At 37.7% G+C, this 288,358-nt stretch overlaps 13 protein-coding genes and 1 non-coding gene across 22 annotated transcripts; 8 read left to right on the forward strand and 6 right to left on the reverse strand.

Moving 5' to 3' along the window:
* Window positions 1–23,567: 23,567 nt before the first annotated feature.
* On the forward strand, window positions 23,568–31,900 carry LOC105222646 (sodium channel protein Nach). Its single transcript, XM_011200040.4, has 12 exons — window positions 23,568–23,963; window positions 24,048–24,145; window positions 26,831–26,942; window positions 27,010–27,163; window positions 27,224–27,369; window positions 27,677–27,758; window positions 30,266–30,405; window positions 30,476–30,618; window positions 30,681–30,819; window positions 30,892–31,102; window positions 31,218–31,463; window positions 31,534–31,900. Exons 1-12 carry the CDS (start codon window positions 23,806–23,808, stop codon window positions 31,633–31,635), a joined length of 1,731 nt encoding a protein of 576 aa, XP_011198342.2. The 5' UTR covers window positions 23,568–23,805; the 3' UTR covers window positions 31,636–31,900.
* Window positions 31,901–32,106: 206 nt separating this feature from the next.
* On the forward strand, window positions 32,107–39,868 carry LOC105222645 (ankyrin repeat and LEM domain-containing protein 2 homolog). Of its 4 annotated transcripts, none has more exons than XR_007422659.1 (12): window positions 32,131–32,624; window positions 34,538–34,699; window positions 34,784–35,259; window positions 35,315–35,467; window positions 35,729–35,806; window positions 35,866–37,338; window positions 37,404–37,500; window positions 37,578–37,963; window positions 38,131–38,255; window positions 38,321–38,452; window positions 38,526–38,656; window positions 38,749–38,888. XR_007422659.1 is itself a non-coding variant. In XM_011200038.4 (11 exons), the coding sequence occupies exons 1-11, from the start codon at window positions 32,588–32,590 to the stop codon at window positions 39,053–39,055; spliced, it is 3,426 nt and encodes a 1,141-aa protein (XP_011198340.2). In that variant the 5' UTR covers window positions 32,107–32,587; the 3' UTR covers window positions 39,056–39,868. The 4 variants fall into 4 exon arrangements, 2 of the variants coding, with proteins under 2 accessions (XP_011198340.2, XP_049311541.1); XR_007422658.1 differs by lacking the exon at window positions 38,526–38,656 and adding an exon at window positions 39,353–39,868 and having other exon boundaries at window positions 32,134–32,624; window positions 38,749–39,254; XM_011200038.4 differs by lacking the exon at window positions 38,526–38,656 and having other exon boundaries at window positions 32,107–32,624; window positions 38,749–39,868.
* Window positions 39,869–51,420: 11,552 nt separating this feature from the next.
* LOC105222644 (uncharacterized) lies at window positions 51,421–54,608 on the reverse strand. The gene is made up of 2 exons (XM_011200037.4): window positions 54,272–54,608; window positions 51,421–52,668 (listed from the first exon to the last, which is right to left on the reverse strand). The coding sequence occupies exons 1-2, from the start codon at window positions 54,387–54,389 to the stop codon at window positions 51,599–51,601; spliced, it is 1,188 nt and encodes a 395-aa protein (XP_011198339.2). The 5' UTR covers window positions 54,390–54,608; the 3' UTR covers window positions 51,421–51,598.
* Window positions 54,609–67,305: 12,697 nt separating this feature from the next.
* Window positions 67,306–70,418, reverse strand: LOC105222643 (uncharacterized). The gene is made up of 2 exons (XM_011200036.3): window positions 70,135–70,418; window positions 67,306–67,903 (listed from the first exon to the last, which is right to left on the reverse strand). The coding sequence occupies exons 1-2, from the start codon at window positions 70,217–70,219 to the stop codon at window positions 67,497–67,499; spliced, it is 492 nt and encodes a 163-aa protein (XP_011198338.2). The 5' UTR covers window positions 70,220–70,418; the 3' UTR covers window positions 67,306–67,496.
* Window positions 70,419–78,446: 8,028 nt separating this feature from the next.
* Window positions 78,447–82,091, reverse strand: LOC105222641 (DNA ligase 4). Of its 2 annotated transcripts, none has more exons than XM_049454880.1 (8): window positions 81,841–82,091; window positions 81,638–81,770; window positions 81,400–81,573; window positions 80,411–81,330; window positions 79,897–80,343; window positions 79,694–79,837; window positions 79,231–79,638; window positions 78,447–79,165 (listed from the first exon to the last, which is right to left on the reverse strand). In XM_049454880.1, exons 1-8 carry the CDS (start codon window positions 82,012–82,014, stop codon window positions 78,794–78,796), a joined length of 2,772 nt encoding a protein of 923 aa, XP_049310837.1. In that variant the 5' UTR covers window positions 82,015–82,091; the 3' UTR covers window positions 78,447–78,793. The 2 variants fall into 2 exon arrangements, with proteins under 2 accessions (XP_049310837.1, XP_049310838.1); XM_049454881.1 differs by having other exon boundaries at window positions 78,662–79,165; window positions 81,831–81,967.
* Window positions 82,092–82,162: 71 nt separating this feature from the next.
* Window positions 82,163–83,291, forward strand: LOC105222640 (mpv17-like protein 2). Its single transcript, XM_011200034.4, has 2 exons — window positions 82,163–82,301; window positions 82,455–83,291. The coding sequence occupies exon 2, from the start codon at window positions 82,492–82,494 to the stop codon at window positions 83,074–83,076; it is 585 nt and encodes a 194-aa protein (XP_011198336.1). The 5' UTR covers window positions 82,163–82,301; window positions 82,455–82,491; the 3' UTR covers window positions 83,077–83,291.
* Window positions 83,292–83,427: 136 nt separating this feature from the next.
* LOC109579309 (mpv17-like protein 2) lies at window positions 83,428–84,001 on the forward strand. Its single transcript, XM_019989100.3, has one exon. The coding sequence runs from the start codon at window positions 83,461–83,463 to the stop codon at window positions 83,998–84,000; it is 540 nt and encodes a 179-aa protein (XP_019844659.2). The 5' UTR covers window positions 83,428–83,460; the 3' UTR covers window position 84,001.
* A 128-nt stretch (window positions 84,002–84,129) lies between these two features.
* Window positions 84,130–86,289, reverse strand: LOC105222639 (inhibitor of growth protein 3). The gene is made up of 4 exons (XM_011200033.4): window positions 86,129–86,289; window positions 85,859–85,930; window positions 84,870–85,797; window positions 84,130–84,808 (listed from the first exon to the last, which is right to left on the reverse strand). The coding sequence occupies exons 1-4, from the start codon at window positions 86,154–86,156 to the stop codon at window positions 84,271–84,273; spliced, it is 1,566 nt and encodes a 521-aa protein (XP_011198335.2). The 5' UTR covers window positions 86,157–86,289; the 3' UTR covers window positions 84,130–84,270.
* A 387-nt stretch (window positions 86,290–86,676) lies between these two features.
* On the forward strand, window positions 86,677–173,508 carry LOC105222649 (serine-rich adhesin for platelets). The gene is made up of 7 exons (XM_049454879.1): window positions 86,677–88,142; window positions 165,353–166,571; window positions 166,641–166,854; window positions 166,924–167,618; window positions 171,194–171,396; window positions 171,528–171,680; window positions 172,854–173,508. The coding sequence occupies exons 1-7, from the start codon at window positions 87,231–87,233 to the stop codon at window positions 172,986–172,988; spliced, it is 3,531 nt and encodes a 1,176-aa protein (XP_049310836.1). The 5' UTR covers window positions 86,677–87,230; the 3' UTR covers window positions 172,989–173,508.
* Window positions 89,883–102,119, reverse strand: LOC105222634 (carboxypeptidase B). Of its 2 annotated transcripts, none has more exons than XM_011200022.4 (5): window positions 101,586–102,119; window positions 94,871–95,283; window positions 94,388–94,582; window positions 94,167–94,320; window positions 89,883–90,784 (listed from the first exon to the last, which is right to left on the reverse strand). In XM_011200022.4, exons 2-5 carry the CDS (start codon window positions 95,178–95,180, stop codon window positions 90,019–90,021), a joined length of 1,425 nt encoding a protein of 474 aa, XP_011198324.2. In that variant the 5' UTR covers window positions 95,181–95,283; window positions 101,586–102,119; the 3' UTR covers window positions 89,883–90,018. The 2 variants fall into 2 exon arrangements, with proteins under 2 accessions (XP_011198324.2, XP_011198323.2); XM_011200021.4 differs by having other exon boundaries at window positions 101,570–101,881.
* On the reverse strand, window positions 118,727–126,419 carry LOC105222635 (carboxypeptidase A2). The gene is made up of 6 exons (XM_011200024.3): window positions 125,526–126,419; window positions 122,762–123,131; window positions 120,088–120,285; window positions 119,861–120,002; window positions 119,224–119,749; window positions 118,727–119,067 (listed from the first exon to the last, which is right to left on the reverse strand). Exons 1-6 carry the CDS (start codon window positions 125,892–125,894, stop codon window positions 118,831–118,833), a joined length of 1,842 nt encoding a protein of 613 aa, XP_011198326.2. The 5' UTR covers window positions 125,895–126,419; the 3' UTR covers window positions 118,727–118,830.
* A 14,037-nt stretch (window positions 173,509–187,545) lies between the features above and the next one.
* LOC105222637 (trichohyalin) lies at window positions 187,546–194,945 on the forward strand. The gene is made up of 3 exons (XR_007422583.1): window positions 187,546–189,271; window positions 191,459–193,890; window positions 193,952–194,945. It is a non-coding gene; the product is annotated as a trichohyalin (transcript).
* LOC105222638 (ADP-ribosylation factor-like protein 5B) lies at window positions 194,434–232,434 on the forward strand. 4 transcript variants are annotated; one of them, XM_029548823.2, is made up of 6 exons: window positions 194,434–194,515; window positions 195,444–195,587; window positions 227,317–227,525; window positions 227,601–227,726; window positions 227,821–227,930; window positions 230,623–232,434. In XM_029548823.2, the coding sequence occupies exons 2-6, from the start codon at window positions 195,542–195,544 to the stop codon at window positions 230,669–230,671; spliced, it is 540 nt and encodes a 179-aa protein (XP_029404683.1). In that variant the 5' UTR covers window positions 194,434–194,515; window positions 195,444–195,541; the 3' UTR covers window positions 230,672–232,434. The 4 variants fall into 4 exon arrangements, with proteins under 4 accessions (XP_029404683.1, XP_011198332.1, XP_011198330.1 ...); XM_011200030.4 differs by having other exon boundaries at window positions 194,485–194,686; XM_011200028.4 differs by having other exon boundaries at window positions 194,486–195,373.
* Window positions 232,435–239,726: 7,292 nt separating this feature from the next.
* Window positions 239,727–248,853, forward strand: LOC105222633 (methylenetetrahydrofolate reductase). The gene is made up of 3 exons (XM_049454891.1): window positions 239,727–240,531; window positions 240,919–241,007; window positions 248,371–248,853. The coding sequence occupies exons 1-3, from the start codon at window positions 239,742–239,744 to the stop codon at window positions 248,758–248,760; spliced, it is 1,269 nt and encodes a 422-aa protein (XP_049310848.1). The 5' UTR covers window positions 239,727–239,741; the 3' UTR covers window positions 248,761–248,853.
* Window positions 248,854–288,358: the final 39,505 nt, after the last annotated feature.

Genomic DNA, 288,358 nt, shown 5'->3' on the forward strand with positions numbered 1-288,358 from the left:
TTCCCCAGTTCTTCCTTACTAGTTATAAAAAATATTTTTTTTTTATGGCAAGATATCTTCGCGCATGTGTTTCGCACACTTCGTTCAACTTGTGGTCAACATAATCGACCTACTGAATGTACTATTCGAAACACCCTCCCCCATATTGAGACCCAGATTCATTATTGGATAATATTCGGCCGAATAGACCACGTCCAGCACGCAGTGAAGAAAACATATGTACATAGCAGCCGTAGCTGAGAGTGCACACGACGACTGTGGAGAGCCGATTCGGAGCCGTTCGCAGCAACCCGTACTGACGTATGCAGCCACTTGTCGAGATCTTAAATTGAAAGTGTACAAAATACAGCTTGTGCAAGAACTGAAGCCGCTTGACCTTCCCGAACTAGATCGCTTCGCTCTATGGGCTCTAGAAAAGTTCCAAGAATATCCGACGTTTTCGAGCCAAATTTTATTCAGCGATGAGGTGGGATAATGTGGATTGTGTGTCGATGGATGATGCCGGTGAGACCTAACCGCCGAGTTCTTGTACAGAAACTTCTTCAATTGTGTAACTTCTTGGTTTTCCATACGAAAGCTGGTTGAGATAGTACAATATACGATATTTGGGTTACGGATTTGAAATAATCTTTAAAGTTCTCTTATATCCTGTATCCACTCTCCAGAAATGCTATTGCTTAGTGTGATATTTGCTATTTTTGTTACACAGTGTTATTGTTAATAATAATTTGTAATTAACGACAGTGCGCCGATGCAACCAATGAACCGTTTAATTGAGTAATAACCCATATACATAAATACATATATATTGAGTAAAGGTTTGTATTGTACAACAACACATGGCAACTACAAATTCAATTCCTTGTCTATCGCTGAGTTGAGTTGAGTTCGGGCAAATGGCTCGCTATAATAGAATGCTTAAGCCTTCATTGCAGTGTTAATTCATGCATTCCGTAGATGCCAATCGACAGAGTAGTTATGTGCAAACAACAACAAAATATACTTACTTACATTTACAACAACAAAGCAAACAACAAATCAATGAAATCGCAAAGAAGTTGTTGGAAAGCTAAACAATTAAGAAATTACGAGACTGCTCGGCTCGCTGCGTTATGCCCGTAGACTACACTAACGTACAATGGAATTATTTACATAGTTACATACGAGTATATAAAGTTACTTAGATATATTTACTTATAGCAAAATATTTATGTATCTACAGTTGCGCGGGTAAATGTAACTGACAATTGTGCACCACTCAATTCAAATATACTTAGTAGATACAATAGCTTTTCAAGTAGCCAACGCATTCAATAAATTTAAACGAAAATCTGTACAGTGTTGACTAAAACGTAAGTAGCCTTTGGGGATATTTTTCGGTAATCACCAAATGATGGAAAAGCCTGAGCGATATCTCAAGCGATCCAGGAGAATATCAAAAAGAAGAAATAACGTTAACTTCGGTTGCACCGAAGAGCACTCTTCACAAATAAAGAAGTTTTCATACAAGAACTTGACTTACCCGCTTATGAAGAAGTAAGAACAATCGTTCAAATAAAGAACAACAAAGCTTCGGGTGTCGACGGATTTATATATGTGAATTTTTTTTTTTCAAATCGAAAAAGGTCGGGAGAAACTGCAACGATTCGCCTGCATATGTATGTCTAGTGCCATGCACACCTGTCCGAAGGCGGCACTTGAAGTCAAACGGCGATCAAGTCGCCAAACACACACTGCTCCTAATGACAGCGAAAGGTTTGGCAGAGGTAAGCTAATCTCTTCCAATAGAAGGACGTAAGTGGCGAAATATCACTGGCTCTACTCCCAAGGGGGGGCATCATTACCAAAAGTGTAAATTTCATTAAAAAGTTCAAGGTTACCGCTCTCCAGCTACTGCTTAAGCATAGTACAATAAAATGGTACACCGGCAGTTCGATAACGTCGGAGTGAATTGGCGGAGGAGGCGAAGAATCATGCACCAAACTCTTTTTACTTGTGGGTAGTTTTCCGAGCATATTTCAAGCAAAGGTATTTGCTATAAATCGGTGCATAGAGACTAACCTCCAACGCAACTATTGCAACGAACATATAGTTATACTCAGTATACCCTCCCAAGGGACAAACTCAAGCTACTTGTCGCCTCCTACACTGGCCATTGTAAGCTCAAGACGCACTTATACATATAACAAGGGCCTAGCTTCTTATGCGAATTTCCGGTTCTGCGACATTAGAGCCTGAAGCTTCAGAACACCTGCTAATTGAGCTGTCAATTCGTCAGTTCAACTGAAGCTTACATATTGCGATGATTTTTTTGGTAAAAAAGCTAAAATCTCCCCAGATTCACAGTGGGAAGACTAACCAAACGTTTAACTTTAAAATTTCATTTTTAACAGTTTCTTCGCTGTCTCTCAATAACACGAACTTCGTTCTCTTAGCCACAAACCAAAGCCTTGTAGAAGACTGAAAATAACCACCCGTTAGACCTCCCCTTTCGATTGAATTGACCTCAATCTCTCACCTTTATTTATGCAAAATGGAATATTAGAAAAACAATATCGATTGCAGACCTCGAGTGCAGAACTGGAGGTACTTTCATGTCGCCAAGTATACGTATTTCATTACATCAAATTACCATATTGGAAAATGGAGCCATGTGTATAAGTTCATGCAAGTGAGGAAAGTTCTCTGGGCAACATTTACATGGAAGGGGTCAGAAACGATTATTTTACATATGGCTCAAGCAGCTCACGGCATCCGGTCTTAGACCAGGTATCCTCTGGGTAGCCAAAAAAACATCCGTTTTTAGGCGAAACGTCTCTATTCAGGGTTATCCGCTGGCTTTGGACAAGAAAAAAACAGCCTCGGATGAGGGAATGTCCGATTCCGGTCGTAAGAATAAAGGCTGACATCACCCCCGTTTAAGAAGTGCGATGTATGAGACAAGGACTGGGACGAGTAGATCCCATTCAATATGCGCAAATTCGATGTGGGATTCGTGGTGGGAGAAAGACTCCGTCGCCGAATCCAGACATTCATCCCAGAGGAAGGCAATTGTTCTATCTAAAGCGGCTTCCTGATATTTTATAGCTATAAAAGGAATGGGACGAGTAGATCGTTGTGGCATTTACTACAGTGGCCGTATAAAGTAGCGCAAATTCTATGTGGAATTCGTGGTAGGAGAGAGACTGCCGAGTCCTGGCATTCACACCGATGGAAGAGAAGTGTCCCATCCAAAGCAACATTTTGATATTTTACAGCTGTGGAAGAGCTGGTACCCCAGTGTTTCGAAAAAAGAAAGCACTGACAACATAAAACTTTCTTTAGACGAGCTACGCCCCCAATGGGATTGAAGTGCAGAATTCTCGCGCTTAGCCTCAGAAGAAGTACGCCAAAGCTGCCTAAGTTTTCACCAATACTGTGTGTGTATTGGCGTAAGTTCGCAAGTAGCGAACAATAAGAATATTCGTAGGTACGTAAGCATAGCGGCAGTTGTCCAGCGTAGCGCGCAATGCAACGCGATACAATAACTTTCCATCTCCATTCTTTTGCGCCGCGCACATTCACCGCTTCTTCACTCCTTTCTTGCGGATATGATTTTACTTCTGGATGATCACAATCAACAGAACACAGTCGAGTCGGGGGACAGTTGGCGGGCAGGGAGCTGACAACAACTGCGTTTATTTATGAGCAAAGTTTCTGTAAACAACAAATTGCTGGTGCACATTTTATTTTCTTCGGCTGAACCGTCTTTTTTGTTGTCTTTCTTGTTGCTGCCACTGCCACTGCCATTGCCTTTACAGTTGTTTCTGTCGTCTCAATTGTTATTGTTATTATTGTTGTTGCTGTTGTTGTTGCTATTGCTTTAGTTGCTTCGGCGTTTCTGCTGCTGATTAACGATCATCGATAAAGTACAAAATTGTCATGTTACGAGGGTGAATTTTTACAAATTGCCATTAAAGCAGCGCAAATTATGTTGGCGATAGTGTAAGAAGGTTTTTAAAAAAGCTGGCAGTGAACACAACAAGCGAAATGCAAAGTAACGTGAAGTAAAGGAGCAGAGCCGAGCTGAACTCAACTGAACCGAAATTGGCTGGTTGTGGTTGAAATATATGAAGTGGACAAAAGACAGCGAACGCTGTCGAATGTGGTGAGCTTGTGGATGGTCGCCGAGCGGAAGCAAAGGCAGTAAGGTTGGAAGAAATTTATTTCGGTTATCGTATCTGGATGAAGTTCGAAAGGGTGGCAAGTGGAGTGAGACAGTTGGGTGCGCTGCTGTAATTCTTCTTGCTTTGTTTGCTTTGTGCAAATAACTGTTGATCTTAATCTGCTTTAATTTGGGATCGCTGCAGATCAATCTTTTTGTGGGTACTCAATTGTTGCTGGCAGTCTGTTGTATTGCTGCATGTGTTTTTTTGTGCATTGTTGTGACAAATTGTTGTGGGGAAAATTGGGTCAATTAATAGCAAATTAAATTCAAATCAAAAATATCATCAATCAACGTATTAAGTGAGCCAATTGGAAGGAGACGCTACTCATATAGTTACGCTAGCAGAACCATACATATTTATACATACATACATATGTACATATATCTTTAGTTGAGAATATGTGACGGAGGCACTAAGGAAATTTGCTCGCAATTAAAATTTGCCCCAGAGGATCGGTAGCACGTGGTACACAATATAGTGATATGTATATAGTACATATATACATCCGATATTACAAGTATACCATATGTCAAATGTATTCAAATCTGGTCAATACATCAATTTCCCTTCGCATAATTTTCTGTTTTCTAAGGAGATTTCTGCGAATGATTTCGTGAACAGTTTTTATGGCTCAATTAGTTCGCACCAGGTGAGAATGACTACATCTCTTTCTGTTATCAATTGTAGAAAGAACAAAACTCTCTCTCAAGTACCTTGAGGTAGTCTTGGACAGTAAACTGCTGTGGAAGCACAACGTGTAAGAAAGAGTGTGGAAAGCTGGCAATGCTTTATATGCGTGTAGTCAGATGCGCGGCATAACCTGGGGACTCTTTCCCTCTCTTAAACACTGGTGCTACACAGCTATTTCAAGACCAATTCTGCTCTTCTTGCAGTAGTATAGGTATGGTGTGCAGCCTTACGGGAATCCACATACCGGAAGCCAATAGAAAAGGTTCAGAGACTCGCTGCACTGTATATAACAGAGGCTTTGAGAACAACTTCAACAGCGGCTCCTGAACTAGTACTAAACCTGCCACCTATAGATCTCCTCACTGCGCAGCCAAATCAGCGGGACGACTACTTAAAGCAGTAACCTGGTAACGCATATCGCACAGAAGTGCTTTAGGAAGCAGGGCGGCAGTGGAAAGTGTTGTCAGACGCAAGCAACTTCCCTTCTACTGGGTGCCAGGCCACAAAGGCACCGAGGGCAATGAAATAGACTTATTGGCCAACCAGATTAACCTCACCTAACCTAACTGTAGAATGTTGAGAAAACGGACTAATAATGCGGTAAACAAACATTATCGAAATATTAAATTTTTCTAAAACCACGATTAAGATCTTTATCCTTAATCTTCTTTCGACCTTCTATATTGTTTATAAAAAAAATTGGCTTAAAAGAACTAGCTTAACGTTTTACGTTGGATGCAAACCCATGGCCAGTTACGTTTTCAAATTTAGATATTTATACTTGTATAGCGGGTGTGTTTTAGACGTATGGTTTTAAGGAGGCGATACTTTTTCACATTTGATTTTTTTGACAGCTATTACTTAATTTATACTCAGTTTGCGCGCTACCTCCAATACTCGGTCGACATAATCGCCCAGCAGAGTCGGTAATTCGAGCAACCATAGATCCATTTCGCACTACGTTTGCTCTAGTGAATAATGCGCATCCTCAGAGAAGCCTTATTGAGCGCACCGAAGACGCTACCGATGCTGTGGATCGAAAAAGACCAGAACGAGTCCATCCACTATCGCAACAATTTTAGCTGTGCCGATTCACTTAATGGAGGATTTTGTAGAAGGATCTAGGTTTGTGGGCTTCCAAAATTAAAATCTAAGGGAACCTGTTCAGCGATGAAACTCACTTCTGGTTGACTGGGTACCTTAATAGACAAAATTGTCTAATTTGGAGCGATGCTAATCCACAAGCCATTGTTGAGACACCGTCATGTAATCAAAAAGTCACATTTTGGTGTGCTCCATATTTTTTTCAAAAACAAAGCAAGATTGTTTCAGTCAATGGGGAATGCTTTAGAGGTGGGATTTTTCGTATCTGAATTGGAGAATGTTGATGGGGACGACCTTTGATTCTAAAAAGACGATGTAATATACAACCAACGAAACCAATTTATAGAAGAAAGTTTTTGGTGAACGCATTATCTCGCGTCGTGGGCTTGTGGCGTGACCTTTAAGATCGTGTGATTTAACACCGCTGGACTATTTTTTGAGGAATCATGCGAAGTCGCTTGCCTACGCAGATAAGCACGAAACGATTGATGACTTGGAAGAGAATGTTCGTCGCGGTATTGCTGTACGTTCCCCAATTGCTGAAAAAGGTTGTTGGAAATTGCGACTCTCGGCTGGAATTTATTCGAACCATCCACACAGGTCACTTGCCCGATAATTTTTAAAATATATGCCGAATCCTTCCTTCTTGTTTTGTTTAGAATTATAAAAGTTACATATGAAAACATAAGCTTTATAGGATAAAAAAGATACATATAACTGAAACTTATGGAACTCTGCCTGTGCTACTAATGTTGTCCATATTTTTAAGGAATGAACTTTACTGTGTAAACGCAATTGTTTAAAGTTTAGGTTAGGCCACTCAACGCTGCAAATGATTTTTTGAGCTTATAACGTATCATGGCAATCGATACAAAGGCCTTTGCGATCCACACAAAATCTTGATCTTGCGAGAGGACAGGGTGAATATTCTATACTTTTATTATAGCTTAGTCTTTAAGGTATTTTTATAGATCACAAATATGTGTTAGATTCGGTCATCCAGAAAATGTTGTTTAGGCTTTATCGATGGTTTGGGTTGTCGCATACTTTTCAGCGACCTAGTTTGGGGTTAGTACAGTGGAAATACATAAGTATTTCTATGGTACATTTGCGTGGAAAAGAACTGTCAAGTGCTTTCATTGTGGGTTTAAGAAACTCTGCGTTTAATTTGGCATGTTCTTGCCTTACATTTTTGTTGTCAAAGTTGTCAACAGTGACTTTTTTCTATAGCTTTTTTTGACAGATCACGCATGGGTCGTCTCAAGCTGTCAAGTATTATTTGGCATTTCATCATGGAACGACTTACGGCTGAACAGCGTTCACAAATCGTTCAACTTTATTACCTTAACGCCATCACCCATCTTCAGACCCAGCATTCATTATTGGATAACACCATATTTGAAGGTATAGACCACTTCCAGCACGCAGTGAAGAAAATATAATAGCCGTAGCTGAGAGTGTACACGAAAAGAGTCAATTCGGCGCCATTCGCAGACACTCAGACTGATGTATGTAACGACTTGGCGCATTTTACGTCGAGATCTTAAAATGAAATCATACAAAACACAGATTGTGTAAGTACTGAAGCTACTCGAACTTCTCAAGCGACATTGCTTGAAGAAAATCTCACGTTTTCGAGCCAAATTTTGTTCATCGATGAGCCCCATTTCAGGCTGAAGGGGTATGTAAACAAGCAAAATTGCCGCATCTGGGACGAAAAGCAACCTGAAGAGATTCAAGAGCTGTCATTTCATCCAGAAAAAACAAAAGTTTGGTGTGGTTTTTGGGCCGGTGGAATCATCGGTCCATATTTCCACAACACTACTACATTTTGTCGGTGAGAACGTAACCGTCAATGACGACCATTATCGCGCCATGATAGCCGAGTATTTAATGCCTGAAATTGAAGCTCCTTATTGAGAGAACACTTGGTAAACAGAAAATTTCACGTTTTGGACCGGTCGATTGGTCACCAAGATCGTGTGATAGACTTTCTCCTGTGGGGATATGTAAGGTCTAAAGTCTGTCCGCATAGATCCAGCTTCAATTCAGAACTTGGAGCAAAACATCACGTGTATCATTCGCCAGTCGAAATGCTCAAATGAGTCATCGAAAATTGGACTGAACGGATGGACTATCAGAGACGTAGCCACGGCCAACATTTGAAAGAGATAATATTCAAAAAATAAATGCCAAAGAATGTCTACGCGAATGAAGTCTCTGTATTTTTTTTTTTGTTATTATGTAACCTCGAAATGTATCACCCTTAATATCAAAAATAAACACCAAAATAAAAAGTGTTAAAAAATAATATTTTCTGTGGCGCCATTGGTATTAAAGTTCACAGCTTTCGGGAAACAAACCATTATATTCCATTGTTTTTATTTTTAACTAAAAATGAAGGCACTTGCCGGTGACCAATACTATTGAAAAGAGCTTTTTTATGCAAGACTTACTGGCATCACTTTTTCAATTTGTGTATCTTGGCATATTTCGTTGCTTATGTGGCTTATTACACGCAGCAACTTTTGTCTCGGCAACTCTTGGTTTATAGGCGAGGGGGCGACGAGGAGAGGAGAATCGCGCCGAGTTTCCAGTGTTCAGCAACTCGCTTTGTGTTCTCATTCGTAGCAGTTCGCTGCGACGTTTTTCGGCATTCGTGTTCTTTCTTTCGTAGTACATAGTTGCATTTGAGTATATGTTTTGAAATTAATATTTGGAATATATTTAAAAAATTTAATTTCATCTTTTGGCAAGTAATTTGCAAATATGTATACAGATATACATAATATAATATAAATATTTTAGAAAATGGAGTATGACGAGTATCGAATTAATTAAAGATATTTTGAAATGTACGGAGAAAGCCATACAAATTGATTCAGACGATAGTGAAAAGGGTGATATATGTGAAAGTCTGTCATATAATCTTTGTTTTAATTTTGAATTATAAATAAAATGTATTTCTTAATTGACAGAACTGATTAATATATGTGATAGAGTGGAACAAATATCTATAAGAAAAAAGAAACGACAATGGGTTAAAGTAAAGAGTAGACAATGGGTTAAAGTAAGGTGAAAGAGAATGAAAAAAAACATTAACAGAGTTGCGCAACACAAGTTGCTCGTGTGAAGGTAATGGGCGACAGCAAAAGAGAATCGCCCGAGAATTAGCAACTTTTGTCGCCTCGTGTAATAATACACTATCAAGTCGAAACTATACACTTTACATATCAAAAGCTTGCAAAGTATTTCAAAAAAAAAGTTTCTTATGAGTCACAAGAGCTAATTTTTCCTTTGGGAAAATTTGAAATCAAGATAACACTGATTTTTTATTATACATATTTGTTTGTACAATGGAGGGAGCACTTGAACTTCCGTTTTGATGTCTCCAGCAGCCAATCAGTTGGGCAGACATTAAGCAGGCAGCGAAAAGTGAACGAATAAAAAGTGACCAATTGTCGATGTCGAATATTAGTTGTTTGAAGTTGAAGCTGAAGTCGATGTTGAATCTGCAATGGACCGGAGCCACAGTGGACCGCTGGCCACTTACAATCAAATTCCTTCACAGCTTTTGTGTGAATCAGTGACACGTTGTCAGGCGAACGACTTGGTGTTGTTGTTGTTGCGGCTGCTGTTGAGACCCTTATGTTTGCGGTGCATGGCCCAGTATCCGACAACCATTAGCTAGCGTCAATTCATTTATTTGGAGTGTATGCTCTTCACTCTTTGTCTTCGCTTTTATTTATTCAAGCCATTTAATTTTTTATTTCCATGTTTCTTCATTGTGGACCGAAATACACTTATTGCGCTGTCATTTTTTATTTGTTTGTATTGGTGTTTTTGTTTTTGTTTTTGTTTTTGTTACGCTGGCCGCACAACATTTCTACGAGTGCAATTGATTGTCATTCTACTTTTGGCATAAGAAAACAAGCACAGCAACAACAACAGCAGCAACAGTAAGGGAACAAGAAACGAACAACAATGAAGACAGCTAATAGCAGTAGCAGGCAGCAGTGACAGCCGTGGCAGGCGTACACAAACGTCCTTCTGCAACAAGAGCGCATAGAAATTGCATAAGCAAACATGCCACATGCGCCAGCAGTACCGCGTTCCGCGCGCACCCAGCAACTGGACAGCTTGCACTGGCAGTATGCTCGATCAGCATATGAATTGAACTGGTTTCGGATTACAGCGCCACCAGCTGAAGTTCTGAATGCCTGCCTGCCCGCCTTCAGCCTCCAGCCACCAAACTCTTGGACTTGGCGGTCTGGCGGGCGGGTTAGGTGGCTGTCGGCGGTCGGCTGTTGTGCTCCTCCAGCTCAAGTGGGTCCTCCTGAAGTGTGTGCTCTCAAGTGTAGCTAGCTATCCGTGGGCAATAAAAATTCGTCGAGTGCAGCAACTATAACAACAACAACAGCAGCCGAAGCAGCAGCAGCAGCAGCAAATAACACCGGTGGTACGGAGTGTCGCTGTTGCTTACATAAAAAATAATGTGGAAGCATTGCGAAGCAATGGCAAAAGTTAAAGAAGCAGCAACGAAAGAAATATCTGGAGCTGAGCGTGGCAGACAAAAGCTTTTTCTTTTCACTTGAATTTATTTAAGTTGTGATTTCATTTGGCGCCATCCGCTCTGCGCGGACGCCAGACGAGTAACGTGCTCCGGCAGCGGTACCGATTGGACGATTGGACGTGAGCTCAAAGCGCGGGCAAAGCGGGCAATCGCCATTAGGAGCAGTCGAGCGCAATTGCTTTGAACAAGCTGTTATTTTTGGCGCATTTTCTTTTTTCTATTGTTCGGTTTTATTTGCCGCTTTTTACTCGAGCAAAAATTTTTTTTTAAGACAGACACACCGATTTAACTGTTTGTATTCGCTTTCTTTTGTACACGATAACATTCAAATGTGAGTGACAGACCGGCAGCGCAGTGGATGCTGCGCATTCCATCGTGAACTAGGAAGTTTCTGGTAAACTTTTACAAGCGTTCTTCGGTTTCACTCGAGACAAGTAAAAACTGGCTCTTGATTTTTACCTTTACGCATTTTTCTTACAAATTCTGCCAAAGTGCTGTAAAATCTTGCTGAACTTGTTTGTCCGTTGCTGTTTGGGACACACTGACTTTCACTTCTCGCCCGTTGTTTTTATAATATGGCAAGAACAAAGGTTAAAATTTAATTTAATTTATCCCTACAACTTATAGATATTATGAAAGCATAAATATTTAAATATTCTTGTGAACTTTGATTGTCAAGACCACTGCTTGCCAGGAAAGGAGCAAAGTTTCAAAGTTTTACCAATAGTCATTACTTCTTCTGCGTTTTTTACCACAAACTCCAGGGTTTAATACGTAAGTCGGCATCAGAAGTACATATATATTCCCAAACACAGAAGTAGAATGTTCCCTGGTGTCAAAATTCCAGTTTTGGTGATTGACTAAGGAATTTGGAAGCCAATCTGTCTACCTGCTTATGATTAACTCCAAGATATTCCCAATTCAAGGAAATTTAGTAAGACTTGTATTTTTGTTTTGTTGAAGCGAACGTCTGTACGGCTTTTAGGAAAACGGAAAAGTAGCCATATCGGTCGGAAATTCGACTTTTTGTCGGTCGTGGACACCGCTTATGCGATTATAATAGAATTAACATTAGCGTCCCAGTCGTTTCTTTTCGCATTTATATAGCGAGCCACTTGTTTGAAGACCGACACCCGCTCGCAGGCGCATCTCTGGTGAACAGTAGCTGATATTTAGCGAACGCTTAAATCGAATATTTCGGCTTGGCTCCGCTGAAGCTTCTTCTCTTTTAGCCGTCAGTCCAGGCTCCACATGCTTTTGGGTACCACATCTTACATAATGGTTACTCACGTTTCCAAGGTGCACGGCGAGGACGTAAGAGTATAAATTGGGTATACATTGTGACAAAAAAGCTCCTGGAAATTGTTATTAAATTCCCCAGCTAAATGATATTTCAAAAAAAAATTGTCTGCTAAGTTGGTAGGACTGTCCTTAATTACTATGTCAAATATGCGATCCCATTTTGTTTACAGCAGTCGGTAACCTCAGTAGGGCGTTAAGATTTTGAAAAGGATAAGAATATCGAACAAAAAATTTGTCTCAAATTTTATATTTCTAACCAAATTTCGTGTGCAGAATCATTGCGAATGTGGGAAAAGGCTTACAATGATACAGTTTTATAAAAAAAAAAAATCCACGAGTGATACAAAGCCTTTAAAGACGGTTGAGAGATCGTTGAAGACATGCCTCGTTCTAGGCAACCTTTGATCTCTTATATATTTATATATGACACGAGCAGTACCACGTTTTTTCATTTCGACAAGACAAAATTTCAGCTAAACGAATGAGTTTCTGCGCAACCATTGATGAAAATAAGAACCGCTGGTTATAACAGAGACTATGGAATAGTCGAAACAATGAACATTTCTCGAAGAACCTGTACCGCAATAGGCGAAGAGTGTGGTATCGATTGAAACGTTAGTGGGCACCGTTTTCTGGAGTTCACAAGCTGTGATATACAAGTATATCGGCTTCCTAAAGAGGAGATCTCTGCTGTACCGAATTATTGTATTTATTCAAAGTCGGATTGCAGAAAAATCTACCATATTTCACGAAGAATGAAGTCCTTTTCCAACGTCCAATTCCTCAAGGTTGAATTGTTCGAATAAGGCTCTAAACTGATGCCCTAGTCACCGTATTATATGTATATGTCTGGCCCCGAGTGACATCTTTTTATTTCCAAACTTCACAAAGTTGCTCGCCAGACAGAATTTTTAGTCGTACAAAGTGAGCAAATGAAGAGCTTATCGGAGCTATTGAGACCTTTTGCAGAATTCAAGACTTTGATCAAAAAACCTTGGTAATTAAGAAAGTCACACGGCGCCATGTCTAGTGAATATGGAAACTGAAGCATAGTTACAGTATCGTTTTTGGATTCAAAAAAAAAATTATTTGATCCAAATCTTGTAAGGAACGAAAATCGCAAGCTCTATCCATAGCGGCTGCAGACAAAGTAAGCATGAATACAGCTGGAAATTGTATCGTTCTTAATAGGAATAAAAATTGTTTGACAACTGGCCAAAGCGGGAAATTTTAAGAGGACGTTGACGACGAACTTTTGGTTTTTGCCACACGTTAATGCGCCGTCGCAAGCTGAATTGATTCTTTATGAGTCTTTCGTTAAATTTTCAACCAATATCGTGCCGCAATCACTATATTCGTTTGATTTAACTCCGTGAGACTCCCGACTATTCAGCGAACTCAAACGAACGCTTCAGAGAATGAATTTTGAATCAATTGAGGACATTAAACGTGAGCGCGTATTGAAGACTATTCCAGAAATTGACTATGACAACTGTTTCGAGGTTTCGAAAAATGTTGGCACAAATGTATTGACGTCAAAGGAGATAACTTTGAGGTAGACGACATACATTTTTAAGAATGAATTAAGAATTTTAAAATTGTGGACAAAGTCTTACTCTTTTTGCTCATAGTAGTATGTTCGGATGTATCTCCAGAACTATGTTCTGAACCTATAGAACCATGCGTTTATTGAACTCATGGAGATAGAAATAAAACTTCAAAGTTTTATTCCTTAAAGTTAAATACCATATAATTCACTAACAGCTAGCTGTTTCTGCAATTCGATTAGACTGCATAAAAGCATTCGTTACACAAATTTTACAACCTAATTCTCGCCTTTGTTCGTGATATTTCGCCTACTTTAATCCGCTGCAAATTCCACTCAAATATTATTTCGCGCACATATCAGCTGCTTTCGCACACAAGTGCCGCATTTTACTATTATTATCTGCGAATTTCAAGTCGCGCACAAATTCACGCACACTCAGACACACACACACACTCATATATAGTTGACGCAATATTTCTGGATTTCCCATTCAGTTTTGTGACATTTATGCAGTGGCAACCAAGCCATCAGCTACCATTTCCTCATCAACAGTCATCATCTTACGGCTATGCATGCCCGCTGATGCCGGCAAACTATCGTCTTCAGAACGCGCGCCGTTTTAATGGCAACTCCTTGGTCCTTGCGCTCCTGGCCAACACGCTACGCGTTGCTTGCATGCGCAATTCCCACTTGTGAAATCCAATTTTATGCTCAAATCCGATTAACGCCGTCAACGATCAGCAACAACAACAAACACGCGTACACAATCACAATGGCAACAACAACAAGTATAACAATGCGAGAAATTGTAAAAGTACTCGTATAACAGTAACAACAAAGGCAAGCGTGGCGTGGCATGGCAGGCAAATGCCAAGTGACAAAATTTATGACCGGATGTGAGCGTTCAACGCCATGGCGTGAATGCATTTACCCGCACCAATACACCTCAACACCTCGACACCTCGCTCGCTCGGCACCTTCGCCCCCAACGCAGGGGCCCGCGGCGCGTGGGTGCGATGGCCGTCACAAAGTGGACAACGGAATGCAACACCCGCGCGCCGCAAGTGCAAGCGAGCGCGTGTGTCGGTGTGTGCGTGCGTGTGCACTTGCGTATTTGCTGCTCTGATTCATGTGGCACTTATAATGCAAATGTTGCATTATAACATTGAATGGACACACTTGTGTGTGAAATAATTGGATTTTAGCTAATTTAGATTTTTATTTTACGCTCAGCCAACTGATGACGCAGCACCGGCAACACCAGAAGCACCGGCAACAGCATCAAAATGCAATTTCAAATGGTTAGTAGATTGTTAAGTGCCAAACGCTGAACGTATTGCCACATAGCAACAACAGCAGCAACAAACAGTACAACAACAATAACAACAAACACTCCGACAACAACAACAACGCTATATAATCCAAATAAAATTGCCTTAAATTGAGCAACGAGCGTGTCATCTCCATCGGCCAGTCACCATAACCGCTACGGCTACCACTGTCGCTGCCGCTGCCGTCACAAACGTCGCCGCTGCAGAGTAATTAAACGTCGCACTTACACAATGTGGCCGGTTGGTTGGCTGGCTGGCTGCTTTGTGATGCAACGTGCTGATGAGCCAGTGCTGGGCACATGCGAAATTTGTAATTGTTGTTCGTGCTATCCGAGCAGGTGACCCAACGCCGGCGTGTCCGCTTCGAAGGTGTAAGGTATCTAACTAACTGAGTTCGAGTTTGGTAACATAATTGAGTATGTGTGCGTATGGAATTGAAAGAGTGGATAGAAGGAAAATGTTTATGATTTGGGCCGCATATTTCCTGAAAGGAATGGTGCTTGAAAATCGTCAGGCAAGTGTTCGAGAGATGGGAAGAGAGCTCGACATCTTTCGCGAGTCTGTTCGAATGATTTTGGTGGCAAAGTTGATGAGTTTGCTGGGACAGACACTTCAATCTCAATAACTTTAGAATGAGAACGGGTAGGAACTCCATTGGCCTCTTGTGGTTACTTACTGCACTGTTTGACCTCAGACCAGCAGCTGTGTAGTGGCGAGGTCTTTTGCCCCAAGGTAAATCGTAAGAAATCTAGTGAACCCTTCGTTCTCAGCAAAATACGCCCTTAAATGGTTGTAGGATTTCTAATGGAACACTGTCCGATCGGGTTTTACATACCTATGGACATTCAGGTGAAATACTAAAGATAGAAATAAAATATATAAGCAGATTTTTGATAGGTTCAGGGCGTATTGCCGATAGCTAATCCAACTGCGGGAGTTTTTCAAACAGTCAAAGTGTAATCCCCCGCCAAGCTGAGGGAACAGCCACCTAACCTAACAACCTAACCCGACCAACACAAAAGTATTTCTCTAGCTGCCCGTTTTAGTATACCACTTGATCATGAATTTCTTAAAGAATACAAACTTCAGAAAATACGAAATGGACTAAATCTCTATCCAACTGCTTTTGTATTTGGGCCAAAAGTCATTGCTGTGAGAAAATTAAAATTTTTATGAATCGATCCACTGCGACAACAACAGTGGCCATTAGACTACTTCTCAACAGTGTTTGGCGCTATTTAAGCGTAATCCGTAGGAGTTGTTACGTCGTTTCGTGACCTTCATTATAATATGGATTCACTGCTGAAAATCTTCTATCAATGGACTTCATCCGTCGACCCTACTCTGCAGAAAATAGGAGATTATCCTGTCGAACCAAAATGTTATAGCCACAGTTTTCTGAGATTCACGAGTTTTAATATATATTGACTGCTTGGAGAAGTGCAAAACGACTGCAGGGCTCAGCCATGTCGAATTATTTGGACGATTTGATGGCGATCTTTCACCCATGTATTCGCCAGAGAGAAATTTGAGTTGAATGGGAAGATTATCGCCGCACCGAAATCTATGTACTTTTCGGAATTTAAAAAAATGGGTCAGTTGTATCGTTTCACTTGGAGAGTCTCATGTTGACAGATTAACTTTAGTGGGAAATAAAACGCATTTTTTTCAAAAAAATGTGTCTTTTGTAGACTAAGTTCATATATGGTCATATCTTACTGTGAGCAAGGTAAAAGCAAAGTGAATTTTTCGATTTTTACAATGGTTGATTTTGTTGAGCAAGGAACTTGCATCATTCTTTCTTTAAGGAACGAATGTTCTTGTGCGAACCCGTTAAAAATGTTGCGAAAGACCTTTTTGGTGATCAAACCATGACACAAAAAGGCTTATAAACGAGTTCGCGCTCAGAACGACCATCAACCTCTATCAACAAAGGCCACATCCAAAAAAAAAAAAACAAGGATTTGTTACTTGTTACCATAAGGAACGTTGCTGATAGCACTGGAAAATCATTTTGCTTAACTCAAACCATTTTGAAGAGTGTTTTGTGCCTCAAACACGTCAAGTTTGAATTGTTGCCAAAAGAGCTCAATTTTTTGGACAAAATGTCGCTTAGATGTGTGTGAAACTTTGTTGTCCGACTATCAGGACCACTTCAAAAGTATCAATACTGCATACGAGACTTCGATTTAAGCATATAACCCTGAAACCACCCACAAGTCCAGCGAATATTGTGCAAAAGGCGAAAGCACAACGACTAAGTCGATCAAAAATTAAGATCATGTGGACAGTTTTCTTTCATTATCATGGTATGATTGATCATGTATTCAAAAACCTCGACTCATATCGTTCCGCAAGCACTGTATTCGCCTGATTTGGCAGGACGCCATTTTGACACAATTCATCGGAAAAAGACTATACAGCTTCAGGAGATAACGAGGGTATATAGTCTGATAGGCACTATGGGTTCAAAAAAGGACGCAATATAAAGGATGCATGGTTTTAAATATGTTCAGATGGTTGTTAGGAAGAATGTTAACGAATATGTCCTTAGCACATTTGTTGACTTCAAGAGGGTAGTCAAACCTAAGAGTGTGGAGATCGGAATGGTTCATATCAGCATGCAGGGATCCATCTAAAGTCTATATATTTGGAATCTCTACGCGGGCATTCTCGAGGCATCTGTAAATATTGTGCATATGCGGACGACCTTCTACTTTTGGTTGAAGGTCGATCGCGGTCTAAGAGCGGGCGGGTGTGTTATTGCTCCGGAATGATTGGATTTGCGATGATGATGTGAAGATATCTAGAGAGCAGGAGGCTTCTAGATGATAGGGTCTTATGTAGATGGCAAGACCGTTGGGACAAAAGCCGTAAAGGTCGGGTGCGTTGCGAGTACATGCGGGACGTTAGGTTTGTTGAGTGTAACCCAGACTTCAGATTCTGTCTGAGTCAGGGTTTTCTGCTTACGGGAAAAGGTCCTCTGACTGCGTTTTGTGCGGGTCAAGGTTTGGGTGCATGTTATTGCAAAACGTCTGATGTACTCGGACATTAGGTATCTGAATGGTATTGGGAAGAGCTGAACTGATGGACGTTTAGAAGTTGGAGGGGTGATCTCTGCTTATAGGAATACCGCAAAGTTAGAGTCATGATGGTTTGGTTAAAACTCGAATGCGGGAAGAACTGACACTTTGGCAGTTGAATGTGGAGTTGTATTGCAACCGGGTGCCGGACCCAGAGGACAGCAGATGTTTTAGTTTAACTTACTTTCGAATCACAATAGTATAACGAACCAATTCCTAAACTTTATCTTATTTTGAATGTTTTAACGCTGAGACAGCGCCTGTCTTTTCATAACGACAAAAATTTCGGTTCATTACAATCTTGATAAGAAAAAAAAAATAAATAATAATTAAAAGTATATTAAGAATATCTAGGACAGTGAGCTATTTTCGCACAACCCATTAGCACACAGCCGAGTACTTTTTAAGTATGTTCGTGCATGTGACAAAACATGTGGCCTATTTGGTAGAGTGCCAATGCCAGCTACACTTGGCCGCCGGCGCCAAACGGATGTGCTGCACTGACTCGTGCCGCAGCAGCTGAGATGGCACACTCAAAAGCCGGACATTGGCCATACAAATGCCAGAAACAACAACAATAACAACAGCAACAAGGTGCAAAAGCCAACAGAGCTGGACGCGCCGACACTAGTCAATGTCACGTGGGCAATAATATTTGACATCCGCAAGTGAGTGCAACGCAGCGCCACAACCAAATGCAATGAGCATAAATTTAACACAAACTGACATTTTGCTGCATTTGCGCATGTTGCAAGCGTCTATTTATACACACACACACACTTACTTCTTTTTTATTAATTTTTATTTATTCATTTTGCTTTTTGTGTGCGTTTTGTGAGCCTTTTAATTACTGACAAACAAATAAAAGTAAGAATTAAAAATTGAAATGAAAAAACCGAAGCAAAAACATTTCAAGGCTCACTTCCTCTTGGCGCTTTATGCAAATGCCGGGCAGCAACAACAACAACAACAACATTAAACGTATATGTATTGACGCATATAAAAGCACAGATTTTTTCACACAAAAAATGTGCATTTGTGTTGGTGTAATTTTGTATGGAAATGTTTGAATGTGTGTGTTTGCTTGTTTGTTGCACGCAGCATGCCTGCATTGGCAGTGTAACCGCCCATTTTAAGACACTCCTCTTTGCGCTAACAAAAAATGCTCCTTAAGCGCTTATGCTGGCAGGACGAAGAGCACAGGAGATCGGTCGGTGGGCGAACGGTGCCTGTCATCGTCATCTGCATTTGCATCTTTAAGGACTGCTCACCCTCTCTGCAGCTGCTTTGTGCATGCCACACAGACACATATATTGCATAGGCACACACATACATACATACAATCATATTAAAGCAACTGAAAGCGTGAGATTCTAAGCTTGTATGCGTGTGTGTACGTTGATTTTTGTGTTTTCAAATTTAAAATACCAAAGTTCGCCACCATTTTCTTGCCGCTATTGCCACCGCCACAGCACCATTGCTGTCAATACACTGTTGTTATTATTATTGTTATTGTTGTTGTTGCTGCCACCGCTGCCATTACTCCAATTATGAACATTTTTATGAGCTCATCGCCCGCGCGTCCGCGCTTTTGCCGGCGGCGTTGCCACGTTTTTTCCCGCCAACATCGCTTCATTCGCAATTTCGCGTGTCACACACAATTACTTCAGCCCTGCAAGTGTGTGTGTGATTTCTGATTGTTGATTGTTGTTGTTATTAGAGCAATGAAGTGCCTTTCGCGTAACACACGCTCGCGTTCGGCAGTTTCACTCAGCGTGGGTGTAAACATATGCAAGTATGAGGGTGTGTGTGTGCGTGTGGGGGGCATGCAACGCGTTATGGCACATAGGATTTGTAGATTTAGCTGCAGTGTCGCTGTTCGCTGTTTCACCACGTACACACGCTCGCTGCTCGCCAACGACTTGAACGGCTTCACAACTCCTTCAACGTCTATTGCCATCTTGGGAACAATGGCGCTGCAGTGACAACGCCAATAATGGCCAGGCAGGCAGTCGCGTTGCCCGGCATTCATGCAGTCAACAGTCAGTCAACATAAAATTCGCCATGTTGCGTTGCATTGCGGCATTTGTGTGGCGGATATTGTTGGAATTTCATGTCCGTCATCGCTTACATAGCTGCGGTTGTATGTATGTATGTAGACTCGCATGTGTATGTGTGTGTGTAGGAGGGTACTCCAATAAATATAAATGTGCATTAGTCTGTGTTATTTGTGTTATCCTGTCGGGGAATGAGGTAATTTCTAAGCGAACATCAAGTAGGTATGTTGTTGTTATCGTTAAGAGTATCCATTAGAATTCAACGGCAAGTAAAGTAAATAGCAGCTAAGAAAATTAAGGATTGAAGCGAGTTACTTTAAGAAGTAGTCTTTAAAATGTACTTAAATAAGCGAAAGATGATATGATCAAAGCTGCCTCTGCTGCTAACTGAATCTCAACAGCCGAGGTGGGTTTGTTTGCTGCCGAAACCCATATAAAGGGTTTTTTGAGGCAGTTAGTTGCCAAGAAAAAATAAAACGCATATATGTTATGGCCAAGACCAAACCCACAAGAATCGTCCAGTGGCATAGGGTGGACCATATAAAATTTTTAATTTCGAAGATAGGGCGTAAAAGATTGAGTGTAGCGTTTGCTGTATGGCACGTAGCGCCGTCCTGATGGAACCAAATGTTGTCCAAGTCTTCCTCTTCAATTTGCTTGAAGAAAAATTCGGATAACATTGCGCGATATCGATCACCACGGTAAACGGCGGTTCGACGAAAAATGGGCCGATGATTCCACCAGATCAAAATCCGCACCATACAGTGATTCGTGCTGGGTGCATTGGCTTCTTGACGATTACGTGCGGATTTTCTGTGCCCCAAAAGCGACAATTCTGCTTGTTAACGTTATCATCGAGGTGGAAATGAGCCTCGTCCGAAAAGATGATTTTTCGGCAAAATTGACCATCCTCGGTCAAACGATCTTCTGCCCAATCCGCGAACTGTAGAATAGTGAATAGCGGCCCATTTCGTAAATTTTAGACTTTTTATTGAATACTTTTCGAATAGTGTTTGACGTTTCCAATGTCGAAATATAGATAATTCAAATTTGAAACGTTAGATGGCTCACCCGTTATTAAATCGGATCATGAAGGCCACGTCACGTGCTCACGAACGAGATGATGTGTTCACCAAAAGTTACCTTTCTTAAAATTTGAAATTTCTTGTGAAAATTGAGACCGGTGGTCATCTCCTCCAAGAGCGTTTCGCCGAACATACAACCCTCTTGATGATCGTTCGGCTGTAATTTTTGCACGAGTTGGATTTTGTAAGCCCGCAAATCAAGATCTGTCAGCTATTTAAATCTTAAACTAAGGGGATGGACACGGCTACAATTGTTGCGAGCAATGGCGGATGAACTAATTTGGGTCTTCTTCAATACTCTGTCGGCTTGGACAAGCTGCAATCACAGCAGACATCCGAACGATTTTCAACTCGACTTGCACTCCCTCCTGCTCTCTGAGATCACTTAACCAGCAACTCGATATAAGGGAACTGTGGGACGATATTTCAAACTCCTTACCTACAGCTGCAACTGAAACCATCGGTATTCGGAAAAGGCAAAAGAACAGCTGGTACGATGATGATTATCGTATCGAGGTGGAGAGAAAACAGACTATCTACCCCGCAACATTACAATCGACCACAACACGTGCGGGATGGGATAGATACCGAGAGCTGAAGAGGGAAATGAGACGCCCTGCAGACAAAGTGCGTGAGTACGAAGAGCTTGACAAGCTGGCCGACAGGAGTAATGCTCGAAAATTCTACGAAAAGCTGCGGCGACTAACAGAAGGTTTCAAAATCGAAGCATACTCTTGTAGAACCCGCAGAGGTGATCTAGTGACTGATACCCAAAGTATACTGAAATTATGGAGCGAACACTTCTCCAGCTTGCTGAATGGTAGTGAAAGCATAACACCAGGAGATAGTGAACTCGATTCCGAAATCGATGACGATAGAGCGGACATTCCATTTCCCGACCATGAAGAAGTTCGAATAGCAATTACCTATCTGAAGAACAAGAAAGCGGCAGGGGCCGATGTATTGCCGGCCGAGCTATTTAAACACAGCAGCGAAGAACTGATATGGAGCATGCATCACCTTTTTTGTAGAATATAGTCGGACGAAAGTATGCCCGACTATTGGAATTTAAGTGCTCAATCCACAAAAAGGGAAAGCCCACAATCTGCGCCAACTACCGTCGGATAACCCTCCTCAACATCGCATATAAGGTTCTGTCGAGCGTACTGTGTGAAAGATTAAAGCAGGCTTCAGACCTGCAAAATCCGCAACTAACCAGATATTCACAATGCGCCAAATCTTGGGAAAAAACCGTGAAAAGGGGATCGACACATACCACCTCTTCGTCGATTTCAATGCTGCTTTGGACAGCACGGAAATGTGCTGCGCTTATGCCGCTGTATGTATTTGGTATCCCCGCAAAACTAATACGGCTGGGGAACTGACCTTGAGCAATACCAAAAGCTTCCACAGGATCGGGAAAGACTTCTCAGAGAGAGAGAGAGATCAGGTGGAGAAGGACCTGGCTACACTTGAAATCTCCAATCGTCAAACAGTGAAAAGGAAGAACGCTGGCGCGTTGTGGTAAACTCGGCTATAAGCGTGTATATCGCCAATATAGAAGAAGCAATAGTTCCAAAATTATAGATAAAGTCTCTCTTATTTAAAAAAAAAAACGCCGCCAATTTGTCAATTTTTGGGTTTATGTCATTGAACAGAAAGGCTAAAATCATTATAAAAATAATACATATATTTTAGGCTTTACCGATGATTTATTTCGCTAGCGATTAATGGGCGAGCTGTAATGAGCTTAATGATGGCACGGGCTAAGTTCTTGGGTTAGAAATTCGGCAGCTAGTTTGAAGCAGATATATGGAGGATTAACAGAAAGTGTTAAAAAAGTTAGGATTAAGTCTTGAAGAACTTGGATATGGATAATATTCTGAATATGGATCAAATTTTGGTGTAACTAAATAAATTATTGAACCCTTATGCAATAATAAAATCGTGGAGACACTATGCGCCACCTAGGCACTACGAAAAAATACTTGTATAGTATATAAAAATCGCAGCAAAATGTGAACATTTAAAATTAATTGTCTGTGTTAATCGTAACAAAAAACAATTTCGTTTTTAAAAACAGAATCACAACTCGATGAGATATGAGCAAGCAGTTGCCAGATTCAACGATATTACCACTTTACTTTTTTGTTTATAAACAGACTTTAAAGTCATAAAACAGCACAGATACACAAATATATATATACACATATACGATATGTATATTGATGTGCATGTTGGTCATAAAAATATGACATAGTCGAAAAGTTGAACGATAAATGTCCACTACCCTCAAATAATCAAGATAAAGTCCCAATGGTCATTGTCAAATGACATTTCGTGCGTGTAGCCTAGGCATACAACATTGATTTGCTTTTATCTGCATTGTCCTTTAATGACTTCACTCAACTCATTCACCAGCCAAATGCAGTGTAAACTCCATTTGGTCACTACACCACCGCACCCCACTCCTGCCTGCCACGCCGGCTGGGCAAATCTGAATGAGACGCAACGTTTGTCTCTGCATACGCAATTAGTCACGACGACCTGTGATACGGTCAGTTGTGATTTGTAGGTGCAACAGGACACTACCGCTCGCATTCACTCCGAGTGTTACGCTTGACGCGCTCAGCTTGTAACGAGGTTAACAAAACGTCGTACATACGTACGGACAGACGTCGCTGTAGTGACCGATTTCGATTGAGTTTAAGCGGAAATTTTGGCAATTATTCTTGACTACTATGTGCTTTCTTTGAAACCGACGTACCCGCTTACGCTTACGTCCATGTGAATTATGCGAGTGTGGGGATTTCTAAAACGAAAATGCCGAAAAAGAATGTAAAAGACTGGGCAATAAAGGTGGTCGAAACGTTGACCATCTTTCGGCGTAGTTTAATTTTTCAAACGAAAGAGTTTTTTCAAAATTCCACCTTACATGGTGTACGATACATAGCCGAGTCCGGACGTCCGGTGGGTGAAAAGTAGGTGAAAGTCAATCAAATTTGTGATAAGATTAATAGCGTGTAGGTGAACTAAAAGGAAGACATAAATCGTTTCTCTTGTAGATTTATGTGGTTTTGCTTTACAACAATCGGCGCTGTGACGGCATTGGTGATAATTATGAGTTTGTGGGAGAAATTTCAAACCAATCCAACCATCACAGGTGAGTATTTTTATTTTATCGGAAAATTTTACTATCGAGTTTACTATCAAAGTTTTGTTCACCGAACGTTTGCTTGGAATAAAAGAGAGAAAGTTTAACGGTTGATACGAGGGCTGCTATATATATTTCTGGCCTAATAAAGAAAATAGGCATATTTATCAACGAAAATGTTTTTTTTTTTCGTTGGATTTGGCTCGTCTTGGAAGACCCACACGGTCGATTGCTGTTTTGTTTCGGGCTCATACGCATAGATCCATGATTCGTCACCTGTGACGATCTTATAAACGTCTTTTGAAGCACCGCGATCGTATTTTTTCAGCATTTCTTTACACCAATCCACACGAGTCTTTTTTTGAGCGATTGTCAAATTGTGCGGGATCCAACGAGAACAAACCTTTTTCACGGCCAGGTGTTCATGCAATATCGAATGTATGCTGGTGGGAGAAATGCATAGGCATGCCTCTATCTGAAGGTATGTTACATGATGGTCTTGCATTATCAGTTCACGTACGGCATCGATGTTTTCTGGCACAACGGCTGTTTTTGGACGACCTTCACGGAATTCGTCTTTGAGCGAGCGTCGGCCACGATTGAATTCGTTGTACCAGTTTTTCACAGTGCTATAGGATGGTGCTTCATAGCCATACAAAGATTTTAGTTCATCGATGCACTCTTGTCGTGATAATCCACGTCGAAAGTTGTGAAAAATGATCGCACGAAAATGTTCACGAGTTAATTCCGAGATGAATTTTTTAATTCCAAGATGAATTTTTTAATTCCCTGTAAATAAAACAATTCACGATTAAATGACAAAACGTTCTGAGTGATGTTATGCTAAAAAATGTCAAACTTTCCAATGGAAATGTCAGATTGCACCTGGCAACACTTAGTGTTGCCTAGTCCAGAAATATATATAGCAGCCATCATAACTTGAGTAAAAATTGAAATATCGCGATGAAACTTGGTGCTTGTGCACTATAAAAATGTTTGTATTGCAGTTGAGCCAAAACGGACCATCACCGGATGGCAGAAAACCTATAAAATGCTATTAGGAACTTCGGTTTAAGATAAAAACCTGATTGAATGCCAGGGATCGCAGTAGTAAAGGTCAAATGTGAGCTTAAAATTTTGAAAAATTAGTCATGTTCTATCACCATAGGATATCACACGGTCTTGGTGACCAATCGACCGATCCAAAATTATTTGTTTACCGAAGTGTTCTCTCAATAAATTCATTGCTTCATGCGATGTGTCGGAATTGGCTCCGACGATTGGAACTTAAGTGTGCTCTGTCCAAAACACAAAAAGTTAAACTCTACAATCTGCTTCAATTACTGTGGAACAAGCCTCTTTAATATCGCTTATAAGGTGTTATTGAGCGTAGTGTATGAAACTGAACTGAAGCCCACCGTTAACAAACTGTTTGGACCTTATCAGTGTGGCCTAAGGCCTGGAAAATCTACTATCAACCAAATTTGTACCATGCGCAAAATATTGAAAAAGACCCGTGAAAGGAAGATCGACATACACGACCTCCTCGTAGATTTTAAAGCCGTCTTCGACAACACGAAAAGGAACTATTTCTGCTATGTCTGAACTTGGTATCCCTCGAAGCTAATATGACTGTGTAAGCTGAAGTTGGGCAACACCAAAAGCTCTGTTAGAATCGGGAAGGACCTCTCCGACCCTTTCGATACAAAGCGAGGTTTCAGACAAGGAAACTACCTATCTTGTGAATTCTTAAAGCTATTACTGGAGAGAATACGCCAATGCAATTGATATAATTTGCCTTAACAACTGCACCTTTAGTTCTGCATTTTTCAGACTGGACTGGACTGGTTGTGAACGAGGACAAAATGAAATATCTCCTGTCATCAAACAAACAGTCATCGTAGTCTCGACTTGGCTCACACGTCAATATAGACAGACTAACTTTGAAGTCGTAGATAATTTCGTCTATCTTGGAACCAGTATCAACGCCAACAACAATATTAGCCTTGAAATTAAACGCAACGGTGCTACTTTGAACTGAGTAGGCAATTGAAAAGTAAAATCCTCTCTCGATGAACAAAGACCAAACTCTATTAGTGCCTCATAACTCCCGTCTGGAGAGATCAAGTAGACCTGACTACACTTTATATCTCGAATCGGTGCAAAATAGCAAAAAGAAGAAACGACTGGCGCGTTGTGGTTAACTCGGCTATAACGGCGTAAGCGATGTCAGTAAAGAAGAAGAAAACCTGGAAATGGATGCCTAGATTTGTTGATCATCCTAATTTTGTAATTCTAGAGCCGTCTCTTACAAAACTGTTGAGCGAGCAATCTCTTAGTAAATCGTTTTCAACTTTATCCAAATCTTTTGGAAGTCAGTATTTTCAATATTTATGTTGCGTAAACCTGAACCCTATTGGAAAAACCCCCTACCCAAGAAGGGATGAAGGTTCCACAAGATCGAGCCTTGGATTTCATTGAAGCTATTGTGTCATACTGCGAAATTGGATGATTAATATTTTCTAGCTCTTAAATAGAATAAATCAAGCCGTTTTGACTAATTATCGATGACAATTCTCAACTGTCATAATATTGATATCTACCCAACATTTATGCCTTTTTTTAACATCCAATATTTATACCATTATCGGGTATTATAATTATTTATTGTGGCAAACTTTTATATCTTCACAGGTTTGGACACTGATTTCCACAATCAAAATGTTGTCTTTCCCAGCACAATTGTCTGTCCGGAAATACCGTTCGACCATGACAAGGCATACGATTGGGCATACAGAACACTATCGTAAGTAAAAACCGACTTTGGAACTCGCGCAAAAAGTTAGCGTGATCAAAATGAATCTCATTAACAGAAATTATGACCATCCCACGGCAACTATGATCGCACCATTTCTTGAGCTTTTAACATCGTTGAACTTCGACAATGTCAACGAAGCTTATGCGCTCTCGACATCCGTCTCGGCAAATATTTTGAAGGAAATTAACTTACGAGAAGCTGCATTTAAAGTAAGATTTAAGAAATACAAGGCTTCTGGATATACAGATTTTGATTTCGTTCTTGTTCAGGTACACATCAGTTGCGAAGACACCTTAACGGAATGCAAGTACCGCGATGAGCCCATAACGTGTTGTACACACTTCGATCGAGTTTACACAGAGCATGGTATTTGCTTCGCTTTCAACAGTCGCTTCAAATCAGATGCAAAAGAAGAGTAAGTTTTAGCCAAGTGTGACAGACATATGTATAATATACGTTATTTACAATCATACTGAGTAGTTCGATCAAATTACTTTCAAAATTAATACAGTTATGATAGTTACATATGTGTGACCTAGATTCCGTTTCAGGGCGAAAACTAAAGTGATCAGTCTTAGATTCTATCAATCTTGTGTTTCAATTCGATGGAGAATATATATTTTTTATTAAAATTATAAAAATACCGTTCTTTGCTATTATTAAGACACACTTTTGGATTTGTTTTATTAAATATTTGTTTTCATTGATCTTCAAAATCTTAGTGTGAATGGAGCGGCGCCACATGATCTTTATGAGACGGATAAGAAATGGGCTTTGTATTTCGTACCGAATGGTACAGCAAAGGTAAGTAAAGGGTGATTTTTTAAGAGCTTGATAACTTTTTTTAAAAAAAAAACGCATAAAATTTGCAAAATCTCATCGGTTCTTTATTTGAAACGTTAGATTGGTTCATGACATTTACTTTTTGAAGATAATTTGATTTAAATGTTGACCGCGGCTGCGTCTTAGATGGTCCATTCAGAAAGTCCAATTTTGGGCAACTTTTTCGAGCATTTCGGCCGGAATAGTCCGAATTTCTTCGGAAATGTTGTCTTCCAAAGCTGGAATAGTTGCTGGCTTATTTCTGTAGACTTTAGACTTGACGTAGCCCCACAAAAAATAGTCTAAAGGCGTTAAATCGCATGATCTTGGTGGCCAACTTACGGGTCCATTTCTTGAGATGAATTGTTGTCCGAAGTTTTCCCTCAAAATGGCCATAGAATCGCGAGCTGTGTGGCATGTAGCGCCATCTTGTTGAAACCACATGTCAACCAAGTTCAGTTCTTCCATTTTTGGCAACAAAAAGTTTGTTAGCATCGAACGATAGCAATCGCCATTCACCGTAACGTTGCGTCCAACAGCATCTTTGAAAAAATACGGTCCAATGATTCCACCAGCGTACAAACCACACCAAACAGTGCATTTTTCGGGATGCATGGGCAGTTCTTGAACGGCTTCTGGTTGCTCTTCACCCCAAATGCGGCAATTTTGCTTATTTACGTAGCCATTCAACCAGAAATGAGCCTCATCGCTGAACAAAATTTGTCCGAAAAAAAAAAAAAAACCGAACACTGATTTTGGTAATAAAATTCAATGATTTGCAAGCGTTGCTCGTTAGTAAGTCTATTCATGATGAAATGTCAAAGCATACTGAGCATCTTTCTCTTTGACACCATGTCTGAAATCCCACGTGATCTGTCAAATACTAATGCATGAAAATCCTAACCTCAAAAAAATCACCCGTTAGAAATACGAGTTTTTAGGGATTTAAATGAAAGTATAGGAACGAACCGACCAGACTTCGGACACAACTAACTTGAGACATGCACTGACCGCTATGGAGTTAAACCACCACCCTCTACAGACGACAAGCTCGAGTTGCCGAATCGGGAGTGATCCTTGCGCAGCTTCGTTCTGGATACTGTAGCAGGTTAAACTTCTACTTATCCAGAATAGACCCCGACATATCAAATACATGTCCAGCATGCAACGAGTCCCTGCATGGCTCTAACCACCTCTGTACATATCCAACTCAGATATCTGACACCCCTCTACATATGGTCCGACCCCGTCGAAACAGCACGTTTCCTGGTAATAGCAGTTATTTGTATTGGTCATCGCTAACCCTCTAAAAACTCGACCAATATAAAAAACATACTTCAGATTCGTAACAGATATCAACATCCTTATCTTTAAGAACGAAAAGAAGATACATTTGTCCAACCAGATTTCTAACACCACTGCTAGGATATTTTTTCTGAAACCGTTTTTGCAGTTACCGGCTTGTAACTGAACCGTCTCTCAAGAACCCCAATAGCTAGTTCTTACAGTATATCGACGACATTCAACATTTAACCGCTCAAACCCCGGACGTGATGAACTCACTCCATACAGACACGCCATTTACAGTCACCTTCTTTGCCTTCCTCGCGGTAAATGGTGGGCTGGGAGTCAAACCAACCCACAGCGGATGCTGAATTGGACTAAACTCATTCTTATTCAGAATTGGTATGCCGACGGCTCGAAAACGTCGGAGAAAATTGATGCAGGAGTCACAGAGAAGTTTTCCGAGCATATTCCAAGCAGAGGTCTTTGCTTTAAGTCGGTGCATATAGATAAACCTCCAATGCAACGAACATACTCAGCGACAGTCAATTGAACCTTAAAGTGATCTCTGTGTACGAGATCAAATCGCTATTGTTGCAGGAGTGTATAGAGTGGCTGAACAGTCTATCAGCTCGTAACCAAGTGCGCCTTGTTTGGGTCTCGGTCACAAAGCTATAGCCGGGAATGCACCGGCTGATGAGTTCGCCCGCTCCGCAGTATCTACCGATATGGTTGGACCCAAACCTTTCATTGCGGTGGGTCCCCATACCATAAAAGAGCCGCAAGGATGAAGGAGTGGGCAGGGAGGGGTATTGGCAACAACTCCAAAGCGTGAGCCATGCCAGGTTGCTACTGGGTGGTTACAACATTAAAATGTTTAAATATGTAATCAACCTCCTAGGGATAAACTTCGGCTATTTGTCGCTTTCTGCACTTGTCATTGTAAGCTCAAGGAGCCTAGCGTCTTCTGCAAATTGCCGGTTTTGCGACTGCACAGCAGTCTGTAGGCGCAAGATAAAATCCCTTGGATGCAAGTTTTCAAATAGGCATCACATCGCCTCAATAGCAAGTGGCAATATATTGGAATTTGTCAATATTCTGGGCCTAAATGAGTCGTTGTGACTTAGCAGAGGACACAATATACTTTAGATCGCAGTGCAATCCTCATTTCTTTATCTAATCTACTTCACTTATGGTCTATCAAGGTTTTCATTTTTTCAAACGAGGAATATTTTGGCAGCGATTTCAATGCACAAATAGAGTGGGAGGATAATCAGAAGGTCGAAGCACGGATCTCCAAAAAGAACACCTATACCACAGATGACGCACGACAACTAACAATTGGGTAAGCATACCCCCTGCTTTCTAAATATTTCAAATTTATTGCTATGAGAAAATAAAAATTTTAAACACAGTCAACGGAAATGCATCTTCTACGACGAGGTCAAATTGCAATACTTTCCCGAGGGTTACACATTCTCCTCCTGCATGAAGGAGTGTCGCATGAAGCGCGCCATCAAATTCTGCAAATGCAATCCACCATTTTATAAACCGATACGTAAGTGTTCCAGCAGACTTAATGAGGCTGCAATTGAATTTCAATTGGGAATTATTTTGCAGCGAGTGTGCCCACATGTGGCGTGTCTGATCTGTTGTGCTTGGAGAAGAATAAGGCGAACATTACGAACATACGGAATTGCATGCAATGTGAATTGAGTTGCTCGAAGACGGTCTTTAATATTGAGAAACTGATTAAAAAGTACATAGACAAGCAAAAAAAAATTTAAGATAATAATTTTAATTATAAGACCTTATCTATTTCGTTTTTCAGCACCGAAAAGACCGATGATACTGGCGTTTTAGTGGAATTTCTTACGTGGCCTATTATACGTTATAAACGAGAGGTACTTTTCGGTTGGGTGGATCTATTGGTATCCTTCGGCGGTATTGCAAGTTTATTTCTGGGTTTCTCGCTGCTATCTGGTGTGGAGATTATTTATTATTTCACATTAAGAGCCTGTTGCATGGTGTACAAAAATAGGGTAAGTCGCAAGCGAGCCTCGAGAAGTACTGCAATAATCAAGTTTACAACTTTAAATAACACAATATGCCATAATTATATTGAATTTCGTTTAATTTTTTTTTTTTTAATTGCAGCAAGAATTATATGAAATCGAAGAGGAAATCAAAAGAAGACCGCCACCAGCAATCAATCTTTCACTGCGCATAATGTCCTATGTTTCAAAGCCTACACCACCCGGAGTAGATCATAACTTGCTCCGGAACAATTTGAATAGCAAACAACATAACGAAAAATCCATTACACTGAGTAAACGAAACAATTTTAATATGAATGTGCCAGAAAAAATCAAGGAGCTCAACCGACGTCGCAAAGCCGATAAGGTAGTATACATACATACATATGTACATATGTTTAAATTACTTAACGAAATATATTTTAAATATCCAATAGGACTATACCGGATATTCAAAAGGACTATACAAATCTACGAAGATAATACCGCAATACAACTATTCGAACGGCGACTGGAAATATGGACAATATCTACCCTAAACACGCAAACATAAATGATTTAAAAGAAAAGCATGCAGTTGATATCACGATATCAGAAAACGTATAAAAAAATAATATTTAAATAATAATGTTTTAAATACTCACACAAATTCAAATTGCACAAAATATTAGCAAAGTTTTAAAGTTTCTTCATTGCAAAGGTCAACAAGTATATTTGGACAGTATAATTTATATAAACAGTCTGCCTTCAACATTAGCTTAACGTTTTTCCAAAAATTACACTAATAAAGTTTTATCACAGCACAGAAGAGTTTATTTCAATAATTTTCACAACTTGCTGAAATTCATACGAGAATCTAAATTCATTTGCCGCTATTTGCGTCTTCTCTTATAAACTGTAGCGTGCGACATCTGCTGGTAGCTCCAATTCAGCTGTCTTCGATTCCAATGCATAGATGTCGCAAGAAGCGCTCCCCAAAGAAGAGACGCAAAAAGTAAAAACAACACAAATTAAAAAGTCGGTTGATGGAATGTGAACGAAACGGTAAAGCAAAAATTAGAGAAGCTGAAAAGTTCAAGAACTTGCTCTACTTGGATAAAAGTGAACGTTTAAATATATTTTTAGTGCGTTTAAAAGTGAAATATGCAGAAATTACAATACAATTAATAAAGCTGAACAAAAAACAATTGAACAATATTGTTCGGTTAGCAAAGGGAGGTGGCCACTAGAGTATGTTGCGCTTCGGCCTGCTGGCACTTATTTTTTTACCTGGCAAATTGTGAAACTTGGCAGTTCGCAAAGGCGTTGCGATTATTGTTAATTAAAAAGTACATAAACCGAAAGCAGGTTAATTTCAATAAGATTCAGTGAAGTATTGTAACTTGTATTGTGCAATTCCGCATAAAACAAAACGTGCGGTGTTCAGACAAGTGAAACAAAGTAAATATAAATATTAAGTAAAGAGGAATAAGAGGTGCAAGCGGAGCGGAGATGCCCTTTTATGGACTCTATATACCCGGAAAGGAAGGTAAAAAAATTTTTGGCATTTTTAATCGAAAATATGTATATGTACAATTGTGTTGGTGATTCGAATATAAAAAAATTAAAGTATTTGGGAACGTCAATTCAAGCAACCAACTTTTACAATATTGTGTTGGTTTCCATGCTAACGTCGAAGTATCCATATTTTTTAAAAGTATTGGCTAGCTCATTGAACTTTGATAATATCTATTCGCAAATAATTTGTACAATATTTTCTTTGTTTGTTGCAAAAGGTACCTGCACAGCTAACCGGCTTTCACATATGTATAGTTGCAGGTTTTTGAGAAGGCATACGTCTTTGTACATGTCTATAGCTATATTTATGTATGTCAAAGTATCGCCGAGCATGTATGCACCGAATTTTGTTTATATTTTCTCATGCATAATATAATTATTATTATGTTAATAATTTATTTCACCTAATTAGCCTTATTTATATGCTCAATTGTGAGTAGATTAATCAAATAAATATAATATTTATTAAGTCTCAATTAATGATTTTATATGTATACCAATAGTTAATAATAAAGTAAAAAGAGATAAATCAAACATAACATTCTTCAAAATGTATCTATATTTTGTATGATCGAAAACAGCTGCAATAAATGTCGTGTTTTTATCTAGTAAATAACATGTGTATAAATATATGTATGTATGTAAGTAAATATTTTAATATATATGCACATATGTATATAGATACACTCTTCCTACGACTGTAAATAAAATTGCATTATCTGTTTTTATTTATAACAAGTATTCACCTACGCATATTAACACCCTGGTGTTAATATTTTTGCTATCAGTAATGCTTTTCAATTATCTATACATTGGTATATAAAATAAGATGAGTTAATTTGCAATTTACATTTGTAATTTTGCCTGTGTTACACATAGTAATCATTATTCTAAAGCTATTTTCTAATTGCTATTCATTTGAGTAAGCTTTGTGTTGTATTTGTTGTCTAAAACGGGTGTGCTCAATAACATCGACATCACGATGACGTGATGATTCGCGTTTTGATGACGAAGAGGCGTGTCATTTCAATTAAAATTAAGTACAAATAAGTCATAAAAGTTTATAGAAACTGGTTTACAGTTGTAAGCACATCTATTTACATATAATGTTAAGGCTATTGTTTGCATTTGTAGAAATATTTTGTTTATTTCTCATTTGTACAAATGTAAAAATCTAATTTGATTGCCGTTTTTCTCATAGAACAGGCAATAACAATAAAGTAATATATATGTATATATGTACAGCTCATTTTAGTTAATACTAAAAAAAATCCGAAGGTCTAATAAACCTACATAAATAAGTTTAAAAATACTCATAGTGCTTGTAGCGCGTTTGTACGTCATCTTCTACAATATTGTAGCATAATTATTAACAAATTGTCGAAAAATACTCTTTGTGTTTAGTACGCATGTTCCTAAAATCAAAAACAACAATTACACCTTTCCAAAAGCCTCCTCTCACACATTGAAGTATTGAGTATTAATTGACGCGGCTTTAGCCTCTGCCAGCAACCATATGTTTGTTTCCAATGTTTTTGTTTTGATTTGGATTTTTATTTATCATATCGCATTATTGTTTTGCACCTGTTTTCTTTGTTTGATTTCGTTACCACTATTCACTCGCACTTTTTAATTATTGCATTTACGACACACTCTGCTTGCTATATTAAGCGTGCTCGCGTCCGCAGCGAATTTTTGAAAATTTGCCAACAATTTGTGATGTGGTAAGAAAACACGCGATTTCGGCGTTGTATACCATTAAAAAGAAAAAGGAAACGATTAACGGTTGTCTGACATGATCCCAACACAATTTACAGTTTTAATTGTTGTCATGCAAATATAATGACCCAATAACCATGTGCATCAATCTTTATCTCTTTATAGCTGATATTCCACATGTGTATTGTAACAAGAGCGAAGCGCTGGATGTGCTGAAACTGCACAAGGAGGCACGTTTACGTGAATTCAATAATGAAAATGATGCCAACAAATTCGCCAACACTGGACATGAAGTGGTGGCGCCACCGCGTCACGCCGATGGTAAATGTATGTATATACATATTGCGGAAACAAAACATATAATGAATTATTTTTATATTTATTATCTCAATAATTTTCTTATCATAACAGCATCCATTGCAATGGAAAAGGCGGCATTTCGTGGACCAACCAAACAGGAACTCATAGAATTTCGTAAAATAATCGAGTCCGGCGATTATGAACGTGTCAAAACCATGATTTGGGATAATCCGCGTTATTTGGTGAGCGCTGGTGATACACCCACCACACTAAAGGAGGGCTATCGTTATAATGCGATGCACATTTGTGCAATATCCGGCAAACCACGCATTGCTGAGTTGATTTTGAAAACCGTAAGCGATACGAAATTTGTGGACTTGCTTACGGGAAAGAAAAATGACGAAAAAATGTGCAAGGAATTGTGTGTGAATTTATTGGATTACTATTTGAATATACCCGAAAAGGGCCGCAGTGAGACACCACTACATTTCGCAGCGAAGACCGGTGCATTTGAAATGGTGGAGCTGTTGACTACTTTCCCGGAGTGCAAAATGACACCCAATTCGGAGGGCTTATACCCCAAAGATGTATGTACTACAAATATTGCGTATGATATAGAAAAATAATGTATTTTTGCTGCAGATCATATGTTCACGGGTGCCAAATGCGACGCCAGAATTAAGAAAGAAGATTGAAGTATTGCTCGAGGAACGTTTTTACGTGCCCGTTTTACGCTCCGTGGACAATGCAGTACCGCCGAAAATTGGACAACCGTTTTCAGCCAGCAATCCACCGGTAAAAGCAGACATTGTTTTTTTAATATTATTTTATTTTTAATTTTTTTTTAATTTTTTATTTTTATTTTTTTTTTTTATATTTAATTTTTGTTTTTATTTTTTTTTTATTTATTATTTTTTTTTATTTATTATTTTTAATTTTTTTTTTTTTAATTTTTTTTTTAATTTGTTTTTAAATTTTTTTTTTGCAAAATTGTTTAAATTATTAATATTTTACGCGTTTTTAAATTCTTGCTTTTGTTTTTCAATTTCTAACCAGAATCTCAACTGTGATCCACTGAGCCCTGAGGTTAAAATAGAAGCTTTAGCCGGTCCAATGAATAAGGACCAGGCCAACGTAAGTTTTGTAGTATTTTATTGTCGTCATAACAAAGATTTATGCTTCTTGTTCTTTAGCAATTCTGCCGTCGTTGGAAAACGCCACCACGCCTGGGTAGCAATGCTGGTTTGTCGCCGGTTACTTATAATTTGTTTATTTCGCCCGTTAAAACGCGCTGCGTTAATGGTACCCCTTCGAAGACATCACTCGCTAACATCAGTAACGGCAGTCCTACGCTCAGCACACCACTCGCAAAAGCCAATCGCCGCGCCTTGTTCAATTCCACACCACGTCGTGCCAGTTGTGATGTTGTAAACGAAAATGGCGTCGCCAATGACACATCTTCGATAGCTGATAAACAGAATGGCAATCATAAGAATCATGAGGAAAGTGTCGACGCAAAAAATACTACCTCGAATTCGACAGCAACAACAACAATAGAACAAGAAAAGAACAATAACAGCCGTGAACAATTAACCTCGCAAAGCACGGACATAAATATTTTAAAGAATTTAACATCGCAAAATACACCAGTGTTACAAATGAAACGCGAACTATTCTTCACCTATCGCGATCCTAATCCTAGTACACCAGTCGAGCGCAAAGCGCCCGAAATTAACCAACCCGCTAATACCTCTATGCTCGACGAGCTGGATATTAGCGCCATTGGCGAAAATAATGAAAACCAGCCGTTGGACCAGCCGCAGCAGCAGCAGCAAGCAATCAAACTAAAAGGCAGCATGCTGAAGACGGCGCTGTGCCGCAAGATGCCGCTTATGAAGGATAATTTCAACACTTATCGTGATAATAGCACGGCTTCCACACCAGACTCGGACTGTTGTAATGATTCGATGCGCAGCTTGTTGTTGAACGAGCCCGAACATTATGACAGTCCGGGTTTCAAAGAGCGCCACATCAAAATCACCGATACCGAAAAGGGTTTGGAATTAATTGGACGCGAATTGGCCAAGGAACAGAATGTCGAATGGCGTGAGTATTGGGACTTCTTGAATTCATTCATCAACATCGCTTCCGAGGATGGCTTGAACAAACTCGAAAACTACTTCGGCCAAAGACTCAAAGACGAGGAGATGACAAAGAAAACAGCGCAAGCAATGGCGAAATCGGCTGTAATTTTAGACAGCGTTTGCAATGCTCTCGATAAGTTGCATTTTCCGGAAAATGGCAGTTTACATGATTTGCGTAATGGTTTCAATAATGATCGAACGCGCTACGCCAACATGACTGGCAGCGGTGAGGTCGCCACAACGGCACCACAGTCCACAACGCCCTACACCTGTGTTGAGAAATCCGTGCAAGTATTCGCCAAACGCATGACAAAGACCATTATACACAATATGGATAACATGGTGTCCATCAATGACACACTTCTGTCTGAATTGAAAAGACTGAAATCGTTAATATGTAGTTTTAAGGAGGATACACGATTCCTAAATGTCAATTTCTCCAAAGTACATTCGAGAATTGGCAATTTAATTTCCATCTACTTGGCGAACTCGCAAGAGGTCACGCCTGCAATGAAAGTAAAAGTGAGTAGAAAGTCTTGGAATAATAAATTACAGCAATAATCAATAATAAATATCTCTTTCGACAGCTTCAGGGTATTATCAAACACATGCTTGCGCCCGGCGAGCGGCGTGAACACATCGAATGTGTTTGTTTGCGAATACTTAACATGTTGGAGTCTCCAAGTAAGTGTCTTTTCCCAAGTGTAAAACAAATATTTGCACTAAAACAAATTATGAAATTAATAAATGCTTACTTTCAGCTGCTCAAATACTGCCCGAACAACTTAAAACCGAAGAGATGTGTTCGCACGAATGGGAGAAGGAGCGTGAATGCGAGTGCCAATGGGAGACGAATCTCAGTCGCAAAACAAGTCGACGTAATCGTATGGAGGCGCGTTATCGCAGTCACCAACAAGCTAGACAACATCATCAACAACAACAAGATACACAGAAATCGCAACAAACTAATGCAGATAATGGCATTGAATGGCGTGATCCTTTGCCATGCACTGACGCAGAGACCGTCTCACTTAACGCCAATAATGCCAAAGAACAGTGGCGTGATCCCGTCGATTACAATGAAGGCGGCGAGCGGTGGCGCGATGTTAATATACGCGATGAATCGCCAGACAACGATGTTTTTTGGGTAATTATAAGGATATATATGTATTGCGGTATATTAACTTAGCATTTTGGTTTTAAGTGTAAGAAACCTAACCTAAAATTTTTGTAAATTTATTTTTCTATAAATTCTTGTATTGATAACCTAACCCTGTTATTAGTTTATTAATGCGCATTTGTATTATTTTTCAGTCCGACTTTGGTGACACTGATTCCGACAATGAAGAGGAAGTGTGGGCCACGCCACCCGAAAGTCCATCTCACTGGAGTCTATTGGATGAGCCTGTGGTGGAGGCATTCAATATGTTTATTTATGGGTAAGTAATAAATTAGACAATAAAAAATTTTACTAACGTTTTACAATTTTTTTTTTTTGTTATAGAAATGAGCCAACGAAACGAGATGTTGATGTACTGAATGCCATCATGCATATCGATATTGATACCACAAAATATGCCAATATTCACTCGTGGAAAACGGCTATGTTACGCTTCCCAAAAGAGGAAATGGATGCGTAAGTGATATTTGCATAAAAAAATATATATTTTAACGTTTTAAAATAATATATATTGACGTTAATAAAGCAGGAAATGAGCGCAGTTGTATGTATGTGTGAAAGAAGTTTGTTAGTCCCAGTTATGTAAAAAAAAACATGCAAGATGAGAATTGGTTAAATGTTTGAAATTTTGGTTTCTTGTGTTGTCGTCTTTGTGCTGTGGTATGTATTTGTGTGTGTTCTATGTACTATATAACTATACAAACTATTTACATACATATATAACAATAACTAGTTCTCTATGCACTTTACAGTTTTCCATCGCTATCCATTGTAAAGAAGTCGCACTCGTTTACGTCAACGCGTACACCGACCCGCAAGGAATTTCCACTAACGCCGTTCGCACAACGGCAGTCCATATCGAAAAGTGTTACCAGCACACCACTCACAGCCAAGTTGACGGGAAGATCGGCATTTCCAACACAGCCACAACAGCATACAACAACAGCAACAACAATCATCAATCAACAGCGTGCACTGCCAACAACAGCGAAGCGGTTCTTTGCGCGTCAAACGCTCGCCAACCTCCTGGCACCATTCCACGCCAACAACACACACTAACAACTGCTGTTAAAGACGACCTCTGGAGTTTGTTTTCCAATGACACATTCAAAACTCATATTAATTTCGTTTAACACTCGTTCAGTGCGTTCGTTTCGGCTAATCACTCCAATATTTGTACATTTATATCAAAATTTTGGCTGTTTTCAAATTGATTTCATTGCGAATTTACTAGCTGCGGCATCTTCATGCGCATTTTGTAAGCATAGAAATGCATTTCGCGTTGGCTTATTTTATTATTATTAATTTTGTATACGTTTTATTATTTTTATTTTTTATTGGAATGTTCTTTTGCAGTTACTTCAATTAGTTACAAAAACAAAAAAATGTTATGTGTATGAATTCAAAAAAACAAATTTCTAAAAACGAAATGTTCTCCTTAATTACATAATTATCATATAATTACACTTACTATGCTGTATTTGATTCGAACCGTGTTGCCACATGATTTTATAGTATTACACTGTTTAAATATTTAGCTGCCCATTTATACTTGTCTTTGAGAAACTTAATGAACGTTACGCAGTTAAAGGCTGATTTTTTAACTTATATACTATACATACATACATATATATGAATACATTATTATTATACAATTGAATTTAATGCAGTGTCAACTAATGGCTAATCAAATATTGTTGCGTAAACTACTTTGTCCTTTAATTGCAATTCCGTCAATATGTATATGTGTGTGTGCAAGCATCGCATGTTGCGCTTGATAATTATTATTTGAAGCATTAAAATACTTAATAAAATTGTGTTTCTGTATACAAAACTATTTAAATGCATTGAAATTCCGTTTATGCATACAAAGTTATGTCTTTTGTAATAATCGAAAAATATTCTGATAATTCATATAAAATATTTTTTAATAATAAATATGTGCTCAAGCGATGCTGAATAATTAAAATAATGAGTTATTATTTATGTAACGGGAATAAAAAGGAAAAGTAGCTTCGTCATAAGCCTTAAATTTATATTGGTTCCCACGAAAGTCGGGTTTAGGTAACGGACTCGGATTTTTAACCGACCAAGGACTGTCAACTCGGCATAATTCTGTCGCTACAACAATAATATTGGTAACGTATGTTGCAACATGGAGCCTGGGAAACCGTTAAGGTGGTATGCTAGTCTAAAAAATCGATTTTTTTTCTAATTCAAAATTTTACTATTCAAGAATATGTCTGCAGGGGATTTTTCTAAATTCAAAGTATTTTCGAAGATATGTATAGGTATTTTGCAAACCCAGCAACCAAAATAATTCGGCCGGAACTGAAACTTTAAGGGGCACACCTAGTGTAATGGCCTAAAAAAGGTGATTTTTGGGAATTTTTATTTAAAAAAAATACTTTATCAATTATTTTTGAAGAAAAAAATTGAATATTTTTTAAGTTATAGTCGATCTCGAACGGCGCGAAAAAGGTCCTTCACTGCTGCAGTGATTTCGGCCTTCACCGTGGATGAAATCTAAAAAAAATTCTCGTTAAACTAGATAATATTGTCTGTACAATGACCTACGATAAAAAAAATCAAAAATTGACAATATGGCGGCGTTAAAAAAAAAATAGTCGAATTTTACCCAAAATTTTGGTAGTTTTTGGCCTGCCAAAATTCGATTTTTTGATCAGATCAAAAATCGATAGGTCATTGTGCATAAAACTATATATATAACATGTAAAAAAATTCGATAGTGATCGGATCATTTGTTTTTGAGTAATCACTTCAACAAAAACGGAAAATGCTGTTTCGAGAAAAACGCGCTTGAAGATAAAATGATCGTTATCTAACTGCCGAGCGGCTACTCTTTTAAATCGCTGTAACTCAAAAACTGTTTCAGATATCGATTTGAAATTTTAATATGTTATTTTTAAAGGTATAACCTATCGAAATATGAAAAAAAAAATAAAAATCGATTTTTTGAAAATTCCACACTAGGTGTGCCCCTTAAACGTATTTTCTCAAAACTGTCTTTCGAAATAATACCCACGACTTTTCAGATTCTACTGAACCGATTTACCTGAAATTTTTATAATCTCAAAAACAAACTTGTCTATGTCTGGAACTATCCATATCTCCAAATTATAATTAAAAAAATTTAAACAGTCAAAATGGTGTCTTCATAGTCGGTGAGAAAAATTTCTCATAATGGACTGAACCGATCAACTTGAAATTTTAAACGAACTTCTTAGATACATGTAAAGAATCGAAAACATAAGATAATTTCCTTTTCTCAGACTTAAGAGAAACTAAAAACTGTTTCTTCGAACGTACTCGCGTCTTCTCTACCGCTCAACCAACACTTTCCGACTAAATCGACTCTCATCCTGTTCACAAACTGCGCGGAGGAGTACAGACTGGATTACTCGTACCTTCGTTGATGACGCGAAAATTCCGGTAGTCAACAACCATGAAATACTGGGTGTTACATTTGAAAGTCTGTTTTTCACCGCTGTAGCTGTTGTGAGACACTTACATACGACGGGATTTACGACCAAAATAAAAAAACGAAACAAATTCACAAATCACAAATTTTCGGCGAAATTACCCGTACAAAGGTTTGCTGGAAGCGGAACCGCCTCTAAAGAAGCGAAATCTGCCGTGAGACCATATTATATAAATGGAAGATTTACAATATACAATTAGTACTGTAAATAAAGTCATAAAAGCCCCAAAGCTATCTGACTACTTCTATTATACGTCATACACAGTCTAGACAGTTAATACCTATTTTTGGAGAAGAATTTCGTACAAGTTGATGCGTGAAACCCTACGCTTATTCATAAAACTTCACTGCCACTTCACCTAACACCTCAAACCCGTTCATCTAACATCTAATGAACTGTGGTTTAGTTCGCACCATGTCCCTTCTGTTTGATAATGCCGATAAATTGTACGGCACGAGGTATTCATTGAATCGCAGCTTCGAAATTGTTAAAAATGTTGTAGAAGAGTCTACATTATGACGAACACAAGTGGCCCAAATCATTCAATAAAGTTCCTGAAGCCATCAAAATCTGGCCTCTTTCAAGTCTTCCATGCTCCTCTGTTAATGTTTGTGTTTACAGTAACTTAAAATATTCTTCTCGGCCAACTTTCGCCGTAGATGAAGCCACAATGTACGAGTATTGCTGAACTTAGTTCGATCTTTGGCGATGAAGCTTCATCAATAATCAATGTTTATTGATAATATGGTGAATTCAATCGAAGTCGTTGATCACTCCAAGACGAATTTAGTGGAAGTCGCCCAAAATTAGCTTTTGTGCCGGAAACTATTGTTGCTGTGCGCAAAATAATATTGCAAAATCGTCATGTGACAAACTATGAGATAGAGACCACTATAGTCTTTAGTGGGTTCAGCATAAATTCAATATTGCATGAACATTTGTTTGTAGAACGTTTTTATAACAGAATTTGTCGATCACTTATAAAACCTGGTGTCGATTGGTATAGAGAAATGTTATGTAAATACCATAGTTGCGAAACACGTCGTGAACGGTGATGAATCGTGGATTTGCTGCGTATAGACCGAAAGTGGTCAGCATTCGACTGTATGGGTGGTTTCCTGATGAACCGAATTCAACAAAAGTTGTTTGCAGGCGAAGCAAATGGTTGTTTTGGAATAAACTGGACATTTCGTAATCATGTCACTAGAACAACTCAGAACAGTGAACACAGTGAGTTTAGGGCGGTACACAACCGTTTTTGGCAATTGTGTCTCAAGAAATCAGGAAAACCAACCACCGTAGACGGAACACTTAACCACGACAATGCAAGCTCTCACACATCGACTGAAATATTTGCATTTTTGCACACTCGAAACATCAGTTTGGTGTACATATAGTCCTGACTTGTCATAATAGATCAAGACCTAAAGAGGCGGTTATGCGTTCAGAAGGCATATTTTGTAGATACCTTAATCAGAGTGAGAAAGTGCCTTGACAATTGGTTCAAACTTATGCAAAATGAAACGATTTTCGATGATTAAGATTTGGTTTTTTCTTTAATTTCGAAATATAATATTTTATGTGTAGGTATGAAGTATGACCGCAGCTATTTGCTTACGACAAAAAAATTTTGTCTGGCGATTTTTACCATGGAAAAAATTTAACAACCAGTTTCCTTGAAATTTTGTGATTCCAATGGAATTACTTCTGCAGAATCATTGAAACTGTTGCAGTAAAGTTTGAGAGTGTCTACCTTATAACGTACACAAGCATTTGAGTCATTGAAATCTCACCTCATGCAACTCGTCGATCGACTTCTTTAATGGGTAAGGCACATATAAATTAAATTTAGCATAGCGTTGGTTTTAAAAAGGTCGAAATAATCATTAACGAAAAGTTTAATATAATGCTAACTTATTGATTGATGTTTCACAAATAATAACTGGCATAATACAATTAAGAGAAGGCAGAAAAAAGATATTCCACCTTAGTGGAAAATTTATTAAACTCCACTGGATGCTTTCTTATGTTAGCTACATTGGAAAGCATATAACTCTCAGGCCCATTCCTTCCCAAGTGTCATTTTTTCAAAATTCTCTCTATAAATATAAAAAAGAAAATTTAAAGAATCTCCATTAATTTGTGAGTTTTGATTCTCGTACTTCAACCGCAAATCGAAATAGCTGCTAATTGTTGTTTAATAAAAACAAAATAACAGTTACGTAATACACACCAATGCTTCTGTGGTTTTCGGTATGCTTAAACTGTTAGCCGGAAGTGTTGGTGCTAATTTGCTTAAAAAACTTAAGTAATTAAGACAAGACTGGAGGGATGCTATGCTTTATATAAACAAACATGTAGATATGTATACCTTTATTTTTTTTATGTATGTATATAGGTATGTATTTATGTAGACTTGTATATATATACAAAGTATGATATGAATGCATTTGACCTTAATCTTGGAAAACAACTTGCGTTAAATTAGTTGCACATACTTATATGATTAGTTTTGTGCTGGGAAACATTTAAATTACTGAATTTAATGGTTCATCAGCTTAAATGGTTGCAGAGTAAAACCCAAGAATGAAATATATGGCAGAGATATGTTTATGGCTATGAGATGTGTTCAGAAAATAGTAAGACAATTAAATTTTAAGACTTCTTGGGTTTGAAGAGCTCAATTCTCAACATTTTTTTTTGTTGTGTTGACATGCATGCTCCTGAAGTGTAATAAAATTTTGAATTTTGTCTGTGAACCGGTTTTATGAGCTCGGGAATTTTCGTTTAATAGAAGAAATTAATTAATTTGTTCGTTATTTCTTAAAAAAGGACTGCCAGAAATGATACTTTGAATTTTTGCTATTTCCAAAAATAGAGAGAAGCCTATAGGGACAATGACAAACAAAAATTCCCGTTATTATTTGAACACATGAAATATTTCATAAAATTGAAAAGTCTACATATTTTAATTCGTAGCATTTAATTTCGATAACAAAATCGGTTTTATTTTCTCATTACTTGCTGATTGATCGCAGAAAACTTTGAAAAATTATATTTTTAATGATTATTTAATATCTATATATTTGTACGTATGTATGTCAATATCATATTTTTAAATATCTGCAAAAATCAATTTTGCTTTTAATAAAAAAAAAAAACTTTACGAACCCAAAACACATAGAGTAGGCAACTTAAAAGGACCCTTTATTTAAAAAAAAAATCGAAATTTTTTCATATATCTTAGGTGTATATATATACAAATATAACTCCTAAACGGATTTTTAAAACTTCAAATTATTTTTAAAGTTATGACCTTTAGTTATGGCAACTCGACCAGCTTAGGCTTAGCTCCAAACTGTAAGCGGTTAAGTGTGTTTGAATTTTTAATTTTTTTCTTATTAAATAGTAAAAAGTGCTTAAAATATTCTTATAAAATTCAAATCGATCCGCGTAAATTTCTAAGAGATAGAGTCTTCGGAAGTGCCGTCAATCAGGCAATGGTTTCTCAAAAAGTTATTCAGCGATTTTGTTCAAAATTTGTTTCCATTTTTGAAATAAAAAAATTAGTTATTGAACGATGTTTTTTTTTATTATAACGAAGTTTTTCGATCCAATATAAGTTAAAAAAATTACCAAAAATATATTTTTTGTTCAAACTTTATCAAAAATTCTTCCTTTATTAAATAACGAAATGTTTCCGTGTGCTAATGAAATATTTTTAATTTTTAATTTAATTTTGAGTAATGTGGTCCACGACAATGTTGAACGCCATGGAAGATGAGTTTACAATCTCTGAGTTTTCGGCACTTTTAAAACCAATTTCACAAAATATTGTTTAAATATGTAACTTTGATATGCTGAATTGTTTAAATAATATATATGATTGTATATATTGAAAAAAATACGAAAAAATACTATTTTTGAATCGCTGAAACCCACCTAACCTCTTAAACGGATTTTTCTCAAACTCTCTCTAGTTCTAATCTGCTGATATACTTGAACAATGAAATGAATATTCTTTAAATATCTCTCTATCATATGAATGAACATAATCTTATTACTAATTAATAATATTTTTAAAAATTTCGTGAAACAACTTACCATTCCTTTTTGAGTAGCCGCCTTTTTACGATTTTTTCTTCTGTGCTCTTGAAATAAAAATAAAAAATATTATACGTAAATTGATAGTAAACAAATCATTTTCCTTTGCATCAATTACCAAAGACCCACAGGCTCGAAATTCAGGCTTCTAGACTGGAATACACCCTTAAAAAACAATTGGTATCATATTTTATTTGGATACTAAGGAAGAACAGCACTAATAAATACTATTTACTATTTTGGCTTCCAAACTGTCAAAATATATCATTCTCAACACACAATTGAAAAGGATTATTAAACAATTTTGAAGCATACTGGATATGGATTATAAAATATGCAAAGTAAAAAAAACATTAAAAGGTTCCACTCCACAAAAGCTCTTTGCAATTTGCTAACAGCGAAAAAGCTCACCAAAGGAAAGCAATAAGGAGCGGAAGCGTTGCGTACGCAGCTTACAAATTTATGGGTAGACACCTGAAAGGAGTCTCATATAAAAATTCATGATGAAACACTTACCTAATATTAGAAATCTCTACATATTCAATGTTGTCGTCGGCTTTTTCTTTATTCTCCACAAAGAACTTTCAAGTATTTTCTTTTTGCCAAGACACAGCGACCACTGACTACACTTACACACTTTCCTAACCTTAATTTTCCTAAAATCCATAATTGCACACTTTTCTAACAAACCTATAAGAAAACACTACACTCACATTTATTTCACTTAACTACACACTCCCGATTACTTAACTTTCGATTTTGAAACAAAAACTTTTATATTTTTCACTATTTTCCGGCAATAACGAAATTTCATCTGACGCGCACGGAATTTTCTACGGAACTGACTTAATGGCGGCGGATCATAGCAAAGCACAGTATTGCACTTCCCATGGGAAACTGGAAATTTACCGTTCACTGACAGGAGTGCATTATTTTACAGCCTTCAGTGAGAGTTTAAACATTAAAAATAGGTGGCGCTGGAGTTTAATTATAATCAAAATAACTTTAAAAAACGATTTATCAAGTTTCGGTTATATTTGTTTAGATTTTGAAATAAATAGACTTACGATTTTGAAAAATTACCTCACCGAGCAACAACAGAATCAAAATAGCACTTTTCGTAATATTGTATGTGTTGGCCCATGTAGTGAAAGCGAACTAGTCTTAAAACAATATCCGCTAGGTGGCACCAAAGCATAATAATTATCACAAATAGTCGCCGTATGTGGAAAAATGGACTAGGCTGAACCTAGTAGGTTCTTATTAGCCAGGTTTAGTTGAGAAACCCGTCAGTTCACAAGAACTTAATATAGGATGTACGTATACATGAGTTTCGGTTAGAATTCGAAATTTCTGGTAGCGGTGTTGGTTAATTAAACGGTTACTTAACCGATATCTTTTCTAAAAGAATGGTGAATTTGCGTTTAAGAAACTTATAAAAACTTTAACCAAAATTTCTGGTTGCGTTGTTGGTTAATTAAACGGTTATTTAACCGATAGCTTTTCGGTCATTTGCCATTAGGTCCTTAAGAAACCCATAGACCCTAACATAAATCTCTGACAGAATCGCTGTTGGGTAACTAGCTGGTAATTTAATCAATTACAGTCTTGTTAGGTAAGACGAGCAATATGTTGGGCAGCTTATACATAAATTGTAGACTATCAAGGGAAAGTTGCGGTAATAATTGAAAAAATACTCTTCTAAAGTGTGCCATAATCAAATTAACACGAAAAATTTATTTTTGGTTTCATTTGGCTCCTTATCGAATGTATTTATTTATTTTATGTATTTTGTCATGAGTAAGGGATTACTGCTTGAACAATCTTATTTCACTAGATGGCGCTAAAGTAAAATTGCTACCTAATTTTTTATTCCTTATTTATTAAGGGGCCAAAAAAAGTAAACTTATCACCACGTCATAGCATTAATTTTCTGGCTCGAGCGTGTTTTTCTGGACTCTTAAACACTTTAAAGGCATAACCATTATAAACTTGTTTCTAGAAACATGTCTCAAGACCTCTTATTAAGTAACACCACAAAATTGCTGGCAACACTGGTAACTACAGCAATAAATTACCACCTAAATATGTAGCTATTTTCGAAAATATCCGTGTTAAACCCCAATTTGCCTATTTGCTATTAATATTCTTCATTTAATTATGTCGTGTTTGTTTAAATGTATCAAATATTGGTAAATTTAAATTTTATTTAAAAAAATAATTATTTTAGCACTTTACTGTGAATAGCATACGTCAAACAATTTGACAATAAATACAGCTCTGCGCATTGGAAACTTTCCGCCGCCATTCTTCAATTCCAAGCAGTTCCGAAACTATTTCCGCGCGTCGTGTATTAAAATCCATGAATATTGTGAAAATCTTAAAGCATATTAGTAAAAGTTTTAATTTTGTTGCAAATTTAAGTGTTAGCGCTAGTGTTAGTGTTGTAATAAAGTGAAATTAAAGTAGTTGTGTGATTTTTCACTCGGGTATCAAATAAAGTGCGTTCGTGTTGTCGCGATAAAAAATATGCGCGAGCGGTCAATTCGCGAAAATTTCTTAAATGAGTGTGTTAAGGCGTTGTCAACCTTTCCATGGAGCAATTTATTCATAACGCACATTAAGGTAAGTTTTTTAAGAATTATTGTATTACATATTACTAACAAATGACAGCAAAAGCAAGTAAAAGGAGCGTCTGTTGGAATCTATTGCGGCAGCCTCCGGTACTTTGTTGTTGCCTATTGCACAAAAGTCTGTTGTTGTTGGTTTATGTTGATTTAATGAGAAGCTTTCAAAAGCTTTTGTTAGCAATTTAATTACCATCCACATCCTACAGGAATAACGTGTGCAGAAATAAATATCTCCATACTTTTAGGCCGTTGTTGTGTATGCCATTCTTGCCTGCTAGCCTTGCACTTTCTTCACCATTCTCAGTTAAGTATGTGTGTATGTAGAGTGGTATTTCAAAAGCGACAGTTTGAGAGCCAACGTGATTTAATTGAGTTTAAATTGATATAGGCGGTTAGATGTACTGTAATATAATATGTATTTAGAGACTTAAGAGGTCGTCTCAGTGTGACTCTCAGAAAAATCACTGATTTTCGCATTTTTTTTTTTAATAATGAAATTAACTAATCGGTCCGGTTGTTTTTATAAATAAATACATTCATAACGAATACAAAATGTTTTTTTATGTTTATTTATGGGGTTACATGGGTTTCCTCGGGCAAAAAACAGCCTTTTTTCAATGACTATTTTTACATATAAAAATGAAATATTTTAATGAAATTTTTTTTTATTAAAAAAAAAAATATCAAAATGGCAGTTATTACGACGCCATTTTCGGCAGTCCCTCGGAAAAAAGGTGCATTCGCGTTGTCAGCAGAACTTCTTTCAGGATCATCTGAAATAAAAATAAAAAAATGCGTGTTGTAATAAAGACTATAAACTAGGTATTGGACGAAGGGAAAAAAATGGAAATTGGATTTTTGGCAGACGTTTTTATAAAAAAATGCAAATTTCGATAAGAATTTCTCGACAATTTTTTTTTTTAAATAGTTGTAATTAAAAAAAAAAACATCCTTCGTTCAAGACCTTGCAAATGATATGTCGAAGACCTGTGTAAAATTTCATCAAAATCGGTTGAGTAGTTCGCGAGAAATCTTGACAACCGACTTTGAAAACATAGTTTTGAGAAAAACGCGTTTAAAGTTTTAAGAGACAATAAAAGTGGAAATTTTTTTTTTTTAACTTACATTGAATCCTCCATTACTGGGCCATAAAGTAGAACCTGCTGCAGCTGCAATGTCCAGGGCATCCTTTTGCTCTAATCTATGACGAATCCTGGCTTCACGAGTCTCGCTGGTAGATTTCTTTTCGGCTGCCGTCACCCGGTTTTCATCCATGTTTCGGGCATATTCATGGGAATTTGGACCAAGTTTTAGGTCCATACCGTGCATAATTAATAATAATGCTGATATCCCTTCATTGAAAATACAAGCAGCGATTAATGCAGCAATTTGAACGATTATCGGCCCAGCTGGAAGTATTTTGGGAGTAATTTTCCAAATCAACTGATTGAAACTTTCATTGTTATTTTGTGTAAATCCTCCAACACACCGCTCCAAAAGCTCATCCTTACTCAGGTCTTCATAAATTGGTTTCATTGCAGTCAAAACCTCATCTGGTAATGGAGTATCTTGGTGTTTGAACGATGAGAGAGTACCTGATGCTGATGCTAGCTGCCAGGTGCACCACGTGTCTGGATCTTCAGTGCAATTTTGATGCTGCGGGTTTTTGTCTGTAGAAATGTAGTGATAGTAAGTTGCCCATATCGCATCCCTCATTTTATCAGCTGAATCACAGTTTCTTCTTATCGCTAAGCCATAATATACAGTTAATTTGTCAACCAATTTACTAGTCAATTTACCTTTACCAGAAAGATTTATTTTTTTTTTTTGAGTTTTTTTGCCATTGACTATTTTTCCTCAACAGTTTTCTTCACTAAATCACGCAACCGGGTTCCCATACTCTTCTGTACGTGGCCAACGCATTCTTTCTTATTGACAAAAAAATTTTCACCATAAGTCGGATCACTATTAGTCGGATCAACTTGAAAATTTAGGACAATATTCTAGAGATGTTAAAGAATTTAATAAAACAAAAAAAATCGATTTTTTGAAACTGTGGAACTCATGTAACCCCTTATACGGTGTCTAATTGTTAGATAAATTGTTGAAATTACACGTAAAAGAAAGGTCCTGTACGATGTCCACGTTTGCGACCATAATTTTAATCTAAAACAAAAATTTCAAAAAGATTATTAATTTGTAGGAAAGTTGCTATCGCGCTATGGGTGCTTTTTTATTTATTTTTTTTTTTATGAAATTTGACAAAATGGCAGCGATTTGAACAAAACGTATCGAATTTCGCCCTTTTTTTCGACAGTTTTTCGTAGAGAAAATAGGAAGATTTCAAAAAAAAAAAATAAAGGCTTCCATAGCACGATAGCAAATGACGTAAAAATGTTCTCTCAAAATTGGAACTAGATATCTTTTAAACTCTTCCTTTGAGAGTGTAAACCGTTATAAAAAAACCTTTTTGAGAAAAACTCGTTTAAAGATTGGAGTCGCTATGTTGCCCACTCTGTTCCCTTTCTACACTCAACGCTGTAACGATCGTAATAATTTGAATTTCGATTTCAAATGTTTTGAAAATGTTTATTAGCGTATACTATACTCCAATAATGCAAGAAAAAAATCGATTTCTCGAAAATTTCATACTGAGACGATTCCTTAAATTCATATAAGGTGTTAGATGTATAGTATGATTAGGAATTCAATATTTGTAATAACAAATCGTGATGCCAAGGATAAATAACATCGGTTCAATAATACTCCTAGTTAAATCACTACATCATTGCATCGTAATATTCTTTTATCTACCCGACAAAGTGACTCTTTACTTGCTAAGCTGTGCACGCTCCACAAAGACAATAGAATATAAGAAAGAACATTAAATAAAACAACAAAAATAACACAAAAAGCAAAAACCACCTGAAACCTGAAAACAGTCAATAACAATTTAAAATAGTGCACATAAAACAAAATTAGTTAAAAAATAGGAAAACTCAAGCTTTACCAGAAACTAGATAAATTACTATCAGATGCGTTTAAGCTGAATAATAATTTATGAGTTGCCTATACTTAACAATGTATAAAATGCTGAGGAATCTTTCAAGTGTGCAAGGTCACAGTGACGTGTTATAAAATATAAAACAAACGAATTCTTTTAGTTTCATTCTTATTTTTTATTTGTATTTATTGGCAAAACTTGAATAAGAGCTTTAGAATTATATACATTAATACATATGTACATACATTTTCGAAGTCGTAAAATACTTAATACTACGATAAACAGGATGATCCTGAGTCGTGACTGCATTATATTATATATATACAGTCGGTACTTATCACCACTTCCTGTATCAACTAACTTATAGAACGGGTAAATACATGTTACTTGGCTTACTAGGGATAATTTCATTATCATAGTCTGGACGTGGTTTCTGATAGGCATAACCTTTCCCACTCACGCCATTACTCACTTCATGCTTTTCATAGTTATAACCACCGGTTTCTTTGCCTTTATCCCCACTATATACGGATGCCGTTGTTACTTCCGCTTCCGGCTTATCTGTTCGGTCAACATCACCGTCAATGCTTCCGTTATCTTCAATGCGCTCAGTGGTAAAAGTGAGAGGTTCGGCAACTTTTTCGGTAGTCGTGACAATCGCTGGGGTTTGTGCAACTACTGTTGGCTTATCTTCGTTGACAGTGCCGATTGTAGAGCTCAAAACCGTCTCTGAGGTGGAGTCAACTTCGGTGGAATATTTTTCTGTTGTTGGTGTTATTGTCGATTTAGCAGTGCTGCTCACAAGAGACTCTGTGCTGGTGGCGAAATTACTTGTAACTTTTTCTGTTGTTTCAGTGACCACGGGTTGTTCTGCAACTATTGTAGGCCCAACGCTGGTAACACCCGCCGTAATATCTACAATCGATTTCGAAGTGGAGCTGCTGTAGGCCGGACTACTTTCTGTCGTTGAAATGCTTGAAACTTCTACATTTGGTTTTGTTGAACTAACGAAAGAATTGTCTGTAGTTGTTGTGCTTGTTGAGTCGCGGCTATTATCAATGCTGTTGCCAGTTGTTGATTTGGGAGTATTTGTGGTAGACTGTGGCGCAAAACTTATATTTGCTTCTTCGGTAGTTGTTCTAGGTCTGGCCGTTGTCGTGCCTGCGTTGAATTTAAAACCAAGTCCAAAACTGCCGCCAAACTTCCCACTGGCAGCTAGTTTGCCACCGCCACCAATATTGCCACCCGCACCAATGCTACCACCAGCACCAGCGCCACCGCTAAAACTCGATAGCAAACTATTTATAAAATTTAATTTGTGGCTTATAAGGTTCATCGGCAATTGGAAAAGACCACCGAATGCCGACGATGTTGATGAGGAGGAGGAGTATGCTGTTGAGCTTGAAGATGAAGTACTGTCAGTGGATGGTGCTGGAAGAAAACGATAGATCTGTTAAGAGTTACCGAGTTTTAAAAATTAAGAACTAAGGTGGTAATGGATTCGAAATGAAAACCGAAGCTATTAAAGGTTTTCTGGACAAGTCCCGTAACAAAATACTAAATTTTTTTACTGAAATTTATTGAGTAGATGATATAATTTTAGTTCTTCAAATTTTTTATCTACGTCCTACATATGACACCTCTATATGAAAAGTCAGTCAGACTGCAAATTATTTGAAATTAATCCTTTGAGTGCCAAAAATATAAAGTAATACCTCAGTTAATGTGAGGGTTTTATAAAAGTTTATTTAGGTATCAGATTAACCTTAAGAAATAAAGCTGTTCGTTTTCATGTATTTCATTTAATTATCTGAGATATTGATTATTTATAGGACTCCTCAGAATTTTCTAAAGAGATCATGGTATTCATATACAAATATTCAATAAAAAGGCAGCCGTTTGCTTGTCTAACAGGTACCGCCCTTGATAGGCAATGGAAAAGTTCCGAGTGTATTTTGGTTATTCTCATAAAATCGATGGTTAGGTGCCTTGAACCCATCAAAAATCTATTTATGTGCCTTTTTCCTACCTTTTTGTCGTATGAAGAAGGAAGTTTCGGGATAATTCTACCTCGCCTTCCTCCAAATAGATTTTTCCTGTAAGTTTTTTAAGCTTAGGGACATCGATTGTTAGAGAGAAAGGTCAACCTCGAAGACACCGTTTATTTGTCTAACAAGTATTGCCCTTGCCAGGCAATGGCAAAGATCCGATTGTATTTTTGTCAAATATCAAAAAATATCAAAATATCCATGCTTAGGTGCCTTGAACCCTTCAAAAATCTGCTTAAGTTTTTTTTGCTATTTCTGGCATATCAAGAAGAAAGTTTCAAATTGATTCTACCTCGCTTCCTTCAAATAGCTTCTAAAAGTGGGATCCCGTAAGTTTTTTAAGTTCACTATAGAGACACCGATAGAGTAATAACCAGAAAAATCACTTCAACTAGAGAAAGGTGAAAAGTGAACCTTGGTGAAGGCGAAAAACTCATCCGATCGACGTACTTCGTGGCACACAGAACTTACGACTGCCCAAATATATACCAGTGCTAGCTGAGACCTGTTCCCATTCTGTTTTCCCTTTTCTTGCAATCAGCTTCACAAAGTTGAAAGCGTCAATAAAAAAACGTAACATAGAGAATTCTGCGTGGATGTGGTAATCTTGTGAGATTTCTATAGACACCTCATTCGATTGATTCGAAAACTTATGATAAATAAGGCTATGTCCACATAATTCGACTGAACGATGCCTGAAAAAAGAAATTAAATCAAAAAGCGACAGCTGAAAGGCTTCGTATCTAATCAACAAAGCCGTGCAAAGGTTTATCATTGAATCCTCAACAGTAAAGTATAAAATTTGAACGACTCTGGATTGCAAAACTGACTCTGATACTATGAGCGGGTTCTCGAACAATTTCTGGAACTATTGTGCACCACTTTTCGCTTTCAAAATTTTATCACTGATTTTTGAATACCACTTTCATTCATTTCTGTTAAAACTTTCGCCTTCATATTCTTCATATATTTTCAGCCATACATACCTCTCGTCGTCAAAACGAAGAAATTCGGGGGCAAGAAAAGAAATGGCTTCGCTTCAGCCTGTTGCCACAGGACCGCTGTGGTGCCGAATAATAGAAGCAATATTGCAAATTTTGACATATTTATTTTTCAAATTTAAGAACGTAAATTATTCAATCGAAGAATTCTACTTCCGCCACTATTTCACTACTTCACTTGCGACTGCCTTCACAATTTGCCAAACAATTTCGTACTAATATCGAGGTTTTGGTAAATTAGCAACTTAAACCGCGGCCAAACCGCGAAGTTAAAGTAAAGTTGTATAACAAAAGTGAGAAATATCTTAGCAGGTGTTTATGGCTGTATGTGTGTCTGTGTTTTGAGGTGTTTTAGTGCGAATGAATGACGGTAAGCCGCAGAGTTGAGCGAAATCAATGGATATTTGCATAGCTAGCACTATTCTTACCACATCTCTTTCATCTCCTTTGCTTAGAGATTTAAGATTTTTATGTTTGCCATACCTTTTGTCACCTCTGCATGTATGTGTGTTGGTGCACAGATTTGTGTGTAGCTGCGTGTGATTTGTGAATTCTCAAACAACGCGATGAGCCATGTTAAGCGTTTTTCATTTTTGCATAGACCTTCTAGACTAATTATGGTTATTAATAAAGCACCTCGCCAAAGTTGTAGTATTTTTAATTTATTCATAAATGATAAAATAAACAAACCTCAACTCGTAATAAGTTTATTCCTCTCACAATGTCTTACAGTGTTAGTTGCGAGTGCGTGCCTGATGAGGCGACAATTTCAGACTTCAATTGCGCACCTTTAACCCGCGCTTAGGTAAATTTCATAAGAAATACTTTCTTAGCGCTAATGGTGGTCCATTGACCTTCTTTTTTTGAAAGAAATATTTTTGTATGAGGTTGCCAAATCGGTCTTGTGTTTATATCTGCTTATGTACATATATAGTTGGAAGTTCACACTAAATTCTGCAGTTAGTTTGTTCAAATTTCTTCCGTTTGTGGCATGTGCTTTGATTTTATGCGACAAATGGCGGCGCTGCAAAGATTTAGGAACCTCGGAATGGAGCATGGATGTTTACGAAAAACTTTTTCTAAGCCAAAATATGCTATGAGGTTGACCATCGTCTGGTTGGTCGAAGTCACGTAACAAATCCAAGTTTTACGTAAGAGAGGGGGCTATCTCTTTATTTGTTTGTTCTATTTTGAGTTTTATCAACAATTCTATTACCTTCTTGATATTCTGCTTAATGAAAAATCAATCTATCAATCGATATAGAACAGAGACTTTAAGTTGATTCTGTACATATATAAATTGCTTAAAATACAAATTTCTGAGGTAAACTCATTTCAAAACGACTTCGTTTATACGAGGGCTGTCCGATAAATAACCGACCTCAACGTGAAGCTAGCGGCACATCTGAAAAAAAAGTTTCTACTTCAAATTGTGCATATTATAATAGCTACTCGCCAAAATTTCAGAAATTTATCTTGCGCAATTATCTGTTGACAGTCGTTTTTGTGAGTCTATTTCGGTGATTTCCCCAAAATGGAAAAAATTTAATATCGAGCTGTAATTAAATTTTTATTTTTGAAAGGCAATACGCCTTCACAAATCAAAGATGAGTTGGACTCTGTGTATGGTGACTCTGCACCATCGTTTACCACCGTAAAATTTTGGGCAGCTGAATTTAAACGTGGTCGCAGGAGCTTGGAAGATGATGAACGTCCTGGGCGTCCAAAAACTGTAACCACTAACGATAACATCGCTAAAGTTCAACAATTGGTACTAGAAGACCGCCGGATTAAAGTTAGAGAAATAGCTGAGATTATGAAGATGTCAAAAGAAACAGTTTGTCACATATTAAACCAAGATTTGGGCATGAAAAAGCTGTCCGCGCGTTGGGTGCCGCGTTTGCTTACGCTAGACCACAAACATGCGCGCATGAACATTTCCAGCGCTCTGTTGGCTCAGTTTAGAGGCAATAAAACCCGTTTTTGGCGCCGATTGATAACTGTAGACGAAACTTGGATTCATCATTATACGCCCGAAACAAAAAACCAATCTAAACAGTGGATTGAAAAGGGGGAACCAGCCCCAAAAAAACCTAAAGCGGTGTATTCGGCTGGGAAAGTGATGGCGAGTGTTTTTTGGGACAGCCATGGAATTATTTTTATCGACTATCTTAAAAAAGGAAAACCATAACAGGACAAGCTAAAGGAAGAAATTTCGAAAAATCGGCCACATTTGCAGAAAAAGAAAGTCTTGTTCCACCAAGACAACGCACCATCTCACACCTCAACAGTCGCCATGGCGAAAATCCACGAATTGCGGTCCGAACTGCTTGACCATCCACCTTATTCAACGGATCTAGCACCAAGCGACTTTTTTTTGTTTCCTCAACTTAAAACTGCGCTCGGCGGCAGATGAGGAGGCAATCGCCAAGTACTATTTGGAAGGGTTGCAGAGATGGGAGCATCACTGGGAGAAGTGTGTGGAGTTACAAGGAGACTATGTAGAAAAATAAAAAAAAAAAAAAAATTGAAAAAGTCGCGGGCATCATGGTTAGGTCGGTTATTTATCGGACAGCCCTCGTATCAAACCTTTTTATGAAGTTGGTGTCCTTCTTTATTGGCCGAGTTTACAACAGCGCGCCAGTCGATCTTTCTTTTCCAAGCGAACCCAGGTCCTTCTTCACCTGGTCTTTCCTTTGCTTCCCATCGTTTGGTATCGAACGGCTCGCAGAGGTCCTTCCCGATCCTGACGGAGCTTTTGGTATTTCTCAGTTTACACAGCCGTATTAGTTTTGCGGGGCTACTAAATTCAGACATAGCGGCACATTCCTTTTCGTGTTGCCAAAAGCTGTTTTGAAATTGACGAAAGGCGGTGTGTGTCGATCTTCCTTTCACGGATCTTTTCGAAGATTTGGTGTATGTTGAATATCTGGCCAGTTGTTAATTTTCCAGGCCTAAAGCTACACTGATAAGGACCAATCAGTTTGTTGACGGTGGGCTTTGATATTTCACACAATACATTATCCGTCAAGTAATGTCATAACTTACAGTTGGTCTGCGTTTGTCTGCCTTGGGATGACTTAAAATTCTATCCAAAAGCTGTAGGCTTATTCCTGCTGCGTGTGGAATAAAAGTCGTCAACTTAACTCAACCTTAGTTTGGTGTAAAAAATGCAATATATTAAATGTTCATCTTTCAATCCATCGCTAACTCCTATCCTCAATTAAGAATCGGACGAAAAGTCTTGAAAACGTAAGATAATGCGTCGGAATGTGCTACTTTCGCATTAACTTTGGTCTCCATGTTTCATGTGAGTTAAATAATACGGACTTTAAGATCACGTGCAGAAATCGCACACATTGTACATAATTGTCATTAGCGAACTTCCAAAAATCCTTCAAAAGTGTCGAGTAGACGTCGGTGTCGTATTGAGTATATATATAGTATAAAAATAGTATAGATATATAACTTACAACAATTTATCATACCTATATTCCACAACCTTCTCCCTAAGGATAACTTTTTTTCAAACCTTCATCGAATACAGTAAAATCAATGTGAAAATTGATTTCATAACTTAACAGCAGCAACACAATATTTAAACAGTTCTTACAGTACAGAGCTCAGCCTCCAGAAAACTCTTGTATCAGTCCATACGTCTATTTCGTTGACAAAACCACTGAATTCCTATTCGTGAACTACGCTTGAAACTGCACTGTACCTTAACTTCAAAAAGATCCAATTCTATTAGGCATAATGAAATTTTCTGGAAAAAATTGAAAAACGAGAATCTTAACTTAGTGATTTTCATATAAGAGATGTATGGGGCGTAGCTCAATCAAGTCACAGGTAAACTAACCTTGCGGTCTCTTTATACTCCGGCACAAAATATCTTTCGGTGGTCACGTTATTTCGGACCTGTTAACGAAGCTCTGCCTTATTAAGAATTTTAATTAAAGGGTGAGCCTGCTTTAGAAGCTTCAAAAAAATCGATTTTTTTTTTCTAAAATCTCTTTAAAAATAATCTGAGAATATGTCTCCAAAGTTCTAGATAGAAACTCGAAATATTTTCGAAGCTAAAAGGAGAAATAGTGACCGCGCGTCTAGCAGATATATGAGCGCTTGGACAGAAAGCGAAACTTTGACGCGCGATTTCTCGGTTTTTCATTTTTACGATTTTTCTTAATTGGCGGGCAGGATAGAAAAAAACTAAACGTCGTATGGAATTGGGGCAAAGTTTATTATCTTTGGCATTAAATTATCTTCTATTTAAACTAAAAAAAAATAAGAAACGTCAAGTTTGAACATATTTTTAAACAACATAAAGTGAAATTTTTTTGATCAAAAACCACTTTTTTTCAATTTATGGAATTTCTTAGTTTAACTCGAAGATAAATTATTAAAAAATATGAATCTTTTTGATTTTTTTGTTTCCGACATAAATTGCGACCTGCATCCTGGCCGCCGTCCGACCAATGCACATGCGAGATGCATCGGGCAATTGTTTCCCAAAAGCAGAATATCAAAGATTTCGTATCCAAAAAATTTATGAATGATGCTTAAACATATAACTATAAACCATAGAAATTTCACTTTAATCAATTATTTCTTTCCTTCCCAAAAAACTCCTAAAAAAATTGAATTTTTTAAGCCTTTAAAGCAGGCTCCCCACTTAAAACTAAATTTTCATTGGCTTTCTAACATCATTTGAGACCAGCAGCTTGGTTTTTATAAAATACAGGACATCACCATGATTTGTTGGGTCTGATAGATTATTACAAATTAAAAAAAAAAATCTCTAAATTAATGTCTCATATCGACATCATAATATTTACATCATTTGACTAATCATTTGATGGCAAATTCATACACAGCAACCTTAAGTATATTATTAGCTGCTTATAAAGTTTTTCTTAAGCCTTTGCCACAAGGCATATTTTTTACTTCTTGAAGACGCAATTAGCGCTAATTACCCATTTACAGCCAAAAACGAGCAAAGTTGCTAATTAAATAAAACAAACAAATTCAAATCTCCAATCCAAGCTAGGTTTTGTTGCTTCACCTTTACATACTCTCTCAAAAAACAAACTAAAATCAAATAGATAAACATATAAACACTCGTTAACTTAACATATATGTACATATGTATATTACATAACTGTAGTCATCTTAACAATGTTAGCTGCGACATTGAACTTGGCATTACTTGGCCACCAACAATTTACCGTCTTTAGCTGGCAAAGCCATGGTAGCGAAAGCGTACGAACTTGAAGTCTTTTGTTTTTCGACAAACAGTGAGTGGAATTTGCATATTTAAGCTTTAACATTGAAATTATGTTATTTAACAGTAGCGAAAGAGCTTTATGTGTGCATATTGTTAATTCGAGCTTTTCCTTGATTGTTTACTATTTGCTTTATTTGGATCACTGTGAGGTAGCAGTTCAAACTGTTGGAAAAGATATTGGCCAATTTCATACATTTAACGTCAAATTTTGAAGAACACGTACAAGGTGCGTTCCAAAGTAAACTGGACTTAAAAAAAAAAGAAAAAAATTTTTTTTTGGCAAAATCTATTTATTTTATTTAAAATAGTCTCCTTTTTCCACGGTCCAAAAGCATGTCGAACGAGTGTTTTAGCTCGTTAGCTCGTTGCATTTTTCCGAAAAGGAAGAAGTCTCACGGTGCCATATCAGGTGAATACGGAGAATGGTTAATATTTAAAATGTGATTTTTGGTCAAATAATCGTCGATAGATGATGTTGGATTCTGAGCATTTTTGGTCGTCAGTCAATTTGTGCGGAACAAACCGTGCACACACCTTTCGTTGTTCGGTCAAAATGCGATAAATCGATGTTTTAGAGATGTTCAATTCCATTTCCATGAATTTCAATGATGATTTCGGCTGAGTTTTGATGAATTCACGCACAGTTTCGATGGAATTTCCGGTGATCATTTTTAATTGGCCCACAGTTGATCGTCATTTATATCCTCATGACCACTTTGGAAACTTTGAAACCAAAATGTTGCCAAAACAGTTAATATCGGACTATCATATAGATGTCATATAAATTGAGCGATAAAAATCAAGACAATGATATTCATAAGACATATATTTCCATATTCAGTAGCATTAATTCGACTTGAATGTTTTTTGTATCAAGCCATGATATACTCGTATCAAAGAACTACCAAAACGTTTACGTTTTCATTTTTCTCCAAAATACTATTTTATAAGCTATCGAAGTGGCTTAAAATTTTCCCAATTCCACATATCAGGAGAAAATGAAAACGCGTATTATTTCAGTGTTAGCTATCAATCTTCGAACTGCATTATCATTATCCTTGACAACAGCTAACAACGATAAAACATTCTCTGCTCATTGAAATAGATTTCTAGACTTCTTAAGCATTTGTTTGCATTTTTGCATCGGCATATTATGACATATTTATAATTTAATATAAATATGTAATCTCCCATATGGATATGTGATCACAAGTTATACTTGAGTGTCTTAGCATTGATCGGGGCATTGCTTTGGCTCCGTGCTATTGTGGTTAATTCACAACTAAGTTGTTGGCCAATGGTCAATGCAATTGTCATAATCCATGTTAGGCACAAAAACCGAATACACACAACTATATATAACTGCATATTGAAATTAAATATTTTTATTGTCTCGTTATAAGTCTTTAACAGCAGTAGGTCAATTTGTAGTGAATAATTGTGATATTTACATACTTGCACAAGTGCAAAATAATACCAGCAGACACAATAAAAACAGATTTTAAAGAAAACATCGCAGACTTTGGCCATAAACCGTCATTTGAGATGTTTCATTTTGAAGTCTATTGATTTTTCTATACTATTTATAATTATGTTGTTATAAGTATTTTGTTCTAAGTATGTGTGTGTGCACTTTGTCGGCACAATTATATACTTTATAACAAAATCGAGCTTTTTCCTTTGTTAATTAGTCTTTATCTAAACATTCCCTCATTTTCCAGATACTTCATAAATTTTTATTGTCATAAATAATGGAATGATACGAGGGCTGCGATATATATTTCTGGCCTAATAATGAAAATAGGCATATTTATCAACGAAAATGTTTTTTTTTTCTCGTTGGATTTGGCTCGTCTTGGAAGACCCACACGGTCGATTGCTGTTTTGTTTCGGGCTCATAAGCATAGATCCATGATTCGTCACCTGTGACGATCCTATAAACGTGTTTTGAAGCACCGCGATCGTATTATTTTAGCATTTCTTTACACCAATCCAAACGAGCCTTTTTTTGAGCGATTGTCAAATTGTGCGGGATCCAACGAGAACAAACCTTTTTTTACGGTGTTCATGCAATATCGAATGTATGCTGGTGGGAAAAATGCATAGGCATGCCTCTATCTGAAGGTATGTTACATGACGGTCTTGCATTATCAGTTCACGTACGGCATCGATGCTTTCTGGCACAACGGCTGGGTGACCTTCACGGAATTCGTCTTTGAGCGAGAGTCGGCCACGATTGAATTCGTTGTAACAGTTTTTCACAGTGCTATAGTGTGGTGCTTCATAGCCATACAAAGATTTTAGTTCATCGATGCACTCTTGTCGTGATAATACACGTCGAAAGTTGAGAAAAATGATCGCACGAAAATGGTCACGAGTTAATTTGATGAATTTTTTAATTCCCTGTAAAAAAAACAATTCACGATTAAATGACAAAACGTTCTGAGTGATGTTATGCTAAAAAATGTCAAACTTTCCAATGGAAATGTCAGATTGCACCTGGCAACACTTAGTCTTGCCTAGTCCAGAAATATATATAGCAACCTAGGTATAAACGGGAAGTTTGCCTTCAAACATATTCTTCAAAGAGTGAAGCCTTACTTTTTTATGGAATTCGCTTATTACAAAATTAAGATCTTCCATTTTGTGTAGTCTTAATTTCGCCCAAACATCAAAAGCAATTTCAACTGTGAAATCCAGCGGAGGAACACTTTTATCAATGAGTAGGCTTAGTAAGCAGTTTAGAAGCATCTCGCTAGTTGAACATTTAACGGGTGGTACAAGTAGAGGTGCGTTTGTCAATAGACCACGTTCAGCGCGCAGTGAAGAAAATATATGGGCTTTTGAAAAGTTCCAAGAAGATCCGATGTTTTCGAGTCAATTTTTGTTCAGCGAAGAGGCCCATTTATGGCGCAATGGGAACATAAACAAGAAAAATTACCGCATTTGGGATGAAAGGCAACCTAAAGAGATTCCAGAGCTGCCCCTTTATCCAGAAAAACAACGGTTTGGTGAGGTTTGTGAGCCGGTGAAATCATCGGTATATATTATATTTCATCAAAAATGATGTGGGTAACCGTCAATGGAGACCGTCATCGCGCCATGATAACCGACTATTTTATGCCTGAAATTGAAGCTCGTGATCTCGGCGACATTTGGTTTCAACAAAACCGCGCCACTTCTCATACATCGCATTAATCAATGGATTTATTGAAAGAATACTTCGGTGAGCAGATAAATTCACGTTTAGGCCGGTCGTTTGGCCACCAAGATCAAGTGATACCACACCATTAGACTCTTTGCTATGGGAATATCTAAAGTGCAAAGTCTATGCGGACAATCCCGCTTCAACTCAGGTCTTGGAGCAAAACATCAAACTTCTGGTGCCGAAACGTTCAGAATGTTGGAAAAGACCTTCGATGAAAATTGTTTATCGCGAGCAAGTGTTTTTATGAATAAATATTGTTTAAAGAGGATCAAGAATGCGTTTACGATAAAGATCAACTGATGATCAACACGTCAATAAAATAAAGGAACTGCGGCTTGAGAATCGACGATTAACAGTCAAAGATCTTACTGGCATCGTTGGAATATCGGAAAGATCAGTGAAAACCATTTTTAAATATCATTTGGGCATAAGAAAAGTGAAAGTACAATGGGCTACAAAATCACTAAATTTTTTTCGAAAAACAGCATCGCGTTAACATCTGTGAAATAATGTTTTCCAACTAACAGAATGTCATGAAACGTATTACTACTGGCGCTGAGTCTTAGATCTATGCTAGCGACTCGTAAACAGACGATTAAATCGATCGAATATCGTGACAAAGCTGAAGCCTAATTATAACCTATACTGCCCACTGGAGACTACAAGAAGATATGGTAGACTAAAAAATGTCCTTTATATGCCTCTGCGACGGAGACACCAGCTCATTTTATTCTTGAGAGTGACGTGATTGCAATAAGAAAGTATTCCGACCTCTGCATCGACTAATAGAGAACACAAACTCTGTTGTAGAATTTCGAAACTATGAGAAGAACTATATTTGTATCTAGCCCAGTTTGTTTTTTGGGCGCAGAAAAAAGAACTCGTATTTTATTATACATACATACATATATTCACGAAATGTGTAAGAATTTTTTTCAATAATTTTCTTATTCCATGCCGTAGTCAATAATCATAATGCTACGCTATCGACGGGTATTAATCAGTCCATGCACGTTGGCGAACAATAGAAATTTTGGAAGCTTATTAATGAATTTCTTTATTAATCTATGCCAACTTTACGCCGATGTGCGCATATTTTTGCATGCCACGAGCGCCGTTTGATTTGTTTGACTTGGCCAATCGACGTGCTTAACATACGCGGTTTCTAAATAAATATTCATAAATACAATCAAACAAGTAAGGAGTGTTTAAACACGAACGGAACTGATTATTGCATAACATTCAAAGGCGATACTGTTGTTGTAGCGTCAGAAATCTGTCGAGTTGACAGATAAAAATCCGGGTCCGTTCCGATTACGTAGACTCAACTGTCGTGGAAACGGCATTCAAAGGGATGCAGTCGCTTGGTTTGTAATTAAGTTGAGGAATCCGTCAATCTGGGCTTCAGGAATAAACGAGTTTCTTGAATTTTTGAAAAAATACCGTTACATGGAAGGATAACGTGGTTTCATAAAACTTTGAGCCTATACTATATAAATTTGAGGAACCGAAGAATGGGTTATAAGAAGCTATCTTGTTTACCAACGACCAAACTGGTTTGCCAAAAGTTCAAAAAACCTTTACGCAACATGGCTTGGGGGTATAAAAATTCTATCTATGTATGTATATTATAAGTACGAGTATATTATATAACTCATGCGGAAAAGTGTGCGTTCTACGGTTATTGTGCTGAATAAGGTGCCAGAGTTGCGTTGTGACACTTTTATATGGATATGCGGAAGCCAATAGGGAGTTTTTCAAATATTGATATAAGTCTGTACATACATATATGTGAGTATTTAGACATAACGCGCCAGGAAAATGGCACAGCGTTGATTTCCCTTACCTTTCCGTTTTGTAAAATCTATACGTAATGCTTAAGGAATACAATTTTATGTGGGATGTGATGCTGCATTGCTAAATACTTATTTCTATGTTCATAAAGGGCATGTCTGGGCTAGTGAAGCTCGCCCGGAAATACAAAAATGGATATGATTTAAGAATATACAGATACTATGTTAAGGAATAGCAAGAACGTTCAAAACATACTTCTACAGATTGATTTAAAAAAAAGTTTTGGAATAAATATCCTGTCGGAATGTACCTTTTTCAATAGGTTTTTTTGGACAGATTATGCGTGAGTTGTCTCAAGCTGGCGTGTTTTTGTTCTGTATTGTTTGGTTCTTTATTAGATAATATTCGAGCAAATAGACCATCAATACAGCACGCACTGAGGAAGATATAGCAACCGTAGCTGAGGGTGTACACGAAGAGATTCAAGAGCTGCCATTTAATCCAGTAAAAACAACGGTTTGGTGTGATTTGTTGATGGGTGGAATCATTGGTCTATATTTCTTCAAAAAATATGCCGATGAGAACGTAACGGTGAATGGAGACCGGTATCATGCCATGATGATAATAGACAATTTGATGCCTGAAATTGAAGCTCGTGATCTCGGCGACATTTGATTTCAACAAAACGAAGCCACTTCCCACACATCGCGCCAATCAATGGATTCATTGAAAGAATACAATACTTCGGTGAGTAGATAATTACATGTTTTGAGCAAGTCGTTTTGCCACCAAGATCATCTGATATCACACCGTTAGACTTTTTGCTATGGGAATATGTAAAGTGTAAAGTTTATGCGGACAATCCCGCTTGGAGCGAAACATCACGAGTGTCATTCGCCAGTTACCAGTCGAAATGCTCGAACGAACGAGTCATCGAAAATTGGACTGAACGGAAAAACCATCTGAGACGGAGCCGCGGTCAAGATTTGAAAGAGATAATCTTCAAAAAGTAAATCCCAAAGAATGTTCTTTGGAATGTCAATAAATATTCCCCATTAAATTTTAAATTTCTGTATTTTTTCATTAAAAAATTGGGAAACTTGAAATGGATCCCCTTTCTATTTACCGATGCTTCATTAATGAATTAAGAAACAAATAAGTTGATAAATTTGAGAGGGGGATCATATACTTTTTTGATATTTTTACTATTTCCGAACTTAATGGTTCGTACGACATAAAATTTCAATGGTTCCGGTACTTTAACTTTATTTTTAAACAATACCCTAAATTAGCAAAGTTATGGGAGATTATATCCGATTTTTTTTATATTACATAGTCATATATAATAATTTGGTAGTAAAAAGCTTCGACTTATTATTCAAAAACCAAAAAACCAGATAAATTTCAAAAAGAAACAAATATAAATATTATCAAATATAATTTTTTGTTGCAAAAAAGGATCCAACGTAAACAAGGTTTTCAAACCGTGCCTTAATCATTTTAGTCTCCTAATATGGATTTCAATTCAACTGTTGGTTGAAGTTTTGAAATTCGGTATTACTGATATCAACTCAACTAGTCCAAAAAAAACTAGGATGATGAATTGTCAAACTTCAAACTTTTTGTTGTATTACGGCTTAAAAATCTGTGGCAATGGGGTTGACTAGAGTATCAAAAAGTTTCAACTGCTATCAATTAGTTGTAATTAAACATTATTTAGGAAAAATATTAATAGAAAATAGAAATCCGAATAAGGCAAGCTTGAAATTGAAGAATTTATCTGCATAAGAAATAACGTTAACTTCGGCTGCACCGAATCTATAAGACCCTTTACAGGTCTATAAGACATTCTTAATCGTGATCTTGATCGGTCAGTTTGACTTTATACTCGGGGATCGTAATGCTGCCTTTGACAATAGAGCGTCAGAACGCAACTTCAGAAATCCTTAGGCACCTTGTGCTACCGGGGGGTAATCAAATTTAGCCTTATCAATATAAAAAAATATTTTTTTTACCACCCAAGCTTCCCAAAGCCTCTTAAGTTGGCGCATGCCCCATGATGACCCCTATATTATTACTAAGTTCTCTTTTGCCCAGAAGTAGGAGTTATTTGCTCTCTACACCATCAACAGTACGCCAAAGTAAAGCAAATCAAGCTCATATGCTTTTGCATTTACTTCTATTCTCATATGACCGGATACCCGGATGATATTAACCGAGTTACTTATCTGCTGATAATATAGTTATTGCTTGCTTGCAAAACTTAACGCAGTGAAACTTAGAGGTTATTCACTAGAATGTTTATAAACTTTCCCACAATTTTGACCTAAGGATTGAATTATTGTCATTTAGTTTAAAGCTACCTTCTTTGTATGGATTCCTACAGAAGAAGCCGGCTCCTATTGTTTTTAGTGTTTCACCGCTTGATCCATCGGTGGATCAAGTGTACATTTTGACGTTGAAACTGTCGATCACAGTAGCATTGCTCCGCGTAGAAGACGACCTTAAAGCTCTCCTTGTCGAGGAGTAGTAATAATCCATTGATCAAGGTAACCCAAAGCAAGGGGGTAGGGTGTCTACTTGCTGTGTTATACAAAACGTATATGGCTTATCTATTGCTTAGTGCATGACTTAACCTCAGATTTTAATTAATGTCAAAAGAAGCGATAGCCGATATCACTGTAGAAGTGCTAGCTTTGTTGAATGGAATTTTCTATATTAATAAACAAAAAATTCATTAAAAAAAATTAAGTTTTATTTCAAATAATCGTTATATTCATATTTATACAAATACAATCGTAAAGTAATTCGTATATTTGTAATTGTAGTTTTCTAGAGATTAAATCTTTGTATAGCACATAAATTCTCAGCTCAACTTAGATACCAACTTAAGTACTAAATATTTGTATGCGTATGTGTATAGCTTAGTGACGGTGTCTGTAGCCGTATGAACCGTATGAGTAACCAGCCGATTGGGCAGCCGTCGTAGTTGCCTCGGGCTCCGATGGGGCTGCAGCTGTGGTGGCAGCAGGCGTGGCGGGCGCAGCTGGAGCGGCTGGTGCGGCGCCACCTTTCACAAAAATGGGTATGCGAATGGTTTTCGTAATATAAGTTGGCTTCGGAAGTGCGGCGCTGGCGCTGCTAACCGTATTCAATACGTTCCTTAACAAACTCTGCTTCAGATTTGTCTTGGCCTGCACCAAACCACCAACCACTTGTGTAACGGTTTGGATCTTAGCAGTCACGGCATTGGTTAGACCCTGAATGAGCGCGTTGGGATCCAAGGCGGGTGCTGCAGGGGCTGCAGAGCTGGCCGGGGCGGCACCAACACCTAAATGCGATGGAGAGAAGAAAGTGAAAGGCGTTAGATTTACATGTAGAAATGTGTACATGAGTAGGCTTCGCTTTTGCTAAACTGCGAATTCGAAAACGGAAATTAATAATTTTATTATTTTGGGAATTTTAAAATTTTTGGCTTTTTACAATATTTGCAAACATAATATTTTTATTAAGAATCAGAAATTTTTTTTACAAAATAAAAACCTGCAAGATATTGCTGTTTGTTCCTAAATAATGATTAATAAGTTCGAAAGATTCATAATTTTAATTTTTTTATATTTTCGATTTCCCAAAAGAGTTCAAAATTTTTAATTTAAAATTTTTAATTTGAAAAATAATTACTAATTTTATTACTTATATTTTTTTATTATATTATTTATAATTATTTTATTTTTTTTTTTAATAAAAATATTTTTTATTTTCCAATTTATTTTTTTTTATATTTTTAGATAAAAAAATTAAAATTTTAGAAAATAAAAAAAATATAATAAATATTCCAAAATTTTTCAACTTTTTAATTTTTATTATAATTTGAAAAATAATTATTAGATCTAATACATATGTTCTTTTAATAATGTTTTTTGCAATGTTTGTTATATTTTTTATTATTTTTAGATAACGAAATAATTCGTTGGAATATAATAAAAATATTTTTATTAGATACAAAAATTAAAAAAGTAGGAAAATAATTAAAAATAAATAAATATTGCAAAAAAATAATTTTCCAACATTTTATTTTTTATTATTATTTAAAAATTTTTTTAATATAATTAGAAAAAAAAATTGAAACGCTAGAAAATAATAAAAATATTTTTTTATTATTAAAATTTTTATTTTTTTTATTATTTCTTTATTTTTTTATTATTAATAAATAATATTTTTATTATTTTGTGATAAAAAAAATTTAAATTTTTGAAAATAATAAAAAATTGCACAATGATATGTTTTTCAACTATTTAATTTTTATTATAATTTGAAAAATAGTTAGTAATTTTAATACATATATTTTTATTTTAAATACTTTTTTTCCAATATTTACATACATACATATATGTTTTTTATTATATTTAGAAAGAAAATTAAAATGTTAGAAAATAATAAAAATATTTTTTTTATTATTAAAAATATTTTTTAAAACTATTTTTAGATTAAAAAATTTAAAATTTTGGAAAATAGCAAAGAATTGCAAAAATATATGTTTTTCTACTTTTTAATTTGTATAACAATTTGAAAAATAATTACTAATTCTAATACATACATTTTTAAATATATGTTTTTCAATATTTATTTTTTTTTAATATAATAAATATATATATTTTTTTTATTATTTTTAGATAAAAATTAAAATGTTGGAAAATAATAAAAAAATGTATTTTTTATCTTTTTAATTTCTATTATAATGTAAAAAAAAATAATTAATTCTAATACATATATATGTACATATATTTTTTTAATAATTTTAGAAAATAATAAAAAAATGTACTTTTTATCTTTTTATTTTCTATTATAATTAAAAAAATATATTACTAATTCTAATACATAGTACATATATTTTTTAATATTTTCTCAAAATATTTATTATTTGTTTTTATTATTTTTAGGTAATAAAATTAAAATTGTGGAAAATAATAAAAATATTTTATATTTGTGTTTATATTTATATTTTTTTTATTATTTTTAAATAAAAAATTAAATATTGCAAAAAAAATTGTTAAAATTTGAAAAATAATCACTAATTCTAATACATATATTTTTTTAATAATTTTTTTTTGCAATATTTATAATTTTTTTTTCATAATTTTCTAATATTTTAATTTTTTTATTAACTGGCAAATAGTTCATTATTCATTACTCTCACTTTCTATTAATAAAATTATTTTTTTTTTTTTCAAAAAAATTCCATAATCAAAATCAGGTAATTCAAAGAACCTGATTTATTAGCATCAATTTTCAATACTTATTTTCAACAATTGAGGTTATATCGAATTTTAATTATTTTTTATTATTTTTCTTAACCAAAAACCACTTAAAACTTGTTTTTAATAATACACTTCAGAAAAGCTTGAGTATTATGGAAAAATTAGCGCAGATCACGTAACGACGGAAGAAGTATTTCCTGGCATTGTATTTCAAAACACTATGCATTTTCAAAACTATCGCACATAACATATTTAAAAAGACATTTTTTATTTGTTTTTTTTCAATCCAAAACATATTCCATACTTTTCGAAACAATGATGAATGCATCATTCTGCTGGAACTGCAAGGTGGCCAAAGCCACGATGGCGACAAAAACAAATTTATACATTTTCTATAATATTCAAAGTAAACACGACGCGGAAAATCGATATTTTATTCGATTGAAATTTGTTTTTATTTTTTAAATATTTTTGCTTTGTAATTATTTTTGAAATATTAACAAATCTGTTGTTGGCTCAACGGCTCTTTGGCGCACTTAAAAGCAACTACACGATTGCTCCCGTCGATTGAAACGAAACTAGTTGTTAACTTTAACAGTAGCTTTTATATGCCCTCGGAGTCCACTCTGATCTCCTACATCGACTTCTATCTAGTATGTAAGCCGCCATACCCAAATCGACGAAACGCGCTCGTCTTCGCTCGTGACGATAGCCACACGCCATTTCGCATAATTCTAGCCATTCGTCGTACTCGGTATTTTATCACAAACACGTACTTATGTTTGGATGTCAGTATATTTGTCTGCGTTGCGTATCAGCCAGTAAGTCACTATCATATTTGTTTTAAACGCTGTTTTTTTCCTTAAAGCCACTTATGGTCACTGTAGTCATCAGCCAACATCCCATCTAGATTAATAATGGCCAACAATGATGGTTGTGAAGCACCTTTGCACGCGACTCAAGCGAGCTGCGAGCGGATGGCGACAGCCACAGACACAGTCACAGTCACAGCATTGGCGGCCAGCGCTTTGTCTATTCTGTAATCGTTTTTGCGCCAAGTGCCGCAGAGCAAATTTGTATGTAAAACTTGTTGCGACGGGCGCTCGACGTTTTTGAAACTGTCAGGCTAGTATTTGACCGTTTATGTATGTATGTTGACGGTTGATTAGCATAGACGTTAAATTTTTTCCTTGTTTCGGTTTTTATTTGAATTGAGAACCGGCTGCAGCTCTGCGAAGCTGAAGTGTGTGTCTTTTGTTTTATTGATTTTTATCTGAGCCTAATTTTATAAATTTAAATTTAACATCATCTCAATGTTGACCTACACCAAATAATGACATTTTTAGCTCACTGAAAAACATAGAAATATCACACCTTGTAAAGCTCGCTGCATTTCAAAAATGGCAAGACAGGTGAAGAGTTAAAATGATTATTTTGAATATTATTCACAAAAGTCTAATAGGAGGTCATCCCTCACCTCATCTCTTCAACACACTCGCAAAGGTTCAGCACTTTTGAGGTGATGTGACCGCAGTACAGGGTTCTAGTTCCACCATTCCAAAATGTCAGTTCATTGCCACTTTATGCCCCGGCACTCAGATGAGGTGTATACGGTTGCAAACTGATAGGCTGTTCATGTTCTATGAACCCCAGCATCAGTAGAGATTTTAACTCAAAGGTTAAGATCCCTTTTGACCTCCTGACTACCGCTAAGTATTTACGATAGTTGCGTTGGAAACTTATAGAAAAGAACTCGAAATATGCTCGGAAAGTTTTAGTTTAGTAATACAATGACATCTAATGTTTTCAAGCCATCAGTGTACCGTCGAATTGTGCTGGCACCTCAAGTATATCAAGTATGGAACTCAGCAGTAAGGCTGACTGGAATGCCTTACTGTTGAGTTTAACTTAAAACTTCTTTGTAAAGTTTATCCTTTTGGTAATGCCGTCTTTTGAAAGGAGCGTCAGTAGCTTTCACCTAAGGCCCATATTTGTTGTTTTTTCCATACTCGTGTGTGGCCATGAGTAGCATGCTATGCTTTGCTGTCTGGTTGACTACTACCAGGAGCGGTGTAAGCTTCAGTAATACTTCGAGTGTTGCGGTTTGGTATTTGCACATTGTCCCAATTGCTTTCGATGCCCAAGTAATCGCTTTATAAGTAACACGATCATAGTATACAACCACCTGATGATGCTTGGTTTACAACCCCAAGGATTTACTGTCTATTCCACCGTAAGGTGAAGTGCAATCTGAGGCCTATGTATTTGAACTTAGTTATCATGTCTACCTCTTAGGTTCTGCGCCAAGGGTTAGGGTCTTTAAACCCACCAAGTACCTTCCTTTGGTAAAATAGACAATGGTTGCTTTCGACAGATTAGTATTTAACCCGCATTTGTCTTTTTCCATTATAACAATGTCGCCGGCGTACCTTTGACACCGAATTCCATCGTTTATGAGCATATCGATCATCTCATCTACTACAAAGCACCTAAATAAGGAAGACAGTACTCCGCCGTGAGGTCTCCCTCTTATAGTAGCAATACAAATCTTGCTCTGTCTTACAGTAGTCTCAGCTATCTTAGTGCACAGTGCAGCTTTTAACTATCTGTATACAGGAGCTGGCCCATTCTTCTTCCCCAGTGCACTAATTACACTTTCGTGAGACTTTCGATATCTAGGAAGGCATTTGTTGGCACCTCTCCATTTTCTAGCGAACTTTGGATTTCAGCCGTAAGTTGGTATAGAACAGAGTTCGTAGACCTATATACTGGATGCGATTTTCAGCTCCTTCGATCTTATATCGTTATTTATAAATAATTCCACATCTTCTAATATAAAAGAAGTAAAACTGAAGGATTTAGCAAGTGAATAGTCTTTCCTTCCCACCTTAGGTATGAAGGTTACCCTTGCTATTTTTCACGGTTCTGGGATACACGCCATCGCAAGGTAATCTCTCATCAGTCCAAAAAGGCGAGGCAGTAGAATTTGTCCTCCCTGTTGGAGAAGTGCTGAAAACATGCCATCCGCTAATTATGATTTATATTAAGGGAAGAAAGCTAGCGTCTACTTGATTGTGTTTTCATTTAAAGAAGAATCAACGCTTTTTGTGAACATTAAAATCTCAACAACCATTATTTCCGCTTTCTCTGATCTGGTTCTGGAACGAGGACAAGTCGACTTGGCCCACACGTCATTCTTGAGAGTGATAACTTTGTAGTCGTAGATAATTTCTTCTATCTTGGAACCAGTATTGATACCAGCAACTGCAGAATCAGGTGCTACTTTGGACTGAGTAGACAATTGAAAAGGAAAGGCTTCTCTCGATGAAGAAAGACCAAACTCTAAAAGTCCTTATTACTACGGTCCTGCTCTAAAGTGCGGAGCCATGGACAATGACATCAAGATGAGTCGGCCTTAGGTGGAGTGGTACAAAAGTTTTGAAGAAAATTTATGGTCTTTCGGTCATTGACAACGCCGAGTAACGCAGTCGATGGAACGATGAGCTGCGCGAGATATACGGCGACATTGACATAGTTCAACGACTGCTAGGTCATGTTGTCCGGATCTTGGCGCACTGTTGCTAACTTGGTTATAACCACGAAAGCAGTGTTTACACCAGTAAAGAAGAAGAAGACCCATTTGATATATAATTTTAATACCTCATCTTCAACTGCAAGGTTCGCAGATATCTAAGACGAATTGTAGATAATGCTAGACGGTAGCATAGAAGGTGATCCAGCGTCTCTCTCTTCTCTAGTTACTTCTCTACATTTTCTGCATGTATCGTCATTACTTATGTCCATCCGACTCGGATATGATACCCATAGATTGTGCCATGGCATTAGGCCAACAATCGTCTTGTAGTTCTTTCGAGACTGTGTGAGTAAAAAGTATGCGTGTTTTTCTCCGGGGCTTTTGTACAAGATCTCGGCGATCCGGCATGTCCTTAAGGAGTTTTTATACATTTATGGGAGTATCAAAGTAGTGGTTCTACAGTGTACTTCACTATACCAAACAGAACATTTACTAATAGTTTCTATTACGTTTTATGTTATTTTCGGAGTGAAGCCGTTCTATGGAAAAATCATAAGGATATTACTAGCACCCTCTATCATTATAGCCTTGAAATGTTCCAACATTTTAAAAGTGGCGTCATATGAACGCAAATGTTTCCACATTTCCAACGATTTGAACGGTTTCCTTAAACTAAAATGTCCAATAATACTATATTCTAACAAATTCAATCAAAGCAATGACAGTTGTCGCTATTTCCGACACTAACCTAACCTAACTAAACGTGATGTTAACAGTTCCGGGAACACTTACATTTGCTTGCTATGTATCTAGCTGATAGGCTGACATATCTAGCCGATGGGCTGACATATCTAGCTGGTAGACTGACAAGTTAGTGTCTATTTCAACGACACTGCAACAGAATCTTTATACGAGCTATGGCCATTTGAATGACACAAGGTTTATCCATCATCACTTCAAATTATTTACCATATACATATGATGCATTGTTTAATCAAAGTCAGCAAAGCTCTACAAGCCAACACTTTCCATTATTAAGATTAAAATAATTTAGAAGTGCGCAGAAATAACATTCGAATTCGTCTTCTTATTCAATTATAAAGCAGATTTTAGCAAAAAATCGCTCTTTGTTATATTTCCGTGTTTTATTCAGTTCGATTCACCATCACTTCATTTCGCAACATCGATGAGATGCTTAACAGCTAAGTGGAAGCTGTTAGAGAAGCAAACATTTCAGCTGCAAGTGTTTACTAAACAAAAATATGTTTAAAATAAATCGAAATTTTAAATGTTTTCTAGTTTATTAAGCCAAACAAGTGGGAAGATATTGAAGAACATTGAACTTTTTGCGCTTCGAAAGCATTTAGGTCTAGACGATATTTCGAAAGTAACCGGTTTTTAGTTTCTGCCACTATTTTTTTCAACTTTTTATAAACATACATACATATATTTGTATGCATATATATACTAAATATATATACATATATAGTTCTAGTTTCAAAAAGATCCCCCAATTGTGCATATATTTTTTTGTGCAAAGTCATTTTTGTTGTGTTTGTTTTTGGTTCAGTATCTAGTAAGAAAGAACTTTGTATGTAAACCATGAAGTCGATAACAGTCTTAAGTATATATTTATTTGTATACATGTATGTATACGTTAGCATGTGATATTCGTAAACTTGTCGATCTATAAAAAGTCGAAAAAAACTTGCCGAAGGTCAAGCACGAAATTTAAATAAGATTTTTATTTCTGTTAATCTTTATGTCTGAGAGCATCACTTTCATGATATTTGAATTTTGTTGGCCTAACGGTTTTTGTAATATGCCATGGTATTATTAGAGGCACAATTCATGCCTGTTACAACAAATAAACCGGATCGAACTATATTAATAAATTAACAAGTAAGGAAGGGCTAAGTTCGGGTGTCACCGAACATTTTATACTCTCGCATGATAAAGTGATAATCGAGATTTCATTATCCGTCATTTACATATTTTTTTATTTTGCTGTAAAATTAATTAGAATTAAATTCTGAGAGATTTGCCGATATTTTCGGTGAAAAATTAGGTTAGGTTAGGTTAGGCACTGAGTTCTTCGTGTTCGATATCAGAGACCTTGAAAAGTTATAGTCCGATCACGACAATTTTTCCACAAGGGATACCTCAGCTCAAATACCGTATTTGTGTAAAGTTTTATTCCTCTATCATCATTTGTTCCTAATGTATATATTATACAGAGAAGGCATCAGGTGGAATTCAAAATAGCGTTTTATTGGAAGAAGGCGTGGTTGTGAACTGATTTCACCCGTATTTCGTACATGTCATCAGGGTGTTAAGAAAATATTATATACCGAATTTCATTGAAATCGGTCGAGTAGTTCCTGAGATATAGTTTTTGGTCCATAAGTGGGATGCAGCTTCCTTCTGTCATTTCTTCCGTAAAATTTAGTGTTTCTAACGTTTTTTGTTAGTCGGTTAACGCACTTTTAGTGGTTTTCAACATAACCTTTATATAGGAGCTGGGCGTGGTTATTATTCGATTTCTTCCATTTTTGAACTGTATATGGAAATACCTGAAGGAAACGACTCTATAGAGTTTGGTTGACATAGCTATAGTAGTTGCCAAGAGATATGTACAAAAAAATTTGTAGGGGCGGGGCCACGCCCACTTTTCCAAAAAAATTAGGTCCAAATATGCCCCTCCCTAATGCGGTCCTTTGTGCCAAATTTCACTTTAATATCTTTATTTATGGTTTAGTTATGTACACTTTATAGGTTTTCGGTTTCCGCCATTTTGTGGGCGTGGCAATGGGCCGATTTTGCCCATCTTCGCACTTAACCTTCTTATGGATATCTCAATTTTTACTCATGTTCCAGCTTGCACGGACGGACGGACAGACAGACAGACATCCGGATTTCAACTCTACTCGTCACCCTGATCACTTTGGTATAGTTATATAACCCTATATCTGACTTTTTTAGTTTTAGGACTTACAAACAACCGTTATGTGAACAAAAGTATAATATTCTCCTTAGCAACTTTGTTGTGAGAGTATAAAAATATTGCAAAATATTTTTTTGATTACTAATGGGTGATCCATTTCAAGATTCACTACTTAAAAAAACACATATAGTCTTTAGACTTTACATATCCCCACAGGAAAAAGTCTAATGATGTGATATCACATGATCTTCTTGGCTAATCAACCAGCCAAAACGTGAAATTATCTGCTCACCGAAGTGTTTTCTCAATAAATCCACTGATTAATGCGATGTGTGGGAAGTGGCGTCGTCTTGCTAAAACCAAATATCGCCGAGATTACGAGCTTCAATTTCAGTTAACAAATAGTCGCATATCATGGCGCGATAACGGTCGCCATTGACAGTTACGTTTTCACCGGCATTATATAGACCGATGATTCCACCGGCCCACAAACCACACCAAGTCTCTTCAGATTACTCTTCGCCCCAAATGCGACAGTTTTGCTTGCTTACATGCCTATTGAGCCAGAAATGGGTCTCATCGCTGAACAAAATTTGGCTCGAAATTCTTTTGAAACTAGCATTTAGGGTTATGCCAAGACTTTAGGCTAATTATAATGTTGAGGGTTTTTAAAAATGATTTCCGGTGACAAATTCTAGTCGAGTTGTCCTTTTACGACCACTTTTTCCAACAATTGGTTCCGTATGACACCAGTAATGTGTGGAATATTCTCTTTCAAAGCGTCAATTGTCTCGGACTTATCTGAGAGGACTTCGCAAAACCCGACAAACAATATTGTAGCAACAATAAATCGGAGGTCTGTAGAGAAACTGCGCAAGGTGGAGTGCTATCTCCTATTCTATGGAAATTAGTGGTGAATAAACTGCTAAGGAACTTGGACGGCAAAGCCCCTAAGATAGTGGCATATGCGGACGACATTTCTATCTTAATAACGGGTAGGTGCCTACAAACCATTAGCAGTATTATGACCACCGCTCTTAATATAGTCCATAATTGAGAATCGCAAGCGCGTCTGGGTTGATCCCAGAGAAAATGGATTCTGGATACTGTAGCACTTAAACTCCTACTTTTCCAGAATAGGCATTGACATATCAAATACGAGGTATGACAATTAAGTAATGAGACTGATTCCATAAAAACCGTATATTTGAAAATTATTCTATGTATAACTCTGCCATCCCCTTCAAAGTAATCTCCTTCGGTAGCTATACAGCGATTTCAGCGCGTTTTCCATGCTTCGTAACATTTCTGAAACGCTTCGACTGAGATGTCCGAGAGTACCCTCGTCACGGCCGCCTGGATGTCCGTAATCGACTCAGAATGGGTTGCTTTGACCACCGATTTTATTTTAGGAAACCAAAAAGTCACAGGGTGACATGTCGGGCGAATAAGGCGGCCGTTGCAACACGGCGATTCCTTTAGAGGCCAAATACTGGGACACGCTAAGGGCGGTGTGGCACGGCGCGCTGTCGTGTTGAAGGATCCAGTTACGAGCGATGTCTGGCAATAGACTTGATTCACAGTTCTTTCCCGGAACGAATTCTTTGTGGACGATTAAGAGCACTATCACCATACACTCTTACAATTTTAGCGTACGTTTCCGAAGCTGTTTCGCCCAATCTGGCGCAAAATTTTATCGCGACGCGTTGCTCTTGATTTCGTTTTTCCATTTTCGTGACGAGCACTACAAACACACGTCTACTCAACTTGACGCAGCAGGCGAACTAAACAAGCTAGAGCGATGGTACATATGTCAATGGAGAGGGGAGGGATGCCGGAAAAAGAGAAAGGGAATTTCAAGGTGACAGGTTTACCACAAGGGCGGCAATAAAATCAGTCTCATTACTTAATTGTCAAACCTCGTACATATGTATGTATGTCCTGGGTGCAACGCTCACTCTTCTAACACCCTTCTCTCCATGGTCCGACTTTTAGATAGTCTCAATAATAACCAACTTGAATCTTACCTCCCAGTCTTTGACAGTATAAAAATCCTGGATCGTTCCGGTTACTTAGACTCGACTGTGAATACTGTCACTTGGTAATTAGAAATAACAGTGAAATTTAACTATAAATTTTTATTAAAAATTAGTGACATATAAAACAATAATTTACAAACCGGATATTCGAATAATCGGTTCACAGGCTACAAAACGGATATTCGAAAACTTGTTTTTAAGATTATAAATCGGATATTTAAAGGGCGCTAATATATACATACATATTTTCAAAAACATTTTTTACAATATTACACATCAATCAAGCGGGCACAAATATTGAAGAAAGGTGTAAAATTAAAAACTATGTTTGCAGCGTGTGAAATGCGCCTAAAAAAATTTACAATAATACATCACAAAAATTTAACAACAGCTTTAGCAACTTACACAAACACATACATACACATAAAGCACTGATTGATCACAATTAAATTTCGCTCCACATATACTCAAGTATATCGAGTTTCCTGTTGGCGCGTTGTGAATGAAATATCCAAGCAATGTTAACGACATAAAGATTGCCTAAATAATTCTTGAAACGCTCGGCAATCCACGCTTTCAATTTAACTTTATCAATCAAATTTATATTGACCAGCACATATTTGATGCTTTGAAAGTTGGATGCATTTACGTCCAAGCACTTGCCGCCGAAATACGTGAAAATCAATCTCGCCAATTTCGTTTGCTGATCTATGCTATAAAATGCAGCATTGCAATTTTTAAAATAATCGACGGATTCATCAAACAACAACGTTTCAAGTTCGGCTAAATCGGTGGCGGATGACTGCGCGACAGCGATCTTGAAAGAAGCAAATTTCCAAATGAAGTTCAAACAAACAAAAGCGTTGATCGTTTAATACTTACGTCTTCGTCCTTTATGCCCTCCAGCACACGCATTAAATTGTCCACATCCGTGCACTGACTGTATGAGTCACCATATTTATCGAATATTTTGGAGAATTCAGCCTCCAGCTCTTCCGTCGTGCAAATCATGTCGATTGGCGTTAATTCCAACTCTTGCTTTTCACAGGTGTTCACCAGCCAGCTTAGTTTGGCAATGCTATAACGGCGCGATTTGCATAAAGTCTCCACACGAAATGTGATATCGCCCGCCACTGATATGCATCTGGGGTCCTGTAAGGGATTCTCGACTATCTCACCGCCATTGGTGACCACCAACGCTTTGAGTGCCTCTGGCGTGTAACCGGTTTTCAAGCTAGCGCTCAGTATGCAAAATGAGAAGCCCTCAAACAAATTGGAGCGCTGTTTTACCTGTGATGGAGTTGTTGTTAGCAATTATCTAGTGGTATCTTACACTTTTTTGTACCTCAGCTGGATCGAAACGGCGTTCATAGGATAAAGCGCCCAATTTGCGCCGCTCGGCCGCTGTTAATTTACGCTTCTTTTGCGGCAATAACAAATCACTCAATTCCACTTGGCGCTTGTGGATTTTCGTGAGACCACTTTCCCCCTAAATATATATGGAAATTATACTATATGTGTGTAGTTGTAATAGCAAAGCACACGCACCTGTATCATTGTCATGTAATTATGCCACGAGAGGCACTCGTGCCACAGTTTGTCGTTGCGCCACATTTCTACGCGCGGAAAATGCAATGATTTAGACAAGGCGAAAGCCGAAGAAGGCGCTAGATCGGTTGCCCTGATTTGCAGTATGACGGACTTATTTGGTTCGATCCACACATCGGGCCGGCCGTCAGCACTGCTTTGCTTGTAATGATACCAGCTCGGTGGTGGCTCCCGCTTACAATCGTGCCAATGTTGTTTGAGTGTGTCATTCAATATTGCCCGCTGGCGTGTTCTATTGTCCACTTTGCCAACGCTATAAACTTCGTACTGTGTTTCGGAGTTGTATTTGAGTACGCCAAGCAAGAAGGATTGTATGAAAGTGCGCGTTTTATTGTAGAAACCACCAATGACCAGTAAATCGAATTCAGTGGTCAAGCCAGTGATGTACTGTTTATAAATAATAAATATAAATATGGAACTCATTATATATATATATATATTTGTAGCAACTTACATCGGCCTTTATCTTGTACCAACCGCCACCATTGCGTATGCCTGGTTGGTAGATGGAGTTTTGTTTTTTCAGCACTACCCCCTCCGCCTGCGCATCTAGCGCTTGCTGAAAAAGCTCTTGGAACTGCGCTGCCGATGTTAATTTGATTGGACGCATTATTTGCAATATACCAAGCTCTTCCCTGCTTACTAGTTCAACAACTCTTTGGCATCTCTGCACGTAGGGCATTTCCAGTAAGCTGCTACCGTTATAATATAGCACATCATAGACCACGAAACAAGGTCTCCAATTTTGTCTCTTATTCAAATGCTTGACATCTGTATTTTCGCCTTTGTCGCGGTAGCATTTTCGCTGCATATCGTACACCATCATTTCGCCATCGAGAATTATTGATTGTAGATTATTCGGTAATAGTGTTTGGAGCGATGGTGTCAATGATCCGGTCATAAAGTCTGCACCGAAACTATCAGTGTAGTCAATGCCATTACGTGATATATATTTGAAACGTTCATTTTCGTAATGCAATTGAAAACGTTCACCATCCATTTTGGTCTCCAAATAAAGCACATCCTCAGCCATTAATTGCTCCAAGCTGCCATGAAACATTTCGCATAACATAGCTTTTATATGTTGAAACGGTTGTACGATGTTATTTAGATTGAAAGTGTTGATAGGATTTTTAGTTTCGTTTGGTTGGTCGGTTAAAGGTTCATGACTTATTTCGTTGTTTGCCAGCAAACAGCAGACGCGTTTCAAATCTGAGCAACGTCTAAGGAGATCTCTTGCTTGCGGATGTATGATGGCGAAAATACGTTGTTCGCCAATACCCAGACGCAGGTTCTTTAGCAGTAAACGTACGAACCACATTTGCTCTGCGGACGTTGCTACCTCTGCTAGGCTGGTTAATACCTTTTTCGTGTCTACAAGCGGAAAGTAAGTAAAACTGTCAAATTTTATAAAGTAAATTAGTAGATTAAACAAATATTCACCCTGGCGATCACCCTCTGCTATAGTATCTAACATCTGATGCACATCATAAAGCGACAGGTCACTCATGCCTTTGCCATTACCGGCTCGCAGCAACAGCACTTCGCGCAAAATCTCTGCAAAATCATTGCTAGAACCATTATAGGTACGCGCTTGTAAAAGCTTTGCATCGCGGGCTAATTGAATATATTGCTATCTTATTAGATGTTAAAATATTGGAAATGCAATTGTCAATCATACAATCTTTATTTAGTTGTAGCACTTCTGTGTAGACACTACCAAGCGTACTGACTTGGAGTCCATATGCTTTACGAGACATATCCTCACGGGGTACTAGACATCTAAGGATGCAATAGAAACTGGTACCGCCATCCTACAAAATAGAAAACATACTTAAACAAATTCTTCAACAAATGCTTGCTTAATGGCATACAAGTAGGTACCTCTCGATCTGCTGCAGTCAGTCCCACTCTTTCACGGAATAAAAGACGAAACTTTTGAAATGATTCGTAATAGTGGCGTACTAGTTTTTCTTTTGCAGCTGGACTTGTAGCCTTTTGTATTCTCTGTAGGATATTACACGCTTCAGAAAATTTGATATTTTTCGATATATCCATATTGTGAAATTACACTACGTTTACTCATTTAACCGTTTGCATGCACCACCCGTTTTGAAGCGACAACAAAACAGCTGTTTATTGTTTATAAAATAGAGTTGGCAGTGTTCATTGCTCAATAGCTGTGAACCACTGTCTAGAGAAAAATATCTGATTGGCACGTGTTGTATTGTAGTTGTTGTTTTTTTTCTTTCTTATACATTTGTGATCGGTAGTGTCTGTCTGGATTTTAATTTACTAGACCTGGTGCTGAGGATTTTAGGGCGCAAGTGCGCAGCGCCCTAAAGGTATTTGTGTTTCTTTAACTAAATTTCATACACAACAGCAACAGAGAAAGATTAACATAAATATTGAAACAAGAACTTTACACACAACCAAATAAAATTACCATAATCGCCGAAATTATTTACGTTTACATAATATTTACAATAAAATTGAAGGTCACACAAAAAAAGAACAACATCAAAACCACTTCCGATGGCACCTGCAGCAGTCCTTGCTATACGCAGCGCAGCGCTTAAGTCTATGGATTTCTTCCGTGAAATACACAAGCGAGCGTTTAGTAATAAATTTTTACTTGTTACCAATGTCGGCATTTCGTTGAGCCTGAGTACGGCAGGCGATCTGATAGAACAACATTACGAAATGTATAGCGGCGATTTAAAGGAATGGGACAGAACACGTACTACCAATATGGGAATTTCTGGTATGGGTGTTGGCGTGATCTGTCACTATTGGTATAAGTTCCTCGATCGACGCATGCCAGGACGCACAATACGCGTGGTTATGCAGAAAATTGTTTTGGATCAATTTATTTGCTCACCACTTTACATATCAGCTTTTTTCATGACAATGGGCGCACTGGAAGACAAATCCATTGAAGACACTTGGCTAGAGATGAAACAAAAGGCATGGAAATTGTATGCGGCTGAATGGATGGTGTGGCCACCGGCACAATTTGTTAACTTCTATTGGCTGCCCACACGGTATCGTGTATTCTACGATAACATCATAAGTTTGGGATATGACGTTTATACATCGCAAGTGAAAAACAATGATTAAACAAACTATCTATAAATAATGGACTATCAGTTGGCTATTGTTACTGGAATCATATGTGACAATATAAATGTTAATACTAAGCAAATGAGGCGCTAAGCAATCGTGAGCTGTGACAATTCTCAGTGGATTTTTATATGTATGTTGCAGCTTTTCTTTACATGTTATTAAATGTACACTTTTGTGTTTTATAAAAAACCAAAATAAATACTTTTTTTACAGAAAAGCATCAGAGCTCGCACTTTTTATTTGAAAAGAAAAGAAATCTCTGCAACACCCTATGGGCGTACGGGAAAATGATAGGAATTAAATGCCTTCAAAATAATTTTCATTTTATTTATTGAGAGCATTTTTACGTGTGAACAAAACAAATTGTAAAATCCGTTTATGTCTTTTATCTATCGGCTTTCTAAAATCGCTTTTGGCAAGAAATATTTGTTTTACACTAACTCTGGAATATCGTTTATATTAAGTGGAGTTGCGGACATCATAGATCAAAGCTACGAAAAGTATTCGGGCAAACGTAAAGAATGGAGTCCTAGGCGTACTTTCAGCATGTGTATTGCTGGTCTCTGTAGCGGTGTTGTATGTCATCACTGGTACATATATCTTGATAAACGTCTGCAAGGCACAAATATCAAAACTGTGATGCTAAAAATTGTATTAGATGAAGCGATTTGTTCACCAGTCTACTTGACGGTCTTCTTCACAACGTTAGGTTTCATGGAGGGCCATACTATTCAACATTCTTTACAAGAATTGCGAAATAAAATGTGGAAAATATATCGCTTTGAGTGGGTGCTGTGGCCACCTGCCCAATTTATAAATTTTTATTTTCTTCCCACTCAAGTACGTGTTCTGTACGTTTATATGATCAGTCTAATACATATAACATACACGGCACATGTTACACATGACGGAGATTAATAAGATTATGATAAAATACCAAAAAATAAGGGTAAAGAATAAACATTCCCATAACAAGAGCAGTTCTTAACAAATAGTACAATAATTTTTTTTTAAATAAAGCAAATTTGTATACGATGGTTTAATGAAAGTTTATTAATTTGATTCCAAGTGCGCTAATAACATGGAATAATTCATTTCAATATAACACGCATATATACCATAATTTTATCCAATCGGCAAACTTCGAATTGAACCGTGCTTTTGAAATAAATTTCAATTTTAATACAACTAGTTTTTCCTATTCCCACGCCGGCGCATAGATGCTGTACATTTGGGACAATACCACTTGCCTTTTGGTGGTTGTGTAATACCCACACATGGGTAATGGAACCATTCGTATGGGCAAGCATCGTTGTCACAAGCGACCATGTCACCATATGAAACTTGATTACAGGTACAGTAACGTGGTTCATTTGGATCGTAAGACCATTCGCCCTCTGGTGTTTGTTCTACCACTAGACCGCTTTCATTAATATTAATGTTAGTGGCAGGCGTAAGGGTGTTGGATGAGATCGAAGATGTAGCCGAGTTGGCACGATTCGTGGCTGCTGCGGCAGATGTAGAAGCCGCACCCACTCCTATTGTTGACAAGCCAATAGCGGGCACGCCAAGACTGCCAACTGTTGCTAAATTAGACGAAGATGGCAACATGTCTACAGAGTCTACACTCACAGAGGACGACGACGATGCCAGCGATATGGCAGATGAGGGAGTACTGCTGCTACCAGCGCTGTTAGTGTGCGTAATACTGTTGGCATTGATTTTTCTGAAATGAACGTGAGCTTAAGTTACAATTTTGTGATTTTAAATATATATATACTACACACTTTTTCTGTTTTTTCTCAACTCCTGTAGTTTGGAGTGTTGTCTGTGCAGCTGCGCTCGCAGCATTTGCAATATCACGACTGATCCAAAATTCCGGTGGTCCACCACCAGCGCCATGTATTGCCTCATAACTGGCCTTAAGGCTCGCCGTACGTCGACCTTGAGGCATTTGTTGTGTTGCCACTATGGCTTGACTGGCAGCTGCAGCGATTGCGTTCGATGCCGAGCCACCTAATTGTTGTAAATTATAAGCGACAGCAGTGGGATTACCTGCAGCTGCCACAGATGCGCCCGGCGTATTCAGCACCGCATGCGTGCTTATACCTGGTGTTATAGGACGAACTACTGCAACCGGTGGTGTATTGGTTGTTAAATTGTTTCCTAAATTTGGACGTTTCTCCGGTAGAAGCGCCAAGTTTGTTGTACTGTCTCTGCGCTTTTCCGGTTTGGGCGTACGATACCGATCCTTTGTGGTTGTCGCTGGTGTAGTCGAAAGCGATAAGCCACTGATGTTACTACTGGGTACTCCCAGTATACCATGACTATTTGTTGTTGCCGCTGTCCCTATCGATCCATAATATCTATTCTCTTTTTGGGTAACACCAATCACATTCATCAATGCCGTGGCTGCACTTGAACCACCATCTAACTCTAAGGAACGCTTCTCTAATATTTCTGTTATACCATTATTATCGGCTTCCAGTTCACACTTAAACTTGAATAGTTCACTGTCCAAGCGGCGTAGGTAACGCTCCACCAAGTCATGTATTTGTGTGGCGATGTTAACTTTTTCATCAGCGTCTTCCAAAACTTTGTAGTATTCCTTACGAAGATTTTGAAACTCTGAATCCGCAGGTTCGTTTTGTAATTCTCCACGTTTGCATTGTTGGAAAAATGTACGATTTTTTTTCTCCAAAGAATCCATGCTATCTGTGAAAAAATATTACTTTGATTTCTCTAAAAAATGTATATGTAATTAATTAATTATTACTCTGCACTGTTAAATCCAGTTCACGCATCTCTGTAAACCTATCCCGCAGCTCCTGTGGCAAGTGCTCGATCACTAGATTCGTAAAAAGTAATTAAGGATTTTACTGTTTATTGTTTACCAATGTTGCGGGTGCAGCACAACCAAAAGTCAAAATATAAACAAAACATCAAAATAAACAAAGTTTGGCAAATCCATAACCTCTAAATTTGTTTTACTGAATCATTAGAGCACCCCATGAACTTATAATTGGGATTGCGATAATAAACTTACTTTCCAGGTAATCCTCAAGATACAGCATGTTTGCAGATTATTTATATATTATTTTGGGAAAATTATTACAACTTTTATTAACAAATTGTATTCAGATATCAATAGAAGTTTATAAATCACAACTACACCTTTCTCAACAAAGTTGTCAAAATGAAAACATGACATTTTACAGGGTTGCGTTTATGGTAAACACCAACACTAGTGTTGTAAATGGTCTTAAATTTATTACATTAAAATCACGCGAACATGTACTGATATTTTTGTTTTTTTTTTCATAAATGTCAAGAATAGCGGCTTTTTTAAAAAATTTTCAAATTTTGTAAGAAAATATCTTAAAATCAGTTTTTTAAAGGTTAGATCATGAAATCTTTTTTAAAAAATTAATTTTAACAAATTTATAAAAAAAAATCTAATTTTTTGAAAAAGCAAACCATTTTTCTCTGATAACTCGAATTAATAATAGCGCATTTGTTATATTGTTTGTAATATTTCATTGCAACCCTGTAAACCGATTCAACTTCTCTTAATGGTAATTCAGCATTTTATAAACAAGTGGCAAGCGTCAGCGCGGTTTGTATCCCAACAACACTAATAACAAAACAAATAAATATAACAAAGTCAGAAAATTGAATCGTCGAAAGGATAATTCACAAAACACAAACAAGATTTCGTAGGACTCTAGGACAAGTGTTTTTATGCTACTCGGGTATTCCTTCGTACGGGTGTTTATACGAAATCGTTATCGTTGTTGTCACTGAGCATTCGGTTGTGAATGTTCATTGCGCGAAGACGGTGTTGAAAAATAGTTGGTATTTTTGTCAAATAAATTGGAAACACTTAATATTATGTTTGCTTATTGTGAAAGTGTTGTATACAAACGTTAAAAAGTGTTTTGTTCGAAATATATACATATGTGAAAAAAAGTTGAGTGAAAAGTTTTGTGTAGATAACTTGAAGTTCGGTTTTCTGTAGACATAAATTTATTGAATTTCAAATTAGCATTTCCATCTTTCTGGGCAATTTGAATTTTGTTGTGCTTGAGTGCTTCAATTTAACAACAATATCGTACAAAATTTTACTTACGGAAGCTTTTAAATAAATTATGTCCAAAGTGTTGACCCAACAAAATGTCCTGCCTACACAGCAGCCCAAAAAAAATGAAAATCATAAAAAAACCACACCCACTGTACAAATGCTCAATAGCAATTGCAGTAGTTTAAATGGTTGCACCAGTATGAGAGGCACATCCGCCAATTCCGTGGTTTGTTCCTCGGAGTCTCCATCAACCTCTTCATCGCCCATTACAGTCGATTGCGACGATTTTACCAGCAGTTCTATATTGGAGTTTCTAGCAAGGGAACAAGAATGTTGCACTGAGGCAGACACAGAGAGTATTTTTCAAGAAGTAAGTCGATTGGCAGATAATTCAGACACCCGTAGTGTGGACGAAATTCTGCGTGAAGCTGAACGTCTAATGCAACAGCAGTCGATCTTCGGATGCACAGATAGAGCAGCGCAATGTAAACAACTAAAAGTAAGTGGAGGAAACAAATCAAAAAGCCATCAACTGCATCAACCACAGCCAAATTTAGCAGTACATCAACAAATTCAACAACCCGCAGTTGCAACACAAAATATCAAGTTAAATAGCAAGTATACAAAACGTATCGAGAATGTTAGTCCAATGCCGAAGCAAATGCAAACTGTGCCGCATACAAGACTGACGAACGGTAATTGTACATATAAGGAAAAAATGAAATCACAAAAAAACGGATTGGAATACAGTGTACTTGCAACGGCGGATGCTACACTTACAGCTACAAACACGCCACAGACACCAACTGCCGCCACGCCAAATGGAAACCAACGCTTTGATGCTTTTGTCGACAATTTACCATCGGTGTCTGTCATCTCTGAAGAGTCTACACCGAAGGATATGCAAACCATGATGTCCACAGATGCCGATGTTACTACAATGGCGTTGCTAAACGGTGACGACGATGATACCGACACGGTGAGTGGGGGGCGCCTTTACGCAAGCACATCCTCAACCGCCTAATGAAGCGGCAAATCGTTGAGTGTATGTGTGTGTACATTTAAACGCCTTTTAACTGAAACTCAATTAGGGCTATAAATAAGAGTGCATGTGTAAAGATTTTTTATTGCTGACATACACATCTAAATTTGTGTTTGATACATTTTTTTTTAAATGAAATTATATCCGCAGACAATATTGTGTTGGATATAAATAAAAATTTATTCGTAACTAAAGAAGTGCATATTATTACAATTAACACATATCGCTTATGCTTGCTGAACTTTTTTTTTTTATTGTCATTAATTTCAAAAGCGCTCAAAAAGCCACTTATGTATGTAGACTGTCTAAAGTATATTGCTTACACTCAGAAATTTTGCCGATTATTCGCCAAGAGATTATAAACGCGATCCGGCCCATCTATATATCTAATCTTACCGATTTGCTCAGGGCCAGAAAATCAGCTCTGCATAACAAGATGTCTTTGAGGTTATGTTCGTGCTCTAAAAGAACAGATGACTTGACTTTCATATTCTGAATATGACAATTAATGCCAAAATTTCGCTTCAAATCAAGGCCAGTGCATGTGAAACCATTTCCAGCTGAGCGATTTTTGAGCCATAAATGATCCGCTGAATGGCTGTAGCCTTCGGTGTATGAAATGGTATGATGTACTGCAAGAAGATTATTTAAGACCCCTATTTTACCTGGTTGTCTGAAATTATGACTGCCAAGCACAGCCTTGCAAAAGTTAGACATCAGAGAAAAAGTGCCTGGATGTTTCTACCTCAACATGTCTTGTGGTCTCATCGACTCTGCAGTTTTAAGCGATTCTGCTATGACCAAACACCTAAACGAGTCTGGCAACGAAGATTGTTAGCTTGATACAATAGGTAGTGGTCTGCTTTTACCAGCAGAACTGACCGTTTTCGGCGATCTAAAACAAAAAAAGAGACTTACCGATCTAAACAGGGTTCGAAATGCACATGAAGAGCTCGAGTTGTCACGAGAAACTAGAGTAACGCAGCTTCATTATGGATACTGTAGCAGGTTACACTCTTACTTATCCAGAATGGACCCTGACATATCAAATATATGTCCAGCGTGCAAAGGTTCCTCGCATGACACTAGCCTCTTTCTATGCCTTGCTAAACCCTACACATCTAACATCCTTCTCCCTCCGACACCATCGAAACAGCACGTTTGCTGGGCCTACCGTTGGATGACGTCGTTGATAACTGATAAAATTCTTACCATCCTTGAAAGGATGAGATATCCTTTACAACAAAAACAACAACCGTTCCCACGACAGGCGGGTCTAAGTAACAGGAGCGGATCCAGAGTTTTAACCGGCCAAGGGTTGTCAACCCCGCACCTTTCCTTCCAATAATTCAAAGAACACTTTTTGATACAAAAACAACAACAGCAAATATTTTATATTTTTCGGTTTACAAAATCTGCTCTTAGGGGTTTCGGGTCAAAGCAGAGCCATTGAGGGGGATTGAGTCCGTTCCCACGACAGTCGGGTCTACGTAACCGGAACGGACCCGGATTTTTATCCGGCCAAGGACTGTCAACTTGGCAGAATTCTGCCGCTAAAACAACAACAACAACAGGTGGATTGAGTTTCTTATAAAATTATTTGTATAGAATGAAGGCTGGTTTATCAATTATATATATATAGATTTTTTTATTTCTTTTAAACGCACACATAATGTAGTAGTACATATGCACATAGCTTATTGGTAAAATTGTCAGTATATATTTAGTTTTTTTTCTTTTCAAAACATGCACACATTCATCAGACACACACATACCTTTATATAAATAAATACATTTATATAAATAAATAAGATTAAAGTGTAATAGCCTGAGCTACAGCTTCCACAACGATCAGGCCCTCCTTGCCAGTGCCGAGTATCTGCGAAGGCGGTAGTTGAAAACCATATTTGCCGGTATCACGCAACTCCACGGTGTAAACATATTTGACATCACAAGCTGCGCGCGTCCAATCATCCGAACCGCCACCGGCAACACTAAGGAGCTGATACGTCACACCACTCTTATACACAGACTTGGTCTCACTAAGAATACGCTGTACGGCCGTTTGGCCAACGCGTTGCAATGCGGCAGAATCCTTCACCTTTGCCGCTTTATATGCCCACGGATGGACAATGGCTTGACCGTAACTGTGGAATGTCAAATAAGCTTCTAGGTTATGTTTGCGTCGCAACAGAAAATTCACCACTGCCTTCGTTTCCAATTCAGAGCCGGCACTTGCGCCACGATATATGTCACTACACGGATCTGTCGACGAGCCACGTCCTTTCCAACCAATATTGAAATTACGATTCAAATCGACACCAATACACTTCGAACCTGGAATACGTGCCCGATTCTTACGCCACATTCTATTCACTTTGCGACTGTAGACGTAGCCATCTGGATTCATAACGGGCATAATGTACCAAGTGCGTTGCTTTATATAATCCGGTTGCTCTTCCCATTTGATCATTAACTGATAAAGTATGAAAGTAACTGTTGCCGGACTGATCCACTCGCGTGCATGAATGCCGCCATCGATCCAGATCTTTTTGTACTCACGTGGGTTCTCCGAGATTCTGCGTAGAAAGAAAAAGTTATGTTATATTTATTAGTAAGATAAAAAGTAGTATGTGAGAAGTTTGATTTATGGAATTTTTATATCCTGCACAGGGTGTAATTAGTTTGCCACATAGTTTGTAACACCTCGAAAGTCAAATTTTCTGAATATACATATTTATTTCGCCAATTAAAAAAGCTTTTTGGACTTATTTAAACTCTTTGTAATATCAGCATCCTGATGTCTGTCCGTCTGTCTTTTGATATGCGAAACTCGTCGAAGATATCAATCTGAAGTTTTGAACTCCTTCTTTTTCGCTGTTTTATTTGATGAAATAAATATTTTCAGCAAATTTGCCATAGATTATTGTCCAATTCAACTCTAAAATATCCGTAGATAACTTTTTTTTCTATCTTTATATATATAAATCTTCCGACCGTGTGTTTGCATTAGAACTGCTCCTAAACGGATGGACCGATTTTGATGAAATTTTGTGTGTATGTTCAAGGAGATTCGAGAATGGTTTAGATTTACAATTTGGTGCACTGGAAAATGTTTTTTTAAATTAATTTTTCATTTCTAATTAATTGCTAATTTTAAATGTTTGACCGATGGATGGCGCTACCATCGCAGTATTCAATATTCAAACTTTAAATTGGCGTAATATTATGTTCAGACCGAAAATTTCAAAGATTAGATTACATTTAATCATTTCATAACCCAGCAGTGTTCTCACTGCCGTTAGAAAGATCAAAAAAACAGCTGTTATTGTCATTCAAGAATTCACATCGCTTAATATTTATCAAAAGAACAGATTGTCATATAGTATTTTGAAATAAAAGCCATCTTTTTTCAAATATTTTCCATATAATAGAAATAGTGGATGCATTTTTTCATTTGTTAAGTCGATTTTCAGGTGAAATTAGATTCATTGCTTTAAAAAAATTTATTTGTTTACATTTTTCCCCCTTTGTAGTGTCTAAATCAGCTGTGATAATGTAACAGATTTCCAATGTTGACAAATAGATGGCGCAAAATTAGAGTCGCACAGAGAGATTTTGCGTGGATCAGTTTCAAATCATTTCAATGAAGTGATTTGGAACTGTCATTTTTGTATGGCGAAATCTTGATAAATTTTTAAGATTAGTGGGATAATCTATTCAACAGCCGAAATCGTGTGATTAAGTGTCGGTCTGAACATAGTATTAAACAAAACGATGCCAAAGTAAAAGGCGACATCTGTAGATCAAGTTTTCATATTGTGGACAGAGTTGTTCGTTCTTAAGTAATAAATTGGGTCATTCAATACATCTATGGGTAGCTATAATATTTTTTTCATACCTGCTAACTATTGGAGGGGGTATCTTGACAGGCAATTTACAATTGCAAAAGGTCTGGCATAAAAAATAGTGGCATAACTGAAGTGTTGATAAAAAGGTCTATTAAAATTTGAGATATACAGAAATCTTTTCGAAGCATTGCACAGAGCAATGCAATATTTAAACGGGAACGATGAATACATATATGCGTACAATTTCAAACTGATCCTTCCTGAAAAATATTAAAATTGCTAAATATTAGGAATGGTAGAATAGAACTGCAATCAAACACACAATGCAATGAATTAAAACTGGCTCATTTATCATTCGATGAATAATATACCACGGGCATCCCAAAAGACTGATGCCATAACCTTGCCAGCCGATTTTTTTGTCTTTTCACGCTTGAGAACCGTTTCTTAATATGCAGTCCACTAGGCTGACAATCGATTTTACCCCAAAATCTAATTCTTTCTTAACGCACGAAATTCTCTATGATTCATTTTTTTGTAAACTAACACAAGTTGCTTCACCAAAAATGCGATTATTCCTTAAATAATATTTATAATCTAACTAATAGAAATGATATAGATGGTATTAGTAGTACTACCTATGTAACAGCCACAGTAAAACTTGGACGGGTCCTCTAGTTTCTTATAATATTAATCAAAGAGACTAAAATCCTAAATATTTAAGATTTTTTTCTTAATTTTGTATTTTATGAATTTTGCTCTCGACTGTAAACAAAGAACAGCTGATATGACAGCAGTCACTTGTTGATTTTGTTGAAGCAAACAAAATTGAGGATCAAAATGTGAAACTTTCTGGATGACTGCCTAAGTCATAATAAAAAAATTATACTAATAACTTTCGCTATTTTCTTATTAAAAAAATAATACGAAAAAAATTTCCAAAAATTAATTTTGCTGATTTGTGAAAGAATCGTCACTTTTACAGTTGTTTCTTCAAACACATTTTCCAAGTTCCCTGCACTTAATGTGTCCTGTATGCGTTTGCATACATATTTACAGATGTCCATATAGACACACTAGCATCCTTGTTATTACGTATGAATGTAATTTTCTCATTATGATAATGGCTCAAATTCGTTCAAAAGTGTTTAACCCATTTAGCATGGCATAAAATTTAATTATCTCACCATTTGCAGCGTTTCTGTGGTTGCAATAACAATTATGTGCTGCAAAGCACTGTTTGTCAACAACTTACGCCGACATGTCACGTCATGTTTGTTATCAGAAAAGTTCAACTGTGTTATAAAAAATGGTAGCAAAATCAAAGCAAAAAGCTGTCAGAAGCCACAAACATACATACATATTGTTTTTTTACTTTTCACATAAGTAGATACAAAGTCATATTTTCATAAAATTTTAACAAATTAAAGGCTATTATTATTACATTGAGCATCCCTGACTGTGCGCTCAAAACTAGTCAAGAAGAGTATAACCTCATTAGCAATAGCTTCTTCCATATTAGACTCTACTGAATCGCTGGAAACTGAAAATCCGGCTATTAAGGGCCCGCTTAACCAATTTCGTCCGTTTGAAGTCTAATCGGTATGCTGATGTCTATTTCTTTGCTGGACCTGCGAACCTCCTGGCCCAGAGTTAAACTTAAGAGCTCATTCGAACTTATGGCTTTTAGCACAGTCAATATCGCCACAAATATAAGTACATAGGCATTCTGACAGGAGACTGTGCAAAAGGTTTACACGCGGTGCGGCAATATATTCTGTCGTAAGCTCTTTGCCAGAGCTGTATGAAGAAACATGCGATGTAAATACCTTGCCACTTCTTTATCTATTGCCCAGTTCTTGCCAGACTGATATTGAAACATCTCAGTAGACACACTCTCAGCGATTCCAGCGACCTTTTAGAAGTTTATGGCTAACACTCTATTTGTCTAAGTAAGATTCATCGATTTTGGTTCAACCCTACGACCTAACCTAACCCTGACCTGTCTGCTAACGTGGTCCGATTTGACTCGGATCAGCGTAATGAGCTGAGTCGGTTTAGCCATGCCCGAATTGTATTAATCTTCTTATAGAAAGTTTCTTTCACTTACCTCAACACCTTCAGGTCACGTCCCTCCGCCGACTTTCCAATCGAGTACAAACGACAGATTTTCGGAAATTTCTGGCGAATTTCACGCATGAACGCATAAATCGTTTCCAAATCATGGTAGTCCTTCCAATCAATGCCGCTGCTTGTTTGTTTCTCTGCGAAGAGTGCGCCGTAAAGAATGTTTAATATAAAAAACTTGAATCTGCTTTTAATTACACTCACTTGTACGACTGCCCGCCTCCGCTTGGCTCGCCTTGATGCCCTCTAATTCAGCAGCGTCGATCATCTCCTGTATATTGGTATTTATCACCTCTTTGTCGATGTTATGCTCAGTGAGATAGCTGCGCGCTGCTTTCAAGTTCTCCTTATTGATGGAGATATCCAGAAATTTCGAATTTTCTTTCCAAATAACGCCACCTGAAAAAAGTAGCATGATTATAAGCGTCCGAAACTCTGAGTAATACGTATAAGATATTGGATCTGTTATGTGTTTCTGTGGTATTCAATTAAAGTAGCTTAAGTCAACTAAAATTATCCCGAGCTTAGTCGACACTCTCCACTATCATTTAATACCTCAAAATCAATTTCAAGTTACTATAAATTTAAGTTAAAATGTATGAAAATCTCAAGTCGACTTAAGCACTTTTAACATAATGCTAAATATGTATTTTCTCCCTCAAGCATTTCAACATTCTCTGCACTTACCAAATTTACTCTCCAGCATCTCTGCCAGCGGCATGTTGTTCTGCATATGCTCTGATATATTATAGATACGCCACAGTTGTGCATCATCGAAACGTACTGGGATCTCATTTACATCGAGTACACCATCTGCTGCGTCCTCTTCTGCTGCCGTCGCATGCGAAATGTTCGCGTTGATTTCCCTTTCGTAGAGCATACGATTTCCGGTGTGTATGTTTTTATCGGCAATGGGCTCCATGCGTGTGATATCGAATGCATTGGTGAGCGCAAAAAGCACAAACACGCTAAATAAGCTGTACTGACAGCGTAGCATTTTGCTGAAGTGGGACGTAGGGGAGAGAGATAGTCGAGTTTTTGTGGCGATGTGCACGTACAAGTGCGGCTAGCTGAAGGACGCGCTGTCTGCGGCAATGCAACTGTAAAAAAAAGCAGGAAAATAGCGGTTTTAATTATTTTATATATGTATATTTTTTTTTTTTTTTTTTTTACTACTGATTTCACTTTCTTATTGAATATTATTATTTTCACTGCTGGTATCATATGCCTGTTGAATTTTTCAAAGTTATAGTTTTTAAAGAAATTTCGAATTGATGTTGGCTTATATAATTAAGGAAAATCATGCTCACGGCGTTAACTGTGGTTAGGTGTTTTCCAAAACTGGAAGGCAGTGTCCACTTGTGGGAGATTTGACTGGATATACCTTCGTATTAAACTCAATATATAATACAAAAAACAGAAGACTAAACAAACTCGTTAAGCGAAGATAACTTAGTTTTAATGTGAACCCACTATCTTGTTTTTTTTTTATTTTTTTTATTATATGCGGTCATATTTTTTAAATGGAATATGAGTAATTTTTGCAAAATATAATAATGCGATATTCTGCATTTTCTGAGAAAATCTTTTTTTGTACTCCGGATTTTTTGCATACAATTCTGAGAACGTATTACAAATTCGTTCGATAAGTAGTATATAAATATAAAAGAAAAATACGCCTCAAATGCCTCAACGGAGTGTTTTCAATTGTTGTTGTGTCTGGTGTACCTGAAAATGTTTTGTAAACTCTCCTTCGTCAATTGTTGACCTCCATATCTATCCATACTAAAAGGAAAGATGACAACAAAAGCGAAAGAGCGAAACACTGAGCATTCGTTGAATTTTTTGTTGGCTTGACTATTTGAAACTGTTTAAATTAGACATCTTGGTCAATCACGGTTAATTTTATTTAAAATTAATTTTAAATAATTAACAAAAAAATTATATTTAATTGAGTAGATTTTATAAGATTATAGCAGACAAATAATTAATTAAATTTAATTAATTAATTAATTAAATTAAATTAATTTTAAATAATTAATAAAAAAAATATATTTAATTGAGTAGATTTTATAAGATTATAGCAGACAAATAATTAATTAAATATAATTAATGAATTAATAAAATTAAATAATTAATTATTTGTTTTAATTAAATTAATTAATTAATAAAATTAATTAATTAATTAAATTAAATAATTAATTATAATTAATTACATTTTTTAATTAACTTAATTAATTAATAAAATTAAATAGTTAATTAATTATTTGCCTGCTATAATCTTAAATTAATTATTTATTATAAAATAATAATAAAAGCAGACAATTAATTAATTAATTAATAAAATTAAATAATTAATTATTAAATTAAATTAAATTAATTATTTGGCTGCTATAATCTTATAAAAGTTACTCAATTAAATATAATTTTTTTTTATTAATTAGTTAATAAAAATAATAATGAAATTAAATTATTTGTTTGCCATAAATTTATATAATCCATTCCATGAAATACTATATACATACATATATACATATTGTTTAATATAATATAAAAAACCCATAATTATCAATAGTTCGCACATGAATAGAATATACAAATAGTTCATAGCTTTCATTAGCACAACAATTAAATTTCAATAGATTATAACAAATTGTTATTGCCGCGAGTAAAGCGAACTTTAAATAGTTTCAGTGACGTAAACAAGGACGTTATCACTCATTACCTCTAATGATATTTAATGAGTTCTCCGTTACAGCACAAAAAACTTACAGCTGAAAGCAAGTAAAGAACACGTACTGAACTTTTAATGAGCGAAGAAGCTCTGTTTTGAATTGTAACACCATACTTCCATTTAACATGTTTTTGGTTTGTGGTAGGATACAACTGTTATTGACGCCAGTCATTATATTGCAAGGTCAGTGGTGAGAAAAATATGTTCAATCAAAATTGCATGGGCTATATACCGCATCTCGGTAGATCTACTGTAATATATTCTAGTACTTGCACATGCAGACTTATTCATATGTACGAGTACATGTATGTATATAGCAAATCTACTAGACGACTTTATCGTAGCTCGGGTTTTTTGAAACTTTCTGAGATGCTTTATCTTAATATATTCTAGCACTCACACGCACAGACATATTCATATGTACATGTACATATATATAGCAAATCTACTAGACGACTTTATCGTAGCTCGGGTTTTTTGAAATTTTCCAATCATTCATTTGAGAACTGTTCTAAGCGCTGATTTGGTAAAGACTTTTAGGCTGGTGAAACGCACGGGTAAGTGGCGTTCCAATAGTAAGCTTTCGGTTATACTGCTTTAATGAGGTAACCAAAAACTACTTGTTATAGAATCAGAGAATATCTCGTTTATTTTTCACACATGTAACATTTCTTAGGAATGTGGTCCACAGCTTGCGAGGAGCAGTATTGTTGACAATTTTCTCGTCATGTGTGTATTTATTCTATCATAAATATGTATATTTTATGTACAATATATACTTAAAGAATTTTTAAGGCATTATGTCTCGGAATTCCCGATTATCTTTACCATAAAGAAACCCTGTGTGTTGAGTTAATTTAGACATTGAAATGTCAGCAGTTTCGGGTTTTCCCATCAGCTGTTGTGTTCATAAGAGCTTTACTTGAAGTTTAGTTGCGGTAAATACTCATACTTCTGGTATTAAAATCTGGCCACACAAATGCAGTTCGTATCTACAACTTTTTCTTTAATATTTCGTAGTATTTTTAAAAACCACCTTGTTATTTATTAAATATTAATGATTAATAAACAGATTTAACGAAACTTAATGGAATTCTGAAATCCCAAAATCAGCAGATCTCTACTTTAAAGTTCCGAAATTCGTGGAAAATCTTGAAGTAGTTTATCTGTTTCTTAACTTACCTAAGTGAAAGTTAATTATGACAGGTAGGAAGGCTCTAAACTAGAAAGAAAGCGACGTCTGTTCGTTTTCGGGGTGAATTGCAGAAATAGTGTTCCGGGAAAACCTGAAAGTTATTTATGACAGGTAGAAAGGCACTTAACTACAAAGGATGTAGGTGTAATGACGTCTGTCGGTTTTTAAGCAGAATTTCAGAAATAGCGTCGCGGGAAAACCTATTTCAGTTTATGTTCGAAAAATTATTATAAATTAAGGTTAATTGTCGTGTTTATATACCCCTCTTTCTGTCAAAATTTTTCGCAACTAAACATTAAAATAATCTTTTAAAAAAGCGTTTCGGTTTTCACGTTGGATCAAGTTATTTTAGTAAGTTGGGTTTCGATTAATGGCTTGGTGGGAAAATATACTTATATTTGTCAATTAATTTCGTTTTGACAATTTTCAGCTGATCAGCGGATTTGTATCAAATTTAGGTTTGTTCTGAACTGCTAACTATCAATTAGCAACTGTCCAAGTTTCTGCTGGAGAATCGTTTTTTAACATAAAAAAGCAGCTGAAGAGAGCAGAATTTGAGAGTGTAAGAAGCAGAGAGATGCTGGTGCAATTTCTGGGAGAAAAAATTATGAATAAGCCTAAAAAAATAGCTCATAAGAGCAGAATTTGAGAGCCTAAAAAGCAGAGAGCTGCATGTGCAATTCCTGCTCGGTAAAGAAATATGAAGAAACAGCTACTAAAACACATTTGACCTTGACCTATTTGATTTGATTTTTTTTATTTTATTACTTTTGAATTGTGAAAATAAAAATTTAATTAATTAATTTTCAAGTGCTAATAAAACGTGATTATTTTTTTTTTTATTTTCTTGCTAATTTCCGCTAGTTTTCTGTTTATTTATTATACACTAAGTATGGTATATTTAAGTTTGCCGCGAAGTTTGTAACAGCCAGCGGGAAGCATCGGGGACACTATAAAGTGTATGTATATTAAATATATACTAAATGATCAGCATGACGCACTGAGTAGATTTAGCCATGTCCTAGACAGATATATGCAAATTTGCCGCTTATTTTCGAGATATTGAACTGAAATTTTGTACATGTTCCTTTTACCTCAAGCAGCTGCTCATTTGACGGAATCGTCGATATCGGACTATTATAGCATATAGCTGTCATACAAACTGAACGATCGGAAACGAGTGCTTATATGGAAAACTTTTTCATTTGACGAGTTATCTGCACGAAATTCGATATGGGTTACCGCCTAAGGCAATAGTGCAACATCCTAAGATTTCTTTTAGATCGGACCACTTTAGCATGTAGCTGTCATACAAACTGAACCAACTTAAGCGAGTTGTTGTATGCCAAACTTTTTCATTTGACGAGTTACCTTCACGAAATTCGGCATGGTTTATTGTCTAAAGCAACGTTACAATTTCCGAAGAAATTGTTCGGATCGAGTCATTATAGCATATAGCTGTCATACAAACTTAACGATCAAAATGATGTACTTGTAAGAAATTTTTTGCATCTGTTGTTCTGAAGTTAGCATTTTTCTTGGTTTTTCAATAATTCGTTCTTTGTGAGAGTAACTTGTCAATTTTCGCATGCTTCTTCTTCCTGTTAGCTAGTGCTACCTACACCTTAGAAACAAACCTTTTATTTGTAAACAATGCTCTTATGAGTCATTAACTTGCAACATTTTATGTAAAATACCGTTCACGGTCGCGTTGTATTTTTTATATTTTCAATCCTATGACGGATCAAGCACCCTTAAGTGTTATATGAAATTAATATAATTGCTTTTGTTTACTCGTGTCAACATTGTATTTGTGAAAAAAATTTCATTTCCCTAAAGCTTTGTTTTTATTGTGATCATAGAATGGATAAAAACCCTTTCGAAAGTTATATGCATAATTAAATGTATTCTCGCAATTAGTTTTATATATGTGTATATACACACGCGATATTTAATTATATCGCCTCGCACAAATTATTCAAATAGCTATTGTAAAGCTGCGCGCTTGAGTTGAAGCTATGTGAATCAGAAGAGTGATAATAAAATATGCATAAAACAAACTATAAGCATATATAGTATGTATGTATGTAAGTATATGTATATAAAAGAAAAAAATTTCAAGCCAATAAGCGGCACTCCAGTTGCTGTTTGAGCGTTCGATCAATTACACACCAACTCGTGAGCGTGAACGCACACAGGCGAAGCACGTAAAAGCCAGACTCCACTAGCCAAGCAAATGCATTGCATTATCATTGGCATTAACCTTTGTTTTTGCCGTAAATAAAAATACAAATTAATAGCAGTCGTTGCAATGCAGCTGCGCGGCGTCCAATAGAATATACGAGTATGTACATATGTATGTATGTAACTATAAGTGCTTCTAACTTACAACACAAACGCGTACAAAAGTCAAAAAATAAATCAACTGAATCAGAAATTTAAAATAACCGAAACTGCATGTAAACCACAATGCAGTTTGATTTGGAAACGCGACGCGCAACTCCAGCATACGAACTGCTGTACACGGACGCCAACGCTGCCGCTGCGCAGGAGGCTGGTAAGCGCTTTGTTGCGTTGCCACTGCGCCGCTGGCTCGTTGCACGATTTGCCTTTGACTTTGCGGCGCAGCGCGCAGGCATTTAAGTTCACTTTTCAAGTGGCGCCGTCAATGAACGCAGAAATTAAAACAAACAAATTAAAAAGCGAAGGAGCACTGAGATCGCGCGCCGTGGTGGGCAAGTCAGGCTTTACAAAGAAATGTGTGGCAGCAAACTTGTTTATGCCGTTATGACGGCTTTTGGGCAACGTTGCCTGCATTTGTGTTGACGGCGGCTGTAAGCGTCTTTCACCAAAAAATTTCAACAATTTCGAAAACTCGTTCTTCCTTTGTCTTTTCTCTTTTCTATGTATGCGTGTGTGTATATGTATATCGTCAGCTAAAATACAAAATAACGTATCACTTTTCATAACTTTATTGGCGAAGGAAAAACGTTGTAATGAAAACCACTCATATTGTGTATTGGTTATATTTTGGTTATTATATACTCATATTTAGGTATTATATACTCATATTTAGGTATAAAATGGTTATATATCGGTTATTTTATCTGAAAGCGATTTTCAATTGTTTTGATGATACGTTTTTTGCATTTTAGGTGACGATATGTACATATGTATGTGTGTTTATTGCATATTTTTTACATTAAATGCAACTCGTTGTTTTAAGTATCTATAATTTTTGCTTTGGCTTAACAATTCAAAGTGTTTGTGGTCGGCGCAACAACTTTCGTTAAACTTCTGCTTTGAGTATAGCCGCGCATGCGCGCACTAGTACAATGCGACGTTGCTGGTTATTTGAATTTCTAATGTAAATTCTTAATAAAATTATGACTGTAGTTTTCTTTTAAGCTTCACTACGCTTTGACAACACGAAAAAAAAATATTTTTTCTTATTCACCTTTTTATTTGTATACCTTTTCCGTTTTCAATTCACTACAATTGCGTTACACTTTACGTTACGTTTTTGTTTCACACTTTTTATTACGTTACGTGAGCAAGCGCGCACACCTTACGTCAATTTATTTTTTTAATAAACTTTTCACTTTTTTCCGAACGCGATCCGCGCCGCGTTGCGTTTTGTCTGAAAGAGCAGTCAGTCGACACTAAACGTCGGAAATGCTGAGCCCTCAATTTATATGCTCTGCGTTCGCTTATCAATCGTACAAGCACGCGCGCGCGCATCGAACGCTTTGTTGCGCTATGCAATGGCGCGTTCGTTGTTGTTTGGTGTTGGGGCAGCGATCGCGCCACCGCATAGGGGCTTCGTACGTTGCCTCGGTGCTGACGCGCGGCAGTCGCTTTGTGCGTTTGCGGCGCTAATATCTGCTTATTATTTATGCATATAAATGCACTGATTGTTGTTCGTGTTCGTGTTGTTGTTGTTGCTATGAAAGGGGCTGCTGCTGTTGCGATTGCAATGGCAAATATTGCTCTGATTGCAGTTGCACTGCTGCGCGTTTGACTGCTTCTGATGGCGTTTGTAATAGCACAAATTTATTGTTTATGCGTAGGCCGCAATGATAGCAACAACAACAAAATTTAATATTCATATGTTTGTGCAATTTATGCGGTGTTTCATTACAACTATCTACCGTTTAATGTTTTTCGTATTTTTTTTTACTTAAATATTTTATGCTTCTTCACTTTTCGTTCGTGGTTTATGTAGGTCTGTTATTGTGGTAGCGTTCAGCGCGCTGCGCTCGTCTGGAAAGTCTTCGAAAAAGTATTTGTCACACCGTGTGCGCGGTTTTGCCTGCGACTTTTATATTTTATTTTTTATTATTGGCAATCAGCTCTTTATTTTGGTTGCGTTCTCTTATTTTTTCACACTTCGAGTTGTTAATATTTATTGTTTACAGACACGCTTAAGATTTTTGTTCATATTAGAAAAGAAAACAAAATTTTTTATGACTTCCAAATTACAAACAAATAATGATTGATTCTTCAACTGTGTTGCTGTGTTACACAAATTCTCGGAATAAATAATGGCAGTAAGAAAGGTCTTTGATGAACTTGAAAGAAAGATCAAAAAGCTTTAGAAAGCAAAAAAAATTAAAATTCGGTAAAATTCTAAAGCCGATTTAGCACTTATCGCAACAAAGTACTGAAGATTTTTCGTATTATTTTTCCTATAGAAACCGTATGATTTGAAAATTGAACAGCTCTGAGTGGTTGCTTAAGGGGTTACATTGGCTGCAAAGCTTCAAAAAACAAAAAAAAAAAATATATATAACGATAAATCGATTTTTTTTATTGTCTTATTAAATTCTACAACGCCTCTGGAATATTGTCCTAAATTTTCAAGTTGATCCGAGTAATAGTTTTAGAGATACAGCCTTGCGGACTTGTGCGCTCGAGGATAGTTAGGCTAAGTGCTGGAAGTTTTGCTTTAATCACTTATTTCTTTCCTTCGCAAAAAAATTGTAAAAAAATCGATTTTTTGAAGTCTCTAAACCAGGCTCCCCACTTAAACGGGTTCTTCTCGAAACTGTGTTTTTGAAGTCGGTTGGCAAGGTTTCTCGAGAACTATTCAACTGAACTTCATACAATTTTATACAGGTCTTTGAGATACAATTCTTAAAGGCTTGGACAAAGGTATTTTTTTAATTACAACTACATATTTGAAAAAAAAAAAGATTGTTACGAAATTTTCACTGAAATTTTTTATATTTTTGTAAAAATGTCTGCCAAATTTCCGACTCAATTCAACCGATCTTAATGAAATTTTACACAGGTCTTCGAGTTATAATTTACAAGGTGGATCGATAGATTTATTTTGTGCTCAATTTCAAACTTCCAGAATTTACTTTTTTTTGTAAAAACGTCTACCAAAAAAACCAATTTTAATTTTTTTGTTTTTCTTCGTCCAATACTTAATTTGTAGTGACATTTCAGTGCTGTTAACGCGGAGGCACTTTTTCCGAAGGACTGCCGAAAATGACGTCGGAATGGCCGAGTTTTGAATATTTTCCTATGAAATTTTCACAAGCTCTTTGTAAAATATTTATCTTTATAAAAATAAAAAGATTGAATAAAATTTTTTTTTTTATATGAAACAAAAGTTATTGAAATCGACCTGTGCTCCTCTAGGAAACCCAATTTGCGATTCATTTTTAAAAAATTTGGGTAAAAGGTGGCTGGCACTAAGGAAGATTTTATCTGCATACAATTTTCTCAAATCTAAAAAACAAAAAAATACATTATAACTAAAGGTAAACTACAGACACAGCCTAAGTAAAGCCTAGTAAAAGTTTGATGGCTATCAAAAAAAGTTGTATTTTTCCAAAAAAATTACACTACAGATTACCTTAAAAAATCCAAAATGCTACCAAAAATGCTCCTTGATCATGACCTAGTAAATATATGTCAGAAAAAAGTATATTTTTTTTTTATTTTTCAAATAATAAAACATCTTTTTGTTTCGATTTCATTTAGTTATTTCGATCAGCTATTTTTCAGTTCGCAAGTTATCCAGCAGAAACAAAAAAAATCATAAAAATTTAATTATTTATAATATAATTATTATTTCCTAATGTGAATAAGTGAACGAACTCGATTTTAGGGTGAGCAATTTGTTTAATTAGTGTGATTGCTTTCAATGCATCACAGAACCATTTTGTTGTCGCAACGCATTGTTCACCTTATTTCGCTAATAAGAGAAAATTACAACACTTAACATTAACGCTGTCATCAGTCAAAAATAAAGTGAAAAAATCGTGATTTAGTTAAAACTTTAGCGTAGAACTTGGGCGAAGAGAAAAAAACTGAAAATTGAATAAAAAATGTCGAGTTTTTGAAACCCGTAAAACCCATGTAACCCCTTAAGGGGTTAGGGGTAGTTAGAATTTTCAAAAAATTAATTTTTTTTTTTGAATTTCGTTAAGTGTAATATCTTAAAAATATTCCCTGAAAATTTCACGTTGATCCGATAATTAGATTTTGAGTTATTCGACAAATAACAAAGAGAGCTAGGGCACTTCAAAGCGCTGGTGTGAAATTTTAAACGCGGTTTTTTCCAAAACTATGTTTTTTGAATCGGTGACAACTGTAACTTGAAAACCGTTCAGTAGATTTTAATGAAATTTATACAGCTTTTAGAATACATAATAAACTCGGGCCTGATCAAAGGATTTTTATTTTTTCGAAAATTTCGATTTTTTAAGACCAATTAATTGTCGATTTTTTCGCGAAAATATATAAAAAAAATTCCCTGAGGCCGCCATTTTGTTAATTAAAAAAAAAAAAAAATCCTTCGATCAGGCCCGGGATTATCTATTTATAAAACAATTTTTTTTTGTCCGATTATTTTTAGATGCATTTCCAAGGACTTATGCTTCTCCACGCAAGTACCTTGTTTTGGAACAGGGTCAACACAAAAAACTATAACTTTGGCAATTAATTTTTTTTTTGAAATTTTCGTGACTTCAAGTCAACACATTTTTATAATAATGCCATATTACTACTTTTGTAAAATAACACGATTTAATTGCAAAAAAAAAATACGGAAAACTCTCATTTTTTCGTGCCTCTGACTACCCCTAATCCCTTAAATTTACTATATAATATTTTCAGTTGGGTATATTTTTTGCTTCAGTTAATATTATTTGCTTAAAACACTCTTATATTGGTGATAAAATAAAATATTTATGAGTGTGTCTTTCAAAAAAAAAAGAGCAAGAAAAAACTGAAATATCAGCAATTTGCCGAAGAGAGTTGAATTTGATGATTAACTCGAACAAAAAACGAAATTGCAAATAATATGGAACAAAAATTTCTCTGTGTGATAATGAACCAACTGTCACAGTTTTGCGGCCAATATGATCAATGGCGATGATACATACACATTGACTTTATTTAAATTAAACAAACATGAAACATAGGGCCTTTATTAACCCTAAGTGTAATGACCTACCAATATATTTATTATTATTATATTATATAATATATATTGCTCAATTATTTGCCTGACTTGTGCAATATTTTGCTTAAAGCCCATTCGTATCACTGTTTAAATTTAGTTCATTTTTTTCCATTGTTTTCAAAAATGGCCTAAACTTGAAATTCTTTTGTCTCGCACTTGCTGCTTTTACCGATTTTAGTATTCTAATCGCCGCCTATGTAAATATTGCACATCATTTTTATGTACACTGTTCATACATATGTTCAAATGTATTTACTATATGTACATAATGTGTACGCGTGTAGTTTTTTGAGACGATTTTGAATTCCTTGTAGGAAAATCAGATTATTTCGAAAGCTAACGGGTCTGATAACCGAATACCTGAGAAAAAATAATAATAATTCAATTCTTTAAACACTTGTTATATGCCTCGGCTGTGATTGCCTTCAGCACCTTCCCAGAAAATCAGAAGCCCAGTCTTTCCACGATGAAATGCCAAACAATACTGAACAAAAGTAACGACTTACGCGTGATCTGTCAAAAAAGGCTATTGAATTTTTTCATCTCTACTTGAATCACCCGATATTGAGTCAATTTAGCAACAAAACGTGTCTTGCGGCCACTTTTTTCCTTACATTTTTAAAGAGGACGTTTGCATTTGTTTCGAGTAACTTTTAAGTAATATTTTTCCTACTGGGTACTTCTGTTTATAAATAAGTATATACGCCTATATATTCTCTATTAGTATATTATGTGTACGTATGTATTTTATTTTAGTGCCTGACATATTTAAATAAAATTTTGAAAGTTGTGACTTGAATTAAACATAGACCTAACCGTGATATAGTTCCACATAAACGCTAGAATTTAACAAATTGATTCGCTTCCCCTACATATTCGCTAATATAAGTAATTTTCGTACAAAAAACTGAAATGACATACAACTTATCATACTTCTTGCCGCTAAGCGTGTTATTATATATTTTTGCTCAAGCTCAAGCTGTTTTTTTTAATTACTCGATTCTCACTTTCTGTTATGACTTTCACCTTTTGTACTTCTTCACATTCTCGAATCTCATTTTATTACTTTATGCAGTACTTGATAACGCCGGTGGACAAGCTGTAAAACTGCGTGAAATACATTCATGCGATCACAGGGCAAAGTGAGTCAAAAGTGCGACTTTCCTTCACGGAAAGTGACTAAAAAAGAAACATAAAAGTAACCGCTGTTTTACTTTTGTCTGCTTCTTAGCAATTATAGTTTTCAATGATTTGTAAAAATGTTAAATAAGAAATCTTTGTGTTCGTGCAATGCATGAAAATGTTTTTGGAAACTCTATTCTTTTGTTGCCTGAATAATGTGTTGTGGCTTTACAAATTGTTTGCACTTATTGTAAATACTTATGTGTTATAAGAATAATATAGCTAATTTAACACTTGTTGCATTCGAAAGCAGACGCTTCTACGAAATTGGAAAAAAATATGAATTTAAGAGTTCTAAAGTACGAAAAATGTAAACATAGTTAACAAATATATTTAACTTAGATGCAAAAAAAAAAGTTGAATTAATGCACTAATATTGACAAAAGTTATTTAATTGGAACCAATTGATTTAGCCTTCCATATGAACACATTACATCATCAAATTTGGTCGGTTATTTTTAGACGTCTTCGTTTTACCACCTGGAATCAGCGCTTGAGCCTCTCCTACGATTAAATCTGCATACAACAACAAAAGAATGCAGTTGCATTATATAAAAGCGAGTATATGGTATAACTGCTGAATTTTTATTTTATACCAGTCTACTCGCTTTATACCAGTCGTATGTTCGATTAGGTATTCTTTAATGCTTCTTGAATCGGTAGTTTCTATCACCTAAAACTAATCAAATATAAGGTTGTGAATATATGTACAGTATAAATGATGAGGATGTCGAGACGAGTTAAAATCCGGATGACTGTCTGTAAATCCGTCCATAATGAAGATATTTTGATGAAACTTGGTAGACGTTAATAAGGCGGAGTTCATAGATAGGCGTAATCGAAACAATGCCAAGCCCTTGAAACGCCATTCATTGAAAATGTATAAAAGGCCCTTACTAAGCGCTTATTTAAGGAGGAAAACAGACGAGTTGAAAATTTTTTTCTTATATAAAAAATGAAATAGTAGGTCTACAACTTTGCTTTCGCCGTTTTCCAATAGATGTCTCTAGAAGCACTGGTCGATTAAATCGTTTTATACAGATCTTGGATATTTGTGTCAACATTAACCCAACAATCTAATTATAGAGATCTGTTTGCATGCCAAACTTATTCTCAACTGAAAATTTCACTTCTTGAGCCAAATTCTCGATATTTGCGGGAAATTTTACTTTTCTTTTTTAATTCCAAGAAAAGTGCGGCTGAGGACCCGTCCACGCTTTACTGTTACTCTACTACTAATATCTATATGATTTCTATTAGGTATTAAAAAAATATGGAATTTTTGTAAAGCAACTTGTGTTAGTTTACAAAAAACTGGGTCATAAAGCATTTCGTGTGGTAATTTAGCATTTCTTTTTGGGGGAATAAGGGAAAAAACTTTTGGACCGTTTTTATACCATAAAACCTTAAATTTACAAACATGGACTATTCACAAAGAAATTCTGAAATTTTTGTAAAACAATATTTTAAACTCGGCTTTTGCGACGCAATTTTCGGTGATCCCTCGGAAAAAAGATACGCCCGCGTTGGGAGGATAACTCCTTACAGGATCATCTAATGTAAAAAAATGTATTTTAGTTAAAAACTTTACTTAGAACTTGGACAAAGAAAAAAACTGAAAATAAGGTTTTTTGCAGACATTTTTACAAAAAAATCCGTCGTCCAAGTCTTTAAGAATTGTATCTCAAAGACCTGTGTAAAATTTCATGAAGATCGGTGGAATAATTCTCGAGAAATCTTGCCAACCAACTTCAAAAACGCAGTTTCGAGAAAAAAAAGCGTTTAAAGACGACGCACTTAGCCTAGCGCACTCGTTATCAAGGCTGTATCTCCGAAACTATTACTCGAATCGACTTGAAAATTTAGGACAATGTTGTATAGGTTCGTAAACCCACGTAACCCCTTAAGATATAGAACTGTTTCTTGGCTCAAGGGATTGCAGTAGCAAGTGGCATCTGTGGGTTAAAGACTTCGAAGAAATGGGACTGGGTCCGACCTCTAATTGGTTAACCATATATATCTTAATCTATATATCTTAAATCACTTAAAGAACAATAGCCAAATTCGCTCAGGACAAATCGCTTAACATTCCTATCGACACTGTAAAAATCGATAAAATCGGAAGATAACGGTACTGTTAAATGCTATTAAAAGTACGATAAATCAATAACTAAATATGCTAGAGGCATACAATTTTTCACTCCACATGATGGAAAAAGGCTTTATAGGAGACGGAGTCAAAATTGGACAGAGGGCGTGGTACTGCCCCTTTTTAGATAAAATCTTATATCTCTGGACCCAACTAACTGATTTCGACTAATTTGGTAATTTTGGGGGTCCTTTAACCCCCACATACCAAACCAAATTGGACAGAGGGCGCGGTACCCCGGACCCGACTAACTGATTTCGACTAATTTGGTATGTGACATTCTGCTGTACAGTACACAAACCAAGAATCAGTTAATATAATGGGATAAAACTTTGCACTAATAATTCCTATAACGCATGCCACCTTACAACCAAAAAGTGTCCAAAACCAACCAAAATTGTTCAAGCGCCTGGGTACCTATTATGTGGACCCCAATATCTATAGTTGACTTTTCACAGAAAATATGAGTCTATGTATGGTATATTCAATTGAAATTTAGAGATAATCCTTTCCGGATAAGAGTGTATCTATATATCAAAAATGGGATGAATCGGACCAATACTTCCTTTAACCCCCACATACCTAAAATAAAGATTTTCGAACTTCAGAGTGATTTTATACCACATATGTATATCGGCCAATATTTGAGCAATATAAAATTTTCGGTTGCACCCGAATTAGCCTCTCCTTACTACTTTTATTTTATTTTTATTTATTCTTTATATATTTTTTAATATTTTGTTTATTTTTCGGTTTTGTTTCCTTTTTTGTATAATACTTCTTGTTTTTTTTTATCGTCCCTTAATACTTTCTCATTTCACTTGGCATCCACTTTAATTAATTTTTTGATCTGTCTTGTGCCTACAAATATAATTTTGTTGTTGTTTTTAATATTCATTTACATGTGTTCATTATTAATATCGGTTAAATGCATTTATAATTTGATTTATTGATTACATTTTGTGCCAAAGCATTACTTGCAGATTTCGTTGTGGTTTCACGCATTTCAAATTCCCACTTTTTTTATGACTTAACGAGCTCTCGATGATCACTTCATGAGCTCTTGATGATCACTTCATCTGACGTCGCACACAATTCAAACAAAGCTTCTATACACACACTTGGGTAGACTTCTGTGAGTGTGTGGCATTGTTTGAATAAATCAAATGCGCCACCACTTCAAAAGTGAAAGTGTTGACTTTAGATACATCTCTCAAATCGGTCAAAATCGAAAATCGACTTATGAAGGCACACAAAGGTCTCTAAATGCTTGCTTGCTACCAGCGAAGACGACGACAAATGCTCACAATTTCGGATTGGTTTCGTTTTCAACTTTTTTTATTTTATGTCAATATTCTAATTAAATATTAACGCTTTAAGGCTTGTTGTTGTTTATTTTGCGTTTGACGCTTGTAAACAACAGACATATGTTAATTATTTTCACTATTACCTAACGGTTGTTGGGATTGTGTAACATTTCCTTTTAATCGATTGCTTCTTTCGCTGTTTTTATCAGCCAACAAAGTCGCATTTTAGCTAAAAGCTGCGTAAAAAGTTTGGTTCGACAATTTTGTGGTTAGTGCTTTCTTTAAAGAAATGGGGAAACGCGAATTTATTAAATCAATATAATCTTGGTTTGCTGGCTAAAAAGAAATGCCGGTATTTTGCTTATTTACGTTTGCTTTTTTGTTTGAAAAAAAAAGAAAAATTCTTTGGTTTTGTGTTGAACGTGATGAGAGTCACCAATTGCAGCGCTGTAAAAGCCCATGCGTTTCCCGCCCAGCTACCTGTATATTCCTTAAAAAACACGTCGAGTGACTCAGTACTTGTAATATTTGAATATTAATGATGATACTAATGTCTATATGGGTGTGAATGTGTATAAATACCGTGAGCAATAACAAAAAACCGTTACAGGTTGGTTCATATGACAGTTTAGAATGCACTTGCTCGCTGAAAACTTTGTTAGTAAGTCAGTATCATATATACTCCGAGCAAATGTTTTGTGATCAAATGATAATTGAATGGATTGAGAAACCGTAAGTGTCGACGAAGACAATTTTGCTCTCACCAGTCACGTTAAGAAGTGAAGTTTGTCATTTCTGGAGCTTAAAAACCTGCACATTACGGCAGGAGATCATCAAAATGCTTGAGTGTCGATAGCAAATGACAGTTAGCCCTTTTTTAGAAAAGATGTTAACATTGGCTAACTTTTTGAACATTTCAGTCCAGACAGTGGACGGCAAAATTAAAACTGTTGTCCACTAATGATAGCGATGGCCGTCATTTATGGTCATTCCCGTTAACAAAATAGGTAGAGTCAACTGACAGAGCCTCCAATTTCAATTCGGTGATTAGTTGAAGCTTAATACCATTTTGCTAAGTGTCAAATATTCATTAATAGTTAAAGTTACATATTAAAATTCATAAGCTTAATATCGTATAGGTTAGGTTAGGTTAGGTTAATCTGGTAGAAAAGTACCCTTTGAGTTGCCTGCGCTTGACGCGAATTTTAACAGACTCTGCGGCCTCACTATCGATACCTCCTCTAGTGTATCATGCCCTAGGGACCCTGGACGCTTACAGCTTAGTCTTACCAATGCACAAGAGATGATCATTGTTTCCCTGGTGTCTTTCTCTAGACATTTCCTGAAGTCTTCTCGATCTGTCAGCCCCATCTTTTGGGCGTGTGTCGCCACCAGACAGTGACCAGTTAGTATTCCCATCATGTTCCTACAGTCTCTTCTATCGAATGCCAATAGAAATTTTGTATACTTCCGATTTATCGTTTTGCCTCCGATTTTTGCAGTTTTGCACCCAGGTAGCTCGTTCCATCGGATTTGGATTTTCTTTACCAAGCTTCTGTCCAGATCGTCAATGCCTTGGTTTCCCAATGTTTATCACATTTTCGGGCGTTAGCCGTACACCATTCTGGACAATCCCGTCCACTATTTCATTGCCCTCGCTGCCTTTCTGACCCGGCATCCAGTAGAAATGAAGATGTTTTCTTCTGTCAACTTTTTCCACTGCTGCCCAGCTTCCCAAGACACTTCTGGCCGATATGCGATGCGAGGTTACTGCCTTCATTGCTGCTTGGCTGTCTCTGTTGACTTTGGAATTGCCCGCAGGTGCATTAGAGGCCAGCTCCGCGGCTTTCGCAACAGCAGAGACATCAGCAATGCAATGAAAAGTACTGCAGTGGTCGGGCAACTTCAAAGACTGCCTTATGACAAACTCTGGACAGTATATCCCCACACCAACATCCTCCTCCATTTCCAAGCCATCCGTATAGATGTATAGAGTGGTACGCATAGCTAACATACCTTTACGCCAACCATCTTTTTCCATGTTTACTTTGAACCTTCTTTCCCAGTTGAAAAGTGGGGTAAAGTAGTCGGTGTTTGCTCCACTGCCATTACCCACCGACCTATGCGCGAACTTTCCCTATGAAAATTTTCCTACAGCCAGTAGTCGTACCGCCGACTTTGCTGCGTAGTTTTCAGCGAAGAGGTCCATAGGTGGCAGGTTTAGTACCAATTCTAGAGCCGCCGTTGGAGTTTTTCTTAAAGCTCCTATTATACACAGCGCAGCGTGCTTCTCAACCCAATAGCTATCTAGCATCAGTGCATGAGAGAGGGAGAGAACACCCAATAACATATAAAATTCTCATGAGATAGAACTAAGCGCTGTATTAAGCCACTGGCTTCGTGGTATTTTCATAAGATGCTAGATTGTGCCATAAAAAACAAAATTTTCATTTCTTTCAAACCAACCGGTACTAAGTACCGGGAATTATTATTGTACCCGAATTTATCAAAATAAAAAACAAAAAAATGAAAAGCAACAAATGTATGAACCACCCTGTGAATATACTCATAGCTATAAAGTCGTGGCTTTTCTCATTAAGTAATATTGTTTTGGGTAAATCCAGTAATATTCATTTAGTAATGCTTGTAAATAAAAATATATATATTTATATTGGGAAAAATACGTCTCTTATCTGTAAGCATCTTTTTTGCGTAAGCAAATGTTAACTGCATTAGCTTGTTAAAAGCGTTAAGTTCTCTTCAATATGGATTTTCGACTTACGTTGCGTTTATTAGAAAAATGTTATCGCGCATGTTCTTTCAATACTTGTTCCAATCTTCCGCGTTGTCTATTATAGCCTGACATCTTTGATTGCAGCTTACAAATAAATTTTACACATATTCTATAGAAAGCGACCTCCATGTTTGCTTGAGTATCCGTATAAAAACTTTTGTTGACGTTAAGGGGTTCTTCTTCTTCTTTACTGGCGTAGATACCGCTTACGCGATTATAGCCGAGTCAACAACAGCGCGCCAGTCGTTTCTTCTCTTCGCTACGTGGCGCCAATTGGATATTCCAAGCGAGGCCAGGTCCTTTTCCACTTGGTCCTTCCAACGGAGTGGAGGTCTTCCTCTGCTTCCCGCTGCGGGTACTGCGTCGAGTACGTTCAGAGCTGGAGTGTGTCCATTCGGACAACATGACCTAGCCAGCGTAGCCGCTGTCTTTTAATTCCTTGAACTATATCAATGTCGTCGTATATCTCGTACAGCTCATCTTTCCATTGAATGCGATATTCGCCGTGGCCAAGGCGCAAAGGACCATAAATCTTTCGCAGAACTTTTCTCTCGAAAACTCGCAACGTCGACTCATCGGTTGTTGTCATCGTCTAAGCCTCTGCACCATATAGCAGGACGGGAATTATGAGTGACTTATAGAGTTTGGTTTTTGTTTGTCGAGAGAGGACTTTGCTTCTCAATTGCCTTCTCAGTCTGAAGCAGCACCTGTTGGCAAGAGTAATCCTGCGTTGGATTTCTAGGCTGACATTGTAAATGGACGAAATTATCTACAACTTCAAAGTTATGACTGTCAGTGACGTGAGAGCCAAGTAGCGAGTGCGACGACTGTTTGTTTGATGACAGGAGATATTTCGTCTTGCGCTCGTTCACTGCCAGACCCATTTGCGTTGCTTCCTTGTTCAGTCTGGAGAAAGCAGAACTAACGGCGCGGGTGTTGAGGCCGATGACATCAATATCGGCAATGGCCGAGTATTGCGACGCCATTCTCGGTGACCCCTCGGAAAAAAATGCGCCCTTGTTGGCAGGATAACTCTTTACAGGATAACCTAAAGTGACAAAATACGTCTTTTAGTTAAAACCTTAACTTAGAACTTGGACTAAGGAAAAAAACTGAAAATTTCGCGAATTTTTGTTTTTTCCAAATAGTTGTAATCCGAAAAAAATTCTTCGTCCAAGTCTTTAGGAATTGTATTTTAAAGACCTGTGTAAAATTTCATGTAGATCGGTTGAATAGTTCTCGAGAAATCTTGCCCACCAATTTCAAAAACACAGTTTCGAGAAAAAACGCATTTAAAGCCGGCGCACTTAGCCTAGCTAGCCATGATCGCACAAGTTCTCAAGGTTGGATTTCCAAAACTATTACTCGGATCAAGTTGAAAATTAGAACAGTGTTCTAGAAGTGTTGTAGAATTTAAAAAGACAATAACAATCGATTTTTTGAAACCCGTAAACCTCTGTAGATAGGTTCATTCGTCAAAGGTATGTCTATCGAGATATTTCAATCTGAGTCTGGGGGAAGTGACAAGATGATTCCACTTCTCCTTCCGGCATACAGCTTTGGCAAAGAGTGATAAACGCTGATTTACAACAGCCGTCAAACATGGTCCCGCAAAAATCATAATATGTGTACTATACAAGGAGCGTTCCAAAGTAAACAGGACTTTTTGAATCTAGCGTCCCCTGGTGGCGTCATCTATATGTCGACTGGTGCGTTAGAATCTGCTATCTTTATCGATTGTCCAGTGAGAATTTCATGACATTTCATCGATTGAAAGTGAAGTTATTGCGTTTTAAGTGTCAGTATGTCTGTGTTATATGTGTTATCGGTGCGAAAATGAGCTTCGAACAACATTAAGTTTTGTTTTAAAATTGGTAAAACTTTTACCGAAACGTTTCAATTGATGAAACAAGTTTATGGCAATGATTGCCTATCCCGTAGCAAAGTGTACAAGTGGTTTCAACGTTTTCAAAGTGATCGTGAGGACATAAATGACGATCAACATGTGGGCCAATCAAAATCCGTGATCACCGGAAATTCCATCGAAACTGTGCGTGAGTTCATAAAAAATCAGCCGAAATCATCATTGAAATTCATGGAAATGGAATTCAACATCCCCAAAACGTCGATTTATCGTATTTTTACCGAAGATTTGGGCTTACGAAAGGTGTGTACACGGTTTGTTCCGCACACAAATTGACTGACGACCAAAAATTGCTCAGAATCCAACATACGAAAGACGATTATTTGACCAAAAATCACATTTTAACCGTTAACCACTCCCCGTACTCACCTGATATGGCACCGTGCGACTTCTTCCTTTTTGGGAAAATGCATTTACCCATGAAAGGAAAGCGTAATGCAGGCGTAGAGGCCATTCAAAAGGCTTATAAAGGCATACTGGCGGCCATACAGGAGAAGAAGAACGTGTGCTCTCCTAAATTTCCTATAAAATTTTATATACTTATACCCAGCGGGATATGGTAGACATTTGTAAGCGAGCAAGGTAAACGATGCAGCATGATTGTATCGCTTACCCCGACCTATGAAAATTAACACGGCGATGTCCTACGAAAAGTAACAGATCACCCCTTTCGCTTACCATAGGGACGAAGAATTCTTCGATGCCATAGTTCACGAAGAATTCTTTGATGCCAAGGTCAATGGGAAAAATTGCATATTTGTATGAAAATAATTATTATGTGTAGATATACTCTCCTTATAGGCCACTCACACTTTTTGTTAAATAGAAAAATGCACTAGATTCAATACAATTGTTATAAAAGTTTTATTTTATGCGAAATGCACTTAAAAATTGTTATAACAAAATGTGTTTAACTGAACTGAATTGTTACAAATTGAACAATCTTGTTCTTGGTCTTGTATTATAGGCATCTGCAATAAAAAAAATTTGATTTTTGAATTAAAATGTGACACTAAAGTGTAGTTTTTTTTAAATAAACTCACATATTTTTCCTTGTTTCCTTCCAATTCTGTGTCAAGTTCTCACACCTGATCACGACCAACTTTTTGCTTGATGATTTGACGAAATAATGAAAAATTTACTTATAAATTTTATTCCATCAATTTGTATTTGTCGTTTTAAATGTACTTACTTGACTTGTAAATATGAACACAGTAGAATTTAGCCGCATAGCTTACTTTTATGCATTACCTGGTATCGTAGAATTCTACATAGAATTTTCTTCGAAGCATTCTTCAAAGAAAAATGTAAGCGGGGAACCATTATTCCGCATAGCTTACTTTTATGCATTACCTGGTATCGAAGAATTCTAGATAGAATTTTCTTCGAAGTATTCTTCAAAGAAAAATGTAAGCAGTGAACCATTATCCCGCTGGGTAATTTTTCAAGTAGTTATGAATTTTTCTATCTGTTGATGAGTATAAAATGGAAAACTGTAAGACGGAGAACTCTTTCGTTTCAATAAAGTGTTTAAACTTGGAGTGATTTTTTAGAGGACTTATTTGATGAGTATCAAGTATAAAAAAATATTCGTTTTTTGACCCAACCTAATACGTAGGCTGCTATATATATTTCTGGCCTAGACAACACTAAGTGTTGCCAGGTGCAATCTGACATTTCCATTGGAAAGTTTGACATTTTTTATCATAACATCACTCAGAACGTTTTGTCATTTAATCGTGAATTGTTTTATTTACAGGGAATTAAAAAATTCATCTCGGCCAAAAAATGGAATTAACTCGTGAACATTTTCGTGCGATCATTTTTCACAACTTTCGACGTGGATTATCACGACAAGAGTGCACAGGTGACGAATCATGGATCTATGCGTATGAGCCCGAAACAAAACAGCAATCGGCCGTGTGGGTCTTCCAAGACGAGCCAAATCCAACGAAAGTTGTTCGTGGAAGAAGCACTTCGAAGCAAATGGTCGCCTGTTTCTTCGGCAAAACTGGTCATGTGGCGACTGTTCCGCTTGAGCAACGTAGGACGGTCAATTCTGAGTAGTACACCACCATTTGTTTGCCTGAAGTCTTCGGAGAAATTCGAAAAACGAACAAGAGAAGACGAATCATTGTGCACCATGACAATGCGAGCACTCACACCTCGTCACAAACCAGCGCCTTTATGCCCGGCCAACACGTCGAATGGATTGGTCCTCCGCCGTACAGCCCTGACTTGGCACCCAATGACTTCTTTTTATTCCCATACATCAAGAAAATAATGCGTGGTCAACGATTTTCGTCGCCAGAAGATGCTGTTGAAGCATTCAAAAACCATGTTTTGGAGGTGTCTCAATCGGAGTGGAAAAAGTGCTTCGAAAATTGGTTTGAGCGCGTACAAAAGTGTATAAATCTTGATGGAGAATATTTTGAAAAACAATAAAACCATTTTCGTTGATAAATATTCCTATTTTCATTATTAGGCCAGAAATATATATAGCAGCACTCGTATTTACACATCAAGCCGCTGAAACAACAGCATTTTCCTTCTACTTTTACATTCTATTAGTTTTACATATTTAATGCTATTTGATAACCCTGTAGCAATAAATTCCTAAATAAGTTTTAGCTTGGAGTATATAGTATAAACCGATAATTTCACAAACCACAAAAACCCTTTATTTTTCTGGTTGGAATGACAGCTCTTAAATCTCTTCAGCCGCATTTGGGACGAAGATCAAGTCCGGCAATTTTGCTTGTTTACATACCCATTGAGCCGGACGGCGGAAAAAGTACCTCTACTTGAAATACTTAAATTTATTCTGTAATTTCAACTTGTTTTATACTTATACTATTTTGTTAGACCTATATACTATATGTAAAAATATCTGCCATAAAATTTTTAATTAACGCAATTTTTTTTAATTTTTTGCAGGTAAGCTGGGACTTATATATACATTAATTGGATAATACATTAAAAAAAAAAGAAAAGCCTTTTTCGATTGCCCAATATTACAGTATGTAGGGATACTATATATTTTGTGGCATATTGAGCCCAGCCGTCACGTAAGTGTTTGAGTACGGCTTTGAGTGTACGAATCTACCGCAGATATTCGTTTTTTCGTGACGCCTAAAAATATGCAACGAATACCATTTGTAAGTGCGTTACATATGGATAAATAAATAAGTTTCGTTAAAATTGAAAGCAAATCGACAAAAATTTGTTTAAAAGAGTTAAAAAAAAACAGTTAAATATGTCTTCAATGCTTTCTTCGTGCATTTGTAGGGCAGCTTGTGCAAATTGCATAATATTTGTTTACATTTTTATTCAACCTTAACTTACTGTGCTGCACTTGTATAAATAAGATATTTTTCGAAGATAAGTGTTAAATATTTACCGTTATTTTTGCAACATGTTTATTTAGACAACTGGCTCCTCGGCATTTTTAACCTCGAGATGAGGAAGTAGTACAAAGAAACTTAAATATTTACCGTTATTTTTGCAACATGCTTGACCCGCTTCGTGTTGCATTTTGTTTAGACAACTGGCCCTCGGAATTTTTAACCTCGAGACGAGAAATTAGTGCACAGAAACCTTAAACTAAATGCAATTTATTATTTTCGTCCATATTTACACTACAATTTAAAAATAAATAAGCTTAAATATTAAATATTTAGTAAATACGTTTGCTTAAACCTAACATCGCCGGAAAAAAAGTTGAAAACGTCTGCTAAACTTTGTTTAAATACTTTTTTTTGTTATTTTTTTTGAGAGTTTGAAATTTCCCAATCGCGCCATGCATTTTGTGCTTTTTCTTCCACCTTTTTTACATTCCTCCTCAACCACATGGATTTGTGGCATGCACTTTTTGGCTCGGCTTCAATTCAGCGCCGCCGCTATTGTCTTCATAAATTCGTAAACCTCCTCGCCCGATTCGACAATGTAATGCGGCGGCATCAAGTACCCATAGCGCCCTTGGTCCTTCAGAAATACATTGTAAACGTATTGGGGATTAACGCGTTGCTGCACCCAGTCGGCCGAGTTGCCGGCGCGTGCCAATTTCAGTCGATAGCTGGTGCCCACACGGTACTCGGCTTGATTCAATTTGCGAAAGTTCTAAAAAATCAAATAAAACAAAAACATCAACACGTGTAATAGCCACCACACAATGGCAACAATAAAAGCCAGAAAAAAGACAAAAAGAAAGCCAAACAATGGCAAACCATTTTATAGTGGCTTGTAAATTGATTTTTAGTTTGTTGCAACACTCACCAACATGGCACGTCGCGCTACATTGTGCAGCTTGCGCTGATTGTCCGTCACGTAGTCCGCATCGCCCCACGGATATGCGATTGCCTGGCCATAGGCGCCGAACGAAACGTATGCGCCCAGAAACTCACGCATATTATGCATGAAGGTGCGTATCGCCTTCGTTTCCGGTTCGGAGAATTTTTTCGGACCTCTGTACAGGTTCTTGCAGGGATTTTCGGAGGAACCCGCACCACCCCACTGATAGTCGTAGTTGCGATTCAAATTGACGCCATAACAACCGGTTTGACTATCGAAATAGCGGTTCTTCGTCCACAGACGATCGGTGATGCGCGCATACTGATAACCATCCGGGTTCGCCACGGGCAAGAAGTACCAATCTATGTTATGCATAACCGACGGCTCCTTGTCCCACAGCCAAGTTAGCTTCGAAATGGCGAGTGTCAGCGCGGCGGGACTCAACCAATCGCGTGCCTGCATGCCGGCGTCAATGAAGACAGCCCAGTTTTTGGGATTGCCATTGGAGATGCTGTAAAAATGGCGGCGAATGCTTAGTTTTGTTATTTCATAAGTTCATTTAAATTGCAATGTTATGAGTTTGCATAAATTTGCTTTACATCTAAAGCCCGTTTTCACTCACCGCAGCACTTCCAACGGTCGTTTGTGATGCGTCACACCGATTTGCACTATCTCCGCCAAATCCGGATATGTTTCTAAAATGTGCTGCAGAAACTGCTGTATATCACCAATATCGTGGTAGCGATTCCAATTCAGTATTGTATCTATAAAAACATTTTATTACATTTCTTATCTTTCGCCAATCATAATAAAAGCCAAATTAATCCATTTGACCCAAATTCCACTTACTGTCTCTATCTAACCACGGCATATTTGCATTGCTGTTGTTCACTTCCGTATAAGTCTCATCGATCGCCGTTTCAATATCGTCGATCATTATATTGTAGGTGAAATCGGTTTTCGCTATGAACTCTTTGGCTTTAGCCGTATTCTTGTAGTCAATTAAGACATCGATGCCATCTTGATTTATATTCCATACCTCAGTGCCTAAAATACAGGAAAAGTGAAATGTAAAGTGATATTTATACGTATAAGATGAGTGAAATTTAAATTGAATAGCCTAATTAAGCAAATAAAGTGTGACAGCTGATGAGTAACTATATTAAAAGATCGGAGATATGGCTTCGTACATACAAGTATGTAAAGGATGATACGTTTCGAGGTTCCCTATTTTTTTTTAAAGAAAAACCACAGAAACTTCAAATTTCACGGCGAATCTTTATTATCATTCGAAAGAAAATTCTTTGGCATTTATTTTTGGAAGGTTATCTCTTTCAATTGTTGGTCACGGCTACGTCTCAGATCGTTCATTCGTTGAGTTCAATTTTCGGTGACCCGTTCGAACATTTCGACTGGTAACTGGCGAATGACACGCGTGATATTTTGCTCCAAAGCCTGAATCGAAATCCGCATAGATCTTAGACTATACATATCTCCAAAGGAAAAAGTCTAACGGTGTGATAAAACACGATCTTGGTGGCCAATCAACCGGCCCAAAACGTGCTCATTTTATCTGTTCACGGAACTGTTCTCTCAATAAATCCATTGATTGGGCCTCTTTTCGCCGGCATCACCGGCGTTGTTTTTTCTACATGAAATGGCAGCTCTTGAATCTCTTCAGTCTGTTCTTCGTCCCAAAGGCGGCAATTTTGTTTGTTTACATACGAGGTGTGTTCAAACAAGTATCGCGAATTTTGTGTTTTTTCAAAAATTATTTATTTATTCATGAATATCTATTTTGTCCCCTTCAAAGTAATCCCCATGCCAACGGTTTTTCCAATCTTCGAAGCACTTCAAAAAATCATTTTTTTTTATCTTCTTCAGCTCCTCCTTCGATGCCGTCTTTATCTCGTCAAGAGAAGCGTAACGTCGTCCTTTCATGGGCCTCTTCAGTTTAGGGAACAAGAAAAAGTCACAGGGGGCCAGATCTGGGGAATACGGTGGCTGCGGCATCATTAGTGTGTTGTTTTTGGCCAAAAAGTCGCGCACAAGCAACGATGTGTGAGCAGGGGCGTTATCGTGGTGCCATTTTTTTGAATAGGTAAAAATCGAAGACGATCCAAAACGGCGGATTGTTTCGCGCAAATTGCGCATAACTTTCAGGTAATATTCCTTATTGACCGTTCTTCCCTGTGGCAAGAACTCATGATGCACTACGCCCCTGCAATCGAAGAAAACTGTCAGTTACGATTCGCGATACTTTTTGAACACACCTCGTACCCATTGAGCCAGAAATGGGCCTCATGAACAAAATTTTTCTCGAAAACATCGGGTCCTTGTGGAACTGTTCAAAAACTCATAGATGCCGCGACGTCAATTGGAAAAGTTCATTTAACATCTCGACGTAAAATGCCCAAGTCCTTTCATACCTCATTCCGAGTTGCTGCGAGACTCGACGAAGCGACTTAGCTGCTATATTTTCTTCACGACGTGGTCCATTCCGTCGAATATTATCCAATAATGACTCACCCGTGATATATCAAAAAACTACCTTTACTTATATCACCCGTTAATACTTACTCTATTCGTCGATCGTCTTAAAAAATGCAACTTAACTAAATTTAGTTGAAATTGTGCGACAGAACATTATTCCAATAATTTAGAGGATTGTTGCCGAATGAACAGTTCTTAAGTTCATTCTGACGTGAAAACGACAACCAAGTTTAGTTCATGTATTTCCCTGTTTACAGACAGGTACCTGCCGACGACGGCCTTACCCAACGGTTCTTTAAAGCACATAGATCAAAACAACGCGTTGATCAGAGCTCCAAATAATACAAGCTTTTTACAATTATTATTTGGTTTCAATTGGTCAGATGGACGACATACATTTTCTACCTTGGTCGGGTTTGAAGCCGTCCTAAATCCTCTGCCGTGCTGTAGGACCTGCGGCAGTACGACTTCACACTGAACTGAATTTTCAATTCTACCCGCTTTTAGTCATAAATCACAGCCACCACAAATCTCCCCAAAGGGCCAACTGCTCCCCGTGGTACCAGATTTATATCTGCCGCCAGACCTTGTAGCTTTTGCTACTATCAGTTAAGCAGTTAAACAGCTATCAAACTCAAAGACTGGTGACATTTGTCACTTGATCTTCAAATGTCTTTTCATTAGAAGGAAACTCGTTCAAAGTCTATAATATCAGTTCCAGCTGAGTATTATAGCACTATTTCTGACAAGACTATGCTGTTATTTTGAGGCAAGCCAAATAACAGATTTGGTGCATACCGGATTTTAGTCGCCTCTTACGACAGGTATACCTTTTCGCGGGCAAATTCTACCCCCTATCCGCTGGGGGAATATAATGGGGGGCAGTAGATCACTGGCGATTTTCATAGCACAACTTTGTTTTAAAAAATTTACTAAAAAGCAAATTTTTTTCTAATATCAAAAGAAAATTCGATATTTCACTTCAATCACCTTGCAAAACCAACAATTACAGAATCACACAATTACTAACCGAAAAGTCGCCAAAACGTTCTGAGCACTTTATTTTCGATATTGTTTTCATGTATCTTCCACAACTGAAAACCGGGATAGCGCTTCACTGAGCTACTATTGCGATATCGCAAGTTAATCTGATACGAAGATTGCGGTGAGAAAATGTTCAGTTGTCGTATGTCCATCGGCACCAGCCACTGTAAACTCTCCACTGTATTCTCATACAATTCATCACTCGAAATGAGCGCGGACGGAAAACCGGGTATACTGCGTAGTAAAAAGAATTGTGTATGCTGCTTCCGACAAGGATGCCTCGGCAGATTCACCAATAATAACAGTGAAATCACAAGCGAATTGTAACACAAGTATTTTATTAACATTATGCGTATTCCAGCGTTTCAATTTACAATTTAAAAAAATTTATTTCGCGATATTGCGTATCGTCAGATTTCATTTACAGTTCCAACGTGCACGCGGCGTTTTCGACTACTGACCAAATAACCTCGGTTCGAAGACCGATTAAGCGCAAATCTGGAATTTCGTTATTTAAATAACTTGCTTCTGTTTAGTTCTTTTTCGTTTGACCAGCAAACTTAGATAATGATTTATGAAAATTTTATGCAAGAACACTGAATAACGGGTTTGCGTGTCATGTCATTGGCATGAGACCAATGCGGCAGAGGCGGTCATGCTATATTTGCCTCCGAGCGCACAATTTTAGCGAATAAATATTGGGAGAGTTGGGAGCTCCGCAGTGCCGTTAGAATAGTTTTGGCCAGCTATGGATTAATTTGCATTTTCTACTTTCAACTTCATTTCAATATTTGTTTCTTTATTGCCAATTTTTTTTGCAATCTTGATTGACTAATTCGCCAATTCGGTTTTGCTCATTAGAGTAACATGAATGAACATTGCGAATTAATTTTTTTCAATTAAACCGGATGGATGTAATTAAGTGAAATTTTCTTGAGAAAGTGAGTTTGCAAATACTTATTGAACAATTATTCATGAACATTCATATAACGGGTGATCCAAGTAGAGTTACTTTTTACGTTAGCCTTTTTTGACAGAATACGCGTGAGTCGTATTTTGTTCGGTTTGTTCAGTATTGTTCGGCATTTCATCGTGGAAAGTGTTACGCCTGAACAACGTTTACAAAACGTTCAACTTTGTTACGAAAATTCACGTTCTGTAAAGAGTGTTTTTCGCGCGTTTCGCTCAACTTATAGTCAACATTATCAGCCTACTGAATGTACTATTCGCAACACCATCATCCATCTTGAGACTCTCCATTCAACATTGGATAATGTTAGACCGAATAGACCACATCCAGCACGCAGTGAAGGAATTATAGCAGCCGTAACTGAGAGTGTCCACGAAGACCGTGGAGAGTTGATTCGACGCTGTTCGCATCAACTCGACCTGACATATGGAACGACTTGTCGTATTTTACGTCGAGATCTTAAACTGAAAGCGTACAAAATGCAGCTTGTGCAAGAAAAGTCGCTCGCTTCCCAAGCGGCAGTACTTCACTGTGCCCTTGAAAAGTTCCAAGAAGGTTCGACGTTTTCGAGCTAAATTTTGTTCAACGATGAGGCCCATTTCTGGCTCAATGGGTATGTAAAAAAGCAAAATTGTCGAGTTTTGGGACGAAGAGCGACCTGAAGATATTTAAGAGCTGCCATTTCATCCAGAAAAACCAACGGTTTAGTGTGGTTTGTGGGCCGGTAGAATCATCGGTCCATATTTCTTCTAATCGGATGACGGTGAGAATGTAATCCTCAATGGAAAAAGTTTTATTTGTATTCGAGACATCGTCAAGAAGCTCTCGACCGATAGTTTCGTTAATCTTCATAGAAATAACATTGTGTTCGCATAGATGTTCTATAAGCTCTTCTTCATCTATCTCTTTAAAGCTTTTACAATAGTCATTGTATGGTATTGTCAGACAGCTGGCATATCTGTCAACTAGACTCTGACCTGTTAACACACCTCCTAGAGTTCCTATGGCATTCCTATTGAATTTTAGTAGTCGGCATAGGCGTCCCATATACTATTTATTTCACATTGCCTGCTTGTTGAGCAAGTTAGTGATCTAATTTTAACATCGATCAAATATACAAGTAACCGGAGGCCTATAAGCTCCCTCTTCTTCAGAGTCTAATTTTATTGTGGTGCCTGCTCTGGTTAGTCATCTGCTTCTCAGTTGCTAGGAATACTACGGTGTCCTGGAACCCATTGTATTTTTTAACGAAAAATAAGATGTTAGACTCATTAAGAGATCAACTCATTATTTCCCTATCTAAGACGGAACCCTAAGTGACTAGTGTTTTCAAAGCCGTTTGGCTGTCTTTATACAGAAATATATTTCTTGTTGTAATCACACTCTTTACCAGAACAAGTTGGCTTTCTTTAGTTGCCAAGATCTCCGCTAGGAAGACACTATAGTTATCTGGTAGTCGGAAGACAATTTTAGTAGCTAATTTTGCTGAAAAGACACCGCCTTCCAATCGATTATCTAGTTTGGACGCATCTGTATAGATGCTTTTATGTGATTCCCTGTCCAACTCACCCCTTTCACACCCTTCTCTCAAAGAAAAGATATAGGAATTGTAAAATAATGGTTTTCTGCTTGACTTTACGTTATTTTTAGAGCTCTCCTGATGTATACATTACCTGCTCTATGACATTTTTTCTACCTCTCGGAATTTATAACCTACATATTTTTAAACTCATTCGTACATTGTACTCTAAAGCCGCAGATAAGCGTCTATATGATTCACTGACTTACCGAATTTCTCCACAAAAGTTTGCATCATTTCTGTGCGTTTGTTGCCGCTGCTGCGTTTGCGCGTTGCATTAAAGATGACTTTCCACAACTGAGCGCCATGATAGTTGATATAGTTCTCATCGAATTCACTGCGATAATCCGATTTTCGGCCGACGTGCGCATTCGGACGCACTGCGCGCAGAAAACTGCGAAAGAATGGAATACGCGCCAGGATGCTCGTGCGCGGTATTTCCACCAAATTAACGGGCACTTCATTCACATCGACTGGCAGCTCTAGCATGGCTTGTGCGTTGGCTGCCGGCAGCAACAGCAAGCATAATTGCAGCAGTGTCAAGAGCATTAAGTGAAAGTTTATATGCATCCTTAAAATTTCCTCAAACTATTTAGCATTAAATTTCTATTAATAATTTGATACGATCGAACTCGTCGAAAATATGTATACCGAACCGTCAACGCGATCTGCTCGTCGTAAGTGCTTAATTAGTAATGTGCGTGACAGTTTGTTGGTGAAAAAGTTGGAGCATTTTGACGCGTCAAGCTCCAAGCTAAATTTCTTTTGTGACGATTATGCTTGTAAGCCAAGAAAGTGATAGTCATCTCCACAGACTTGTCTGTCTGTTATAATCATAATTCACAATGCAGCTGCGCGCACCCAACGGAGGAGTTGTCTATTCTTCTTTTTTCTTTGTCCAAATAGCGGTTATAATAATTTTTAACAACAACCCATGAGCAAAATTAATTAATTTGCATAATAACAAAAAAGTTCACAACAATAAAATTTTGGGGGGAAATCGAAAATAACTGTTTTAACTCTTGCGCCGCTTGTAATGATCATTAGCAGCATAATCACCTCAATCGGCGAGCAGCCGGCTGTAGGAAAGGTAACGATGAGACGAGAGGTGTCTCGTTTTAGCGTTGTTGTGTTTCTTTCTTTTGTTTTATGATCTTTTGTTTATTGCGATTATAAACGCGCATATATATAGTAAGTTTTTGATTTGGTAGTATATTCATAGCTTCGAAGACAAAGCTACATGTAGTTCTTTGTGAAGCCACAGAAAAGAAAAACTGCTGTGTTCAAAATTATAAATTAGCAAAGCGCTTAGAAACCAATACAAATTTGCACAGGCGATTAATTCCCATTCCCGCCACTTCGGCGGAATGTCTAACGATATGCGCTCCCAAGAGTTTAAGTCATGACCTCCCAGCCTCTGCAGATGGCGAAGATTCCCAAAAAAAGCCCCACAACTAGGGAGAGGCTAGCCTTACTGAGGGCAAAGAAATAATTAGATACCTTTCGATGGATCTTGGGCCAAAAGGCTTTTGCGACAGCGTATGCACGATGGTGGGCCAGCGCTGGTCAAGTTCCCGCGAAGCCCAACTATCTAGTAGTAGAAAACAAGGATACGGGAGTACCGACCCGCTCCCATTCTACTGAAAGCAGTTCTACAGTGTCTTTCTCTGTTAGCTCCGTTGCTCCGCTGTGGCCGGGCACCCATATCGGTTTTTTCACAAAGACACTCGATGCTATTGATAGTGAAGTTAGCTACTACTTGACCAACTTTAAACGCACTGTTAATGAGTTCAAGGCTAATATCGCCTGCTATCTGAGTTAATGGTCACTTCTCTGAAGGAGGCTGCACTCCGGTGCAGTAAATCTACTGTTATCTTATTAGCTGCAAACTCGGCTTGGAAAACATTGCAATAGTCATGAAGTCTGAAGTTGGAGCTCCCCCAAACTTTGACCCATCCATAAAGAAACCCACCTCTTTTCGTCAACAGCTTCTTTCCACCCACAATTCCCTCGGCGGTATATGGACATAGAAAGAGCCCCAGCCAAGTGATTCGGCTTGAAGTCAAAGTGTGAGGGTTTCCAAGTGTTCAGATACGTGTTCTTTCAAGAACCCAGATTCTCTGAGCAACTTTCGCAAGTCATAAACCTTCCGACGCTGTCTACAGGCAATATTTGCTAGATGGTGTTAAGTGCCATGGTTGGAGTAGATCTTAGTGACCACATATGCTGATGAGCACCGCTGGTTGCACACTCTCGAGTTCCTTTACAAGTGTGGTCTTTTCTGGAGTCCTCCACCATATAAAGACTCTATAGAGCATAATGAGCTCGATTATGGTGTCGTAGAGCCAGAGCCATCTTTTAGTGAGAAACTCCACTTTTTGCCAATGTCTCCTCTACAGCAGTACAAGGTTTTGATCTCTCTTCTATATTCGGCTTCTATGAAAACTTCCTATACACGATGAGCCCTAGATATTTCACTGTATCCATCGGTTGTAGATGAATGTCTCTCATTTGCGGCAGCGGTGCCACCGGAACCAGCCAAAGAAGGAATCAATGTATTGAAGGAAAATTTTGGCGAGCACATTACCTCGCGTTGCAGGTTTATGGCTTGTCCTCCAAGAGCATGCAATTCAACATCGGAGGAATATTTTTTGTGCTTGTTTACTCAGATAAGCTTAAGATGATTGGCGCCTTGGACGACAATACTCGCGTTATTGCTAACATACGGCTCCAACTGCTGCAAAAAGTTGTGAAGAATTGGTCCTCTCGGGCAGGGCTGAAATTTATTCGAGCCAGCCTCGAATTCCTTTTTAAAACATAATGTCAAACCCTTATCTATATAATAAAGCTAAATTGTTGTTTATAACATTATGCGTTTTCTTATTAAAAACAAGAAAAAATTTAACTTCCGCTGCACCGACGCTAATATACTCTTCACAGGTGAATTTCTTTAAGTACCTAAGTGGTCCATTTATATGGAAGCTATATGCTATAGTAATCCGCTCTGAGCCACTTTTTCAGAGATTATGTTATTATCTTAAGCAGTAATCCATGACAAATATCACGTCAAATACAAAAGTTTTCCATACAAGAACTTGATTCCGATCGTTCAGTTTATATGGCAGCTATATGTTATAGTGGTCCGATATCGCCAGTTCCAACAAATGAGCAGCTTCTTAAAAACTGTGGGGCTAGTTCGTATATATACAGACAGACGGACGGATAGACAGACAGACGGACATGGCTAAATCGCCTAAGCTTAACACACTGATCATTTATATATATACCTACTTTATAGGGTCTCAGACGCTTCTTTCTGGGTGTTACAAACTTCGGGACAAACTTAATATACCCGGTTCAGGGTATAATTACATGGCTAAAAAAATCCCCTTCATTATCTTGAGGCCCTAAACAAAACGCTAAATTACTACTGTGCAATTAGCATATAATTATATTCTCGCCAAAGGGTTTAAGCCAGTTACAAAAAAATAACTTTAGAACCTCTACCTAGCCCTACAGTGAAAAGATATACAACATAGTATAAATCACTAGCAACAAATATTTGAAAGAAGGAAAGCAAAAGACACCTGTTTCAATGATCGAAATAACCAAAAAAAAAATACAATTGCCAAATGACAACAATACGAGTATAATGAATTTGTTTTCTCTATCTTTCTCTATCTTTACAATCAACCAATGAATAAGGTTATTAATTTACTTTCCAATGTTTCATAAAATTACTTTAATTTTTTGCGAATAAAAATTTATATTTTTTTAATATTCAACAGTTTGTTCAACTGTTTCGTAATAGAGAAACAAGAAATTGAGAGGCACCACATTTACATATCTACATGTGTAGATAGATATGTATATCGCTAAGCTGAAGATTTCGTAATAGTAGAAAACGCTTAAATTATTGAACGCAGTTGTGGAGCTCACTCAGTTCATTCAACTGTGACTAATATTTGCGCCCAAGCTAAGCTAAAGTCGAAGTCACACGTTAAGGTTAGGTTTTTTAAAGAAATTAGAAAAGGAAAAGGAAAAAAAATGTACAAAATTAACAAAACAAAACTGCAAAATATAATGTAATGAAATTTAAAAACCAAAAAGTGATTATTTTTGGAGAAGAAATAGTTTTAAAGAAAACGGGAAGTTAAATGAAACTACGAGGTATGACAATTGAGTAATGAGACTGATTCCATAAAAACCGTATATTTGAAAATTATTCTACAACTCTGCCATCCCCTTCAAAGTAGCCCACTTCGGTAGCTATACAGCGATTACAGCGTGTTTTCCATGTTTCGTAACATTGAGCAGCGCTTCGACTGGGATGTCCGCGAGTACCCTCGTCACGGCCGCCTGGATGTCCGTAATCGACTCAAAATGGGTTCCTTTGACCACCGATTTTGTTTTCGGAAACAAAAAAAGTCACAGGGTGACATGTCGGGCGAATAAGGCGGCTGTTGCAACACGGCGATCCCTTAGTGGCGAAATACTGGGACATGCTGAGAGCGGTGTGGCACGGCGCGTTGTCGTAATGAAGGATCCAGTTACCAGCGAGGTCTGGGCGCACCCTGTTCACTCGTTTTCGCTATCTTTCGAGTAGTTGGCAATAGTAGACTTGATTACAGTTTTTCCCGGTGGAACGAATTCTTTGTGCACGATTCCACGCCTAAAAAAAAGGCAATACTCATCGTTTTCACCTTCGACTTGCTCATGCGAACTTTTTTCGGGCGGGAGGCGCGCGGAGACAACCATTGTGAGCTTTGAAACAATTGGGCACGACTAAAAGCACTATCACCATACACTCTTACAATTTTAGCGTACGTTTCCGAAGCTGTTTCGCCCAATCTGGCGCAAAATTTCATCGCGACGCGTTGCTCTTGATTTCGTTTTTCCATTTTCGCGACGAGCACTACAAACACACGTCTACTCAACTTGATGCAGCAGGCGAACTAAACAAGCTAGAGCGATGGTACATATATCAATGGAGAGGGGAGGGATGCCGGAAAAAGAGAAAGGGAATTTCAAGGTCACAGGTTTACCACAAGCGCGGCAATAAAATCAGTCTCATTACTTAATTGTCAAACTTCGTATATGAAAACAAGTGTAGTGTGTTGGCAGAGGAGTGATGAGCGTAAAATAGTGTATGCTGTACCCATAGGTAGTTATCTTCCCTAAATTTAACAAGAACAAATTATGGTTTTATTTTTCCTTTAGTTAACTGAATGGTATAGGGCCCAATACCACTTTATACGTAATGTTCGCTGGCTACGATTTTCCACCAAACTGGTAGAACACGCATTGCTTCAATCAAGCCGCTTAAACGGGCAAGTAAAGCTGAAACGAATTTTAAAGCATTCACCATACATATTTTATGGGCGGTTTCGGTCTACAAGATCAATTATTGGTCCATATTTTTATGAATCTTCTTCTTCTTCTTTATGGGCGTAGGCACCGCTTATGTGCTGAATACATAGAGAGCGACAGACTTCAAGCAACATCTGTCAAATCACACACAGTTATGTAGTCGCGCAACTACAAGCTTACAAGAGCGTGCCAGTTGTTCCTCCTTTTCGCTGTTTATCGCCAATTGAAGATTCCAAGTGTAGCCAAGTTCTTCCAATGGAGTTGAGATCTTCTACTTCCTCTGCTTCCTCCGGCGCGTACTGCTTCGAATATTCTTAGAGCTGGAGTGTGTTCATCCATTCGGACGACATTAACTAGCCTGCTGTCTCCTAACTCACTGAACTATGTCAATATAGAGTTTGGTGTTTGTTCGTCGAGAGAGGTCTTTACTTCTCAGTTGTCTACTCAGTCCGTAGTAGAACCTGTCGGCAAGAGTTGGATTTCGAGGCTGTCGTTGTTGTTGGTGTTAATGCTGGTTCCAATATAGACTAAATTATCTATGTCCTCGAAGTTATGACTGTCAACTGTGGCGTAAGAGCTAAGCCGCGAGTGCGACGACAGAAGATATTTCGTCTTGCCCTCGTTCACTACAAGACCCATTTGCTTCGCTTCCTTATCCAGCATATCTTTAGACATCCCATCGAACTGGCGGGAATGGAAATTAAACGCCTGTGCAAATTTTTATTTGCTACTACACGCTTTGCTAATTTATAAGTTCAAACATAGTTCTTTTTTCTATGGCTTCATGAAGGTCTACTTACAGCAGTCCACGAGCTATCTTTAATCAGCCATCGACCTACATGGCACGTAGCTCCGTCTTGTTGAAACCAAATATCCTCTACATCAACATCCTCCAATTTTTTTTTTTACAAATACTTGATTATAATTGTTTGTGTGCTATAAACTATAATTTTTTGAAATCAGATATCCAGAGAATTTTTTTTGACGGAAAGTGAATGTTTGGTTATCGTCTAATTGAAATTGGTAACTACCAAAACTTTTCTCCATGTTCATAATTTTTTCCGTTTTGTTTAAATGAACGATGCAATGCATTGGTGTTTCATAATTCTCGATAGAATTTTCAGTTCCCTAGTAATTTAGAATTTTTTTTAGAAGAAATGTTTTGTTTTGCAAAAAACTTTTCATTTCTTAAACTTTTCAAAAATCAAACAACTTTCGGTCAATATGTCCCATCTTCTACAAATCCGCCAATTCTGCATTTAAATGTTTAAGTATTTATGTGAGTATGTATATGTATGAACATATGCTTCAATATACATATGTCTTCCAATCTCATATATTCGACAAACACAAAATATGTCCCTTATAGTGGCCATACACAGGCACACATGTGCGTTCGATCGGTATGTGTAAACATGCGGTTTACTCGTGTATGGGCTTGTTCGCGTACCGATCCATGTTCGCGAAAATGTTTGATTCTTTACGATCGGTGCGCGAACATGTTTATCGTGTATGGCGTTGTGAGCGCACAAAATCTCATTTCTCTCGTGTCGCCGAGCAGTGAAGATCGCGGACAATTGCAAGTGTTAAGGGGAGAGACTGCTTTAGAAGCTTCAAAAAATCGATTTTTTTTGAGGATTTTTTTGGGAGGAAAAGAAATAATTGATTCAAGCGAAATTTCTAGGCTTTATAGTCATATATTTGAACATCTTTCACAAATTTTTTTAATACGAAATCTTTGATATTCTGCCTTTAGGAAGCAATTACCTGATGCATCTCGCATATGCATTTATCAGGAACAAAAAATTCAAAGAGATTCATGTTTTTTAATAACTTATCTTCTAGTTAAACTAAGAAAATTCCAAAAAAAATTTACTTTATTTTGTTTAAAAATATGTTTATATATATGTCGTAGTTTTTTTAGTTTAAATAGAAGATAATTTTATGCCAAAGATAATAAACTTTTTAAACCGAGAAATCGCGCTTTTCGCTTTTTGCCCAAGCGCTCATATACTTGTATGTACATATCTGTCTGACGCTCGGACACTATTTCCCTTCTAGCTTGGACAATATTTCGAGTTCCAATCTATAACTTTGTTTGTTGTTAGATAATTTTTAAAGAGATTTAAGCGATTGTTTGAATAATAATAAATAATAAAGATTTCGTATCTGAATTTATTGATCTTATAAAAAAATTAATTGGCAATTTGGCAAACGAAAAGTTTTAAATATAAAAATAAAATTGAGAAAAATAAAAGTTGGAATAACTTAATAATGAAATACAAAGAAATAGATAAAAGTGCTGCATTAGAAATAAATTCGAAGAAATGTTCCGCTTGCCTGTCGCACATGTTAACTGTGTGAAGAACGAACGCAAAATGGATTTGTGTGTCGTGTATGGGCAAACGAATTCACACAGATCGAACGCACAAGTATGCCCGTCTATGTCCTCTTTTAAGCCGGCAATAAAATTGACAATTGCCAATAATTTTGAGGTTGCCGCAAGCAAAGGAAATCCACTTCTCAGAATATCGATTGCGACGCTGCATAAAACATTTACATATGTATGAGTGTACATATACTATAACATAAATATGCATTCATTTTACGTTCTCCTTTCGGTCTGTAAGAAGATGTGTGCCACAAAGGGCTACAACAACAACAGTAAATTTGATGAAGAACGTCATTTACTGCGCCGTCAAAGACAGGAACCCTACTAACTGCATGCATTCTACTTAACTTGCCTAAATACTTTGTAGCCGAAAACGAAAAAAGAAAACTTAAAATAATAAAGAACAATGGCGAACGAAGGTCAAGGCTGTGCCTGGCAACTTGCAAGATAAACACAGCGGTAAGGGGGGAGCGCAAACTGCGCCGGCAATTGTTGATTCTGTCATATGAATGAGTGTGTGCAGTTGTCAAAACCATATCAATTGTATATTATAGTAGTTGTCTAGGTATAAATTTATGAGGGCGGTCCGATATGTACTTAGTCTACGAAAGAAAAATGAGAATCTTTGAATATGTGACAGTAGACATATTCACGCTCATCTTCAATAAGCGTTCTCTGCTAATATGAAATCTGAGCTTTTGTTATCCTTCGTAGTAGCAGTCTATTGGATTTCTGGGCATGGTTCGACCAAAAACGACTGCTGACAACTCGTTAAACCAAATATTGACGGTTGTCATTGAAGGAGAAGGTTGAGCCCGAAGGTTAACTATTGTGGACTCTATGGGTGTTGCTAAGTGAGCCAAATCTAACGAAAACTGTTTGACTACGAAGCATTTCCAAGCAAATGGTTGCCTCTTTCTTGGAAAAATTTAACAGTTGATGCGTTCAGAAAGCATGTTTTGAAGGAACTTCACGCAGAGTAAAAAAAATGCCTCGACAATTGGTTCAAACTCATGCAAAAGTATATAGACCTTAAAGGAGAATATTTTGAAAAAGCTTCTTAGCTTAGCCAAATGAAACAAACGATAGTTATGAGGCTCCTTAGCTTAGCTAACTTGTCTGCGAAACTGTTCCTGACCGAGAACCCAAATTATAGATAAGTGAAGTTGACTTACCTGTGACCTTAAAGCATTCCTGCTATTGCTGACTACTCTGGAAATCATCTGCAGCGCCGACAAGACCATTGCTTTCAGTATCTTTGAGTATCTGTAGTTTTTCAATAGTACTCCGCAGTCCTACTCCATATCTAGTATTTTAGTTTGGAAAATGGCTTGGCTATGTTTGGTAGGCGAATAGAGAAAAAGATGTCAGTATCATTGAAGTGTACTTCTGCCCCTACTCCGCATTCTTGTTTGGATCCGTCGGTATATATAGAGTTAGTATCATCGGCCCTTGCTAAGCCTCTTCTCCATTCACGTCCAGAGGGTAATCTCATCCGAAAGTGACTATTGAAACTTAACTTGGGATCCTCTCAAGTTTACTTAATTAAGTTAAGTAATTCTTCCGGTTCCAACCTCCTTCCTACAAATACGCTGTATTCTCCGAATCTTTTCGCTGGATCAGCTTCAAATTTTCGGAAAATATTTTCAAACATACATACATATGTATCTAATATATATCGCTTACGCGATTGTAGTCGAGTTTATAATAGCGCGCCAGTCGTTCTCTTTTTCGCTGTTTGGTGCCAATTGGAGATTCCAAGTGTGGCCAGGTCTTTCTCCACCTGGCCTTTCCAACGGAGTGGAGGTCTTCCTCTTCTTTTGCTTCCCCCGGCATGCACTGCGTCGAATACTTTCAGAGCTGGAGTGTTTGGTCCATTCGGACGACATGACCTAGTCTTCATAGTAGCTGTCCTTAATTTGCTGAACTATATCAATGTCGCCGAATATCTCGTACAGCTCATGGTTCCATCGAACGCTATACTCGCCTTTGCCAATCGACAAATCTTCCACAGAACCTTTCTCATGAAAACACGCAACACCTACTCATCAGATGTTGTCACCGTTTATACCTCTACACCACATATCAAGACAGGGATGACGAGTGACTTGTGGAATTTGGTCTTTGTTCGTCTTTATTTCTCAATAGCCTACTCAGTCTGAAGTAGCACCTGCTAGCAAGAGTTGGTCTGTGTTGGATTTCGAGGCTGACAATTTTGCTGGTGTTAATACTGGTTCCAAGATGGACGAAATTATCTCCAACTTCAAAGTTATAACTGTCAACAAGTGACGTATGAGCCAAGTCACGAGCGCGACGACTGTTTGTTGGATGACAGGAGATATGTATTTCGTCTTGTCCTCGTTCACTACCAGACGCATTAGCTTCGCTTCCTCATCTAGTCTGGAGAAAGCAGAACTAACGACGCGGATGTTGAAGTCAATATTGAAATAAATATCATCGGCGTATACCAGAAGCTGTACATTCTTATAAAAGATGGTACCTGAATTTAGTTCTGCAGCTCAACTTATTTTCTTCAAGAGTAGATTGAAGAAGTTGGACGATAGGGAGTTGCCTTGTCTGCAACCTAGTTTGGTATCGAGTAGCTCGGAGAAATCCTTCCCTGGTATCGATCGGCTCGGACAGGCCCTTTCCAATCCTGACGGAGTTTTTGCTATTGCTCAACGGCAGTTTACACAGCCAATTAGTTTTGTGGAGATTTCGATATACATATTTGCAAAACAAGGTTCAGTTTTTTCTTATATTCTCAAGTGTATGAAACCTCTTAAATTTTGATAGTAGACATCTACAAGAATGTAACAAACTATAGTATTATTTATCCAACCGTCCTCTTACATACTTATGTATGTCTTTGCGTGATTACGTAGGCTAGGATGCACTTAAATAAGTGGACCGAAGTTAACGTTGAATTTTTTTTAAACCTTCTTATTTTTCTTTGATGTACGCAAGTGGATAACCAAAATCTCATTTACTCGCACACACACACACAAACGCGGTCTGAAAACTTTGCCAGCACAATTACTCAGCTGATATGTAGTGAATCTTAAATCTTGCACGCATTCCAATCGAAAACCATTACATTTGCATTTTACATAAAAACACATTTGACTATTTTCAATTTCATTTCATTTTATTATTCACTTGGATTTTCTGTACGCTTTCATTTGTTTAAACAAACTTTCAGTCCATTTAAATGCAACTAATCGGCCAAAATTACACTTACTTTAAGCCAGTACAACATAAATACGCAAATAAATTACTTTTACAAATACAATAAATAAATAAATAAATATCTCGCATAATAAATAAATAAATAGGCATTACTTTAATTGGCATTTTCGTTACTAAGCTAAATTGGCTTTTGCTGGACTACCCATCTCTTGCAGTTAATTAGGTAGCTTGCCGGCCAGACTTAACTTTAAGTCCGCATTGCAATAAATAAATATTAAATTAATAAATAAATAATTTAAAATAAATTATGTTAAATTAATTTAGAAAATTAAACTAATCCACAATTACAAGGCACGTTTTCGACTGTATTTGTTGCCCTGTGTGATGGCGCGCGCCACCGTCTCAGCGAAAGTGTAACCGTCCCTGCCGTTAGGTTCGATATGGCTGGCGGGTAGCACGAAACCATAGCGGCCGGTGTCACCCATTTCAATTGTGTAGGCGTATTTGATGCCAGCAAAGCCCTTGGCCCAATCGTCCGAACCGCCGGCTGCTGGATAAAGAGTGGTGGCTGATGGGCCGACTGTGTACTTGCCGCCGGACTTCTTGGTGATGGTCTAGTTGTAGAAAAATAAATAAAATAAAGAGTTCAGTAATAGTCTTAGTAAGCTAAATATAGTATTTTTTATTTTAAATTTTTGGTTAGAACAGGCTTTAATAATATTAATTTTAATAGGTTAGGTTTATTAGGTCACTTACAGCTCCAAAGCTATTTTGAAGTATTTTTGATCAATAGAAAATCTTCCACATTCTCACCAACAAACCATATCAGAACTACAAACTGTTCAGCCCTATGTATTTTGACCGAAAAAAACAATTCTATTGGTCTAAACTTTCATCCACAGACTATAGACTTGAAAAGTCTTACTTTAAAAAAATTTAAAAATTATTTTGAAAAATTCTCTCGAAGTTTTGTACAATAAAGATGTAAATTAATTATTCGAGTTTGGGACTTAGATGCTTTGCACTGCGGCCTATGGTATATTGCGCCCTCCCCTATATCAGATATGGTCACAAAGGTCCAGCATTCTGAACAATTCCAGGAGCCTGCTGGGCGCGACTAAGGTTATGTGATCCCTGTTCACGTAGATAGAACTTAGAGCCTTGAGCCCTCCAGAAGCAGGTGTTCTGGAGTTTCCTGTTCCATGTCGCAGAACCGACAGTTTGCGCAAGAGACTATGCCCATGTTGGACAAGTTCTTCCTGAGCCCAAAGCAGTGCTCTATATAGCCTTTGACAAGGAGTCGGATTTGATCTAGGAGGAGGTTGATCATTTACTTAAACCTTGCAAGGTTGTACCCTTCCAAAGGTAGCTTGGCATAGCGCTTTCCTGCTGACTGCTGCCAATGCTGTTCTTTCCCCACTCTCTCCTCCGTGCGGAGCAGCTCATTTATAGTGTGGACCTCAGTGCCATGTATAGTTCTGACCTCATCATCCTAAAGAGCGGCTAGTTCTTCGGCCAGTTGAGTTTGGGACTTAATTAAGTAGAAAAACTATACTTTTCCCATCTATATAATGGAGTTTCGATTGCATTACCGACTATTTTCAGGGAAAATATCAAAGATTACTTGGTACTGAATGCTTTCTTTCTTCAGTTTCTCACTACAATTGCTTTAACAACTAAAATCGAGTGTTTCTGAAAATCTCACCTCCATTGGGATAGTGGTCTAATCAATTTTTTTACAGTTAATTTAAGTAAAAATAACTAACTGGTCACTGTGTGCTGGCGACTCACGCCTGCTATGGGATTGACAGATCAAAAAGACTGCAGGAAATGTCTAGAGCAAGGCACCAGGGAAACAATGGAGGATCTCTTGTGCACTTGTCCCGCATTGGTCAGACTACGTTGTAAGCATCTTTAGTGCCCACGGTATGACACATTGGAGGAGTTATCGGCAATGACGCCGCAGAGTCTTTTAAAGTTCGCGTAAAGTGCGGTATTTTCTTGAACCTAGCAACTGAACTCCATCTGGTATCGCAAAGACCAAAACCGCTCTATGTGTGGCTTATTGACCTACCAGATTAACCTAAAGTAATCTAACCTAATGTAAAAATAATTATTTAACTCACCGTTCCTGCTTGTCGCGCCACACGATCCAAATCCGCTTTATCGGCAGTTGGCTGATAATCATAACCCCATGGATACAAGATGTACTGACCATAACTGTGGAACGAAAGGAACGCCTTGAAGGTGTCACGTGGATAATTGCTAATGAATTTCGAAATATAGAATGTCTCAGGTTCCGAGAAAGCTTTGCTGCCGCGATAAGTTTGCGAGCATGGATTTGCGGACGTGCCCTTGCCGCCCCATTTGTAACCGAAATTACGATTCAAATCGACACCGGGACATTGACGGCCATGCGAACGCATATTCTTGCGCCAGAGACGATCGGTGGTGTGTGTGTACTCATAACCATCGGGATTAGCCACAGCGTGTATGTACCTGTTGACAAGTGGAATGGAAATTGAATTCACTGTGCAAGTGTCAATAAGTGCGGCTTATGGTGGCTTACCAATTGACATTGCGCATATATTCGGGCAAGTTCTCCCAATCTTCAATCAATTGATTTGCAATGTATGTGACCGTTGCGGGGCTAATCCACTCGCGTGCATGCATGCCACCATCGATCCAGATGCCGGGATTGCCAGGATTACCATTGGAGATTCTAAAAAAGTGGAAAGTGTATATGAAAATTATTGTGTGTGTGTGGAAAGTGGGGCTCACAGATGTGAAAGCAAGTGAAATTTTATTTGTAGGTTATGTTAAGTTTTTATTATGCTTTTTTTTAATATTATTTTTGAATATTATATTTCAACTCACTTTAAGATTTTCAATGGACGCTTCTGTATAGAATAGCCAATTGTTTCCACAGAGCAAATGTCGGGATATGTTTTTGCCATTGTATCAAAGAAACCGTGTATGTCTGCGAGACGATGATAGGCCTTCCAAGTCAAGCGGTGTCCTAAAAAGATTTAAAAAAAATTACATTAAATAAATAAATCAACAAATCACATATGCTTTCTTTGATTGAAAAAGTTTTCCTTTTTGTGGTGCGCAAATTAAATTCACTCAAGCATGAAATCCATAAAATGTTTGACAAACGCCGCCCACCCATCAAAGGAATCGTAAAAAACGCCGGATATGCCAGAAAGTAAGCAAGAAGTATCAAATTGCCTACAAATGCAACTTGACTCCGTTGTCTTTAAGTAAGTGCTACAAAGTGTAAGGGACTCGCCCCTCCTCCGCCTCCTGTGATTTGAACTTGCTTTAAAGGAAAAATGCACTAAATGCGCATATAACATATATGTATGTATGTATGTATGGTTGGGCTTAGCACTTATTGCTTTTGTCATTTGGCGCATTCGTCCAGGGTTTGTGCGTTTACTAAAGAGGGTTCGCGATAATTGCAGCGCCATTTATGTTGCACTTTTACGCTTAATATTTGGGGGCTCGCATTCTGCTTTAGTCGCCACTATTTTAATAGCTCGACATTCGAATTGAAATTGCCTTCCTATTGATTAAACAATTCCTTAGTGCATTTGATTGATTGCCGTCCGTAAAACTGAAGACAGTCTTAATTGACGCAATGCTCACAAATGCGGAATTTTTAAGGAAATTGAAGCAGTACTAGTTGATAGAGTTAGCTAACACTTTAAGGATAGAAATGGGGCATGAATGACATACCGTTCTTGTACAGTTGATTATGAGAAAACGCTGCCCTAAGTGAAAGGCGTGCGAGCTCATCAAAAGAACCGATTTATCGTTTTACAAAAACTTCGTGAAAGTCAAACAGTTTAAGTTTTATTGCCTGCTTAAGGGAGTTTGGCAAGTTCTAGTACTTTTCGGTTAGCATTAGTAAGGCAATAAGCCACGCAAAGACCATTTTTGGTCCTTTGCGATACCAGATGGAGTTTAGTTGCTAGGTCCAAGAGGAGTAGTCATCCTTTGTGTTGCCTACGCTTGGCTCAAATTGTAACAGACCCTGCGGCCTCATTACCGATACCTCCTCCAGTGTATTATACCGTGGCGACCCCAAATGATTACAGCGTAGTATTGCCAATGCGGGACATGTGCACAAGAGATGCTCCATTGTTTCTCTGATTCCCTGCTCAAGAAATTTCCTGCAGTCTTTACCATCCATCAGCCCCATCGGACGTGTATCGTTACCAGTCTCGTTCTCGGTTATTCGGGAAACTTTTTAACTCTGCAATTGGAATAACTGCTGGTCTTGTTAGAACGCTGATTTTTATGAAAATTGTCTTCTTCTTCTTTGTCACCCCAAAATTTGGTCAGTCTGAACTGAGAATATAAAACTTCGCCAGCTGCCTGTAGCCTATGCGCGGTAACGCCAGTTGTACATCCCAAGTACAGAGAGTTCACTATGCACTTGGCCCTTGCATTAGCTGTGCGGGCGTCGTCGCAGACCTCATCTTCTTCTTTATTGGCATAGACACCGTTTACGCGGTTATAGTCGAGTTTACAACAGCCAGTCGTTCCTTCTTTTCGCTGTTTAGCGTCGATTGGAGATTCCTTCTCTATCTGGTCTTTCCACAAGATTGGAGGTCTTCTTCTTCCTCTGCTTTCACTGGCGGAAACTGCTGGAGTGTTTTCATCTATTCGGACGACAGAACCTAGCCAGCGTAGCCGCTGTTTTTTGATTACCTGAACTATGTCTATGTCAATGTCGTCGTATATCTCATTCCATCGACTGCGGTATTCGCCGTTGTCAATGTCCAAAAGATCATAAATCTTCCGCAGAATCTTTCTCTCGAAAAAACTCATCTAGTCATGCGAATTTTAGAGATTCTACAACTAAATTATCTAGTAAACCACATAATTGATATCATTAACTCTCAACCGAAGTTACGAAAGTGTCGCTGTTGGTCTCTTTACTTTTAATCAATCTCTTTTAACTACATTCGTATCGCAATGGCGTCTGTCAACTGCAGCAATAATTCTGCCGCACTTAAAATTGACTTTATCATTTAATCAAGGCGTAACAAAACACGAAAGCGCTAAATTTACACATCATTATGTAACCGAAAAACAAACTTAAGCGCGGCGTACCAAAGTATAACAAAGCGTAGCCAAAAATCACCGAAATATCACTTAAAAGGGTGTAAGTGCTTACACAGAGAACTTAGGCATGGCTTGGCAAAAGTGTCAAGAGGCCAACTCCCCCTTGTAAAAGTTGGAAAATGTTCGTAATTTTCGTGGCAACTAGAGCTCATGTGCTCGTGTTGATTTTCGATAAATTAGTTAGTACGCCCAAAAATTTGTGGTGTCACATATACAAACAATCGAAAATGTATTAGAAGACAAATAACTAACACTTCTCAAACCCAAACAATAAAAAAGTCATTTAGCGCAGTCAGGCATGTAAGAATTGCATGGTCTTGCCACACACTACTTGGTTACTGCAAGCCATGCATTTTGTCCTCACAAGCGTGCGCCATTGTCAGCTAAACGTCATTTTTCATACCGCCTTATGACAGTGGCTGGCGGCAAACATATCGACAAAGTTAGTTTGGCGTAACTAACGGCCCCACAGCGCAACACCCCCCACAAACAGCGCATAAAAGTGGCACCACCATCATTGCCATTGCCATTAACTCCGTTATAGCCGCCACCATCGAATTGTCTGCATTGCCAAAGTTTTGTGCGAAGGCGTTGGCATACAGACGACACAGACGAGCAAATGCAACAACCCCCGAAATTTTCAAATCGCGTTGATTTTCTTACTTATTTAACACAACTTTTTGCAGCTCAACGGAAAAGTTTTCTCCGTTTTTTCCTCTCGCTATACCTCCCTCGTCATACGGTGGCAGTTTTGTCACGATAATGGCGCACTTTTTATTAATAGAGGGTATTCAAACTACTTAACCCCGTATCTCGCGAATTTTGTCTGTCAGTCGACGAGTGTATTTGAAATTTTGTGTTTTTAATGGAATCACGTAATGCCCGGTCTCTTAATTGGGAAAGTGCCGCTGCGCCACTGGTTGATGTCCTTGTAAAAGTCTATTTCGGACTGAGTGGGCAATTGAAAAGTAAAATCCTCTCTCGACGAACAAAGACCAAACTCTATAAGTCTGTTATATAGTCCAGAAGCATGGAGATGACAACATCTGATGAGTCGACGTTGCGAGTTTTCGAAAGAAGGGTTCTGCAGAAGATTTATGTTCCTTTGCTCATTGGCAACGGCGCGTATCGCACTCGATGGAACGATGAGCTGTACAAGATATATGTACGACGACATTGGCATAGTTGAGCGAGTTAATATCTCTTTTGGATTGACTCAACACATTTTGTTTAATGCTTTGGGTATGAAGTTTGTCATTGCTGGACTCGTAAAAAAAAGAACTAAATATTTTGCAAAAGCGACCTCGAGCAGTGGTCCCAAAAAGTAGCTTGACACCTAGGTTGTCGACTCTACATTGATTAAACTCTACTGGTGACGAGACGTGGGTTGAAAATGAAGTGGCAACTGAACAAAAGCAAAACTCCCGCGAGATTAATCAAAAAGTCCCAGTCAGTGAGTTGTGTCAGTTTCGGCTATGTCTCCTGGTTCGCCGAAAGTATGACTGTCGAGATGTTTCATTCTCAGTCTTGTAAAGGCGGGACATTGAACGTTTTGTTACTGGTGACGAGACCTGGGTTTAGGAAAATGAGCCGGAGACTGAAGAAAAGTGGAAAAAACCTAAAACTCCCATAAGAGTAATCATAAAGTACCACATAAATCAACAAAGGCTTTGAGCTGTTTATTTGAGGTGACCAACGTATATTGTCATCTTTCCTTCCTCCATATACTTAAATTTTATAATTTGTATCCGACTGGATTTATAGTCATTGGACAATATCCAGTAAGAACTACCGCGTTTGCAGCAAGAAGAGCAATCAGTAATCCTACGTTCTACTCTAACCCAGAAGAATTTCGATATCTTACAGGCGCTGTTCGCCGACTAACGCCTACTAAGCGTATGCGCGCTCCGTAGGTCCAGTTTTAGAACGCAAGATGACAACTGATATCCAACTAGTTCCCACAACGATGTGAGCGAGGTATCAGGACAAAGTAAAGTAAAAACTGGCAGCAAGCAACTAACATTTAACAGAGTTGTCGTGCAACAAATTACAGGCATCGTGAATACCCTTTAGTTAGTTGCGAGGATATTTATATATGAATGATGAAGTATGTGCGCTTTAAATAAAGTGTGAATTGTTGCCCGTGACGGCGTCAACATGTTACACATTTACACCTGATACAACACCACTGCGCTTACACCCACCCACTTGCTCGCCTCGCTGCAGCCAAGTGTTTGCCTAGCAGCGCTCATCTAATGTAAACGTCTGCCACTTGTTTTTCTTGTTTTGCTATCGAGTGAATTTCTTTTGCTTGTTTTTGGCTAAAAAGTTAGTAAAACTTACCCTTTCGGTTTTGGTATTGTGCGATTTCCGCTGCGCTGGGATTTTCCGTTTCGATGACATTTTGTAAATTATCGATGAGAACGATGCGCGACAGATTTGCGGCGCGTACATGCTGTGCGGCTTCGGCCAAAACTTGTGGCTTCAACAAGTAATCGACCTCCTGTTTCACCTCCTTCCACAGTTGACCACCTGCAGTTTGTTGATGATTTTTTTTTTTTGGTTTTTGTGTTTTTATGGATGGTTGGTTAATTATTAGTTGAAAGCACAAATGGGAATCGCGCCGCGTTCGTGTGAAAATGGAAGAAAGCAAAAAAACAAAAGTGAAAAATAAAGAAATTAGAAAATATTTCAATAGATCGTTTGTACATTAATAATAAAATTTTTCATAATTTCTGCTATGTAGTTTGCTATTTAGTATATGTACACATGTATAACTGTATGTGTGTTTCAATAGGCGGCAATTGTTTGAAGAGCTATGAAATTGCGGAACGAATCGATTATGGAAATTTCTTAATTATTGGAACTTCACTCACAGCCTTATGAGTTTCTTAACCTATGGTAGTGCATAAAATAACGGTAGCTTATTAGTTATTTGGTTATATTTTCTTATTACGAAAACTGAGTTCAGTGGCATGGCCCACCAACTGATGTGGCCGCTAAAATAATTAATGGTCATCATATGAAAACATAATTTTTTTAAAATTTTTGAAATACAAATTACTCAAAAAATTACAAACCAGTGAAATTAATGAAAAATAAAGTAAGAAGGTTGCCAACTCTTCCAAAAATTGAATCAAATCTTTAAAATTTTAGAAATAAATTTTTAATTTTAAAATTTAGAAATACAAATTACTAAAACAAGGATAACCGAATAAAAATAACGAAAAATGAAGTACGAAGGTTGCCACCCTTTTGAAACTATTAATATATAATATATTTTTTAATTTTGGAAATACAAATAACTCAAAAGAATTAAAGCGACTAAAATTAATGAAAACAAAATAAAAAGGTTGCCACCTTTTTGAAAATTTTTAAATATTTTTTTTGTTAATTTTAAAAATGCAACTTACTAAAAAAAATTGCAACCGAATAAATTTAATGGAAAAGGAAGTACGGAAGTTGCCACCTTCCTAAAATATTTTTTTTTTAATCTTAGGAACAACTAATTAAAAAAGAATTAAAGCGACTAAAATTAATAAAACCAAAGTGGCAACCTTCTACTTCTTTGAAATTTAATTTTTTTTAACTTAAAAAATGCAACTTAAAACATTACAACCGAAAAAATGAGCGAAAAGGGAAATACGAAGGTTGCCATCTTTATGAAACAAAGATTATTTTAGAAGCGCAAACTATTAAAAAGAATTAAAGCGCCTAAAATTAATGAAAAAGAAAGTAAGAACGTTGCCATCGTTTTTTTCTCTTTTTCTTTTTTTTAATATTTTGTTTTAATTTTAAATCAGTTTTTTAAATTTAAAAAATTCAGCTTAATAAAAAAATTTCGAATAAAAAAAAAATTAATGAAAAACAAGTTGAAAAAGTTGCCACCATTTAAAAAAAAATTATTAAAATTTTAAAAATATAAATTATTAAAAAAAAATACAAACGCATAAAATTATCGAAAAATAAAGTAGCAAGGTTGCCACCTTTTTTGGTAGTTTTAAAATAAAAAATTAGGCTGACAAAAATTTTAAATAGTTTTAATTAAGCTTCGAAAATTTTTTTCTTGGCAGAGTTGCCACCTATTCGAAATTTTTAATTTAAAAAAAAATTTGATAAGATAATGTCAATATTTCACTCTGAACACGTTTAGTTCAGTTTACCAATGGGAATATATTTTAAAGATAGTTGCCACTATTTGAAAAATATTAAAAAATTTCTAAACGATGTTTTGTATCGTAATATTTATATTAAATTAGAGGTTTTTCAATTTTTATTTTTTTCGAATTATTTAAATATTGCTAGAAGCATTAAATACAATGCATCAAAAAAATCGAAATTGAGTTTTGCTTATTGCTTATTGTTTTTTATATCTTACTATATACTTGTATATGTAGCAAAAAATTTTCAACTTCCGCTGTCAGATATAACCGATATCTAACCATTATAAAAACCATATTATAACCAAAACTCAAATTTGGTTTCAATATGAGTGTAAGGTGACTTTATACTGTATAGTAGCCTACATTATAGGTTATATTATTTTCAGTTATAAATTTTCTTTTTTATATAAAATAACGTTGTGACGCTGTGAGAAGCCTTTAAATTTTATGTATTACTTAAGATATGCTCTGAAAAAGCTCCATAACTTATACATATGAATATTCATATTCTTCTTCTTTATTGTCGAAGACAATGCTTACGCGGATATAGCCGAGTTCGAATATACTTATATGCGTGTAATATATTTTTTAATAATTCCTGCTGAGAAAACTCATTATAAACATTTCTGCTATCATCACAAACTCATTAACCATGAGAAAATTGTTATTTGCAGACTTTTTTATGATTGCGCGAGTAAAAAAGTTGAGTATATTTCGTTATATCATCAGAATCTGCTCTGCACGACGACGCAGGCGAATAGCCAGAGCAAGCATGTGGACTTATGAATATTTGTTGTAGCCATATGTGTTCATGCATAAGTATTATCATAAGTATGGAAGTATATGAGTATCAGCAGCTGCTGCTATATATGTATGCATAAAAACAGTCATTTGCACGCGTTTCAGATTGAATTTAGGTTATCATTTGCCATAGACATAGGTCTGTTATGGAGGAAAGCGTTGCCACATTGACCTTGAATTCTGACCAAATGACAAATATGCAGAAATTTCGCTTTGAATTACCTTAGCTGTGACTTCTAACGGCATATTCATCAATTCATAAAAAAAAAGTATTTCAATAGTATAAAGTGTTTTTTGCTAAATTTTAAAGTAATTTGAAAAATATTTATATTTTGCACACTTTCTCTGTGCATTTCAAAATAATACACTTTTTGCCAACAAAAATAAATTTTTTCATTTTTTTTTGTCGCACTACTCTTCTTCTGCATGTATGTATGTATATCTCGCTTCATTAGCTGAATATAGATTACTTATTTGCATTACTTTTCAATTACTTTACTTTTACTTTCGCTCTGGCGGCTGTGCAAAGAAAGCTAACTACTCTCATTGTTCAGCGCTCATGGCCAGCTGCAGCTGAGGCTCCTTTCCTTTGCCCATTTTGAATGCCAAACGCGAACAAAGTTTTATATGCACTCAGCAGCTCAGTGGCGGAAAAGTATGCTGCAGCATACAAAATCAGTTAGGCAAATTCAAAATGTTAACGTTTAAAGTGAAATTACAAAAAAATAAGAAAAAAGAAAAAATCCAATAACAATAAAAATAAACTATGCAAATGATTAAAAGTAAATAAATCAGTTAAGTAAGTGTAGAGAGTAGCAAAGAAGCCTAATTGACTACTGTTTTGTATGTATGTGTTTTTCGTGAGCAGCAGCAACTTTTTCTCCGTGTAATGCAGCAGGTAAAGCGCATGCTCAGATTAGTAAACTGTTTGCAAGAGACGCCTGTGCGAGGCTAATGAAGTTTTTTCGAAGCTTTTGTATTTGCTGACGGTATTAAGGCTCAAAAAGCTGCTCATATGTCGGAACCACTGACATCGGACCGTTTTACCATATAGCTGCCATACAAACAGACCGATAAAACTCAAGTCTTTGTATGGAAACCTGTTCTATTTGATAAGATATCTTCACAAAATTTGACAAAGATCATTTTCCAATACACAGCTACAATTTTCCAAAAATTTGTACAGATCGGACCACTATAGCATATAGCTGTCATACAAACTGAACAATTAAAATAAAGTTCTTGTATGGAAAACTTTCTTATTGTACAAGATGTCTTCACAAAATTTGACATACAGTATTGCTCCAGGCAACGCTACATTCTCCCAACAAATCGTTTAGATCGGACCACTATAGCATATAGCTGCCATACAAACTGCCGTTCAAATTCAAGTGGTTGTATGAAAAACTGCTCTATTTGATAAGATATCTTCACAAAATTTGGCATAGAGTATTGCCCAAGGCAACGCTACATTCTCTCAGGAAATCGTTCAGATCGGACCATTACAGCACATAGCTGCCATACAAACTGCCGATCAAAATCAAGTTCCTGTAGGGAAAACTGTTTCCATTTGGTGTAAGATATCTTAATCTTTACTAAATTTAGCATGCAAGTGTTCTAGTCAATGCCAGAACCTCTTAATAAAGTTTAATAAAGTTTTCGGATCGGACTTATATAGTATATAGCTGTCATACAAGCTGTCATGCAAGTTGTCATACAAGCTGACCGTTCAAAACCAAGATAAAAATCGTTTTATACCCATTTAAGTTATAAGAACTACAACTGTAGAGGTTATAATAGCGTCGTTGGAACCGAAGTTAATAATTTTTTTTTAACAAAAACTAATCTCTAAGTAATATTTTAGTGGCGCAGTAACGACGCTACTTTCGCTGCCAAGTCACTATCTAGCCAATTTACCCTTCACAATGCTATTTGAAATGTTTGAACGCAATAAATTTGCCAACATCAAAAATGGCACTCTACACGCCCAAGGCTTGCTGTGTGCCTGCCTGCCTGCATCCCTTTCACATTGGCTTTTGCCTGCGACGGCACGCGAAGCGTAAGCGAATTTTTGAACGTTTTGCAAACTTTCTAACTGCACATTTTGTCTTGCATAAAAAGTGAAAAATATCTATGTATGTATATATGTATAATATTGAAAATAGTTCAAAAGCCGTCACGTTGCAGCAATGCCATTAGCCTAATTACCATGATTTTTTGTTTGTCTGTCAGTTAGTTGGCTTGTTTGTTTGTAAGTACGGCTACTTATTGACGGTAACCTCTACAGCCAGTGATTAACATATCTGCCGACATTTTTCTATTTTTCTCTTGGTCACATAGCAAAATGAGCGCCATTACACACACACAAACATGCATGCATGCAGCAATACAGAGGCAGGCTTCCTGTCAGGCTCCTCATGCAGCGCAATTGCCTGCGCTTTTCACTGCCAATGCCAGCGTTGCCGCTAAACAAGCGCACCAAGCATTCACTTTCACTGTGCCAACATACTATCACACTACCCCCTAACCCCCCTTAACCCCCACCATACACGGTTCGTATCGACCTGTTGTCTACTATTTAATTATTATTGTGATAGCTGTAGTTGTTTTTGTTGTTGCCACTGGCCACACTTACCGTATTTGGTTTGCAGCTCATCCGCCATTTTCCTATCGTGATCACTTTGCACAACAATTCTCCAGACCTGAGCACCATCGTAGCGTCTTAACTGTGCATTCAAATCAGCGTCATCGTCATCCTTTAGATTTTCTGTGGTTAACTGTTGTTTGTTGCCATTGAGTTGCATAAATGAGGCATTCACATAATTGAGCACGCTATCCATGACGTTTAATGGTGCTACTGTGGGCGCTGCTGCAGCGGCGGCGGGTGGACTGTTGACACCGACAAGTGTTGCCATTAATGGTGCTTCGTCATTTTCGACTTTTACTGGCGTTGATTGTTGTGGAATTTGTTGTAGTTGTTGTGGCACTTGTATGATCGTTGTGAGCAACGAATTGGTGGGTTCGATTGGCGCGACGTTCAGCGGTTCAGTAGCAATCTCAAGCGGTACTTCGGCAGGTGCATCGGCGAGTATTTGTTGGACCACAGGCGTTTGTGCCTCAGTTTGTGGTTGTTCTTCTGCGATCTGCTCTTCTGGCTGTTGATGTACAGCGGATTCCTCTTGCTTCAATTGCTCGACTTGTTCGTGGACCGCTTCGACTTCCTCTTCCAAGTGTTCTTCTGCTTGTTGTTTAAGATTTTCACTTTCTTCGGCTTCTTTCAATGGCTGTTGCTCTACTACTTGCTCGGACTCTTGTGCTTTTTGTTCTTCAGCATGCTGTTGCGCAATTACAAGTTGAGCTTCCTGAGCTTCTTGCTCGTCCGCTTGCTGTTGCGGTTCCTGTGCTTCTTCCGCTACAGTCAGTTGTAGCAGCTCTTCGGACGTGGTCTTCTGAGCTTCTTGTTGTTGCTCTTGTTCTTCTTGATTTTCTACAAGTTGTAGTGGTGTTTGAGGCTGTTGTTCCTTGTCTTGCACCAACTCCGCAGCTGCTATGGCTAGTTCTTGTGCCTGTTGTTCTTCCAAGTTTTGTGCTTCGGGTTGTGTTTCGGATTCTGTTAGTTGTTGCACTTCTTCCAATTTTTCCTCCACTATTTCCTGGGTTTCGGGTGCTGCTTCTTCTTCTGTTGGCATCGATTCTTCTTCCAATTTCTCTTCTGTAATTTGCTGACTATCATTTTGTGTTGCCTCTTCGTTTACTTCGGCTTGATTGACCGCAGTTTCTTGCACTTCTTCATTAGTTAATTCTTGCTGTTGTTCCGATTCTGACAGCTCACTGTTGGCTTCGGACACTAGTTGCTCCACTTGTTCTTCTTTAATTTCTTCTGGTTGCGAATCTTCTACAATTGGCGCATCTTCTTTAATGTCTTCACTAGCAGTTTCCTCAAGTTTAATGGTTTCTTTAATATCTTCAGCCGTTGATTCTTGCTCAGGAATGATAACAGCAGGAGTTTCTTCTGGTGTAGCGAATTCCGCCACTTCTCCCACTGGTAACGCTTCTTCCGCAATATTTTCCATATTTTCGGCGTGTAGACTTTCGTCAATTACCGTAGCATCCTGCGTAATTTCATCTAATTGTTGGCTAGCGGCTTCTGGTTTTAACTCTTCGGCTTCCACGTCGGCGTTATCCACTGTTTCTTGTTGTTGGTTGTTCTCAGTTATTTGCGCTGCTTCGGCTAATTGGTTTTCTTCGAGAGTTTGAGAGTCTCCAATCAACTGATGTTCTTCAGGGGTTTGGATTTCTTCAGGTGTTTGAATTTCTTCAATTGTTTGCAATTCTTCCGCAGTTTGACTTTCCTCTGCCATCTGATCGTTTTCTGTTTGTTGCGCTTCCTCAACGATCTGAGTTTCGTCGATGTGTTTATCCCCGGTAATTTCCTCGTCTTGTTTGTTATCCTCTACGTGGTCTCCGTTTGGTGTCAGCTCCTCAGCATTGGTTTCTTCAGCCTTGTTATCCGCGGCAATAATTTCAGCCATTTCGGCTTCGATTTCTTTTTCAATGGCTTCGGCCATGGGATTGATTTCGTGTTCTTCAGCAGCTACGCCATCTTCATTGGCTTCCAATTTGATTTCGTCCTTAAGCGCTGAATCACTTTCTTCTTCTACTTTAGTCAACTCTTCTGTTTTTGTGTTTTCAATCTCTTGATTAGTATTTGCAATCTCGTTTTCTTCACTTTGTGTTTGCTTAATAGTATCGGTTAACACATTTGATTCTTCCACATTTAGAGTATCTTCATTATTAGTGCTCTCTGGTTGGATATCCACAATTTCTACTGGCACCGGCTCTGCATTTGCAATAATTTCGTCAGGTTTGCTTGCCGCGTCTTCAGCAATTTCATTCTCTACAGATTGCTCCTTTTCTTCTTCTTTAATTTCATTTTCCTCTACATTCACTTCGTTCACTGTGCTGTCACTGATATGCAAGGGCTCGGTATTTTCTTCACTCTTCTCTTGCTCAAGGTGCACTGCTTCTACGGGCACTGAAACGATTTCGGGTACTAAATCCTCTTCCATTGCTGACAAACTTTCGATAGCATCCTGCTCCGCAGCTTCCTGGTTATTATCAGTTTCTTCGTTTTTCTCCACATTCGTTTCACTTTCGTCCAATATTTCACCTTCAACTGGCACTACATTACTCGGCTGCTCATCAGCCAACTGCGCATTCTCCAAATCCTTCTCGACTTCCACAACGGCATCGGCAATCATGTCGGCAATGGTTTCATGTTCGGCACTAACGGTATCCTCATTGTGTGTACCATGTTCCACCTCCTCAATTGCGGGCGCGTTATCCACTTTTTCAATGGATTCTACTGGTACTTCTACAGCGACTACTGGTACGACTTGCTGAAGCTCCGGTTCGATGGGAATCTCCAAAATCTTATCATCTAAGTTGGGTAGTTGTTCGTCCATAACACTGTCATCGTCGTTAATGATTTCTTCCGCTTGCGCCACTTGTTCCGCATCGGCCGATTCAGCTTGTTCAGCGGGTACGGCGAGCAAGGACACATGCATGGGCGCATCATTGGACTCAACCATCAACATATCGGTTGCTTCGTTGGGTTGTGGCTCTTCGGCAGCACCATTTGAATCACCCGCACTTTCAATTGTATTCTTTTCAACACTTTCACGCTCGGCGGCACCACCGGCTGGCACTAACAGATAGGCATCTGTATTGCCGCTAGCGGGCACTGCTTCCAGTTCCATATCATCCACCAAAACGGCACCATGATCCGTTTCCGTTTTCTCTTCGTAATTGTTTGCAATGGCCGCCGAATTCAAGTCATTCTGATCGACACCCAAACGTTCGAGTGACATTGACGACGCGCGTTGTGTGGCGCAGGAAAGTAACAGTAGAGCGATTGCGTAGAACGCGAGCCGCGCTGAAGGCGACAACGTTGTCGATTTTTGAAACATTTTTGATCTCCCGGCGCACATCTTTGCGAGATCTGACACTAAACACTAATAAGACAAGCCCCATAGCCGTAGTGCTATTTTATACCACGATTGGGAAAGTAATTCCATTTCGTTTTCGTTGTGCACAGCGCGCAGCTGCTCGCCGCTACTTGCCGTTGCCGTTGCCGCTACTACATGTAACATGTTGTTCCACCTCGGCGTTGCCGTCGCCGCTGTTGCTGCCGCTGCTGGTGTCTCTTTTGTCTAGCTACACTAGCTTCGCGTCGTCTCTTGTGCAGTGGCTGCGCCGCCGTCGGCTGGCCAGCGTTATGTTTTGTCGCCAACGTTTTTACCATTTGTTATTGGTCTTTCTTCTTCGTTCATTATTGTTGGCGTTACTTAAAATTTGTTTTGAGCCACACAAATACCACTTGGTCATTCAGACTTTAGAGTTTGAGGCAAATACCAGAGCGTGATGTGTATGTAAATGGGATGCCAATGGTGACGTGAGTTTGAGGCGCCTTTGATGCGCACACGCTCTGAAAACCGCTTATAATTCGTGGCGCGCTCAGCGCTTAGCTCAACAAAGCTCCCCGTACACTCTTTACAGAAACATATATGTTTGTATGTGTGTCGCTTGTAATTTCTTTGTTGAGAGTCAAGTGTCACTCGCTGCTGCTCGGCGCGCTGTTGATTGATGAGCGCTTATCGTTAAGCTCGTTAAATTTTTATTTCTGTATTTAACATCGTGCTGCTAGCGCCACAGCGCGCGCTTCCATGCTGATCTACAGCGATATTTCATATTTTTTTCTTGCGCTCAGCATCAGCTATTGTGTCTAATTCTGATGGCGCGCGGTGAGCATTACTTTCTTAATGACTTTTGCGACGCGCATGCGCGCACTCGCCCATCTATCCATATATGTGTGTGTGTACTTGTTGTTGAACGTTTCTCTCGTCAATAAATTTGTGTGAGTGTGTGTGCGCTTAATACCATTTAATGTTGTCGTTTTATTTGGCTTGAATTCATAATAGTCGCGCCGCTATACATGCATGTGTTTGTGCGCTTGTGTGCGCATATTTCCGCTTTAAATATCACCAGCTCTTAAGACGATTAATTTTCGCTCATTTGCAGTTTCATTATATTTATATAGACACATCTTGTTAGTTTTGTATTCCTTTTTATAGAAAAAAATTACTTTTCCAGGAAAAACAAAAATTTTTTGTATGGAGGGTTATATATAATGCACAGAAATCCAACGTAACCAGAGATTTGTTAAGTAAGAGCCACCGGCAACGAAAATATTTTTCGAAAACTAAAGGATCTTCCAATTAAAGTTTAAAAAAAGAAGAGCTACTCCTCTCTATTTTATTAGGTTAGGTTAGTCTGGTAGGCCAATGAGTCCCGCATGGACTAGGGTTGGTTCTTGGCGATACCAGATGAAATTCAGTTACTTGGTCCTTGAGGAGTAGTCGTCTTTTACGATGCCTGCGCTTTGACGCCAATTTTAATTGACTCTGCGGCCTCGATATCTCCTCCAGTGAATCATACCGTGGGGACCCCAGATGTTTACAGTGTGCAAAAGAGATGCCTTATTGTTACCCTGGTGCCTTGTTCTAAACATTTCCTGCAGTCTTCTCGTCCCGTTAACCCCGTCCTGCGGGCCTGTGTCGCCACCAGACAGTGGACTAGTTAGTATTCCGATCATATTCCTACAGTCTCTTCTATCGAGTACCAATTGAAATTTTGTGTACTTCCAATGTACCATTTTGCACATAACTTTTGCAGTATTGCACCCAAGTAGCTCATTCCATTAAGTTTTTGTTTTCATTACCATGCTTCTGTTCAGATCATCGTAGAGACTATGCATTTTATGAAAAATAAATCCGAATTGATAAGACGGGTATAGTTAGTTAGATATTGTGGCTATCTGGCGACGTACCTAGGTCTTTAGACGACCCATTATGAAACCAGCTGGATTGAAGTTTCCTAACTCTATTTTTTCCTATCTGTAGCAAATTTTGTTCGTCTCTGAAGGTTTTATCTGTGCAACGTCCGAGAGTCAAAGCAGCCTCGACCGATGGTTGTAATTCTGCCAAAGCCTTGCCAAAGCCATAGAATATACTCGTATGTATCTTCTTTTTTATTGACATAAACACTGTTAAAAGCAACTTTGAAATCGACAAAGAGATGGGGGTGTTCACGAGTATTTTCCAAGACTTGGCGCATGGTGAATCAGTTATTTGTTTTCTAAGCCTAAAGCCACACTGACAAGGTCCATAATGTGCTCGATAGAACCTTATATGCGATGCTGAGGAGACTTATCCCACGGTGGTTGGCGTCGGGCGTGCTTTTGTCCTACCTTATCAGTTCTTCGCCGCCGTATTTATAACACGCTGGACTATCCATCGGCCCCTCAGGCGAGTAATTGCTATCTGAACTTATTTATGGCCGGATGGTTGGAGAATCAACTTCACCTTCTGCTGGTGTTAAGCTTTCACTGCCATTCAGCAGGCTGGATAAGTGTTCCCTTCATAATTTTAGTATGCTCTGAGCTCCGGTCTTGAAACCTTCCGTTAGTCGCCGCATTTTTTCGTATATTCTGCGAGCATCACCCCTGGCGGCCAGCTTGTTAAGCTCTTCATACTCAAGCATTTAGGCTTCCTCTCTTTTTTTGTCTGCAAATGCGTCTCGCTTAACTCTTCAGCCCTCGGTATTTAAAGTAGCTCGCACGTGTTGTGCTCGATTATAACGTTGCTAGGTAGGCTGTCTGTTTTCTCTTCAATGCAACACGACACAGTCCTCATCGTACCATCTGTTTATTTATCTTTTCCGAAAACCAATTATTTCGTTTGCAGCTGTACGTAAGAAGCTTGAAATGACGTCCCTCGGTTTCCTTTTACCGAGTTGCATGAGTGCTCTCAAAGAGGAGGAATAGAAAATCGTCCGGCTGTCTGTTGTGATTGCAGATTCTCAACGTCGAACCCTCCTTGTGTTTGTTGAAGTGCGTTTTTTGCTGCACAGAGGCGGGTGCGAACTTTGGTTGCAACAAGATAGTGGTCCGAGTCGATATTAGGAACTCGAACGTATGCGCGTATAAATCACTGGAGACATGTCTTCCGTCTATCATAACATGATCGATCTAGTTGTTGGCTTTTCGATCCGGAGACAGACAGGTAGCTTCCTTATGCTGAAATCTAGTACTACAGGTAACCATATTTCGGGCTCCGGCGGAATCGATCAGCCTCAACCCAATTGTTTCATCATGGAGACTTAATTTACCGACCGTTGTGCTAAAGACACTCTCTTTTCTCACTCCAGCTTTAAAGTAGCCAAGCACGATTTTGACATCGGGGCAAACTCTCAGCAAAGGGGTAGCGTGGGCATAGAAGAGCATATAATATATAATAACTATATAAGTAGCTAAAGGCATATAAATTCCCTCTTTATCGGATAATTGCTGGGTGGACCGGATAAAAATACTATTTTGATAGGTAGCAATTATAATGGATAATAGAACCAAATCGATTACCTCTTCTCCTTTGGCACTAGAACCGTGGGTCGCTATTGGCCGAAAACACAAAACTTCGCCAGTTGCCCTATCCCTACAGTTCTAGATCCCAAGTGTATACAGGTCGCTTTGCACTTGGTTCTTCCATTTAATGCGTGGGCACTCGTGTTTCCATTGACCGCTCATGGATACGGCTTCTAAGGCCTTTCGGAGAACAGTCTCGATTGCGCCAACTACTTTATCAGCTCGGTTCGTTACCGTCCGTATAATAGAACGAAAGCGATCTGCTGCTCTTCTTTTAAAATGAAATACATATGTAAAAAAAATTACTACATAGAAATCAGTTCAAATTCTAAATTAAAAAAATTGAGAAAGAGAATCGAATCCATTAGCTAGTGATTGCTCTGCCAAAGCCCATTCTCATAACCTATTAGACGATCTAACTATAAATCTGGCTAAAGTCATTTACCTGTAAATTGCCTGCAAATAAAGCCCATTTATGGACTTAGAAGCTGTGTAAGGCATAAGCTAACAAATAATATAAATATACTTGTAAATACTAAGCGTCAATAGATTCTTATTTGCTTTTCGTTATTTACTTAACATATTTGTGCAATAACCTTTTGATTTTCTTCTTCTTTCCTTGTTCAAATTGTAAATATTTTCATTTCTACTTATATACTTACTATATACAAATATATGGCTCCAATCTGCTATTTACTTTTTCTATTGAGTTATGTGTGCTTATTGTTTAATTTTTGTTTTTGTAGACCTAGTTTCTCCAGTAACATTTTTAAGTCTAGCTTTTGTTTGGCTATCAATCGAATCGATAAACATGAATGCATGTGTGGTATATGTATATGTGGATCTTTCATTCACTGTATGAATCTTTGGCTTCCCCAGTATATATAATACCTTAAGTTAAACATAATCTTTTTGAATTCCACACAATTGTTTTGCAAAGAAAAAATCGTATTTTAGTATTATTATTTCGTATTGTTCTGTAAAAAGTGGCATGTATTGACTATCTATCGCCAATTATCATATAAATTGCTTACTCTATATCTATTTTTACAGTAGGAATCTCATGTCACTAACCCGATTATTGGTTATTTGAAAAGCTGTTTCGAAGCCAAAAGTTTAAAAAGACAAAAGTCGAAACTTAATATTTGTTTACCAAATCGGCAACAAGGCGATCCATAAGACATAAACCTTTTAAACACGGAGAGATCTGCTTACTTTCTTATTATATTTTTCATTCTAAATAGGATTTCCCAAAATAACTTTATATTCGGATTGTTAGTAAAGATTTTCAAAATTCTTTCAGCCTAAATCATGCTCGTTTTTAACATTGCTCTTGCAAAAATGCCACTCTAGCCGAGTTGAGTGACCTTGTTGTGAAGCAAAGTTAGCGACGCGACTTCGTTGAAAATTCTTGGCCTTAGACTGTGGAAGTTGTTGCTTTTTATAAACTCCCTCTTTTACTAAAAAAGTTTAAATCAATGCTGGTCTAAAGGTTAGCAACAATAAACAAAAATTATCCTCAAACTGTATTAGAAGAGGTTTGATGAGTTTTCGGGACTGATGCTTTATTCCCAAAATGTAAAACCGTAATTATCCGTCAAAAAGTTAGAGGCTCGCTTGAAGATGACCCATTGGAACCACAGCTTAACATTTGTACCGAACTTATGATATTTAATTTATTGTCTTAAATGTCACCTTGAAATCAACTCGGTAAATGTCAACTAATATGAAAGGTGGTTCCTAGAGGTTCCCCACTTTTTTTTATAGAAAAAACATAGAAACTTCAAATTTAATGGGGAATGGGGTTTATTGTCATTCGAAGGAGAATTCTTTGGCACTTATTTTTTGAAGATTATCTCTTTCAAACGTTGGTCGTGGCTACGTCTAAGGATCCGTTGAGTCCAGTTTTCGATGACTCGTTCGAGCATTTCGACTCGTAATTGGCGAATGACTTGCGTGAGGTTCGAAGGCCTGAATCGAAGCGGGATTGTCCGCATAGTCCTAAGACTTTATATATCCACACAACAAAAAGTCTAACGGTGTGATATCACATGATCTTTCTGGCCAATCGACCAGCCCAAAACCAAAGTGTTCTCTAAATAAATCTATTGATAGATGCTATGTGTGAAAAGTGGCGCCGTATTGCTGAAACCAAGAAGGGCTCAGCCTAGACAGAAAGCACTCATGAAAACCCAACATTGAGGAAAACGCAAGGAAGGCATCGATTTGCCTGTATTGCTGCAGGGGAGCCATTGGCAAAAGGTGGGGACTCTGAATAAACGTATTTACTTGGCACTCTGATACCATAGTTAAGCCAGTACTGATATATGGAATTTTTGTATGGTAGCATGGCGCTTGAAAGGACTACATTCGCGAAAAAATTGGCGAATATTCAAGGGGCTCTTCTCATCAGCCTTTTTGGTGTACTAGGAACCACACCAACTATGGCGCTGAATGTTTTACTGTACAGCCGCAAATTGTGTGGCCGCTATCTTTAGCCTCAGAGAATATGGGTAGTTAAATGACTGCGAGCCCGAGAACTCAAGAATCTTCACACATTTGGCCACGAGAACTGTCCTCAGCCTTAGAAAATATTGGTAGTTAAATGACTGCGAGCCTGGACACTCTGGAATTCTCGCACACTTTCATTGAGTTCCAAAATACTTGGATTACAAGGTCGCCAATCTTAGCCCTGGGTGTCGCTTCTCTGCGCACATGCTTTTGACGGTGGTACAAGAAGAAAGGACTCGCTGGAGGAGATGCGTATGTGAATTTTTTCAAATGGATCATGCGAAGATTGTTTTATGGTCACTACAGCGTCTTTCAAACGAAGGTGGCTGCAATAAAGGTAGCATGAGATGCTCCGGAGCGTAGGCTAATTCAGAGTGTTGGATATAGTAGAACAGTAATATTAGTCTTGAGTGGTGAAAGAACGTCTAGACTCCTTATCGAGAATAAAGTTATTTTATGATAAAACTGGTAAGATACCTGCCACAGCGGTATTTCAGGAAACTATAAGGCTGAAGAGCTTGTTAAACCTGGTACTTCAGACTCAACAACTGCGGAATGTGAACGGCTTCTTGTGGTTCACTATTGAACTATTGGGTCTCAGACCAGGTCAACAAGCGTTCGTCAAGGTCCAACTGGCCCAGCGTAAATCGAAAGAAGTATAGAAAACTCTACGCTCTTAGCAAGATCCATCTTTCAATGGTTCTAGGAGTTCTAAGCGGACACTGTCCGATCAGGATGCATGCAGTCAGCTTGAACATCTTACCGGATGCTAGCTGTATGAGCCGTTTCGAAGAATATGAGATAGAACCATCTGAGAATTTTCTAAATTTCGACCTCTCAGTAAAAGGATAAGAGCTTTTTAGCCGCCTGTTGACTCGATTCGAAGAATATTGACGGGCTTTACTTATTTCAATTACATATTCATTTGCCGATCAATAAGTGTCGGTCTCACTTTCGCTTGTCTCAAATGCTGTCGTTCAGTTTTATTCTGAAATTTGTTTTTATTTTGCAAATGTGAACACTTCAAAAATAATTACTGTCCTCACTTGTGGCAATGCATATGCTTAGACAATAGAAATCATGTGATCTTTAACACCTTTCACTTCTCTAATGAAACACTCTTGGTTTCCTATCGGCGCGAAGTCGCTTACTAGTGTCACAATCTCTGCTCTGCTTACATTACTAAATCTAATTTCAAGTAGTGAAATTGTCCTCAACGGTATTTTTTATCTTCGTTAAGATTTTATAATTTCGCTTTTATGCCGCTGGCGTTTTACGAGCAAGTCGGCCGCTTGAATTGGCCTAGCGAAAACGCTTAACGCTCAGCAATCCAATATGCCGGCAAGTACATACAAGCAATTTTCGATAAGGTTCCAAAGAAATTCGCGCAAATTTAATTAAATAGCAAATCATGCTGAATTTCTATTGAACACTTGACAGGCACAAAAAAATTATAGAAAAAACCAGCAACAAATGCCCGCAAGTAAAGCTTTACGAACACTTATCGGGCGAGACACAAGCTAGCTGAAGGGCTTAGCGCCGAAAAATGTGGAAAGCATAGATCGAAATTGAAACTGTGTTGTTATTGTCATAAGCACAAAGAAGGGTATTGCGGTTGGAAGATCACACTGCTACGCTTCATTGCTCGTGCTCGTGCTGTTACTTCAAGCTCGGACCGTTGCTAAGGCTATCGAAATTCAATAGTTTCTAATCCGTGGCGTTTCAAGCGTTGCGCCTTCGACGTTTGCTTTAGTGTTGTTGTAGTGCTTGTAGCCACAGTTAGTACTTTACTTGTAGATAACGGGTGATACATTTCGAGGTTCCCCACTTTTTTAAAGAAAAAACACAGAAACTTCAAATTTAATGGGGAATGTTTATTATCACTCGAAAGAACATTTTTTGGTATTTATTTTTTGAAGATTATCTCTTTCAAATGTTGGCCGCAGCTACGTCTCAGATAGTCCATTGAGTCCAATTTTCGATGATTCGATCGAGCATTTCGACTAATAACTGACGAACGGCACGCGTGATGTTTTGCGCCAATGCCTGATTCGTAGCGGAATTCTCCGCATAGACTTTAGACTTTACATCTTCTCCAAAACAAATCCATTGATTGATGCAATGTGTGGGAAGTGAAGCCAACCAAATGTCGCCGAGATCACGAGCTTCAATTTCAGGCATAAAATAGTCGGTTATCATGGCGCGATAGTGTTCACAATTGATGGTTACGTTCTCTCCGTCATCATTTTTGAAGAAATATGGACCAATGATTCCGCCGGCCCACAAACCACACCAAATCCATTTTTTGGATGAAATAACGGGTGATTTTTTGAGGTTAGGATTTTCATGCATTAGTATTTGACAGATCACGTGGGATTTCAGACATGGTGTCAAAGAGAAAGATGCTCAGTATGCTTTGACATTTCATCATGAATAGACTTACTAACGAGCAACGCTTGCAAATCTTTGAATTTTATTACCAAAATCAGTGTTCGGTTCGAAATGTGTTTCGCGCTTTACGTCCGACAAATTTTGTTCAGCGATGAGGCTCATTTCTGGTTGAATGGCTACGTAAATAAGCAAAATTGCCGCATTTGGGGTGAAGAGCAACCAGAAGCCGTTCAAGAACTGCCCATGCATCCCGAAAAATGCACTGTTTGGTGTGGTTTGTACGCTGGTGGAATCATTGGACCGTATTTTTTCAAAGATGCTGTTGGACGCAACGTTACGGTGAATGGCGATCGCTATCGTTCGATGCTAACAAACTTTTTGTTGCCAAAAATGGAAGAACTGAACTTGGTTGACATGTGGTTTCAACAAGATGGCGCTACATGCCACACAGCTCGCGATGCTATGGCCATTTTGAGGGAAAACTTCGGACAACAATTCATCTCAAGAAATGGACCCGTAAGTTGGCCACCAAGATCATGCGATTTAACGCCTTTAGACTATTTTTTGTGGGGCTACGTCAAGTCTAAAGTCTACAGAAATAAGCCAGCAACTATTCCAGCTTTGGAAGACAACATTTCCGAAGAAATTCGGGCTATTCCGGCCGAAATGCTCGAAAAAGTTGCCCAAAATTGGACTTTCCGAATGGACCACCTAAGACGCAGCCGCGGTCAACATTTAAATGAAATTATCTTCAAAAAGTAAATGTCATGAACCAATCTAACGTTTCAAATAAAGAACCGATGAGATTTTGCAAATTTTATGCGTTTTTTTTTAAAAAAAAGTTATCAAGCTCTTAAAAAATCACCCTTTAGCAACTCTTGAATACGTTCTGGTTGCTCTTCGTCCCAAATACGGCAAATTTTAATTGTTTACATAACCATTGAGCCGAAAATGGATCTCATCGCTGAACAAAATTTGGCTCGAAAACGTCGGATCTTCTTGAAACTTTGCAAGAGCCCAAGAGCCCAAAATACGCCAAGTCGTTCCATATGTCAGTCTAATCGACTGTCCACAGTCTTCATGTACACTCTCAGCTACGGCTGCTATAATTCCTTCACAGCGTGCTGAGCGTTGTCTATTCGGTCGAATATTATCTAAAAAATAATGCTGAGTCGCAAGATGTGTGATGGTGTTGCGTATAGTAGGGTCAGTAGCCGATTATGTTGACTATAAGTTGAACGAAAAGCTATTGAAAGAGGTACCTTTGCTTGAATCACCCGCTACTTATGTCTGGCTCTAGGTACACCAGCCGTGGCAGCTTCATTGTGCCCCGTGGCACGTTACAAATCAACGCTGAAGCTTGGCCTAAACACCTGCCCAAGCTGCATGCGCCACATTATTATTATTGTTATTGTTATTATTTTGCTTTTGCGCCATTGTGACCGGGTTGAGATTAAATGTTCCGATCGACGAAAAATGGGTTAATGCTTTGGTGCAGCGAAAAACTCAGCTCAGCGCGGTCGATCTGTAAGCTCACTCGCTCGGCCACTCGCCATTATACTACATATGTACATATGTGTGTTTGTATGGATGTCTGAAAGTGGTAAAGAGTTGGCCGTTTTGTTTACTTGTCGCACTGGTTCAACGGTGGTGCACATTATGGTCGGTCGGTTGCTGCTGGTGGTGGCATCGCATGCGGCATCGTTGAAAGTGACAGCGTTTATTGTTGTAACTGCTTGTGCTGTGTGTTCGTCTTAGTGGATTTTCTGGATTTTGTACAATAGACAATGCACTTACATGTACGTATGTATGTAGCTAAATGCTTATAATAGAAATGTGAACTACTGTACGGCATTAACTTAAAGCACTTTTCTTCTCGTTTAAGAAAAAATGGAAAGTGGTTTCGCATTGTTTTAAAATAACACACGGCCATTTGTGGTATGTAGAAGAAAAATTGATCGTCGGAAAAAATTTCCAAAGCTGTTACATATAACTAAATACATATGTATCTACATATTTGCAACAGTTAGCCATATACTAAGACCAAAGTGTAGTTTTGTATTTTCAATGGTGCCGTATCCTAAAGTCAAAGTTGCTGCTCTTTGTTTTTGCACTGACATCCAGTTGGGAATGGTCATTATTTTTGTTGCAGTGGAAATGTCAAAAAACCGTTTCCAAATAATAAAGGAAATACTGTCGCATTGACAGTTCATAGATGGATAATAATTTTGGTCCATTTCGAATATGAAGATCAGGAAACTTCTTGTATTGCAAGTGCCCCCTGTCTGTTTTAACAGCTTGATATAGTTTCGTGGACTGCTAGTGTTTGATTTCAAAATATTTCAAACCACTGACATAAGTCACGTCTATTTGAAAATCACAAAAAGATTTTAGTGAGATGTCTTACCTTTCTAATGATAAATTCATATTCTCCATTGTTATTTATTTAACTGGTTTGGGTTAGGCTCAAACGGTGCAAATAATCTTCAATAAAAACTAAATGCTACAAGAAATATTCCCTGAACCTCTAAAGCTAACTCATAGTTTCCCAGACAACCGCTGAGTAGTTGACAATTAGCGCTCTACACAAAAAATGGGCTTAGGTTAAGGTTAGGTTAGATGCCTGATCAAAGTGGTCAAGTGTGGTCTGATATAGATAGTAGGTATAGAAAAGAAGAACTCCTCTGATCGAACTTATAAATTAGCTAAACGCTTAGTAGGCCGCTATACTAATTTGCACAGGCATTTTATTTCTATTCCCTCCTGTTCGGTGGGGTGTCTGAAGGTATGCAATCCCAAGTGTTGAGTTGTTTTCACATCATATTCTTCCATGCAGCTTCCGCAAACGGCGTCTGGTAAGATTCCTAGCCTTACTGCGTGGACACAATAAGGCAACGGCCCGTTAAAAGCCTCACAACTACGAAGAGGCTAGCCTAACTGAGGGCAAAGATATTCCTAGATCTCTGGCGATCGATGTTGGGTCAAAAGGCTTTTGCGGCAGCCAAGCTTCCCCGTAGCCTAGCTATCTAGTCGTAGAACACAAGAAGGTACGGAAGCACCCACCCGCTCTCATTCTACCGATAGCGGTTCTAGTGTGCCTTTCTTGCTAGCTCATAAGCTTTACAGTTTCCTACGATTCCGTTATTATCTGATACCCATACCAGTTTTATCACAAAAACAATCGATGCTATTGATAGCTACATTAGGCACTCTTTGACCAGACCTAAACGGACTGTTAATGAGTTCAAGGCTAGTATCGTCACTCTGCTATCCGAGTGACTGGTCACTTTTCAGAAGGAGGCTGCACTCCAGAACAGTACATCTACTGCTACCTCGGCCTGAAACCTTGGCTTGGAAAACACTGCAATAGACAGGAAGTCTGATACTGGAGTTAATAGAGATCTCCTGACAGTAAACCCCTCCACCAACCTTACGCCCAAGCTTTGATCCATCCGTTAAGAAGTTCATCTCCTCCAACGGCTTCTTCGCACCCACATCTCCCTCGCAGGTATATGGGTAGCCAGAGTACGGTCAGAGTACGGTTTGGCGACTCCATGATCCAAGTGATCGAGTATGAAGTCAAAGTGAGTGAGAATTTCTGAGTGTAGATTGTATAGAACATAATGGGATCGACTAGGATGTCGTAGAGCCAGAGAACCATTTTCGTTGAAAGACTTCACCTTTAACCAATGGTTTCTCTACAGCAGTACAAGACAATCGATGCCCTTTTTGCTCTTTCTACGATACTCGGCTTCCATGAACGCTTCCTATTCAGAATGAACCCCTAGATATTACGCTGTATTCGCCGGTTCATGACGGATATCTCCCATTTACGGTAGCGGTGCCATCGGGATCGCGCGTAGAAAATTTCAGATCGATTTCTCAAACTGAGGGACTAGTTTGGACAGACGTCTCAGCTCGTCACGTTAATTATTTATACCTCAGAAGGCAAGTGCTCGAGACGATTACTTTTAAAATCGCCAGCACATCAACTTTAATGCCACGAATGCACCTCCACCGCTCTGATGTTGCTATTAGTACTTTAATTCTGCCTCGACAGGTTCAATTATAATCGATTTGCCATTACGCAATGCACTTGTGGCGCGCAACATGAGAAATTTTCACAAAGTCTCTTAACAGTCAGAGAGACGTGGGCGTAGTTACCACATTCTTCAACGAAACGCCCCTTCTATGGGTGAGAAATGGCTGCTGACGGTGATTTGCAATTACGAAATTTGACTGGATTTCGCTTTCACATGTTGTACGCCCATCGCACTGGCTGTACGTGCAACATAATTATTATCGAAGCTGCCAGCAGTCTTCAGCTTCAGTTGATATTTCCAAACGAGCTCTTACATAGACATACCTACACACAAACTGTCTGAATTGGAATCTTTAAAAAAAATTAAGGAAAATGTAGAATGAGTAAACTGAAAAATGGGTACTCGTCTCGACGTCTAACGGTTATTTTTCAAATAACTTTAACTTTAGGGCAGCCATTACTTTTTCCAATCATTTTTTATTGACGTTGAAGTGGGCAACAACTAAAATATTTTGATTTTTCTTCTCTTCCCAACACGCTTACCGCCAACAGATGGAGGAAATTACGGAAGGTATTGAGAACATTGATCTAATATTAAATGATGAAGGGCAGCCGGTAGAGGTCAACAATGCGCGCTCAAGTGAGTCGAACGCGTTGGATGAAGTGTCGGCAAACAACTACTCCAACGAACTCGAAGACGATCCGAGTGGCGACGCCGACACTTTGAGTGCCGATGGCAGTTCACTGGATGCTAATACCGCTGAGAATGCCGCCAATACCGCAACAACAACCACAACAACCTTCTACACGGGGCATTTGTCCGTGTCATCATCATCATCCGTTATGTCGACGTCATTACATATCGCCGCGCAAACGAAATTAAAACAAAGCGAAGACGGCGGCGTAAACGTGATCGCACGTCGACCTAGTTTCGATGCAATGCTGCAGCAGACACAACAACAACTACAACAGCCATTATCCAGCACACAGCAAGCGCACAGCGTCAACTACGCATCACAAACACATATGCAGTTGGTCGGCGGCAGTCCGGCACGTCGCAACCCACTCAACTTCGGCGGCATGCAACACAGCAGTCCCAGCATGCTGGAACGACGTAGCTCGGGCGGCTATTGCGCCGGCGCACAACGCTCTTCGATGACCACGCCAGACAGCGGCATCAGTCAAACACAATCCTCACAATCATGCACGCCCGGTCCGTACAGTCCGCATAGAGTGCTCTCCACACCGTTACCGGCCAAAACGTACTGTGACAAGTCGGTGAACTCGTCACCCAAGCGCATGGTATCCGCGCTCACCTCGCCCATTGAACCCTTTGCGGCGAATGTGGGACGAGAGCATGCGCTGAAGCACGAAATCGAACAATTGCAGGAGAAACTAAAAGACACCGAAGAGCGTCTCAAATCGCTGCGCATACAACACGACTCACTATCGCAGCTGCATCGCGATCTGCGTGAAAGTAACACGAAGCTGCAAGAAGAGTCGGAAATGCTTAAGTTGGATGTGCAACATCTGAACGAATGTGCCAATATATTGCGTACCGAGCTGCAAACTGCGCGCGCCGATCGCGATGAGGCGTTGAATTTGCAGAAAACGCTGCAGGGTGAATTGGAGGAGAGTCGGCAGGATAGAAAGCGTACGCAGGAGCAAAAAGACAAAGATGCCAAAACCATACAAGATCTGCAGCGACAGTGCCGTGAAATGGAGCGTATACTGATGCGCAAGCATCCGGACTCAGTGTCGGCGTTAATAGGTGAGTACCACATATTAGTTAGGTTCGGGCTTAAAAGCACGGAAACTAAATTTTGTACATATTTTGCAGTTGCTTCCAAAAATTCCGGCAAATGCGCGAGCAATGACCAGGAGAATGTCAACAGCCGCAAACTCTTGGAGCAGCGTATAGCGCAGTTGGAGTCGGATGCCAAGGAGCAAGACTTAAAAGCACAACAAATACTCGCAAATGTGCAGGCGCGCTTCAACTCAGTACAGTCCAAATATGAGACGCACATAGCCGATCTGGAAACACAAGTGCTCAGGTAAGTTAGGTTAAAGTATTCACACCTCAAATTAATATTTTTAAATTTGAAATCAACCTCCTCCAACAGCCTCCAGGAGATCAATACGAAACTTAACGAGAAGATCGAATCGCAAGTGCGCACACTGGACTACTTTGTCTCCAAGAAGGCTGAGAATTTCTACAACAATTGCACGCAAACCGATGCCAATGTCGTGGCCGTTGAGCAGGAGGCAGGCTGCAGCGGCGATATAACCAAACGCGCCAGTGTAAACACAACTGGCGAAAGAGGCAGCGCCAGCAACACTGCCACCACCACCACCACCACCTACGCCAATGCCAATGCCAATGCCAGTGCCAACAACAGCAGCACCAGCACCACCGGCACACAAACGGTACAAACGAAGCATACACGCGATCACAGCACCAACACCATTGGCACCTCGAGCGCCGTACACTCGGCAAGTTCAAGCACCAGCAGCACCGCCAACTCCACGCCCAACACCTCACGGCCAAACTCAAAACAAAGCGGCATACGCAAACCGTTCGCCACCGCCATGGGCACACTTAGCTCGGCGCTGGCATCGAAACTGCCTGTCTCACATTCGGATATGACAATTTCCGCACATCACGCACACGCAGCGGCCAAAGAGGATGCACACTTGCTGGCCACCATACGCGGCATGCGCGTCGATTTGGCGATCAAGGACAAGGCCATGCAACGGCTGACGCGCGAATTGGAGGAGTGCAAGAAGACAATAAAGAAATTGCAACGCGAGAAAGAGGGTGAGCATGTGCATGTGCGCTTTGCATGTATATATATTGTATATAAGTAATATAACGGTAAACGCGCTGCACGTGCAGGCGTTCAGTAAGCGCTTGCTTCCCAAAACCGCTGCCAAATTTTCCACTAATGGACATTTTCGATTATTTAATGTTAGGTTGCGCGCCGCGTGGCGTTCGCGTGAATTCCCACTATTTGCTGGTGAAGAGTACATTTATGCCGTTGATTAATTGACTTTCTCTGCTCGATCGCATACTTGTACATAGAAATGGGAAATTGATTGCTTGAGTGTGTTCAAATGGCGTTACAGCCGTCGCGCTTGTGCAATACACTTGGGTGAGTTATTTTTTGTGCGCGTTGTGCGCAGCGAAGGGCGGCGTTACATGTATAAAAGTATGTGTGTGCGTAGTAGCTTCTTTCAATCGCGCATGTAAAATTTACTTGGCATAGATAACGTATCGTTTCGTTTTTGTTTTATTATCCATTAGCACACCTTCGCCGCGTGCGTCGCATTTAAATGCCACTGTGATCGCCGTTATCATTGCCAGCGGCGGCAATGCGACGCAAACTGCACGCGTTACACGCTCACTCTATTATGTCAGCGAACGCAACATTTTGTAGCAGTCAACGCAGCGTGGCGTATTGATCATCTCCATTTGGCTTTTGTCTATTGTTAATAACCTCTATAAAGTGTGCATTGTATTGTTTTGTTTTCTTTTATTTTTAGGTTTTTTCCGTCTTTGTTTTATTTTTTTTTTGCTGTGTGTTGCTGTCTGTCTGCCTTTGCGTCGAAAGAAAAAGTTTTGTTTTGAAAGCGAAAGTAGCAGGCTCTTCGGCGTGTCTTCTTGACAATACCCGTAGCTTATTGCTTTTGTTTTTACACATTTATTACCGGCTTATATTCGATTTTTTAATTAATTCCTTATTTCGCGGCTACTTTGACGATGTTTCCAAAATTAATCGCGTTGCTTATTATATAACGTTTTGTTTTTTGTGTTTTTTTTTATGTGTACAATTTATTTATTTGCTTGGTAGCGGCAAGAAATTAAAAATTTAAATTGCTGCATAATTTTTTAGTGACCAAAAGAAGAAACTTTAACCACACTTAAATAAGACATTGACAGATGTGAGTGTTTGTGGTGAACGGGTGGGTGGGGTTAGTGCCATAATAGTGCATTGATCTGCATAAGAAGATGTCACTGAGATACGCGTGTTTTGTTCAGGTGAAATTTACGCGCATAAATTTGTGTTTGTATGTGTTGTGTTGATTGTTTGTGGACGAAGAAAGTGGCTGGGTGCTTTAGCACTGTAAACTAATGTGTTGCAGCGCTTGTTAGTAGGGAAAGAAACAAGCTTGAGTGGATTAGTTAAACCAAATAAAGTTAACAAAAACATCAAAAATAGTTTATATTGCATATTTTTCGTAGATAATGTAAAACAAAAGCGCGTCGAACGGCGACCTTAGTCAATATCAAATTTTGGAATTTCTTTTTTTCTCATGAAAATATTTTAGGAGGGTATGTATACATATATATTTTAAATTCAGGAATACAAAGGATCTCTAAGAATTTTCAGAACAAAAATGGTATATACACAAAAATATATATTATTACGAGAGAGGTTCCTTGTTCGAAGTTAGTATTATGTATGTTTGTATGACCCTTGTTCTTGTTGTTGTTGTTTTAGCGGGTACCTAGTCCCCGTTATTAGCCATGTTGTCATCGACGTCAACTATAGAAAGGCCCAAGGAGCATGCTGTTTCGACGGGGTCGGACCAAAGGGAGTGGGGTGTCAGATGAGTGGGGTTGTTGGGGCATGCATAGAGGTAGCCAGTATCATGTGGAGTTTTATTGGACATGTCGGGCTCTATTCTGGAGTTTAACCTACTGCAGTATCCAGAACAAAGGTGTTTAAGGGTCACTCTCGCTCGCAACTCGAGCTCTTCGTCTGCAATGGGTGGTGGTTTGACTTCAAGTACGCCACTCACTGGATGGAAGGGAGTCGGTGAAGGTGTTGATCACACACAGTGGGGTCACAGTCACAGTGGAGCCGCGAATGGTAGTCAGTGCTTGTCGGTAGTTTGTTGTGTCCGAAGTCTGGTCGACGTATTGTTTAATGTCGTCGACGTAATTGAGGAATGACCTCTTGATGTTCCTAGGAGGCGTTTCCGCTCCGTTCTGGGAGCATTTGGGCCTCACTATGTAGATGTTCAATAGGAAACATCAAGAAGCATTCTGTCTTAGTCCGGAGTGCAGTATTCTGACAGGTCTGAAGCTTTCTCGTCTGCATTCCACTGCATCCAGGCGACCCTATTGGTGCGGCATAGTTGAAGACCGGCCGGCCGATTGCCTTCTTTGTTTTTTTCCCATGTGCTGCCGGCTAGCGACTTGAGGATTTTGTTGCGGCTCTGTACTTTGACGATATTTGTGGTCGTATGAGGAATGAAGGAGCACAGACTGTAAAAAGTGACACCTAAAATTTTGGGATTATTAACAGTCGGAATGTTGACGTCATCGACTGTAATACGTTATATTGTACTCGTATGCAAGGAAGCGAGAAGGGTCGGAGAGATAGCCGTTTATTTTCGAGCACCTGCCATTTATTCCTTTGCCCGACGTCATTGTCGTGTTATAATAGGCGAACGAGGTGATAGAAATTTCCTCCATTGATTGAGGGAATTCCGAGATGTAAAAGTTAAACAGCAACGAACGGAAGAGGACACCACCTTGCGGAATGTCCTGTTTAATTATTCTCAATTCAGAGTTCTTACCTCGAAACAATACGGATGATTGTCGACTGTGTCAAAAGCTTCTCACAAGTCCAACGCTATAAGGATCGTCCTCTCGCGGGGTGGGTTTGGTTGAGGCCATAATCGGCGAAAGTAAGTGGTGCGCAGTCTTGGCATTTTAAAAAGTAAAGTGCCGCGCTCATTAGCTAAAACAGCTGCTTCGGCTGGGAAATTGTGGCGGAGATCCGCGATTCTTCCAGCCGGAATAAAGCGAGTGGTAGCAGATAGACAAAGTTATCTGACTTCGAAGTTATGGATGTCAACAGTGACGTGGGAGACAAGGCGCGAGTGCGATGACTATATATTTGATTACAGGAGATATATCATCTTGCCCTCGTGTACTACCAGATCCATTTGCTTCGCGGCGATGGAGCTATGTGTAGAAGTTCACGAAAGTGGGAAAAGTTCTCTGATTGCCATTCGCTTGGGAGTGGCCAGAAACTATTACTTTACATGTGGCTCAAGCAGCTAACGATTTCTGGTATTAGAACTCTATTCTCTTTAATTATTAAGAACTAAGGCAATATTCTTTAAACTATCTTTCTTAATTGTATATTTTGAAAAAAATCTTAATATTTACGAGAATTATTGCCATTCTATTTCAACTTCCGCGACTTCCAAAACCTAGACCAAAAACTTTGTTGGATCTCAGAAATTCATACCGAAAGCAGATTACTAAAAATTGCTTATATGATTGGTTTTTCAAATAATTCCGTTAACATTTTTATGAACAGAAGGTTCGCAAATTTTTACAAAATTTTTTCTTTTCTCTATTCCCCACCAAAACAGCACAAAAATCCGACAAGTCACAGTGGAACAGCTACACGTGCTTGAATATCGCACGGCGTAGTCACGAGGCACTGCATCACAACCAAGCGCACAGCGACCAAATGCCCGCTACCACAGAAAGTCAAACGCTGCGTGAAGCGCAAAACAAACTCAAACTGCTGGAATCGGATTATAAAATACTACATGACAAGCGTTTGAACGATGTAAGTGCAACATAAGAATTACTTGCTTGCTTGCTAATGCACTTTCAAGCAATTTTTCACTAAAATACTTTAAAATATGCATATTTTACATATTCACTAACAAATGTGCCACGCTTTGTCATTTTAAACAGCTGAAGACGCTGCAGAGTGCCCATGAACGTGAGTTGGCCTCGTGTCATGAAACGGTGCGCGTACTACAACAACGGCTCAACGAGCGCGACGAAGCTTTTGCCACACAAAAACGCCGCAAATTGCCAGTTGACTACTATGCGCTGAAAGCCAAGGTGAGTGGCACGAGCATTGCTAGTGAGCTGGATAACAGCAGCATTAGCGAACGCAGCGCAGCGTTGCAAACGGAATGTAAAGCGGCGTTGGAAAGCTGCCATAGCGGCAATGGTAGCCCGGTAACAGTGAAAAAGAAAAAGAAGTCGAGCAAAAAAAAACTCAAGTCTGAATGTCCGAGCACAAGAAAAGCGCACAGATGAAAATATCAAAAAAAAAAAATTTTTAAAAATTTCAAAAATTAAAAAAAAAAATATTAAAAAAATCTTTATATATAATTTAAAAATATTAAATAAAAAAATTATAAAAAAAAATTATAAAAAAAATTATTAAAAAAATATTAAAAAAAAATATAAAAAAATTAAAAAAAAAATTTTAATAATAAATAAAATCATTGAAGCGCAAAACTTTTACAAGCGTCATAATGCAACAGCAAAACTCAAGCGTATAATATGCGACAACGTACTTATAAATGAATTTATTAGCTTTTGTTGGCGCTTATGTGATTTTTGTTGCTTTTTAATTGCCGTATAATGTTTGGCACAATGCTTATAGTCTATTTTCTTTGGAAATCTTGTTATTTATGAGTGTTATGATTTTTGTCGCACATTCATACAGACATGTGTTTTCGTTTTGTCATACATATGTATGTATGTATGTCTGTGAGTATGTATTGTATTTTAGTAATTGTAATTTTGCGCATTTTTATGCTTTTTAAAGCGGTATTTTTCATGTACGCTTTGCTTTTTGCTGTCGCTTCCTTCCGCTTTGCTTGAATTGTTAACAGTTCATTCGCCGCCACGCATTTCTTCGCGCTTTTTCGGTCATTTATCATTTAATATACGAGCGCAACTAATTAACTTTTACATAATAATATTTTGTTTGATATTTTGTTGTTGCGCTGCGCTTCTTACCACTTCAGCGTTCGATCTCGAAAGCGTTAATGTGTGTGTGTGTGTTGCTCCACCATACTTAACTATAATAAGTATTACGACATAATATTTCGCTAGTTAAATACAACTTTGTAACGTTGTAGCTGAAAAACTATTCACGTTCGAAATTAAAGTTATTCATTTACGCGTATAACAGTAAATTTGTAGGTTAATTACAGTGTAATAATAATTTTTAACAATAATTTTTAATGTTTTGTTTTCGTTTTTCTTACGTAAACGCAGGTTTCGTCTTTGGAGCGTCGCCACTCGGAGCGTGAGGAACGCCTGCGCATGCTCGTAGATGCGTTGAGCAAAGGACGTCTCACTGGTGCTATTGAGGACTTGCTCGGTGACAACAACAATCAGCGCAGCACCTAAAAGCGCGTTTAATAAGCGTCAACAGCAATAATGTTGTTGTTGTTGAATTACCAGTATTTTGCTGATTAAAAAAATCCGGGTCCGTTTCGTTTACGTAGACTCGACTGTCAGCAATCATCGTAACCATCGGCCAAGCTTCTAGCTGCTATTTAGCACCCTGTCTGCACATGTTGCGCACATTGCCAGCGCAAGAAATATAAAAAAATAGAAATTAAAACAAAAATGCTCAGTATTAAGTACCAGTGCCCGCCCATAGCTGCGCGCTCCCACACAACGCCCACTTTTAAAGTCACTTTTACAACAAGTACAACAACGTTTAGTTTTAGTTGCAAAATTTTAAATTCAATTTCAATGCTCATCAAGCCAGCAAGCAAGTCATATGCGCGTTGATGAGCGGTTTTAAAGTCAATATACTTTCTATATATATATATGTGTGTTTGCATGTATTAAGGAGCGCAGCAAATGTTTGCCATCCATTTCAATTGTGGTTATGCAGTAATTATTCAACGATCCATATAAGGTATGACTTTTAAAACACATACACTATTTTGTAAGCGAATAATATTAAGTATTGTTATCAGCGAAAAATTGCATTGCATTGCACATTGTCCATTAAATTGTTTTGTAAATTGACTATGCAATTAAAAGTTGTCCAAAATGCGCTTAAAAGCAAAAACAAAGTTGACTGAATATTTACACAAAGCATGCGCTGAGCGGCGCTTGTGCTATGAGCATATGTGACACCCACTTCCTGGGGGTAAATGACAGATTTTAATTAGATATATATACATGTATGTATGTAGTTTAGATATAATATGTGTGTGTAGTTGTAATGGCACGTCAATATTTTGTTATATTGTGAGTAATTAGGGGAGTGGCTGCCATTTAGAAATTTGCTGTAATCACGTAGAATTCAAATTAGTGCGTATAATTACTGATAATAATGTTTCAACTAAAATTTATAATAATTAGTTTGTTGAAAAATAGCTTTTCATTAACCATTTTCAAGTTCAAAATAATTCTCAGCAGTTTCCGTTTGAGTTTAAGAAAGATACGAATTGTCAAAAATATGCAAACAATGCGTTCGTCGTTAATATTACTTCCATCCCAATTTTTAGTTTTTTATTAAATTATTTGTATTTATTAATTTTTTACATTAATTTTGTTTCTATTTAATTTTTTATGTCCTGAATGAGATATATTAAGTTTACCACCTTGACTCAGAATAAAACAGCGGAGACCTATAAGATACATACTTACATATATGTATACATACATAAATGATTAACATGACAGGCTGAGTCAATTTAGCTATGTCCGTATGTCTGTCTGTTCGTTTGACTGTATATAACAACGGTGCAACCTCTAAAGAAATTGCAACTGCTCGACCAAAGTCAAACTAACGACATTTTTGTATACTTTTATGCTATATACAATGCCCCTGTAAAGGGTACTAAAGCTTTGGTGCAGCCGAAGTTAATTTTTTTCTTGTTATAAATATTAAAATAAAATATTCGTTTTAGAGTTGCAAGACTGAAGGGGTTATATACAGTGAGAAGGCCGAAAAAAGGGAATATTACAGTATTTTTTCTAACAACCACAGCTGATGTTTAAAAAAGACCATTATACTATATATCTCTGAACTGGATCCGCTGAATTTAAAAAACCTAACAGACTTCGTTAATGTAATGTTAAATCTGGTAATTATCAAAGGAATAAGCAAAATAAATCTTTTTACCATATGGTGGTTTTAAAAATATATTTATCGGTGAGAAAAAAATTCGTTACTTACCAAAAAATATATTTAAGAAACTCGTGTTCAAATTTGAGGCTAATCGGTGTAGTCGTTTTGAGTAATATTGGTCACCGACTTTGATAACACCATTTTGAGAAAAACGCGTTTAAATTTTGGCCTTGTACTTCCATGCTCTCCGTAACGCCTTTTCAAATTTGCGTGTAACTTAGAAAATATTCACCGTAACGATACGAAATTTCTGTGTGTATTCTTAAATATATGTACGTACATTATGAGAATAAAATAAAAAATCGATTTTTTGAAAATTCGAGCTGTATATAACCCCTGAAGAGAACAACAGCTATAATAAAATACCATAATTCAATGGTATAGATGTTGTCTTACTTTCTCTTACCAAAATTGTTTTAATCCATAATGTCAAACAAACTTTTTTGTTTTATATTATGAATATCTTATTTCCATTTTGATGAAATCTTTCAAAAATATATTTTTAAATTATCAAAAGAAAACAGCTGATTTTAACATTATGAGTTAAAATACTTTTAACAAATTGATATTTTTGGGTTATCGACATAACCTTATATATGTAATTGAATCATTCAGAAATTCCATTACCAGAATTTCGCAGTTTTCGAATTTCAAATACTTTATATTCTGAGTGTAAGAAATAACCGCTAAATGAGCACAAAGTTGCAGCACTTACACATATAGTATGTTGCGAATAGTACGCTCAGTAGGCCCATATGTTGACCATAAGTCAGCGAAGTGCGTGAAACACATTCGTTACAGAACGTGAAGTTGAACGATTTGTAAACGTTGTTCAGGCGTAAGTCTTTCCATGATGAAATGCCAAACAATACTGAACAAAAATAACATGACAACTTGACACGACTCACGCGTGATCTGTCAAAAAAGGCTATTGAAAAAAGTACCTTTACTTGGATCACGTTAAAAACTGACAAAATATCAGCGTTTAAAAAATGGATTATATCCAAATGTCGGTCTTTTTTGGCTAGTTAAAATATGATTTTTAATGTAGAACTAACTATCTATGAAAAAACTTGATAGTGATTGAATCATTTCTCTCCGAAAAAAAATCATAAAACGTTGTTTCGAAAAAAAATGTTTAAAGACATATTGAATATATGACTATTGGATGCTACACTTTAAAAGACTTTGACTCAAAACATCTGTTAAATATTCTTTAAAAATCATAATCTGTTATTTTTGGAAATATAAATGTTTCACCTAGGCCTTCTAAGGGGTTACATGAGTTTCACGTCTTCAAAAAAATATAATTTTTTGCTGTCTTATTTAAATCTATAACATCTCTAGAATATTGTCGTAAATTCTCAATTTGAATAATAGTATTGGGGGTAAGGTCTTGAATGAATGAAGGAAAAATATCTGGAGAGTTCCACTAAAATTTGCATATTTTTGTAAAAACGACTTCCAATTACAATTCAATTTTCTTCGTCCAATACCTAGTTTATGTTCTTAATTAGGACTCGTGTTTTCTTTATTTTTACCTTTGATTATCCTTTAAGACGTCGCAATGACTGAGTTTCTTCACGATTGCAGAAATCAGATGTTTAATATCTCACTAGTTCATATTTTTACGTAATAAAATGTTATCCATTTCTCAGTAAGTACTTTTAGAAATCTGTCTGTTTTTTTTTACAAAAAATGTCTCAACATAACTTGAATTAAAAAATGCCAAATTCGGAAACTATAATATTATTATAAATTGAAATAAAAATATGTTTGTGAATTTATACTTATGTATAAATATATGAACATACATACATAAAAGCCAGTAAACGGAAAGCCAATGCCAAACTGTGCGCTTTCGAGACCGAGACCGTCAGTTGCCGTCAATTTCTTTACGGAAACAGTTCATATGATTATTACAAGTACATAATTATATAAGCCATAGGTAATAGAAATAGTTGTGTGTTATTTTTACAGTAGTTATTAAACGTTATAATTACTATTGAAATCAAATTGAGCAAGTTGAGACGATTCAATAAAAGTTAAAAAAGAAATCGATAAACTTAAGAATAACCAAATATGAATTAGGCCGAAATAAGGTATAAATAATTTTAAATAATACCATAACAAAAAATTGAAAATTGTCAATTTATGCAAAATACTCCACTGTTCTGATGTATTTTAGCCTGAACTCACTGATCTCAAGCTAAAAACTAAACTCAAAACCGTGAATATTACAACTGATTACAAAGTAAAGTTGGATTCTTGTTTATGAAGGAACTTATTTGATCAATATTAGCGCACATGGATTGAAATGTGAATATAAATATTGTGAGCATGTATCTAAGTATTGACACCTAAATCTTAAACCCATAAATCTTACAATAATCTTAAGATCTAATCTTAATCTAAATCTGACTCTTAAACCCATAAATCTTATACCCATTCGGTTTCAATTAACTCACCTCCTAAGATTATAAAATGCTTTACTATAAATACTGATATCCTTCACTTAAGCTCCACTTAAGTATAAGTTCTAGGTTCTATATATGTATATTACTAAGTTTTAGCTCGAAAGATATTTAGTTTCGAAAATATTTACTTACTTATATTGGAAAATAGGTCGTTATTCTATATAGTTTCATGGAAAAAATTTATTAAATCGGGTACTAAACACTTTTATGTAGTTAACCTCTTTTTATCATATTTTAATTGTGTTCCATAGACATAGCGCATTGAAATATTTCTAAGTAACTTGCAATATGTACTGTATAAAAACACAACTTAATAATTACATCGCAAATTATAATAATAAATAAAAGATTTCGAAAAGTTGAATAGATTTTGACTTTGACTTTAGTTCTCCTTTTTAAACAGTTTTTAATCCGAAATATAACTATTTACCCATTCTCTGTGTGCTGAGCTCGGTCCTCAAACAGTTCTTCAGGTATTTCCAGTCCAGAGTAAAATGCAATAGGTCCGTTGAACTACTTGCTTCTCAGCATTGCTCACTCTATTGGATGACATACAGCGTCTACTAGCAGGGAAACAACAGCCTCGGACGAGATAATGATGATGACCATGGCAAACGTATTAAGGATTACAATTTAAGGACATGAACCTGGAAGTCCGGTCTCTTAATTGAGTCCTCATTGAAGTAATGACTGACATCAACGCCAAAGAAGTGCGATGAACGGGACAAGGACTGAGACGAGTAGGTGGCATTTACTACAGTGACGATATAGAGGATAGCAAATTCGGTGTGGGATTCGTAGTGGCAGAGACACTCCGTCGTCGAGTCCTAGCATTTACCCCGAAGTTCTTCAACATATTGCTGTTTTGCGTCCATGCCCCGACGTAAGAGAAGGTCGATGTGACCAAAGATGTTCTCTATGAGCGGTTGGAGTGTACTTATGAGAGCTGCCACCGCCACGATGTCACAATCGTGCTTGGCGACTTTAACGCCAGGGTGGGCAAAAAAAGGTATCTTTGGTACTACGGTCAGTAAATTCAGGCTCCACGACGAAACATTTCCAAATGGGTTGAGGCTGATCGACTTCGCCGGTGTCCGAAATATGGTTATCTGTAGTACTCGATTCCATCGCAAGAAAATACATAAAGCTGGCTGTCTCCGGATCGAAAAGCCACAAACCAGATCAGCCATGTGTGATAGACGGAAGACACGTCTCCAGTGCTCTAGACGTGCGTACACTCCGAGGTTCTAACATCGACTCGGACCACTATTTTGTTGCAGCCAAGATTCGCACGTCAAAAAACACAAGGTTCGACGTCGAGAAGCTGCAATCACAACAGACAGCCGAACGATTTTCTACTCGGCTTGCACTCCTGTTCTCTGAGAGCACTCGTCAACAACTCGGTAAGGGAACTGTGGGACGGCATTTCAAACTTCTTACGTACAGCTGCAACCGAAACCATTGGTTTTCGGAAAATGTAAAAGAACAGCTGGTACGACGAGGAGTGCCGTGTCGTAACGGAGAGAAAACAGACAGCCTACCTCGCAACGTTACAATCGACCACAACACGTGTGGGTAGAGTTAGATACCGAGAGTTGAAGAGGGAAGTGTGACGCATTTATGGACAAAAAAAGAGAGAGGCCGAAATGCTTGAGTACGAAGAGCTTGACAAGCTGGCGGACAGAGGTAATGCTCGAAAATTCTACGAAAAGATGCGGCGACTTACGGAAGGTTTCAAGAGGTGATCAAGTGACATTCCAGAGTATACCAAAATTATGGAGGGAACACTTCTCCAAACTGCTGAATGCAGTGAAAGCATAACACCAGAAGATGGTGAACCCAATTCCTAAATCGATGACGATGAAGCGAACGTGCCATTGCCCGACCATGAAGAAGTTCGAATAGCAATTACCCATCTGAAGAACAAACAATAAAGCAGCGGGGTCCGAGAGATTGCCAACCGAGCTATTCAAATACGGCGGCGAAGAACTGATAAGGAGCATGCATCACATTCTTTGCAGGATACGGTCGGACGCCCGATGATTGGTATTTAAGTGTGCTTTGCCCGATCCACAAAAAGGAAGACTCCATAGCCTTTACCAACTACCGCGGAATAAGCCTCCTCAACGTCGCATAAAAGATTCTAACGAGTAACTGTGTAAAAGATTAAAGCCCACCGTTAACAAACTGATTGGATCTTATCAGTGTTGCTTTTGGCCTGAAAATCTCCAACTGACTATATCATTTTCATATCTTGGCCACAACATTCGCACCGTTAGTTGTGCTTTCTCCAGACTGGATAAGGAAGCGAATTGGGTCTGGTAGTGAACGAGGGCTAGACGAAATATCTCCTGTCATCAAACGAACAATCGTTGCACTCTCGAGTTGGCTCCGACGTCACTGTTGACAGCCATAATTTCGAAGTCGTAGATAATTTCGTTTATCTTAGAACCAGTATTAACACCAACAACAATGTTAGCCTTGAAGTCCAATGCAGAATAACTTTTGCCAGCCAATGCAATTCAGAAGTAAAGTCTCCTCTCAACGAACAAAGATCAAACTCTATGCAAAGACATGGACTATGACAACATCTGATGAGACGACGTTACGAGTTTCGAGAGAAAGGTTCTGCGGAAGATTTCTAGTCCTTTGCGCATTGGCAATAGAGAGTATCCCACTCGATGGAACGATGAGCTACGACGAGATATACGACGACATTGACATAGTTCAGCGAATTAAGAAACAGCGGCTACGCTGGCTAGGTCGTGTCGTCCGAATAAGTGAAAACACTTCAGCTATGAAAGTATTCGATGCAGTACCCGCCGGGGAAAGCAGTGGAAGAGGAAGACATTCACTCCGTTGGAAAGATCAGGTGGAGAAAGACCTGGCTTCGCTTGGAAACAACGGTTTGGTGTAATTTATATGCCGGTGGAATCATCGATCCATATTATGGCGGCGAAAACGTAACCGTCAATGGCGGTTGGTTTCAACAAGACGGCACTACTTCCCATGCATCGCTTCAGTCAATGGATTTATTGAGAAAACACTTCGATGAACAGATAATTTCAAGTTTTGGGGCGGTCTATGGGCCACCAAGATTTTTTGACATATTTTCCCTGTGGGGTAAGTAAAGTCTAAAGTCTATGTCGACAATACCACTTCGATTCAGGCCTTAGAGCGAAACATCACGCGTCATTCGTCAGTTACCAGTTGAAATGCTCGATTGAGTCATCGAAAATTGGACTCAACGGATGGACCATCTGAGACGTGGCTTTGAAGGAGATAATCTCCAAAAACTAATTGCCAAAGAATGTTATTTCGAATGATAATAAATATTCCCCATTAAATTTGAAGTTTCTGTCTGTTTTCTTTAAAAAAGTAGGGAATCTTGAGCTCCTCTCCTTTACCCTCTATAACAGATAAATTAATCATTCATATAGCAATGAATAAAAAATTGATGCTCTTAAGTAAGGTATACTGGTGAATATATTTTTGAGAACGGTTGCATGTAAATTTAGATCTGAAAGTAATGAAATAATGTCTAATTAAGTCTTCTTCTTCTTTACTATTCAAGTTTACCTAACCTAATAATACCTTTTCTCTTCAAGTCAGTCTAACCAAAATGAACCCAAATTTATATATTATTTATCCAGGGACCATTTTTCAAATTCGCTTGTTGCTTGTAACAACAAGAGCACTGATAAAGAAACAAACAACTTCAGTTTTCCTTTCACCCAACACTAAAGTTTTATTTTTTTATTAAAAGCTTGCAATTACAGTTTGAACATTTGAATAATAATTAATATTTGTGAAACTCTCTAAGTTAAATTTGCACATTTACATATTTTTATTTATATTTATAATGCTTGGTATAATGTGTTACATAAGTGCTCATTTCTCCTGAAATCGCTTAGTAAACATATATATTATATATGTATGTATTTCTTGTATCGCCGTATTCGTGCATTTACATATGATTATATAGTCAATTAATATCGTATAATTTTGTATTTTTAATTTTGAGTTTAAATGCCAAATTTATTGTATTTCGCAACCAAAATTCCAAATTTATGCTCTTCTTTAAGTTATTTTTGGTTTTTTTTTTTTTGTAATCCCAAACAACAGCAACATGTTTTGAGGTCTTCGAATATTCATACTAGATGATGACTTAAGGACTGAGTAGAGGATAATAAACTTTCATTAATACACACACAACAATTTATTTTGATAATGACAATTAATTTATAGCATAGTTCATATATTATACATCTATGTATGTAGGTATGATTATAATTCTCACATTCTTCAATACTAGACTAGGCTTCAGGAAAGCATGAAAATTTCTTCAACACTTTTCTAGCATATTTTTCATTAACAATTTGATAATTTTGCAACAAGTAGTAAGCTTCGGTTAATTATTGGTTATATTTTGGTTATATATACATGAAATGGCGTATCATTTCACTCGCTTTACATATGTACTACTAAGTTTAGTTATTGTGATTCACATTTCCATCTAGTAGGGTAGTCCAATTTACACACGCTCGAAAGTTGTCCAATATTGTTTTTGTTTTTAGTTTGTTAAATTATATTAATCTGAAATGAAAATTCTTTCAGCAATGCGCACAAAGTTTTGTTGGAGCGTCGGCAACGTTTATGTAACCACAAAAAATAACCGTTAAAATGTTTTTAACTAATTTTTGTTTTGTGCATGGATGGTCTCGACTGATTAGGCTTTATGAAGATGTTGTACGCTTCAAATTTACTAAAAAAAATAAACCAAAACTAAAAGGCAATAAACAAAAGTGTTGAGTTTGGGCGCCTCGCACCCTGTAGTAAGCCTTTGTCATTCTGAAAATATAAAAAACAGATTTTGATATCAAATTTGAGATATATGTATTACAATGAGATATACGAGGTGTGTTCAGAAAATAATGGAAATATAACAGTTTTAAATTTCTCGGGTTTGGAAAATTCAATTGTAATTCTTTTTATTAGGCCGAAGTACGATAAAATCGCTGAAATAGCTATAGGCTCACCCAAAAATCAAGTTTCAGAAGTGTTTCGACGATTGAAAGAAGTGGATAATATCGAATGGAGACTATTTTGAAGGCGACAATATTAATGTAGACGATTGAATAAAAACCTTTTCAAAAGCGAAGATTTCCGTTATTTTTGAACATACCTCATATACCCCTTAAAAGGCTACTCAAGGAAAATCTGCTAATTTAGTAGACTAATATCGGTATTCTCATGTCTCTAATTGTCACAATCGTAATTTAGTGACTCTGTTAGTCAGGAGTCTCATTTTGGTATTCTGGCAACAGTACAGTATACTACTATAAAAGACAGGGATAGATACCGAGAGTTTAAAAGGGAAGTGATACGCAATTGCAGACAAAAAAAGAGAGACCGAAATGTGGTTCTACGAAGAGCTAGACTAGCTGACCGACAGGGGCAATGCCCGAAAATTCTAAGAAATGATACGGCGACTAACAGAATGTTTCAAGACCGGAGCATACTCTTGTAGAACCCCCAGAGCGGTTATAGTGACTGATGTCCAGAGCATACTAAAATTATGGAGGAAAAACTTGTCCAGTCTGCTGAATGGCAGTGAAAGCATAACACCAGGAGATGGTGAACCCGATTCCCCAATCGATGACGATGAAGCGGACGTTCCATTGCCCTACCATGAATAAGTTCGAATAGCAATTATCGTCTGAAGAACAACAAAGCGGCGGGGGTCGACGGCAGAACTATTCAAATACGGCGGCGAAGAACTGATAAGGAGCATTCATTAGCTTCTTTGTAGAATATGGTCGGGCGAAAACATGCCCGACGATTGAAATCTATGTGTGCTCTGTCCAATCCACAAAACGGAGACCCACAATCTGCACCAACTACCGTGGGATAAGTCTCGTCAACATCGCATATAAGGTTCTATTGAACGTACTATGCGCCAACAAACTGATTGGATCTTATTAGTGCGACTTCAGGCCTAGAAAATCAACAATTGACCAGATATCCACCACGCGCTAGATATCGGAAAACACCCGTGAAAAGACGATACAGAAAACCTCTTCGTCGATTTCCCATTGAAAGTAATAACATCGAAGTTGTAGATAATTTCGTCTATCTTGGAACCAGCATTAATACCAGCAACAACGTCAGCCTCGAAATCTATCACAGAAGAACTCTTACCAGGAGGTGCTGGTCCGACTACTTCGGACTGAGTCGACGAACAAAAACCAAACTTTAGAAGTCAATCATCATCCCCGTCCTGCTATATGGAGGCATGGACGATGAAAACATCTAAGGAGTCGGCGTTACGAGTTTTTGACAGAAATGTTCTGTGCGAGATTTATAGTCATTTGCGCATTGGCAACGGCGAATACCGCAGTCGCTAGAACGATAACATGTGCGAGATATACGACGACATTGACATAGTTCAGCGAATTAAGAGACAGCGGCTACGCTGGCTAGGTTATGTCGTCCGAAAGGATGTATGTAAACATTCCAGCTCTGAAAGTAATTGACGTAGTACCCGCAGGGGGAAGCAGAGGAAGAGGAAGACCTCCACTCCGTTGGAAATACCAGGTGGAGAAGGACCTGGACACTTGGAATCTCTAATTGGCTCCAAACAGTGAAGAGGAGGAACAACTGCCGCGCGTTTGTAAACTCGGCTATAACCTCGTAAGCGATGTTTACGCCGAAAAAAAAGAGTAGAATTCCAACGAATACGAAACCGACAAAACTTTTAGTTTGTTTGGTTAGTGAGTGCTAAAAAGTTTACAACGTTTGGTAAGAAAAACTATAGTTCATACGTCCAATATTTACCAAAACTAAACTCACCCATTTTCAATCGCAAAACTCCCTCTCTCCGCGAAAATTCGTTACACTTAGACAATCAGCGTCGGCACAATTTTTGAAATGGACTTCACAAAAACTTTAGCTCACACTAGTGGGCGCGGAATCTATGCACTAAGCTCTAAGCTAGAATGGATTCGCTCTTTTATACTTTTCTCTAAGCACACAAGCCACACATATAGATACTCATACAAGTGCAGTGTATCCTTTAATACAATTTAAATTTTCCGCCTAACTGAGTGTCAAGTAATATGCTATCAGGCTGCGCTCAAGCGGCGATAAATAAAATTAATCATTTCAAGTATTGCGTGTTCGATTTAATTTCCTTTGATTGGTTTCTTCTTATCACAAATGTGCACTTGCGCCAACACACATACAATATTGCACAATATTATGTTAGAATCGCAAAGGCATTTCTAAATGGAAAGGGCTTTCTAAAGAGTTTATGAATTTTATGTTTCGTAATAAAAAGTGAAACGATCGTAGGGGCGATTTATTTTTATCAATTTTTAAAATATAGAATGTCAAATTTGTTGTACAGTAATTTTTGCCACTTCATTGCCTCCTCAAAGCACAGAAATGTGAATGAAACCCTTTTTATGAATGAATAAAGTGCAGTACACATACATACCTACTCACAAATAGATTTCAAATAATGTAAGTTGACTTTTTTTTACTTTATACTAAATAAGGGTAATAAATTATTCATTATTGGAGGGTTAAATAGTTTCAGTTTTAAAAATAAAAACTCAAAATGCCTGACGTCACAAGTTGATGTAATATATGAACAAATTCATAAATTAAGATAAGCCTTATATTTTGTCAATTACATAGCTAATTTGATTTTCAAATAAGTACATATTGAAAAATATATGTACCTAGGTGAGATTATGGTGGGTAATCACACTTAGACTTATGTACAGTCAGATGAAAAACCTCTGGTTATCAGATAGCAGCAAAAATGTCCTGAATAATCCGAAATCTGCTTGGGTGTTTATTTCTATTTTCACTGCTTGGATGTCTAAAAGTATGATATCCATGATTTCCTTACCTTGATCCTGCAAAAGCGAGATCTTCGAGGAGGAAGTGTTAAAATGATTATATCTCGTCTTCTTCCAAACAGCTGATGCAGCTTGTAAGATATTCAATCTTACCGCATGAAAATCGGATTGTGTCCAGTTAGAACTCCGACAACCTTTGAATGGCTCGCTAGACTTCTTACCGTTCACTCTATGCGAGAAAGACCCTGGAATAATTGACCAACACTTGCTGAACTGGTCCGAGACCCAGCGGCTTAGTAGCAAAGCATAGGAAGCTAATGGAGCTCCTACCCGTTCCCATTCCGCAATTATTGAGACTCAACCACCTCCCTGAGCCAGCTGATCAGCCCTACAATTTCCTGCATATCGCTTTAGATGGGGATACCTTTAGTACCGTCAAAAAAGGTAATTTTTTCCCCCTCATATCGTATCTGAAACGAAAAAAGTTATTTTTTTTAATCAGGAATTCAAGTGTATAGAGGGGTTTTGGGAATTTCGAATAATTGAGGATATAGGCCTGAAATTTGGTAAAAAGTGCCATTTTGACCCTTGTTTTTGTAAAATATGCTTTAGTTCAAGTAATTCGGTTAAATAAATCGCTCGCAATTTTTACGGCCGGATAAAAAAAATAATTTCGAGCAAACGAGCCTCAAAGTTTTGGTACTATACAGCCGCTGCAAGAATGCATGAAGTGCAGTGGTTCTGGGCCCTATTTCTTCGAAAATATTCAGAGTAAACCAATGAAACTTCCGGACTATATTTTTGAATGTTTTTCAATTGATTAGAGCGAAAATTTTCTTTTTTTATTTTTTGAAAATTCCGGAGGTATCTCCCCCATTAAGCTAGAGATAAGGAGTCTAGACAATCCTTCACTAGTCTTGAGCGTCCAGTCAGCGTACTCAAAGCTAATATCGCTACCCTACTATCAGAGTGGATAGTAACCACTCTGAAAGAAGTTGTGCTTCATGGCAGTAGATGTTCCGCTACTTTTACGCATCACATCCACTCCCGCTTGAAGAAACTCACACCGCTTCTCCTTTAGCGAGTTCTTCCTCGAAGGTAGATATATGCAGCAGAGTAGCTTTTCTGCCAGGGCTAGGCTGGACGACCCGGTAATAGAAATATTTTGGATTTAAATCAAAGTGGGCGAAGATTCCAGGGTGCTCAGGCTCATAGTCATCTAAGTACCCAGATTCTCAGATTGAGTGCCAAAATTGGTGTGGTTCTTACACACAAATACAAAACTCGCTGATGGTCTCGCGTGTGTAGTTTTCCCAGCTTTTTCCACCAAACAAAAATTCAGTAGAACATTAAAGGTTTAACTAAGAACTATATTTGGTGATAGTCCCCATCCTTTGGCAATGGCTTCCCTGCAGCAGTACATGACAACGGATGCCTAGCTCTTTCCTCGATGTTGGGTTTCCAAGAGAGCTTTCCCTAATCCATAGGTACTTAACTCTGGCGCCAGAAGGAAAGCACTTTTCTCTCACGCGCTTCCGATAATTTGACTTTCTGGTGAATAAAACCAGATCGGTCTTGCTAGGATATATGAAAAGTTTTTAGCAGCTCAGATGCTTACGATCCGGAGGTACCCCTGAATTACCTCGTACACGGTATGCAGAGGTATTCTCTTAACGGTAAGAGCTACGTCGACCGCGTTGCAATCTTCAGGAAGCCGACTTGCTCCAGCTTTTCCAGAATATCATTAACAATTATGATCCCGAGAAGTTGCAAGAGAACTTCACTTTATGTCTGTGCCCGGACTCTCATTCCGTTGTGCCAGCACACAACCCCTTTTCGCTTCTATTGCAGTGAAGTATAAAGATAATTCAAAACCAAACCACTAACCTAGTTTCGCTATAGAAACGGTGTGCCCTTGAAAGTCCGTTTTTGAGAAACTAGCCCTAGTACAGTACGGTACAGATCAACCAATCTCTCTAAAGTTCTCCTCTACTTACAATAGGCCTGCTGTGCGCTCGAAATTCCATTTCTTGAGATACTAGCCCTTAAATACACACCGATTAATATTTTTAACATTTTTCATACAACAGAGGAAAGATAGATGGGTCTAAAATCCTTGTCTCACTCATCTGATCTCTTACCGGCCTTCGGGATGAACGTAGTCGGCAATATACTCTTCGGCTAAATTAAAAAACTGTCGGAAACGCTTATTAGTGAAGACAATTTGGTAATCGACTTAGTTGAGAAACTGTCTTCCAAAGAAGAGTTAAGCTTTTCAGCTTCTCATTTGGGACTTTTAGGTGCTTCACGGAACACTTAAACATCGTTAGAATAATAAAATTGTATAAAAAGGGTTTACTGAAGTCCGCTGAAATGCTCTAAGGCGAATACTGCCATGATTGGACACTGCAAGGAGACAATACACCGTAACAATAGCAGAATCGGGTGCCGATGGAAACAAGAGAATGGTTACTATATGTTGTCTATCACAGTCAGCAAACGTCAATCCATTATTTAAAAGTTCGTGAATTTAAAAGAATATCACTACTTATTATTAATAAATTAACTACTGTACTCCACTGGCGTCCAGTTATTTTTATGAGTCACAAAAAAGTCCTTGGCATTCAAAGTGAAGCTTCATTGACGTCATTGTCAAGGCTTCGGAAAATTCATTCATAAACCAAACCATTATTTTTTAAGAAGAAAACGATAAAAAAAGCGCAATGACACAAATCCATACCGGCATAAGAAGGCACACAGAACCATTTGTGGCCACTCACGCACTGTTTGAAGCGTGTTAACGCGGTGCAGTGGTGCACATGTGCGATAAGCGAATTTAATCAATCAGCGCGGAAATGAAGTTCATTGAGAAGGAAGAAATTAGAACACATCTTTGACGATGAGCGCAGCGCTGCGAGTTTTTCTGCAGCGAATCCACGGGAATTGGTATAAAAGCGCTGCGAATACTTGCAGGAGGTCAGTCAAGTCAAAGCCATCAGCTCGACAAGGACAATCGCAACAAACACAAGAGCTCTAGCATCACTACTATTTCACCCAAAGCACAAGAGTTTGCGAATATACTGAACCAAGTGATAAATAAAATGGGTTTCAGGTTTTGGCAGTTGCAAGCAACTGTCCTTTACCTGATAATAGCGACCAGTTTCGCTCACGAAGAATTACACACTTGTGAAGACGGCGATTACTTTGAATGTTTTAACAGCGAGACGACCAAATATTCAAACAACGGTGAATTTTCCGTACGAGCAAACATTGAATACTCAAAACAGTCAGGATTAGAGCGTCAAGAACTCCCAAAGTATTATGATTATATTGATCCTACAAAACCTCGAGATTATTCAAATCGGGCTAATAAACGTGAAATTACACTGCGCGCTGACAACCAAGAAGAGCGACGAGAGACCATTACACGTTTGGATAACCACGAAGAACAGCACGACATTACAATGCACTTTGATAACCGACAGGAGTCACAAGAGCTTACAAGACGTACTGATGATCACAAAGAAAGAATGCGCCGTGACGAACATCAAGAACGACGAGAGATTACAAGACGCGTTGATGACCGCGAGGAACGCCGAGCCATTGAAATGCGTCTAGATGACCGACAGGAACAACGAGAGATTTCAAGACGTGTTGATGATCGCGAAGAACGACGAGAAACTTCAATGCGCCGTGATGAACAGCCAGAACGACGAGAGATTACAAGACGCGTTGATGACCGCGAGGAACGCCGAGCCATTGAAATGCGTCTGGATGACCGACAGGAACGACGAGAGATTTCAAGACGCGTTGATGACCGCGAGGAGCGCCGAGCCATTGAAATGCGTCTAGATGACCGACGGGAACAACGAGAGATTTCAAGACGTGTTGATGACCGCGAAGAACGACGAGAAACTTCAATGCGCCGTAATGAACAGCCAGAACGGCGAGAGATTACAAGACGCGTTGATGACCGCGAAGAACGCCGAGCCATTGAAATGCGTCTAGATGACCGACAAGAACAACGAGAGATTTCAAGACGTTTTGATGATCGCGAAGAACGACGAGAAATTTCAATGCGCCGTGATGAGCCAGAACGACTAGAGAATACAAGACGTGTTGATGACCGCGAAGAACGACGAGCCATTGAAGTGCGTCTAGATGACCGACGGGAACAACAAGAGACTTCAAGACGTGTTGATGACCGCGAAGAACGACGAGCCATTGAAGTGCGTCTAGATGACCGACGGGAACAACAAGAGACTTCAAGACGTGTTGATGATCGCGAAGAACAACGAGAAACTTCAATGCGCCGTAATGAACAGCCAGAACAGCGAGAGATTACAAGACGCGTTGATGACCGCGAGGAACGCCGAGCCATTGAAATGCGTCTAGATGACCGACGGGAACAACGAGAGATTCCAAGACACGTTGATGATCGCGAAGAACGACGAGCCATTGAAATGCGTCTAGATGACGGACAGGAACAACGAGAGATTTCAAGACGTGTTGATGATCGCGAAGAACGACGAGAAACTTCAATGCGCCGTAATGAACAGCCAGAACGACGAGAGATTACAAGACGCGTTGATGACCGCGAGGAACGCCGAGCCATTGAAATGCGTCTAGATGACCGACAGGAACAACGACAGATTTCAAGACGTGTTGATGATAGCGAAGAACGACGAGAAACTATAATGCGCCGTAATGAACAGCCAGAACAGCGAGAGATTACAAGACGCGTTGATGACCGCGAGGAACGCCGAGCCATTGAAATGCGTCTAGATGACCGACGGGAACAACGAGAGATTACAAGTCGTGTTGATGATCGCGAAGAACGACGAGAAACTTCAATGCGCCGTGAAGAACAGCCAGAACTACGAGATTGTACAAGTCGCGTTGATGACCGCGAGGACCGCAGAGCCATTTAAATGCGTCTTGATGAACGACAGGAACAACAAGAGACTTCAAGACGTGTTGATGATCGCGAAGAACGACGAGAAACTTCAATGCGCCGTAATGAACAGCCAGAACGACGAGAGATTACAAGACGCGTTGATGACCGCGAGGAACGCCGAGCCATTGAAATGCGTCTAGATGACCGACAGGAACAACGAGAGATTTCAAGACGTGTTGATGATCGCGAAGAACGACGAGAAACTTCAATGCGCCGTAATGAACAGCCAGAACGACGAGAGATTACAAGACGCGTTGATGACCGCGAGGAACGCCGAGCCATTGAAATGCGTCTACAAGACCGACAGGACCGACGAGAGATGATTACAAGACGTGTTGATGACCGCGAGGAACGCCGAGCCATTGAAATGCGTCTAGATGACCGACGGGAACAACGAGAGATTCCAAGACGTGTTGATGATCGCGAAGAACGACGAGAAACTATAATGCGCCGTAATGAACAGCCAGAACGACGAGAGATTACAAGACGCGTTGATGACCGCGAGGAACGCCGAGCCATTGAAATGCGTCTAGAAGAACGACACGAACAACGAGAGATTACAAGACGTGTTGATGATCGCGAAGAACGACGAGAAACTTCAATGCGCCGTAATGAACAGCCAGAACGACGAGAGATTACAAGACGCGTTGATGACCGCGAGGAACGCCGAGCCATTGAAATGCGTCTAGATGACCGACAGGAACAACGAGAGATTTCAAGACGTGTTGATGATCGCGAAGAACGACGAGAAACTTCAATGCGCCGTAATGAACAGCCAGAACGACGAGAGATTACAAGACGTGTTGATGACCGCGAAGAACGACGAGAAACTTCAATGCGCCGTAATGAACAGCCAGAACGACGAGAGATTACAAGACGCGTTGATGACCGCGAGGAACGCCGAGCCATTGAAATGCGTCTTTATTACGGACACGAACCACGAGAGATTTCAAGACGTGTTGATGATCGCGAAGAACGACGAGAAACTTCAATGCGCCGTAATGAACAGCCAGAACGACGAGAGATTACAAGACGCGTTGATGACCGCGAGGAACGCCGAGCCATTGAAATGCGTCTAGATGACCGACAGGAACAACGAGAGATTTCAAGACGTGTTGATGATCGCGAAGAACGACGAGAAACTTCAATGCGCCGTAATGAACAGCCAGAACGACGAGAGATTACAAGACGCGTTGATGACCGCGAGCAACGCCGACCCATTGAAATGCGTCTAGATGACCGACAGGAACAACGACAGATTTCAAGACGTGTTGATGATAGCGAAGAACGACGAGAAACATCAATGCGCCGCGATGAACAGCCAGAACAGCGAGAGATTACAAGACGCGTTGATGACCGCGAGGAACGCCGAGCCATTGAAATGCGTCTAGATGACCGACAGGAACAACGAGAGATTTCAAGAGGTTTTGATGATCGCGAAGAACGACGAGAAACTTCAATGCGCCGTAATGAACAGCCAGAACGACGAGAGATTACAAGACGCGTTGATGACCGCGAGGAACGCCGAGCCATTGAAATGCGTCTACATGACCGACAGGAACAACGAGAGATTTCAAGTGTTGATGATCGCGAAGAACGACGAGAAACTTCAATGCGCCGTAATGAACAGCCAGAACGACGAGAGATGATTACAAGACGCGTTGATGACCGCGAGGAACGCCGAGCCATTGAAATGCGTCTAGATGACCGACGGGAACAACGAGAGATTCCAAGACGTGTTGATGATCGCGAAGAACGACGAGAAACTATAATGCGCCGTAATGAACAGCCAGAACAGCGAGAGATTACAAGACGCGTTGATGACCGCGAGGAACGCCGAGCCATTGAAATGCGTCTAGATGACCGACAGGAACAACGAGAGATTTCAAGACGTGTTGATGATCGCGAGGAACGCCGAGCCATTGAAATGCGTCTAGATGACCGACAGGAACAACGGGAGCTTTCAAGACGTTTTGATGATCGCGAAGAACGACATGAAACTTCAATGCGCCGAAATGAACAGCCAGAACGACGAGAGAGTTCAAGACGTGTTGATGATCGCGAAGAACGCCGAGCCATTGAAATGCGTCTAGATGACCGACAGGAACAACGAGAGATTTCAAGACGTGTTGATGATCGCGAAGAACGACGAGAAACTTCAATGCGCCGTGATGAACAGCCAGAACAACGAGAGATTACAAGACGCGTTGATGACCGCGAGGAACGCCGAGCCATTGAAATGCGTCTAGATGACCGACAGGAACAACGAGAGATTTCAAGACGTTTTGATGATCGCGAAGAACGACGAGAAACTTCAATGCGCCGTAATGAACAGCCAGAACGACGAGAGATTACAAGACGCGTTGATGACCGCGAGGAACGCCGAGCCATTGAAATGCGTCTAGATGACCGACAGGAACAACGAGAGATTTCAAGACGTGTTGATGATCGCGAAGAACGACGAGAAACTTCAATGCGCCGTAATGAACAGCCAGAACGACGAGAGATTACAAGACGCGTTGATGACCGCGAGGAACGCCGAGCCATTGAAATGCGTCTAGATGACCGACAGGAACAACGAGAGATTTCAAGACGTGTTGATGATCGCGAAGAACGACGAGAAACTTCAATGCGCAGTAATGAACAGCCAGAACGACGAGAGATTACAAGACGTGTTGATGATCGCGAAGGACGACGAGAAACTTCAATGCGCCGTGACGAACAACCAGAACGACGAGAGATTACAAGACGCGTTGATGACCGCGAGGAACGCCGAGCCATTGAAATGCGTCTAGATGACCGACAGGAACAACGAGAGATTTCAAGACGTGTTGATGATCGCGAAGAACGACGAGAAACTTCAATGCGCCGTAATGAACAGCCAGAACGACGAGAGATTACAAGACGTGTTGATGACCGCGAAGAACGACGAGAAACTTCAATGCGCCGTAATGAACAGCCAGAACGACGAGAGATTACAAGACGCGTTGATGACCGCGAGGAACGCCGAGCCATTGAAATGCGTCTAGATGACCGACAGGAACAACGAGAGATTTCAAGACGTGTTGATGATCGCGAAGAACGACGAGAAACTTCAATGCGCCGTGATGAACAGCCAGAACGACGAGAGATTACAAGACGTGTTGATGATCGCGAAGAACGACGAGAAACTTCAATGCGCCGTAATAAACAGCCAGAACGACGAGAGATTACAAGACGTGTTGATGACCGCGAAGAACGACGAGAAACTTGATATGCGCCCAGATGACCGACAGGAACAACGAGAGATTACAAGACGCGTTGATGACCGCGAGGAACGCCGAGCCATTGAAATGCGTCTAGATGACCGACGGGAACAACGAGAGATTCCAAGACACGTTGATGATCGCGAAGAACGACGAGAAACTTCAATGCGCCGTGATGAACAACCAGAACAACGAGAGATTTCAAGACGTGTTGATGATCGCGAGGAACGCCGAGCCATTGAAATGCGTCTAGATGACCGACGGGAAAGGTCAAAGCGCTTTGATGACAGAGAGGAACAGAATGATATTGCTAGGGATACTAGTAGTCGCCAGTTATGGCATGTTCGTATAGAAAGTCATGACGGTTCATGGGCAGAGAGAAGACGTTTAGGCAATGAACGCTCAGAAATTGTAATACGTGAACTCTCTCGTGGAAATGACATTCGTGTATTTGAACAATTGCAAAGGAAATCTACTGCTAATGAAGTGAAATCCAGCCCCATGACCAGGACTAATGTAAATTTGAAACATGGATACATTTTGCTTGGACAAGGAACAATTTTGGCTTTTGCCCTAATGAAGGCGCTCAAGGACTATGAGTTTAAAATAAAGTACGTGTAATGCGTTCATTGGTGTTCAGTCTCTTTAATTAATTATTTTTTTTTATTTCAGGAGAGTTTCAGCTCAACACATTGGTGATTCGGCATATCTCATGGGATTTTAAAAATACATACCTGCTACCGGAATGACAAACAATGAAACCTATGAATTGGCTTACGAATTGTAAATAATATAAAGTGTACCTAAAGCAAATCTGCGAAATTGCTGTGTTAATGAAAATAATGAAAACGGAATGAAAATAATTAATAATAGAAAAATAGTTATAAAGTTGTTATGGATCAAATTAAAATAAATTGTAATTAACTGTTGTTATTTACTGTAGTATATGCAAATGTATATATTTATATATAAATGAATATCGGTATATAATATAACTTATATGTAAATTAAATATTGTTCAAATAAAGCAGCAAATGAAAATGACATAAGCACGAAATTTACTATTTAGTTTTAAAACATTTGAGTGACCCTGTAATGATTAATTTTTTATATAATGGCAATGCCATGTTTCTCGCTGTTGCTTTCCACTGTCATTCGGTGGCTGCTGTCAAGGTGCTTTGATAAAGTTTGGTCTTCTTTCAGTCATTCGTGATATTTGATAGATTTTTAATGCGTGTGAGAATATTGTGTATTAATTTAATTAGCTTTATTTTCTCTATATAAATTTTTTATTATCATATTGGGAGCCTTTCGAAAATGTTAAGAATAAAATTATTTTGTATATGTGAATAGTGTTTAACAAAACGAAAAATGGAAAGTTTGTGTCGATCAATTTTCGAATAAAAAGTGAGACATTGTAGCCAATAGCGCAAAGGTTTTTTGCTTCAAAAAAGTAATAATAATTGCATTTGTACATCAACAATAACTGGACACATTCCTCTCCAGTTCATCAGTGGTACCCACATGAAATAAAAAATATATGTATAAGCGCATATTTTTTCTGATTTGTTTTCTCAAGCTATAAATCGCAGTGGTTCGACTAGCAGAGGATTGTGATTAACAGTGAAAGTTTATACCTGCTGAAAAAAAAAAACAGAAAATAAAACGAAGCTCGCCTTTGGCTGCGTAACATTTAGCGCTCCACATAAAATACGGGGCATTAAGTATGGTGTGTCTGTTGCTAAAATTACTACACTTTCCTAGACATAACGGTGACAACGAATAGCTGTATATTTCTTCTACTTATTTCCTTCTTTGCTTTAATTTGTTGTTACTGCCATTTTATAATACTCAGTGCTAAACGTAGCTTTTTTGTTATTTGGAAATCGTTTATTGTTTGTGAGAGCTGGTTGCAATTTAGCTCAATTTACGTCATTATATTGAGCGGAAAGTGAACGGAATTGCGAACGATCGCACCATCGCCAACAGTTGGTCTACGCACCACCGGTACCATACCACTGCCGCTACAAGCGATTGGCCAAAAACTTGTTAAGCTGTTACTTTTATTGTAACTGATTGTTTTTGGTGATAAATGTATTTTTTGTGTATATTTTGTAATCAATATTTCTACTGAATACGTGTAAATACTTGTTTCTCAAAATAGTGTACAGCAAATAGTGTAAAAGTGAAGTGGAGCTACGGGTTAGAAACTACAGTTAATCAATTTAGTTCTAAAAACGGATAACGCCAGCTAACAACAAAATGGGACTTTTAATTTCAAAATTATGGAGCATGTTTGGCAATGAAGGTTAGTACTAATATTTTTAAGTAAACTTACACATATGCATATATTATACTGACAATTTTTTTTTTTTATAATTTTACAATATATTTTTGATCATTCAGGTGATTCAAATAAGCGAGAATCAATTAACACTATATGTAAAAAATATATAATACAGTAAATGTTAATTGTACATCCGTATATACATTTGAAGACGAATGTAGGGTGTATGAAATTTATATCAAACTCAATTTAATACAAAATCGACCTTGACGAGGAGCTCATACTTAAACTTTTGTTGAATAATAAACAGATCAAACTGAATCAGGCATGCGAAACATGTTTTGTATAGTTTCCATATAAAATTTCGTACTCAGAGCTCTATTTTATGCTTTTTACACTGAATTTCTTTAGTTGATTTTATAGTTTCTTTTTTTTATATAAACAGGTTATTTGTTTACATCTACAAATATTTGTTTTCTGATTTGGCCAAAAGAAAACGAAAGTTTTGAGATTTGTTCAAACGTGTTTATTAAGAGAATTGTTCTATAGTAACATTTGACAGCATCATTGGGTATAACCTATAATTATATTACGCTTGGTTATTTGAGCCACTCTGAATTGTAAATTCTTTTTACATAAAAATAATTATATTTTATTTTTGATACGCAGACATAAGGGTGAGGAATTCAATTATTTATCTCACACATTAACAGATTTTTTTCTGTCAAAAGTCAATTATTGGGTGCCTAGCGGCTAGAACAGTTTTGGTTCGATTTGGACAATTTTTGGTCATAAGGTTTTATACTTCATCAACACTTCGTGCATAGGGGTCTTCCGTTAATTACTTGTTTCTTGATTTGTGCGCTGAAAAGTGAAAAAGTGGATTTTAAAATTAGGCCCCAAATGTTAAAAGTTATGCATTTATTTCCATCATAAGTGACGCGAAAAAAAGGCTTTGAGTTGCAAGTACAAAATTATATAGTGGTACATTAGCTTTAAGCAACAGCTTTTGTTTTAGCCCTCTCATTATCTCTTAAATGTGTAAATAATTTATATGCACTTTATTCAGCTTTACCAAAGCATGGGCTGGCTGCTTTGTTTCTTTATGACTTTTCTAATCTTATCGGCAAGTTTCAAAATCATTTTTTCTCGGTTTAGATAATATTTTATATGTATGTACATTTGTGTATATATAAAATAAAATATATTGTTTGTATATCTGACCATAGCAAACCAAAAACAATAATTATTATATACGAGTAGACGTGTGTAGCCACATTTTCACTTTTATAATTAAATTTTGTTTTGACCAAGATTTGTTATTTACAAAAATACAGAATCTTCCCTTACCTTTCTTCCCTCTACCTAAAACACTAACGAGTAATTTTCATTTGCACATAATTATTATTAATAATAAATAGAAGAAATTAAAGTGCGGTTTGAGGTGCTTTGTACTCGTTTTCAAGACAACACACTTTTGCTGCTAATTGGCCGCTTTTTATACATTGTAGGTTTCCGCACACGTTACACAAATATACACTTCAATTGTTTAAATTGTTGCTGTTGTAGCGGCAGAAAACATTCCTGTAGTAATTTCGAGGCTTGGTGGGTTTAAATTACTCCTCTCATTTGCTTCATAGCGTAACAAAGTTTACATGCGAAGTACCATAATATAGTGGCATGTGGGACCATTCCGCGCAGTGAATGGAGAACACGCTGCTCCAGTTTTTCATCAGCCACAAATGTAAACAATTTGAAAAAAAATTAGAAAAACTTACTAACACCTTGACTTGCGCAATGATAGGTAGTATAGCGAAAATGTGGGTACGCCGCCATAATTTTAACATTTCAAAATCAAATTAAATTGTTAGTGCTGGCATATGGTGCGCTTAAGATGCCGCAAAAACGGTATTTTGCATGAATTGCTGTGCCTATAACGTTGTGCTGAATTTGTTTAGAAAGCAACAGGCATGTTAATGATGTACTCACGCAATACCAAAACCAGCACGGGTGCCCACGAATATTATGTGACATTATTCTGCATGTACGCTTTGTCAAGCATTTGCATACACGCGTACAATATTATGTATATTTTTTATTTATTTTATTTAGACTGCAAAAAACTGCACAATCAACCCATAACCTAGAATTTGTTGAGGGAGAAACATTTGTATGATATTTAGGTCGATGATATAGTATAGCTACAATTTTTTTTATTTTTATTTCCAATGATCGAAGATTTTGTAAAACAGCTTTTGTTTTGAAACACCGTGGGCTTCAAACACATCACATGAGACTGGTTATTACCTCAATTAATGGTTGTGCTGTATGATTACTTCACGGATGGATCTAAGCTATAAGCTTAGCTTCGAACGGCGAACTCGTCGTCGAGTGTCTGTCCTCACTAGAAATAGAATCAAGCTACTTCATCATACAATTTGTTTGGATGCCTGGTCATAGCAGAGTCGCTAGAAAAAGCATAGCCAAGGAGCTGGTAAAACCATTTACCCGTATCCGTTTACTTCCGAGTGGAATTATGGTGGATTTTCGTTGTTATCTGGGTGTGGCACTCGACCAATGGACTTCACAAGCGCTTCGCAGGCGTTGCTCTACAACCTTCTCCTCTGTCATTCTGGCCTACAGTAGAATGTAGATAGAGATCTACTGAACTACTTACCCTTCAGCTTGCCGCTATCATAGAAGTTCTTATAGGTCATTGTCCAATAGTCATTCATGCTGTAAGGCTAAAAATCTAGAAAATATCCAGGTACTTTCTTCTCCAATGTCCAGTCTTTGCAAGACTGAGGCTGAAACATCTCGGCAGTCATAACTTCGGAGAGCCAGGAGACATAGCAGAAACTGACATTAACTGACTCAACCAATTTGTGATCATCGCAAAGTATTCTGTCCGTTTAAAAGGGGTTTTAAGGTCAATTTTATAGGAAATATAGGTACCACAACGGTTCGGCGTTATAAGCTGTCCAATTAAGTTTCCTATTAGTATCGACTATTTGACCTCACCTATGACTATTCCTAAATCCTTAACCTCAAAGTCCAACACTTGTCAAGGTGTTATCAGAATTTGCATTTTTATTGAGTAGCGAGTTTTCTGAAATAATTATAGGGTGAAAATTTTAAGTCGATCGGACAGAAGTATCGGAGCGGAGTTTGTTATCAAAAACCTTATTCCTTCGATCGATACCTGACAAGATATGTAATTAGAAGGTCCTGTGAAAAGTCGATCGGTTTAGTTGTTTCGGAGAATTTTCCCCTGCGAATCGAAAGACTGCGTTCCGACAGCCGAGAAAAAAAAAGATTCCAAGTGTAGCCAGGTCGTTCTCCACCTGGCATTTCCAACGGAATGGACGTCTTCGTCTTCCTCTGCTTCCTCTGGCGTGTACTGCGTTGAATATTCTCAGAGCTGAAGCATTTTCATCCATTCGGATAACATGACTCCATCGAGTGCGGTATTCGCCGTTTGCCAATGCACAAAAGACCATAAATCTTCCGCATCTTCCAAGATGCATATATTAAAAAAAATAGAAGTATTTTTGGAAATTCACAGGTAGATACAACTATTCCCACAACCGTTGGTTCTAAGTAACAGGAACAAAACCGGATTTTCATCCAGCCAAGGATTGTCAACCCGGCAGCATTCCTCCAAATTACCTCAGAAATGTTTTCGGCTGCTGCAACAACAACAGCAACGCCTGTTCCTTATAATAACCTGACAATATTTATTTCAACACGATTTCTCTTTTATTAAGATCTTGCTTTCATTAATTTACTCGCCTGCAAGTCTGTGTTTACAAACTACACAACTATGACAATCAAATTAAACCCACAAGCTGTCCGAGACACGCAGCCGAGACCGTTGAGCCACTGCTCTAAATTATGAACAATTTGTACTTTGATTAGCATATGGCCGCAAAATGGCCTAGTGGTCGCCTTCTGTGCTTGTCCGCTCCATTTCGTATATTCGTATGCACACAGCCTACAGCACACAAAAGCGACACCCCAACAGTTGTTTTGCTTCCAAGTACTACATGTGAAAGTATGTATGTACATATTTGCTTAAAATAGTTTCTTTTCCTACATCGTGCCTTTTCCATTCCATTTGTTATTTTTTTATTGTTGTTTGTTTGTTTGGATAATTGACGAGCGACACTAATATTTAACTGCAAACAGTCTGTTTCTTAGCCTTAGCCATGAACTGTGGGAAAAGTGCAAATTTCACGCTGCTTTGTTATTGGGTGTTCACAGCAAAAAGCTCTCGACTTAATTTGCCATCGTTTTACACTCTCTCCCATACACTTTTTTCTGCTGTTTTCCCATGGCAAACAGGACAACCGCTGCCGACGAGTCCTTGATTTCTTTGTTAGCCTTGTTCATTGACAATTTGCTTTGATGTTGTTGACCTTCGTGAGGTTTCGTGAATTTTATTTTTGTCCGAGTGTATTGTTTTTGTTCGCCAAATATTGTTTTTCCTCCCGACTGCAGATATTGTGTGGGTGTGCGTGCGCGTGCCAGTCGCAAGGTTAGCGACTTAATTTTTGTTTATATCTGTACGTCATAGAGTCAGTCACTAATTTTGTTTTGTTGTTCAGCGTGTTTTTATAAATAGAGTTGTCATTGCCCAAATTAATAAGCCGTAACGTAATCAAGTTTTTTTTTATATATAACGGTAGCGGTTATTTTCAGTTTTTTATACCCTGCACACGATATATTAAGTTTACAACGAAGTTTTTAATACCCAGTCCTACCGAACTTGTGCCTTAGTTTCGCTATCGCTCTGAAACTTTGCGCACGTCCTTGTCTCCTCAAGAAGCAGCTTATTTGCCGAAACCGTTGATATCGGAGCACTATATCATATAGCTGCCATACAAACTGAACAATCCAAATAAAATCCTTGTATGGAAACCTTTGTATTTGAGCAGATGTCTTCATGAAAATGGCCATACAAACATCGCTTCAATATCCCAACAAATGTTTCAAATCGGGGAATGCAAACTTACCTCAAAATCAGAATAAGTATCTTTTTATACCTTTTTGTGCTATAACAAATGCTCCTGTGAAGGGTATTATATCTTCGGTGCCAATCATCTGATACCAGAAATATTGCTTTCAAGCCACTGCTGGGTGGTTTTTGCATTATGGGCAATCCAATGCTCTCCATCGAAAATAGTATTGCTGAAGAATTTAGATGAGTTTCCTCGACCAAAAAAATGAAAACATTTTTATCATATAAAAAATTAATTACTTTATTCAAACTTTTCATTATTCCAAAGATACATATTTTATAAAGATTTGGTGAAATATTCAAAGTAAAATATTCAAAACTCGTGCATTTCGACGTCATTTTCGCCAGGCCCTCGGGAAAAAAGATGCCTCTGCGTTGACAGCAGAACTATTTACAAGATCATCTGAAGTAAAAAAGGAAAAAGAAAAAATTAAGACAATGAACTAGGCATTGGACGAAGGAAAATCTAAAAAAGTGAAAATTGTATTTTTAGAGGACATTTTTACAAAAAAATGATGTAAACCTTAGGAAATCTTTCTCAGTGTTTTTGTTTTGTAAATAGTAGTGATTAAACAAAATCCTTCGTTCGAAACCTTGTAAATTATATCTCGAAGACCTGTGTAAAAGCTCATTAAGAGCGGCTCAGTAGTGTGCGAGAAATCTTAACAACCGACTTTGAAAGCACGGTTTCGAGAAAAAAAACGTTTAAAGTTTTAAGTGACTATATAGCTGACCCGGAGATCGCAACTTTTCAAGGCTGTCTCTCCGAAACTATTCGCTCGGTTCAACTTGAAAATTTAGTGCAATATTCTAGTTATAGAATTAAATAAGGCAATGCAACTATCGATTTTTGAAGCCACGTAAATCTTAATTTTCAATAATGTACGAGGGCTGCTAAATATATTTCTGGCCTAATAATCAAAATAGGAATATTTATCAACGAAAATGGTTTTATTGTTTTTCAAAATATTCTCCATCAAGATTTATACACTTTTGCATGCGCTCAAACCAATTTTCGAAGCACTTTTTCCACTCCGATTGAGACACCTTTAATACATGGTTTTTTGAATGCTTCAACAGCATCTTCTGGCGACGAAAATCGTTGACCACGCATTATTTTCTTGATGTGTGGGAATAAAAAGAAGTCATTGGGTGCCAAGTCAGGGCTGTACGGCGGATGACCCATCAATTCGACGTTTTGGTCGGTCAAAAAGGCGCTGGTTTGAGCCGATGTGTGAGAGCTCGCATTGTGATGGTGCACAATGATTCGTCTTCTCTGTTCGTTTTTCGAGTTTCTCCGAAGACTTCAGGCAAACAAATGGTGGTGTACCACTCAGAATTGACCGTCCTACGTTGCTCAAGCGGAACAGTCGCCACATGACCAGGTTTGCCGAAGAAACAGGCGACCATTTGCTTCGAAGTGCTTCTTCCACGAACAACTTTCGTTAGATTTGGCTCGTCTTGGAAGACCCACACGGTCGATTGCTGCTTTGTTTCGGGCTCATACGCATGGATCCATAATTCGTCACCTGTGACGATCTTATAAACGTCTTTTGAAGCACCGCGATCGTATTTTTTCAGCATTTCTTTACACTAATCCACACGAGCCTTTTTTTGAGCGATTGTCAAATTGAGCGGGATCCAACGAGAACAAACCTTTTTTACGGCCAGGTGTTCATGCAATATCGAATGTATGCTGGTGGGAGAAATGCATAGGCATGCCTCTGAAGGTACTTATGTTACATGACGGTCTTGTATTATCAGTTCACGTACGTTCTGAGTGATGTTATGCTAAAAAATGTCAAACTTTCCAATGGAAATGTCAGATTGCACCTGGCAACACTTAGTGTTGCCTAGGCCAGAAATATATATAGCAGCCCTCGTATCTCTGAAATTAAAAAAACCAAACAGATTTCGTTTAATTAATATTGAATTTAGTAATTAATCAAAGAAATAAAAGTAAAAAGAAAATTTAATAAATAAATAAAGTAAAATAAAGATTTTTGAAAAAAATAGTTGTTTAAAAAAAAAACGATTTTTGACCAAAATTTTGGCCTTATATTGTTTAACAAAAATATTTATCGATGAGAAAAAAATCTTCGTTTAATTACTAAAAATCATATTTAAGGGTTTAGGTGGGCTTCAGAGGTACAAAAAAGGTATTTTCACAATTTTTTTTTTAATGTAAACAATCATATATTTTAAAAATATAAATTGGCATAACCAAGGTAGATATTTAAACAACGTCTTCAGAAATTTTGATATAAAAATGTTCAAAATTCAGCCGTTTAGACCTCATTTCCCTGGTTGTCCCACAAAAAAAAGTGCTCTCGTCGTGGACAGCAAAACTTATTGTTGGTTCATCTAAAATTAAAAAACCAAAAATATTCTTAGTACATACGAGAAATTAAATTTTTTCATTTCCTGTTTTGTTACATTTTATTTATTTATTTATTTGTCAGCAGCAATTGCTTGTCGCAGCCGTGCCTAACATTATGATAAACGATTTCACTTTGTTTCGCCATATATTGCCGACAGCTGTTTGTACCTAATGTTTTACACTATAATTTAAATATGTAATGGGGAAAATGCAATATATGTAAATTATACAAATAGACACTTCCTCATGCATATCATCAACCTGAGGAAAAAAAGCGCTATTCAATCAATAGCATTTACGGGCGGCCTTCACGTCTCTATATTCTACTCAATTTAAATGATAAATTATTTCACTTACATATGTATGTGCATATGTGTGCATGTATGTGCACACGACTACAAGTCTTTTGTGCGCGGTGTCTTCGCAATTGACTGCTAAGCGCCAGCGTCACAATTGCGCTCGTCGTTCATCCCCATCCACCCACCTTACGAGTCGCCACTATTTTGCGTGTCTGCGATTTTTATTCATACTCGAAAGCGGAGAAAGAAATTGCTCACTGCTGAATATATGTACATACAAATATGTGCTGCGATAAATACGCAATGTCTTGAATTTGCTGTGAAACTCATTTGTTTGAATTCAACTTGACTCATCGACCTTGTGCGGGTTCCTCGGCATTTATACTGGCGTATGTGACACATTTATTTGGCGCGAGCCAAAAGGGCATTTACCGCAATTTCATGCATTTGTACATGTACATACATACAGATGTGCGAAAGCACTTGCTGTGCAAAAGTTCACTTGTTTCGATATGGTTAAATTCTTATAAATTTGATAAAATAAAATAATTATAAAATATGAATCAGTAAATAATATTTCTTAGCTGCAATATATACTTACATGTAAGCGTCAACCATTTGTTGGCAGATTGAGTGAAATCATAATTAGAAAAAAATATTTGGCTCCTTAAACATTTATATTTAAAATTTATCACATCGTTTATTGCGTTTGAAAACTAAAATATAGAATTTCAATACTAAAATATTCCAAAAGTAGTTATAATACTTATAATTACAAATAATTTTAATAATGAAATCTTTTACAATATTATTAAATTTTAATACTCTATTACATTAAAAATAGATTTACAACTGTTTCTTCACTTTTGAGTAGCTAAAATTAATTTTACTCACTGCAAACTTCAGCAATTAAGTCAAAATTTTACTTTTAATAATTTTTTATATACAATTTTTCCAAAATGATTAGAAACCCCTTCACATGTTCAAGTTTTCCTAACGTGAACTCGATTTTGATCGATCGATATGGCATTTATATGCTATATTGATCCGATCTGAATAATTTCTTCAGAGATTGAACCGTGCCAAATTTATTGGAGATATCTCACTATTTCCACACAAGTATTTAAACCGATTATCCATTTTGTATGGCTGCTATGTGTCATAGCTGTTCGATAACGACAGTTCGGTCAAATGAGCAGTTTTTTGGTGAGGGTGCCAGCAGAGTGGACTCTTAAAGCCAAAACGAGCCCATTTTCCTAAAAACGCATTCCATCTTTCCCTATTTACGCTATGCTCTCCCTTGAGAGTCCACTCTGCGGGTACCCTTAAAAAAGGGCATTTACAAAATTTCAGGTCGATATCTCAAAAACTGAATTACTAGTTCGTGTATATGCAGACCGACCGTCACACGGACGTGGCTAAATGAACTCAGCTCGTTAAACATCGTGACAATCTTAAGGTAACCTCTTCAGAGTACAACATCAGTCAAGATTTTTACGTATTTTAATACAAATCTATACATATTATCACTTTGAAACTAGCCCCCTTAAGCCTTGAGCCGTTATTCTCATGCCATCGCTTATTCCAATTTTTACATACGCTTGTTCTAAGCCTCGGCTGCGATGGTATTTTTTCCTTTTCGAAGCCCAAAATCTGACGAATACGGTCCGTGAGCGATTACTTTCGCTTCACGGTTATCCAAGTCAGTCAAATAGTAATTTTTACTGATGGTTTGATTCTGTAGCACGAATGAACATTCATTTTGATATTTGACTGACTTTGACGTGGTTTTTTTCGGTTTCGGCTCATCTTTGGTGCGTCATTTGCTAGTTTCGACGTCTTAATTATAAACCCACGTCTTGTCAGCAATAATGTTGGCTTTGATAAATGTAGGGTCCTCACCTACATTGTCAAGCATTTCTTTTGCATCTATCAGATGTCTGCACGATGATAGCCAAGCACTGTTTTCGATGTTAAGTTAGGTGGATGGACGATTCGCACGAGACAAACTTTGGAAGACCTCAAGATCTACACTGAACTCATTGTGCCACTCAAATACTTGTTTTCGTAGAATCCCCAAAACACTTCTGCAATATTTTCAGATTCCGTGGTCCGTTGTTCAATTCATTTCCCTTTGTAACAATTGCCAGACAAACCTTTCACGTCGTAAACGTAAATGATCAGCAAGACTAACTGAGTCTACTTATCAATGTCCGTCTGTCGTAGTCCTTAGGTTTTTAAGATATCGATCTGAAATTTTGCACACGTCCTTTCCTCCCCAAGAAGCTGTTCACTTGTTGGAACTTCCGATATCAGGCTACTATAGCTTATAGCTGTCATACAAACTGAAGGATCAAAATCATGACCTTGTAAGGAGTACTTTTTTCTTTGACAACTTTAGCACGGACAATCTCCGAAGAAATGGTTCACATCGGAACACCTTTACATATGTACTATATTGTATGTATATGTATGTATGTAGCTACAAACTGAGCGACCAAAATCCAGATCTTGTATGAAATCCTTTGTATTTTTGAAGGAAAACGAGAACGGTTTGGGATATCTTGCGAAAGTACATTCGATGCCATTATGTTTGGAACTCGATTTCTTTTGCATAGCTACCACGGGCACGCTGAACCCAATTTTCGACGGTTTTCAAGCATACGAGTATATCGGCCGATACTGCTGCAATTTCACGTTCGATTTTTGGAATAGACCATAGACTTGACATAGCCCCACAAGAAATAGTCTTACGGCGCCAAATCGCAGGACCGAGGCGGCCAATTGACTGCCCATTTCGTATGATAACCCGTTCACCAAACTTGGATTTCAATAAATCGATTGTGACATTCACTGTGTGACTTGTGGCGCCGTCCTATTAGAACCACTTATTGTCCAAGCACACATAATCTAATTTGGGGCCAAAAATATTCGGTTACCATTAAGCGATAGCGATTTCCATTCATAGTAACCTGCCGGTCTTGATCAACACGAAAGAATTACGGCCCAAGAACGTCGCCGGCTCATAAACTGCAACAAACTAATTTTTTCGTGATGCAACGGTGACTTAAGAAGTAGGTGCGAATGTACTTTCACAGCAATAAAGAATTTCGTTGATGTCCCAATCAGTTTTTGTTTTATTAAAAAAGTTTTGCAGCGCTCTTATTCAAAACCCTGCTCTAAAAGTTGAGACCACTGACTCCGAGTTTCGGAAGTAAATTTTAATGATTTTCTGGATCGTATTTCTGAAGAGAAATGTCAAGAGAGCAGAAAAAATTATGGCTTCGTTTGATGTCGGTCTATTTTTGTAGTGCCTCTATTGAAAAACCCTATACAACCGCTTACATAACGGCATCACACACTCTTTATATTAACCTACTCGTCATATCAACATAGTGAAGAGTACATCGAAATTGGCCCTACCAAAGTAAAAGAGGTAGTTTTTTTTTTTAAAAACGTTCCATAAAACATCTTGTATAATATAAATCATTCTTGAAACAATTTCTCTTTTCTTCACTTCCTAAAGCTTAGTTTGAACATATGTATGTTTGTATATGTATATAGTATATGTGTATATTTATTTTGTCTATTTAAAATTAACTATTTTTGCGGTAATCTATGTATAAATTCATACATATGTATGTATATTGCTGTGTGTGCGTGTGTGTACTTTCCAAGCCGCGATAACCTTTAAACCTCTTGAAACGCGGACGTTTTGATTGCTGCCCGTGCACACTTTCAGACAATTTTTGTTTTGTTTTCATGGACTTGTCTTATCTCATTTTTGTTTTCCACTTCATTTTCAAGCATTACTTTGCAATGTTAATACCGTTAATTTTTCACAACAGCTGCCGTACTTTGCGCTTTATTGCTAGTTCTTTTTTTGTCGTCTACTAACTGGAAACCATGTGAGTCAGGTGAACAACCTACTCCATATGAAGCTATATCTATGTGTGTGTATATATACCTATAAACAAAGGTAACAATATATAAACCAACATACATATGTCATGTACATATATGTATAGTTAAAGCCACACATTGTTTCTTTTATGTATTTTGTTTTTGTTGTGATTTACCTCACGAATGCTTAAGCATGGTCGAGGACAGAATTGGTTTCATGTTGCATATTCCGTTACTTTTTATTTTGTTACGCAGCTGTCATCATATGGTGCTGTTGAGCTTTTAAGATGCTCATGAGAGCCACCCAAGAATTTCGTAAATTTGTATACATTTTATTATTATTATTTTTTACTTGAAGTATTGCAGATTTTTCTTATAAGAGTGTGTTTTGAGACAAGAAAAAATAAAACCTGTATAATTTGAAGTTATGACCAATAATTGCTCTTTAATGTAAATATAGATTAAGCGTTGTCATAATATTTTAAAAATGTGTTGCCATTAGGTTTTAAAAATCTTTTCGGGCAAGTGACCTCCGCGGTTGTCTAAAACTTTAGTCGACAGGCCTAATTTTCGACCACTTTTTGCAGCATTTGGGGCCGTATGTCAGCAATAACGCGTCGAATTTTCTTTTCCAAGGCCTAAATCACTTCATCTGCAGTTTTTTGGCGTAAACAAGTGTCGTCACATATCTCCACAGGTCCACGACACGAAATACTTGTATTGTGCCCACCAGAAGCTTCTCTCCATAATTTAATTGGCTGTGTACCATGTAGTGCCGCCTTCTTGAAATTAAAGGTCGTCCACATTAACATCCTACAATTCAGACACAAAAAAAAAGATTAAACATGATTCATTTGTGATTATTCTTATACAAATAATAAGTACAAATATAAATGACCCGAAGTGTGGAGTTAGTTAAACTCAAATTAGCAGTTACTGTGATAATAATGTTTTATAGACTCTAAACGAAAATTGCAATATACTTAATGATGACTTGATTAACTCTGTATCTTAAATTGGTTAGGTTTGATGACTGATCCTTTTCACTCAAATTTTTACTGCGTGCGTCTCTATGACATAAAAATCTCCCTTCACATATAATATGTTTACTAAATTATGCACATATGTATGTCGTTTAATATCCATACTCGAAATGTTTCGGGAACTTCGAAAAAACTGAAAGATATCGTGATTGGTCAAATATATTGACCTCAAATAAAATGGGGAATTTTTATTATCATTCGAAAGAACATTCTTTAGCATATCTTTTTTTTGAGGCTGCTCTTTTTCAAAAGTTGGTCGCGGCTAGATGGTCCATCCATTGAGTCTAATTTTCGATGGCTCGTCCGAGCATTACGACTGGTAACTGCCGACAGTCTCGCGCGATGTTTTGCGGGAAGTTGGACTGTCCGCATAAACTTTAGACTTTACATATCCCCACAGGAAAAATTCTAAAGGTGTGATATCACACGATCTTGGTGGCCAATCGATCGGCTCAAGAATCAAATTTTCTGCTCGCCACAGTGTTCTCTCAAGAAATCAATTAATTGAAGCGATGTATGGGAAAGGATGACGTCTTGTTGAAACCAAATGTCGCTAAGGACACGAGCTTCAATTTAAGAAATAAAATAGTCAGTTATCAAGGCGCGACAACGGTCGCCATTGATGATTCCACCGGCACGAAAATCGTTATCTAAAGTCTATGCAACAATCTTGCTTCGATTCAGGCCATGGAGCAAATCATAGCGCGCGTCTATTGCCAGTTAGCAGTCGAAATGCCCCAACGAATCATCGAAAAATAGACTGAACGGATCGACCATCTGAGACGTGGTCCCGGCCAAGATTTGAAAGAAATAATCTTCAGAAAATAAGTGTCAAAGAATGTTCTTTCGAATGATAATAAACATTCCCCATCAAATTTGAAGTTTCTAGTTTTTACTTTTAAAAACTAGGGCACTTCGAAAAAGATCACCCTTAAAGTGAGTTATAGGAATGAATTTCTGTTGATGAATCTTTTTAATTTTCGAATAGTTTCGGTGTAATCGAAGTTAATGCTTTTTCTTGTTTTGTTAAAAGTATATTTTTAAATATTGTAACTCGAAGCATATTTCTTTGTATAGATTTCTAATATTTTTCATTTATTATATTATTGTTTTTGTTCGTCATTTGTCAAAACCTGTAAATAGCAAATGTTTGTTTTTGTCTACAAAATTATCATTTTTTTTTGCTATTTCACGACGATTGACAAGTGCGAAAATCCTGTTACTGGTTTCTGGGTAAACGTTGCATTACCTCAAACTTTTTACTACAATTAACTTAATTAAAATTTGCTGTATGTATGTATGTATATTGCGTCGCAAAATATAACTTTTCAATAAAATGCCAAAATATTTCCATGAGCAAACTTTTTCAAACAATTTTTTAGTAATTTCCTTTGTTTTGCCCTCAATTCCCGCCGAATTTAATAATTTCGCACACGAACAAAGCGATTTACTATGTGAGTTTTTTTGGTTTTGCGTTGTGATTTAAACAGGTTTTCGAATGTTATGCGCTAATCGCGGAATTTAGTGCATGAACTCATACTTGAGGGGGAAATAGCAAACTCAAAACGCGCTTTTGTGCAACGCCAAACGCACACACACACATGTAGCCCCGAAGTCTATTTTGTTACAGTCAAAAGCAAAAGCTTTTTAGCTTCCAACACATTTCGTTTTGTATTCGTATATTTTCGGTAAATATTTGCCGCTTTTCAGACGCAAATAATATTACCAAGTAAATAGCTAAACAAAAACAAATGTCGCGTTTAATTCGAGGCCAGGTTTAAGGAAGTTATATTGAACTTAATTTATAAGGTTTTATAAAATAAGAAAATGAAACAAGTTGATTCTAATCACTTTATTTCATATCAGTTTAATTTGTGTTGCCACCTTTCTCTGTCTGTTTTCATTTTTTATTATTTTTAATGGTTTCTTTGTGCTTCTTGTTTAGCTATATACTATATGTGCATACATATGTACCTAACTATAAACATTTGTTTAGTCGAACATTATTATTTACTCTCTCTCCATCTCTCATTAACAGCTGTTTTTAAAATTCAATAAAACCGCATTATTACGTCTGTACGCGTTCACATTAGAAAGCTAAATATTTGCAATAAAATTTTTCAAAATATAATTACAACGTTGTTAATTGCTTACTTAAATATATTTATTTCTACTCTGTGTAAACAAAAATGCGAACAAAAAGCGAAATTCAAAAGTAATAATGCGCAGTGGGTAAAATTATATCCATAATAAAGGGGATTCCGAAGTCTAATAAAAATAATAATAAAAGCAATTTCGCGATTGTTTATTAAAGCTAGAAAATATACTAAGAAATTTTCAAGCAAACTGTATATTGACATTTTTTTTTCAAAGAGTGTACCGTTCAAAGGGAAAACAGGCTGCCTACCTCGCAACGTTACGATCGACCACAACACGTGTGGGATGGGATAGATACCGAGAGTTGAAGAGGGAACCGAGACGCATTTGCAGACACAAGAAGAATGAGGCCGAAATGCGTGAGTACGAACAGCTCGATAAGCTGGCCACCAGGGGTAATGCTCGAAAATTCTACGAAAAGATGCCGGCGACTTACAGAAGGTTTCAAGACCCGAGCATACTCTTGTAGAACCCTTCACGGTGATCTAGCCACCGATGCCCAGAGCATACTTAAATTATGGAGGTAACACTTCTCCAGCCTGCTGAATGGCAGTGAACGCACAACTCCAGGAGAAGGCGAACCCGATACCCCAATCGATGACGATGGAGTAGGCGTTCCATTGCCCGACCATGAAGAAGTTCGAATAGCAATTGCCCGACTGAAAAACAACAAAGCGGCAGGGGCCGATGGATTGCCGGCGAGCTATTCAAATACGGCGGCGAAGAGCTGATAAGGTGCATGCATCAGATTCTTTGCAAAATATGGTCGGACGAAAGTATGCCCAACGATTGGAATTTAAGTGTGCTATGCCCAATCCATAAAAAAGGAGACCCCACAATCTGCGCCAACTACCGTGGGATTAGCCTCCTCAACATCGCATATAAGGTTCTGTCGAGCGTATTGTGTGAAAGATTAAAGCCCACCGTCAACAAGCTGATTGGACCTTATCAGTGTGGCTTCAGACCTGGTAAATCAACAACTGACCAGATATTCACCATGGGCCAAATCTTGGAAAAGACCCGTGAAAGGAGAATCGACACTCACCATCTATTCGTCGATTTCAAAGCTGCTTTCGACAGCACGAAAAGGAGCTGCCTTTATGCCGCGATGTCTGAATGTGGTATTCCCGCAAAACTAATACGGCTGTGTAAACTGACGTTGAGCAACGCCAAAGGCTCCGTCAGGATAGGGAAGGACCTCTTCGAGCTGTTCGATACCAAACGAGGTTTCAGACAAGGCAACTCCCTGTCGTGCGACTTCTTCAATCTGCCGCTTGAGAAAATAATTCGAGCTGCAGAACTTAATCGAGCAGGTACAATCTTTTATAAGAGTGTACAGCTGCTGCCGTATGCCGATGATATTGATATCATCGGCCTCAACACCCGCGCCGTTAGTTCTGCTTTCTCCAGACTGGACAAGGAAGCAAAACAAATGGGTCTGGCAGTGAATGAGAACAAAACGAAATATCACCTGTCATCAAACAAACAGTCGTCGTGCTCGCGACTTGGCAGTCATAACTTTGAAGTTTTAGATAATTTCGTCCATTTAGGAACCAGCATTAACACCACCAACAATGTCAGCCTGGAAATCCAACGCAGCATTACTCCTGCCAACAGGTGCTACTTCGGACTGAGTAGGCAATAGAAAAGTAAAGTCCTCTCTCGACGAACAAAAGCCAACTCTATAAGTCGCTCATAATTCCCGTCCTGCTATATGGTGCAGAGGCTTGGACGATGTCAACAACGGATGAGTCGACGATGAGAGTTTTCGAGAGAAAAGTTCTGCGAAAGATTTACGGTCCTTTGCGCGTTGGCCACGGCGAATATCGCATTCGATGGAACGATGAGCTGTACGAGATATACGACGACATTGACATAGTTCAGCGAATTAAAAGACAGCGGCTACGCTGGCTAGGTCATGTTGTCCGGATGGATGAAAACACTCCAGCTCTGAAAGTATTCGACGCAGTACCCGCCGCGGGAAGCAGAGGAAGAGGAAGACCTCCACTCCGTTGGAAGGACCAAGTGGGGAAGGACCTGGCTTCGCTTGGAATATCCAATTGGCGCCACGTAGCGAAGAGAAGAAACGACTGGCGCGCTATTGTTGATTCGGCTATAATCGCGTAAGCGGTGTCTACGCCAGTAAAGAAGAAGAAGTACCGTAAAAGAAGCCAAAACCAAAAACAAAAACACGATGTTCATTGTTTTTTTTTTAATATTCTTGGCTTGGTGCACCATGTATTTGTTCCGGTGGGATACATGGTCAATAAGGAGTTCTATTTGGCCGTATTGAGGCGTTACCGTGAGACCATCCCTCGAAAACGGCAAAAGTTGTGGAAGAACAATTCATGGATTTTATGCGATAATAATGCACCATCGCATCGAGCCACAATTATGACCGAATTTAAAGGAAAAAAAAAAGTAATGAAGACCATTGATCAACCTCCGTATTCACCAGGTGCTGATGGCACAACTGCTGCGGGTTGTCAGAAGTCGCATGCGTGCGACAACCAAGAGCTGCTACCTCCTAATCCTAGAGTCGTAAGACAAAGATAACAGACAACAAATCAACAACAAGCTAAAAAAGTAAAGCAAGGCAACGGACACTAGAAACGACAAAGAATGTTGATATAGTCTATAACCTCAGCACCGCTGCAGGTGAACGGATAATTACCTTCCTGCATGCCCTTTTACCAGAAGAGCGGGCGCTGTTTGAGGAGCATGCCAAGGAGGATGATGATGACATGCCCTCATGCAGCGGCGCTCTGCAGGCGAGCATGAGGATCGATTAGCTGCTAAATCCTAGGGCTGGAAGCTAGGATCGACTAGCTGCTAAATTCTGGGGCTGCACGCCAGAATCGACTAGCCGCTAAATCCTGGGGCTTCAAGAGAGGATCGACTAGCTGCTAAATCCTGGGGCTGCAATCCAGAATCGACTAGCTGCTAAATCCTGGGGCCTCAAGAGAGGATAGACTAGCTGCTAAATACTGGGGCTTCATGAGAGGATCGACTAGCTGCTAAAACCTAGGGTTGGAAGCCAAGATCGAGTAGCTGCTAAACTCTGCAGCTGCAAGAGACTAGCTGCTAAAATCTGGGGCTACAATCCAGAATCGACTAGCTGCTAAACCTGGGGCTGTAAGCCAAGAACGACTAGCTGCTAAATCATGGGGCTGGAATCCAGGATCCACTAGCTGGTTAAACCCGGGGCTGCAATCGAGGATCGACTAGCTGCTAAATCCTGGAGCTGCAGAAGAGCAGCGACTAGCTGCTAAATCCTGGAGCTGCAAGAGAGGATTGACTAGCTGTTAAATCCTGGGGTTGCATGAGGATCGACTAGCTGCTAAATCCTGGGGCCAGAAGATCCACTAGCTGGTTAAACCCGGGGCTGCAATCGAAGATCGTTTAGCTGCTAAATCCTGGAGCTGCAGGAAAGGATCGACTAGCTGCTAAATCCTGGGGCTGCAAGAGAGGATTGACTAGCTGTTAAATCCTGGGCTGTATGCCAGGATCGACTAGCTGCTACATACTGGGACTGCAAGAAAGGATCGACTAGCTGCTAAATCCTGGGGCTGTGAGGATCGACTGGCTGCTAAACCTGGGGCTGCAAGCCAGAATCGACCAGCTGTTAAATCCTGGGGTTGCATGAGGATCGACTAGCTGCTAAATCCTGGGGCTGCATGAGGATCGACTAGCTGCTAAATCCTAGGGCTGGAAACTAGGATCGACTAGCTGCTGAATACTGGGGCTGCAAGAGAGGATAGACGAGCTGCTAAATACTGGGGCTGCAAAAGAGGATTGACTAGCTGTTAAATCCTGGGGCTGGAATCCAGGATCCACTAGCTGGTTAAACCCGGGGCTGCAATCGAGGATCGACTAGCTGCTAAATCCTGGAGCTGCAAGAGAGGATCGACTAGCTGCTAATTCCTGGGGCTGCAAGAGAGGATCGACTAGCTGCTACATACTGGGACTGCAAGGGAGGATCGACTAGCTGCTAAATCTTGGGGCTGTGAGGATCGACTGGCTGCTAAACCTGGGGCTGCAAGCCAGAATCGACCAGCTGGTAAAACTCGGGCTGCAAAAGAGGATCGACTAGCTGCTAAATCCTAGGGCTGGAAGCTAGGATCGACTAGCTGCTGAATATTGGGGCTGAAAAAAAGGATCGGCTAGCTGCTAAATCCTGGGGCTGCATGAGGATCGACTAGCTGCTAAATCCTAGGGCTGGAAGCTAGGATCGACTAGCTGCTGAATACTGGGGCTGCAAGAGAGGATAGACGAGCTGCTAAATCTTGGGCTGTGAGGATCGACTGGCTGCTAAACCTGGGGCTGCAAGCCAGAATCGACCAGCTGGTAAAACTCGGGGCTGCAAAAGAGGATCGACTAGCTGCTAAAACCTAGGGCTGGAAGCTAGGGTCGACTAGCTGCTGAATATTGGGGCTGCAAGAAAGGATCTGCTAGCTGCTAAATCCTGGGGTTGGAAGCTAGGATCGACAAGCTGCTGAATATTGGGGCTGCAAGAGAGGATCGACTAGCTGCTAAATCCTGGGGCTGCAAGAGTGGGTCGACTTGCTGCTAAATCGTGGGGTTGCAATCCAGGATCGACAAGCTGGCAAATCCTGGGCCGCAAGAAAGGATCGGTAGCTGCTAAATCCTGGAGTTGCAAAAGAGGATCGACTAGCTGCTAAATCCTAGGGCTGGAAGCTAGGATCGACTAGCTGCTGAATATTGGGGCTGAAAAAAAGGATCGGCTAGCTGCTAAATCCTGGGGCTGCATGAGGATCGACTAGCTGCTAAATCCTGGGGCTGGAATCCAGGATCCACTAGCTGGTAAAACCCGGGGCTGCAATCGAGGATCGACTAGATGCTAAATCCTGGAGCTGCAGGAGAGGATCGACTAGCTGCTAAATCCTGGGGCTGGAATCCAGGATCCACTAGCTGCTAAATCCTGGGGCTGCAAGAGAGGATTGACTAGCTGTTAAATCCTGGGGTTGCATGAGGATCGACTAGCTGCTAAATCTCAGGGCTGCAAAAGATGATCGAGTAGCTGCTCAATACTGGGGCTGCAAGAGAGGATCGACTAGCTGCTAAATACTGGAGCTGCAGGAGAGGATCGACTAGCTGCTAAATCCTGGGGCTGGAATCCAGGATCCACTAGCTGGTAAAACCCGGGGCTGCAATCGAGGATCGACTAGCTGCTAAATCCTGGAGATGCAGGAGAGGAGCGACTAGCTGCTAAATCCTGGAGCTGCAAGAAAGGATAGACTAGCTGCTAAATCCTGGGGCTGGAATCCAGGATCCACTAGCTGGTAAAACCCGGGGCTGCAATCGAAGATCGTTTAGATGCTAAATCCTGGAGCTGCATGCCAGGATCGAGTAGCTAGTAAACACTGAGGCTGCAAGAGAGGATAGACGAGATGCTAAATCCTGTGGCTGGAAGAGATGATCGACTAGCTGCTAAAACTTAGGGCTGCAAGCCAAAATCGTCTAGCTAATAAAACCTGGGGCTGAAGAGAGGATTGACTAGCTGCTAAATCCTAGGGCTGAAAGCTAGGATCGACTAGCTGCTGAATATTGGGGCTGCAAGAAAGGATCGGCTAGCTGCTAAATCCTGTGGCGGCATTAGGATCGACTAGCTGCTAAAACCTAGGGTTCAAAGCCAGGATCGAGTAGCTGTTAAATTCTGCAGCTGCAAGAGAGGATCGACTAGCTGCTAAACCTGGGGCTACAAGTCAGAATCGACTAGCTGCTAAATCTCAGGGCTGCAAAAGATGATCGAGTAGCTGCTCAATACTGGGGCTGCAAGAGAGGATCGACTAGCTGCTAAATACTGGGTCTGCAAGAGGATCGACTGGCTGCTAAATCCTGGGGCTGCAAGAGAGGATCGAGTAGCTGCTAAATCTTGGGGCTGGAGTCCAGGATCCACCAGCTGGTAAAACCCGGAGCTGCAGGAGAGGATCGACTAGCTGCTAAATCCTGGAGATGCAGGAGAGGAGCGACTAGCTGCTAAATACTGCGGCCGGAAGAGAGGAATGACTAGCTGCTTCATCCTGGGGCTGCAAGGGAGGATCCACTAGCTGCTAAAACCTAGGGTTGGAAGCCAGGAGCGAGTAGCTGCTAAATTCTGCAGCTGCAAGAGAGGATCGACTAGTTGCTAAATCCTAGGGCTACAAGCCAGAACCGACTAGCTGCTAAACCTAGGGCTGCAAGAGAGGATCGATTAGCTGCTAAACCTGGAGCTGCAGGAGAGGATCGACTAGCTGCTAAATACTGAGTAAAACCCGGGGCTGCAATCGAAGATCGTTTAGATGCTAAATCCTGGAGCTGCAGGAGAGGATCGACTAGCTGCTAAATCCTGGGGCTGCATGCCAGGATCGAGTAGCTAGTAAACACTGAGGCTGCAAGAGAGGATAGACGAGATGCTAAATCCTGTGGCTGCATACCAGAATCCACTAGCTGGTAAAACCCGGAGCTGAAGGAGAGGATCGACTAGCTGCTAAATCCTGGGGCTGCAAGAGAGGATCGACTAGCTGCTAAATACTGCGGCCGGAAGAGAGGAATGACTAGCTGCTTCATCCTGGGGCTGCAAGGGAGGATCCACTAGCTGCTAAAACCTAGGGTTGGAAGCCAGGATTGAGTAGCTGCTACATACTGGGGCTGCAAAAGAGGATCGACTAGCTGCTAAATCCTGGGGTTGGAATCCAGAATCCACTAGCTGGTTAAACCCGGGGCTGCAATCGAGGATCGACTAGCTGCTAAATCCTGGGGCTGCATGCCAGGATTGAAAAGCTGCTACATACTGGGGCTGCATGCCAGGATCTAGTAGCTGATAAATCCTGGAGCTGCAGGAGAGGATCGACTAGCTGCTAAATACTGGGGCTGCATGAGGATCGACTAGCTGCTAAATCCTGGGGCTGCATGAGGATCGACTAGCTGCTAAATCCTAGGGCTGCAAGAGAGATTCGACTAGCTGCTAAATCCTGGGGCTGTACGCCAGGATCGAGTAGCTGCTAAAGCCCGGGGCTGCAATAGAGGATCGACTGGCTGCTAAATCCTGGGGCTGCATGACAGGATCGAATAGCTGTTAAAACCCGGGGCTGCAGTAGAGGATCGACTAGCTGCTAAATCGTGGAGCTGCAAGAGAGGATCGACTAGCTGCTAAAACTAGGGCTGGAAGCCAGGATCGATTAGCTGCTAAAACCTGGGGCTGCAAGAGGGGATTGACTAGCTGCTAAATCCTGGGGCTGTATGCCAGGATCGAATAGCTGCTAAATCCTGGGGCTGCATACCAGAATCCACTAGCTGGTAAAACCCGGAGCTGAAGGAGAGGATCGAATAGCTGCTAAATCCTGGGGCTGCAAGAGTGGATCGACTAGCTGCTAAATTCTGCGGCGGAAGAGAGGATTGACTAGCTGCTTCATCCTGGGGCTGCAAGGGAGGATCCACTAGCTGCTAAAACCTAGGGTTGGAAGCCAGGAGCGAGTAGCTGCTAAATTCTGCAGCTGCAAGAGAGGATCGACTAGTTGCTAAATCCTAGGGCTACAAGCCAGAACCGACTAGCTGCTAAACCTAGGCTACAAAAGATTATCGAGTAGCTGTTAAATCCTGGGGCTGGAATCCAGGATCCACTAGCTGGTTAAACCCGGGGCTGCAATCGAGGATCGACTAGCTGCTAAATCCTGGAGCTGCAAGAGAGGATTGACTAGCTGTTAAATCCTGGGGTTGCATGAGGATCGACTAGCTAGTAAACACTGAGGCTGCAAGAGAGGATGTAGCAGCTACTCGATCCTGGCTTGCAGCCACAGGATTTAGCAGCTCGTCGATCCTCTCTTGCAGCTTCAGTGTTTAGCAGCTGGTCGATCCTGGCTTGCAGTCCCAGGATATAGCAGCTACTAGATCCTGGCATGCAGCCCCGGGTTTTAGCAGCTAGTCGATCCTAGCATGCAGACCCAGGATTTAGCAGCTAGTCAATCCTCAATAGTCGATCGTCTCTTGTAGCCCCAGGGTTTGGCAGCTACTCGACCCTGGCTTCCAGCCCTAGGATTTAGCAGCTAGTCGATCCCCTCTTCCAGCCCCATGATTTACCAGCTAGTCGATCCTCTCTTGCAGACCCAGGATGTAGCAGCTAATCGAACCTGGCTTCCAGCCCTAGGATTTAGCAGCTAGTCGATCCTCTCTTGCAGCTCCACGATTTAGCAGCTAGTCGTTCTTGGCTTGCAGCCCTAGGTTTTAGCAGCTAGTCGATCCTGGATTGCAGCCCCAGGATTTAGCAGCTAGTCGATCCTCTCTTGCAGCCCCAGGATGTAGCAGCTAGTCGATCCTGGCTTCCAGCCCTAGGATTTAGCAGCTAGTCGATCCTCTCTTCCAGCCCCAGGATTTAGCAGCTAGTCGATCCTCTCTTGCAGCGCCAGGATTTAGCAGCTAGTCGATCCTGGCTTCTAGCCCTAGGATTTAGCAGCTAGTCGATCCTGGCATGCAGCCCCAGGATTTAGCAGCTAGTCGATCCTGGCATGCAGCCCCAGTATTTAGCAGCTACTCGATCCTGGCATGCAGCCCCAGGATTTAGCAGCTACTCGATCCTGGCATGCAGCCCCAGGATTTAGCAGCTAGTCGATCCTGGATTGCAGCCCCAGGTTTTAGCAGCTAGTCGATTCTGGCTTGTAGCCCCAGGGTTTGGCAGCTACTCGACCCTGGCTTCCAGCCCTAGGATTTAGCAGCTAGTCGATCCTCTCATGCAGCCCCAGGATGTAGCAGCTACTCGATCCTCTCTTGCAGCGCCAGTATTTAGCAGCTAGTCGATCCTCCCGTGAAGCCCCAGGTTCTAGCAGCTACTGGATCCTGGCATGCAGCCCCAGTATTTAGCAGCTACTCGATCCTGGCATGCAGCCCCAGGATTTAGCAGCTACTCGATCCTGGCATGCAGCCCCAGGATTTAGCAGCTACTCGATCCTGGCATGCAGCCCCAGGATTTAGCAGCTAGTCGATCCTCTCTTGCAGTCCCAGTATGTAGCAGCTAGTCGATCCTGGCATGCAGCCCCAAGATTTAGCAGCTAGTCGATCCTCCCTTGCAGTCCCAGTATGTAGCAGCTAGTCGATCCTCTCTTGCAGCCCCAGGAATTAGCAGCTACTCGATCCTGGCATGCAGCCCCAGGATTTAGCAGCTAGTCGATCCTGGCATACAGCCCCAGGATTTAGCAGCTAGTCGATCCTCCCGTGAAGCCCCAGGTTCTAGCAGCTACTGGATCCTGGCATGCAGCCCCAGTATTTAGCAGCTACTCGATCCTCTATTGCAGCCCTAGGTTTTAGCAGCTAGTCGATTGTGGCTTGCAGCCCTAGGGTTTAGCAGCTAGTCGATCCTCTTTTGCAGCCGTAGAATGTAGCAGCTAGTCGATCCTCTCTTGCAGCCCCAGGATGTAGCAGCTAGTCGATCCTCTCTTGCAGCCCCAGGATTTAGCAGCTAGTCGATCCTCTCTTGCAGCCCCAGGATTTAGCAGCTAGTCGATTCTGGCTTACAGCCCCAGGTTTAGCAGCTAGTCGATTCTGGATTGCAGCTCCACGATTTAGCAGCTAGTCGATCCTCTCTTGCAGCCCCAGGATTTAGCAGCTAGTCGATCCTCTCTTGCAGCCCCAGGATGTAGCAGCTAGTCGATCCTCTCTTGCAGCCCCAGGATTTAGCAGCTAGTCGATTCTGGATTGTAGCCCCAGATTTTAGCAGCTAGTCGATCCTCTCTTGCAGCCCCAGGTTTTAGCAGCTAGTCGATCCTCTCTTGCAGCGCCAGGATTTAGCAGCTAGTCAATCCTCTCTTGCAGCCCCAGGTTTTAGCAGCTAATCGATCCTGGCTTCCAGCCCTACGATTTAGCAGCTAGTCGATCCTCTCTTGCAGCGCCAGGATTTAGCAGCTAGTCGATCCTCTCTTCCAGCCCCAGGATTTAGCAGCTAGTCGATCCTCTATTGAAGCTCTAGGTTTTAGCAGCTAGTCGATCCTGAATTGCAGCCCTAGGATTTAGCAGCTAGTCGATCCTCTCTCGCAGCCCCAGGATCCTGGATTGCAGCCCCAGGATTTAGCAGCTAGTCGATCCTCTCTTGCAGCCCCAGGATGTAGCAGCTAGTCGATCCTCTCTTGCAGACCCAGGATTTACCAGCTAGTCGATCCTCTATTGCAGCCCTACGATTTAGCAGCTAGTCGATCCTCTCTTGCAGCGCCAGGATTTAGCAGCTAGTCGATCCTCTCTTGCAGACCCAGGTTTTAGCAGCTATTCGATCCTCTCCTGCACCCCCAGGTTTTAGCAGCTAATCGATCCTGGATTGCAGCGCCAGGTTTTAGCAGCTAGTCGATCCGCTCTTGCAGCGCCAGGATTTAGCAGCTATTCGATCCTTTCCTGCACCCCCAGGTTTTAGCAGCTAATCGATTCTGGCTTGTAGCTCCAGGGTTTAGCAGCTAGTCGATCCGCTCTTGCAGCGCCAGGATTTAGCAGCTAATAGATCCTCGCTTCCAGCCCTACGATTTAGCAGCTAGTCGATCCTCTCTTGCAGCGCCAGGATTTAGCAGCTAGTCAATCCTCTCTTGCAGCCCCAGGTTTTAGCAGCTGGTCGATCCTCTATTGCAGCCCAGGGTTTTAGCAGCTACTCGATCCTGGCATGCAGCCCCAGTATTTAGCAGCTACTCGATCCTGGCATGCAGCCCCAGGATTTAGCAGCTAGTCGATCCTCTCGTGAAGCCCCAGGTTTTAGCAGCTAGTCGATCCTGGCATGCAGCCCCAGGATTTAGCAGCTAGTCGATCCTCTCTTGCAGCCCCAGGATTTAGCAGCTAGTCGATCCTCTCTTGCAGTCCCAGTATGTAGCAGCTAGTCGATCCTGGCATGCAGCCCCAAGATTTAGCAGCTAGTCGATCATCCCTTGCAGTCCCAGTATGTAGCAGCTAGTCGATCCTGGCATGCAGCCTCAGGTTTTAGCAGCTGGTCGATCCTGGATTACAGCCCCCCCTCCTTATTGACCGTGTTTCATGATACATCAAGCCACGAATATTGAAAAAAAACAATGAGCATCAATTTAATTTTCGTGCGGCTTTGAGGTGTTTTTTTTTTAGTTTGGTTCCTTTTACGGTACTTTTTTTGAAAACAATTTAGCTTTATGGGGACTAGTCGGGCTCATCCAAATATCCACCAAAATCATTTGAACGGCTCGCTAGAGAAGTCGAGCTCTTTTGCCATCACTTGCACCATTTTTTCACTTGTTTAATATTTTCAGCAGTTGAAGAGGTCGAAGAACGTCCAGAACGAGGCATGTCTTCAACGATCTCTCGACCACTCGTAGGGTTGTGCTTTTTATATTAGGCCTAAAATCGAAATCTGCCCATTAGTTCGCCCAATAAACAGTTGTAACATCATCTACTGTTCGGTTGCCTTACAAATATGGCAATGACATTGATTTTTGAACACAAACTTGCACACTTCAAATATTTAACTAACTCAGTGCAGTTATTGACGTTTTGTCATTTGTTTCTCATTTTTTGTTGGATCATCGTTTTCCTTCATGCGGTTCATTGACAGTGACAATGATTGTTCGCTTTTTTCATAGTTTCGTTTATAGTTTCGATATACAGATGTGTATGTATGTATGTAAGTATGTGCACATGTTGTTTTATCTATATGAGGTTGGCGGTTACAAAATTAGTTATACAGCGTCAACAAATAGGGATGACGTGATTTTGACAGCTCGCGACGGGCATTTGTTTGTTTGTTTACGGATTTGCGTAAAATTTTAACAGTGTGTGCAGCAAGGTTTGCCATTTCGTCATGGCAAGTTTCACTTTGGTATAACGTTTGGAAATAATACAAGATTATTACGCGAATTTATGTTGTCCGGTGGCTCATTTCCTCAGCCCAATTCTGGCTTAACGTCTTCGTCAGCAAATAAAGTTGTCGCTATTGGGTCAAATCCTCGTGTAGTTCAGGAAACGGTAATGTCTTCCTACTGGATGAAAACGCTCCAGCTCTGAAAGCAGTACCCGCCAGGATTTCCCTGAAAGGAACGCCTCCACTCCGTTGGAAAGTCCAGGTGGAGAAGGACCTGTCTACTCCAATTGGCGTCAAACAGCGAAAAAAAAGATCAGTTGGCGTTAACTCGGCTATAAGTCTGTTATGGGTGTATACTCCAATAAAGTAGAAGAATTCACGAGGAAATTTTTCAGATCGGATCACTATAGCATTTAGCTGTCATACATAACAATTAAGTTCGGTAAAGTAAACGACTATCATAGTAATTTTAATATTTATTTTATCTAAAGAAATTGAAATTGCCAGCGTCAACCGACTTTGAACACAAAAATAATAACAGAAGGAATCATTAACCCATGAACCAGCAAATTACCAAACCAGACGATGTGTTACATGCAAGCACGCTCAGCATACTGGTACTCCTACCCACATATTTTTATATGTATTTATAGGGTATATACAATGTATATTATACATATGTATTTACTTCCATATGCATGATCACATTGTGACACAATTATATTGCTACACTTGAATACTAATAGGCAGCTGTTGAAACCACAAAAATGTGTAGCAACACAAGCTTTAATTGCTCTAAGGCTTACAATGGAAACATCGCGTTATTGTTAAACCCGACAGCACGCTCGATTACTGTAACTCTTGACAGAGCTTGGTGCGTAGGTTAATTCATTCAATGCGCTAATTGTGAGCGCCATGCAACCTCTTCCAAATTGAAATCCATATTTATATGCGCGCATATTCTGTACAATAAGTGCCTGGAATTTTTTTATTTACTTTACTTTTACCTCATTTTGCTTATCACTTGACATTGTCATAACTTAATTGGTTAGACCAATCTAGTACCATCAAGAAAATCATAATTTGCTGGGTTGTTCCAACAAGACAATGCACCATGTCACAAGTCAATGGAAACGATGGCAAAAAGCCATGAATTGGGCTTCGAACTGCTCTCGCATCCACCATATTTTCCAGATCTGGCCCCCAAAAACTATTTTCTGTTCTAAGATCTCAAGAGAATGCTCGCTGGCGGAGAAATTTTAGTTCAATGAAGAAGTGATCGTCGAAGTTGAGATCTATTTTGAAGCAAAGGACAGTGTTTTTCGTCGATACGTGACAGTGGTCCAACCAAGGGTCATCTGAGTGGACTGCACCCGATGAACCCGCATCAAAGTGTGAAAAACGCAACTGTCTGATAGCAAGGTTATGGCGTCTGTATTTTGGGATGCGCACGGAATAATTTTTATTGATTACCTTGAAGAAAAGGCCTATCAACAGCGACTATACATTTCCGCATCCACCATATTCTCCAGATCTGGCCTCCAACTCAAAAGAATGCTTGTTGAGAAGAAATTTTTCTACTGTTACAATTTTTATTTTCTCATACTAAAAGCTCAATATATCCATCCTCAATGAACAATTGCACCGTTTTCGCCGCATTGAAGAATTCTGGGTACTTTTTGCGCAGACAGTATGCATGCGTGCTAGTTGACAAACGTTTGGGCTGCGTGCTTCTTCGCCTAGCGTTGATGACTGACGCATTCTCTCTTTGTGGATTTGCCTATTACAATGACACTACACTTCAATTCCCATTTGTGCTGTTTTAATAAAACGCACTTTTACCCACATCGTTGTCGGCGTTTGTATTTCATTTAAATGAATGTGTTGTTGTATTGTGAACTGTGATGAACTACATATGTATTTGTCCATTAGAATCTCAAGGGAGTGCACTTGAATGTATATTTTATCGCTACTGTGGCGAGCTATGGTTCGAAGTACTGCGGCTTGCTTGTACATCTTTTTTGACAATAATTAGTTTTCATTTGCTGTAAATTATATGTATACGGTAGTTTTTTTAAGTTCCATGTTGATGTTAGGGAGCATTATTTTATTAACAAATAATGGTTATTTGAGTGGAACCAATAGCTTTTTAATCAGATAGTGAAATTTTGACTACATTACTTCGCTCTATCCGAGAAATTATAGACAACTTTAGCGTTTGCGATAAGCTCGATTATAAGATCTAGTTAGCAAGAAAGCTTTGAACTATGTCGCGCTCAAAGAGAAGATTATAGTACATCTTTGCAGATATTTTCATCTCACTGATCTTGAAATTTTGTCAATCAAAAGTTGCCTTCTAAAAGTCTTCCATGGCTTTTTTGCTTTGGACGACGACCTCTTGTGTTTGAGGTACCTAACTCTACGCGCTGGGTAAGACCACAACTAGCAAAACCCCCGCACACTCTTTCCACTACGAAAACAGGGTGTCATCGACGCGAAGAAAGGTGACATCCTCGCTCTTACGACCCCGGCAGATCCTAATCCTATGGTATTGAGGAGTAAACCATAATTTGAATAAAATTATGATCACTAAATCCCTACCCTCATTCATTCAGTAGTATATTCATAAAAGGAGATAGGGTTGGACATGACAGTCAACCTGAAGTTGCTACATTAAGTGGTTCTCCTTCCGAGAGCGAACAGATAGCCCGTCACTGGCTGCTATCGGTGTATGGATTTCGACGGAGTGGCTGAGTGTAGAGCTAAATCAGATGTCTGTCAGAGGTGCGGCCAGGAAGGCCACAGAGTTGCGAGTTTTTTCAATGCACGCCTTTGCCGCAACTGTGCATTTAAGGGTAGACCATCTGAGCATCTTATGATGTCAGCTGTCTGCCCTATTTACTGTGGCATTGTTGAGCGCGTTCTCGCCAGACTCTGATGGGAGGCATTGAGCGAATGGCTAGTGCCTAACAGCCTAGTTAAAATAAAGTAGGAGGTCTGGAGGAGCTTTGTCAGTCAGATTAGTAACGATCCCTGGGATCAGGTCTATACGATCTGCCGTTGTCGTAAAAGGGGGAGTGTCACCGACGCGAAGAGAGGTGGCATCCCCCCTTTTACGGCAACGTGTGGGTGTGTGAGGTTCTGCTAGTTGCTGTCTTTCCCAGGTCGGAGGTACAGACACCTTAAGCACAAGAGGACTTGAAGGTATGCCTTTGGCCTTGTCTGAACGGTCCCCAGGTCTTGACGGTTTGAGGGGAGAATTGTACAAAGGCTTGTGGAAATTCATTCCGTAATATCTGGAGGCCGTTTATAATAAGTCCGTCTGGAAGGGATACTTTCCTCGCGAGCAAAAAAACGCTAAGGTCGTTCCTCTCATGAAGTCCCCCGATAAGATCAGGAGCGATCATCGTTCTTATTGGGCATCATCCCCCTTTCAGTGCTGAAAAAAGTTAAGGTGGGTATGTGGTCCGATAGGCAGTATGGGTACAGGCAAGGATGTAGTGTAGAGGATGCATGGTTTTATGTTGTTAGAATGTTGTCAGGGAGAACATCAAGGCGGCATTTGATTATCTTAGCTGAAATCGAGTGGTGCAACAACTGAAGGAGATTGGCTGTACGGAAACTACTCTTTGGCGGAGTTACTTTTCGGACAGTAAGGCCTCTCTAGTCGGCATGAATAGGGGTGTGGAGATCGGATGTGGAGCTCTGTATTTGTAACGGGTGATTTTTTTGAGGTTAGGATTTTCATGCATTAGTATTTGACAGATCACGTGGGATTTCAGACATGGTGTCAAAGAGAAAGATGCTCAGTATGCTTTGACATTTCATCATGAATAGACTTACTAACGAGCAACGCTTGCAAATCATTGAATTTTATTACCAAAATCAGTGTTCGGTTCGAAATGTGTTTCGCGCGCGTGTTTTGTTCAGCGATGAGGCTCATTTCTGGTTGAATGGCTACGTAAATAAGCAAAATTGCCGCATTTGGGGTGAGGAGCAACCAGAAGCCGTTCAAGAACTGCCCATGCATCCCGAAAAATGCACTGTTTGGTGTGGTTTGTACGCTGGTGGAATCATTGGACCGTATTTTTTCAAAGATGCTGTTGGACGCAACGTTACGGTGAATGGCGATCGCTATCGTTCGATGCTAACAAACTTTTTGTTGCCAAAAATGGAAGAACTGAACTTGGTTGACATGTGGTTTCAACAAGATGGCGCTACATGCCACACAGCTCGCGATTCTATGGCCATTTTGAGGGAAAACTTCGGACAACAATTCATCTCAAGAAATGGACCCGTAAGTTGGCCACCAAGATCATGCGATTTAACGCCTTTAGACTATTTTTTGTGGGGCTACGTCAAGTCTAAAGTCTACAGAAATAAGGCAGCAACTATTCCAGCTTTGGAAGACAACATTTCCGAAGAAATTCGGGCTATTCCGGCCGAAATGCTCGAAAAAGTTGCCCAAAATTGGACTTTCCGAATGGACCACCTAAGACGCAGCCGCGGTCAACATTTAAATGAAATTATCTTCAAAAAGTAAATGTCATGAACCAATCTAACGTTTCAAATAAAGAACCGATGAGATTTGCAAATTTTATGCGTTTTTTTTTTTTTTAAAAGTTATATAGCTCTTAAAAATCACCCTTTACTTCATCGTAATATAAATTTTAATACCTAAAAGATTTTTACAAAAATACACCGACAGTGCTCCTTTGATTTACTTTGTTTATTGAAAGCTTGAGTTTTAAATATTTGTTTTTGTATTTCAAAGTTGTCTCAATAAATGTAGGAAAATTTTTACTAAAGCCTTGTGCAAATAATAGTAAGTACTTTCCGTAAAAAATCGTGTAAAATCTTGAGATAAATATCACAGCTATACAACACTACTAAACTTCAACCGTTATTGATAATACGACTTTTTTATTGCGCTTGACTTCCCGAGGAAAGCACACACATTCATTACACAATTAGCAACTTAAAATATTGCCCCCTTATCGCGACGAAAGCAAAACATGATAATTATTGTAGTAAAAATTGTTTATGAACAGCCGTGTGTGAAATATTGATAATAATCAAGCTTGCTAGCAACCATTTGCTGATTGTTATTGAAAGTAATTTTTAATTTCCATTTTCCTTTTTATCTTTTGTTCGCAGAGCACAAATTAGTGATGGTTGGCTTGGATAATGCTGGCAAAACCACAATACTCTATCAATTCCTTATGAATGAAGTCGTACACACCAGCCCCACAATCGGCTCCAACGTGGAGGAGGTGGTGTGGCGGAATATACACTTTCTGGTGTGGGACCTGGGCGGACAGCAGAGTTTGCGCGCCGCCTGGAGCACTTATTATACAAACACAGAGGTATGAGCTAAGTGAAATTTTAACGCACAAAAAAGTTGCCAATTCATCGGCATATCCGTTTTCATTGTTTCGCAGTTTATTATTATGGTCATCGATTCGACGGATCGCGAACGCTTGGCGGTTACGCGCGAGGAACTGTATCGTATGCTGCAGCATGAAGACCTGTGCAAAGCCAGTCTATTAGTTTATGCAAATAAACAGGTTTGTATACATACATACATATTTATTTATTTATATATGTAAATGGGAATTTTTGATTTATATTTAAATTACTTTTTATTCACTTTTTATGCAGGATCTCAAGGGTGCTATGTCAGCTGCGGAAATTTCACGTCAATTGGATTTAACCTCGATTAAGAAACATCAATGGCATATACAGGCGTGTTGCGCGCTCACCGGCGAGGGGTATGCATATAGTACAACACAAAGAACATAAACAAACATGATTTTTGTTATTATTTGTTTAAGCGTTTTTGGAGGTGTTGACGTATTACGCGAATTATAAGCATTTGTCTATTTACGTAATCGTGACGTTTTCGGTTTGTTTTGGTTTTATTAAAAAACGGTGTGTGTAAATATCAGCTCCAACTTTTTTTTTTACTTTGAAACTTGAGTAGCACACTTAAGCACTTATTATGGCCGCTTATGACGAACGTAACGAAATATGCGTATTTGTTAATAGATTTGTGTTGAGAAAAGTACAAATAAATCTTTCTTTTCATGCGCTTTCATAAGCGTGTTCGGACCTCTTAGAGTTTAGAAGTGCTTAGTATATTTTTAACCGCTTTTGTTATCTCACTGATGAGAGCGTTATGATGTGAAGTGCCTTATTATTAGATTTGCACATTTCAAGTGCATATTTTTGAGGCTTTGAGATAAATTAAATTAAAGTTTTATTTCTGAAAAATTTATATATTTATAGCTACAATAGTTTGTGTCCAGAAAAATGTATTTAACTGTGATTTTATTCTTGGATTACGGGAAATAATCTTTTTAATAAAATTGTCCATTAGCATTAATATTTTAAAAATATATTAAAAACAAAATAAAAAAGAAAAATTGTAATGAAGCAGGGTAGTAATTTTTTTCATTAAAACATTTGACTTAAAATTTAAGTTTTAGTTCCAAAATCAAAATTAAAAACTGGTAAAATGTAAATCACTTGGCTGTGTTTGTCGGCCACTGCTCTAGATGATAGCTCTAGGGCGAGCTCTAGTACGAAATGGTACAATACGAAGTAAACCAGCGAATGTAAATTCAAAAACAGCTTTTTTTTTTAATTTTCAGTTTTAATATTGGAAATACATTGTTTTTTCAAACCAGCATTTTAGATTTAAAATTTTCAAAACGTCATTAGCGAATAAATGTTATTTCAAAAACAGTTTTTTTTTAATTTTCCATTTTAATATTTGGAAAAATTTTTCTAACTGGCATTTGTGATTTAAAATGTATTTTTAATTTTTCAAAACGATTTTCGGTATTGAAAATTTTAAAATTTTTTTTAATTAATATTTTTGAAATTACAAAATAAAAAATTTAATTTAAATGGTAATTAAAGTATTTTTAATGCATTATTTGCAACCTTGTACTGAACCATCTCTGCGTGCATAGTTACTCTTTTTAAAGATTCGCGTTTGAAATATTTCATAATTAATATTGTAGACTTTCAAAATAATTGTAATATATTAATACGCTTATTTAATGCTAGGCATGATATGAGCTATTGGGTGTAATATATGTCTGTATGTCTCAATTTACTCTAACTTTTGTGGATGATGAAAAACGTTTCAAAAAAGTGTATACCGATTTATACAAGGTGTGTTCCAAAGTAAACTTTGGACTTAAAAAAAAAGAGAATAAATGGTTTTTTTCGGCGAAATCAATCTATTTTATTCAAAATAGTCTAGTTCTGCTTCAATACAGCTTTTTGCACGGTCCAAAAGCATGTCGAACGAGTAGCTCGTTGGCCGGTATGGCCGCCAGTATGCCAGTGCAACCCTTTAGAATGGTCTCTACGTCTGCATAACGCCTTCCCTTCATGGACAAATGCATTTTTCCGAAAAGGAAAAAGTCGCATGGTGCCATATCAGGTGAATACTGAATAATGGTTAAAATGTGATTTTTTGGTCGAATAATCGTCCTTTGAATGTAGAATTCTGAGCAATTTTTGGTCGTCAGTCAAATTGTGCGTAACAAACCGTGCCCCCATCTTTCGTAAGTCAAAATGTTCGGTCAAAATGCGATAAATCGATGTTTGGGAGATGTTCAATTCCATTTCCATGAATTTCAATAATAATTTCGGCTGATTTTTGATGAACTCACGCACAGTTTCGATGGATTTTCCGGAGGTCACGGATTTTGATTGGCCTACATGTTGATCGTCATTTATGTCCCCACGACTACTTTGAAAACGTTCAAACCACTCTGCTACGGGATAAGCAATCATTGCCATAAACTTGTTTCGTTAATTGAAATGTTTCGGTAAAAGTTTTACCAATTTTAAAACAAAACTTAATGTTGGCTCTTTGTTCGAAGCTCATTTTCGCACCGATAACACATACATACATACTGACACTTAAAACGGAATAACTTCTAATCGATGAAATGTCATGAAATGCTCATTGGACAATCGATAAAGATAGCCAACCAAAACTCCAATACATTGAAAGAGTTACCGCAGAAACCAACACGTACACCGTTAAACTCATAAGGCCTTTCCGTAAGAAAAGGATGAACGACCCCTTAATAAGTTTTTCCTCAAATTTTTATAAGATAAATTAATTATTATTATGGGTCTCACATACACAAAAGTTTCGGTTAGATTTGTCAATTCGGCCTGACGAAACGCATAGAAACTTTATTTGAAACCTTTGGTAGCGCTTATGGCAATTATCAGTGGTGGCTTGAAGTGCAGTATTTCTGCAGTAAGCCGACTTTACTACTTCGTCAACACTTCAAAAATCATTAGCTGTTAATGTATTTTGCTACTTAATATATTCATATCTATTTGTTGAATATTTAATATACATACATATAAAGATTTCTGTATTCATGTATATCCATAAAAAATAAATAATCGTCTTTTTCTTGTTACCAGGCTTTATCAGGGGCTCGAGTGGATCGTGCAGCGCATCAAAAAGAAATGACAGACGTCAAATATGGACTGCGATAGTATATAGCTAATTAAATAATACAATTTTATATATGTATGTATGTAAAGAATCTTTATGCTAACAAAATGTAAAAAAAATACTATGAGAAAATAGAAAATAACAAAACAAAAAAAAAAAGGAAAATTCAACATACATTATATAAAAGCGCATAGGTTAATATAATTTTTTTTTTGCAATAAGTTTATATAAAAAAGTTAATATAACTGTTTGTATATTAAAAATAAAGTTTTTGTGAGCGTAGCCTTAACTATTTGTAGGTTGCAAGCAGACAGCGTTGCATAAAGTTTAACGGAAATTCATAACGAAACACGCTTTAGCAGCGCGTGACTGCGCTGCAAGCGCTAAGTTTAGTTTAAGTAATGTCTATACACATTTAAGTTGCTAAACATATGTATGTATGTATATGTATACCAATTGTTACCAATTTGTGCGTTAGATTAGATTTTCGAAATTCGCGCTTCGCAAATTATAGTTTATAATTACATTTTGGATGCTTAACATAATTTTAATAATTTTATAAATTTCATTTTGATTAAAAATAATATTAAAAATTTTACAAAATTCATTTTGAGATTTTTTCCTCTTTTTAATTGTTAACAATTCACCGGCAAACTGATTATATTTAATGAATGAGTGATTTAGTGCTGAATACAATGCGGCAGCTATTATAGAAAATGTATAAAATCCCTATACGCATGCATGTATGTGTACAAAAACAACAAATTATGTAGCGGCACGTCTGTTAAACGAACAGTAGAACAGTTGTAACGGTTCTTAGTGAGGCGTGTTTGATTTATAAAGCGTTTGCATGTATTGTATTTAAAGAAAATTGAATCTTCCATTAAATAATCATAAACATTATGTTAAATATTGATATAGTATATATCTATAAATATAAATAAATATGTGTAAGTGTAGTAACACTAAACTGAGCGTGTGCACAACGCACTTGTTACAATTACACAAACGTACATATATACATATATATTTTTCAATAATTGTGTAGCAGCAGTGTTGAACGACTAATTTGCCTACATACAAACATACATAGCGTCACCTAAAATGCAAAACAACGCAACGTCCAAAATCGAAATTGAGTTTTTTTATTGTTTACGATTCATAACATAAATGTAGCTTTAAATTTTCAGCTTTTTGGTCAGATATAACCAATATATAACCGTTTTATAACCACTATATAACCGTTTTATAACCATCTTATAACCCATATATAACTGTTTCTTAACCAAAACTCAAATTTTGTTTCAATATGAGTGGTTTCGATTACATCGTTTTTTCTACGCCTGCCAACTTATGAATGTCCCGTTATTTTGCATTTTAGTTGACGTTATGTATTTACCGTAATAAACCAGCATTCTACCTACACTTGCTGTGTTTAGCAAAGCAGTAATAGTAACGAAAAAGTAATCAATAGTGAGCGCTTATTAAACGAAATTGTATATTTCAAAGAATATTTCTAAAGCAACGAAGTAAGAGATGCTCACTTGCTTGCTCTTGGCCACCGTGTAGTAACTTTATGTATAGTCTTTTACATAGGGAAACAGTGAGATTTACTTAGCACAGAGATGTCATTTGCCAAAATATAACAACAAATTAAAAATATAATTAAATGAAATCAATAAATAATATGTCTAATTGTAAGTAAGTTTAACCAAATTAAGCGATTTTTAAGAGAAAAGTTATGCTAACGCAATAAATAAAAACAAAAAATAATTTTAGCGATGTGTTTTCAATTGTTTGCGGTTAGAATGAAAAAAATACAAATTAAAATTATTATTGACAAGTTATTAAATATTTTTTGTTTATAATTTAAAATTTGTATACAAATCAAGTACAGGACCACTATTTGCACATACATAGCTGCCATACAAACTGAGCGATCAAAATCATGTCCTTGTATGGAAAACTTTTTTATTTGACGAGATATTTTCAAGAAACTTTGTACAGATTATTTTCCAAAGCAACAATAAAATCTACGAAGAAATGGTTCAGATCGGACCTCTATAGCATATAGCTGCCATACAAACTAAAAATTAAAATCATGTTCTTCTATAGAAAACTTTTCTATTTGACGAGATATCTTCACGAAATTTAACATGAATTATTGTCTAAGGTAACGGTACATTCTCCAGAGAAATCGTTTCGATCGGAGCTCTATAGCATATAGCTGCCATACAAACTGAAGGCTTAAAATCATGTTCTTCTATAGAAAACTTCTCTATTTGACGAGATATCGTCACGAAATTTGACATGAATTATTATCCAAGGTAATGGTACAGGCTGCAGAGAAATAGTTCGAATCGGAAATGGAAATATTAATCATTATGCCGGAGTAATCGCTTTTAATAGAATTATCCAAACCTTAGATTCATAGCCACAAAAAATTATTACCGGGTTTCATCAACATTTAGCATCGAGGGACTCGAAAATATATAGGTATCATCTACATTCTCTATCCGTAGCCTCTAAATAAGTATGCCGTTTACCATTCGTACGTAAGCACTCAAACTGTTGCAGTTTATTGCATTTCGGTTGGTAATGCAGTGCAGCCGAGCATATTGGGAATGCAACTGTACTTGCAGTGCAGAAAAAGCGAATATTCTAGTATAACAATCATCAAAATAATACTAAATAATTTGAAAAATGATTGTTTTTAATAAAAAAATAATTGGCAGATTATTAAATACTTTTATAAAGAACTGAGGATACCTGGATACAAAAACGATTTCCAGACGTTAAGCTCATTTTAAAATATCCAGACTTAATTGAAAAATTAAATTAAAATTAAACTTAATTTGAAAAACTAAATTTAAAATTTTATTAAAAATTCCAGTAATTCTTTTGTTAAATAAACCAGATAGAATGAAATAAAATATTAGGTAGATTTAGGTAGGGTATTAGATTTTGTTTTGGGTAGTAAGAAAAATAGTTTAAGCGAGCTATGGCCCATTCACATACAACTTTCGTCGTTTTGCTTGACAATCTATACCCTAACAACGAAGCAATGAAAGCGGTGGCTTTGTCAGAATGAAGGTTTTGCTTTTCTCCGTTGCTGCTCGTTAATAAAAATGGCAACTGATGCTTGGTAAAGCGTAAAAAGATGAGAGTTGCACAACATTTCGCCTCACCTTGCTCCGATTCGTACGTATCCTACAAAAACATACATATGTACATCGAACTTTTTTGTCAAAGCAAATGTCTGATAGGTTTAGCGAAAGCAAAAGTTCTATGTGAATCAACTATTACACAATAGTTCAAAATTCAAGAACTTGCTTATAAGTTGATCACAGAAACTGCTTGTCAAACTGGATTTTAAGTGACAGTCGTAACGTAGGTTGCTAACAACTTGATAATCAATCGAAGTATTCAAGATGTTGTCGTCAGAAAACCACTTGAAAGTTTGCAAAAATAAAGAAAAGATTGAGTGGAAAGGAAGAGATGAGTTGAGAAAAGAAATCTCGTTATTAGAAAACAACTTTAGTTTTATTATACTACTGTGATCTGTGATACTGTATTGAAAGGTGAATTTTCTATATTTCATCCCCTTAAAAGTAAGCCCCTCTTTGCTGAATAGCCAGAAGTTAGACGAAGGTAAATCAGGTGAATGCGGTGGTTACGGCATGATATTTGTTGAAAATGTGGCGAAATTATCACGAATAACCATAATATAGATGGTACATTATCGAACTTCTTTGTTCAATAAATTCAATGTTTCAATGGAAAGGGTTCAGTGGCTCGGTGCGCTGTGCATAACGGGAGCTTTAAGAACAACACCAACAGCGGCTATTGAACTGGCCTCCTATAGACCTCTTCACTGAAATCTGCGCAGCCAAATCGGTACGACTACTGGGTGCAGGAGAATTTACATAAAGAACCTTCAAGCATAACTCACACCGACTACATGAACACTTTTCAATTGGGAAAGAAGGTTCAGAGTAAACATCAAAAAAATGGTTGGCGTAAAGGTATGTAACGGGTGATTTTTTTGAGGTTAGGATTTTCATGCATTAGTATTTGACAGATCACGTGGGATTTCAGACATGGTGTCAAAGAGAAGGATGCTCAGTATGCTTTGACATTTCATCATGAATAGACTTACTAACGAGCAACGCTTGCAAATCATTGAATTTTATTACCAAAATCAGTGTTCGGTTCTTTTCTTTTTTATCGACAAATTTTGTTCAGCGATGAGGCTCATTTCTGGTTGAATGGCTACGTAAATAAGCAAAATTGCCGCATTTGGGGTGAAGAGCAACCAGAAGCCGTTCAAGAACTGCCCATGCATCCCGAAAAATGCACTGTTTGGTGTGGTTTGTACGCTGGTGGAATCATTGGACCGTATTTTTTCAAAGATGCTGTTGGACGCAACGTTACGGTGAATGGCGATCGCTATCGTTCGATGCTAACAAACTTTTTGTTGCCAAAAATGGAAGAACTGAACTTGGTTGACATGTGGTTTCAACAAGATGGCGCTACATGCCACACAGCTCGCGATTCTATGGCCATTTTGAGGGAAAACTTCGGACAACAATTCATCTCAAGAAATGGACCCGTAAGTTGGCCACCAAGATCATGCGATTTAACGCCTTTAGACTATTTTTTGTGGGGCTACGTCAAGTCTAAAGTCTACAGAAATAAGCCAGCAACTATTCCAGCTTTGGAAGACAACATTTCCGAAGAAATTCGGGCTATTCCGGCCGAAATGCTCGAAAAAGTTGCCCAAAATTGGACTTTCCGAATGGACCACCTAAGACGCAGCCGCGGTCAACATTTAAATGAAATTATCTTCAAAAAGTAAATGTCATGAACCAATCTAACGTTTCAAATAAAGAACCGATGAGATTTTGCAAATTTTATGCGTTTTTTTAAAAAAAAAGTTATCAAGCTCTTAAAAAATCACCCTTTATGTTAGCTACATGCAACACTCTAAATATTTATACTCATAGCTCGAAAATAGACGATGGAGTTGTTCCGGTAAAGACACCGTCCAGAATTAGGCACAAGGCAACCTTTTAAGTTGTCGGACTACTGCAATATATTTCAAGCTGAAGTCTATGCTATTGCGAAAGCCGCGGAGTTGACCACTAATGCACCTGCAGCCAAATCCAGAGCCAACAACTACGTTGTCAGCCAAATAGCAATCAAGGCAGTAGTTTCGTATCGCATATCGGTCAGAAGTGTCTTGAAAAGCAAGGCAGCAGTAGTTAGAGTTGGCAGAAGCAAACAATTTCACTTCTACTGGGTGCCAGGCCCTAGAGGCTTTGAGGGCAATGAAATAGTGGACGAGATTGCCAATAATGTACGGCTAAATCTCATATAAAGTGATACCACTGTGCAAAACTGCAAAAGTCATGTTCAAAACGGTAGATCGGAAGTACACAAAATTCCTATTGGCACTCGATAGAAGAGACTGTAGGAACATGATGGGAATACTAACTGGTCACTGTCTGGTGGCGACACACGCCCGCAGAATGGGGCTGACAGATCGAGAAGACTGCAGGAAATGTCTAGAGCAAGGCACCAGGGAAACAATGGAGCATCTCTTGTGCACTTGTCCCATATTGGCAAGACTACGCTGTAAGCATCTGGGGTCCCTACTATATGATAATCCGGAGGAGTTATTGATAACGAGGTCGCAGAGTCTGTTAAAATTCACGTCAAAAGCAGGCATCTTAAAGGATGACTACTCCTCTTGGACTGAACTCCATCTGGTATCGCAAAGAACCTCACTGGTCTGTGCATGACTTATCCATTAACCTTAGCAAACCTTTGTCTTCGTTTAATGTCTGTCAATCTTAAAAGACCTTAAATGTGGAAGAGTGCTTTAAGATAGACAGACATTAGAAAAAAATCTTTAGAAAATTTCAACACGAATTGGCTATATAAGTTGTTGTTCCATAGCACAGTTACAGCAAATCGGTAAATGCTAAAAACTACCGACAGTTTTTACTGAAAGCAGTTATCTTCAATTTCCATCGAAGAGTTTGAGATAATGATGGAACTCAACTATTTCTGTTTAAACATAGTGCTTTGGCGTCATATGAAAACCCCACGTTTACCGCAAATCTTAATTTAAAAATCATTAATGAGAAATCAAACTATAACATTCTGTGATTCATTTTCAATCTATATTTTTTCTAGTAACTTGTTAAGTTTTAGTACGTGTATGCTCTCAAAGACAATGACTTGCATCTTTTGAGTTAACAAAGCTTACACGACCTATCAGTAACTTGTCTTATCATCCAAGAAAATGAAAGAGAAACAAGACAATGCATATGACTATCTATAAACATACTCTTTTCTGGAGGAATCACCAGAATTTACATATATGTAAGTATGTATATACAAGTATCTACATAGCAAATGTATGTCGGCAGCGGCAACAGACAACACGTGAGTAAATACCATTTTATTGAATAGATATTGACAGCAGAGCTTTTAAGAGATAAAGAGAGCGAGTAAAACAAGTGATTCTCCAAAGCAAAAATTCGTAATACCTTACATGAATTTGACGTATGTTTGCATATGAAAGTTCTTAATGAAAATATATGTATCTACATATGCATAATTGAGCTCCATAAATATGTAAGCCAAAGGCAAAGCATACTCGCTTAGATCACGCATTAAATCTAAAGCAACTACAAATATGAGGGTTGGTTAAGTCTTTACGCAAATTTGTTTAAAAGCCACATTAGTTTGATTATCATAGAAACTGATGAGTGTTAATAGTATGATGATAATTAACTTTTTAGTCTAAACGGAACGATGTAGTTAAACTTCGGGCCTTAGTAGTCGAAGTAGTGGTTGTCTTTCAGAAGATTCGTTAATGCATTTTTGAGTGACTGTTTCATGTCTAAAGTCACTCAATACGTGCTTATCTTAAGGAAAAACCTTTGGCGCTGTCACACTATAATTTCCATTAATGCATCGATAATTTCTTACCTAATAACAAGAAAAACCGTTAACTTCAGTTGCTTCTCAGCTGTGTAACCATCAAAAATACAAAATATTCCTGACAAGAACTTAGATCTTTCAGTTTGTAAGATAGCAAATTAGCAGCTTCTTGGTTAGAAAATTGAGGGACTAGGATGGTAGGAAGGACGGACAGAAAGACGGACACAGCTAAATCGACTCATCTCGAATTCATTAGGTTAGGTTAGGTTAATCTGGTAAACCAAAGAGTAGGTATCATTTAGGATGCCTACGCTTCCGTTCAATAGACTCTGTGGCCTGACTATTGATACCTTCTACAGTGTATCTCACCGTGGGGACCCTAGATGCTTACAGCGTAGGCTTGTCAAGTCTTGAGCTTCATTAAGTACTGAATCACTAAGTGATCATTATCTATAGGAGGGGGTCTACCTTCGTGGTTTAAAAATATCAATATACAATATTTGAAATTTTTTCTAATGTAAACACAACTAAAAACATGTCCTATGAATGATTTGATCGTACGAATGTCAGTTTATAAGATATCGAACCAAAAGCCATCTCGCGTCGATTATTCATCATCTATCTTTAAACGCGTTTTCCTTAGAACTTTTTTTAGTTTTATCTCAGAATCATGATATTGGTTGTCAAAAAAGTCTTGCGGTCTTGCGGGTACGGAGTTTGCTGACGCTGCGCTTCCCACAGGTTGCTACTACACGTGTCGCACTCTCAGCGATTTAGTGGTGTCATATTATATTACTCTGTATCATATGATATTAATGCATCATATGATACTTTTTGAATGTATGGGGTGCTAACTTATATAGCCCTATTACCTAGAATACCCCTGGTTTTACTTGTCTCAATCGATTCACAGATTTTTAATATTATTGAAATTATTTCATTACCAATAGGGATGAAGCCGGAAGAGGTGCTCGAAGCAAGAACCAAAGATTTACGCAATTATAGGCTGAACCACACTCTAAATAATTTGAGAGTGCACACCATGGAAGACTTAATTCACGGTCTATTGGTTTCATCGGAACCTTTCACTCTCACTTCATTCATATAGAATATGAGGTCAAGCAGCTACTTTTGCATGGGAATGAGTTACCGGACACTCATATAACCGAAAGCTCTGATATAGCAGCATTTTTTTTATAGATATAAAAATGTGAAAAAGAAGATTTTATAAAAAAAATTTACTTTTGTTATGAAAAACGAATGAAATACACCTAACATTTGTATCTAGTCCTCGTTCCTGTCATCACTCACACTCACTCTTGGTAGTCATAACTTCGAAGTCGTAGATAATTTCGTCTAACTTGAAACAATCATCAGAGACAGCTGCTCCGCTGACTAGGTTATGTCATTTGAATGGATGAAAACACTCCAGCTCTAAGAGTACTCGACACAGTACCCGGCGGGGGAAGCAAAGAAAGAGGAAAACCTCTACTCCTGAGAGGAGGAGTACGTGGCTACCCTTGGAATCTTCATCATCAACAAAGAAGAAGATTTTATTGTGAATTTTTTATTTTTTGATTTTTGACATTTTTTTTAGCATGGAAAATATGATCAAAGACATGTAATATTCGAAAAATTGCCGTCAAATTTTCAATATTCAAAAAAGCTTGTGTGCAGACATAACTGGGAATATAAACATTAAACAAAAGAAAACTTTTTGCTCTCCAGGTTCTGATACTGAAAATATTGCCGAGAGGTAGACTACATCGTAGCGGGAGTGCTGAATTTAAGCAAGCAACGAAAACAAAATGGTATCGTGTGTATGGTATTGTGTGTGTGCAATCCATAGTCAAAAATAGGCTCGAAATTTTAACGTAAAGGTAGACAAACCCACTAATAATATTAGTTGAAATAATACTACTATATATTCGAAAGCAAGCCAAAGCCGAAGATTTTCCAAAAAGTTCAAATAACACGTTTCTATTATTACTACCAAGACTGTATGTTAAAGTTGGGTCAATCAAATTACTGATTTTCTTTCTAATCAAGAGCGCACATCTGCGCATGCCAGAGAGGCTGAAGCTGTGTTTGTGTACTGCGCAAAGAGCAGCTTTTCAACACGACCGCCCTAATGGCGCTCAAAACACCGCCGAATTGTGAGCGCACTAAAGCTTTTTACGCGACGCTCAAGTCATCCGCAATATCACTATATCGCAGCGAACGCATTCAGTCATTCGAAAAACTATTCGTCAATCAGATCGCTATCGCCTGCGGCTACGGACGCACAACAAAAGTGCCGCTAACGCAAAATCAAAAGAAAATTTCAATTTTAAATCAAAATTTGCGAAGAAGTGATATAAGAATACAGAAAACGATGCATAATCCCGACTATGTGCCGGCGACGAATTGTTGCAATGCAACTACGAGCATTTGCGGTGGACATGTGCCGCTTCCAACAGCACCGGAATTTCATCCGGTCTATGTGCGCTTCTCCAGCAAACAACAGGCGCCCGAACAGCGTAAGTTAGCTGAGCTTTTTAAGCAAAAAGTCGCCGCCAAAGAGTTCTTCTACGGCATCGAGCTGACGGCGCGTTCTTATGGCAAGCAACCATCACTGCTGGACTACAATGGTTTCGACGTACTGCTGCCGCTCTTCACATCGCTCGTATGGTTGGGTCGGGACTATGCGAACGTTGAGGATGTCAACGCGATCGAAGCCATCAGCTTGGGCCGCCAGCTACAACCACATGTGGTGGTGATGCCACATTTCACTTGCTATCGCGCTGACTCCCGGCGCCTCGACGACTTTTTAACACTGAACTTCACGAACGTTCTGGCGCTGCGCGGCGATGATGTGGTGCCGCAACAACAATTTCAGCATGCAAAAGACATGGTCGAGTATATACGCAGTAAACGCGGCGGTAAGTGACACTTGAGCGAGCTTATACTGATATACCGTGTCTATGATAGTTGTTTGTCATGATTGTAAAACATTGCTGCTTACACATTCAAGTAATTTATTGTTGCAATTCCAAAAAGTCCAAATTAGTCTTCGATTTTGTTGTTTTCATATTCAACAGCGTGCATTTTATTACATCAATGCAATTTGCCAGCGCATTGCATGTGTTTGTATAATACTTAATAGTTGATTACACGAGCTGATAGCAGAATGCATTCGCAGCAATCTCTCTTGATAGCTGAGCGCGTGGAGTTATCTTGATTTCTGTTTGTTTACTTTGTCACACGTGCATTGCTAGCTGAAAGCTTTTGAGTTCACTTTCTAAGTTCTCTTTTTTTGCCATTTGCAGACACAATATCCATAGGTGTTGCTGGATATCCTGACGGACATCCGGAATCTAAGTCATTGGATGAAGATATGCAGTACCTCAAAGAGAAGGTGGGTTTTATTTATTAATACTTTTAAGACTGTGGTGAATAGGTGATAGGGCACCACCGTTTGGTTGATTTAATTAAAAATATACTTTAGAAAATATTTATTTTGAAATTTAATATTCGAAAAACGAAATTTTCGACCAATTAAATTTTTGGAAACCGTAATTTTCGGGAAATGTAATTTTCGAAAAATACAATGTTCGAACAATGCTTTTTAAAAAAATTTAAAATTTTAGAAAAATATAATTAAAAAATTAAATATGTATTTGAAAAACGTAATTTTCGAAAAAAAATTAAAAATGCTGTTGCGAAGAAATATAATTTTAATACAAATAAATATAATTTTAGAAAATCATAATATTCTAAAATTAAAGTTTTGAAAAACGTAATTTTCGAAAAATATATGTAAATATTCGAAAAACTAAATTTCTAAAAATATAATTATCGAAAAAATTTTTTTTTTTAAGAATTTATTTGTCGTTAGTTGTAGTTATGAAAACTGAAAGATGTAGTTTTTAAAAAAAGGAAATTCCGAAACTGAACGAAGAGACAATTTTAAAAAAATGCAATTTTCGAAAGGTGAAATTTGTGAAAACGTAGTTTTCGAAATGTTTTTTCGAAAAATATTTATTTTCAAAGAATTTAATTTTCGTAAAATGTAGTTATGAAAACTGAAATTTTCGAAAAATGCAATTTCCGAAACTTCGAAAAAATAAAATATAAAAATATAAATTTTCAAAAAATTTTATTTTCGTAAAATGTAATTTACGAAACTAATCACAACTCCTGTCCACTAGACGAAAAATGTAAAATTAAAAAAAAATTAGTTTTTAAAAATACATTATTTTCGAAAAAATAAAAATTTTCAAAAAAGTTTTTCGTATTATAAAATGTAGTTATGAAAACTGAAGATGTAGTTAAAAAAGTAAATTTCGAAACTGAACGAAGAGACAATTTTAGAAAAATACAGTTTTCGAAAGGTGAAATTTGTAGTTTTCGAAATGTTTTTTCGAAAAATATTTCTTTTCAAAGCATTTAATTTTCGTAAAATGTAGTTACGAAAACTGAAATTTTCGAAAAATGCAATTTCCGAATCTCTTGTCCATAAGACGATTTAAGAAAAATTAAATTTTCGAAAAATGTAAAATACAAAAATTAGTTTTCTAAAAAACGTAATTTTTGAAAAAATAAAAATTTTATTTTCGTAAAATTTTTCAAAAATGTAATTTACGAAACTGAACACAACTCCTGTCCACAAGACAAAAAGTGTAAAATTCAAAAAAAATAATTTAAAAAAAACATATTTTTCGATAAAATAAAAATTTTCAAGAAAATTACACATAATTAAGTCACACACTAAAACCATACAGTTTTTGTAAACATAACGAATTTTTTAAGTTTGAAAAATTAACTTTCTGAATATGTGATGGTTATTCTTGAGAAATGAAAATTAGTTGGAGAAATTTTAGTTTGAAAAAAACGAAAATTCCTATGTAAAATGTATGGGAACCTAAAAAAAATTAGCGATCCCTTAGAGTTGAGCTACAGTGCCTTTTTTTTGAAGCACCCTAATACATTTGTATATGTATATATGTATGTATATACATATATTTCCATGGATCGCAGATATAATCTACAGTTTCGTTGAAACCTATTTAATTTTCACAGAAATTACAGTTATTAAAATAAATTTCTAGATCTAATGCGATTTCACTTCTCCACTCTAATTCCATTATTTCCGTTATTTTTGCTTTAATGAAATTATTAGAAATAAAACAGAACGTCGATACGGTTAATTAACCAAAACATATCGGTATATGAATATGTTTTGCTTCGAACTACATATATTTTTGCTCGTATATTGGTGTCATTACCTAACTGTACTCAAATTTCTTATACCCTGAACAGTGTATATTAATTTTGCCACGATATTTTTAACACTAAATAGGAAAAGTCAAAGAGCTTATTCAATATATATATAAATGATCAGCGTGATTATCTGAGTCGATTTAGTTATGTGCGTCGGTCTGTACGTCTGTATAAATGCTAAATAGTCCCTCAGTTTCTGAGATGGCGCCCAGAAATTTGGCACAAGCCCTTTTTCTCACCAAGAATCGACTCATTTGCCAGAAACGGCCGGTATCGGACAACTATAGAAAATAACTATCATATAAACTGACCGCTTAAAATCTAGATAAAGTTCACTTATACCTTTTTATGCTACAAAGAATGCATCTAAGTAGGGTATTATAGCTTCGACGCAGCAGAAGTTAACGCTTTTTTGGTTTTTTAACTTTAATTAATTAAAAATTATATGATTTTTGCCATGACATTATTGGTTTGCATTGGATCTAATTATTTTTAGTTGGAATAAATTAGTTTATAATCTAACACGAATTGTTCAAATCTACTAATTCTCTTAATTAATATAAATATATGTTTCATACAAACTAAAAAACATATAGTGTAGTTAATATGAGATAAAATAAATTCGAAGGCTTTTCGTTAATATAGAAAAAAGTTAGTTAAGTAAAAGTTAAATAGTTATTAATAAAATAATAACGGTTTTACTTGAAACTTCACGATGTCTGTCAAGATATGGTTGTTTTTTTTTTGCTAAAAGTAATTGTAATTTTTTAATTTTTTCTTCAAAATCTATGACGTCCTCCCATGGCCTTAATACACTTGTGCCAACTTTTTTTCTCAATTCTCGAAACAGTTGTTAAAGTCAATTATCGGAACAGCTTTCTAAGCGTGTAGCGATTCACCTATAATGTTTTCAATTAACTCAAAGCAGTTCCCTTGAAGCGGTTGTTTGAGTCTGCTGAATAGCCAGCAGTCACACGGAGTTAAATCAGGTGACAGAATACGGTAGTTGCGGCACGATATTGGTTGAAAATTTTGCGAAAAACTCATGAAGGATCAATGCAGTATGCGACGCTGCATTATCCTGATGCAAAAACCAAGAGGTTTCGGCCCATAATTCTGATACCTTTTTACATATAGCTTCGCGTAAATGACGCATAATATTCAAACGGCTTACTTTGCGGTCAGTTTGGCTTATCGGAAGAAATACAGATTGCACCACACTTCGATAATCGAAGAAAACTGCCAACATAACTCCCTCACCTATTGTTATGACAAAAATATTCGGCCGATTGATCATATGTTTCCGGGTCGTTAGTATAGATCCAAGATTCTTCGCCAGTAATAATATGTTTCATGACATCCTGGTAGTCGTAAAGCATTGTTTCACAGACCTTAACACGTTTTTCGAAAAAATAGAGAGATGTTTTTCGAAGCAACCGTACTTTCATTTTTCTTAGGCCCAAATGAACCTTTAAAATGGTTCTCACTTATCCTTCCGATATTCCAACGATGCCAGTAAGATCTCTGACTCTTAATCGTGGATCCTAAATAATCAATTCCTTCATTTTATTGACGTGTTCGTCGTCAATGTGTTTTTAATCCTCTTTGAATAATTTGCGCCAATCAAAAACACTTGCTCTAAACAAATAATTATCACAGAAGATCTTTTCTAACACTCTGAACGGCACCAAAAATTTGATTCCGTACACATAATTTGGAATGGAATTTCTTTGCTGAATAATTTCACTTATTGTAAAAATCGCCGGATGCACTTTATGTACTTCAGAAAGGCAAGAGTATACTAAAGACTAATGATTACAGAAATGTCAGTGACAGTCATAGCAACATTCCTATGTACATATATATACTTATATGAATATGTGTAAATATTACGTCGCATAGGTTTTCGCGCGAAATTTAAATAATTATTTGAAAATATAGTAACAAAGTTTATAGATTAGAAACACAATTGATGTATGATTAAGATTGCTTTCAGAAACATGACATTTAATTCGAAGAAGAGATTTGGACTCATTCATTAAATATGTATATAAAAAAAATTCTGAGAAAAGATTGCTGTTCTTTTTGTTTTGTATATTGAACATGGAGAATTCAAATGAAAAAAATGATTAAAATGTAAAATATTATTTCCTTTTAGGCAACCAGAAAAATAGTTATCAAAAATCGATTCTTCAACCATGACTCCTCAAAATAAATATCAGTTAGTAGGTGAAAAATATTTTTAAAATTATTAAAAAAAGATTATTAAAAATTAAAATAGATACTAAAAAGCAAATGTGAAAGATGTTAAACATTCTCTGAGTAAAATATTCAATCACAAAATTTAACAGGAATGTTGTTAACATACTATTCAACTCTAACATTAACTAGGTACGGTTGATATCAGAAGCGTAAAATAATAATTATTAAAAGCCATTGCACTTGACATTTATTGCGCTATTTTTCAGTAGCTTTATATACATTGTGTACTTTTATTTAATTATTATTCTTACAATTAATTAAAGTAATCAAAAAAATTAAATAATATTTTGCATATTCATGACTATTCTCAATCGTTAATCCAGAGTTTTTTATACTAACAATTGATTACTAAATTTTAAGTCATGAAAACGAATTGCTTTAATTATTGAATACAAGTAATCTCAATATAAACTCAACAGCTTTTAACACCCTCTATGGTATTTGCATATCAAAGTTTTAGAAAACAAGAGCGGACGGAAATTGACGCACTTTTACGTCTTACTATTTTTAGTCTATCTTGTATTCGTTCATATGTCGAATACAAAAATCATGCCCATAAAAGTAATTTTTGACATTGCGAACTTGTGTTCTTGCCATTCATTGATCATTCCCTATGACAATAAGTAAATAAACAGTGATTCCATCTGTTGGGGTTCACAGTGTTTTTGCAACAACAACATGAAAACAATATTTTTATATTTAAATTATTTGTTATTGTTGTGATTATCACTCTTTAAGTCAATAAATCTGTTTCAATGTTAAATTCTTCAATAGAGATTCGAAAGAAAGATTAAATGACGCATGGCTTATGTGTGGCTTAATACTAACAAATTATAAAACTCGTTGGATTTTTTACTTATTGCGTAAATTTTGCAACTTTTAAGAACAAATCGATTTAATTTTAAGATTATAACGGGTTTTTCAATAGGGACGCTACAAAAGTAGACCGCTCTTTTGAAATTTCTCTCCAGTAAGGTTTGCCCTTTCATTACGGAAAGATATACAACCCAACAACGAGTCGAAATTATTAAAACGAAATTCGGAGTCAGCGGCCTTAACTCCAAGACCGCATTATCCAATTTAAGGTCGTCATAATCCAACTTTCAGGTCAACAATTGAGCGTCTAGTGGAAAAATGTGAATCCATAGGCACAGCAATAGTCTATGAATGTTCCCGTGTCAGCGAGTCGAAAGTGCGTAGTGTCGAGAATATTGCAGCCACTAGCTCATCAATCATCCCAAACCAATCTCTCACAAGTCGTTCTTAAGCTTTGGGCATCTCTGTGACGTCGTTGTGGCGAATTTTGCTTAGCCTACGTCCTTACAAGATCACATTGATGCAAAAACTGAAGCCGTTTGACCACCAGAATCGTCATATATTCGTGAATTGGGTTAGCAACAACTTAAAAATGACACGGATTTTCATCGAAAAATCATCTTCAGCGATGAAGCAAATTTCTGGCTGAATGGCTTCGTCAATGAGTAAGTTAAGAGTTATTGGTCAGGCAGCAATCCATACGTATACAATGAGTCACCATGGCATCCCGAAAAAAGGACGGTTTGGTGCGGTTTATGGGCCGGCGACGTCATTGAGTCGTACATCTTCCGTGATGTTCAAGACCAGCACGTTACTGTGAATGGTAATCGCAATCACTTAATGATGACGCAATATATTTGGCCGGAATTGGATGATATGGACTTGGACAACACCCCCCCACAGTGAATGTCACAATCGATTTATTGAAAACCAAGTTTGTTGAACGTGTTATCTCCCGAAATGGCCCAGTCAATTGGCCGCCTTGGACGTGCGATTTGACGCCGTTAGGCTAATTTCTGTGGAACTACGTCAAGTCTATGCTCTATGCCAGCAAGCCAGCGAAGATTGAAGAACTTCGTACGAAGATCAAAAGTGAAATTGCGGCCGATTTATGCTTGAAATCTGTTGAAAATTGGGTTCAGCGTCTGGAATTCTGCAAGCGAAATCGAGTTCCATACTAATGGTATCGAATGTACTTTCACAGGAATGAAGAATTTCATTGATATCCCAAACCGTTATTGATTTATTTAAAATCAAGTTTTGTAGCGCTCTTATTCAAAAACCCGTTATAATTTTGAGCGTAATTTGTCAATCTAGAACTACTACACTTTACTCGTATTACTTGACTCTAGTCTTATTTTTACTTTTCTGTCTTTATCACAATTTTCATATGAAAGTTTTCTTTTTCAATTAATGTACAAGGGCAGGTCGATATCAATGACTACATCAGCTGATATTCATCATTACAATACCGGTTTGTTTCTTTTTTAATATCAGACATACGAGTATAAGTATGTTGGTGGAGTGGCAAAATTTTGCATTCTTTTAGAAGATCCTGACACAGTTAGTGATTATATGGTGTTCTTAGTGTCCTGTGAGCACTCCTACCAAAGCTCTTGAAACTTGAGCTCTTATGTCCGTCCTTTTGAGTTTTAATAGTCGGCATTGTGGCCCATATTTCATTCATGCCACGATTGCCTGGTTGTTGAGCAAGTAAATGATTGACTCCACCGAGACTCAGCTAATGATTGAGGGTGCAAAGTAGCTGCACTAGAGGTCTATCCTATCTATAGATAGCCTATTTCGCAGCCGAAATGGTCTAAGTTATTTGTACCATAAAAATATTACTGAAACGATAAGTCCATTAATCGAAGTCGATTGAAAATTTGTAGTTTCCGGGGAATACTATGATGTTGACGAGCGAATATCATAGCTAGCAATCTTCCTCATTTTTTCCGAGTTTTACGATGTGCAAAATATAAATTAATGTTCTACCGGTCGTTAGATAGGTATAGGTTATAGCACACTTAGCTTGGCTAGTACGGCCAGCTTATGTGAGTAATTCCCCTAAACAACTTGATATTTCATTGTTAGGAAATTTGTAATTAACATACTTGAGACTACTAAATGCAAAAGTAGAACAACGAATAAGCTATATGAGCAAGCGATTTTAAAATAAAACTCGACAAGTTGATTAAACTCATTAACCGGCACTTAGACACCGGATATAATACATTTATTAACATTTGTTTAGAGAAAAATCCCCCAAATGACAACGAAAAATCGGTAGATGAAAGAAAAAATTCCAAACAAATTAGCTGAATAAAGCATATAAATAGTAATTAAAAACATTTAGTATTTGCCTAGCTTACTCATTAATGAAAACACAATATTTATTTATTTGTTTGTCTACGCAATAGGTGGATGCCGGCGCCGACTTCATAGTCACACAAATTTGCTTCTCGCCCGAGTCCATTATAAGTTTTGTGCAGAAATGTCGCAAAATCGGCATCACAGTGCCGATCATTGTCGGCGTTATTGTGCCGGATAACATGCGGATCTTGCAGTTCATAATGAACATCGTGAAGGCGGTGATTCCCGAAGAGCAGTTGAGTAAATATAAGGAACTGGAAGAAGATCGCAAGGCGTTTAAGGCGTATGCGGTGGAGAATGCGGTGCGCACGGTGCAGATGTTGTTGGATAGTAATTTGGATGTTTATGGTTTTCAATTCTTTACCATGAATCGCTTGAAGAGTGTGCAGCAAGTGATACAACAAATTCTTAATATGAATCAGACACAAAGTACTTAACTAATTTAAGTTATTTGTATTAGCACAATTTAAACAATTTTTAATAAGACTGTAAATAGTAAATTATAGTGAATATAGAAAATTGTATATAAATATTGTAAAGTTCCTTGAACTAGTAAAAAATGAGCAGTAGATAATTTTTACTAACACATTTAAATATGGTAAGCCATATGTGATGAAGTTTGTAACAGCTAGAAGAGTATGAAGGAGACCCAGAAAGTCCCCGGAAATTGCAAATAAAACGCAAAATATTTAATTATTCAACAATATTTATTTTGTCGCCTTCAAAGTAATCCCCACCAAATGAAATACACTTATGACAATGAATTTTCCAGTCTACGAAACACTTTTGGCCTTCAGCTCCTTCAGCGAACGGAGCGGCAATTTCAGTCCATGATTTGGTCTTCCACAATTCCGACCGTTTTTGAGAGATTTTCTCACGCAAACGCCTCAATAACGCCAAATAGAACTTTTTATTGACCGCCTGTCGCTCCAGAACAAATTCATGATGCACCAAACCACGAATATCGAAAAAACAATGAGCAATCAGCCCTATCACGCAATCCATCGTAGAGTGTTTTTTCGGGAAAGTTACGAAACTGCTATCATGCAATTCGAACAGTTCCGAAAGTAAGTTCGAAATTCGTAGAGTTGCGATCACTGAATTCACTCGGAACGGAAAATTTTTAAGTTTAGCGGAATTTTTGTACGACAGGTTTGTGCTAACGGAGAAATAAATTTCCATATGTGAGAGTCATGATTGCTGCCAGGAAACTGAACATTGACATAACCTATTTTCATTTTATTGTCACATAACTGCAAAACATTGATTAAGATGTTTGAAATGCGAATTTGTCACCAAACTTACAATCATGGCATTGATACTAAAGTATCCTTTGCGTTTATAATAGAGAAACTTATCTTTAGTTGGGGCAACGATTTTAATATGTGTCCCGTCTACACATAAAATCGCGCCTGGAAATCCATATTTCTGAAAAAAATCCTTTTTCGCTTCCCTTTTTTCAACATCACTTAAATCGAAGTTTATCCACTGAGGGCATAAATGAGACTGAAGCAATCCCAATACTTATTTTAAGATGCAACAAAATGTTGACTGAGCCATTGGAATTCGATACCCACTCCATGCTGATAGCCTCCTTCAGCTAAAAACCGTAAAACTGAAGACAATCGATGAAGTAAAGATATAGACGACGATCTTGAAGAACTTGCATTCCTCTCTAGAACATCGAGGACATACGTAAAGGCCGCCTAAAATTTAACAATGAATTTTTATGGATTTATGAACTGTACATTGTTTCGTCCACATCGAAAGGGTTACTCCTGTCCCTCAGTGATTTTCGGTGAATTTTTATATCACGCCGACTTCTCTCACGTTCCTCAAGCAACATAAATGAAAACGTTAGCGAATACATATTTTTTGTTCGTAAAATCAATTTGGATATAAACGTTTCCACTTTTATTAATCCTAATTTTTATTTTTTCTTCTACACAGCTGATTTCGACATGTCAAAATTCAAAATTAAGTCTGACAACAAAAGTTTCGAATTCACATGAATTCAATGATAGCAAATTGTTCGTATTCGTAGCGGACATTCGTATTCGTAGCTTTGCTACGATGGATTGCGTGATAGGGCTGAATGAGTTTCTGGTTTCAGCTAGTATTTTCCCTCTACGAGGTATGACAATTAAGTGATGAGACTGATTCCATAAAAACCGTATATTTGAAAATTATTCTACAACTCTGCCATCCCCTTCAAAGTAGTCCCCTTGGACAGCTATACAGCGATTCCAACGCGTTTTCCATACTTTGTAACATTTCTGGAACGCTTCGACTGGGATGTCTGCGAGTACCCTCGTCACGGCCGCCTGGATGTCCGTAATCGACTCAAAATGGGTTCCTTTGACCATCGATTTTGTTTTAGGAAACAAAAAAAGTCACAGGGTGACATGTCGGGCGAATAAGGCGCTCGCTGCAACACGGCGACTCCTTTAGAGGCCAAATACTGGGACACGCTGAGGGCGGTGTGGCACGGCGCGTTGTCGTGATGAAGGATCCAGTTACGAGCGATGTCTGGGCGCACCCTGTTGACTCGTTTTCGCAATCTTTCGAGTACTTGGCAATAGTAGACTTGATTCACAGTTTTCCCCGGTGGAACGAATTCTTTGTGAACGATTCCACGGCTATCAAAAAAGTCAATAATCATCGTTTTCACCTTCGACTGGTCTCCCACTCCGCGCCACGTCTTCCACGCTTTCACGCCCCTCCTTAAACTCTTTGTGCCATCGAAACACCTGGGCACGACTAAGAGCACTATCACCATACACTCTTACAATTTTAGCGTACGTTTCCGAAGCTGTTTCGCCCAATCTGGCACAAAATTTTATCGCGACGCGTTGCTCTTGATTTCGTTTTTCCATTTTCGTGACGAGCACTACAAACACACGTCTACTCAACTTGACGCAGCAGGCGAACTAAACAAGCTAGAGCGATGGAGTGGGGAGGGATACCGGAAAAAGAGGTCACAAGTTTACACAAGCGCGGCAATAAAATCAGTCTCATTACTTAATTGTCAAACCTCGTATTCCGATGTTTGTTGACTTTTTTCCATGTCAAACTCATAAATCGGCAGTTATAATTGCTCTCCATGAATGTGGGAACGGAAACGGAATTCGTTCGATCAAGCATGTCCAACGAGACCTGTTTACGGTACTCTTTGTGAAAAAAAATTAGCTTTATCGGGACGAGGCGAGCAACAATGCGTTTTGTACTCAAAATATCCATAAAAATCTCCTGCCATCTCTTTAACATTTGTCTGACGATTTTCAATTACCATATCCTAAACTTTTTTAAGATTTTCATCAGTTGAAGAGGTCAAAAGTCGTCCAAAACGAGGCATGTCTTTGACCGTCTTTGTCGGAAATTGGTTGCTTGTTTTTGTGGAAAAACTGGACATCTCGTAACCATACTACTAGAATAAACAAAGTATGGTAAATTCTGACTGATACGTAGACATTCATTTGTCAGTTGTCTTTCAAGAAATCGTGAAAATCAACGAAAACCAAAATCTCCAAACTTTTCTCGCAATAATTCGGTTGTTGCACGTGCTATGTGGTACGTAGCACCGTCTTGTTGGAACCAGATGATTTTAAGATCAACTTCTTCCAATTGAGGCCACAAAAAGTTGGTTATCAACGATCTATGATGCTCTCCATTGACATTAACGATGTCACTAGCTTCATTTCGACAGAAATACGGATCGATGATTCTATCAGACCAAAAACCACAACAAAATGTCAATTTAGGTGAATGTTAGGATTGTTCAAGATTAATTTGTGAATTTTCTTCGCACCAGAATCTACAGTTATGTTTTTTTACAGCAATTTTTAGATGAAAATGAGCCTTTTCGAGGAAACTGATTTTCTTAAAAAAAATCGTTACCAGTTTCAAGTTGTTCCAAAGCAAAATCAGCAAAACCACGACGTTTACGGTAGTCCAATGGCTTAAGTTTTGAGGGGGAGAACAATTTTACACAGACGCAAGCCCAAATCCTTTCATAAAATCCGCCAGGTTGTGATTTGAGTCAGTCCTAAGTTCTTGAGAACGTCTTGGAATTGACAAATTGCGGTCTTCAGCAACACTTGCTTGAACGGCAGCAATATTTTCATTACTTCGAGCGGTTCTTTGTCGTATTGGCACTTGAACATTTTATAAAGAAAACGTCTGCTCGAAATTTTTAACAATTCGACGAATAGTGAGTACTGGTGGACGATTATTACGACCATATATATGTATATTTCCATGATGAATTTATAAACATTACTATTCATAATGAAAATTACAGAACATAACATATAGACAAATCATATCATCTCTATTGAAAAACCCGTTATATATTCATTATTGAGATAATATGAACTAATTAAATTATTACATCAAATTGTATTTGACTGAGTATGCATGTAATTATAATTAGCTACTGCAAAACTTGAATTACTCGCCCAGCATTTACATGGTGCATTCCAAAGTAAACGGGACTTTTTGAATCTAGCACCCCTTGGTGGCGCCATCTATGTATATGTCGACTGGTGCGTTAGAATCTGTTATCTTTATCGATTGTCCAGTGGGAATTGTATGACATTTCATCGATTGGAAGTGAAGTTATTGCATTTAAGTGTCAGTATGTGTGTGTCATCGGTGCGAAAATGAGCTTCGAATAAAGAGCCAACATTAAATTACGTTTTAAAATTGGTCAAACTTTTACCGAAACGTTTGAATTGATAAAACAAGTTTATGACAATGATGGCCTAACCCATAGTAGAGTGCACGAGTGGTTTCAACGTTTTCAAAGTGCTCGTGAGGACATAAATGACGATAAACAAGTGGTCCAATCAAAATCCGTGATCACCGGAAATTCTATCGCAACTGTGCGTGAATTCATCAAAAATCAGTCGAAATCATCATGGAAATTCATGAAAATTGAGATGAACATCCCCAAAACCTCGATTTATCGCATTTTTACCCAACATTTGGGCTTACGAAAGGTGTGTGCACGGTTTGTTCCGCCCAAATTAACTGACGGTCAAAAATTGCTCAGAATCCAAGATTCGAAGGACGATTATTTGACTAAAAATCACATTTTAACCATTAATACTCCTCGTATTCACTTGATATAGCACCGTGCGACTTCTTCTTTTTCGGAAATATGCATTTGTCCATGAAAGAAAAGCGTTATGCAGACGTAGAGGCCATTCAAAAGGCTTGCACCGGCATACTGGCCGACGAGTTAAAACACTTGTTCAACATGCTTTTGGACCGTGCAAAAAGATGTTTAGAAGCAAAAGGAGACTATTTTGAATAAAATAAATTGATTTTGCCGAAAAAAACCATTTGTTCTGTTTTTTTTTTAAGTCCTGTTTACTTTGGAACGCACCTTGTATTGTATTAATGAATTTTTAGTTTGTACTGTATCGAATGGTTGTTGTCTTCGGTGAAATGAATGAAATCGACCGTAATTTTTTTTCTGCAACCAAAGAGCACGCAAATAAATAAAGATATTTATTTTAACTAATATATTAGGCGTTGTAAAAAGAAATTCATTAAATTTTAAGTACGTGACTTTAGAAATCGGTATTTCAGGTTGTACGAGTATAAGTGCGAACGGGTTACGCTATAAAGACCTCAACTATCGAAGCTGTAACGACTTGCCTTCACCTGCGCGTCGTGTGCAATGCGTACGTGCTAGATGGCAGCATTTGAAAACATGCTGGAACTCACATCGCTACATCCAGTAGTCAATCAAACAAGCAAACACTGCTTCAAATGAAAGTAGAAGGATTTGGCAGAGGAACAGTAGTCTCGTCCTCATAAATGAAGGCCCTAAGTGTTGAAATAACACTGCTTCTTCTTCCAGGGGACCAAGAGGGTGAGGTAAACTTCATTAAGAAGTGCAAAGTTGCCCTTAGTAGTAATGCTGCATGGAATGATTCCACTCTCGACCCTGCTTAGAGATAGCACAAAGGTAATTGGTGCGGGAGTCGCAGATCCACCTCCCAAACTATCCATACCAAACGGAGGTTTTCTGACCATATTCCAAGCAGAAGTCTCAGTTTTAAGTCAGTGTGTAGAGCTTAATCTCCAACACAACTATCACAACGAAAGTATCGCCATACTCAGCGTCAGTCGGACGGGCCTTAAAGCGATCTCTGCTTATGAGATTAAATCGAAGAACGGCTGAATAGCTTATAAGTTCGTAACGAATTGCACCTTATTGGTTGTCCGGTCTCAAGGGTATAACCGGGAATGAACTCCAGCATCCACCAAAATGCAGGAACTGAAACTGTTTATAGCAGTTGGTCCTCATACCATAAAGGAACTGGTACGTAAGGAAGTTAGAGCAGGCAGAGAGAAGTATTGGCAAAAACTTTAAGACCTGCGTCAGGACAAGTTGCTAGTGGGTGGTTATAACCTTAGCAGGTTTAAAAATGTAATCAAATTCCCAAGGGATAAATTCCGGCTACTTACCGCATTCTCACTGGCTATTGTAAGCTTAAGAACCACTTATTTTACAAGGACCTAGCCTCTGGGGCAATTGCCGGTTCTGGAACATGGAGCCGGAAACTCCAGAACACATAGCATGCACAGCAGTCTGCAGGCGCAGGATAAAGACCCTTGGATAAATGTTTCCTAAGTGGGATCACATCGCCTCAATAGCAACTAGCAGAATATTGGAATTCGTCAATGTGCTGGCGATTTGTGAGTTGTTGTTATTTAGGGGAGGGCACAATAGATTTTAAGTCCAAACGTTAAAAAAATACGATTTCGTACTAAAAAACTTTTTCGACAGTTTTCTGATAGTGTGAACACGCGTCAAAAATGAACACTAGCAAAGAATATATATAATATTTAACAATTTTATTCCATAAAGGCTAAAATGTTCTCTTTTCGTTATTTTGAAAATATCAAAAAAAAACCCCCAAATCCCGAATTTCGATCTGCGAATCGCAACAAAACCTTTTACTACTCCCTACTTCTGAAGGAAACGGTTATTGGTGATGAAAACTGGGTCATTTATGACAACGTCAGGCGAAAACGGCCTTGGTCCAATTACGGCGAAAAGCTCAATCTGGTGCTTCAGCGATGGTTAGTAGTGATTGTGAGTAGGTTTTCGTACAGGTGTTTGTTGCTGCTGGCAGGGGATCATCTACTGCTGCTCCTCTACGTCAAACTTTTAATACGGACTTGTACGAGTTGACCAGTTTTGGCCAATGGAAGATGAATTGTGTTGCATCAGGACATCGTAGGTCACACTTATCGACACTGAATTGTCAAAAGCTCCGGAAGCATGGTTGAGGGATTTCTATAGTTCAGAATCACCACACATCACGTTCTAATGCCCATCTACTGATATTTGACTTCTAACGAGTGATCCAAGTAGAGGTTCAGTATTGTTTGGCATTTCATCACGGAAAGGTTCACGCCTCTGGCTGAATGGAGATATAAACAAGCGAAATTGCAGCATTTGGGATGAAGAGCAACCTCAACAGATTAAAGAGCTGTCATTTCATCCAGAAAAAAAACAGTTTGGTTGTGTGGTTTGTGGCCGGTGGAATCATCGGTCCATATTTCTTCAAAAATGATGCCGGACCATGATAACCGACTATTTGAAATTGAAGCTCGTGATCTTGGCGACATTTGGTTTAAACAAGACTTCGCACACATTGCATCAATCTATGGATTTATTGAGACAGAGCGGATAATTTCACATTTTGGGCCGCTTGATTGGCCACCAAAATCTTGTGATATCACGCCTTTAGACTTTTTCCTGTGTGGATATGTAAAGTCTAAGATTTATGCAGACAATCCCCCTTCGATTCAAGTCTCGGAGCAAAACATCAGACGTGTCATTCGCCAGTTACCAGTCGAAATGTTCGAACGAGTCAATGAAAATTGGACCCAACGGACGGACCATCTGAGACATAGCCGCGGCCAAAATTGAAAAAAATAATCTTCAAAGAATAAATGCTAAATAATGTTTTATAGAATGATAATAAACATTCCGGCATAAATGTGAAGTTTCTGAGTTTTTTCATTAAAATTGGACTAAATTGTTTCATATTAGTCGGCGGTTTACGAGCAATAAATCAATATTTCGTGAATATGGTATACTTCTAAATTTCTCTTTGTTTGCTCTCATTATTATCGGAAACCACTTTCGGTATGTATGTCGCATATGTGCTCTGCTCTATTCTCTACACATTCATATGGCACATAGTATTATACAAAGCTCCACTGTTCCCCATTAAAAATCATTCGTTGCTTGTTGTTGCTAACTTTTTGGCATTGGCACTTTGCGGACGGAAGTGTAATAACAAATGAGTTGAGTGACAATTTGATCAACAACCACTTGGCGATTCGACGACACACAATACAATAATAGAAATAATATTAAGAAATCCAAAAATAAAAATAAAAAATAAAAATCAAAACGAAAAAAATGAAACAAATGCGAGCACAATTATTTAACGCTTTGTCTTCTAGGGCAAACAATTCATTGAAATATGTTGTTTTAATGTTTTTTCGTCATTTTGTGTTTTTGCTTTTTGGCAAAGAATCTTTTGTGCGACTCTTAGCGGCGTCTTTTTTAGTTTGGCAACAGTTGTATAAACAATTTGCGATTGGATTAGGTGATTCCGCCACCTTTTGATGTTAAGCTGTGAACCGGCAACAGACGCCGGCATAGAAATGTTGTCGATTTTGTGTTTTTTATTAAATTAGTTTTGTGCGGTAATTTGTTTACACGTACTTATATGATGCTATTATTAGAAAAAATATTAATTTTTACCGTTAAGAACTCTTCGAATTTGTATAAAAATGGGTAATGGCCATGGCACGAGTTCTTTTACGTGAAGTCCCATACTTTACTGGTTGCTTAACTAAATTCAATAAAATTTGGTACGCAATATTAATTCAGTTCCTTAGATTATAGTTTGAAAATAGGCGAAATTGGACTACAGCCACTTATCTACGCATAGGGCACAATAATCAAACCCAGTTAGCTTAACTTTATAACAAGCGAGCATAAAAAGTAGTAGTATAGATATCCGAATAAAACTTGGAGTAAAGAGAACCTTCGTAACATGTCTCTTTGAAAAATTAGAGACATGAGACCACAACTCTAGAAGCGCCCACATACCAATAATGAGATCCTTATTGTCTATATTTAAATTTCAATAGAAAATATCGGGTCAATTTGAAAGATATCTCAATATGTGCATTTCAGGCACTATTATTCCCGATGATATTATGGCTTGTCAAATGACAAATAAGTATTAGAATCGGGTAATAATTCTTTGAAAATCCATATTTCTTCAAAAATGCAGCCGGTCATAATTTCAAAATCAATAGGGAACGCTGCAGAGCCATGATTAATAATTTTTTCGTGCCTGAATGAGAGGATATTGATATGTACGACCTTGGTTCCAACAAGACGGTGCTACATGGCATACAACCAATTTATTGAAGGAAACTTCTCATGGTAGCATTATTTCACGTCGTGAGTCTGTGGTGTAGTCTACAAGATCGTGAGATTTAATAGTGCTGAATTATTTTTTTGGGCTATATGAAGGCGCTTGTCTACGCAAATAAGCTCGAGACGACTGAGAGTGTATACGAAGGCCGTGGAAAGTCGATTCAGCGCCGTTCACAGCAAGTCAGACTGACGTTTGGAACGACTTGTCGCATTTTATGTAAAGATCTTAAATTGAAAGCCTACAAAGTAAAGCGCCAGAACTTAAGCCGTTCGACCTTCCCAAGTGACATCGCTTCGCTCTATGAGGCCCATTTCTGACTCTATGGATATGTAAGCAAGCACAATTGCCGCATCTGAGACGAAGAGCAACCTGAAGCGATTCAAGAGCTGCCAATTCATCCAGAATAAACAACGGTTTAGTATGGATTTATTGAGAACGCTTTGGTGAGCAGACCAAGACCGGGTGATATCACACCGTTAGACTTTTTCCTGTGGGGTTATGTATGGTAAAGTCTAAAGTCTATGCAGACAATTCTGTTGCAATTCAGGCCTTGGAGCTAAACATCACGCGTGTCATTTGCCAATTACTAGTTAAAATCAAGTCATCAAAAATTGGACTCAACGGGTGGACCATCTGAGACGTGGCTGCGGCGAGAGATAATCTTCAAAAAATATATGCCAAATAATATTTTTTCGAATAATTCTTTCTTTGTGATGAAATTCTTTTTTATAATTGGAATTAAGACTTTTGTAAAAGCAGTGCCGACAATCGCTTAACCTCGCACCTTGTAGATGCACTTTGTTCTAGATGAGTTATTATAGGTAGTTCGAGGCAGATCCACCGCTTAAGTGGAATAAATGCCAGACTTTTGTGGAACAATAATGAGCTCATTACCTTACAAGATCGCGACACACATAAGCGACTTTGAATTTCTCTACTATATGTGAGTGTCTCCGAGTATGGGATCGAATACTTCCAAGAATTTCTCTACACATACATATGTGTATTAATGTGCACTTGCGAAATTCAAGTCGACTTCATTTCATTTCATTTTCATTTCTCTGCCAATTTTCGTCATCTACAAATTTTCCGAAATTCAGTTAGAATTTTCCATTGTCAATATAAATGTCAACACTTTCACTGTCGCACATGCCAATGTTTGTATGTACTTGTTGCAGATTGTATTGCATATATGGGTCTTGTTGTTGTTTGCAACACTCATTTCCTGTCAATTACTGTCCAAATGTACGTTTTAATGTTTCCATGGCCACTTTTAATGTAAGGAGGTAACATTCTTACATACCTTATATACTGACCGATATGCATGATATGTATTTGTATGCAGTATAGAGCATACATGAAGGGTAAGGAGTCTCTTACGCTACCTTATTAATATTTATGATTTGTGGTAGCTAGAGAAAGATGTTGACCAATTTCAACCAAATCTAATGTAAAGTAATAAATGGTGATTTTAGATGTGAAATAATTTCCGAGAAATGAAAAATCGACTAAAAGTTGATAATATAAAACTCATAGCTTAACTTTTAAAATGTGTACTTTGCATCATATATAGCATGTAGGGATTTCACTGTTACAAGTAGCTAAAACATTGTTATATAAGACATAGGAATGTGGGCAAAAAATAGTAATATTTTTGTATTTAAATTTCGCACGAAAACCCAGTCGTCGAAATGTTTTTTTTCTAGGTTTCTATGACTGTCAGCGACATCTATGCAAATTTGCAAGTGTTTTGATTGGTACAAATTATTCAAAGAGGGTCCATAAAGCGTTGACGACAAATCATGTCCAGGACCGCCATCAACCACTACTGATGATCAATACGTCAATAAAATATAAGAACTGGTGCCTGAAAATCGACGATTAATCGTCAGAGCTCTTACTGGCATCGTGGGAATTTTAGAATGATAAGTGAAAACCATTTTAAAAAATCAATTAGGGCTAAAACAAGTGAAAGCCATTATAGATTCAAAATCACTAAATTTTTTTTTGAAAACTGCGTCGCGTTAACGTGTGTGAAACAATACTTTCTGACTATCAGAATATCATGAAACGTATTATTACTGGCGTTGACTCTTGGATCTATGCTTACGACTCGGAAATAAACGATAAATCGGCCGAATATCATGGGAAAGGTAAGCCAAAGCCGAAAAGGCAACGCAAAGCAGGTCAAAAATCAAGGTTATGTTGACAGTTTTTTTGTTATTATCGAGGTGTGTCAACTGTCAACAGAGAATATTATTTGAGTATTGAGTTGAGCGTCGTTTGAGCGAAGCTATTCGAAAAAAAAGGAATTATTGGCCAATAAGTCTTGGTTTTTTCGCAAAATGTATAAACAATATCGTGCTACAACCACTGAATTCGTCTGATTTAGGTCCCTGTGACTTCTGACAATTCAGCAAACTCAAACGACCGCATATTGGATTCAAGGAAAATTGCTTTGAATGGGACGACATATATAAATTTTGGAGAATAAATGGAGAACTTTAAAATTATGAACAAAGTTTTACTTTATATATGGATTTATACAGTATTACTAATATAAAATTCATATGCTTTTTAGGCAGCCCCTATTAAATAGAGTACTATTAAAGCGCACTATTGGATTGATCAATATTATTTGGACTCTACACCAGGGATATTAACCGTTGAAAAGTATTTTGCTATGTTTGAACGAGGAAAGCAGTGGGTGCTTTGAATAGGCTGTAGCCCGTAAAGTGAACTGTTTGTGCGTACTGTTGTTCGAGAAAGCTGTGACCCTATAGATATCAAAGGAACGTATTTGATATATTGTGAATGAATATGTCAAAACACTGTGTATAGTTGGTGCCGCCGATGAATTGATGTGTCTGAGGAGCGTTTGAGGCTCTTTAATGGTAATAAAACCGAATTTGCGTCGATATGTGACAAAGGAACTTCTCAACTCTCCTGTTAAAATGCAATGAGTTCCCATAATATTTAGTTCTAGTAGTACTAACGGGTGATTTTTTTGAGGTTAGGATTTTCATGCATTAGTATTTGACAGATCACGTGGGATTTCAGACATGGTGTCAAAGAGAAAGATGCTCAGTATGCTTTGACATTTCATCATGAATAGACTTACTAACGAGCAACGCTTGCAAATCATTGAATTTTATTACCAAAATCAGTGTTCGGTTCGAAATGTTTTTTATCGACAAATTTTGTTCAGCGATGAGGCTCATTTCTGGTTGAATGGCTACGTAAATAAGCAAAATTGCCGCATTTGGGGTGAAGAGCAACCAGAAGCCGTTCAAGAACTGCCCATGCATCCCGAAAAATGCACTGTTTGGTGTGGTTTGTACGCTGGTGGAATCATTGGACCGTATTTTTTCAAAGATGCTGTTGGACGCAACGTTACGGTGAATGGCGATCGCTATCGTTCGATGCTAACAAACTTTTTGTTGCCAAAAATGGAAGAACTGAACTTGGTTGACATGTGGTTTCAACAAGATGGCGCTACATGCCACACAGCTCGCGATTCTATGGCCATTTTGAGGGAAAACTTCGGACAACAATTCATCTCAAGAAATGGACCCGTAAGTTGGCCACCAAGATCATGCGATTTAACGCCTTTAGACTATTTTTTGTGGGGCTACGTCAAGTCTAAAGTCTACAGAAATAAGCCAGCAACTATTCCAGCTTTGGAAGACAACATTTCCGAAGAAATTCGGGCTATTCCGGCCGAAATGCTCGAAAAAGTTGCCCAAAATTGGACTTTCCGAATGGACCACCTAAGACGCAGCCGCGGTCAACATTTAAATGAAATTATCTTCAAAAAGTAAATGTCATGAACCAATCTAACGTTTCAAATAAAGAACCGATGAGATTTTGCAAATTTTATGCGTTTTTTTTTTTTAAAAAGTTATCAAGCTCTTAAAAAATCACCCTTTACACCGAGTGACAAGCGAAGCGCAGACGGAGCGCACATGTCCAACCCCGCAAAGAAAGGAAAAAACTCGACAGTGAATACAATGGCCCAGATGTTGCTTTGAAAAATCGACTTACTGCTGTAAACAGATTATTATTAAAAATTTTGTTGCATGTAATAATGTTGTTAGTGACAATTATTGTTGATGTTTATGAGAAAAGTATGTGCCGCAAGCGATTAAAGCATTTATGAAAGGCACTACCAAGAAAAGAAAGACAAATGAATGGTATTTAAAACGCTAAATGATTACGACAATAAAAGAGCCTTAGAAAAAATTATTATTATTTATTTCCATTAGGTTATCTCAAAAACTGCTTGTTATATTCAAAGACACGGAACGTATGGGAGCTCCGCTATCTTCATGCCATTTGTTACTTGAGCGCTGGATCTCATTTAAGCTCAGTGAGGTCAAGCAATAGAGCTTTCTCATGATATATGTAAGTTCTAAGAGATCCATTGAACACCTTTCTGCCAGCAAGTGGTGGAGTTCTAACCGGTCAAAGCCCTATGCTTACGTATCAAACCAGATGCCTGTTGTCGAATCTGGGAATAAGGTGAAATATGGACGGATTCAACCAATATGGAACAATTTTAAAGCTGTCCATAATTTGATGTCCTAAACATTAGGATTTCCAACGAAAATTCTAATACTGACTTTAAGGCGTGTGAGTATTCCTTCGATCAATGGATAGTGGAATTTGAGGGTTTGAAAAGTAATATTCGCTTAGAATTAGGCTGATAATCACTCGGCGGGTTCGTAATGGCAAGGCTAAAAGGACAAGTTATAAAGTAGCTGTTTTATGATTATTAAACAGTTTAAGCTATCCTATTTCAGTTATAAATTAGTAAATATTATAACAAAAAAGTACCCCGAAATTATAATTTAAATTTCCCGGGTAAATGCTATTTCAAAAAAATTTATTTTGCTGAGTTGGACTGTCCTTAATTACTATACGCGATCTGTCAAACGTCTGTCTCGACATCTCTCCCAAGTCCGTTTGAATGATTTTGGTGGATATTTTGGGTATGAAACGCCTTCTTGCTCGACTCGCCAAGACAAAACTGATTTTTTTATTTTTACAAAGAGAACCGTAAACCAGTCCCTTTGGATATGGTTGCGCGTCCTAATTCCGATCCCACATTCATGAAGATCATTATAACTATCGATGAGACATGAGTTTATGAAAAAACGAACCGAAACGCTCAAAAATCGAGGTGATGCTCATTGGTTCGTAGTTTGGTGCATCATGAATTTGTTCCAGACAGACACACGGTATATAAGGAATTCTATTTGGCGGTTTTAAGGCGTTTGCGTGAGAACATCCGTCGAAAGTGGCCGGAATTTATGGATTTAACACGATGATAATGCACCCATCGTTTCGAGGCACCATTGTGACCAAATTTAAAGCCGAAACCGCAATGAATACCAGTAATCAACCACCGTTTTCACCAGATTTGTCTACGTGTGATTTTTTCTTTTTTCCCAAACAGAAATTGCCGCTTCGTGGAACTCGTTTTCTGTCGATCGAAGAGATAAAACAAAATTCAGTGAAGGAGCTGAATGCTATCGCAAAAGGTGCTTATGAAAAGTGTTTCGAGGACTGGAAAAATCGTTGGCCCAAGTGTGGCGACTACTTTGAAGGCGACAAAATAAATCTTGTTGGATAATCAAATATTTTATTTACAATTTTCGGGTACTTTTTTGTCACAATGTACTCCGATAGATAATAAGAACATCATTACCGTATTTTGTACATAAATCCACTTTTTATTTATGGGCTTTGAATTCCGCTCGATTTAATTTAAACACAAAACAATTTGAAAGGTCAGAAAGCTCAACTATACTAAAATAAAGTATTTCGAATTTTTTCTGTACTGACCAAGTATTACACTTTTATAGCTTTTTATGTTTCCTGCTGTTTCATTTTAATTTTACGCGAGTTTCCCACAAGCCCACAAAGGTATATAGCATGTATATGTTTGTATTTTATAATGCCACCGCCACTTGTCACATTTTTATTTCTTCCTGCTTTTAATTGAACTCATTTCGTTTACGGTCATTTTATGCTGCTCCCATGCACTTCCTGTTTTTCGCCTAGTTTTCACTTTTCTTTTTTCGTATACTTCTCCTGCTTTCTTTCTCATGTTGCTGCGTTAATTCATGCGTGTATTGGTATATGGCAAAATGCTGACAACAGCAGAAAAACAATTGATGTGTGTGGGAAATAATAAAAATAATGACTACACTAAAAGTGCATTTACAAATTTACTGCTATTTTATTTCACATGCTCAAACATATGAGTTAAACAATGTTTAATGATAAATATAAATACATTTTAAATCTGAAGGGGCAGCTGACTGTAAAGTTTAGTAAAATCATGTTGATTGACTTGTTTGAACTAAATTAAATTAAAGTTAAAAAAACTTAAGGAAGGATCTGGATCAAAGTCTATGAATGCAGGAACGTTTATTAAAAAATATCTTGTAATATTCAGTAGTAACAACTCTCAGTATCAGTCCTTTTGAGTCTCCTCTTTAGACAGAACATAATAAATATTAAACTCAATTACTGGTGACATTTGTCGCTTGAACCCCAAATATCTTCACATTAGAAGGAATCACATTCAAGGGCTATAATATCAGTACAAACTGAGTATTATAGCACTGTTCCTGACGTCTCGTTGAATTTTGAGGCAAGCCAAATAACAGACATATTGGATTTTAGTAGCCTTTTACGACAGGCATACCTTACCGCTGGCAAATTCTACCCTGCCTGGGGGATGATCGACATGAAAGTAAGTTCACAAAGCGAAAAGAAAAAAATTAAAAGTGGTTTATTTCCGTTACATTCGATAAGAAAAATTTTATTTATGAACGATGCGTTAGAGCTCCGTACTTGCAACATAATGCCACGCCATTCCTAGGAGCCGAAAAAATCGTTTTTTAAAGACTAACAAAACGTTTTTACATTGATTATACTAAATACATTTTTTTCGCAAAAAAGGTGAGCACGGGGTGGGCAAATAAAGTTTTTTGAAAGTCAGATGCTGCGTATACGTAACTACAAACGAAATGGGTTAATACAATCCAGATAGGAGGCGTCAAAGTTTAATTATTAGAAAGAAATGTTCAATTTGGTCCATAATAATCATATACATTAGGGTGATTCAAAAAATTTTTTTTTTTTTTTTTCAATTGGTACTCACAAAAATAGGTTCCTAGACACCTCTAAGAAAGCCTCTCCAAATATGAGATATTAATTGTAACGGGAAGGTCCTCCGAATAACGGTTTTCTATTTTTTCTTATTATCAGATAGAAAAATTTTTATCTCGCTTCCAACTACTTGAAAAAATATCTTGTTAATTAGGTTTTGTAGGAAATTGAATGCTCTAAAATATGGTCTCTTATGATTTTTTTGTAAACCCAACCGTTTAAAAGATATTAACAGTTAAAATTTGATGATTTTTGGGAAAATTTTTTATTTCTTAATAATTTTATAACTCAATGAAAAAAAATTATTACGAATAGGTTTTTGGAGAGGCTAACTTAGAGGTGCTTAGGAACCTATTTTTCAGAGTACCAAACGAAAAAAAAATTTATTTTTTTTGATCCACCCTAATATGCACTGATTTTTGACGATGAATATCTCGTAAACGCTTAACTTTATCGAAAAATTACTGTAGACCATTTTTATAGAGCAGTAAATTTCCTACAAAACTATGAGTTTCATCATTCATAATAATTTTTTTTCATTGAGTTATAAAATTAATAAGAAATAAAGAATTTTTCCAAAAATAGTCAAATTTCAACCGTTAATATCTTTTAAACGGTTGGGTTTAGGAAAAAATCATAAGAGATCATATTTTAAAGCATTCAATTTCCTACAAAACCCTAATTAACAAGATATTTTTTCAGGTAGTTGGAAGCGAGATATAAATTTTTCTATCTGATATTAAGAAAAAATAGAAAACCGTTAGGCGGAGGACCTTCCCGTTACAATTAAAATCTCATATTTGGAGAGGCTTTCTTAGAGGTGTCTAGGAACCTATTTTTGCGAGTACCAATTGAAAAAAAAAAAAAATTTTTTTTGAATCACCCTAATATACATATATATATTAACAAGAGAGAGAGAGAGATCTATATTTGCTAAAAATAGCAACAATCTAGAAGGCGTATGAATTTTTTTTTTTTTATTGGATCGGCGCAATAAATGTAACTTAGAAGTAAGTAAAAGTGATTGACGAATCAAAACAAAAGTACGAAGAAAATATGTCCACTTAATTTTATTAATATAAGACTAGAATGGATCGATTTAGTCAGTCATAGATTTGCAGTTTCTTATATTCGGTAGTTAAGTTGGACTTAGAGTTTCCGCATATTAGAGGTTGTCTTTTCTCCAAGGTATATTCTGATGGAGGGAACACTCTTCAGCATGCTGAATGGCAGTGAAAGCATAACACCAGGAGATGGTGAATCCGATTCCCCAATCGATGACGATGAAGCGAACGTTCCCTAGCCCGACCATGACGAAGTTCGAATAGCAAACTCCCCGTAAAACTTCTACGGCTGTGTAAACTAACGTTGAACAATACCAAAAACTACGTCAAGAACGGGGCGACCTATACGAGCCGTTCGGTAACAAACGAGGTTTCAGACAAGACTCCCTGTTGTCCGACTTCTGCTGGAAAATATAATTCGAGCTGCAGAACTAAATAGAAAAGGTACAACCTTCTATAAGAGTGTACAACTGCTGGCGTACGACGATGATATTGATATCATCAATACCCGCGCCGTTAGTTCAGCTTTCTCCAAACTGAATAAAGAAGCGAAGCAGATGGGTCTGGCAGTGAACGTGGGCAAGACGAAATATCTCCTGTCATCAAACAAACAGTCGTCGCACTCGCGACTTGGCTCTCACGTCACTGTTGACAGTCGACGTTCGAAGTTGTAGATAATTTCGACTATCTTGGAACCAGCATTAACACAAACAACAATGTCAATGTGCTTTTTCGGACTGAGTAGGCAATTGAAAAGTAAAGTCCTCTCTCATCGAACAAAGACCAAATTCTACAAGTCACTCTTCCTTCCCGTCCTCCTATATGGTGCAGAGCCACGGACGATGACAGCATCTGATGAGTCGACGTTATGAGTTTTCGCGAAAAAAGTTCTGCGGAAGATTTATGGTTCTTTGTGCATTGGAAACGGTGAATACCGCATTCGATAGAACGATGAACTGCTCGAGATATACGACGACATTGACATAGTCTAGCGAATTAAAAGACAACGGCTACGCTGGCTACGTCATGTCATGAGAATAGAGGAAAATACTCCATCTTTGAAAGTTTTCGTCGCAGTACCCGTCGTGGGAAGCAGAGAAAGAGGAAGACCTATACTTCTTTGGATAAACCAGGTGGAGAAGGACCTGGCTTCGCTTGGAATCTCCAATTGGCGCCAAACAGCGGGAAGGAATAACGACTGGGGCGCTGTTATTAACTCGACTATAACCGCGTAAGCGGTCCCCACGTCAATAAAGAAAGAGATATTACGGTGCCATATAGAATGGAATTATAGGCGTGGTCGTGTGTAATTTCTCCTATTTCGAAATTTCAAGAGAATACAAGGTGGGTTCCAAAGTAAACAGGACAAACTTTTTGAATCTAGCAACCATTGGTGGCGCCATCTATATGTCGACTGGTGCGTTAGAATATGCTATCTTTATCGATTGTCCAGTGAGAATATCATGACATTTCATAAATTGGAAGTGAAGTTTTTGCGTTTTAAGTGTCAGTATGTGTGTGTTATCGGTGCGAAAATGAGCTTCGAACAAAGAGCTAATATTAAATTTTTTAAAATTGGTAAAAATATTACCGAAACGTTTCAGTTGATGAAACAATTTTATGGCAATGATTGCCTATCCCGTAGCAGAGTGCACGCGTGGTTTCATCGTTTTCAAAGTGGTCGTGAGGACATAAATGACGATCAACATGTAGACCAATGATTCGTGATCACCGGAAATTTCATCGAAACTGTGCGTGAATTCATCAAAAATCAGCCGAAATCATCATTGAAATTCATGGAAATGGAATCGAACATCTCCCAAACATCGATTTATTGCATTTTGACCGAACGTTTGGGCTTACGAAAGGTGTGTGCCCGGTTTGTTCCGCACAAATTGACTGACGACCGAAAATTGCTCAGAATCCGACATCATCAATCGACACTTGTGAGCAATTAATTGACCAAAAATCACATTTTACCCATTAATTCCTCTCCGTTTTCACCTAATACGGCACTGTGCGACTTCTTCCTTTTCGGAAAAATGCATTTGGCCATCTTTCATCTTTAAATGTAAAGAGAATATTAGGTGAAAATTTGGCTCATTGGATAGTGACGCGTTGATTAACCGATTCATATTTGGTTATACCTACTAGTTGATGTTTAGTTAGACAACTACTGCTCTTATAGTAGTTCTTAATATTTTAGTTTACTATTTCAATAGGAATAGATTTAATTTAAACTTTAATTTAACGGAATTCTAACTATTCCTTTGAAAATTTCAAGCGTACTTTTGAATTAACTATGATTTCGCAAATTAAGTTGATTCAGTTCATTTTTGAAGTTCCCTACATATACGAAGCTTAGACAGAAGACGAAAAGAACTTGCCCAATAAAAAAAAACTTAACTTGTGTGTAATGAAGAAGTGTGAAAAGAACGCCATTAAATGGCTGGCGAGCCAAAGTAACGAATAAATAGCAGTTAGTCTATGCGAGGAAAACAACAACAAAAGCGCTTGTCCACATTGCATTTAAGGTGCGCTCGCTGAGTGTGAATGTTGTGTGAGATTGATGGGTTGATTGGCGGTTTGCCGCACGATGTGCAGTGGATAAGTGATGAGAATGCATGGCAGCATGTGGGAGGTGGATATGAGCTGGAGAGTGGGCATTATGCAAAGTCCTCCGCTCAACGCTTAAGAAGTGAAGGCGTTGTATATATGCCATATATCAACGTGAAGTGGAAAAGCTGTGTGTTTTTGTTGCAAGTACGCGTATAATGCAAATCACGTGTTTACGACAAACACTTACGACAAGTTGCTCGCATTGACTAAAACACGGATAAGCACTGCACTGCATGACTGTTAGAGATTACATACATACACACGTATGTATGTATGTAAGTGTAAATAGACAAGCAGAATGTGCTTAACAGGAACGAAGGAGAGCGCATTCACTTTCAGCAGCTGCTGGCGAAAGCCAAAATCCCGCTTTATTAGGCCACACATGATTCTGCTCTCGTGATAGTATCATTAAAAGCAGCAGTGCTTATTGCATGCCATTAAAACTGCACTTAAATGCTAAATGTCCTCATTAAACTAGTGCGAGAGTGTGGCGGTAGTTTCTGCAATTCTTTGTAGCTGCCATTTTCATCATTCAAACTTTGTTATCTGCCACTTAGATGCAATTCACTCTCATATCAAGAAGAAGACTCGCTTGCGATGCTGCATTTTTTGAGTTTCTCGGCTAGTGCAACACTTCAACTCTTTATGCTCAGCAAATGAGAGCATAGTGAGCATATTTCAGTAAGCCGAGAGGTGGCAAAGCGATAAAAATTTCTCGGAGTATATTTCAGAGTTGATTTTTTATGGCAGTATTTCTTGTACTTCTTTGATAATAACGTCCTCAGATAGGACATTTTCTCAAATTTAATATTTTCTGTGCGTCCATTCCATAGCCTGTAGACCACTCTCGATCACTTTTTGTTAGGCAAGTTTTCGAAATTTTACAGCACCAGAACTGTTTCACGTTAACATTCCAAAAAAAAGGTGAATTTGTTCCAAGAAAAATAACATAAATATTTTTCATACAAGATCTTGAAATCAATAGCGAATGTTTCCCGAGAAACCGCTAAGTAACGAAAGATCTCTTTTGTTCTATAGTAACTTTGGTTTCTTTTTCCTTGATCATGCAATTTCAGAGCGATCATTGGATATTGATGCTGTCCAAGCTTTTCTGGTATCTAGTTCTGCCCGTTCTGGTGATTCGTGCTATAATACAACGACTTGTAACTTTTTTCGTCCTAAGGAAAGTTTACACATTTTGACCCGGACGTGTTCATATAAACTGCTTCACAAACAGGTTTATTCTGGATAGGTACAACTTTTTCTAAACTCACTGAAAGCACTGAAGGCCATTCCAGCCAAGACTTATAGATGGTATATGGAAGTTGAATTACATACCAACATGCTTAGCTCAGGAGCCTAATTTGGAGCCGATAATAAAGATTTGTATTAAAATACACGAAAATGTAGTTTTTTTTTTTAAAGTTCGGATCAATTCTGATCTGATGATAATATATATAAAAGCCACTATATCTAAGAACTCAGTCGGCATGAATTATAAAGAAATCGCTTTTTCAGATTTTCCAACAGTACTCTAACTTTTGTACAAAAGTCAGCCCTGCGAGTTTATTTTGAAAAGGGATGACTCTACTGTCTATCCGCCGTGCAAGCTGTAACTTTAGTAAAAATGGAGATAGCTAGATGAAACGTGGTATGCGGATTTCTTAGTAAAAAAAAACAAGAGTTTGTAGATGGGCGTGATCGAACTGCTGCGACGCCCACAACCATTATTAACTGATAACGTATTAAAGGCCACAACTAAAGGCTAAATTAAGATATAAAACTCTAATCTATTTGTGGTCAAAACATTTTTAAAAGTGGGCGTGGCCCCACCCTCTGATAAGGTTAATACAAATATCTCCTACACCACTAAAGCGAAAAAGCTGTGGGAGCTAATGAAGGAATTCGATAATAATAAGAACGCAATAGAACAAATAAAGAAAGATACAATGAAAATATAGCAATAAAGATGAGAGAATGAAAGTCGCGGTAGATGGACGGCCAGGCTTATAAAAGATCTAGACTCATGGACAAGCCGTAAATTCGGAAAAGCAGATTTTTACGCAACTCCGGTCTCCCAGCTGTTATCTGGTCACGGATACTTCAAAAAATACCTCCAGAGAATGGGAAAAGTCGAAGAGCCGCCATGCCTATACAACCACGCGACAGAAGTTGCAGTTGAACACACATTCTTTGAATCAGCGTCATGCTGGAGAGTGCAGCAAACTGGGGGATTATCCAGAAACTCGCAGTAATCTTGCTACGTAGCAAAAAGCGGGGGGAAAAACCACTAAAGCCGTAGCAACCAAACTTGCCTAACATAAATATTATAAGAACAATTACTGATAGTATGAAAATGGATGGAATCGATAACCCCAAGTGACCCATATAACGGTATTGTTAAAAACTACTAAAGTTCTATAAATTAATTACTTAATACGCCAGAGACTCTCGAGATGGTATGAGGCGCTAAAATGGTGCTGAGTCAAAACTGAATGATGGGCGTGGTACTGTCCACTTTTTGGGGTAATCAGTTATCTCGAGATCCCTCCGACTGATTTCAGCCAAATTTGGTACATGACATTCCTCTAACATTGTTATGGACGAAATCGGACTACAGTCATGCCTATTTCCCAATTTTTAATCGCAATTCAAACTTTCAAGTATACAAATCAAAATCGAATTAAGTGCATTTGACATGTGCCACCTTATGAATAAAAATACGTAAATCGAACCAATACTATGTAAGCCTCTAGGTACTAAATATGTGGACCCAGTGCTTATAGTTGACTTTTGATCGAAAATATGGGTCAATGTATGGGATATACAATTGAAATTCAGAGATAATCCTGTCCTGACAATAGTAATTCTGTGTATAAGAAATGGGTTGAATCGGGATAATACTTCCCTTAGTTCCCATATACCTAATAGAGAGATTTTCGAACTTTCGGATGACTTTCTTCCGCACATATCGGCCAATACGCGAGTTACCTTAATCAAATTCAGAGTGCGTGTTTTTCTTATAACGCTGCAAATTTGTGCTTCGAATGAATAAAATCGGGTGTAAACTCGCCCTAGATACCATATAACTAAGAAGCCTTATGTACTTGAAGGTACTTCGCTAGCTGGTTGCAAGAGTATGAAATGTTCGGTTATACCCGAGCGTCCTTACTTGTTTCAAATTTAAATTTGTTACTATTATTTTATGAAGAGCTCTGCTCATAAATTTAAGAAAATTATTTCTACAAAATATAATAAATTAATAATTAAAAATAATCAGAATGAATGGAAATTCTTGAGTGTTTTTAAAATTGATGCAATATTATTGATACACAGCAACACCGTTACAGAAACCGCAACAACGATGCTGTACTCGTTGCTATTCGGCTAGCGTCTTCGCTCGCCAAGCCTAAACAGCGCGCTCTCGTCGTTCTTGTGCTCTCCAGCAAATAGCAGAGCAGACCACGCAAACAAGCAACGATGAGCAACGAGCTACTGTAACATCTCACTTAATGTTATTATGTAGCAATAGCAGCAACAACAACAATTCACTCGTTTCTACACGAAATTGCAAGCTTTTATAGCCTGAATGCTGCTTTGCCGGGTAAACAGCACACACAGGGAAGGAAATCACCTGCAGGTTGCTGCCACTACTGCCACTTCTGCTGCAAACGAAGCGACCGGTCACCGGTGTGGGGCTTCGTGTGTTGTGCGCTAGTCAGCTGTGTCAGCAATGCCGCAGCAGCAGCAGCAAAGCAGCAACAGCAATGCCAGCAACAACAGATAAAGGCGAATTTTTGCACACAGCCACATGCAAGTAGCGAGCTAAATAAACAAGCGCGCTGCCAAGTAGCCAGGCAGCTGGCGAGTTGGCCCAGCGTCAGAGTGTTTCTCGCTACAAACGAGTGTGGTTGTCTTCAAAATACGAAATTCATTTCGAGCGACGCTATATGTGGTAACAAAAAACTAGCAAAATTTAGAAAAGCAAATAAAGCAAAAAAAAATTTTTTTTTGAAATTTAAATCTCAAAGTAAAAGTGAATAATGAGTTAAAAAGTGTTTGTTGGTGGAAATTTGTAAAAATTGTGAAAAAAGTGCAGAAATATTTATAAAGTGCATAATTTTTTTTAAATTTTGCAAAAAAAAATTCGAAATAATTTTGGTTGAAAGCAGTTTAAACACAAGTTTTTCAGTTTAAATAAAATTTTTGTGAAAATTTAAAAGCATTTTTGTTGTTATTATAAATAATTGCTGTTTTTTGTCAAATTTTTCAAAACCGTGTAGACTGTGTTAAAAAGTGAGCAACAAGAAATGCCTTGAGGCTGCGCGAAAACTGCAGCAAAGACGACGCGCTAACATACAGACGCTGTTAGAACAACAACAGCAAGCTAAGGCAAAAAATTAGCAACAGCCTTCACGAGCTGGCAAGTAGACATGCTCACATGCACACATACATACATACACATATGTATGTTTTGAGGCTGGCAGTATTTATCACTTACATACATATGTATGTGGAAGCATATATGTAAATATGTATGTTTGTATGAATGAATATATTTATGAGTGTATGCATGTATGTCTACAGTTTTGCCTGTATGTGTGTAGTAACCACTGGAAGCGCTGTCTGCTCTTATTGTTGATTATCGCCAGCCATAAAACTATCAACGCTATTATCGCGCTTGCAAGTGTGCTGGTGGCAGTCAAAATAAATTTGTAAAAATATTGAAAAAGAAAACAAAACACGAGAAGGCTGGTGATTTTAGGCTTCTCCGCCTGCATACGCGTGTGTTTGTTTGTTTCCGAGGTGTGAAATTGCTGAAATTTCCCGGTTGCTGTGGCATTTGCAACCCTCCTGAAACTTCCTACTTCTGTATATATGTATATATGTGTGTGTGGCTCGCCAGTAGTCTGCTTCTTCAGCTGTTTCGTTCGATTTGCAATTGCAGCATATATTATAGGTTTGCAGTACTCGAATATCCGCAACAACTCACTGCTAAATGCATTTCGTGCATGCTCCGCTTGTAAGCCGGGGCGTATAAGTAATATCACTTTTCACTCGCTACCTCCGGTTGGTGGGTTTGCAACAGAGTTGAGCGTTTAACTTTTCGCTCAAGTTGTTGATAATATGTGCGAATACAAATGCAGGTCAACTAAATTTTCAACAGCAATTTGCTTGCTTTTTGCTGCGCGATTTGGAATTTAGCAATTTTCGTCTTGTTTTTGTCGGTTTTATGACCGAGAAGTATGTGGGCTGTGGAATTTCTTGAAAGTTTTTTTAGTTTGGGAAAGTTTTGTGTTTATTATCAAATGAGTTTATGGTGTGTGACTGTTATGCAGTGGAACGCTGTGGTTTGGAGTTGATATAATGGCACGACAAAACATTCAGAAGTAAATATTTTTGGTTGAATATAAATACCCAACGTAATAAGTAAAGTTATTTAAGCAAAAATGACGTTGACTTTCACCAAAAAGTGTTATAAAATAATAAAAACAAAAAACAAAAAATAAAAAATAATAAAATATAACATAATTCATTATAGGTTGAAAAAGTTCGTGTTTCCATTGAATTTTGACTCTGAAAAAGTTTTCGAAAGTGAAAATTAAGCATACAATGAATTCCAAATCGCAAAATAGTTAGTTTTAGAACTGTGCCCAAATCTTGTTAATACTTTTCTGAAGAGAAAGCTGTATAAAAAAAGAATAAAGCAAGAAAAACAAAAAATAATATCAATTTTGGTTGCACCAAGGCTATGATACACTTGGCATATACAAAAGGTTCTTTACAAGAATATTATACCGATCGTTCAGTTTTTATGGCAGTTTGACAGGCTACAGTTATGCATTATCGGCAGTTCCAATAAATGAGTAGCTTTTTGTGGAGAAAAGACGTGTACAAAATTTCAGATCGATACCTCGAAAACTGATGGGCTATTTAAAATATATGCGTACATGCAGAGAATGGACGGGCAGTAAGACGAGCATAGAAATGCTGATAATTTATGTACAGTTGTCCACAAAATAATAGCAGTGCCAATCTTAAAAATGTGTTTGGCTGCATAACTTTTTTAAATCACATGTAAATGACGCGAAACAATAACGGTACATATAACGGGATACTAGAATTAAAATACAAAACAAATTTTTATTGCGATGATTGCCATTCTACTTCTGCTTTACTAGTTCTGGGAGACACTTGTTATTGCTTTCTACAAAAAAATAATAAGAGTGTTAGATATTTCGTTTTAAAATTTTCACAAAATTAGAAAAGTATGAATAGTTCCATAATCTAGCAGCAATTAAATAAGTTATTATTTTATTTTATTTAATCATTGGGTTTTTCTCCAGTGGGTAGAAGAAATAATTCTACAGAGGAAAAGCGGAAAACGATAAAAAAATTGAGAAAACTAGGAAAAACTTATAAAGAGATCCAAAAAATCATAAAATACTCTCCTCAAATAATAGCAAATGCCCTAAATTATAGAAACCAAAATAAAACTCGTAGACAAAAGCACAAAACATCCACTGCAGACCACCGCAATACAGTACGCTACTGCAAAATTAATCCTTTTTCTTCAACCAGCGGCATACATGACGAACCAAATTTGTCAGTTAATACCGAAACTGTTCGTAGGCATTTGGAGCAGAACAAATTATTTGCCAGAAGTCAACGAAAAAGACACCCATTAAAAAAGAAACAAAAGGAAGCCCGCATACAATTTGCAAAAGAGCATGACTCCTGACCCGCGTCCAAATGGCGAAACATATCGTGGTCAGACCAATCCAAAGTTGAGTTATTTGGCAGTACAGACTCTAGGAACTTTGTCCGACGTTCCCCTAACTCAGAATATAATCCCCGGTTTACCACAAAAACCGTTATACATAACGATGCCAAATCATGGTACGCGGTCGTTTTTAACACTGTGGGGATGGTCCAATTCACTTAATTGAAGGCATCATGAACCGAAGGGCATATGTCAAAATATTATATGAGGCAATGTTGACACATGCCTCATGAAATATGCCGTTGATATGGGTATATTAATGGGATAATGACTCTAAACATACTAGCAAGTGCGCAAAAAAATTGTTTAGGGCCAACGGAGTTGAGGTTATGTGGTTACCTGCTCAGTCTCCAGACTTCAACCCCATTGAAAACTTGTGGACAGATATCAAGAAGAAAGTAGCTGAAGAGAAACCAATCAATTCGAGAGATTTATGGCAAGTAGTGAAAGAGGTTTGGAAAGGAATACCAGTAGAACGTTACGATTTCATAGACTCCATGCCTCAGAGATGTGATGCTGTGTTTAAAAAATCGAGGTTATTCAACGAAATATTAGTTATTTTAATATTCTGTGCAACTTTGGAACCATTATATATTAAAATTATAGAATGGTAACGTATTACATAAAATACTCCTATTTTTTTGTGGAACTAGTTTTTTAGTTTACTTCGTATAAACTGCGATATACAATTTTTTTATGTTTAATTGAAATAGGTGAAATCTGGAAATATTAAGAGATCTTTAACATATTACATTGCTCAAAATTTTTGAAAAAAAAAAAAACACTTTTGTTAATAAAAATTAACAATTCGTTTTTCTCATGTAGTCACTCCGATTTTTTTGTGGACAACTGTATATATGGTTTATAACTTTGCTTCCGCCGTTTTTGCAATGCTTAATTAACACACGAAATGCTTTATGATCCATTTTTTTGTAAACTAACACAAGTTGCTTTACAAAAATTCTATATTTTTTAATACTAATAGAAATCATATACATGATAGTAGTAGAGTAATAGTATTATTTATGTATGTGTCAGCCTTAGTAAAGCGTGGACGGGTCACCAGCCGTACTTTTCTTTGAATTAAAAAGAAAAGCAAAATTTCGCGCAAATGTCGAGAATTCGTAAGCCCTTTCCAACATTCATAATATTTCCGCATACGAAATTTGGTTAGAAGTACAAAATTTGAGAAAAATTTTTTGTTCGATATCTTACAAGTTTCATCAAGAAACCAAGTCGCAACATTTATCTGCCGAAAAATAGCGCCGTTAGAATCTAAACTTGCCACTGAATTTACTGGAGTGCGGCGACTTCTCCATCCGAAGTATTTATAAATTAAAAATTGAGTTGTCACCCACTTTCAATTATTATAAATTATTAACACAGATATAATGTCCCTAATGTGACTATAAACAATTTTTTCAATTAAAAAATGTTAGATTACATGAGAAATAGAGGGAAATGTTTGCTATCAACTGAAGTCAATGATGTTATTCTTAAAATCCTTTAACTTTTATTTGCGAAGCATCCTAAACTCAATATAATTTTTCACACACACACACACACACACACACATTTATATATCGTATTATACAACGAAGCGCAGACACATTAAAATCGTCTGCCTAATTCCACTAAGTATGTACCATAATTAAGAACACACACACAAACAACCAAAAGGTCAATTCAACTTGTTGACGCATGCAAATTAGTTGACAGCGAAATTTAAACACTTCAAAAATACATAAATTTCAGAGCATGAGAGTGCTTATCTCTACACCATTTTACCCCGCCACGAACCCAACAAATACACCGTATCGAAGTTCGGGAAAATTTGAAGGCTTTATAGAGAAACTGCTCCACATTCATTTGAGCCGAGGCATATTTATAGGCGCTGCAAAGCGTTATGACGAATGTCAGCGAAATAGACGGGCAGTCAGTCAACCAGCAGGCGCGTCAAAAACGCACAAATGCCAAGTGCTATGCAAAATGCTTGAGCCAACGAAAATAACAACAAAAAATGGAAAATGCCTAGTGCTAGACACACATACACACGCACACACACATATACATATGTATATATAGTCCAACCATGTGCGCGTTCGGTTGTGTATATGGCAAGTAAGCTGGCAATGGCAATGCTATAGCAGACAGCAACAACTAGGAAAGTCTGAACGTTGTCAACCGCAGCAACGACGAAGATTGTGTTGACAAGTGGCTAAAACAATTGAAAACGTTTTCTGTGTGCCACCGCTTGTAATCTGCTCTGTTGCGCTTTTTCACTTTTTTGCCACGTTTTTGTTTTTTTTTTTTTGTTTTTATCTGTTACACATTTTTCCGAGCGCCTATTGTGGTTTGTATGTTGTGTGGGTGTGTATATGCAGTTGGGTGTAGTTTTGGCTTTCCGTGTTGTTTTTCAGCTTGACTATTTTTCTGTTTTCCATTTCGCTTTGTTTATTTCTCTTGTTTTTTGTTGTTTCTTGCTTTTTTTTTTTTGCGATTTGTCATCGTAAGGGTCTTCATGCTCTGCTGCCTTGCGCTTAGTTGCAGTCAGTGGAACGAGTCAAATTAGGGTAATTAATGCGCATTCGTGGTTCGGGATTTTTGCCGTTGTTGTAGTTGTCGATTCAAGTGCGTGTTTTTGTTATGTTTCCCTTGTTGTTTTTAAGCTTGTTTTGCGTTGTGCTCATTTTATGTTACATGGTTGGTATTTTTAATGATCTTGGCGGAAGATTAACGACAAATCGATTCGTTTCAAATCGATTTACTTAAATCAGCAATCGGTTTCAATGAGAAATGTATGAATGTCAAAAGTTGCAAGCACGCATAGGTTAGCAAGGTACCCCATATTTAAGATTAGCTCACCATTAGCGCTACATTGAAAAATAGCCCATCAGAACAGATACATAACCACACACTTTTTAATTTTTTACGTAAATTTTAACACAAAAGTAGAATTGATCAAAACGTATACCAACTTATAATAAATTCTTGTGGAAACTTAAATTTCAATAAAAACTTGTGGAAAACATGTAGGAAAAAAGTCTATAAGTTGAGGCTATGCATTTCAAAGAGGTTATAGATTAAGTGTTTGTTTGCAAAATAGATCGGAATTCGTTTACTTAGGGAGTCAGTAGGGTCATCTTTTAAAAAAATTTTTTTTTGGCATTTTCTGTTCCTTTATACCCTTAGGATTAATGTAGAAACCCACTATACCATTTGAAGGTTTCAAAAAAGGCCTAAAAATTATAAAAAGGGGTATGTCAGTTTTCAACGTTTATGTCCATCTTTGTATGCTTTTCAGTACTTCAAACTTTAAACGCATTTTTCTCAAAACACACTTTTTTAAATTGGCAATAAATTGGGTTTTTGTGTTTCAGATGATCCAAAGATGAGAAATCGTGTTCGCCAATGAAAAAACGCATCTCATTTACCCAGCCATTTCTCCGACAGATGTCATCAAAAAATTCCGAAAAACTTTAAATTATACACTCCACGATATACCTCATGATATGTGAAAAAAGTTCTATTGTAGAATAAAAATTTCTATGAAAAAAAAAAATAAAAAAAGGCTATATTATCCTACTGACCCCTTAATAGTATTGATTTTTCTTTGAATTACAAACATAAATACATTTTTTTAAGGACTCGTCTGGAAGATGAAAGAATCCTTTCGAATTACAATTTTTATATCCTTAAAAATAATATACTAAAAAAATTTTAAATCGATATCTCACATAGTTTTTGAGATACAGTCTTTTAAAGTAGCTTAACTTTAGGGCTGTTTTTTCATTTTCATTTTTTTCGAATATCCTGCAGTGATTACTCGGTAAAAATCTGTCCAGTCTCAGTCAAATTCTATACAACCCCCCATCAGTTTCCTGATTTGATCAAAAATTGAATGTGGGTAAGCCAAAAATGATCAAAATGTAACTAAAAACAAAAAACGCCGAAATTTTTTCAATTTTTAATTGAAGACTCTTTGATTAACTCCTGTGATTGATATTTCAAAAATCTTACTGTTTTCTTAAAATATGTTTAAATATACCCCTAGATTTTAAAATTCACTTAATCTCCGTTTTGCTTGCTTAACTGGGGCAGTCAATTACCCGAGTAATAAAAACGGTCAAAAACTTTGTAAAATTTGGTTTCAAGTTGACAAAATGATTTTCTAATCCCGACGCCATTTTCAAACGTAGGGACTTTTGATTTTACTGCAAAAAATATACTTTGTGATAAAAATTGTACCCGAAAATTAAATTAAAATAATCAAATTCCCATGATAAGCGATTTGAACGTTGGTAGGCCTGCCCTTAAATATTATGCCAAATATGAGCGCGTTCTGTCAACCAGTTTGTTTATAATAGCTGCTTAAGACGGTACAGACTCAGTAGTGCGTTGCGATTTTTTAATAGATACAAAAAATTTAGCAAAGGATTTGCCTCAAATTATGTATTTCTAACCGAATTTCGTGTGCGGAATCGTTCCGAATGTTGGTCAGGGCTTACGGTTTAACACACAAGCCTACGAGTCGTACAAAGCCTTTAAAGATGGTCGAGAGATCGTTGAAAACATGTCTCGTTCTTTACGATGAAAATATTAAAAAAGTGAAGAATATGGTGCTTGAAAATCGTCAAGCAAGTGTTAGAAGGCTACCAAGAGAGCTCGACATCTCTCGCGAGTTCGTTCGAATGATTTGGTGGATACTTTGGGCATGAAACGCTTACTTGCTCGACTCGTCCGAATAAAGTTGCCTTTTTTTCAAAAGAGTGCCGAAACCAAAAAAAAAAAACCATGCCAAAGCTGCTCAAAAATCAAGGTGTTTTTTTCTCTATTCGTGGTTCGGTGTAACCTGAATTTTTTCCGGAGGGACAGAGGGTCAATAAAGAGTTCTATTCGTTTGCGTAAGAAAATCAGTCGAAAACAGCCGGAATTTTGGTAAAACAATTCATGGATTTTACACAATGACAATGTAAAAGCCAAAACGCAATGAGTACAATCGATCAACCACCGTATTCACCAGATTTTGTTTCACTTTTAAAGCCCTGAAGGGCTGCTTATTTCCATTTTTCAAGTGGACATTAATTCTTTCTTAGCAACACTTCGTTTTAAATTTCAAATACAAGTGATCTTACTGAACTCGATAAAGTAGCGTTGTAGCTTTCAAGGCTTTTCGTTATTCACTCGCTAAAAAGCGTAAAGTAGATAGGCTTAAGTATTAGTAAAGGGCTTTCCAACACTTTCCTTTCTGTGTATGCCTGTTCTCAAAAAATTATATTTATTGCCGAGCAAATAGAATTTTATTTAACAACTTAGTGCTTAGTGGAAACTTCAATGAAATAAAAACTTAAATTACTTGAAAGTTATTTGAAAGGAAGTAGAGAATTTGCTATGATTATATTGCACACATAAACACACATACAAACATACATATGTGCACAGTGTGCTGCGGTTGTATTAGCAGCTTAAAATCCAGTAGATCTCAGTACAATGGTGGCTTCTTGCATTCATGGCAGCCAAAGCTTACGCGTCATCAGTGCCCTTGCAGGCGACCATTATGTCTTTTGCGCTATGCCAATGCCATTTTACAAACATATATACACACACACTTTGCAATGCATGGACACATGTACATACGTACATATGTGTGTGCATATATAAGTGTGGCATTTGCGAGGATGCGCCGACACGCAGTCAAAGCCGATAGTCCAGCTCAGTTCAATTGCTAATGCCACTGCTCAAGCGATTCGCTGACGATCCAATAACAGAGCATGGAATTTGGGAAACAAAATGGAGAACGGCGAAAGGCGATTTAGGAATTGCAACGAAAGAAAGACCGAAGCATAAAATAACTAGCGTGTTTGGTAAAGTGAAAAATGTGTAAAAAATGGAATGTGTGTGAAGGAGCAAATGGTAAAAAGCAGCAAAACTGCAATTGCATAAGTATATCGTTATGCTAAAGTTTCGATTTTACAGTTATGCGTATGAATGTGTGTTGCAAACGGTGTCTTTATGTGTGTTTGCCAGATGCTGTGTTTATATATTATATATATATGTATATGTTTGTGACTCTTAGCATGTGAGCGTGGAGGCTGCGGCTCCGATTGCACGTCGTTGCAGTCGCTGCCGGTCGCACCTCCTCCGACACTCGTTGCTCTTGCGCCGCGCTTGGGTGGGTGTGTGTTTTTGCGTTAGCCGACTAGTGAGGTGTTGCTGTTGTTGTTGTTCGAAAGGACTCGGCCGCCCTATTCGTGACAGAGTACGGGAGAGCGCATTAGAGCCGCAACGATTTGCTGGCGCTGATGACACGAAGCATAGTTGTGGCCTAAACGTTAAGACCAGCACAGCACACAAACACACAGCAGCCTGCGCATAACGGTCATGTGTGTGCGTCCAAACGTGACTAAAACTGACAGAAATCAAATAAATAAAATAAGTTCGCCCGCATGCGGTGCAGTGTAAGCGTGCGAAAAAAAACTCGCTATAAATCAGCTGATTTATCGTAGAAAAATTAATGTGTGCTCGTTCAGCGTAACCAAATGGAAATCAAATAAAATGCTTAAATTTATGTGCGAAATACAATTCTGCTCGATTTGTGGCAATGTGCAGCCACAAATCTAAAATTGAAATGAGGAAATGACGGATGCACAGAATAACGGTATTTCATACAAAATTTCAATGCCTTTGCAGGTGCAGCCGCCACAGCAGCGTTTATGGAAAAATCGTTTGAATTTTTAAATTCTTAAAAAAAATATTTGCAATAAAAAAATTGCATAGTTAAGTGAAATAATAAATGTAATTCAAACATATCCTTCAAATGTATTCATAAATGTTAAGAAAAAAATTCTGAGATTATATAGTTAAAAGCATATAAATTAAAAGTTTTAAGGTAAGAATTGAAAGTTATGATTTAAAAAGTTAAAAAATAAGTGAAATTGCTAAAAAGTTGTTATAAGCAAGATTTATTGAATTAAGCAGTGTTAAATATAATATATTAAATTATGAAAACAGAAAATATCAGCTGCCGGCTATTTGAGGCAGTTTTTTGAAATAAAAAAATATGGCCTAAAACCATTTCAAGTGTAAAGTAAAAACAAAAAAAAATTAAAACAAATAAAAAAATTATTAAAATAAATAAATAAAAATATTTCTAATAACTGTAAGTGCAAATCAATACATATTATATAAAATGGTTGCAAACATATTCTACTAACAGAAAAGTATTAAACAAATATGTAAGTATAATGATTTAGAGAGATTCAAATACAAACAAAAATTAAAAAATATATTCAAAAGAATTATTATAAAAAAAAATCAAAATTATAAAAAAAGTGAAACAGTTTATAAAGATCGGAAAGGTAAAGCAAATAGTGAAAAATATTCCAATAAAAACACATAATATATAATAAATCAAAAATTGTTAGCTTTACAAGTTCACTAAGATTCAAAACTAATACACCAAAACTTAAAAAAAAAACATATATAAACATAAGAAATAAAGTAAGTAAAAAAACATAATGGAAAAATACAAAAAATGAAAAAAGTTAAATGTAAGTATAAAAACCAATGGAAAGTGAGAATAACACATTTTTAAAAATAAATAAACATTTGCAACAAAAATTTTGCTTTTAAGTGAATTCTTTAAAATTGTTTAAAAAATCTATACAAATACTATATACAGCGCAGAGTTCAAACAATTTAATGAAAATTAACAAAATAAAAATAATAAATTTGTAGCTCAAATTAAAAAATTAAACTAAAAAATATACAAAATTTATAATTATAAATCATGTAATTATAAATTATATGACAAAAAAAATTATAATAAATTAAAAAAATAATAAATAAAACATAAATTAAAAAAAATAAAATAAAAACGCCATAAAATTATTAAGAAAAAATTATAAAAAAAATTAATAAAATTGTCGAAATTGTGTAAAAATACCAAATTTTGTAGCTCAAGTTAAAAAATTAATTATTGAAAAATATACATATGTACATATATGTAGTATAATAATATATATTTGAAAAATATTTTTTAAATTATAACACAAACAGAAAAAAATTAAATAATTATTATAAAAAAGAACAAACTAAAAATCCATAAAATTATTTGTAAAAAATTATAAAAAAAATTATTAAAATTTAAAAGTATATTTAAATTAAAATATATACCAAAAAAATTTAAGATACATAGAAGTATTTGAATAAAATTTTGAAATATTATTTGAGTGGAGATTATAAAAAGTTAAACGACACTTTCTCTAAAAGAATTGAACAAGTGAAATGAAAACAACAAAATTAACTTTAATCAATAAACTTTTATAAAACAAAGAATATAATTAAAATACTAATTTTGAATTTGTTAGCGTAACGATTGGTAATTTTAATATATTTTTAAGAATATTTAAAAAAAAAACAAAGCGAAGATATTTGTAGATATAAAATTTATTAAACACAAAATTGTTTTTTTTTTAATATCTCCTTAACTAATAAATTCAATAAAAAGAATCAATAATATATTTATTACACCAAATATGCTATAAATTTTTTACTATAATAATATTTAAAAATGAAATAAAATTAAAAAAATAATTAAAAATTACTTAGAAGTTACTTAAAAGTTAAAAATTGAAACTTGTTGTAGTTTTCGAAAACAATTAAAAAAATTAGTTGAAATTTCAAATTATTTATAGCGAAATTAATACATTTTACATTAAATAAAGAAATATTTAATTAAATTGAAAAATAACCACAACATATCTACAAAAAGTTCAAGAATTAAAAAAAAATTTTAAATATGAGGTTTGAATAATATTTTAAAATAATTAAAAATTGATTAAAATAAAAAAAATAATAAGAATTAATTGAAAACTAAGTTCTCCAATAAAGTAATTAAAAGAATGTGCGAATTGGAGAAAAAATAAAAATATGAATTAAAAAAATAATTATAAATTAATTCAAAATCAAGTTCTCAAATAAAATAAGAAAAAATTTTGAGTATTGAATCAAACTAAAAATATACAAATTAAAAATTTAAAATTAATTAAAAACTAATTTTTCAAATAAAATAAAAAAATTTTTAAATTAAAAATATTTACTTCCGTACAGTGAAATGAAAACTTGAAAATAATTAAATATTAAAACTTAATTAACAACTAAATTCCCAAATAAAAATAAACAAACTTAGTGAAAATTCCAAATTATTTACTCTCATACAGCGAAAGGAAAGCAAAAACTAGTTAAACTGATTAGAAAAATTGCAAAATAATTAAGAAGCATGTAATTAAATTCAAAAATAAGCACTACGAAATACACAAAAAGATTAGGATATTTAAAAAAAATTAAAAAAAAAATTTCAGTTGGAAAATATATCAAGTCAGCGTTTCGCGTCTATTCTGGTTAACTGAAGATATTAAACTATTCTAAAAAGAGCAATAAATTTAATACAAAGCTGTAAAAGTGTGCAAAGTGTAACTCTACTGCTAAACCACAAATTATTCTTAAATATTAACACAATATTTAATAATTCTCATATAATAAGAACAAAAATATTAAACAAACCAAAAATATCGCAATTACATATTATATATACACAAATAATTACAACAATAAAACAAGCGTAATAAGTATAAAACCGACAAAAGTTTGAAACTAATAATTGTTAGGTTTTCGTCACTGTAGAGTATAACCTCAAAATGTGCACACAAATTTTTTAATAAATAAAAAAAAAATTATAATCAAGAAAGCAACGACAAACCAAACGAAACGAATTAACGAGCAGAAATTGTGAAAAACAAACAAAACCCAGCCCCAGCAACAACTAATCAACAACACTAATTGCCCTTAGTCGCTCGATGGTGGCTAAACGCCGACAGCAACAACAGTTGTAGTTGAATTATAACGTTCTCATATTAACGGTGTCGAACATCACAGTTGTCAACGCCAGCATTTGGTGTCGAATATTGTAGTTGTTGCTACTGTTAGGCTTGATGATGGCAATTTAGATTTTGCGCCACCATCAACAGCATCAACACACACATACACATGTATGCTACAACAACACGTGCAATAACAAATAATAAATGGATCCGAGACATTAATGATCACAGCATCGTCCACTGACCTGAAAATCTACCATATTTAATAATAAAACTAAAAGGCGCAAAATAAGCACCAAATGTTGAACCAAATGGCAAATGAAATGCCGTTAGCAGTTTAACAACAGCAACAACAGAAAATTAAGGAATCCAACGGTAGCCAAGGGAAGCCATATATTTTGTATGGAACAAAGGAATTCAACGTTGTGCATGAGTAAACATCAGTAGAAGCTAATCGCAACACATAAAATCCAAGGAAAAATCATTTGCTGGTGAGTACAAGAAGCGGGGGAAATGAGACACTAACTAATTGGCGGGGACTTTTTGTCTGTAGCCCAAAATGTGCGCCCTAATGATTTTGTCGAAATGGCAATATTTAATTGAGTGTGCGCACCCAGTAGGAATTTGTGGTGTTATATGAAAAATTTTGCAGTAATATTTTGACAGCTGGCTGGAAATTTTGGAATTATCATATGATCAAATTTAATATAAATTATTCAATACACATGCTAAAGTCTTCGGCTGGACTTGCCTTCAGTGCTTCTTGCAAATTTTGGCGTTCTTAGTCTCATGACATTTTTGTAGCGCCATCCGCTAGATTGTTGGTCGGTTTCTACGTGTTATACATAAAATCCTGTCTCGTCACCAACTACTATCATGAATGTAAGATTCTCAGCTACGTTAACAAGCATTTCTATTGCGACCTCTACTCGTACGACGTTTCAGCAAACGATTTAGCTCATTTGGCTCGAGTCTGGGTTTGATACGCTTCTTACCCACAACATTAACCAAAATGTATCGAGTCGATCCATAAGAGGTTTTTTTTATCCTCTACCAACACTACGATTTTCAATCAATGTTTCTTAAACTTGCTCCATACAGCTTTAACAGTGGGGGATGGAGATCCGGAATTAGGCAAGTTTTCGATGACATCACGAGTTTCATCGAATGCTTTGTGCCGCACAAATACTTTTCTCCGCCATAAAGTGGACTCTTTAAACTAATTTTACATATATGTTTATATTTTATTACCCTAAGCCCGTCCAACTGAAGCGAAGGGTGCATTCGCCGAAAAACAAGAAAGTTTCTAAGCATCGAGATCTAAAATGGCTCAGCTACAGAAACCAAAATTTCAACAGCTAAGATTAATAGTACGTTATAAGCAATTGTTACGATTTTATTTTTTGAAAGAAAGCCATTTGGTCTCTTTAATTTCGAAAAGTGAATCAAAATGTAGAAGAATGATAATTCAAATCATAAAATATGAGAGGGAATGCTTCGAGTATTAAAAATTTGAACTACACTATTTTAACAGTAAGGGTCTAAACTGTCTCGAAAAGCGAATCAAGATGTTAAATGTAATTAGCATTGTATCGTAAGTGTAGGTATAAGTTTTAAAGGACTAGTGTATGGAGGTAGACTTTACCTAAAATCCCATCGGAAATGCCGTCAGGCGAAAAGTAAAAATTGTTTGTGTACCGACTCTAACGTGCCAGGATTGATTTGGTAACTAGCGTTCCATACAACAGAGGCATATTTCAATACAGGTCTAAACAAAGTTGTAAAAAGTGTTCAATAACATATGGATCTCTAAATTCTTTAGAACACCGTTTAACCAAATTAAAAATATATTTTGCTTTCAAGATAATGGTATCAATATGAATACTGAAATTAAGCTTAGGATACATAGTAACTCGCAAGTCAACGAAGTTAAAAACTTGCTCTAGTAAATAGTCGTTTATTAAGAAAAGAGAGGGGAACCCAAATCTACGAGAAAAGCACATTGTCTTGAATTTTTTGAGATTCAACGGCAAATCATTTCTTCGCATATAATACGAGTATATACTGATTAATATTTGTGCCATCCATTTCATAAAATCAATTTTTTTTATGGAATGCTTGACATAAAGTTGAGCACACATTTTAAAGAGTACAACATGTGACTAAGAATTCATCTATTCAAAAGATTAATAAAAAAACTGAAAAAATGAAGTTTGTAATGAAGAGCTTGTATTCGAAAACGACTCACAACATATCAGAACCATTTTGAAATTTTATATTTACCAAGCGAGCTTTAGAGCAGAGCCGCTCAAAATAATGCGCAATTTTTCATGCCGTTGGTAAATAAATTGCGCATTATTTTGAGCGGCTCTGCTTTAGAGTTGACTTTGCAACTAGGAATTTCTTACAGGAAAATTAGTAATATACATACATACATATGTCGGTTAATTACGTTAGGAACTTTTTAAGGTCTAATTAACAATTTTATTCGAAACTCATGTGTACATTGTGATCGTTCAGTTCATTCTTACGTAAAGGTCTTATGAGTTGCACGGCGAGTACTTTTTAGAATTCACTCTAATCCTTTCAATACATGGAGTTTCGGTAGCCGTGTCTTGCTGAGTATATTCTAAGCTTTTTATTTCCATTGTCGATCATTGTCTTAAAGTATGATCAATAAATCTTGTAAGTTCATACCAGCGATTATTTATTAGTTCTGACAGGTTTATGTGAAATATAGGTAATATTAGTTCGACCAAAAAAAAATTCAAAGCGTTCACATTCTTAAATTTGGCTACTTTCAGTTATATGTAATTAGATTTCTTTGATGATTTTTTGCATTTTAATTGAGTGATAAATTAAGCAAACTTCTGAAAATGTGAAAATGAAATTCTCTGAGCGGACTTAACTCATTTAAATGCGTTTCCAAGAAAAGGCACGAAACGGTTTGGGAAGTCCTTTTTTAAGTTAGTGGTGATAAGTTTTGTAGAAAATGAAACTATGAAATTTTATAGTTA

Source organism: Bactrocera dorsalis, chromosome 4, assembly GCF_023373825.1.
Source record: "Bactrocera dorsalis isolate Fly_Bdor chromosome 4, ASM2337382v1, whole genome shotgun sequence".
Taxonomy (NCBI): Eukaryota; Metazoa; Arthropoda; class Insecta; order Diptera; family Tephritidae; genus Bactrocera; species Bactrocera dorsalis.

What these genes read in the sequence shown, in the direction of transcription:
- LOC105222646 (XM_011200040.4), top strand. Translation starts at nt 23,806, where the DNA reads ATGCCGAAAAAGAATGTAAAAGACTGGGCAATAAAGGTGGTCGAAACG. An exon ending in TGGGCATACAGAACACTATC is followed by an intron (nt 26,943 to 27,009) that starts GTAAGTAAAAAC and finishes TCTCATTAACAG; the next exon opens with AAATTATGACCATCCCACGG. An exon ending in ACCATTTTATAAACCGATAC is followed by an intron (nt 30,619 to 30,680) that starts GTAAGTGTTCCA and finishes ATTATTTTGCAG; the next exon opens with CGAGTGTGCCCACATGTGGC.
- LOC105222645 (XM_011200038.4), top strand. Translation starts at nt 32,588, where the DNA reads ATGCCCTTTTATGGACTCTATATACCCGGAAAGGAAG. An exon ending in TTTCAGCCAGCAATCCACCG is followed by an intron (nt 35,468 to 35,728) that starts GTAAAAGCAGAC and finishes ATTTCTAACCAG; the next exon opens with AATCTCAACTGTGATCCACT. An exon ending in TGAATAAGGACCAGGCCAAC is followed by an intron (nt 35,807 to 35,865) that starts GTAAGTTTTGTA and finishes CTTGTTCTTTAG; the next exon opens with CAATTCTGCCGTCGTTGGAA.
- LOC105222644 (XM_011200037.4), bottom strand. Translation starts at nt 54,389, where the DNA reads ATGTCAAAATTTGCAATATTGCTTCTATTATTCGGCACCACAGCGGTC. An exon ending in CTTCGTTTTGACGACGAGAG is followed by an intron (nt 52,669 to 54,271) that starts GTATGTATGGCT and finishes GTTTTCTTCCAG; the next exon opens with CACCATCCACTGACAGTACT.
- LOC105222643 (XM_011200036.3), bottom strand. Translation starts at nt 70,219, where the DNA reads ATGTATAAATTTGTTTTTGTCGCCATCGTGGCTTTGGCCACCTTGCAG. An exon ending in ATTCATCATTGTTTCGAAAA is followed by an intron (nt 67,904 to 70,134) that starts GTATGGAATATG and finishes CATCGCATTTAG; the next exon opens with GTGTTGGTGCCGCCCCGGCC.
- LOC105222641 (XM_049454880.1), bottom strand. Translation starts at nt 82,014, where the DNA reads ATGGATATATCGAAAAATATCAAATTTTCTGAAGCGTGTAATATCCTA. An exon ending in AGCAGAGGGTGATCGCCAGG is followed by an intron (nt 81,331 to 81,399) that starts GTGAATATTTGT and finishes TTCCGCTTGTAG; the next exon opens with ACACGAAAAAGGTATTAACC. An exon ending in AGGGCATAAAGGACGAAGAC is followed by an intron (nt 79,166 to 79,230) that starts GTAAGTATTAAA and finishes GCTTCTTTCAAG; the next exon opens with ATCGCTGTCGCGCAGTCATC.
- LOC105222640 (XM_011200034.4), top strand. Translation starts at nt 82,492, where the DNA reads ATGGCACCTGCAGCAGTCCTTGCTATACGCAGCGCAGCGCTTAAGTCT.
- LOC109579309 (XM_019989100.3), top strand. Translation starts at nt 83,461, where the DNA reads ATGTCTTTTATCTATCGGCTTTCTAAAATCGCTTTTGGCAAGAAATAT.
- LOC105222639 (XM_011200033.4), bottom strand. Translation starts at nt 86,156, where the DNA reads ATGCTGTATCTTGAGGATTACCTGGAAA. An exon ending in ACTGGATTTAACAGTGCAGA is followed by an intron (nt 85,798 to 85,858) that starts GTAATAATTAAT and finishes ATTTTTTCACAG; the next exon opens with ATAGCATGGATTCTTTGGAG. An exon ending in GTTGAGAAAAAACAGAAAAA is followed by an intron (nt 84,809 to 84,869) that starts GTGTGTAGTATA and finishes CGTTCATTTCAG; the next exon opens with AAAAATCAATGCCAACAGTA.
- LOC105222649 (XM_049454879.1), top strand. Translation starts at nt 87,231, where the DNA reads ATGTCCAAAGTGTTGACCCAACAAAATGTCCTGCCTACACAGCAGCCC. An exon ending in CTCAGTGTCGGCGTTAATAG is followed by an intron (nt 166,572 to 166,640) that starts GTGAGTACCACA and finishes CATATTTTGCAG; the next exon opens with TTGCTTCCAAAAATTCCGGC. An exon ending in CTGGAAACACAAGTGCTCAG is followed by an intron (nt 166,855 to 166,923) that starts GTAAGTTAGGTT and finishes CTCCTCCAACAG; the next exon opens with CCTCCAGGAGATCAATACGA.
- LOC105222634 (XM_011200022.4), bottom strand. Translation starts at nt 95,180, where the DNA reads ATGCTACGCTGTCAGTACAGCTTATTTAGCGTGTTTGTGCTTTTTGCG. An exon ending in GATGCTGGAGAGTAAATTTG is followed by an intron (nt 94,583 to 94,870) that starts GTAAGTGCAGAG and finishes TACTTTTTTCAG; the next exon opens with GTGGCGTTATTTGGAAAGAA. An exon ending in GGAGGCGGGCAGTCGTACAA is followed by an intron (nt 94,321 to 94,387) that starts GTGAGTGTAATT and finishes CACTCTTCGCAG; the next exon opens with AGAAACAAACAAGCAGCGGC.
- LOC105222635 (XM_011200024.3), bottom strand. Translation starts at nt 125,894, where the DNA reads ATGCATATAAACTTTCACTTAATGCTCTTGACACTGCTGCAATTATGC. An exon ending in CGACCGTTGGAAGTGCTGCG is followed by an intron (nt 119,750 to 119,860) that starts GTGAGTGAAAAC and finishes CCATTTTTACAG; the next exon opens with CATCTCCAATGGCAATCCCA. An exon ending in TAGCGCGACGTGCCATGTTG is followed by an intron (nt 119,068 to 119,223) that starts GTGAGTGTTGCA and finishes TTGATTTTTTAG; the next exon opens with AACTTTCGCAAATTGAATCA.
- LOC105222638 (XM_029548823.2), top strand. Translation starts at nt 195,542, where the DNA reads ATGGGACTTTTAATTTCAAAATTATGGAGCATGTTTGGCAATGAAG. An exon ending in CTTATTATACAAACACAGAG is followed by an intron (nt 227,526 to 227,600) that starts GTATGAGCTAAG and finishes ATTGTTTCGCAG; the next exon opens with TTTATTATTATGGTCATCGA. An exon ending in TAGTTTATGCAAATAAACAG is followed by an intron (nt 227,727 to 227,820) that starts GTTTGTATACAT and finishes CTTTTTATGCAG; the next exon opens with GATCTCAAGGGTGCTATGTC.
- LOC105222633 (XM_049454891.1), top strand. Translation starts at nt 239,742, where the DNA reads ATGGCGCTCAAAACACCGCCGAATTGTGAGCGCACTAAAGCTTTTTAC. An exon ending in TATACGCAGTAAACGCGGCG is followed by an intron (nt 240,532 to 240,918) that starts GTAAGTGACACT and finishes TGCCATTTGCAG; the next exon opens with ACACAATATCCATAGGTGTT. An exon ending in TGCAGTACCTCAAAGAGAAG is followed by an intron (nt 241,008 to 248,370) that starts GTGGGTTTTATT and finishes TCTACGCAATAG; the next exon opens with GTGGATGCCGGCGCCGACTT.